This window comes from Rhinopithecus roxellana, chromosome 2 (genome assembly GCF_007565055.1).
Source record: "Rhinopithecus roxellana isolate Shanxi Qingling chromosome 2, ASM756505v1, whole genome shotgun sequence".
In the NCBI taxonomy this organism is placed as follows: domain Eukaryota; kingdom Metazoa; phylum Chordata; class Mammalia; order Primates; family Cercopithecidae; genus Rhinopithecus; species Rhinopithecus roxellana.
The window spans coordinates 84,022,053-84,310,410 of NC_044550.1; positions in this window are offsets into that span (position 1 = coordinate 84,022,053).

Sequence of the window (288,358 nt, forward strand, 5' to 3'; positions counted from 1 at the left end):
TCAAAAAGTGGGGAAAGGATATGAACAGACATTTCTCAAAAGAAGATATTCATACAGCCAACAGACACATGAAAAAATGCTCATCATCACTCGCCATCAGAGAAATGCAAATCAAAACCACAATGAGATACCATCTCACACCAGTTAGAATGGCAATCATTAAGAAGTCAGGAAACAACAGGTGTTGGAGAGGATGTGGAGAAATAGGAACACTTTTACACTGTTGGTGGGATTGTAAACTAGTTCAACCATTATGGAAAACAGTATGGCAATTCCTCAAGGATCTAGAACTAGATGTACCATATGACCCAGCCATCCCACTACTGGGTATATACCCAAAGGATTATAAATTATTCTACTACAAAGACACATGTACACGTATGTTTATTGCAGCACTATTCACAATAGCAAAGACTTGGAATCAACCCAAATGTCCATCTGTGACAGACTGGATTAAGAAAATGTGGCACATATACACCATGGAATACTATGCAGCCATAAAAAAGGATGAGTTTGCGTCCTTTGTAGGGACATGGATGCAGCTGGAAACCATCATTCTTAGCAAACTATCACAAGAACAGAAAACCAAACACCGCATGTTCTCACTCATAGGTGGGAACTGAACAATGAGATCACTTGGACTCGGGAAGGGGAACATCACGCACTGGGGCCTATCATGGGGAGGGGGAAGGGGGGAGGAGGGAGGGATTGCATTGGGGAGTTATACATGATATAAATGATGAATTGAAGGGTGCTGACGAGTTGATGGGTGCAGCCCACCAACATGGCATAAGTATACATATGTAACAAACCTGCACGTTATGCACATGTACCCTAGAACTTAAAGTATAATAAAAAAAAAAAAAAAGAAAGAGGATTCAGAGGAGTCTGACTCAAATTTGGTCAAGGAGTGAATTTTTGTCAGTCTAAATAAATAAACTTAGCAATCTCGGTGTTAGTCTCTCTTGGAGGACCATCCTTATACTGTGCCTGGTTTGCCACATAGTGAGTCTCCTGTATCAATATGACGCAGACTCAAACTTTTGCAAATTCCTCCCAAATCAAGTTAACTTTAATTCACTGAGAAGTTCGTGAGAATGTTTAGGTAAAGTTGCAACAGGGTGCTCTCGTTTCTATATAAACGGCTTTCTTCTATCACCTGAAATTTTATATATATTTTCCCCTTCTCTATAAATATCTGGAATATATCAGTGAATAAATAAATGATCTTTCTTCTTGCTTTTCTCCTCTCAGCCAGATAAAACCAGTGAAATGATTCTCTTGGTCCTTGTTCTCTTGGAGGATGAAGGTGCAGCTCTCTGGGTCTAGGAATTGTTCTAGAGAAGACTTGTGGCCTTCTTAGCAGAGACACTTTCTAGAATTACTGAGGTCTTAAGGTACTGCCTGAGGTGGAGATGATAGCAGAAAAGGTAAATGAAGTTGAGAGTTAGTTAATAATAATAAAATTTATTTATAACTTACCTATAATAATTATCATCATTATTATATTATTATTATTTATATTATATATTATTATCATTATTATTATATTATTATATTATTAATATTATCATCATTATTATATTGAGTTCACTTGTTGAGTAATATTAAATGTAATATTTGTGGGACATGTCCTAATTTTGAATTTTATTGAAAGATAGTATGTACATTTCATGTATTTGTACATGCATATGCAAAGTTTTTTCAATAAATATTCTTAAGTGCCTACTCAGCATCAGACACTATGTAAACTGTTATTCACCTATTAAGTTTATCTTACTGCCCTGGGAACTCTGGAAACACACCAAATTTAAAACATTAAAACTATGTTGATGTGCTCCACCCAAATAAGCTTCTGACATATTCCAGCTCTAATTCTATTCAGCACAAAATTTCTAGCAGTAACAGTGGCTATTATCATTTAGGTTTCAAATATATTGTAATTACATATTTAAAACTCAATCACCAAAATCTCACCATTAGAAAATTGTAAAAGGTATGAAAATGTCAGCCCCCAAAACACAATAATTTAGCAATTTAAAAGTGAAAGCATAAATTTGCTGGAGAAAGTAACATTTTACCTTGGTTCTTGTTTGCCTTCTGAAGAAAGGAGTATGGGTGGTTAATTTTTAGGCAAGGCTGTTTCCATTTTGTTTTACCAATTAAAAATATGCTAATTAACCCTGGAGTTCAAAGACTTTTACCAAAAGGGATATGATGGGGTCATTCCCATGCTTGCAGTTTATTTGGTTGGTAGCATGGCTTATAATTGTGAGAAACGGAAAATACTCAAATGAATGCGCGCCTCCCTAGGACATTTCACAGTGTCTTTCAGCATAGCAATAAAATTAAACAACTCCCTACATGTATGTTATGAATAGGGTCTTTTAGTAAGTAAAGATGATTTGTTTCTAACACCAAAGCCAGTATCTCACTTTCTGGAAAGATAACTGAACCCAACAGCTATTGGTTGGTTAGAATTTACTTTACATTATTTTCAAAATGTCAAAAAAGAAATTACTTTTTTCTTCTTGCCTGTTATTTTTCCAGTTCGTTTTTAAAACAAAGTGTTCATTTGGGGCCATGACAGCTAAAATAGAAATGTCTTTGGCATAAACTCAGCTCTCTAGCCTGCAGGCAAAATATAAAATTGTTGTTAAATTGGAGTGGACCAGAAAGCGGATGATAAAACTCGTCCATGGAACTTCTGTTAATAACAAACATTTGTCCCTTGACACGTACTCTAAGTAACAACACATGATAGGGGATGGATGTGTCACTGTCGTAAACAGCAGGTTTTCGTGCCTATAAGGCAACAGGTCAAGTTCACCTACCCCTTCAGTTGTGCCTTCCTATAATCTGTTGGGGTTTTCATTAAATGTCCTTTTTTTAAACTTGGAAAGACTTGGGAAGACAATTCTCAGGTGTACGGGTCTAGGTTGATCTGCCTTTAGAGTTTTAGAGGCAGCTTGGGTTGTTGTGTCTGGTTCTATTTCAACTGCAGCAGCATTTGCTGTTTCCTAAAAGTCATGCCATTTAAGCATTTTGCCTCCATTTCTTTTTCACTCAGTAGTCAGAAAGAGAGAGGAGGTAATTCTGAAAAAGGCAGATAGATGGTAGCAGAAGGGACCATGTTGATACCAGATAAAACCAGTGAAAAACCAGTAGAGGCAGTAAGGCCTTCCCGTTTTCTGGCATTGTTTCATCGTATTTACTGAATCTAAGACATCATGGATGGTGAAATACACCATTATTTTATGCACTGACCAAAACTCTCCTTGACCAAACTTCAGTCAGGTTCCTCTGAGCCCTCTTCCTAACTTAGGTCTCAGCCTGGCTTCCATCCTTGCTGGACCTGCAAAGCCCAGCTGCAGCAAGAATCCTATTAAGTTAGTTTATCAAAACTTCCCATACATACTCTTGATGTCTCTTCTTAGTCAGTTTTCATCCACTGAACCCCCCCGCCCCTGCTACCCTGTTCCTTAGCTGTACCTCCCCACTTGTCTTTGCTGTATTCAGAATTGAGCTCAGTCTTATACTGAGGTTTCTTTTCCCATATTGCAATCGCTCCTAAATAAAATGTGTTCCAACTGCTTTAAATACTGTCTGGCTCAGGTTCTCTTTACAGAAAATAGGATACATTTCCAATCAATCCCAGATGCAAAACCTTAATGATAGTCCTCTGTGAAGCCTGGGTGGGCCACACAACCTTTGTCCGGAAATTTCTTTTTATCTACTACAAACTATTTGGCATTTTCTCTTGCCTTTGGTTGCACTGCTTGGCCTGTAATAAGAATTCTTTTGTACTTATCTCAGTAACAAAATGTAACAAAGCCTCATAGACCTGTAAGATTTCCCCTTCTTAGATCTCCTAAAGCACTTGGATCCTCTTTCCAAGAAAAGAAGGAAATGCAGTCATTACTCCTACAAGGAACTTTTGCTTCACTAATATCAAAGTCATGGCAAGTTGCTGTTTCCTTGTCTTTCTGCATATTAAAGTCACTTTTTGTGTCAATACTGAGTAACGGCATAATCTTATTGAAGATGTTTTAAATAGTAACTTAAAACCAATGCCTTTGTTGGTGTTGCACCTTTCCAACACTAGATATAAAATCAATTGATAAAACAACATAAACAGTTATGACCAAGTTTGCAGGCAGTACCCACTTAACTCCCCATGGCTGCTGCCCAGTGACAGCAAATCTAAGATGCCTCCCAATTTTAGAGATGCCAAAATACGAGAGAAATGTTTATGACAGAATTCGTGCCACACAGTGTTACCCATTCACACATTGTACAGGAGTGGTAAACTCAAATGCTCACAGGGACAATTAAATCAGGTATGTCAGCCCAACTCTATGTAAGAAACATGTACCCTCTACACCAAATATTTATTTCACTTTTAACAGAAGCATGGCTTCAAAGGAATATTGAATACTATAAAAAAGCACCAAGCCCCTGTGGTGGCTTCACAATAGGGAACTAGAGAAAACTGAGGAATGCATGTCTCATCTAAAGGAAGCAGATACCACACAGCTCAGATCAAACATTATCATTTCAGTCATCCTTAAGACTTTGGAGGCAGTATTGCCCAGTCTTCTGACTTTGAAGATAAATAGGAAATCTGAATTTGTAGGTGAAATCCCTTAAAAATTCACTCAAAAATTTTAAAATGCCAGGCACCCCTCACAAAGCAAATCTACATAACACATTTGGTTCCTCGTTCACCAATTTGTGGCCTATGTAAGATACAGCTAACATGCATGGGTCACCCATGTTCTAAACATCACCATTTGTCCCATGGCTACGTTTAATCCAAAAACTATCAGCATGACTTGAAAGGTAATCATATCATGGTTAACAGTTAAGCATGAGGGCATAATAGGTGCCAGTAGAATTACTCCATCAGAAGAGTCATTTGTAGTTCATTTTTATGTTTTTTCTGTCTATATGTAATAAAACCAATTCACTAGAAGGATTTCAAGTTTGGAACTCAGAACCAGCAGTTTTTCAGAAAGTAAAACTTGATTGTTTTTAAGGCACAAAGTATTTGTTTAAGAATGAGAATTCCTGCTCTCATTCCCGTTCTGTTGCTGCTTGGTGCTCCTTGAAAGGCAACCTCACCACAGCGGACGTGTTGCTATGAACCTCCCAGCTCTCTTGGGGCTGTGTGAGGGGAAGCCCAGACCAAGGACCCAGAAGACCTGGAAGTGGAGGATACAGCTGAATACTGGCAAATGCCCTTTGTGTTGTCCTCTGCTTCCCAGGCCTCAGAAACATGACTTTTTTTCCCCTAGGAGAAGGGAGATGGGAGAATGAAGAAATAGAGACTTACTATGGCTCAACTCACTTCATTCATCTCTGATTTAAAAGCTTGGAGTCAGCCAAGATGCTGAATCCTGAACATACCTGCCCTCATAATGGACTTATGACATCGTCTAAGGGTACTTGATTTTCTAGGACTCAATTTTACTATCTGTAAAATGAGCAGGTAAGATTAAAAAGGTGGTTTTTCATCTGTGCTCTGTGAAACTTTAGGGACTCAGATAATTTGCTTAAGGAGAGGGACTTGGTTTTATGTCACTTGCATTTGGTCTTAAGAGTGAAGCTTCCATTTAATAGGAAAAATACACCTTAAAAAATGCAGTGTTTGAAAACCACTGGCTAGATGATCTAAGTGATCTGTAACGAGGCCTCTCCAGCTCTGACACTTTGTAATTACAAAATTTCTTCAACTGGCATGTACTTTTCAATACTGTTTTCACAAGGCAAAATGCAGAGACATTTTTTGACTAAAGAATAACTCCAGTTTTGCCCAAAATATGAGTCAACATGAAAATTCTGGCAAGGCTGAGTATGAAAAGGTATAACTGGCTTTGATTTCTTTTTTTCCAAAAGAAGCTTTCTTTTTTCAGATTTTTTAAGAGATGACAGGCAAAGAGTATGAGTCTGGGAAAGTAGCTTGCACTAGAAAAAAGGAGACCTTATGTCTATTCATTGTCAAACACGTACTCCTTGATTTTGCACATACAAGTGAAGAAGAGAACTGGGAAATTCTCAGCATTTAAAGGTTCTGGACCATTTTCTTCTGGAAATGCAGGAAATTGCAATTAAAATAAACTCCACTATGCAAACCAGGCATAAATCTGACTACTCCTTAAACATACCCAGGTATTTCCCACGCTTTCTGCTTTGCCTGAAATCTCCCTCAGCCCCCTCACTCTAAATCCAGGTCACATCCAGGTCGAATGGAATGGTGAGTCCATTTCCAATCTCTTCTTTCTTCAGCCCCTTTCTTCTCAACTCCTGTAGCACCTGTCATCTTTTTTATTTCTATTTTTGGTTTAAACAACAGGAATTCTTTTCTCACTGTTCTAGAGGTTAGAAATCCAAGAGCAAGGTGTCTGTAGGTTTGGTATCCCCTGAGACCTCTCTTCTTGCTTACAGATGGTGCCTTCTTGCTGTGTCCCCAAGTGGCCTTTCCTCTGTGTACATGCCCCTGGTGTTCCAATTGTCTTTTATACTTACTTTCTACAAATGGCTAGTTTTGTCAAGTCCATATGGACATACATATGGATAACATTTACCCTCATACTCCTGAAGTTAGGGCCCACTTCTGCTTTTGTGTGTGTGTGTATATCCTTCATGGTTTCTTGCACATATGTAAATAGGTAATCAATAAATCAGTTGAAGGATTAAATGAATAATTTTTGCATCTATGGGCAAAAACACTAGTAGTACCATATGAGGGATGACACTATGGGCTCAATAATATGGCACTTTGAGAAAAAATGAAAACAACCCAGTTGTTCATGTGGTGGTATGAGACTAGATAGTATCACGGCAACAGTGCTTACCATGTAACAGAGAGTGAAGAAAGTAAGATGTCGGTATAATGCTACAAGTTTAATCATATGTCTGAAGAAAACTCATACTTAAAAACCTAGAAGATAGTTCAAAAGAATGTTTAGGATGATTGGTTTTAGAGTAGTGTTTCCATTTTTTTGAAGAGTTAATAATGAGGTTTATATTATTTTTAAAGTGAAAAATATAAAAGTGAACATGTTTTAAGTTTTTTTGCTAAAAGTGGTATAAAATCAGTGGAATTTTGTTATAACAGAATTAGAGCCCCATATGACTGATGTTTTTAGAAGAAATCATTTTATAGCAAATGTCCTTTTTTGGTAGTTCATAGGCTAAAAGCTGCTAAGCCCCTTCCGGAGGTTTCATCATGGGACTTCCTCTCCATAAATTCCATTTCATAGAGAACAGTGTTGTACCAACATGTCTGTGTCTTGCTACCAAAGAAAATTTCATAAGCATACTGATCAATTTGTTTCCTAGTGTACGTTTATCCTCATTAAGAGCACAGAGAACTTTAAAACATACGGTAATTATCTTAGATGTCTCTAAAACACTTTCATGTTTGAAGCCGTGGCCTGGATTAGGTCCTGAAAGATCCAATCTAACAAAAGCAACAAAGTCTACTAGTAACCCAAGGAAAAGCCTCAAAACATTTTGTCCTCTGGCAAGTACTGACCTGGATCTGGTGGTTGACAAGCCACTAGACAGCATTTCCAGGGATGGGGGCATGTCTGCTCCTGACCCAGCTTTAAAGGAGTATGTGTGTGTGGTGTGTGTGTGTGTTTATTTTAAGAGAGTATACTTCCCCAAAGACAAAACATGGAGATAGGATATTTTACCACTTTTTAAAAGAAGAACCCAGTTACTTCACAAGACTTGCCCAAAGGAATGTGTCTAAAATAACACATTCCACCTCATATTTCTACAGCTTGAAATACACACAAATTATCCCAAACTCATCTTCTTACCTCAATTCTGTTACTGCCCCTAAGTCACCAAGAAAATGCCCCGTGGAACAAAATAAAATTCTAATGTAATCTCTTTCCAGCTCTTTGCTGTGTGACATAGTCCCATGGAATTATGTACCTTCACAAATCTGTTGTAGACTTCCTGAAAACTTTTTCATTTTCTTGATTACAAAAACAGCCTTTCCCACACCCTTTCCCTTTCTCCTACCTTTTTTCTACATCGGATGCAGATGTGTGGGTCAGAGTTACAGAAGCCATATTGCAATTAGGAAGGAACAGCTGAAAGGAATGCAGAAATCTTGGATCTAACATTGTAAAATTGCTGAATTTAACTGAATTACCCAGTTCCTCCATTTGTTTTTCTGTCTGTCTGATTCGTTCCCCACTGTTCTTGAGCTCCCATGTGAAAACACATCAATTTGCAGACATGCCTATGATGCACATTGCATTACACCAGTGTTTACCAGTGTATGTGTCCTCAGAATATGTGTTTGATGATATAATCCACCAAAATAGTGGGATGAAGACATGGTATAGAGATAATTTTGTGATCAATATATTTGGAAAAAAAAGGATACTCTGTTCCCCTTCTAGAGCTTCACAATGCACATAAAACTGTTACAGACTTTGAAAAGGAGAAATGCTATTGCAGAGAAATCTAAGCAACATTCAGAAGCTTCCCAATTTTATTGACCAAGGAACTAATATTAAAATTAATCCCTTTGTCATCTACAGTGTATCCCTCAGAATTAGGGTTCTGAGGACCATGTGTGGGAACCACTGTACTACATCCATCCATAATTATTTTAATAATTATCATTTTATACTTTCTTATTTACAAATGATCCACATGTTCTGACAAATTTTAGATAAACTCCTAGGAATTCAAACCAACGGAAACATTGACACATACCAGACAAAGGCAGGTATAATGAAATATGTGATTACTTCTGGCTAGTTACAAATTCCCCATTTTCTTTGGCTAGCAGATGCTGTCATTGACACTGTCAGCAATTATAACCTACATTTGCATTTCTGGATGAGACAACTCTTCTCAGGCAAAGTGCTTAAGACCTGTATTCCTCGATGAGTCTTTGCTGCTGTTCTCTGTGAGGACAATTGCTGAGGTTCTGGGAAACCAGCGATTCTCTTGAATCTATGATATATTTGGTTTGTCATGTGTTCTTAAGGTCCTTCTTCACCTTTCTTGCTGAACTTGCTTTCCCTTTGGGTAGAGTTTGTTCTCTTGGCAGAGAACAAAATTCCCTCCAGTTTGTTCTCTGACAGACCTCCAAGGAACTGTAGGTTGTAATCAACCACCCCCAACATCCTTTTCCAAATTACTTACTCTGTGCTATGAGCCCAACTGTAGCTATCGGGGTGTGTTTGTTTTTTTCCTTTGCTCTCTTCACATTGTCTCAATTTTTGAGCCAGAATAATTTAAGCACTAGGGTCTTGTCGGGTTTTGCAACCATGAAAAGCCTTACAAAGTCTAGGCGTTTTGCCAGAAATCTAAACTTTGCTGAACTATGTTAAAAGGTTAAGCGTTTCACAGAGTTTGGCCTCCTCCACCCCCACCACACTCCCTGCCTCTGCCTTGTTGGTAAATGTCTGCGTTATCAAGAAATAGAATAACTAATAATGTGCTGGATAGAACATTTTCAATCATCACACTGTGACCACAGTTGTGTTAAAACCCCCAAACAAATGTTATTCACACTTCTCTCCTTAATCAAAAAGCTGAGGACAGAGAGTCATTGTTGTCATTTCAAGATGAAATGCTACACACTTTCCATAAAATGTAAGTTTTAAAATAAAGCTCTTATCAATTATTTGTAAAAATTTCTATGTTAACCAAACAGCTTCACTAAAATGAATGTTAATGAGTAAAAATAAATCACAACCTTTCCAGACTGGAGAGAAGTACTGGTTCCTTGGTCCCTAGTTTTGAAAGCTCCCTGTGATTATTTCCTGGAACACCAAAAGCTGGTTTACTCTTAGGATGCTTCCGAGGTTTTCAAGTGCACAGTCAAGAAATCTAATGAAGAGAAAGGAAATTTAAAAATGTTTGGGAATTATCCTGGGTCCCCTTGTTTCCATAGCCCACATCACAGCTAAGAGTAACTGCTGTCAACTTCTCTGACAAAAGAGTTCCCACATTTGCCTAGTTCTCTCCGTCCCCACTGTGGCCATCCTGATCCCAGTCACTACCCTCTCTTACTTGGACTTCCATAATAATATCCTAACTGGCCTCCATTCATCCACTCTGCCTCCATTTTCCCAGAGCAGCCAGGCCATGAGGTCACCAGTGCCTTAAGATAAAAACACAAGCGTCTTACCTTGTTTTATTCAGCCTCATCTTAAAGCACCGAAGTCTCACCACTTGGGGGCCTTCTTTCTTTGCTGCAAATATACCAAGCTTATGTCTGACTGAACCACTGTGGGGCATGCCCTTCTGTCATCTTTGGCTGGCTGGCTCCCCTCCGTCCTCAGTTCTCAGCTAGTGTTGTCTCCCTAGGAGAGCCTTGCCCAGCCTCACAATCTAAAATCTCTCCTCCTCAGACCCTCTGTTATTCTCTACATAATCCACTTTTTAAATATTCCACCTGATACTTTCTCTATCTAATATTTTTTCTATTAATCACCTGTCTTCTTCTTTTTTTTTTTTTTTTTTTTTTTGAGATGGAGTCTCGCTCTGTCGCCTGGGCTGGAGTGCTGTGGCTGGATCTCAGCTCACTGCAAGCTCCGCCTCCCGGGTTTACGCCATTGTCCTGCCTCAGCCTCCTGAGTAGCTGGGACTACAGGCGCCCGCCACCTCGCCCGCCTAGTTTTTTGTATTTTTTAGTAGAGATGGGGTTTCACCGTTTTAGCCAGGATGGTCTCGATCTCCTGACCTCGTGATCCGCCCATCTCAGCCTCCCAATAATCACCTGTCTTCTAACTGCCTCCACTGGTCATGAGCAAGAATCATACCTAGTTTACTGACATATCTCCAGCATCTGTAATAGTGCTTGGGGCACCAGAAGAACAAGATAAATATGTATTGAATGAATACACGAGCAAGACCAGAATAAAAAATTGGGTGCTTGCTGCAGCTCCTGTGGCTTAGCTGTTGAAAGGTGTAACACAAACAGTTATTAAGTACTTTTGGGTAATGGTCTATCGGGGACTGGACATCTTGATAGATGTTTTAGGGGCGTGCCATGCACATTTGCCAACTGAACCAGAGAAAATACAGTATTTACAGGCACATAAGAAGCTATGTTTGTCTTCTTTTGTGGGAATATTTGTGTCTTTGTCATTTTCAGTATAATCTTTCCAAGACAATCTCCTAAGAAGAAATTTCCCTAAACAAAGAGTATGTATTTTTGCTTAATGTGCTAAGGTAAATAACTGGGGGATTTTTGCTAGATTGTCACAACTTTATAAGGAGTTTATGAATACTCGATTAAGTAAAGTAACATAGTGCCCTTACTTCTCATCAAATAGCCAACTTACATGACTCATAAGCATAGGTTGAAAATTACATCTGCAATCAAAGATCAGAGGCAAAATTGGTCACTGGAAACTACTTAATACATCCTTGGCTTCTAAGCTGGGCTTCATCTAAAGCCAGGATTAACAACGGAAAGCATGACCAGAATGGAATGTGAGGTTTGAACACTGGGGAGAAGATGTCCCCAGGGCTGTGAACTGCCTTTGGTCAGCAGCCCTGGGAGCCAGGCTTGTTTCAGTCTAATGCAATTTTGCTCTCATGATCAATGGGATGGGAGGAAAACTGGGTGAGAGAACACACTGAAATATGTTTTATAAGATAAGAGAAAAGAGAAAGATCATGTAAGGTCACTTCTGAGAGAATGAAGATAATGGCAAATGTATTGATAGAATAAAGAGCGAGGAAATAGGCTGCCTCTAGTTTCATATGTAATAGAGCTTACAGAAGGCACAAATATTTTGAGATTCATGCCTCCACAGAGGCAGCCAAAGTAGAACCTGATCTGATAAAATTAGTGTCCTGCCATTGATCGTACTGTATGTAAAGATACTAGATGATAAGGATAAGCAACCTCCTACTCCTAAACTCTCATAAGAGGAAGCATAAGATAGGAAAAGGACTGCAATCCTTTTTGAAGAATAACATGAAAAGAAAAATTATAGACCTGGATCAAAGAGGGCACCTCTATCTTCACTTACTTATTTAATATGTATTTATTGGGCAATACTTTGTGCCAGGCATTGCATCTGGTACCAGGTACATAAAGATAACTAAGTCATAGATCTTGAAAATAGATTCAGGAAAACACAGACTATAGCAAGCCCTACACAAGTTGAGGTTGGTTGCAGCAGAAGTGTCAGACCAAAGGGGGACTGTTAGGTGAGAAGGGAGAAATATGAGCCTGGGAAGGCCGAAAGTCATTTCTGAAAATATTGATTAAATACAGGCATACCTTGTTTTATTGCACTTTGCCTTATTGTACTTCACAATATTGCAATTTTTACATATTGAAGGTTTGTGGCAACCCTGCATCTGCCACCTCTATGAGACCCACGTTTCTAATGTCATGTGCTCACTCTGTGTCTTTGTCACATCTTAGTATTTCAAACATTTTCATTATCATTATATCTGGTATAGTGATCTGTGATCACTAATCTTTGGTGTTACTATTGTAATTATCTGGGAGCATCAGGAGCCATGCCCATGTAAGACAGTGAACTTAATCTATAAATGTTGTGTTTCTATTGCTTCACTGACTGGCAATTCCCCCATCACTTTCCCGCTCCTTAGGCCTTCCTGAGACACAATAACTGAAATAAGGCCATTTAGTAACCACGCAACAACTTCTAAGTGTTCAAGTAAAGGGAAGAGTTACACATCTCTTGTTTTAAACAAAAAGCTAGAAATGACTAAGCTTAGTGAAGAGGGCATGTCAATAGCTGAGACAGGCTGAAAGTTAAGCTTCTTGAGCCAGACAGTTAGCTGAGTTGTGAATACAAAGGAAAACTTCTTGAAGGAAATTAAAAGTGCTACTCCAGCAAACACATGAATGAGAAAAAAAAGAGAAAAAAACAAAACATGCTTATTGCTGATATGGAGAAAGTTCGAGTTGTTTGGATAAAAGATCAAACCAGTCACAATGTTTTCTTAAAGTGAAGCTAAATCCAGAGCAGGAACCTAAGTCTAGTTAATACTAAGAAGGCTGAGAGAGGTGAGGAAGCTGCAGAAGAAAAATCTGAAGCTAGCAGGGGTTGGTTCATGAAGTTAAGAAAAGAAACCATCTCTATAACATAAAAGTGCAAGGTGAAACAGCAAGTGCTGATGTAGAAGCTGCAGCAACTTATCCAGAAGATCTAACTAAAATAATAGATAAAGGTGGCTAGACTGAACAACAGATTTTCAATGCAGATAAAATAGCTTTATATTGGAATAAGACATCATTTAGGACTTTTATAGCTAGAGAAGAGAAGTCAAAGTCTCAAAAGACAGGCTGACTTTCGTGTTACAGGCGAATGCAACTGGTGACTTCAAGTTGAAGCCAATGCTCATTTACCATTCTGAATGTCCTAGGGTTCTGTCTTGGTTCATTTCTGTTTCTATAAAGAAATATACAAATCTGGGTAATGTGTAAAGAAATCAGGTTTAGTTGGTTCATGGTTCTGCAGGCTGTACAAGAAGCATAGCACCAACATCTACTTCAAGTAAAGAATTCAGACTGCTTCCACTCATGGTGGAAAGTGAATAGGAGCAGGCAGAGATCATATGGGGAGAAACAGAGAGAAAGAGAGAGAGAGAGACAGAGAGAGAGAGAGAGAGACAGAGAGAGAGAGAGAGAGAGAGAGAGAGTAAGCAGGGAGGGAGGTGCCAGACTCTTTTTAACAACCAGCTCTCATGGATGAATAGAGCAAGAAGACACTCATTAGTGTGAGGATAGCATCAAGCCATTCTGAGGGATCTGACTCCCACAATCCAAACACCTCCCACCAGGTCCTACCTCCAACACTGGCGATCAAATTTCAACATGAGGTTTGGAGGGTCACATACACAAACTATATAGTAAGGCTTTAAGAATTATGCTGGCTGGGTGCAGTGGCTCACACCTGTAATCCCAGTACTATCGCAGGCCAAGTTGGGTAGATCACTTGAGGCCAGGAGTTCGAGACCAGCCTGGCTAACATGGTGAAACTCTGCCTCTACTAAAAATACAAAAATTAGCCAGATGTGGTGGCATTCGTTTTAATCCGAGCTACTCTGGAGGCTGAGGCAGGAGAATCGCTTGAACCCCGGAGACAGAGGTTACAGTAAGCAAAGATTGCACCACTGCACTCCAGCCTAGGCAACAGAGCGAAATTCCATTTCAAAAATTAATAATAATAATAGACAATAATAGACAAATAATAGACAAACAGACAATAATAATAATAGACCAAACAGTGAAATCATGAGTGAACTCCCATTCACAATTGCTACAAAGAGAATAAAATACCTAGGAATACAACTTACAAGGGATGTGAAGGACCTCTTCCAGGAGAACTACAAACCACTGCTCAAGGAAATAGGAGAGGACACAAACAAACGGAAAAACATTCCATGCTCATGGATAGGAAGAATCAATATTGTGAAAATGGCCATATTGTCCAAAGTAATTTATAGATTCAATGCTATTTCCATCAAGCTACCACTGACTTTCTTCACAGAATTAGAAAAAACTACTTCAAATTTCATATGGAACCAAAAAAGAGCCTGTATAACCAAGACAATCCTAAGCAAAAAGAACAAAGCTGCAGGCATCATGCTATCTGACTTCAAACTATACTACAAGGCTAAAGTAACCCAAACAGCATGGTACTGGTACCAAAACAGATATATAGACCAATGGAACAGAACAGAGGCCTCAGAAATAATTCCACACATCTACAACCATCTGATCTTTGACAAACCTGACTACTGGGGGAACCCACTCCCAATATTTCAACGTAGGTTATTTCTATTTTCCATAAGTGTCAGCCAGCTGACAAATAAAGAGAGACAGTATGAAGAGAGGAATTTTACAGGTAGGCCACCAGGGGTGATATCACATATTGGTAGGACTGTCATGCCCCCTGAGTCTCAGACAAGCAAGTTTTTATTAAGGGTTTCAAAAGGGGAGGGGGTGTAAGAACAGAGAGTAGGTATAAAGATCACATGCTTCAAAGGGCAAAAAGCAGACCTACTAATAAGGGTCTAACAAAGATCACATGCTTCTGAAGGAACAGGACAAAGGGAAAAACCAGAACTACTGATAAGGGTCTATGTTCAGCGGTGCACATATTGTCTTGATAAACATCTTAAACAACAGAAATCAGGGTTTGAGAGCAGAGAACCGGTCTGACCACAAATTTACCAGGGTGGAGTTTTTCCCCCACCCTAGTAAGCCTGAGGGTACTGCGGGAGGCCAGAGCATATCTCAGTCCTTATCTCAACTGCATAAGACAGACATTCCCAGAGTGGTCGCTTATAGACCTCCCCCAAGGAATGCATTCCTTTCCCAGGGTATTAATATTAATATTCCTTGCTAGGAAAAGAATTTAGCGATATCGATCCTACTTGCACGCCTGTTTATAGGCTCTCTGTAGGAAGAAAAATATGGCTGTTTTTGCCCAACCCTGCAGGCAGTCAGACCTTATGGTTGTCTTCCCTTGTTCCCTAAAAATTGCTGTTATTCTGTTCTTTTTCAAGGTGCACTGATTTCGTATTGTTCAAACACACATGTTTTACAATGAATTTGTACAGTTAACACAATTATCACAGTGGTCCTAAGGTGATGTACATCCTCAGCTTATGAAGATAACAAGATTAAAAGATTAAAGTAAAGACAGGCATAAGAAATTATAAAAGTATTATTTGGGAACTGAAAATGTCCATATCAAAATTAAATCTTCATAATTTATGTTCCTCTGCCATGGCTCCAGCCAGTCCCTCTGTTTGGAGTCCCTGACTTCCTGCAACACCTGACAAAAACAAGAAATGGTGACAGGATTCCCTATTTAACAAATGCTATTGGGAAAACTGGCTAGCCATATGCAGAAAACTGAAACTGGACCCGTTCCTTACACCTTATACAAAAATCAACTCAAGATGGATTAAAGACTTAACTGTAAAACCTAAAATAATAAAAACCCTAGAAGAAAACCTAGGCAATACCATTCAGGACATAGGCATGGGTAAAGACTTCATAACTAAAACACCAAAAGCAATGATAACAAAAGTCAAAATTGACAAGTGGGATCTAATTAGGATATTAACCATGATAGCTCACAGTGATAGTACCACCTAATCCTCAAATGCCATCTAAGTTTTGTATATTTCCCCAATGACACACTTTAGAGCAAAAAGATCCAATCCAGAATCATGCATTTGGTTGTCATGTCCCTTAGTTGTCTAGTTCCTTCAGCCTAGAACAGATTTGCAGTCTTTCCTTGATTTTTCTGACTTTGCCACTGGAAACATTGCAGACAAGTTACTTTGTAGCATGTCCCTCCGTTTGGCTTTGTTCAGTATTTCTTTCTGATTAGATTCAGACTATGCCTTTTTGGCAAGAATATTTCAGAGGTGACAACATGTTCTCACTGAATTCTACCAGATTGCAAGTCATTTTTATTAGTCCCATTACTGATGATGTTTACTTTGATTTCTTGAGTGAAGTGGTATCTGCAAAGCTTCTCCATTGCAAAATTCTTCCTTTATCCTTAGAAATTAACAATTATTTTATGCAGAAATATTTTGAAACTATATAAATATCCTGCTTCTCTCCAAATTTTCTATTTATTCATAAATTTATTTATACCTAAATGAATTTCCTATTTCATTTAGTGGGTTATAACCCATTACTATCATTATTTTTATGTTCAAATTGTCCCAAGTTTGGCTACGAGAAGCCAATTTAAGCTCATTTCTATTTCCTTTTGACTTGTTCCCAACATCCTTTTAGCACATCCTTATTTTGTGGCACACGATGTCCTGTTTCATATTTTCCCTGCCCCATCCTTGAAATTAGCTATTTTCTCAAGGAGCCCTGGCTCTTTTGCATGGAAAATGGTATTTAAAAGCCAAGATGTGAGTGTTAGGTGTGTTCATTGCTATTGGAGTGTCACTGCTTCCACCCCTCTCAGTAGGGAAAGCTAGAAAATATATGTATGTAATACATACACAGATAACTTCCATATCCATACATTTATATTTTTAATTATCTTTCTTTCTGTGTATCTACCTATTTATCCATCTTCCTATCTATTATCTATCAGAGACCAGGAGTTCACATGGACATTACATAGCCAATCTAACAACTGGGCTTATTCTAGTTTCCTCCCTTTCTGTATTTTTAACTCCCTTCTCCAAAAGTGAGAAATCTGTCTCAATTATTTGTATCTATTTATTAATTTTTGAGATGGAGTCTCGCTTTGTCACCCAGGCTGGAGTGCAGTGGCACAATCTGCAACCTCCGCCTCCCAGGTTCAAGCAATATTCTTGCCTCAGCCTCCTGAGTAGTTGGGATTACAGGAACCCACTACCATGCCCAGCTAATTTGTTTTGTATTTTCAGTAGACATGGGGTTTCACCATGTTGGCCAGGCTGGTTCCCGAAGTCCTGACCTTGTGATCCACCTGCCTTGGCCTCCCAAAATGCTGGGATTACAGGCGTGAGCCACCGTGCTCGGCCCTTCAATTACTTTTTATGTATTTATGTAATTGATCCATCCCACCGTATGTAATCTGACATCAGTCCTCCCCTGCGAGGCTGCCTCCTCTTCTCTGCACAGCTATGATTCCACATTCTGAGCTGCCCTTCCTTCCATGTAGACAGTTCCTCTCCCTGCTCGGACTCTGACAGCTCACATCACATCTCTGTGAGGCACTGCACCTGACCCTGCTTGGGTCACCTCCCACCAGGCCACCTCCAACAAGGACACTCTCCTCTCCCTGCTTGAGTTCTGACATCCCACCCCAGGCCACCCTCCTTAGAGTTTCTCTTCCTGTCCTTCTCCAGCTTTACCTCCACATGGACTCACTCCTCACCCTGCTCAGGGTTGATACTCTATGCCAACTTACCTCTGTCCCCCTGCATGGACATCCTCCAAACTCTGATCAGGCTCAAACTCACCAGTCCACCCCTGCAGGGATGCCTTTTCCAGCCTGCATGGATTCTGACATTGGACACCCTGCTGTGGACCATCTTCAATCTGCTTAGGCTCTGTGCCACTGCAGTCCCTCTCTGACACACACATACCTCAGATGCTTGCCTTGCTCTGTTCCACTTCATGATTTAGGACTGAATTTTTCAGGAAGGAAAGAGAAGAGCTCTGAAAGACTTTTAATAGAAAATAAAGGGTTTCTGGGATGTCTACAGACTTATAGTTTGTCATTTTCTAATCTTAATGTTTGTTTATAACTAATATTTTAGTATGAATTATTAATTTATCTGAGATGAATAAAATTAACTGAGTTCATTGGTATCTCATAAGATGTAAAACTAGCCCTTCTGATATTCTGGAGAAATGTTTATTTTATCTGATATCTGTCTCCTATGAGCAGATGGAGTGAACCATTCATATTTTTTGTCATTTTGAAGAAGACCAAGGTCTAGAAAAGCTTAAAAAATTGCAGGTCTACAGCAAATGATTAATAATTAATAGTAAGCCATGTGACATTCTAGTATGTCATGTAGTAATCACCATAGTTTTAAGGAAAGCTTATTGCCTGATGAATGTCTTTTTTAGTAATTTATTTTTCCACTTCTCTAAAGTCTTTTAATGCACTTTATTGGGTTTTGGTGTAAATTAAGAATAAGAAAGACATTTTTATCAGTTTTTATGAGGTTAAAAAAATTGATTTATAAAATGTTAACTTTAAGTAAGAATTCATTCCTTTCATTTGGTTCACTGTGTCAAGTCTGTTTGGAAATGCGACTTGTGTGTGCCTGTGTATCATCACTTTGCATGCAAGTTTTCTCCGGCCTCATTTTAATACATATTGTGTTAAACCACTTACTAATGTTTTTACATTTGAGGTTTTACATTTGATCCTGTATTTATTTTTATTATCTAAAAATTTTCAAAAAATAAAAATAAAAACATTCAATATTTAGTCACACAGATACACTATCGATTTCTTTATTTTACCTTTTCTTTATGGTGTCATGAATGTATTTAAGTAATCAGTTGCAAAGTGAAGCTGTCTATTTGATTGTTTGTTTTCATAGAGCTCAAAAAACAACGGCTCAAGCTTTACTAAATTTATTTTTTCCATTGAAGGTATTTTTTCTTCTTTGGTAAAATCTATGTGTTATCATTTCTTAAAACTAGCAAATCTCTAGCCCTATTTCTGCATGGAGCTTCATTTAAAGCAAGCTATTTTGAAATCCAATAGTGACCAAAGTAGAATGTCATTTTCCTCTTGGAGTAGGGACAAGGTATTTTCTCTTCCCAAATACGAATAAAAAGAAATTCATTATTTTTCTCTGATACTAACCTTATACATTTTACAGGCTTTCTTGTTTTTCAAGGATGTGACAACTGCAGTAATTCTAGCAGCATATTTTCCTTCAATTTATTTCCTGGAAATTCGTTATTTAAAAAAAAAATGAGCCCATATCAAACTCAAAAATTTTGTAAAACAATTGCAGTACAGGTTTCAATAATAGCTACAATACCCTAGATATTTTATAATTTACTAGTTTGGTTACTAATGATTTCACCTTCTACTAGTCTAATTGATTCTGTTAAAGATAATGGCTATGTATATCCATCAGCTTTCAATCTTGTTAGAAATGTTTTGATCCTTTTTCCTATCTTATCTTTTTTGTCTTATCTACAAACAACATACTTTTCATCTATTAATAGATATATGGGATTCAGGAGTAAAATTATCTTTTCTGCTTGCATTATAAAATGAAAATAAATGTGCACTCCTGAGTATGGTTTATGATTTAATAATGCCACAGTTTCTGGTCTTGTCAGTCTTCTTACCTCTGCAAGCATATTTTGAGGCCACCCAATCTTATACACACCTCGTGTCATGTGGGTATCAGGAATAAATGGCAAATCTCGTAAGTGCTGTGCCTCTACGCACCACATCGAGTGCAAGGAGAAATGCAAAATACACCTTTTTGCCAGTTTTTCATTCCACTGAAGCATTTCCTTTGGCTAACTCATGACAATTTGCATTTTCACTTAGAACACTTTAATACTTTTACCAGTCTAATCACTGAATATATACTCATTTTTAATTAATTAACTGACCAGAAATTCTGTCTTTCATTCACAATGTAAAATATATAAACACATTCACACCCTCAACTACGATTATGTATACAATTTTTATAATAACAGGCTTATGTAGCCTGTGATAGTCTATGAAAAATATCATTTAAAACAAATGTTATCCTATTTTCAAGTATGGGAAATGTTTCATATTTGATATAAAGCAGATGAAATATATTGTTATCATCAAAATCATATCTATCATACATTCTTCCAGTTTTTCTGAAACTTAATTCACTGAACTCAAATGAATAAATTCCTCATAGGGAAAAAATATCTCTCAGCTAAAACTGAATTCTTGATTAGGTCTAGACTTGTAGTGTGGTGTCACGGATTAGACATCCCTCTGGTTTTAAGGAATGTTAAATGTTACTATAAGCTGCTTAAGGTTTTTAAAGGAGGCACACTCTCTAGGAGTTGGAAGTAATTTTTAACATTTGCATAATGCAAATGTCCAGTTGGTTGAACTGCTGACTTAAATCTATCTTTGAAAGATAGAGTAAGACTTTTCACAAATGCAGAAAGGTCGAGTTATGCTAATGAGAACCATTTAGTCAGCTGCCTGACACTTATTGGACATGATAATCAAATTGCAGTATAGGCAGTAAACTCCCATGTATGCTATGGCTTTTAAACCCATAAGTTATGCAAGAAACCACTGTACCTTCCAGCTGCATTCAGCTTGGCGATATGTTAAACCATAGATGTGTGTGTGTGTGTGTGTAAGCCCAGAGGAGGACGGAGGGGAAGAAATAGCTTATGTTGCTCAGCAGGGTCCCTGCTTATGGATTAGGAGCAGGGACAAAGAAACAGTGCATAGAAGACAGTAGCCCAACCTATGAAGATTTTGTCATAGGGTTGAGATGAAAGGAGCAAAACAGGAAGAGGAAAAGAGTTGGGATTAAAAGATAGGAGGAGATAAAATCTTAACAGTGAACAGTGCTGATACAGGAGAAGAGAAAAAGGTATTTGCCAGTTGTCAAAAAGCTACATATACGGGGATAAGGTAGAAGAGTGGAAGGGGCTAGGGAGGATCTTTTTTATTTATACTAAGAATAAGCCAGTACCATGTCATTAAATTTGGAAATTGGCTTTACTGGACTTTCATATTAATTTATAGTCTATATTGAATTTGAAAAACAATAGCAAAATGGTAAACTAATTTAAATTCTGGTTAAGTCCTCATATTCATTTTATAATTGCCAGGAATCCTATAGGCATGGACCCACAGCTAGAGAATCCTCAAACTTGAAGCCTTATCAGCTGTTCTTGGGACCCTCTTAATAAACCACGCCTAGAATGAATGAACCTTCTCCTCAGGTCTCACTTTGGAATTTCACCAATATATAGTTATTAGTTAAGAATCTCTCTTGTGCAATTATATTCCAATATTGTTTTCACGTTTCAGTACAGCTAGTAATTAGAAATAATTATTGACATCTAAATGATAAATGCTGCTGTATGGTATCTCCTAGTGTGGCCAAATAGTAGCACAAAGGATAAATTGGACATTATAATAACAGTGGATTTGTGAGATATAAGAGAAGGTTGTCCTTTAAAACTAAAAGAAATATTTTTACAGGTTAGCAAGGAATACTCAATAAGGAGATAAACTTTTACAGTGTGCTATTAGACCAAAAGATTTTCTTATTTATTTAGCAAATATTTGCTGTTTCTAGATTGGTTTTGCCAGCCTTTCACAAAGAATATTTCAAAGAATAATGGTTCCAACAATGAGCTAGTTTAAAATAAAAAGTTTCATATTTAAATGATTGTGAGAATGTGGGATATTAAATCCACCTCTTGGAGATTCCCAATATATGCAACCAAAATAAAGGTTATGTAATGTTTACACAGCCATGAAAACCTCTTTAAAATAGTTTCATTTATTTGACCCTAAAAACTTCCTGTATTTAACCTTAATCATTTCCTGTAACACTATTGTACTACAACAATTTTAAAAGCTGATGTATTTTTTCATTCATCTGCTTATTCATTTTTTCCTGATACCATATTATTTAATTACCAGGAATTCAAATCGTTTAAATATCTCATAGAGTAAAATCTTCTAAGCCATTATTTTTCTTCTTAAAACATTTTAGCTCTTCCTTGCATATTAATTTTTCTAAATTAATGTCAGGATATTTTCCAAGTTAAGAAAGAAATGTTGAGGTTTTTAAATTAGAATTCATTAATACTTTAAATTAAAAGGAAGAATAGATATATTTATTCAAATAAATCTATTCTTCAAGAACAGATTATATCTTTATTTGTCCCACTCATCATTTATGGAAGAGAAAATCACTCAGTACACTTTTAAAGTTTTCTTAATATAGGATTCTGGCTTGTTGTTGTTAATATTGTTAGTGATGTCTTCAGTTTCAGATAATAGAGTGTTTTTAGGTATTTAGAGAAAAATCTATTAATGTTTTTCCCACATTTATTCCATACTAGCTAATTATCTGAACTACTGGAAATTTTGGTGTGATGATTTTTTGTTTGTTTTCCTAGATTAACATATTATCTGAAAATAATAATAATCTTGTGTTTTATTATATATTATTATTGGTGGGTTTCTTGTTTCTGCTTTGTATCTTACTGTATTCGTCTGAAATGGAAATACTTACGGTAACGACAGACATTCTTATTCCCCATGGTTTTTCACCATTAAAGATGATATTGGCAATTGATTTGAGGTGGGCACTAGTTATCTTGTTAAAGAACTATTCTTCAAGTCCTAGCTCACAGCTAGAGTTATACACAAATAGAGGCTTAATTTTTATCATGGGCTTTCAAAATCTTTCTCAATGGTTTATCATTATTAACCTTTTGAAATAATTACATTAATTAATACTCTAATAAATAAATAACCCTTACATTCTTTGCTAACCCTAGTTAGTGATGGTGGATTGCTCTTAGATATACCAAGGAATATGGCTTACTATTGTTTAAAAATTAATATACTTTCATAACAAGAATTGCTCTGAGCTTTTCTTTGGCTGGAGAGGGTGGTAGAGAAGGAAAAGATCTTTTTCAGGTATTTTTGGTAGGAATATTGTCCATCATTTTATATGCTTCACAATGATTTATTAATTTAACATATAGTATAAGAAATATGAGCTCCTTTAAAGATTCCTACTAATTAACCACAAAAATATACAACCTAGAAATCTATAAGAAATTTTTATAAGTTAAAATTTTAGTTCCATGAGTATTGATCTGTTAAGATTTCTTTAAAATTTTTGTTTAAAATTGTGTATGTGTGTCAATGTTGATAAAAGTTAGCTCAGTGTTAAAACAGATTAATCTGTTGGGTTTTTTTTTGCATTTATAAGAAAAAGAGAATGCAAAATAGGTATCATTGGAAAGAAGGATTTGGAGTCAAGTACACTTGGAGAACATTGAACTGAATAAATTTTAATAGACTTGTTTACTGCAGAACTTCTCAGAACTCTCTGTGTAAGAGAATCCTTTGACTTTCTCAATAGGAGAGACATATGGTAAGCAGGTGGTAAATCCCAAAATTATTTACTATGGAACAACATTGCCCTGAGCATCATGCAGATGGAATATACTTTCAGGAATGTCAATTTCTATTATACTTATCATATAGAAACAAATATGTAGGTAGATATATGAGATATATGGACAATTACAGAGAAATTTTTCAAATATTGCTACAATTTGCCTATGAGTTTCATCAATATTTTTAAATTAATCATAATTTGTCTGCATTTAAGATTTTCTGCAATAAGTGTTTTCTTGATTGAATTTCCTTGTTCTTCATGGTTGTGAGTTGTGTAATGGTCACCTCAGGTCAGTCAACAGATCTTGAGAGTTCAACATAGCAGAGTATTCTTTCTTTGACCTTTTACCCTGGTCAATATTTTCCCTTAGGCGTTACTTGAATATTTTCCCTTTAGCAAGGGTTAGAAGTGCTGCTAATTGCCATTTAGGAAAGAGATTCTAAATGAAGACTAACTAAAATAAACCATTACATATCAGAGTTGGGAATTATTAAAAAGCCATGACCTAAGTGAGGAAAAACACAGACACCTTTCTTATATAGCATTGCAATGGTCGTAGCATTGCAGAACCATCCTTAGCTAAAGATTTGTAGATGCTTTATCAATAATACACCAAAGACAGAGGTTGAATGCTATCATTTTGGATGACTGGGATTTAACTCACCGGTAGACACACACAGAGAGACTCATACATACATTCACACAAATATGTACACACATCCCTAAACTTTACTTTGGCAAAGCAAGTGAAAGACACACAAAAGGGAAAATGATAAAGGTAAACTTTACGTCTTTCCTAGTGTTGCCTAGACCCAGCCTACACAAATCTAGTTTTTTCTTTTTCATCACACTCCCCTAACCCTGTGGTTCAGTAACATCCATCTTAATATTGAGCCACGGAACAAGGCTTTTTCAATCTGCTCACATGCCAGGGTGTGTCAACAGCCAGGAAAAATTATTTGCTCCATGTACATGAGTGGCTTCGCGGCAGCACAGGCCCTTTAGATCATCAGGTCTCATGAGTTGGGCCTTTCAGAGCCCAGAATGAGGAGCCTCCTACTATTCAGAGGGAGGATAACAACCAAAATGTAAATAGCCTCATGTAGTTTTGTTAATTGTCAAGAAAAGTAGGCCCAAACTTTGTAGCATTCTTAGTGCACTCATATAGCCAACATTCCTGGAAAAAAATATATATATACAGATTAAAGCACTAAGACTAAAACATACAATTTCACTCACTAGCCCAAGAGTTTTTGCTGTGACCCATGTATACAAAGCAGGAACTACTTTTGGCATCTGATAAAGGATTCATGCATGCCACAAAAACAAGTCTTTGATGTGATCTTTGTGTCTCACATGCTGAAGCCATCTTAGAGCTCACCATTCAGGCAGGGGGTTAAAAAAAAAAAAAAAAAAAAAAAAAAAAAAAAAGGCTGTGGCAGCACATCAGGTTCTGAAAGGGGAAGGCCCATCATACAAAGATATTGGCTCTTCTGCTTCCACAGACATGGTTCTCATTATCCCTGATCCTAATTGTCAAACTATCAGGAATAGACTTGGTCTGGAGAAATACAGTCCTTATATTCTCATTGTCAAACAGCAAACAACAAAAACCCAAACCACAATTCTCATTTTCATGGTTGTAGCCAAGCAAATTTCCCGTAACCTCTCCCTACCATGAAACTCAATTGTCTAAGTGATCCTAACTTGTACAAGTACACTTGTGGGAGTAGCAATTCCAGCCTGCCCAAGTGGTTTGCAAGGGCAAGACGGATGGGAAGAAGTTTCCAGCCCCTCACATCACAGAAAGGGTCAGGAGTTGTGAGTGGCCACAGGCATCCTTGACCATTGGGGTACAACTGTTCGTCTTTGAAACTGGCTCTGCTACAGGAACATTTTTAAGTGTGATACATTTTAAGGGACACAGTGGTTTACATTTTAACAGGCAAAGTACAAAATGAGTAGTTTGTATGGAAACAGACCTACCCAGCTAAAGTCATTTGCAGTCCTCTGCCAACAGATTTTGGAATCCTATTTCTGAGCCCATTCCCTGGGATGGAAGGCAGCGCAGCCACCTGACTGCCGTGCAGAAGTCTGTCCTCATCCATCAGTGTTTCCTGCCACTTTCTGCAATTCCTGCACTCTTGTCTATTTACTCCATTCTCTCTTTTCTGGGCATTCAAAATACAAGTCTTTCTCCACTTCACCTGATTTCCTCTCTGGGTTTTCAGAGGCCACTACCAGCTGTTGGAACATATTCCTCCATCAAGGTCTGAGCAACTGAAAGGGGACAGGCTCACCTAAACTGCCTGATTGAGGAGAAGAAATCAGGAGAAGGTTGAAGCAGCAGCCAAGTTGGAGAATAAAACCCATCTTAGCACTGCTGGCAAACCTGGAAACACAGTGACCCACCAGGTCCATCGCTGGATCATTGGGCAATCCGCTCTGCCCTAGCACCTTTCACCACTCTCATTCAATCAACGAACATGACCAAGTGTCTATTACATGCATCAGGTCTCATGCTAACTGGGCAGTGGGAAGAGGACAAGATTTAAAAGACCCAGTTCTATAAACTGTCAGCTTTTTGAGAGCTCTATATTCCCAGTATCCAGAACAGTAGATGGCACACCTTAGCCTCAAGTCAGTATTTGCTGCTTCAATTAAATAATCCTAGTTACTGCTTGGGTGGAATGGCTTGATGACCTGCTTGAGACCAGGAGTTACAGATTTTAGTTAGAAACAAGGCTCTTCTCTGCTGTATTGCCAATCATGGGCGAGTTTGTATCCTCAGAGGGCAGTAGCTGCATTTCTAGTATCATCTTTGCCTCATCCACCACCCTGGCACTGCACAAACTGAGCCCCCTGAAGCCTGGCGTTCCCTCCCTCCCTGAAGCGGCGGCCCCTTCCTTCTTGGAGGGTCCCCTGAGCTGCACCCCTCTGCCCCAGAGCTGTGCCTGGTGTCTGGCTGTCAGGAGGCACCGCGGCCCCTCCCGGCAGCTCCCGGCCGTCCTGAGGCAGGCGCGGAGTGGGGTCAGCGGGGAGTCAGGGCTCCCTGGGCCTGTCACTCAGCAAGACTGAGCCAGGGCTCCCTGACAGCCCTGAGGACCCTAGGGGATAACCGTGTCCCTGTCTGTCTGTGCATCAGATCAGAGGGAACCAGGCGCGCTCCCCCGCCTAATTCCCCCTTTCCTGGAATGTCCACGAGTTCCTGCTAATGCTATTGTTTGCTTTTGCTTATGCACACGTAAGTCTTTGGTACACACACTGTTTTGTTTTGTTTTTTCTTTTCCTTTCCTTTCTAAAGCTAACGGTTTGTGGTGGTGTGAAGATACGGCTTTGGGTGTAGATTCAACTGGGAAAAAGAAATGCAAGCAGAATTTAGAAAATAAGAAAACCACTTAATACATTTCCAGATATGCCATTAATGCTAGCGAGAAAAAAATATGGATAGCAATTATTTTTAAGTTCAGTGAATTGAAAAGATTGGAACTAGAATAGGATTTAAGTAAAGAAGAAATTACTTCTCTAAACCAATTTCTGGTTGCTGAAAATTCCCAGGATAAATTAAAGTATGAAAGAAATGATGACTTCATATTATCAAAATATACATAGATTTCTGATTTGTTTTAAATACATTTTATACTAGTAAAACTCATTGATGGTAGAGAATGTTTTCCAGTTATTATAACTGATTTTAATTAAGCAGTTTCATATGTCCGGATTGTGTGTTTTGAGGTATGGCTCATGGACAGAGTATCGATCCACATGTAGATTTTACCATTTTAAATTTGCATTGTTTATAAGATAGGCTTTGTAGTCAGGTAACCTGGGTTCACCTCCTCATGTAGCCACTTACTGTATCATGTTGGACAAACTTTCTGTAGATTTTCTCACCTGCAAAATTAGGGATAATAGTATTTATTTCATGAGATTGTTGGAACATTACATTAGGTACTACATATAAAGACTAAAAACTGTCTCACACAGAGTTATCACACAATAAATATTAGTTATTTATTTCTGCTAACTAATTCTGCTCAAATGATAAGAAAACTATGGGCCATTTAAAATTAATTATAATGTCAACATATTTTAAAAATAAAATACTATCGTCCTATTTATATATTTTGGCATTTCTGAACTTTTTTGCAACATATATATAAATTCAAAAATAATTCATAGCTATAATATATAATTAGAATATATTGAAATGATAGAGCTCATTAGTAAGCTTTTAAACTTTAATCAGTCTAAGATTTGGTTTGGAAGAGATTGAGAAACACATTCAAATCTCAACCTTATTTTACCGAAAAGTATTAATCTTGTTTATTTGAAGTCAAGGTCAATAGTATAAATTCTGGGGATGGTTGATGAACCAATTTGCAAAGGATATGTCACTAATAGTCCCCATCCTGACTACAGACAATAACATAGACACCAGCCCCTACTTACGGTGGGACCAAAGGAGAATGTGTCATCTATCTAGAAATAATAGAACTTATTTTCAATGCCAACTGTCTCACAGTCTATAATTTCATGTGAACCAAACACACAGCTATGATTAACTAAATCCTTCCACTTTTCAAGTAGCTTTTGTGCACAAACACATGTAAACACACAATACCAAATTAACTTTTAGTTATGTGCTACTAATTCAATCACTTTGAAAACAGGTTTTTACAAAGGCAAAAAAATACAAATTTAATATAAATATTCTAAAAATTAAGAAAAGGGACACCCTTCTCACATCATTTTAAACAACCATTAAAAACAAAAATATTGCATATGTTTCTCATAAACTCCCTGTAGCCTCTTAGACCTAATTTTATTTCTTTCATTCATATTATCCCCTTTCAATTACATGATCAATAAATAAATACTGATATCTGATGAGATCTGAAAATTATTTTTGAGACTTTTAAGTTTACTTTTTAAGAAAACCTAAATCCTGGGAGGTAAAAATTTTGAAAATATTTGATTAGGAGATAAGGTATATCTCCATTTAAAGATGTTCTGAAGACCAAAAAAATAAAAATAGAATTTTAATCCTTCTGATGATCCCTTTTGCTCATGTTTAGAATCCATTTTTTCCCTCTGAAATTTCTAGATAAAATTCATCAGGTGGTGGTTGTAGTGGTGGTTGTGGTGATGATGGTAGTGGTTAGTAGTTTTAAGAAAATATTTTTTGGAGACTGTGATGTTTGGTACACTTATTTAAAGCCCTTCATTCTGAGGAACTGAATTATAAGATAATTCCTCAGTAAGGAAGAGAGAAGAGTGTCTTAACTGACATAAGGAATGATCATCACAACCAATACAAAAGAACTTTAACAATCAATCAGCCCTATACCAGTTTAGCCACTTCCGGAGGATACATTTTTCTGTGCTCCCATTTCAGACTTGGTTAAGTCTGACCTGCAGCTACAGCTCAGAGCCACCAGAGGTCAGATTTTTACATCCCACCCGAAGAGATGCTAAACTTGAGTCTGAGACAATGGTGTTTCTTTTCCCAGCACTTTCTCCTCTTCAATTTACCTTTATCACCACCAAATACAACATAAGAATATTACATATAAATATAAGAGACACATAGTTTACTTTCCTATATGGAAATGGCATCATGAGGAAAAAGTAAGGAAAAGGAGGAAATAAGAAGACAATTATTTTAAGATGAAAGCTGGTATTAAGGAGAAAGGGCAAAAACCGAACAGCCTTCAAATCATTTTAAAAAGACAAAGAGAAAGCAAAAAACAAAAAAAACAAAAAAAAACAAAAACAAAAACAAAACCTATATGAGCATTCTGATTATCAAAATTGTATTATATTGATGTCTGTTTTTATTCATAAAAATAAAGCTGATCTTCCCCAAAATGATAGTACAAATAATATTATGGTAGTAATATGGTGGTAGTGGTGGCAGCTGTGGCCACCAATATGTATTGAATGCATTGTTCTAATCACTTTACATACCATTATAACCTCATCATAGGGATGAGAAAATCAAGTGCAGAGGATTTTCTAATAGCTATCAGGAGCCTGAAAAATGTTTCTATCTTTTGCAACTATAATCTCACATTTGAGTGTCTGGCCAAAGATAAAAACTCAAATTGTTGGAGGAGCTGTTGGCATGAAGATATCATATTAATCCTAGGTTTATTCATAACAGAAAAATTTGGAAACAACCTATCTAATAATTGTAGAATAATCAAATAAAAATACCAAATAATATGTCGTTGTTACGATTAAAACTGTGAAGATTAGGAAAAACAAGAAAAATGTTTGGTGAAAACAAACTGAGAAAATTGTATACATACCATAAATAAAACTGTATAAAATATGTGCATATATGCATAAGAATAAGGAAAGAAATCTGCTAGAAAAACAACATATTTGTTAGGGTGTAGGATCATAGGCAAAAAATTTTAAAGTAATAATCCTGGAACATGTATTTTTAAACTGCCAAAGGAACAATGGGAAATGCGTACCCTCCTGGGACTTCAGAGTATAAGCCAACTCAACTGATATCACATCGCGCTTACCAGAGGTGAGTCCACCAGCCACACTTGGGCCTTCCTACTTACCATGTCCAGCTTGATGCCTCAAAGCACCCAGACAGAATTCTCTCTGAATTCTTTTCCCTACCCTACTCCCTCTCCATAACAATAACCTCTCTCTCATCATGATAACCTGAGAATAAACATCCAGATTCCTGGGCTATACCTCCGAACAAATGAATGGGTGCAGTACCTGAAAAATTGTATTTTCTAAAAAGCTCCTCAGCTTTAAAAAATCAAAGTGATATCTTTTTTAGAGAGCAAAATCAATGAGGTAGAAAAGTGTACCCAACCTTTAAGGTTTTACCTTTCAGTTCACACCTAAATAAGTTCTTCCTCAGCCATGAGTGCTCCTTTTAAGGAGTTGTCTACCAATGGAAAATAAGAAGCTTACTTAACCTTCACAACCTCCAACCGTTGGTCAAAACCTAAAGCTGCCATTCTTCCCATGTCCCTGCTAGATGTCCACATTGAAAACATGCAAGTTGAAGAGAGTTTCAAATGCCTTTTTCAACCACATTATGGCAGGCAATAAATGCAAAAATGTAGTCACAGCTCTGCAATCAGAAAGAGGCAAAAAATGCAGCAATAGACATTCCTCTGTGGTCAAGTCAAGCAGGAGGTAGGCTTTGTTCAGAGCAGACTTGAGGGAGCAGACAACTCTAGCAAAACAGTGATAAAGACTGAAAAAAGTAACGTTACCCACTTACCCAAAAGGGCTCTGACCTATGAGAACAACAGTCCATTAGACAGCATGGGGCAACAACAGTCTAGCACACAGTAAAGATGATGAGTGCTCATTCATTTACTCAATGAATATTTGTTGAGTATCTACTATGTGCCAGGCACTGTTATAGATACTTGGAATACATCAGTGGACAAAACAAACACAATGCTTGTCCTTTTGGAGCTTACATTCCAGCAGGAACTTGGACCCATGCAAGAACAGGAATTCAAACCAGATCAGGATCATATATACTCTCTTGGTCACACTCCAGACTAATTCTACAGGGAGAAGGAATTGGAAATCATAGCAAGACTGTACAGTACATGCACACATTCCTTGTCACTTGTTTTATTGTGTGTGTACATATATATCATTACCAGTGCACACTGTTATCAATCATTCATTTATTTATCCATTTCATAAACAAGTATTGAGTGCCTACTCTTTACCCAGTCTTGGCTAAATCATGAGCTTTTGCTATGTTCATAAAATGCTTAGTTTAAGCATCCCTTCAGGGATTGTGACATATTGATACCTCAATGGGGTAGAACCTTCTTGACTATTAAAATCAGTATTCTGGTCCTCAGAAAGAATAAACTTGGAAAATATAATCCTAAAGAACACTTCTTTGTGGAGGTCTGTTTTTTATCAAAGTTATATATATACACATATATAAAGAGCTTCAAATATATATACATATATATTTATATGTATATTTGTATATATACACAAATATATGTATATATGTATATATATACAAATATATATGTGTATATATTCAAATATATATATATGTGTGTGTATATATGTATTTGAAGCTCTTTTCTTTCCGAGGAGATGCACAAGCCACTCACAGTGCCTTGGGCATTAATACATACTTGGGCTCACATATTTGCTGAATACATAAATGATGCTCTGTGATTCCCAGGTCAAAGAATAACCCCACATGAAGGCTGTGTCACTGCCATTTCTCCTCACCTCATTGGTTAAACACTACACTCAGACTTGCAGTCATTCACTGAAGAAGATGACAGTTTCATTCCAAAGTAATGTAATATTGGCACATGGGGTCAACATCCTTTTGATTCCCAGATTGTCAGTTCTGCTAAGAAAAGCTCTTACTACATATGGAAATTGAGAACAACATAAAAATGAAGGACCCATTATAAAGAGAAAGAAAACAAGCCCAAAGATGTGTTAAAAGACAAACAGTCCACTTCTCAGAGGAGTCAAATGGTGTTTAGAATCCACTGCATTATCCCTGGTGAATACTGCAAGCCCTCAACTAATATCGTTTCGTTTGTTGTTATTTTGTTACAACACTGATGAGGAAAAGCATCAATTCCCAGCCAAGGGCAGTGTCTGTGTGGAATTTGCACATTCTTCCATGTCTGCATGGGTTTTCTCCAGGTACTCTGGTTTCCTCCCATATTGAAGATGTGCATGTGGGGTGAATTGGTGCGTCTTCATGGTCCCTGCCTGAGCAAGTGTGGGTGTGGTGAGTGCACCCTGTGGTGGGATGGCATCCTGTCCAGGGTGGGATTCCTGCCTCATGCCCTGAGCTGCAGGGATGGAATCAGGCCACCTGCAACCCTGAGCGGGAATAACTGGGTAAATTATTACCTTATTTGTTTTTATTACTCTTTCTTAAATGTATGTATATCTCACATTTATTTCAGTGTTTAATATTAGAAGTGCTTTCATCTTTATTTAGAAGTTTAGTCAATTTTTGTGACTAGAAATATGTCATAGGAACTTAATTCATTTATATCAATTAGCCTATGGTAAAATTGGTTTTGTTATACATCATTTCACTTAAAGTCTCAGTTTCCAAGAACCTATGGATGACATTAAGTGAGAACTTACTGTATACAGATGATTCTTGTTATTTGTGCTGGCCATGTTCTATAAAGTCACCATAATCACTGAATTAGTAAATGTCAAACGATCACTCCTAGGGGAAATAGAGTGTTAGCTTCCTATGAGCCTCCAATCACAGTATTTTTCTCAACCAAAACACCATTTGTATCATATAAGTTATACAACAAGCCAGTCTCATCAGCTTTGGAAACCTGCTCTTTTACACAACATTGGTCCTGTGTGACATTTAGTGGGTTTTAAAAAAATTCTTCTGTACCCTTGAACAACTGACTTCCCTCCTTTAAGCCACCTTAGTTAAATTAAACAGGGGCAGTAAATACAGTTTACTATATTTACTACTCATTTCTTACAGAGTTGGTAAGAAGATGAAATGGGATAATGTGCGTAAAACCCCTAAAAACCCAATAGGCATTTGAAAATAGTAGCTGTTGTCATTGTGTTGTATAACAACCAAAAAAAAAAAAAAAGTCATCCTAAAGAAGAAAATAAATGTCTTTAAGTACTGTCTTCCAAATTCAATTTTTTTTTTCCAAAAGACTGAGAAAATGTCCAGAGAAAACTGTATCTAGATGGAGGACAAACACCAAAGATCTAGCTCTACAATTTCTGTGAGAAAATAGAAATAAGTGAGACATTAGCAAGATTTTTCCACCAATGCCATTACTTCTCACCATTCTGAGAATAAATTTTAAAATTCTTTCCATTTCAATCCTCCTCAAACACTTCAAATTCAAAAGGGCAACTGCCCTTACCTTACACATGAAGAGACTGCCACTTCTAGGTAAACAAAAAGTGAAATCAAAGGCATGTGAGTTTTGTTGTTGTTGCTTTGTTTTTTTGTTTGTTTGTTTTTTGTTTTTTTTTGAGACAGCGTTTCACTCTTGTTGCCCAGGGTGGAGTTCAATGGCACGATCTCAGCTCACCACAACCTCTGCCTTCCGAGGAGCTCAAGCAATTCTCCTGCCTCAGCCTTCCCGAGTAGCTGGGATTGCAGGCACCTGCCATCACGCCTGGCTAATTTTGTATTTTTAGTAGAGATGAAGTTTCTCCACGTTGGTCAGGCTGGTCTCGAACTCCTGACCTCAGGTGATCTACCTGCCTCAGCCTCCCAAATTGCTGGAATTACATGGCTATACTGTGGAGCAAAAAAAAAAAATTAAAAAAATAAAAAATAAAAAAAAAAAATCCTTTACAACTCAGCTTCCCTTACACCTTCAAATCTCCTTATCTATAGTGACTCCTGCATGCCTCAGATTTCCATGGAGAGCCAAAAGGTCCCCCAGCCCTCTTCCAACCTAGTTGGAAAACTTGATAAATTGGGATTGCAGTAGCCAGTTGACCTAAGTCTCTTCGGTGTGCAGGTACCTAAAATTTAAAAAGAAAAAATCTTCCATCTTAGCCAGGTTGGGTCACCATAATTGTCCCCTTCCATCTCTGGCTCTTGCTTTTATATAAATGTATAGTGTCTCTTTAAGCATACCACATGGGCACAAAAAACTTAAAAATTAAACTGGTTAGTGTTTATGAGACTTCATTTTTTAAAAATGGAATCTTTAAGTTCCTTTTGACTGTTTCTGAACTTATTTATTCTTTTTCTCTTTCTATGCCTCTTTAAATACATAAAAAAGAAACTAAATGTCGTCACTCAGAACTGCATTCAGAAGGTCATCCGCACTCCCTGTTGAAAGTGTTCATGGAGGCCTGGTGCGGTGGTTCATGCCTGTAATCCCAGCATTTTGGGAGGCTGAGGTGGGTGGATCACGAGGTCAGGAGATCAAGACCATCCTGGCCAACATGGTGAAACCCCGTCTCTACTAAAATGCAAAAAATTAGCCGGGTGTGGTAGCATGCACCTGTCATCCTGACTACTCAGGAGGCTGAGGCAGGGGAATTGGTTGAACCTGGGAGGCAGAGGTTGCAGTGAACAGAGATCGTACCACTGCACTCCAGCCTGGGCAACAGAGCAAGACTCTGTCTCAAAAAAAAAAAAAAAGAAAGAAAGAAAGAAAAAAGAAAAAGAAACTGCTCATGGAGCATTGAGAGGAAACTGTTGTATTCTGTATTTAAAAGTATGCTGCTCTGTTCTATATGCTTAAAATATGATAAATAGTTTTTGGAATAAAAGGCTTTGTCTCTTTTTAGCTCTTTCTAGTGCTCTTAATGTTAAGGTATATAGTATAAGAAGTATACAAGGTTCCATGAGAAGGGCCTCCTAAGCACCACAGCCAAGAGTTTGGTCCTCAGCCCTGCAGGCTTAGAAACCTGAGAATAACTGTTTTCCTGGTTGTAGACTCACATTAGCCAAGTACATAGAGACTGGTAAATCAGAATGCCAATTTATTCTCTTAGAGTGGAGAAAATCCTTATCAGTCCAATGTAAATGCTTGAATTATCAATTAGTACAATTAATAAGTGAATTAAAGATTAGTCAACAGTAGATACTGACCAACTGCAGAGGCCTGAGTGAACTTCTTTTAGATGTGTCAGAAACAGGCCTGACACATCTAAAAGTCAAGGAAGCTCCCCTTCAGCCCCTGCATAATGACTGTCAACCTCTGACTCAGTAGGTTAACCGTCTATGTTCTAAGCTAGTATCACCCTTCTGTGTATCCAGTGTGTCTCAAAACAATAAAAGAGTTGGGTTTCCTGCTTCTAAAATTACAATGATGTTCTTCTGGTCTCTCTATGATTATTCCCAGAACAACACAGAGTTCAGAAACCATAGTTAAAACAGTAAAAATAATTTTGTATTAGTTGAAGGCCTGTTCATTTATTCATTTTAGAAATGGTCATCAACGAGTAATTAATGAGCACTTACTTGTTACTTGGCACCATACTGGCATTGAGCTAGATGTTGTGGAAATTGCTAAAGAAATGGAAGATAAATGACTACTCAAAAATAAAGATCAAGGAAATTCTCAATCATGTATTAAGAAAGTTCCTAGAAGAGAGAGAACACTGTGAGCGATTCATGGCTAGAAAGCTTTCCCGGAAGAGGTGGGATTTGAGGAAGACCTGGAATGATGCATCGTATTCCAAAAGAAAGAAAAGTAAATAGCATGAGAAAATCTGTGTATAAGAAAATGAACATGCTTGAAATAAACTAGTCGAACACAGTCAAGAAATGATGTGATCCCATTTGGAGATAGAAAATTCTACACTCACAGCAAAAGACTTAACCAAATTTAAGGTTTAAGCAAATTTAAGATTTTGTCCATAGGTGGAGCTTCATTATCTATTACATTTTATGAGCCTGTTTATTACTTAAGAAAAAATATATGTTTTTAACTTCCACATTATTAATGAAAGGGAATTAATACTCCTGAGTACAGAAGGGCATGTAGCACATGTCACCCAGTGAATGGATAACCGTGACTTTGGGTACAGAGGCAAACTATTGGGGCATTTAATTTTGCAGTCTAGGAATCTATTATTGCAATTCTAGATCTAGTTGGTTCCTCTAAAAAATGTAGGCTACTTTACAAGTTACATTATACCAATAAGAAAGCCTTTGATTATTTGATGATATGTTACTGTGCTTTGCAAATTTAACTCTCCCAAAAAAGTTGTTGAGTCTTTGCAAAATATTGGCCTTATATTTTATAACGGCTGGAATCTTCTGAAATCTAAGAGAACACAAACATCTCAGCAGAGAAAAGATAATAATTATCTTTCTATGGTCACAAGAAAATTTTGGGTGACCCATGAGGTTGAGGACACACAGGACTGTGGTCAATAAGTTTCTCTCTCATGGATGTAGGTCTTGACAGACTTTCCAGGTCTCAGAACAACCAGTCACCCCAGGTGAGAAGCAAGATCATTGTGCTTTACTATAGTTAAAATACTCAAGTACAGTCTATTATGTAAACTTTGCCATACTTCCTTTCTTTCTCCCTCATTCAATCTCACAAAGGAAATAATCCTTTGGGGAAAATTAACAGTTATTAGTAGTTCAGTTATATAAAAGTAAGAAAAAGTCATTCTAAAATTATCCAGGCTCTTTAAAGTAAAAAAAAAAAAAAAATCATTCTTAGCAAACTAACACAGGAACAGAAAACAAACACTGCATGTTCTCACTCATAAGTGGGAGTTGAACAATGAGAACACATGAACACAGGGAGGGGAACATCACACACTGGGGCCTGTTGGATGGGGTCTAGGGGAGGGAGAGCATTAATGCACATGGGGCTTAAAAGCTAGATGACAGGTTGATGGGTGCAACAAACCACCATGGCACATGTTTACCTATGTAACAAACCTGAATATTCTGCACATGTATCCTAGAACTTAAAGTAAAACAAAACAAACAAAAAAACAACAACAAAAAACAAATTATCACATGTACCTTGAAAATATGTACAGCTATTATGTATCAATAAAATAATAAATTGAATGGAAGAAAATGATCTGGGCTCATTCACTAGAATGCCAAGTGAAGCTGTTCCAAGATGGTTGTCAAAGTCATTTAAATACAAACTGTGTCTCCCCCAGAGAGCACTTGAAAAGCCTTTTTAGTTGATTCCCAGGAAAACCCCAGTGGAGACTGATGGTTGACATGTGCTCCCTCCATTTTGCTGCTGGGAAAAGCAAAATGCAGAAAATTCTATTATACTGTCCCCCTTCCTTTAGCCAGTGGGTGATGAGAACAAAACGCACATTTTCTGGTTTCCCATCAGGGACTATTTTTTTTTCAGCCATTAGATCCCATTCTTTTATAGGGACACTCACCACTTACAACTTGACTGATTTCATCTCAACGCTGAACTAACCACATGAAATAATAAGAAGCTAGTGTAAAACCACACCTCTAGAACAAAGCACATTGACAATAATGAATTGCAATCCTGTCGTGTCAGCAAGCCTTTAAAAATAATTCTCAAACATCATTATATATATTAAAATAAAGCTTGAAATAACCCCACTCATTTGAACAAGTGGTTACATTCCTCTCCCACCTAAACCACTCTTCATAAGTTGTGAATGTGTTTATTTGCTTTGCACTGGAAGCCATAAAACAACCAACCAATTTGCAAAAACAGATAAGCAAAGTAGCAATCTGATCAGAAAGGGTGAACATGGCTTATAGGCACCCCTGCTTCTCCCCTCACTATTGCCATTGCCAGATTCTGTAGCTTTCCTGGGCCTCTGCAATTTGACAGTTTTAGAACTAATTTTACAACAAACGTTTGAGTTTACACATGAAAAAACTAAAGCCCACAGAGCAACCAACAGACACAAATCAATCACAAAGCAGAGGGAAACACCAAATAATCTGATTCCCAGTTCATTGTTTTATAGCATCGTATCTTCTTGCCTTCACTAGTTTAGGAGATTACTGTTATTCAACAATAAGATATTATTCTTACCTTCCACTGTCCCCTTTCTCTGTAGCATAAAGAAAATAAGAGCTGAATTTCAAAGAGCTTACCTCCTAAATTTTTGTATATCCTGGAAATAACACTAAATGATATTTTCATGGTTATCATAGAGCATAGAATAACTTCACATAACATGCTCACAGCTCAAAATTGCTTACTGGTGAGTTCAGCTTTCTCTCTATTTGTTAGTTTTAGCCAAAGGGCAAACAAACAATGACTTTTGTCACTGGCAATAATGGTTCTGCAATAGATTGACTGAAACAAACACTCATTTATTCATTAAGAAAAATATCTATTGAATACTTCAAAGGTGATATGGATGTGGAATAACCAAATTTCCACAAGCCATTTATTCCAGATAAAATGTGAGTGATTTATAAACAGCAGAAACTTATTGCTCACCGTTCTGGGAGCTGGGAAGTCCAAGATCAAGGCACCAGCAGATTCTGTGTCTGGTGAGGCCCTGTTTCACATAGGTAGTGCCTTCTACATGTCCACACATGATGGAAGGGTAAACAGGTCCCTTGAGCCCCTTTTATCACCCTTATGACCTAATCACCTCCCAAATGCCCACCTCTTAATATGTTCTCATTAAGGAGTAGGTTTCACATATGAATTTTAGTGGCCACCAACATTGGGACCACAGCATTACACTAGCTTAATTTTTTCTTTTCCCACTGAAAAAAATTTAAAGCTTATCTTTGTACATATTTAACATACTGGAAATAATTATTACTTTCATATTTATCTTTAAAATTGCCCCCTGAAAAAACATGAGAATCAAATTCCACTAAAAATATATTCAACCAACATTTTACCTGTCGAATATAACCCAAATCTCAAGATTAAATATTTTCCATATAGCTCTCAATCTTATTCAACAAAATTTAGAACTGATAGATCCAGGCCTAGAATATTGGCTTTAAGCATTTTTCTTAAATTTCTGTGTTAAAAATACATTTTCCCCGTGATAATAAGAGCATGTGGTCATTGTGGAATATCCAAGAAATAGAAAAAAAAAAAAAACATAAAAAAAAATTTTAAATTTACTATAATGCTATAATGCTATAATATACTATATAACATCCAGAAACAAATACTGAAAACATTTTGGTACATTTTAATAATTTTTGCATCCTGTTGCCTACCCCCTTTTGTAATAGTGAGTATTTTGTTGTGTAGTTAAATATTCTTAAAGAATGTGATTTTAATGACTTCTTCATAATCTGTTTAATTACAAACCATACTTTATTTAGTTTGTATATAATTATACTTAATTTCTAACATAGGCTATTTAGGAGAACCTCTCTTTCAAAGAGAGCTATAACAACCACTAGTAGGAATCAGGCCACTGCCACACCTGACACCACCAACTCATCTTGTGCCAAGCAGGGAAAGATTCATGGCTCCATATCCTCCCTCACCCCAGCAGATTTAAAAATACAGTGAGGTCTGATCACACCAAGTCAGTCTTAGACGGAGGTGGACCCTCTGGTTCAACGGTCTGATTTTCTATATAGAATGCATTAATATTAATCTGCATAATCCAAATAAAAATAAACTTTATTTGGTATATTAATGCCGAGACTTGCAGAGCCTATTTTCAATTCTTTACTTCTAGCCTTCTCTTCAACAACTGGTCCCTCTGAAACACCAAACCTAAGGATTTGTGAAGGTTTTTCTCATTCACGCTTGTCCTGGCCGCTATTCATTCCTCATTTTTCTTGAGCAATATATCTCAATGAGAGTAATTAGTACATGACCAATTCAACAACCACTAGATATAATGACTGTCCTACTTTGGTGCAGCAGACATCTTTTTGTTTTCGTTGTTCCCACACCATATAAGTACTGATTAGAAGCAGGAATGCCTGTCCAGACCCTGTGAAGGAGGTGATGAATGGTATGTCTGAACAGCTCAGCCCTGGCTTAGTATCACTGAAATGCCACACTCCTCACTGAAGTCTGTTGATAAGCCTGACAGTGCTCAGCAACTTTTACCAGCAGACTTTATATTGGGGGACCCAAGCTGAGAGTTAGCACATGGGGTGTTCTGTCAGCACAGAAGGTTTACACCATTAGTAGTAGATCTAAATAGTGTTTAGATTGTGGAGTTCAACAAAAATCTAGGTCATTAAGTGCATAAAAGAAAAGGTTACAATGACTCCATTCCAAATAAAATGCTGTTTGGAGGGAAACAAATAAATTAATCTTGCAGTTAATTGGTAATAAAGAAACAAGAGACTCATATGTTGTTTTATGTGTAGATATTATCTTAGTGCCATTTGGGACAGCTTATTCTTCAGGCTTTTTGAAATATGAAGTATACAGCTGGGATTTAGGTATTACTAGCCAATTAGGAATTATTTTTAATGTAAAAACAACCAACCAACCAACCAAACAAACAAAAAAATCCAATTTGTTTGGAGACTACATCCCTGGAGAATAAGTAAATATTACAATGTTGTATAATCTTGAAAATTTTTAAATGTTAAGGAAAATAATATGCCCATGGGAATCCTAATTTATGAGACAAAATTCAAAGAAGTTGTTCATAGAAATTTAAACCCTTGACATTTTTAGGACACAATTTAAAGTAGAATAAAAAATAGTTTTCACAACATAAAATGAATGTAAAATGAATTGGAAAAATTTCAGCAGTTTCCTCAAGGGACCATTAAAAGCTAGGGTATCTTACAAATATTCACCAGGGTTTAAAGCTAATGGAAAACATATGCGGAAAGTGTTTAATAGAGCTTAATGTTCAATATAAGAGAAATACAACAAATTTGTATTGGGTACACTGATTACGAGATGAGAAGTTTTTGACCCATTCCCCAGTCCATTTTTTATATGAGAACCAAAACTGGCTAAATTTAGTTCCATCACTTATTCTTATCCACCCTGTGCTGAAAATGCCCATGACAAAGGGAGTTCCTGGGTAACAAAACTTCCAAAGAAATTTCTAAAAGAGCAACAGAAAGCCACAAATCCAGGAAAATAAAGATAATATAACCTGAATAACTACAAATTTCATAATCAATATGTAAATGTAATCATGGGGAAACTCCCTGAAAAAGTCACATAATTCCTTTTATAATAAAAATAGTTTCTGCACTTTCCTGAAAATTTGGTGGCCTGAGTATACCCAAGTAACTCTTCCATTGAACATAAGTACACGAAAAGTGGCATCAGTCGTGGAAAGTAGGTAAGAGTATCAAGATTATGCCAGAAATGTTAAGGAAGTGTTACTAGATATCGTGGAGGTATAATACAGCTGAAAAAGATACAGAGGCCTTGGTAGGCAGAATAATGGTCCCCCCAAAGATGTCCAGGTCCTAATCCTTAAAATTTACTGTGAATACACTAAACTATATAATAAAGAGTAATTAAGATGGAATTAAGGTTGCTAATCATGTAACCTTAAAAGAGAGAGATTATCCTCGATTACCTAGGTGGGCCCAGTGGAATCACAGAGTCTTTAAAAGTAGAAGAGAGGCGAGAGGCAGAAGAGGAGGTCAGGGTGATGCAATATGAGAAGGACTTGATTCATCTTTGTTGGCTTTGAAGATGGTGGGAAGAACCACACTCCAAGGCTTGCAGGAGGCCCAGGGAAGCTGGAAAAGGCAAAAATTAAAATTAAAATAAAAATTAAAAAAAAAGTATCCTACCTAGAGCCTACAGAAAGGAATACAGCCCTGCCAAGGTGCTGATTTTAGCCCAGTGAGGTATGTGTGTCAGACTTCTGACCTTCAGAACTGTAAGATAATCTATTTGTTTTCTTTAAGCCACTAACTTTGTAGTAACTTGTTTTGGCAACAATAGAAAAATCATAAAGAGCTTCTTGAGAACATAGCATATGAATAGATAAGGGAGACCCTGGAAACAATAAAAGAGATTCTTTCAAAAGCTTCTGATTTAGAGGTCAAGGAAAGGGTCTAAGGAAAGAAGCAGCACACCCCTTGGAAAGGTCCTTTGCCATGGGAATCTGCAGCATTCAAAACAATTGTGCTGTAAGGCCCAATTGGCTCATAAAATGGGGGCATCAAAAAGAGCCAGGAGGGGGGCAAGGATTCTCTAAGATTTGAGAGGTGGACATTTATATCTGAATGTAGATGACTGCATCATGAAGAAGGAGACACAGCACAAACACACAATATAGCTGATGTGGAATGGCCTAACAGACAGATAGGTACAGGAAGCTGTTCCTACAAAGCCAGAAAAAAAAAAAAAAAAAAAACGATCCCCAGCTTGGACTGCCCAAGGGTTTTAACTCCCTTCCCATGCCCTTTTGTGGCAGCCCAACTACTGAGCAAGTAATTTAAAGTTATATCAACAGACATTGAATACATGATGGAAGATAGTTAGAAACTGCAAGTCACAGCTTCCCATGCTGCTAATGGGCTTGGATAGCCTGTTCTTCATTCATGGATAATTAGAAAGAAAAAGATTCCTCTATATAAAAAAGAGAGAATATATCATGCAAGATACAGAGGAAGAGAATAATATTGATAAAGACATTACAAACAAAGAAATCTTGGTCAGAAAGACACTCTCTGCCTTCAAAAATACAGAATGTGAAATAAAATATAAGATGAAGTAAAATGACACTGTGAAATAGAAGATCAACTGTTAAGGGCAGTACAGAAAATTTTCCTCCAAGAAAACAAAATATGTTAGAGGCATTAAAATGTGTATTAGAAGAGAAGAAATAAAACAGAAAATTATAACAGATGAATGATACAGAGAATAGAAAACAAAGATCCCAAACAAGAATGATTATTTACTTTTAAAGAAGAGTCTAGAGCAGACAGAAAAGAAGTAATAAAGATGTAACCATTGGATCTATTCCTGGACTAAAAAAGATATGAAGGTGCAGAACAAATGGATTTACCATATACAAAGTAATGTTACTAAAGAAAGATCAACATCCAGACATATTCCAGGGGAATCAAATTAAATTCCAAAGAAAAAAGAGCAAATGCAAAACCCAGACAGAGAGAAAAATAATTAATCTCAGATTTCTTTTTCTCAATCTTAAAAACCAAAGGACAATAGGGTAACATCTACTCTACAAAGTTCTTTTAAAAAGTTTGGATCTCATGATTTTATATCAGCCAATTTGTATAATCAGTCATTGACATATAAAGGTGATGAAAAATATATACAACCAGATTAATCTCATGCACAGAGGTGGTCTGACATCTTGTGCTCCTTCTCTGGCCCACTCCAGCCACTTTGTCTTCCATAAGCTTCTCCAAAATAGCATGCTTACTACCCCATCCTCCCCACCATTATTTAACATTACAGCTTTAGCTGGTGCAAGAGAACAAGTAATAATACCGTGATATGCTGCATAATAGTGTTTTAGTCAACAATGGACCACATACACAATGGTGGTCCCATAAGATTGTAATGGAGCTAAAAACTTCCTACCACCTACTGACACTGTAGCTGTCCTAATATTGTAGTGCAATGCATTGCCTTTTCCGCATTTAGAGACACAAATACCATTGTGTTACAATTGCCTACTGTATTCAGAAGAGTAACGTGCTGTACATGTTTGTAGCCTAGGAGCAATAGACCATACCATGCAGGCTAGGTGTATAAGCTATACCACGTTGGTTTGTGTAAGTATACTCTATGATATTCGCGTAGCAACCAGGTTGTCTGACAATGCATTTCTCAGAATGTATTCCTGTCATTCAGTGACACGCGACAGTATTAATAATAAGCAATCTCAATATGGAAAAGAGAAGAACAAACTGGTTACATTTTCAAGTCAGTAATTTATTTGGAAAACCCAAAAGAATCAATGAAATATGAAAACTAGGAAGAGAGTTCAACAAGGCAGTCAATTACAAAGGAAAAGTACAAGATCAATTGCTTATCTTCTGTTTTAAAGGGTATTAAAATTTCATGCTTTGAAAGTTCCTCTGTTCTAAATACGTAGCAATGACACTTAGGTTATAAAGGGATAATTCAAATCGTCTGGTCATTATCAAAAATTAGATAACTGGCTCTGTGCGTCTGAAACACAAAGGGGTGAAATAAGTAAGTGGAGTTGAAGCCGTGGGCCTCCTGGGTTCCAGATGCAGAGGCAGGCAAAAGAGGCTGGGAATTCAGCTTCTGGGGGTGGTCACCAAAACTAACTCAATTTGCTGGAGGGAAGTCAGAAACTGGAGCCTGGTTTACTGCATGAAAGCTGGGGTTGCTGAGGGAATTTCTCTGCCTTATGTGACAGAAGGCTAATCTTTGGGGCAGCCCAAACATTTAATGAAATTACATGTGAAAATCCCAATAGCATCAGTGGCGGCGTGGCATTAGACAATGCAGAGGATTTTTCAAAATAATTATAAAATGTATTTGAAGAAAGAAATGGCAAAAAAAGAAACACAAGGAAAAAGTTTAAAAAAAAAAAAAAAAAGATGCAAGGCTTGCCCTGCAATTTTCTTAAAATGTATTATAAAATTACGTTATTAAACAACATAGAGATTCCATATATAAAAATAAATGAATTCATTCACATTTATGTAATAGTTTAATATATAAAAGGTAGCCTTTAATACTAAGAAGGTGTATTTCTCAAGAATCCATTAGAAAAACTGGTTAATGTTCTCCAAAAAAGAACATTTAAATTTTAAAAACATTTATATATCAAAACGTGAAGATTATTAAAGCCGACTGGTACAATTGAAATTTTTCAATATATTTGACAGGCAACATTAATAATATAGAAAGAGCTCTTATAAATCAACAAGATGCATATATATATATATATATATATATATATATATCTTTTTAAAGATAAAAATATGTAGAGAATAAGAAGAAACTAGAAATATCCAAAACTGGACAAAGAATATGAAGAGGGGACATACAAATGGTTAGTAAATATATAAAATGTTTAACCTCACTAACAATTAAATAAATAAAAATGAAAAAGACAATTAGATAGCATTACTTGCCTCTTCTCCAACGAAGATGCATGTTATGGCCTAAATTGTGTCCTACCCTGCAAATTCGTAGGTTGAAGCCCTAACCCCCAGTTTCTCAGTATGTGACTGTATTTGAAGATAGGAACTTTAAAGAAGTGGTCAAGTTAAAATGAGGCCATTGAGGTAGGGCCCTAATTCAATTTGGCTGGTGTTTGTACAAGAAGAGGAAATTTGGAGACACAGAGAGACACCTGGCACGTTCATGCACTGAGGGACCATGTGAGCAGCAAGAAGACAGCCATCTGCAAGACAAGGAGAGAGAGCTGGGAAGAAGCCAAACCTGCTGACACCTTGATGTTAGACTTTTATTGTCTAGAACTGTGAGAAGATAAATTTCTGTGCCTGCCAGTGGTATCTTCTTATGGAAAACCTAGCAAACTAACATGAAAGATAACAATAAATGGTCATATCCATTGGGCCTAAGTGCAATACTGGTGAGAGTGTAGGCTGATACCATCATTCTAAAGGGCAACCTGCAACATAGAGCAAAGCTTCCTAGCACTGAGATGCTTCTCCCCACAAATTCTTAAACGCCTTGGGAAGTTTATCGTAGGAAAACCACAAGGATCTATAGAAAATATATGCATGAGGAAGTTCATAATAGCAAAAGTATATATATATTTTAAAGGTAATATATACAGGCTCATCAAAAGAGTATATATAAATAATGCTACTACAGAATGGCATCCATTTAAAAAGCATGTCATACAAGAATACTTAGTAATGTGGGGAAATACACACATATATTATTGAGTGAAATACTCAAGTTACACACAATATTTACTAAATGATTATAATTTTTTTTACTTATAATGTTATTGCTCTATATAAGCAAGCATATTCATGACATGTAAAAATGCTGATAATTGTCTCTGGGTGATAAAGTTATAGATCTAAATTCACTTGTATTTTAAAATTTTGATAAATTAATCATGTATTAATTTTGTCATTATTCTTTCAGGCACCCAGCTATAAGGAAGACTACAAGGTAGACACTCTTAACATTTCACTTAACCTTATGAAGACAGAAAAATGAAAATTTACAGTAACACTGAAACCCAAGTAACAGAAATAAAATATCAGAAATAAGGTATAAAAGTATATATCAGGGCTGGACACAGTGGCTCACACCTGTAATCCCAGCACTTTGGGAGGTCAAGGTGGGAGGATCATTTGAGCTCAGGAGTTTGAGACAACCCTGGGCAGCACAGCAAGATCTCATCTCTAAAAAGAAAAATGAAAAAGTATATATAGGGAGGCTGAGATGGGAGGATCCCTTGAGTCCAGAAGTTTGAGGCTGCAGTGAGCTATGATTGTGCCACTGCACTCCAGCCTGGGCAACAGAAAAAGACCCTATCTTTAAAAAAATAAAATAAAACCAAAAAAGTATATATAAAGTCAAGGAAATATCAGAAATAAAGTATCAGAAATAAAATACAATTGGATAATTTCCTACAACCTAGAAGGCCAATAAAGCTCCATTTAATTGTGGCCTACCCATGCTTTGCTCACCTAAAAGTAAGAATATCCTTTCTTTTTCTTTCTCCCTCTCTCTCCCTCTGCCTACTTCCTATTTCAGAAATCAAGGTTCACACGAAACAGAAAACGATTTTTCTATCAGTTTGGAATCACTTTATACAGCAGGCCTTCAGTTTATTACCTGTTATATTATTCCATGAATAATTCAATATATTCTCTGAATACCGTAAAGTTAGACTCTAACCTATTAATAAAAGTAAAAACATCAGTGTATGTTAAAACTAAAGTATATGAAAAATGGCCGGGCGCGGTGGCTCAAGCCTGTAATCCCAGCACTTTGGGAGGCCGAGACGGGCGGATCACAAGGTCAGGAGATCGAGACCAGCCTGGCTAACACGGTGAAACCCCGTCTCTACTGAAAAAATACAAAAAAAAAACCTAGCCGGTCGAGGTAGCGGGTGCCTGTAGTCCCAGCTACTGGGGAGGCTGAGGCAGGAGAATGGCGTGAACCCGGGAGGCGGAGCTTGCAGGGAGCTGAGATCCGGCCACTGCACTCCAGCCCGGGGCCACAGAGCGAGACTCCGTCTCAAAAAAAAAAAAAAGAAAAATCACTCTTCTGGGTCAAGTAGGAATGACACACTACTTAGATAACTGAAGTGGGATGTGGTCAAAACTATATTCAGGGGAAAAGTTGTATTTTTACAAGCTTTTACTATTAAATAAGAAAGAATGGAAACAACGAAAGTAAATATTTAATTCTAGAATCTAAAGGGAAAAATCAATGAAAATTTTAAGGAAAGCAAGAAATGAAAGAGCAAAAGGTGAGAACAGAGGCTGGTGAAACACCTAACATTTTCAAAAAGCTAAGAGATAAAGCGCCAGTGTAAAATATCAGGAATGCAAATTTATTTACAAAAGAGTTAAAATGTAAACAGAATGCTACGTACAACTTGACGGTAAAACGATGAGAAATGTAAAAGAAATTGATTATAGGAAAACACAAAACTAGCTTAAGAAGTCAAATAAATTGAGTAATAATATATGATTATCAATCTAATTATTGTAGAAACTGAGATGTGTATTTAGAACAGTCTCAAAATAAAGTTAAACTCCTCAGTCTCACCAATTTTCCATTTCTAGGCAATCACCAAATTGTGCTGATTCTACTTTCTGGATCTCTAACATGCCCCCTTCCCTCTACTCTGCTGTCAACACCACTGCTTTATTTCAGGGTCTCATTACTTGCTTAAGTACAGAGTTCCTATTTCTCCAAACCCAGCACCTAACAAACGGCCTGGAATTGTAGAGGGAGTGGAAAAAGTTTGTTGAAAGTTTGAAGAAACACAATGAAGCTGTTATACCAATCATAAAATATAGGTAAAATTATGGTAGTCCTCTGGTATGGTGAATTTAATTGACAAATGCATACCACTTGTGAAATTCTCTGCCCAGAGATAACAAAGAAGGATAATAATGTGTCCATCTCACTGTGAGTCAAAGAATCTTTACAATGCATAAACAAAAAGGATGGGCTGGGACACGCTCTAAGCAGGTAGCAGGGTACATAATGTTCTCATTTCCCTAGCTAAACTATATGTACTTTGAGGTAACAGACTGCCTTTTGTTTCTTCCATAACCACCAGTGCCTTAACTACAAATGGTATACATAAAGAAGTACATGCTCTTCTAAATGTGTTTTAGGTTATGTCTCCTCTATCCTACTTAAAGTGATTAGCCATTTCACCTCTCTATAACATCATCAAAATTTTGATGATGGGATTATTTTCATCAACATACTATTATGTAATTTTTCTAAACACACACATATATACACACACACACATCACTTTCTCTTGCTCCTTATTCCACTTTCCCACTAACAACTACCTTAAATCTTTGCCTTAAAACTCCTTGAAAGAGTCCTGTTTACTTTCTGTTTCCAATTCTTCCCCTTCCATTTCCCCCAAGGCACATCTAGCAGGCATTCTCTCCTGCCACTCCAACAGAGCGCTTTCCCTGAGGTGACCTATGACCTCCATGGTGCTAGATCTAATGGTAAATTCTTTGTCTGAACTTTAGAGTGACTAATCGGCAGGCTTTGACACAGTTGAGCCCCTCCTCTCTTAGCTTCCAAGACAACAACCCTTTGCTTTTCCCCCTGCCTTACTAGATCTTCCTTCTCAGTCTCCTTTCTGTTCCTTCTCTTCTCCTTGTTTCATAATAGTGGGTTGGTCCGGGGCACACGCACCTCTCCTTTACTTATGCTAACTCTGGTGATCTCATCCAATCTCACGGTTTTAAACACATGTTAGAATCCTAAATTTGCTTCTTCAGCACAGGTTTCTCTCTTCAACTCCAGATTTATACACAAAACTACCTACTTCACATTTCCCCTTGGATTTCTAATAGACACATCAAATTCACCATAAACAAAAATGAACTCCTGGCCTTTCCCATCAAACACGCTTTATTATAGCCTTCCTCCCCTCAATTGAGGGCAGTCTCATCCTGACAGTTACTCAGGCCAAAATCTTGGATTATTTCTTAATTATCTTAATCACACTCTCTACAATTATTCTATTTTCAAATTCTGTGGACTCTCCTTCCAACACCTATCCCAAATCAGACAATTTGTGCCATCTCTACAGCTCACCAACCTAGTTTAAGCCACCAGTCTTTCACATAGATTACCACAACATTCTCTGACCAGATCTCCCTTCCTCACCCTTCCAGTCTACTCTCAACACAGCATCTGGAGTGATGATCTCTCAGGATGCTTTATGGTTTCCATTTCACTCAGTAAAATCCAAAGCCCTAAAACAGCCTCAAGGCCCCACAGGATCTGCCTAGCCCCATTATCCCTGTGACCTCAAGACTACTACTTTCCCCTTTGCTCACTCCTTATTCATCAGAAATGTGTCACTTCACCACCATTTGCTTCCAGGGAGTCTTAGAAATCAAGCTTGTTAGCTGGGCACATTGCCACCCAACAAAACAGGGAGAAGCAGAGGAGTAAGTATTATCAAGGCAACTGGCAGTGACTGTCACACACCCATGATTATCTTAGTTTGCAAGAAGGGAAGCAAAGTCTCAGGTAAGTTAGGTTACTTTCCAGGAAAGTTTCCTAGACAATAACTTAGTTAGAAAACGGTGAACTGAAATTCAAATCCAAGTTTGTCTGACTGCACATCCCTTTATTTTTCTATTACATCAAGCACCCTCCCTCCTTTAATAGAAAATTACCAGCCTTTGAATGATTTTGAGCAGAGGATTTGTTCTTTCAAACTGCCTAGCCCAAAATAGTTATCTCATAAATGTTCTTGAGAATGATTAAAAATTATATTTCCAGATTGACATTTCAATCTGGAATTGTGCCACGAGCGCTAGAATGGATTAAAAAAAAAAAGAAAAAAGAAACTTGAAGATGGTCAAATAGGAATAGGTTCAGTCTGCAGCTCCCAGCAAGATCAAGGCAGAAGGCAGGTGATTTCTCCATTTCCAACTAAGGTACCCAGTTCATCTCATTGGGACTGGTTAGACAGTGGGTGCAGCCCACACAGGGCTAGCCAAAGCAGGGTGGGGCACTGCCTCACCCAGGAAGCGCAAGGGTCGAGGAACTCCCTCCCTAATCCAAGGGAAGCCATGAGGGACTGTGCAGTCTGGCCCAGATACTACCCTTTCCCACGGTCTTCACAACCAGGAGATCCCTTCGGGTGCCTATGCTACCAGATCCCTGGGTTTCAAGCACAAAACTGGGAGTCCATTTGAGCAGAGACTGAGCTAGCTGCAGGAGTTTTTTTTTTATACCCCAGTGGCGCCTGAAATGCCAGCAAGACAGGACCGCTCACTCCCCTGGAAAGGGGGCTGAAGCCAGGGAGTCAAATGGTCTAGCTCAGCAGATCCCGCCCCCACAGAATCCAGCAAGCTAAGATCCACTGCCCTGAAATTCTTGCTGCCAGCACAACAGTCTGAAGTTAACCTGGGATGCTCTAGCTTGGTGGGGGAAGGGGCATCCGCCATTACTGAGGCTTGAGTAGGTGGTTTTCCCTTCACCCTGTAAACAAAGGCGCCAGGAAGTTCGAACTGAATGGAGCCCATTGCAGCTAGGAAACGGTGCTGCAGCCAGACTGCCTCTCTAAATTTCTCCACTCTGGGCAGGGCATCTGTGAAAGAAAGGCAGCAGCTGCAGTAAGGAGCCGACAGACAAAACACCCATCTCCCTGGGACATAGCACCTGGGGGAAGGGGTAGCTGTGGACTCAGCTTCAGCAGACTTAAAATGTTCCTGCCTGCTGGCTCTGAAGAGAGTAGCAGATCTCCCAGCACAGTGCTTGAGCTCTACTAACAGACAGATTGCCTCCTCAAGAGGGTCCCCAATTCCCGTGCCTCCTGACTGGGAGATACCTCCCAGCAAGGGTCCACAGACACCTCATACAGGAGAGCTCTGGCTGGCATCTGGTGCATGCCCCTCTGGGATGAAGCTTCCAGAGGAAGGAACAGGCAGCAATCTTTGCTGTTCTACAGCTTCTGCAGGTGATACACAGGCAAACAGGGTCTGGAGTGGACCTCCAGCAACTCCAGCAGATGGGTCTGACGTCACAAGGAAAACTAAAAAACAGAGAGGAATAGCATCAACATCAACAAAAGGACATCCACACAGAATTCCCATCCAAAGATCACCAAAATCAAAGACTAAATGTAGATACATCCACGAAGATAAGGAAAAACCAGCACAAAAAGGCTGAAAATTCCAAAAACCAGAACACCTGTTCTCCCCCAAAGGCTCACAACTCCTCTCCAGCAAGAGAATAAAACTGGATGGAGAATGAGTTTGACAAATTGACAGAAGTAAGCTTCAGAAGGTGGGTAATAGTAAACTCCTCCAAGGTAAAGAAGCATGTTCTAACCCAACAAAAGGAAGCCAAGAATGTTGAAAAAAGGTTAGAAGAATTGCTAACTAGAATAACCAGTTTAGAGAAGAACATAAATGACCTGATGGAGCTGAAAAACACAGCGTAAGAACTTTGTGAAGCATACACAAGTATCAATAGCCGAATTGATCAAGCAGAAGAAAGGATATCAGAGACTGAAGATCAACTTAATGAAATAAAGCATGAAGACAAGATTAGAGAAAAAAGAACGAAAAGGAATGAACAAACCCTAAAAGAAATAAGAGAGTATGTGAAAAGACCAAATCTATATTTGACTGGTGTACCTGAAAGTGATGGGGATAATGGAACCAAGTTGGAAAACACTCTTCAGGATATTATCCAGGAGAACATCCCCAACATAGCAAGACAGGCCAACATTCAAATTCAGGAAATGCAGTGAACACTTCAAAGGTATTCCCCAAGAAGAGCAACTGGAAAACACATAATCATCAGATTCACCAAGGTGAAATGAAAAAAAAATAAAAAATGTTAAGGGCAGCCAGAGAGAAAGGTTGGGTTACCCACAAAGGGAAGCCCATCAGACTAACAGTGGATTTCTCTGCAGAAACCCTACAAGCCAGAAGAGAGTGGGGGCCAATATTCAACATTCTTAAAAAAAACAATTTTCAACCCAGAATTGTATATCCAGCCAAACTAAGCTTCATACGTGAAAGAGAAATAAAATCCTTTACAGACAAGCAAATGCTGAGAGATTTTGTCACCACCTGGCCTGCCTTACAAGAGCTGTTGAAAGAAGCACTAAACATGGAAAGAAACAATTGGTACCAGCCACTGCAAAAACATACCAAATTGTAAAGACCATGGACCCTGAAGAAACTGCATCAACTAATAGGCAAAATAACCAACTAGCATCATAAGATAGGATCAAATTCACACATAATAATATGAACCTTAAATGTAAATGGGCTAAATGCCCCAAATAAAAGACACAGACTGGCAAATTGGATAAAGGGTAAAGACCCATCAGTATGCTATATTCAGGAGACCCATCTAATGTGCAAAAACATGCATAGGTTCATAATAAAGGGAGGGAGGAATATCTACCAAGCAAATGGAAAGCACAAAAGACCAGGGGTTGCGATCCTATTCTCTGATAAAACAGACTTTAAACCAACAAAGATCAAAAGAGACAAAGAAGGGCATTACATAATGATAAAGGGATCAATGCAACAAGAAGAGCTAAGTATCCTGAATATATATGCACCCAATACAGGAGCACCCAGATTCATAAAGCAAGTCCTTAGAGACCTACAAAGAGGCTTACACTCCCACAAAACAATGGATACTTTAACAGCCCACTGTCAATGAAATAAAGCAATTTATTAGATCAATGAGACAGAAAATTAACAAGGATCTTCAGGACTTAAACTCAGCTCTGGACCAAGTGGACCTAATAGATATCTACAGAGCTCTCCACCCCAAATCAACAGAATATACATTCTTGTCAGCACCACATTGCACTTAATTCTAAAACTGACCACATAATTGGAAGTAAAAAACTTCCCAGCAAATGCAAAAGAAAGGAAATCATAACAAACAGTCTCTCAGACCACAGTGCAATCAAGGTAGAACTCAAGATTAAGAAACTCACTCAAAACCACGCAACTACATGAAAACTGAACAACCTGCTCCTGAATTACTACTGAGTAAATAATGAAATTAATGCAGAAATAAATAAGTTCTTTGAAACCAATGAGGACAAGGACACAATGTGCCAGAATCTCTGGGTCACAGCGAAAACAGTGTTTACAGGGAAATTTATAGCACTACATGCCCACAGCATAAAGTGGGAAAGATCTAAAATCAACACTGTAACATCACAATTAAAAGAAGTAGAGAAGCAAGAGCAAACCAATTCAAAAGCTAGCAGAAGACAAGAAATAACTAAGATCAGAGCAGAAATTAAGGAGATGGAGACATGAAAAACCCTTCAAAAAATGAATGCATCCAGAAGCTGGTATTTTGAAAAGATCAACAAAATAGATAGACCACTATCCAAACCAATAAAAAAGAAAAGAAAGAATCAAATAGACAGAATAAAAACTGATAAAGGGGATATTGCCACCAATCCCACAGAAATACAAACTATCATCAGAGAATACTATAAACACCACTACGCAAATAATCTAGAAAATCTAAAAGAAATGGATAAATTCCTGGACACATACACCCTACCAAGACTAAACCAGGAAGAAGTCGACTCTCCGAATAGACCAATAACAAGTTCTGAAACTAAGGCAGTAATTAATAGCCTACTAACCAAAAAAAGCCCAACACCAGACGGATTTACAGCCAAATTCTACCAGATTTACAAAGAGTAGCTGATACCGTTCCTTCTGAAATTATTCCAAACAACAGAAAAAGAAGGACTCCTCCTTAACTCATTTCATGAGGCCAGCATCATCCTGATACCAACGCCTGGCAGAGACACAACAAAAAAAGAAAATTTAAGACCAATATCCCCCACAAGCATTGATGTGAAATTCCTCAATACAATACTGGCAAACCGAATCCAGCAGCACATCAAAAAGCTTATCCACCACGATCAAGTGGGCTTCATCCCTGGGATGCAAGGCTGGTTCAACATATGCAAATCAATAAATGTAATCCAACACATAAACAGAACTAATGACAAAAAACACATGATTATCTCAATAGATGCAGAAAAGGCCTTCAACAAAATTCAACACCCCTTCATGCTAAAAAAAAATTCTCAATAAACTAGGTATCAATGGAACATAATAAGAGCTCAAAATAATAAAAGCTATTTATGAAAAACCCACAGTCAATATAATACTGAATGAACAAAAGCTGGAAGCCTTCCCTTTGAAAACTGGCACATGACAACAAGGATGCTCTCTCTGACCACTCCTGTTCAACATAGTATTGGAAGTTCTGGCCAGGGCAATCAGGCAAGAGAAAGAAATAAAGGATATTCAAATAGGAAGAGAAGAAGTCAAATTGACTCTGTTTGCAGATGACATGACTGTATAGTTAGAAAACTCCATCATCTCAGCCCAAAATCTCCTTAAGCTGAAAAGCAACTTCAGCAAAGTCTCAGGATAGAAAATCAATGTGCAAGAATAACAAGCATTCCTATACACCAATAATAGACAGAGAGCCAAATCATGAGTGAACTCCCATTCACAATTGCTACAAAGCGAATAAAATACCTAGAAATCCAATTTATAAGGGAATGTGAAGGACCTCTTTAAAGAGAACTGCAAACTACTGCTCAAGGAAATAAGAGAGGACACAAACAAATGGAAAAACATTCCATGCTCATGGACAGGAAAAATCAATATTGTGAAAATGACCACACTGCCCAAAGTAATTTAAAGATTCAATGCTATCCCCATCAAGCTACCACTGACTTTCTTCACAGAATTAGAAGAAACTACCTTAAATTTCATATGGAACAAAAAAAGAGCCCGTATAGCCAAGACAATTGTAAGCAAAAAGAACAAAGCTGGAGGCATCATGCTACCTGACTTCAAACTATACTACAAGGCTACAGTAACCAAAACAGCATGGTGCTGGCACCAAAACAGATATATAGACCAGTGAAACAGAACAGAAGCCTCAGAAATAACACAACACATCTACAACTATCTGATCTTTGACAAATCTGACAAAAACAAGCTATGGGGGAAGACTTCCTTAAGGGGAACATCACACACTGGGGCCTATTGTGAGGAGGGGGGAGGGGGGAAGGGGGACAGATAGCATTAGGAGATATACCTAATGTAAATGACCAGTTAATGGGTGCAGCACACCAACATGGCACATGTGTACATATGTAACAAACCTGCACGTTGTGCACATGTACCCTAGAACTTAAAGTATAATAGTAATAAAAAATAAATAAATAAATATTAGATTTCAAGAATGTGAAGAGAGTAAGACCAGAGCTCCCAGTCAGGTTTCTAAATGTAATGGTGTGTTTTGCTGCTCTGTAGCAAAATAAGAATAGGACAATGTAATATATTTTTCATGAAGCTAAATTGATACAATATAAATAATTATTCTTTATTCTGAGATTGTTCATAGAGTTTGTGATGTTAAAATATCTTTTGCTTTGAAATGATGCTAATACTAGGTCTGGTCTACTAGTATAAAAAGTTGATATTGGTCCCTGAAACAAAAAGTCTGAGATCCATATCCTTTAGAAAATCAATTCCTGACAACTCAGAGATTTGCTCCTCTTCCTAAGCAGAGCCAAAATATCATTGTTCAATGGCGTTTTCTTATATCTTTCTCTACCTATATTTAAGAGTCTGGATGGGTATCCTATCTATACCTCTGGCACCCTTAGGCAAAGGAAATAAAAGCAGAAGAATCAAGTAAAACAAAAGCAAAAAAAAAAAAAAAAAAAAAATGCTGTTGGGAAAACTGGCTAGCCATATGCAGAAAACTGAAACTGGACCCCTTCCTTACACCCTCTACAAAAATTAACCCAAGATGGATTAAAGACTTAAACGTAAGATCTAAAACCATAAAAACCCTAGAAGAAAACCTAGGCAATACCATTCGGGACATAGACATGGGCAAAGACTTCATGACTAAAACACCAAAAGCAATGGCAACAAAAGCCAAAATTGACAAATGAAATCTAATTAAAGAGTTTCTTCACAGCAAAAGAAATTATCAACAAAGTGAACAGGCAACCTAGAGAATGGGAAAAAATTTTCGCAATCTATCCGTCTGACAAACAGCTAACATCCAGAATCTACATGGAACTTAAAAAAATTTACAAGAAAAAAACAAACAGCCCCATCAAAAAGTGGGCAAAGGATAAGAATAGACACTTCTCAAAAGAAGACATTTATGCATCCAACAAACATATGAAAAAAAGCTCATCATCACTGGTCATTAGAGAAATGCACATCAAAACCACAATGAGATACCATCTCATGCCAGTTAGAATGGCAATCATTAAAAAGTCAGGAAACAACAGATGCTGGAGAGGATGTGGAGAAATAGAAACACTTTTACACTGTTGGTGGGAGTGTAAATTAGTTCAACCATTGTGGAAGGCAGTGTGGCAATTCCTCAAGGATCTAGAACCAGAAATACCATTTGACCCAGCAATCCCATTACTGGGTATATACCCAAAGGATTATAAATCATTCTACTATAGAGACACATGCACACATATGTTTATTGCAGCACTATTTACAATAGCAAAGACTTGGAACCAGCCCAAATGCCCATCAATGATAGACTGGATAAAGAAAATGTGGCACATATATACCATGGAATACTATGCAGCCATAAAAAAGGATGAGTTCATTTCCTTCTCCGGGACATGGATGAAGCTGGAAACCATTATTCTCAGCAAACAAACACATGAACAGAAAACCAAACACCACATGTTCTCACTCACAAGTGGGAGTTGAACAGTGAGAACATATGGACCCAGGGAGAGGAATGTCACACACTGGGGCCTGTCAGCAGTGGGCGGCTAGGGGAGGGATATAATTAGGAGAAATACCTAATGTAGATGATGACTTGATGGGTGAAGCAAACCGCCCTGGCATGTGTATACCTATATAATAAACCTGCACGATCTACACATATATCCCAGAACTTAAAGTATAATAATCATTTTTTTAAAAAAAAGAATCAAGCCTCAGAATCTTCCTTTTTGTAAATACTCCAGGTGATTCCTATGCACAGTAAAGATTGGCACCTACTACTCTGTTGCCAATCCTGATGTTAGGCTAAAATTCAGATTTAGGGGACAAAGCCCAAGACTCCAGTACCTAGCATCAAGCCATCCTGTCAATATTCTGGCCCTGACTTAGCGCCCCGAGTCTGACAATGGGCTTCTGCCTTTTCATTAAATATGGTTTCCATCTGTGTCCCAGTTCAAATAATTGGGATTTTGCCTTATTTTTTAGTGATTCCCTGACTGGAACCTGCCTAAAATTCTGGCCCCTTTCAGAAGGTCAGTTCTACGGTTTCCTGCCTGGGCCTCTGTCCCTGAACTGTTCTTTGGCTGGAGTCTGTCTGCTTAATGACCGGTTTCCCTGATGTTGTCTACCTGCCTTTCCTGTCTGAAACTGAAAATCCCTGTCCCTGGATTTTCCTTTGCTGTGTGCCCTCACCTATTGGACTCATCGGTATCTTTTTCTCCTTCCCAAAAATCAAGACTACTCTTTGCCGCCTGTCACTAGAGCCCTTACATGGAACAAACTGCATGAACTTTTCTTTACATTCACCTGGTTTTGTGTCCCCCAAACCCTCCATGACCTTAATGCATGGGTTGAGTTTTTTTCTGCCTCCTCATCCTATTACAGTCACTTGGGCCACTTCCAGCTATGTCTCAAAATATGACAAGATACAACCAATCTAAGGTAACTTTCAGCCAGAGTTCTTTAACACTGTGACTTCAGAGTCACAATTTGCCAAGCAAATTTAATGTTATCCAAGTTTCCATGATGGAATTTGTATCATGTTTCTTTAGAATATTTTTCAAGTAAAATGTAGAACAAGCATGCATATATATATATTTTTGGCTGTGTGAGCTGGTAGGAAAGCACATAGAGAAGTGTAGCAAAAAGAGATTTATTAATGGCGTGAGCTGGTAGGAAAGCACATTATCATATTATGGCGTGAGCTGGTAGGAAAGCACATAGAGAAGTGTAGCAAAACGAGATTTATTAATGAGTTCTCCCACATCCCTCCAGGATGGAAGAGACAAAGGTACTGGAAAGGTAAAAAAAGAATGAAGAAAAGACAAGCCACACAAACTGGTGCCTCAGGGAGTTTTGGTGGAGAATTAAAAAGTAGGGTAACCAACTATCCAAGTTTATCTGGCACAGAAGTCTCCTGGGACATGGGACTTTCAGGGCTCAAGCTGGAAAAGTCCCTGGCAAGCCCCAGTGAATTGGTTACTAGAACCTGAAATTGTTTGGAGTTTCGCTGAATCAAAGATTAAGGATGTGAAAGAGTTGTACAGAAAAGAAAAGAAAGTAAGACTTTCTTTAATGTATCTTGTGAAAATATGAAAATATCAGAAATATTTTTATTATTCTTGATTGGGGGGCTGTACTTTGTTGAATGCAACTTTGTCCAGGGACTTTTGTGCTAGTTGCATACATATTAATGAAAGACAATAATATTGTCAAATACTTATTGGGAACTTAATATACCATCCACAGATCGAAGTGCTTTGCACAGAATATCTCAATTGTCCTCAAGGCAACCTTAATAGATAAGTACTGTTATTAGTTACATTTTACAGATAAGGAAATAAAGGCAGGCATTTTAGGCAGTTTTTCCTAGAAGAAATCTTGACACAAAATTGATATGTGACAGACTTTCAACTACATTTCAACAATGTAGAAGTAATCAGGGTACTTGGATTAGCTGGTCATGCGGTATCACTGAAATATTTGCATACTTCCACATGCCTGGGTCACATATTCTGAAAAGCTTTAGGTTCCAGCCATGAAGACCACTGCAGAAGAAATGTTTATTAAAGTAAATGCTTATTAAAGTTAAAAGATTGAGGCATATGAGTCATTTTTTTTTTTCAGTTGAATATTCAGGTCAGTGAAAATGTAAAAGCATTTTAGGTCACAGGAAACCACCTGGGATGCATCAGCAGCTCATGTGTAGATTAACCCTGGGACAAGAGGGAGAGGAGAGGGCCTTGTCAGGTTCGGGATGACACTATAGAACATATATGTTTTCAATTTGATCTTCCCTTCATAAAGCTAACATTCATAACATATCAGGCACTGTACATAACCTATCATCTCTTTCAATCCTCACCACCATCTTATAAAATGTAGTTACTGCAAGTTTAAGCTTAAAGATAAGGAAATAGAGGTACAGAGAGATTAAGTAACTTGGCAAGGTCACAAGGCTAGCAAATGGTAAAGCCAAGATCTGAACCCAGGCTTTATCCATTTAGTTACCTCAATTTCCTACTGTAATGTATGTGGACTGCGAGAATGTTAAACTTGCAGGAAAACATAGCAACTATTTAGTTAGCCTAACGTCCTCATTGTATTAGTAGGAACTAAAGTTCCAAGGATTGTAAGAGATTTGGGAAGACAGTATTCAACACAAATAACCTGGATTGGATCAGCAGTTTTACAACCTATTAACTCTCTGATTTGTACAGATTATTTAACCTTTCTATACCTCAATTCTGTCATTTGTAAAATGAAGGTAATAATATCTACTTATAAGGGGGATTTCAAGATTAAATTAGACAATGTATGCAAAGCATTTAGTAAGGGATCAATAGATGAAATTGGTATTAGATTTATTAATAACATTTAATATTAATAACAATATTATTATTGCGTAACTACCTAGTAATTATTATTACTACTACTACAACTACTATTACATCATCATCATGATCACCATCATATCAGCTCACAGAGCAGTCAATTGCAAAAGCAGACTTAAAATCTGGTTGCCTAACTCACCATGATGACATATTTTCTTCTCTATTATAAAAACAACGTGAAAACTTCAAACCAAGAAAGCATTTAATAAAGACCCTTGGCATTCAGAAGTTTATTTGTAACATGGCCACAAAATTGCAGATAAGAATGCAAAACAATTTAAATGGCATAGAGTACAAAGAAGCAAATTCAATGCCATGCAATCTTGGGCGCTAATGGTGTTTCTCTAGAATATTTTCCAAGTAAAATATAGAACAATTATATGTATATGTATTGGGTTTTGGCTTTATTCTTTATTTCTTTTGGCTTCTGGATGTGCACTATGAACACATGGAAGATGGTCAGTCCTTCTGATTTTGTAGCATGGATTTGAGAATATAAAAACAGAGGCTCCACAAGCTAACCCAACAATGGTCTAACTTTATGGAGATATCCTTCTGTACAAGCCAACAAAATGACAGAACTAAAGCAATTTGGCTTTCTGAGTACTGAGGCAGCACTTCAACAAACTATCTTGCCTCTTTCTTCTCCCCCACTGGACCAAGAGAAATGTTATGAACATTTGCTCCCATGTGTAAACTTCTCTAATAAGAATTCAGGGAAGAACAGCTTACAACATACTCTTTGTCATATACAAACTGTTCCTCATAGTCATTTTTATTACTTAAGTAACACATACTATTAGTATGAAAAATTAGAAAAAATAAGCTAAAATAAGAAAATTAAAATCATTAATAATCCCACAATATGAAATAACTATTGTTAATATTTTGTTGTGTATATTTGCTTTTTCTAAGCATATAAAAATTCATACATAGGTAAATATATCAAATTCTAAAGATGCATTATATATAATCCTTTTTCCCATAGCTAAATAAAATTTTAAATTTCTGTATTATACATAATAATTATATCCCATATCATGGTTTTAAACAGTTGTCTGACATTCCATTATATAGATATACCATAACTTATTAGTCAAGCCTCTATTAATGGACAGTAGAGTGGCTTCCAATCTTCTTGCTGTTATAAACAACTCATTCTTATAAATACACTTGTTTAGAAACCTTAGTACACTTGTTTAGTATTTCCTTAGAAATAAAGAATTCCCAGAAATGGAATTACCAAGTCAGGGACTGCAAACTTTTAAAACTTAACATGTACTTTGTATTAAGTAATAGGTATGTATTTGTAATATGTATGCATACATCTTGCCATATTTATCTTCAAAACCAGGTACTGATTTTCACTCCCAGCAGTGGGTAAAACGAGCCTGCCCCACTGCCCTTTATGGTTGAGTGAGCAAGCAACTTGCCTGGGCAGTCATGGCTTCCCACAGAAAAAGTTTATGAAGGTCCTCTACTAGTGCCACCTTTGTGACACAAGGCAAGGACAAGAGACAACACCCAGCTGTCCCATGGATTGGCTAACAGCCGCTGACAACACCCACATGTACTGTGATATCAGAGGCTAGCAAAGGAAAATATCCAAAAATAACAAAGCAACTGAGAATCGCTGGACAATGTCAGAGAGAAAATTATGATTTTTAAATGCATTTGTTTTTCCTTTAACAAATAGGGCAGGGGAAAAAAGGAGCCATCCACATTCAGCAAATAAGAAGACTTGCTCTGAAAAACATTGAAAAAGAGAGAGGAAAGGGAATCATTAGAGATTTGGAAAACTTGTGGCAAATTTCCGGGCCAGTAAGAGTAGAATATTAGAATGTCCAAAGGGTGAAACAAAACAAAACAAAAAAGCCTACTTTCTCCTGTGCCTGGGTAGCATTTTCAATCATTTCCGACTAGCCAATTTACAAACTGAAACTTAAATGTCTCTGTGAACGTAAGCAAGGGCAAAGCAAACAGAATGAGCTAGAACACCCTTTCTGCCTCTGCTGCCTTTGCACTGAAGGCAGCTAGTGCCTGCCTCTCACTGGGTCTCTCTATCCTTTCTGGAGCCCACAGAGCTGAAAGAGAAGACTCAGTGAAGGCAGAGCTGAGGAGACACCAGATGTGTATAACACAGGTGAGGATGTAGGTGGAGAGGAGGCAATGAAGTGCAACATACGTTTGGGGCAACAAATAAAGTACTGTCTTCTACATTGCAGGTCATGAGAGAGGAATTTCTTATTTATCTTGCAGATAGTTGCATAGTGCCTACTGCAGGATTCCCCAGGAGTAACTCATTTAAAGCTATGACAAATTATCCCTGTTTTCCAATGGGGAAACTGAGGCATGCCAAGATTAAATCTTTTGCCCAGGATGATATAGCTGATAAGTGAAAGAGCTGAGATTCAAACCCAAAGAGCCTGGTTCTAAAATCCACACTCTTCACTGCATTGGTACACTCTCTCTCAGGCCACAGTTACAGAGACAATGTAGGACTGAAGGCCTGAAGACTAAGGTTCAAGTCCCTGGTCCACCTCCAATTATCAGCTCTAAGTTACCTAGGGTAAGTCACATAATTTCTCTAAGCCTCAGATTCCACCTTGGAGAAACAGGCACAATCCAGAGATCAGCTTTGCCCTGATCCTCCCGCTCCAGCCCATGACCCACACCCACCTGGATGCAGAACTCAACACATCTTTGAGTTCCCTGTCCCATTTTGTTTCTATTGAATTTCAGTCTGCAGTTTCACTCTCTACTTAAGTACACACTTATTCACACTAAAGCATGCTCATTATTCCTCCTTAAAGAATTCTTTGATGTTGGCCGGGCGCGGTGGCTCAAGCCTGTAATCCCAGCACTTTGGGAGGCCGAGACGGGCGGATCACGAGGTCAGGAGATCGAGACCATCCTGGCTAACACTGCGAAACCCCGTCTCTACTAAAAAATACAAAAAACTAGCCGGGCGAGGTGGCGGGCGCCTGTAGTCCCAGCTACTCGGGAGGCTGAGGCAGGAGAATGGTGTGAACGCGGGAGGCGGAGCTTGCAGTGAGCTGAGATCTGGCCACTGCACTCCAGCCCCGGCGACAGAGTGAGACTCCGTCTCAAAAAAAAAAAAAAAAAAAAAAAAAAAAAGAATTCTTTGATGTAAAAACATTGGAACAGTGAAGCTTGTTTTTCCAAGCATTTTTTAGGTGACACAAAAGAGGGAGGGGAAGTTCATCACACACTGCAGAAAAAAACTACTTTAAAATTCCCCATACGTATCCCCATCAGTCCCTTCTCTCCATATTGTCAAGAAGAGGAAGGTACTCCCAATGCCATTTCTTTCAGTTCCCAAAACTGTTAACTGTATATTCTTTTGAATGTTTCCCTAGGCATATTAAAGTCTCACTTGTTTCTTGTAAACTGGACATCACTTATTTATTTACAAATAATTTAACAGCTATGATGCTCTAATTAGATCATGCATGTGAAAGTACCTCATACAAATGAAGTGATACATTAATAGAATATATCATTAATATTCACCTGCAAGATGTTACAAGTCAAATAACTTAAAATATTGACTTATCTAAACCTTTTTTTTTTTTTTAATAAAGTCTTGCTCTGTCACCCAGGCTGGAGTGCCGTGGCACCATCTAGGCTCACTGCAGCCTCCACCTCCCAGGTTCAAGTGATTCTCCTGCCTCAGCCTCCTGAATAGCTGGGACTATAGGTGCCCGCCACCAGGCCCAGCTAATTTTTGTATTTTTAGTAGAGATGGGGTTTCACCATTTTGACCAGGCTGGTCTCAAACTCCTGGCCTCAAGTAATCCACACACCTCAGCCTCTCAAAGTGCTGGGATTACAGGCATGAGCCACTGCACCCGGCCAGTTTATCTAAACTTATGATTGACAAGTGCATGACAGAGTTATTAGAAGGAACATTTCTATGCATTGGTGATTGATGCCAGTTAACACTCTCCCACAAACAATGCCTTCCTGGGAAGCTGCATCACAGCCAACACAGAGCTGATAAGACAAATTTATGAATCTGTATTCAAGCTCCTCTTTCTTAAAAATGCAAATAGACCCTTCTCTCACAATTTTTTATTTAATCCTACAGGTCTTTCTCTTACTACTTTTTCTTACTTTACAAAATTTTCAAATATATAGTCTATATTCACTGCCTCCTTTTTTTGTTTCCTCAACACCTGCTTCCTCCTGCTCACCTAGGAGTATGGACTTTCTCTCTCTCTCTCCAATGTCATAATGAAAGGCTGTAGACAACAATGTTTGTAAATCCACAAAATCTCCCTGTTGTGAAATACAATGGCCATGTCATCTTCCTCATTCTCTGGCGTTCTTGACTAAATTTGACATTTTCAAGGAAACCTAGAGAAAAGTTTGAAGTAAGAGGAGTCCTCCTTAACAACAGACAAAACTAATCAATTTGTTCAATGATCTTTTATTAAAACAATCATAAAGGGAATGTATTTTAATTACTTGCTCTGTCAACTTAGGCAGCATCATGACATGAAGGTGCAGCTAGTCTGTGAAAATTCTTCTAAATTATAAGGCTCACATGTGAAAGAAACTTGATAGAAGTCTTCCCAAATTTGACAGCAACCCTAAAAATGTATGGCATTACCAGTAACAAGCTATAAATCTGAAACAAACTTTTCTACGTTATTAATAATACATACATTTAAATCAGCCATGTTAGAGAAAAGACTGAATTCTTTTTGTATTCCCTTTATGAAAAAAAAAATTACAAAAATTGTTGTCTTATGCAGAGGTGATAAAAAAAGAACGTAGCCAAAAAGTAGGGTAAAAAGATAATATGGAATTTTGTAAGGCACTGTATTAATAAAAACCATTATGTTATTTTTCTGGAAGTTAAGGTATATATGGCATTTCTCCGATTTTATTAGTTGGCAACTTCTTGTGATTTCTTAGTTGTAATATTTACCTTTTACACAATTTTATATTCTTAATTTTATATTTTTAAGGAATGTATTCCAAAATTGTATAAGCTTCAGATCCTTCCAAACCTGCATCCTATTATATACTAGTTCTTCTATCATAGAAATATAGGCTATTAAGTCAAGTGCTCTCCTGGATAATAGAAGTGAGGTGTTATTATCAAACTTGTGCGAATAACAGGATTCCTTTCTCACTTCTGCCATCATCCTGGACTCCCTACAATTTCTCTGTATATAAATATACTTACAACCATGTAACATGCAGAGAATATAAAGATAAATAGATAATATCCCCACTTCAAGTAGATTAGAGCCCCATGAAGGGAAGAAGACATGTAAGTTAATAATTAAGCAACAATCTGATAACTGTTCTAAAGGAGTTAAGAGCACAGAAGGGGAGAAATTGACTGTACCTTAGGAATTTGGGAAACGTGTCACAATAAAGTTAAGAGCTAACCTGGGCATAAAGAAATAAGAGGGAGTATGCCTGGCAGGGGAGGGAGACTGCATTCCTATGGGGAACATCACAGGTTAATTTATGTGAGCAGAACATCAAATCCAGTGCTATGATGCGCCAATTAGATCATGGGTGTGAAAGTACCTCATACAAATGAAAGTGATACATTAAAAGAAATGATGCATTATTCTAAAGAACATAGTCCAATATGCTGTGCTGGCATACAAAGAACAAACAAAAACAAGCCACTCCCCAAAAGGGAAGAATCGCTAGCTTCTCAGAAGAATTCACAAGTAAGCTTATATGTTGCATCCTTTAATGTACCAAACATGTATAAATCTTGAAAATTGTGGGCTCAAGCCTTGGTTTCAAAGAAGCCTGAACATTGAATCCTCCAACACATTTTAGCTGTGTCATCTGGAACAACTGGGTAATTTTTACAGCCTCACTTTTTTCATCTGTAAAATGATCATATTAGTAGTTATATCAAAAATTTGCCTGATGATTAGACCAGCCATGCATGGCATAAAATAAAGCTGGCCAAATGTTATTTGTTAATAAGTGAAGCTAACATATCCAAGTTTTTCTAATTTTGAAGATAGATGAGAACTGCACACCTCTTTGTTATCCTGATAATTAAGGGGAGAGTCAGCACCTGTCAGCCAAAAACAATCAAGCTGAAGGCAGGCATGTTCTTTCAAAAAGCCAGAGCATTCCAAAGAATGCCAGAAATGCTCTCACATTCTCTATCACATTCCTTTAAGCAAAAATTAATTTAAACAAACAGCCTAACCATGCCATATCAGAAATGTACACACAGGAAAAAGGCCAAAAACTCAGTCCCAATGAAAAATAGCCATCTTGTAGGAAATAAGCACACAATTCTGTATGCCAGAAGACATGTTTTCAAATATATTTCTACAGAAGCCAGTCTCTTCATGTTGAGGCTCAGTAGGAGCATCACCAGGCTGTGCTACTTCACAATCCTTAGTGGGGAACACTGTCTTAGACAATTGTCCCTGACGCATAGCTTGATCCTCTCCAGCCTTAATAGAGTGGACTCCTTGTTTAATGGTAAAATGTGCGCATTCTGAAGAAGGGACATCAACCTCCTCTATTTAATTAGAGACCATTATGAAGAAGTGAACCATGTTATGCTTTAGCCCAGTAGGCTCTTAACCCTTACAAAACTGGGAAGGAGCAGATGATACATCCATATCTTCTCACAGTAAGCCTGCCTCTTGGTTTTTGTGACTGAGGATTCTGAGACGGTCAATATTTGCAGGATGATCTGACAAATGAGGCTGTAATAGCAGTAATCTGTGCGCATGGGCGGGATTGGGTTTGTAGTTTGTTGGTACTACAATGGTCCGTAATCTAGAACCTGAAATATGTATCAATTTCTTAGGCATGTAACAATTTTTCTCCAGAGCACAAAAATACAAGGATTTATGCTACCAAAAGTGTTCGTAGTCAGACCTGACTCCCTGCTGGCCACGATCATATAAGAATGTACAAATGTGGAACACCTCTGAATTTCTACATTTCTTAGCTTTCTTTTAATTACTAATTTTACTTAATGTACTGTGCCAGAAGATCATAACTACCCTGACCAACAGTTTTTAATAAGACAAACAATAAGCCATGAACAGAGAAGGGCCACATTACTTACTGAAGAAGGATTTACATGAAATGAGGGCTGAATTGTTTAACTGGAAGGGCCACCTCTACAGGTCTCCTTACATGAGATTATAATGAAAACCAACAGACGTGAGAGCACAGGATACAGTCCTGAGCAGCCCTTCAGCCACACCTGCATATTTAACTACAACTTCTGAAGACAAGAAGCACTGACAGACTTAACGGCTTCTTATTACCAAAGCGAACAATTAAATCTGGCCCTCTGAGAACAAGGGATCATAGAACATCTTTAGGGAAAATGTACTTTTTGTGGCCCATCAGAGGATCATTACATAGTGGTACTGAATTAAGCCTTGACTTAAAGTAACACGAGTATGGGAGAGAAAAAATTGCATTTAAGAATGTTGCTTTTAACGGGGGACTCGGAGAAAATGTACTTGATAATGGATGTCATTTTCTTGCATCCAACCACACACCTTTATCCTTTGTTGCCCCCCATCTCAATGTTGAAAAAGAAGTCCCCCAAAATGTCTTATTGAGGGAACTGTTAAGGGTTTCTACAATTTCCACAGCCAACTTATTCAGGGCTCCACTGCACCAGTCATGTGTGAATTTGCAGATTTGTGTTAATTTGCAGATCGCTGGGATACTTGACAGTCTGCCTTTATCCTCTCAGTTCTGGTGTCTCTCTCAGATTGGGGATATACCAACAGTCCATACGATTTCATATTTATCTGATGAGAAGAAGTTACAAATGATCATATTAACACTTAAATGTTAATATGATCAAAAAGGTATCACAAAATTATATTAATACCTGTATGACAATATCTCTCCAATATCTCTATGTTAGGAATCTATGATTCATTTACATTTTCTTACGGTACTAATATTTTAAGTGTTAATATTAAAGCAGTGTTTCCCAAGTAATAACTCTCAGAGAAAATGATAGTATGTATTTATACCCAGCAGTAATCAGACATGGTAGTGTGTCTAGAAGTAACTAGCTGGGGAAGGAGAGGAAAGTGAGGGAGGTGAGGGAGAGGAGGGGGTTCCAGGCACCCTAAGTCATGCCCTGCCAACCTGGGCTTCATGGATCAATATCGACCTACACCCAAGAACCCAGAACAGCATCTGCCAGGGAAACACTCCTTTAATGGATATGGATGGTTCAAGCATTTCCTTGGGAACACAAGTAAGATTCTAACATCCTCCATGGTATCACGAGGCTTTATGCGATGAAATAGGGGATTATGAGTCAATATTATTTAGTCTCATAAAGAGAAAGGGACCCACAGGATTGGTGGTCCGGTAATCTTTGCTATTGCATTCATGTTTTAAATACCAACCAATACAAGAACCTAAGAATGCAAAATTGAGCTATACTATGCATTCGCAAATCAGATACAAACTTATTTACCCTCAACCTGAACTAACAGTTAAAAGAAATGTATTAAATCTCTACAACTCTTTTCTTCTTTTTCTTGTTTCATTTTTTTTTTTATCGTCATCCGTGATGTAGGTAAAAACAGAAGGTATTTAAAGTGGGCAAATATTCTGTGAATTTTCTTAGTCTAATCATCTTTAAAAATGTAAAAAGTAGTTAACTATGACAGTGTGGTGGAGACAGCAAGAATTAGCCCAAGACTGGATGATTTCCACAGAGAACTTGCAAGCTGGGATACATATATAACCACTTTCTGAGATGCTTACTCTAGTGGTTCAGATACTCTGACCTCAGTTAGGCAGAACAGGCTGCATACCATCGTAGCAAGTTTGTAAACAAAAATATCTAAATGGCTTGGAAAGGAAATAACACTAACCATCTGAAACTGCTACTGATAGAAAGCAAGTGTAGAAGTTGAAGATCATATGAGTCACTTTAATAACCATCTTAATAATAACTTTGTCCAAAGCTGCTACTTGCAACTCTTAAAATGATTAATAATTATTGTTATTCTCTGTGATGCAATCACCCACAGGATTATACACATGGTGAACCATGAAGAGAAAAGGTTTTAGAGTAAGGTCCTCAACCATATTGGCAAGCTTTCAATAAATTACCTATGGTGTGTGAGGCACTCTCTAAGGATATAGTGGCGAACAAGACCCAGAAGTCGAGTAGAATACTACTACTAAAGACTCCAATTGTATTTTGTTGCTGAGAAAAATGGGGTCCAGTGGACTTGTAGCCATTAAAAGTAGCCATTTGTATACACTTCACAAAATTATATTAATACCTGTATGACAATATCTCTCCAATATCTCTATGTTAGGAATCTATGATTCATTTACATTTTCTTACGGTACTAATATTTTATATGATTCTGTAGAATATTGCTTTAATAGAACTACAGGTTGGGTTGAGAGCAAGATGACTTAGTTGCATGATTACAGGGCCATCATTCACATAGCATTAATACGAATACTATCTGCTAGAGTTGGGTAGCAAGTGGACCCTGTAGGAAAAGAAAAGAGAGCAGAGAAAGTACAAAAGGAGTTACTAAAGAAACATCCTTCTAAGCAAATTTTCACTTATAAGATGTTTTATCAATGAGGGGTGTTAGGAGACAAAAAAGTATATTTTTAAAATGAGAATGATTGAGCTATTGATTTGAAAAGCAAAAGTCCACAATGAGAGAGAGAAAGTTTATAAGCACAGGAAAGACACTAGAGCTGCCTAGTTGTGACTCTAGGTTCCTTAATCAATTAGAATAAGAAAAGCTCCTCTTATTCCTAATGTTCTCCACCAAAGACCCAGCAGAAGACAAAGCCTTAACCAAAGGACATTCACCAGAATTACCACCAAAATGGGCAGGAACTGAAGAGAGAAAAGATAGGAGAGGAGTATCAGAGGGAGAAGGAAGGCATCCAAACTAAAATATATTGACTTGTTTTAGGTTCTGAAAAATATAAACAGTAAGAGACTTAATACAATGATGGAGGAAAGCCAAAGTGAACAAGTCCTCTGAGGGAAGCAATAGAAAGAAGTCCATCCCACACACAGCACATTCTATCATGTCTCTCTGCAGCAAAAGAAGTGTCTGCTTGACCTGCCTAATGTGCTACTTAACAACAATGCTGCCATCAACAGCCACCTTTGCTATCAGCAGCTGCAGAGGGATGCTTAATGACTATGTGCTACTGTACTCTACTAAACACGGCATATAGATGACTTTCCTTCATCCTTCAAGCACCCTTATGAACAACATCCTATTATTATCTCTGTTTTCACAAAAGAAGAAACCAAGTCTTAGAAAGTTGGAGTAACATTTACAACTTTTTGTTGGCTGTTTAGAGTTGTAAGATTCTTCACCAACTTATAGATTAAAATTATAGATTAAATTATAGATTACAATTAACCTCCATCCTGCCTCATTGAAGTTGATGGAATTCTGCACTCCTCCACCTGCATAGTGATACTAGCATACAAGCTTTTACAAAACAATGCATTTTCTTATCTGTTTCATTGATCATGATCTTATAATCAACATATTGCAACATAGCCCCCATGTTGATGATCCAGACAATTGCACCACCAACGATCAAGTTTCATTTTTAATAAAACTTCACTAATATCCCCAGTAACAATAAAACTTCTAGGTTAACAATAAGACAATATTTCAGTTGACTTTAGGGGGCCATCATTTGAATATACCCACCTAATTATGTAGTCAAATTATTTGCCCTTGAGTGACTCTAAGAAATTCCTTACTTTGTGTAGAACACTTACAATTAGAAATAGATTTCTATGCAGATTACATTCCCTATTTGGTGCCTCATTCAATTACTGGATAATAAATATGATTTTCTAGGCATACTATGCATCATAACAGTTGAAGCATACATAAAGCAATGTAATGTGTTACCATACATATATAAAAACAACTTACATAATAGCCAAAAACACTATGAACAAGATTTATTGAAGTTGTAGGAACAGACTAAATGCTCAGAAAGTTGTTTCTTGCCAGATTTGTAAGGCATTTGAAGTATCAGAGAAAATCAGCTATATTAAAGTTTTAAACACTTCTTTAAGTGGTTAATGAATTTAATTTATAAATGAGGTTGTTTGGAAACATGGAATCAAATTTACAAACATCATATGAAGTCATTGTTAGTGGGCAGGATGCTTCCTAAAGCTCTTGTATAGGACATTTCAGTTGGATTAATGTTTTTTATTGACTTATAGGATTAACAAATTTATTCATTTCTTTATTCCAGGATTACATATTAGTCCCCTAACCAAGAAGAACAGAATGATCATATTAGTCTATAACCACCAATGCTAACATTTCAGCTTATCAATAGAGATTCTTCATTCTATTTCCAAGGGTGATTCTTCTTAGGCTACAGTTAATTGAGGTAAACCTACTTTTATAGTAATGGGATTGTAATCAGTCCAATATTAATTTTTCACAATATTTAATTCACACTTGAATTACATGTGAGTCTGGTAATAGACCAAATTATGTGCAATGATACATGAGTTCTTTATTTTTTTCACAATGTTTAATTCACACTTGAATTACATGTGAGTTTGGTAATAGACCAAATTATGTGCAATGATACATGAGTTCTTAATTTTTTTCACAATGTTTAATTCACATCTGAATTACATGTGAGTTTAGTAATAGACCAAATTATGTGCAATGGTACATGAGTTCTTAGACTATAACGTTTTGAATGCATCAATTTAAATCTAACTTCACTTTATCTCATTTTATCCCAATATAAAAGTTTTTCATGTTTTCCTTTATTCTATCCTACCAGTTTCTCTCCTATGTAATGTATAATATTTTCTTATTAACATTAATATACTATCATATATTGTCATACCAAATTGTTATTTAAATTCATATTTAAAGCTTTAGTAACTTCGATTTTAAAAATAAACTTCAATCTTATCCAAGTATATTATAAAATAATACCTACTGGTGGGGAATTTTACTAACATCACCACTTTCTAATTCAGAAAAAATTAGAGACCAAGTTTGAAAGGTCTTTACATAAATACAATTATTTCCCTCAAAGTAGAAATATAAAATAATGCAACCCAATTAATATCAAGTTAAATATACTATATAAAATTTAAATTTTAAATTATTAGAGAAATATATTAAATTTAATTATTTTATGTATTTCTTGATAGAAATAGAAATGATCTATATTTTGATCAAATTTTTTATCTAATGTCATAAATACATCAAAGAATTTAAGAGTAACAATGCCTATAGATTTATTTTGTCAAGATTCTGAAATTGGCTATTTAGAAAAACAACAGCATATTTGTATTACAAGAGACTTCTTCAAGCATCATATGTATGTATTATAAGTACAAATCTTTTATTATCAGTTCAGATAGCGGTATAACAAGGCATTTTTAAAATAAAGACAAAAATTAAACATCAGAAAATTATAGACATCGAAAATATTAGCTTTTTTTGCTCTAGGGCAAAGCCAGAATTTTTTCTTAGATTAAAATATAACATTCTTGATCCTTATGCATTCTTTTGAAAATACTTGTCCATCACTAAGCAAACACATTTTTTAAAAATTTACTAGTCACGTGTACATATACACACTTAATGTGTCCAGAGATATTTTTCTTTATTGCACACAAGGAAATCTCCAAACTAAAATTTTTAAACTTTCCATGTTTATAAAATGCATTTTAAAATCTTAACTTTGAACTAACATATTTGATATATAAGTCCCAAAAGTTGAGTTTATAAACTTCATAGAAAAAATACCACCATCAAAATTGAAGTTTTTAAAAAATTGATATTTAAACACAGGGGCAATTAAGCATGTTATTTACTTCTTAGTGAGCCGGTTAGAATTATTTTTATTATAAAATTATTTCAATAACTTTGAAATGACACTGTTATTGATTTGTAGTTTAGTTTGCTGGTTGGAACTGCCCTTGGGATAGAGAAAAATGATCACTTGTTAGTAATTAGTAGGCATACTCATACACATTCATATATGTCAATTCTTTCTTGAGGGAACAAACATTTATGTTTTCTAACAAATTCATATATACATTTAAATGCTTTTATTTTCTTGTTTAGAAGGTACCTACCACACACAGATGATATTTAAGACTCTGATCTCTTTCATCACAAGGTTTTCCTTTGGTGATCTCATCTGCTTGGTCAAATCACAGAGTTGAATTCTAGAGCTTTAAAGTTTATGTCGTACTCTTGTCACAAGGTACTAGTTTAAAAGAAACAAAAATGCTATTTACAGTTAAAGCGATGTATATTCGGATCCATATTATAGCAAGATTGGGTAGATATTTACTAATCTTATGATCCTTTTCTCCAAAAAGAAAGGAAAAATAAAACTCCCAGTGTTTTCTGCAGTTGGGTTAATTACAGGTACCTGGGTTCTGGCCAGTGGTATGTAGAAGGAAGCGATATACTATTTTCATGCCTATTTCATAAAATTAAATGCATGGTTATCCATAAAGGCAACAATGGAGACTATGCAATGAAAATGGCAGCACAGCAAGATGAAGGAGAGCAACTTCAACTACATTGGACAGGGAAGTAAACCTTAATTTACTAAGCCACTGAGAGTCCCAAGCTTGTTTATCACTGCACCACAACTTAACCCAACCTGACTAATATACTGGCAGTGGATACTGTATCATGAAACTTTTAAGATGTGTCAGAGCATCAGGCAGCAAAGAAGCTAATATCACAGGCTGGAAATATGGTGATCTAAGTTGCAGTGAGAAACAGGTTGTAAAACTATTATCAATGATAACTTAATAGACAAGACTACAGCCTACTGCATCAGAGGCTCTAGAGGAAGAAAATGGAAAGATGTCATATCCATAGTGTATCTTGGCTAATATAGGCTGCATTTGGCAAGGCATTACATAAAAAAGATATGCTCAGGAAAGATTTGGTTAGTTTGGAACACTAAATTATCTCAGGAGTCACGTTTCATTGAAATAGCAGTATTTCTGAATTTTCACAGGGCTATCATATCTTTAACATTAAGCAGAATGACAGTCTAACTAAAGTCCAATAGTCAAACATATTTCAGGCCCTCTGTCTTTGAGCCAAGCCTATACATTTTAAGTGGTGGAGGGACAGAGAGGGGCGTGGGGAATGAGAAAGGAATTAACGTGGCTGTTACACCAGGATTTCTGAAAATCTTTTTTGAATGAGTGGGTTAGAGACTATTTATACTCCAGCTAACAATGCAGTTTGGTTTTTTAAATAGTGTTATCACCTCTCCTAAATTTTAAAGAAATACTTTTGAAAAATTAATGAATTTTCCTATCTATAAGGTCATTATCTAACAACTTTCTTCTTAAGACAGAAAGTACATAAATCTAAACACAGTATTCAAATTCAGTTGACAGACCAACTATAGATCTTGGGTGGAGGGATTGGAGAGTGTGATCTGGTACTAATTTCAGTGAACTGAATTTAATTTTCTAGTTTGGGAGGGAATGCATGAGAGTCATTGTTTAACATATTCCAGTTAGGACTAAAAAATCTCCATAAAAGAAGCCTTATGGGGAATTTATGAGCTTTTTTGTATGCCAAGTTCTAAAAAGAGTGAGCTTGGACTTGGTGACCATAGAGTAGAGTTTACTTCTTGTCCAAGGAACAGTTTTGGTCACCATCTGGACCACATGAAAAGTATCGAGAACCTGGTTGGGGCAGAGCCAAACAAATCATGTAGGTACCATCTGGCAATGCTAGAATCCAGGAAAAGGGTGGAATGCCATGGACCAGTCCTCAAGAGACTACCAAGCTAGAGAAACACTTAGTGAGTTAATAGGGGAGGAGAACTACTGAAATAAGAATCAGGAGTTTTGGGCTGTGAAATGAACTCTTCCACCTACCAGATATGTGACTTTGGAAGCAAGTCACTCCCCCATTTTGGACCTCAGTCTCCTAGTCTATAGAATGACAGAGTTGGACTTAATTAGGGACTACCAACTCAAATACCTAAAGGATCCAGCAGGTAGTTTACTGGGGAGACCCAGCAGCATAAGGATTGCCGTTAAGTGAAGAATGCATGCCCTTCCAAAGGGTCATGTCCTATTCATCTCCAGCTAATTAAATGGTATGTGCCTAGTATGGGCCCAGAAGTGCCAAATTTCCAACTTTTTCAGGAGAAGCTAGAGTTAAAGATTTATATGTAACATCTTCCCATTTCTAAATGTTCACAACTAATTCAATTTTTTAAGCACTCTATTGGCCAAGCAAAAAATATCCGCTGGTGTAATGCAGCCTGAAGATCACATTTGTCCCCCAGGCAGTCAGATAATTGTCTCTGAATTAAATAATTTCTAAGGCTTCTTCCATCTTTGAAGATAAATTTAAGCTAATTGCCTGATAAATGACATTTTGTTTCCTCTATCTGTAATCTATTTCATTCTTTTCTCCTGTTTACAAAATGTTTGGGAATGAACTCCCGTACACACTCCTTGGTCCCTGAAGATTTGGTCTCATCTCCCACTCCACTGAAACTGTGTTCCTGATGTTATCCATCATCTCCTGACCACAAACACAAAAGGCAATTGCCTTGCCTTCATTCTTTACCAATTTGTCACAACTCAAAACTGTTAACAATATCTCTTCTTGAAATCCAGTCTCTGCTGGTTTTCCACATGTTTCTAATCACCTTGTCTCAGATTCCTTTTCTGCCTCTTCTTTTTTCCTAAATGTAAATGTGGGTGTTCCCCAAGGGTTAAAAGTCCAGGCTTCTCTTTAAGCATTTATCCTGAAACCTCATGTATTCAGCTTTAAACATCACTACATTCATTTATGTACACAAATATCTCCTCTCCTGATCAATCTCCTAAGCTCAAACTACCCATCTCCAATGGCCATTTGAACATTTCTTCCTGGACTATCTTGCTTATTCTTTAAGTGTGACATGCTCCAAATGTATTTATTATTTTCTCCACAACGTCTTCTCCCTTATGTTCCTCTTGCTACTAAACATCTCCCACCAATCCTCCAGTTACTCTGAGTTAAAATCTTAGTTATCTTTGCATCACCTCATCCACCTCCACATTAAATGATCTATTCACAGTATTGGTAATATTCATCTTTGAAGGTCTTGTATCCACCTTTTCAGGGTTGGATACAACAGTTGCATCCTTCTTACTTCCTCACCTCAATCCATACTTGATGCTGCCACCATGTTATTACTTGCATTATGTTATATTCTCATTTTCATTGTCCCATGAGATAAATACCAACTTCATCTGGCATTCAAAGCCCACTAACTCTTGGCCCTTGGCCATCTCCCCCATCAGCTCCCTCAATACAGATCTTCTGCTCCAGCCAAATCAGCACAATCATTGTTTTCCAAAGTCTACATTTTGATTGTGCTTAGAATATCCTTCCCTATAATTTCTACCTGTTCAAATCCTACCAATTCTTCGAGGCTCAGCTCAACTTGATCTTCTTCAAAAAAACTTTCTAAATCATTACCTAGGCCAAAGTAATCTCTTTTTTATTGGAACTCAAGCAAATATTTTTTAGTACTGCTTCTTTAACTAGAAATCACAAAGAAATCCCAGATGCTAACTTCTAAAACTTTTGTTATTTTCCCTCAAATATGTAGGTCTAAAATTAGTTTTATGTATAGTATGAAGTAGGATCCCAATTTACTCCTTTTTGAGGCGAATATGTAACTTTTCCTAGTAGCTTTTATATTTCCCATTTTCCCATTATCCTGCAGTACCAGCTTTGTCATAAATCAAGGATTCATATACATGAGAGCTGAATTTTTGGCTCTCAATTTTATTTCATTGGCCCATTTGGCGATTCTTGCACCAATTCCATGTTGGCTCCATCAATATAGCTTTTATACTTGATAACCAATAGAGATCATATTCTCATTTTGTTTTTCTCTTTAAGAGTGTCTGCCTATTCGCAGCCATTTGCATTTCCATATAAATTTTAATGTCAGCTTATCAAGTATCATGCCTCCCTCCCAAAAAAAAAAAAAATTCAGCTAGGATTTTGATTGTTATTAAATCTTTAAATTTTAGATCAGTTTATCAATTTGTCTCTTACTCATCTGTTTTCTTTCTTTATTTTGGGGGGGGGTCATATAAAAACTTCATTCTGCATGCTTTGACCTCAATTTGCTCTTTTTTTCTAGTTTCTGAAGAAGAAATTTTTAAATATTGATGTAAAAGTGCTTTTAAAAAATATAAGAATTTCATGCTACAATTTTTATTTTATTCATCAGTTAGGTGCACTTCTAATTTTTAATAGTTTCTATTTGCTTATTCACTCCATTGTCAATAGTTTCTCCTTTCCATTGTAAATTCCTTTTTGAATGGGTGATTTAGAAGCATTAGGTTTAATCACATATTTTCTAATTTTCCAGATATCTTTCTGTTATTGATTTCCAGTTTAATTCCCCATAATTAAATTAGAGAACATACTTTGTAAAATTTCAATTCTTTATAAAACTTCAAAGAGAACACAATTTGTAAAATTTTAGTTCTTTAAAACTTGTTGGGATTGTTTTCTGGCTCAGAATATGGTCTACTTTGATGAATGTAAAATGTCAATTAGGTCAAATTAGTTGACAGTTATTATACTTTCTGTATTTTCAGTTATTTTCTCTCAACTTGTTGCATTAATTACTAAGAGTATTGAGATCTTCAGGTACAATTATGGATTTTTGTATTTCTATAAGTTGCTGGTTCATGTATCCTACTGTGATCCAAAAACATTTAAAATAGCAATGTATTCTTCATGAACTGACACCTTTATCAATATGTAATGTCCCTCCTGATCCTTGATAATATATCTTGAGTGAAGTCTATCTTGTCTGATTTTAATAGGGTCACTTCCTTTCGATTCATGATTGTATGGCATATCTTTTTCCATCCTTTTACTTTTGACAGATCTACATCTTTATATTAAAACAGTTTCTTATAGACAGAAAATAATTCAGTCTTACATTATTCTCTAATTTGACAATCTCTGCCTTTCAATCAGTGTGTTAGATCACTTTTAAGGTAATTGTTGATATAATGACATTTACATCTACCACCTTTCTAGTTTTTTCCATTTCCCAGATGTTCTCCCTTTTTTGCAATCACTTGGATTATGTATATTTTATCATTTAATTTTTTCCTCTATGGTTGGATTATTAGTTACATCTTCTTCCGAAAAATTTTGTGGTTACCCTAAAGTTGACACTATGCATCTTTAATAATCATATACTGTTTTCAAACAATATTTTTACTTCACATACAATGAAAAAACTTATGGCAGTATATTTCCAGTTCCTCTCTCCTATAACTTATATTTTGTTGTCATACATTTTATTTTTACATGTGTCATAAACCCTACAGTACATTTTTACTATTTTCACTTTAAATTGTCAATTATCTTTTAAAGTGATTAAAATAAGTTAACATGCATTTTACATTTACCTTTATTTTTACTATTGTTGGCACTTTGCCTTTCTTTTTTAATAAATCCTAATGTCTACTGATATCGTACTCCTGCATGAACTTCATTTTATATTTCTTACATGGCAGTTCAACTGGCAATGAATTCTCTCATTTTTTTGTTTGAAATCTTGTATAAAAATTTTATATAAACATTTGTATGAAAAAGTATTTAAGCTTCATTTTTTGAAAGAGTTTTTTTCATTTTTAAAACTTTTAACTTAGGTTTGGGGGTATATGTGAAGTTTTATTATGTAAGTAAACTCATGTCAAGGGAGTTTATTGTATAGATTATTTCATAGCCCAGGAATTAAGCCCAGTACCCAATAGTTATTATTTCTGCTCCTCTTCCTCCTCCCACTCTCCACCCTCAAATAGACCCCAGTGTCTGTTGTTTCTTTCTTTGTGTTCATGAGTTCTCATCATTTAGCTCCCACTTATAAATGAGAACATGCAGTGTTTTGGTTTTCTGTTCCCACGTTAGCTTGCTGAGGATAATATCTTCTAGTTCCATCCATGTTCTCAAAAAAGACATGATCTTGTTCATTTATACAGCTGCATAGCATTCCACAGTCTAGATGTACCATGTTTTCTTTCTCCAGTCTGCATTGATGGGCATTTAGGTTGATTCTACTTTTAGATTTTTGAGGAATCGCCATACTGCTTCCCACAATGGTTTCACTAATTTACACTCTCACCAATAGTGTATAAGTGTGCCTTTATCTCTGCAACCTTGCCAGCATCTGTTCTTTTTTTTACTTTTTCTTTTCTTTTCTTTTTTAGGATAGGGTCTCGCTCTGTCACCCAGGCTGGAGTGCTGTGGCGTGATCTCGGTTCACTGCAACCTCTGCCTTTCCTGTTCAAGTGATTCTTTTGCCTCAGCCTCCTAGTGGTTGGGACTACAGGCACGTACCACCATGCCCAGCTAATTTTTATATTTTTAGTAGAGATAGTTTTCACTATGTTGCCAGGCTGTTCTCGAACTCCTGACCTCAAGTGATCCACCAATCTAGGCCTCCCAAAGTGCTGGGATTACTGGCATGAGCCACCATGCCCAGCCTATTTTTTGACTTTTTAATAATAGTCATTCTGACTGATGTGAGATGGTATCTCACTGTGGTTCTAATTTCCATTTCTTTAATGATCAATGATATTAAGCTTTTTTCATATGCTTTTTGGCCACATGTATGTCTTCTTTTGAAAGAAGTCTGTTTGTGTCCTTTGCCCACTTTTGAATGGGTTTGGTTTTTGCTTGAAATTTGTTTAAGTTCCTTACAGATGCTAGATATGAGACCTTTGTCAGATTCACAGTTTGCAAAAATTTTCTCCCATTCTGCAGGTTGTCAGCTTCCTCTGTTGATAGTGGCTTTTGCTGTGCAGAAGCTCTTTAGTTTAGTTAGTTCCCATTTGTCAATTTTTGCTTTTGTTGTAATTGCTTTTGGTGTTTTTGTCATGAAACCTCTGCCCCTTCCTATGTCCAGGATGGTACTGCCTAGGTTGTCTTCCAGGGTTTTTATATTTTGCAGTTCTATATTTAAGTCTTTAACCCATCTTGAGTTGATTTTTGTATATGGTGTGAGGAAGGGTTCCAGCTTTAGTCTTCTACACATGGCTAGCCAGTTAGCACCATTTATTGAATAGGGAGTCTTTTCCCCATTGCTTGTTTTTGTCAGCTTTGTTGAAGGTCAGTTGCTTGTAGGTGTGCAGCCTTATTTCTTAACTCTATATTCCATTCCATTGGTCTATGTGCCTGTTTTTGTACTAGTACCATGTTGTTTTGGTTAGTATGGTCCTGTAGCATATTTTGAAGTCAGGTAATGTAATGCCTCCAGCTTTGTTCTTTTTGCTTAGGATTGCCTTGGCTATTTGGACTCTTATGTGGTTCCATATGCATTTTAAAATAGTTTTTTCCAGTTCTGTGAAGAATGGCATTGGTTGTTTGATAGGAATAGCACTGAATGTGTAAATTGCCTTAAGCAGTATGGCCATTTTAATGACATTGGTTCTTCTTATCCATGAGCGTAGAATGTTTTTCCATTTCTTTGTGTCATCTCTGATTTCTTTGAGTCGTGATTTGATCTTTGAGTCTGATTTCTTTGAGTCTCTACAATTCCCATTGTAGAGAACTTTTACCTCCCTGGTTAGCTGTATTTTTAGGTATCTTATTCTTTCTGTGGCAATTGTGAATGGGATGCTTTTCTGATTTGGCTATCAGTTTGGCTGTTGGTTTACAGGAATGCTAGGGATTTTGGTACATTGATTTTGGACTGTGAAATTTTGCTGAAGTTGGTTATCAGCTGAAGGAGCTTTTGGGCCAAGGCTATGAGGTTTTTCTAGATATAGGATCATGTCATCTGCAAACAGAGATAGTTTGACTTCCTCTCTTTCTGTTGGATGCCCTTTCTTTGTTGTCCCATTGCTCTGGCTAGTACTTCCAATATTACGCTGAATAGAAGCAGTGAGAGAGGGCATCCTTGTCTCCTTGTGCTGATTTTCAAGGAGAATGCTTCCAACTTTTGCCCACTCAGTATAATGTTGGCTGTGCATCTGTCATAGACGGCTCTTATTATTTTGAGGTATGTTTCTTCAATACCTAGTTTATTGAGAGTTTTTAACATAAAGGGATGCTGAATTTTATCAAAAGCCTTTTCTGTGTCTTTGGAGATAATCGTGTGTTTTTTGTCTTTGTTCTGTTTATGTGATGAATCACATTTATTGATTACGTTTGTTGAACCAATCTTGCATCTTTGGGAGGATTAGCTTTGATTGGGGTGGATTAGCTTTTTGATGTGCTGCTGGATTCGGTTTGCAAGGATTTTGTTGAGAGTTTTTGCTCCAATGTTCATCAAGGATAATGACTTAAAGTTTTCTTTTTTGTTGTTGTGCCTTTGCCAGTTTTTGTTATCAGGATGATGCTGGTCTCACAGATTGAGTTGATAAGGAGTCCCTCCAATTTTTTGGAATAGTTTCTGTAGAAATGGTACCAGCTCTTCTTTGTACATCTTTTAGAATTCAGCTGTGAATCCATCCAGTCCTGGGCTTTTATTGGTTGGTAGGCTATTTTTAACTTATTCAATTTGGGAGCTCATTATTGGCCTACTCAGAAAATCACTTCTTCCTGGTTCAGTCTTGGGAGGGTGTGTGTGTCCAGGAATTTATTCATCTCTTCTAGGTTTTCTAGTTTGTATGTGTAGAGGTGCTTGTGGTAGTTTCTGATGTTTGTTTTTATTTCTGTGGGGTCAATGGTAACATTCCCTTCATCATATCTAATTACATTTATTTAGATCTTCTCTCTTTTCTTCTTTATTAGTCTGGCTAGTGGCCCATCTATTAATTTTTTCAAAAAAAAAAAAAACTCTTGGATTCACTAGTGTTTTGAATTGTTTTTCGTGTCTCAATTTCCTTCAGTTCAGCCCTGATTTTGGTTATTTCTTATCTTCTGCTAGCTTTGGGTTTGATTTTTTCTGGTTTCTCTAATTCTTTCAGTTGTGATGTTAGGTTGTTAATTTGGGATCTTTCTAACTTTTTAATACAGGCATTTTAGTGCTATGAATTTCCCTCTTACCACACCTTAGCTGTGTCCCAGAGATTCTGGTACTTTGTATCTTTGTTCTCATAACTTTCAAGGAACTTCATTTCTGTCTTAATTTCATTATTTATCCAAAAGTCATTCTGGAGCATGTTGTTTAATTTCCATGTAATTGTATGGTTTTGAGCGATTTTCATTGTGTTGATTTCTATTTTTATTCCACTGTGGTCCAAGAGTGTGTTTGGTATAACTTCAGTTCTTTCGCAGTTGTGGAGAACTGTTTTATATCCAATTATGTGATCAACTTTAGAGTATGTGCTAAGTGGAGATGAGAAGAATGTATATTCTCTTGTTTTGGGGTACAGAGTTCTATAGAGGTCTATTAGATCCATTTGTTTCAATGTTGAATTCAGGTTCTGAATATCTTTGTTAATTTTCTGCCTCGATGGTCTATCTGATATTGTCAGTGGAGTGTTGAAGTCTCCCAATATTATTATATGGGAGTCTATGTCTCTTTATAGGTCTCTAAGAACTTGCATCTGTGGTTTATCTTGGGCAGGCATTTTATGCTCTCTCCCAGTGGTAGCAGACCAATGCTGGCTATCACTATGGAATCCAGCCTGCTTTCCTGTTCTCCCACAAACATTGAGTTTTTCTTCTGTTCTTCTCCCAGCCACAATCATTCTTTGTGCCCCATGAGTGTAAGTGTTTGCTCCCTTGCCTCAGTGGCTTAAGGGGTTTTGTTCACAGGAGAGAAGAGACCCAAAAAGGGGTGAGAGAGGCTTTGAGGTTTTCCCTAGGAGCCACAGGTCACCTCCTGTATGCCTATGCCCTCAAGGAAATGTGATCTCTGCGGTCTCCTGTCCTGCCTTCAGGAGCACCCAGTGAAACCTAATAGAAAAAGTCTTGCTAGTGAGTGTGCTATAGTCTGAATGTTTGTGTCCCTCTTCAAAATTTATATGCTGAAATCCTAACCTCCGAAGTGATGGTATTAGGAGGTGGGGCCTTTGGAAGGTGATTAGGTCACGAGGCAGAGCCCTCAGAAATGGGATTAGGGTCCTAAGAGAGGCCCAAGGTAGCTCATTCTCCCTTTCCTCCATGTGAGGATGCACTAAGAGGATGACATCTATAAGGAAAAGGTTCTTAACAGGCACCAAATCTACTGGCAACTTGATCTAGGACCTTCTAGCCTCCAGAGCCATGAGAAATACATTTCTGTTGTGTATAAGCTACCCAATTTATAGTATTTTGTTACAGATGCCCAAAGAGACTAAGAGAGCGAGTACTCATTTATTTCATATTGGCATGCTAGTCCACACTTGGCCTTGAACAATTGGTTAAAATTTTTACTGATTTCTTCTTACCAGCTTGAGTGGCCCTTGTTTCTTCCCCCAGTAGTTAAGATAGTTCATATTCCATGGAGTTGTCACCTTTTGGAATTTAGGTTACCTTGTGACCTCAACTCTCTTATAAGGTCAAGAAAAGTTACAACTTTGGAGTTTATCTGAGTTTTTCTCCTTGTTAGGTTGGGTGGAAGTGGCATACTTTCTAGCTGTTTACATCCTAGGTGAAAGTGGAAACTGCAAACTTACCTTTATTTTTAATAAACATCTGGCCCTTGTTCAGTTCTTTAAGCCCTGAAGAACTACAGGTGACTATAAATGCAATTAAGAAGTCTTTTAGGCACCCTACATGAATATACAGAGAAAGCAATTTTTATCACAGTATCTACCTCCAGGGCTCACTTTTCTAATGAATCTTTAAAAATATGTTTCTTCTTAACAATCAGAATAGTTATCAAAGAAGAATATAGAATATATTTCCACTGAAGTATTTAAAAGTAACCTACAACTCTACAATACTGGCTAATACGTGAGATGTGATACAATATTCAGTAAAATGTGGTTTAGCCTTGAACCTAAACAAAAAAGTGTATTTAATATAATTCTATAAGAACTTCAGTCTAAATTAATCTCATCAGTAAAATAATCCCAGAAAATGGAAACTGAGAGTTAATAATAGGATAATTTTTAATCAAATTTATGTTTGGCCTTCTTGAAAGCAGCACAGGACGAGCTGTTTTTCAATGATCCACCAGAGCTGTGAGTTTTATACTTGTATGTGTCTTATATTTAAAAATGTAATAATATTCATTTGTAATATCTATTCTTTTCCATACTTCTCTGTAGAGTCCATAACTTAAGTAACAAATACTACCTGGCCACAGTTCTATTTTTTCAACAAAAATATAACTGAATACCTAGTATAAGCCACATATTACATATATAAAGTTGAAAGGGAATGGTCTATATCTTCAAAATATTTATAATCTCGTTTGTGAGACATAGATCGAAATAATACAATGTGATCATTCCTAATAGTCAATAGGAACAATGGAGCAATGGAAACATGGATTAATAAGAATTAGGATTGATAGAATAACAAAAATATAAAAGAAGAATACTTAACTCTAGGTAAACTCAGCAAGGCCAATACATCATACCTTGAAACATATGTTTAAATATAAGTTACTCAAGAGATGAGGCCAGATTTCACTTCACTGTCATAGGGACATGGGAAGATTTAAATTTTCAGAATAAAAATTAAAATGACAAATCCAGCCATCCTAATGACTTTGGTCAAAGTTAGTGAAGCCAGGCATGGTGGCTCACAGCTGCAATTCCAACTACTTAGAAGGCTGAGGCAGGAGGATCACTTGAAGTCAGGAGTTTTAGACTAGTCTGGGCAATACAGTGAGACCCTATCTCTTAAAAAACTTTTTAAAAAAATTAGGTGTTGTGGCATGTACTTGCAGTCCCAGTTACTCAGGAGACTGAGATGACAGGATCACTTGACCCCAGGAGTTAAAGACTGCAGTGAACTATGATAGCGCCATTGCACTCCAGCCTGGGTGACACAGTGAAACCCCATCTCTAAAAAATAATAATAACATAAAGTTAGTGATTAACACAAATAAAAACTAGTTAAGGGATGGTGAATGGAAGCAAATGTACAAAACACAATATAATTGTAATAATGCTAATCCATTGAGTCATAAATGAAAACTTTACTTAAAAGCAGGTACAGTAATTGGTAAATGTATAACAGTAGAAAAAACCACAGGGGATTATACGAAGTCATGAAATAAATCCAGCATTTATTTTTAACACTGAACAAATCTAAAAATCCTTAGACTTTAGAGGCAATATAAATCTCAAGAGTGACTAGAATTTGGAAACCTTTGAGAAAACTAGAATTAAAAAAATAATCTAACTGAAACATGGTCTGCTTAGAAGCACCACAAAGAAAACAGGAGATTTCTATTTTTATGTGGCAAGCAAGCCAAATTAACTGTGCTAGCCTCTCAACATTCAACAAGTCAATTCCTGAAGGGCTGCAAGAAGGCATATGCTCTATGAGTCAGAAAAGTGTTTTCACCTTAAACTGAAAAACAAATCTGTCCTGAAATGACTTTTCTCTTCATTTGCCACAATTAGAAGGTAATTGCTCCCAGTTTTGCTTTGTAACAGACTTCAGATGTATAAAAACCTTTAATATTTTGTCATTATCTCTAAGTTTCAACTACTTGGTATTAAAATGATAAATTTTAAAAAGGAACTTAAATATATATATATAATATGAACTTAAATATGTATATTTAATTTCATTTTTAAAATTTATCATCTTAATACCAGGTGGGATTAAAATAAATATATATAAGCTTCATTTTTTGAATTTGATATATTATTTAATAATTAATAAATACATTAATTATGAACTTAATAATTATATATTTAAGTTATATATTATATATTATATCACTTTGTTTATTATGTATTATATATATTTATTTTATATAGATCCCTTTATCAATTATAACAGACATATAATATATAATCTCTTTGTTTATAATTTCCCCTCCAAGACAATATCTGTAAAGTAAAGTACCCAGAAACAAAGAGCTTTAATAAAATGTAGCCAATAGAAACCAAAATGGAAGACGTCATTAAAATTCCTATCAGGAGTAGAGCTTTCATGCTCTCTCTGCACTCAAGTCCAGGAGTTCCCTTGACCGTGACTTTCAGTCAGATAAGTGAGATCTTTGCCATCACAGCACCTAATAACACAGGAGAGTGTCTGGATTGTGTTTGATCACTCATTATAGCTGCAAACCTATTGGGGTCAAGTTGAAGTCAAAGGCTGGGATGGCAGGCAGGCAGCCTGATTGAGACCAATCTATTATTCATTTAAAAAAATCACAGAGTACCTACTCTGGTAGGCATCTACTAGGTATTTTGGATAAGTCAGTGAACAAAACCACACATTTGATAGTGTCTACATTCTATGATGAGAAACATGCCCACAAGGGCCATAATCAATCACAAAGTGAAGGGGGTTCAGTAATAATAATAGGAAACATGTATTAGATACTAACTATGCACTGAACACTTTTCTTCCCAGAGGTTTATATGTATCAATGACAAGGTAAGTCTAATTACTATTTATGATATACTTTGTAAAATATTTAAGCATAAAATTTAGCCTTGTAACAACATGGGGCTGGGCCTACAACTCAGTTACTGTAATCAACAAACAACCAAGAACTAACTAAGAGATGAGAGCCTTCAGTTATAAAAAATAAAGTACCCCAGTTTGCCTTTGGCTCACCCAGTATGTGGATTTTCCTTGGAATCTACTGTAACAATGAAAAACAATCCAATTATGGCAACTAGAAATGCAAATCAAGACATTCTTAGGGTTGAAACATCTTGTACCAATAAGAGAAAAGAATATTGTATGTGCATAAGGAAACCAGCTCAAAACTGAAGGCATGTTGTTCTGTAATAATAAAATCATATGATATTTTAACTATGAGAAAACTACACAAGAGAAATCTCCTGAATAAAAAATTTCCCTGTCTGACAAAATTCAATATAAAATAATTTCAATTCAATTCAGAAGGCTGCTGTGGGCTCTTGAGTCTCTGCCAAGGATTCCTGGCTATCACTTAAAAACCACCAGGAGTATCCAGCACAGTACCTGGCACATATGGCACAAAGGAAACAGGCTCTTGATACATTTAGTTGAATTGACCTGAACTTTCAAATTAAAAATGGCACTGCAAGTCTAAAAAGTCCATGGACAGCAACAGAGTGAATGGGGAGGCGGGGAACATTCAATTCATCCTTGATTCCAAGAAGTTTAGACAACTTCAGTTTCTATTATGTATGAATTTCATAATTTGTGCATAAATAGGTAAGTTCATCTCTTAGGTGGTGTTACATTACACTGTACCCTGCATGAAGAGTTTGCTCTAAGCCAGAGACCTTAGACATTTAACTTGCTTAGTGTCAAATAAATTTTTACACACTGCAAGTATGATAAACTATTTTGGATTAATGGGTTCTTTCCTAAAACCCAAAATAGACTAAAGACTTCCTTACTCTGGAACGGGATCAAACCAGAAGGTTTTAAATGCAGAGGAGTTTGGAAAGAGGGCCCTGATCTTTTTCATCCAACAGAATAAACATGCTTAAATCTATGACTGTGTAGACTGTATTTATTAGATAATTTAGGACAGTAGTCAATCCACTGAAACTCTGTTCTCAGTAGCAACCATTCCATTTCCTCAACCCTACTTAAGTTTCAATCCAGAGTTAACCAATTATTTTTCTTTCTTTCAAACAAACTTCATATGCTTTGAAGGCAGACCAAAGAATAGTTCAAGGATAGGTGTGGTAGTTTGCTTCCATTGAAATAAAATCTATTCATTTTTTCCTACTAGTTTAGCTTGTAAGTAGTTTTCAAAAATTATATACATAAATGTAATCTAATTGATCAAAAGACTAATATTGACTCAGTTCACATTAGTATTGCCACTGCCTCTTTCTATTGGTTCTCTACTAGTAGACAGAGAAAATGCAAGTTTTAGCTGGCAGTAAACATAATCCAATCAATCACTCTTAAAACAGATTCCAATAAAGAAAATAAATACTGATAATAAAAAGTAAAACAGGGTATATTACATTATTTCATAAAACCCATTGTATGATTGGTTTTTGGACACTGTTTAATTTCATGGAAGAAACTAGCATTGAAATACACCAACATATTTTCCATTTTCAAAAAAATGTTTTGACCTGAGTTTTGTCAGATGGCTGCCTTGAAGTATTTGAATTATTGAAAATAGGCTTGACATAGTATTCCATGAAGTATGCATGCTTTTACAAGTTTGAATGCATTTATTTATAGGTTAACATTTTTTAAAGTTTGTGTGCAAATAACGCATCTATCTCTAAATATTTATGAATGTACTTCCCCATTAAGTCAGAAGACAGGAATGGAAAAACTAAGAAACATTCTCAATAGAATGGATATATTCAAATGTCAATTTTTAAAAAGGAAGGAATCCAATGTCCTGATTTTAAATGCATTTCAAGGGTCTTTTGGTCTAAAATCATCACTTCCAATTAAAGGAAACTTCCACATTAATTACCTTATGAGACATACCAGAGGTTATAATCTGTTAGGAAATAGGCTAATATAAAGAAAGAAGAACTAGAAGGAAGGGCAAGATTTTATGATTCTTGGCAAGCCTAATTTAGGCAAATTCTCAGGTCTGGTGTCTAATTATTTATTTAGTTTTCTTATACTTTTAACTGGATTAGGGACAGGGTCCTTAGTTTCTTCACAAAAAGGATAAAACTGTTCTGTTAGTTGTTTGGAAAACTATCAAAGACATCAAAGAAAAAGTAGTTTGAACAGAGAAGGACTTTTCATGATATTATATGTGAAAAGTGAGAACAAAAAATTCTGGTCCGAATGATAAAATATTCCCTTCCATAACCACAGGTATCAGCCTTCAGATTTTCTCTCTGTTTGAATATTTGTGACCTTTTGACTTAGAAAATATACTTCCCTTAAGAGCTAGTGGATATTCCCAAAGAAACATGATCTTTTGACACCTTTTTCTACCATTTTCTGTTTTAATAATTAAGGAGTGGAAGACCAACACAGTAAACAATGCCAAAATAATCTTTACATTCCCAGAAACACAAAAGGGGGCAGAGGTGAAAAATTCCCAAAGAAATATTAGATGAGGAATATTTTGCATCTCCAATATCTGTAATTTCTGTTTATACTGTGACACAAATAAATACATCTAGTTGATGTGATGGTATCGTGATTAACTTTCATATACCTTGAAGTTCATTTTTAAAATTTCTACTTTTAATTTTAAAGTTATGGGACTATATTTAGTTTTTTATTTAATTATAATTCACTTTAAAATAAATCCCACCCTTGAGAACTTCATCTAAAGAGTTTATCATATATACAATAAAATACTAATTTCTTCTTTTTGTCTTTCCAGCTCTCAAAAGATGCACACATAATAGAGTTATACACAATAAAATACCAATTTCTTCTTTTTTCTTTCCAATTCTCAAAAGATGCACACATAATAGAGTTTCTCTTAAAAGAAAAAGCTCTACATAAATCAGTTCTTATTTTATTTTAAAATTAACATAAAAATAATATCCCATAAGCATGTCACCTAATATAAGTATTATCCTATTTTTGTATATTCCCTTCACTGTTTTTGTATATTCTGTTTAAATAAACATTACTTTATTTTTCATATTGTAATTATATACATCAAATATTGTACCCTCTTTTTCCTATATAACATTAAATAATACTGCCTTTTCGCATGTATAATTTTTATTAGAAGCACAATATTCTATTAATTAAACATTTAAGTGTTCTATTTATTATTTATTAAGTAAATCTTTACTTAAACAAATGCTTATCTTTTTAACTTCTTTATGTATTTCTGGATCCTTTCCAGAATTGAGTAGTGTGATCCAGGACTACTGCAGCAAAAAAAAAAAAAAAAAACATGTGGACATCTTCTAGATCAGTTACTTCAGCACCTTGATCTCTGTATGTTTCTCTGTATTCTCCCAGATAGTTTCATGTAATGTAGGTAGATGGTATACACCTTGTCCTAGCTTTTTTCAATATTTTAGTTAATTAAACTCAACTGCACCATTATTTTTCCTTACTACAAATTTAAATCTTACTTTCTTTTCAAAAGCAGCCAGCAAATCAGTTACCCTTGATACTACTCCAGGACTATGATGTACTATTTATTTATTCATTTTTGTCCCACTTAAGGAATGGTTAATCCATTTGCCTAGTTCATTTATAAAATCCATGTCTTACAAGTTTTAAACCAAACTCCAACCTTTTAGGTCTCACTAATACGTTTACAATAAAGGACAAACTCTCACATCAAAAAGTGTGGACAAGAAGTGTAGGTAACAGAAAGGCTAGATGGTATACAGTTCATACAGGTGTGTGGAAGGCACCCAGGTGTGGAAAATTCAGGAGGGCATAGCCTAGGAAACCTAATCATACCTGCTCAGGTGACTCCTTGAGGTCAGTGCTGTCTACTGGTCCTTACCTCACAGTGGAACTTCTCAAATGTGCTGACTCTGGATGGGTTTTAATCAGGGTGTATTTTCACCCCTTCCCCGTGGAATGCTGGACACTGGACCAAGATTCAGTTTGAAAAATCTTTACCATGGAATTAGTTGCTCCCAGTTTCCACCTGCCAGCAGCCCAACTGCCTGCACCGCCATCCGCTTTGTCTGCCACCTTCTGCATGTAGTTAGGTCATGCTGTCAAAACAGGCTAAGAGTGAGAGCAAAGGTTTAATTCCATGAAGACTGGCATTTCTCTCTCTCTCTCTCTCTCTCTCTCTCTCTCTCTCTCTCTCTCTCTCTCTCTCTCTCTTTCTCTCTCTCTCTCTCTCTCTCTCTGTCTCTCTCTCTGTCTTCTCTCATTTTTTGCCAGTGTTTACCAAAGAGATGTTTCCTGATTCCTCTGGGCTCCCTTTGTCCCACTGGACTATCAGAAGCACTTTTCTGATCACCTTGTTCTCTTACAATACTTTAAAATAGAGCATTCTTGCACTGCAGCAATTTTACAATAGATCTATTACAATAGATACAAAATTGCTAAATCATTTTCAAAAAGAGATATTCCAGTTCACACCATCACCAGAAATGAGGAAGATTTTGTAGACTTCTTGGTAGCATTGTCTTTCCCGAACTTTTTCTTGTTTTAGTTTAGTATCAACAAATGTTCTGGGAATCCAAGATGATCTCAAAACTCCTTTCGAAAATAATACATAGCAGCAATAACAAAACTTGTAAATTATAGAGTGTCAGTTATATGCCTGGCATTTTACATGCTCCGTTTCATTTATCCTTAAACAACCCCAGGCAATAGTTATTATTTCCCCCAGTCTGCATGTAAGAAAAGTGAGAATCCAAAAGAACAACTTGTCCATATATGTAGCCTCAGTGGCGACTGTGGGCATGACTCCAACCTATGCCCCTCTGAACTTAGCTACCTCACAGCTGTCTATGCCAAGGTATCTCAAAGCTATCGGGCACTATCCAGTGCACTTTTCACTCACTATTCCTTTTCAGAGTTGTCATTATCCGCTCATTATCACATTGTTCAAATGAAATTCCAATGGCATAATGAATTAAAGTCTAGTTAATTAAACTTAACAACATCATTTTTTTTCCCTTACTACAAATTTGAACCTTATTTGTTCTTTCAAAAGCAGCCAGCAAATTAGTCACCCTTGATATATTCCAGGACTATGATGTATTTATTTATTTGTTTGCCCTAGTTAAGAAAATGATTAATCCATTTGCTTAGTTCATTTGACATTTTTGTAAAACCCATGGCTTGTAACTTTTAAACCAAACTCCAACCTTTTAGGACTCACAAAATTTTATTAGGACAAAATGTGATTTTTCTTGGGGGTCAAAATAAAGGAGAGGAATTCTCTGTAGTTTATGGTACTTATGATATATGATCCCGATCAGAATATTAAATCACTTACAAAATAGTATCTCAAAGATATCAGCTTAACTAAATCAGTGGTTCATGTGCCATGTGGTTAAAAATATCCTCATGTCAAAATAGGAACGCTTTTACACAGTTGGTGGGAGTGTAAATTAGTTCAACCATTGTGGAAGACAGCGTGGCAATTCCTCAAGGATCTAGAACCAGAAATACCATTTGATCCACCAATTCCATTAGTGAATATATACCCAAAGGATTATAAATCATTCTACTATAAAGAGACATGCACACGTATGTTTATTGCAGAACTATTTACAATAGCAAAGATTTGGAACCAACCCAAATGTCCATCAATGATAGACTGCATAAAGAAATTGTGGCACATATACACCATTGAATACTATGCAGCCATGAAAAATAATGAGTTAATGTCCTTTGCAGGGACATGGATGAAACTGGAAACCATCATTCTCAGCAAACTAACACAGGAACAGAAAACCAAACACCACATGTTCTCAGTAATAAGTGGGAGTTGAACAATGAGAGCACATGGACACAGTGGGGAAGTGTCACACACCAGGGTCTGTAGCAGATAGGAGCAAGGGGAGGGAGAGCATTAGGACAAATACCTAATGCATGCAGGGCTTAAAACCTAGATGACAGGTTGATAGGTGCAGCAAACCACCAAGGGACATGTATACCTATGTAACAAACCTGCACATTCTACACATGTATCCCAGAACTTAAAGTAAAATTAGAAAAAAAAAAATATCCTCATGTATACACCTTCCAAGGTGAATGTAGTTTCCTAATATTGGCTTGCTTCACCTCAAAGAGTAGGAGACCAGGGTGGCTGAAGTGTTAATCAGCAAAAAGTTGGAACAAGCAGAGGTTAAAATTCCTCATCAATATAAAACTGAAATGAACTCTGACAGACCCAAATACTGGCTTCTGAAACCCATATCCACCCACAAAAATACACATACATAGAAAGTTACAGCTTTACTCAGCTTTATATAATTAACATATATAGCTGCTATGAAGATGTTTGGGAATAATTTTAATTAATTTAACTAGATTCATATTAGTTGTATTATACTACATTTTTTTTTCTTACATCCCAACATCTCTGAAATCTTAAATAGCTTTTGAAATTTTAACGTATTCTTTAAGTCCTTGTTGATTGTCAAAGTTTCACTCAAAGGTCATCAGTTTCTTTAATGTCTTTATCTTTTCATTTTTAATCGTTTGCTGTCCCCTTTCCCACATTCCAACAGAAATAATCTCTCCTCACTATGAACACCCAAAGCATGTCAACATAACAATTTTTATTATAACAAGCTATCACATTCTACCTAACATTAGATGTGTTATTTACGTATGCATCCCCTTCTGTGCTAGAATGCAACAGTCTTTGGGCTCATATCCATTCCCACTTGGAGTCCACATAATCAAAATACTATGGTTAAAATAATGTAGACTACCAAGTGGAGAATCCAAGACTTACTCAAAATCATAGTTTTTACTCAGTTGCAGAGGTTGGGGCCAAACATATCCTGGTGCTTTCCAGACTTTCATTTCCACTAGGTTTTCCCTTTTCTATACAGAAATTTAAAACTGTTCTGACTAAATCAACTCTTTTTCTCTTCCCGGTTAAAAACTTTACATTGAAAGAAAAAATGAGGGTCAGACAAATGGACACCAATTCTGATCTCTTTTCTTTTTGCAATTGATTTGCTACATTTACACTAAAATTAGATTTCACAGAAGAGAAATTGAGAGACAATGAGAAGAAGAGTGAGGAAGAGAGATTGATTCACAGTGCTCAAAGTTATTTCCCTGAGGAGCACAGGCTTCTTTCCATTAGGTGATCAAATGCAACAAGAAGAGGACAAGGGATTCTTTATACTAGAGATTTAAATGAAACTGTGAGGCATGACCTAGAGCAAAGTAGCAATTAAAACTCCAAGTTACAGTTCCTACCTATTGCCCACAGTGTGCTATTGATTGTTGGCCTTCAATTTGCCTTACTGGAAGCCTGACTTGTGATGTCACTGTCTAGAAAGCTATTGAAACTCCCTTGAATTTGCCTTCGCTCTGTATAATTAATTAAATTCAATAACTCTTTGTAATCTAAAAAGGTACTGTGACATCATTTAAAATTCCATGATTTAAAATGTCTTTGGGGGGGAAAACCCTATTACTTTCATTTTTTCACATCAAAAAAGGTTCAGAACAAAATCACTACCTCATTTAATTTAAAAAATCAGCAAAGAATTTTTTTAAAATGCAAGACATATAGTATGGACTGAATATATTCCTGGTATTTGCTGTACACTAGGGTTAATTCTGTGCGTAGAACACTCACTATGTGAGGATTATTTCTACTTCCAACTCCCATCTACACATTTTCACTCTATTCTCTCATTCCTTATAGCTTTTTCAAGTGTCAAATTGTATGGTGAGAAATAAAAGAAAGCAAGATTAAAATTTATTTAAGATTTCCAGCATTTTCCTAGACTCTTTTCACACCTCCTTCTAACTAGATTAGAATGTGAACATATAAACAGTTAATCATTAGTTTATAAATGTTTAGCAATAAAATAATTTTGCTTGACTACTGTCTTGCCCAGGGAAAATAGGCAGAAGTCACTTAAGAGTGCACAGTTTAAACCAAACCATTCCTAGCATATCAAATTATATTCTTTATTACGTAAAATGGGAATGGAGAAGAAATACTAGCAACAACATATTAGTGTTAGCAACCAAGAAAATTGAGGTACCCATCTTGAACACCTTGGAGCTTCACCACTATAAATTATTAAAAGAATGAAATAAATGCATGAATAAAGCAAAGTTTCTGAATCCTTGGGCAGATCAATTTTAAATTAGTTCGGGAAGGGCCTTGACATTTGCCTGATTGAATGGTCTAAAGAAAAAGTTGAAGCCTTTCAACAGCAGGTTGTTGCTTTTTTTCTCCCTAGGTGTTGACAAATTGTCTCTTTGGCTCTAATTTTTCAACTGCAAAAAAAGTCCAAACCTAAGGCCCTGTGTTAGATTTGCTATTTAATTGTGTCTTTTCAGCATGTCCACCTCACTTTTTTTTTTTTTTTTTTTTGAGATGGAGTTTCGCTCTTGTTGCCCAGGTTAGAGTGCAATGGTGCAGCCTAGGCTCACTGCAACCTCTGCTGCCCAGGCTCAAGCAATTCTCCTGCCTCAGCCTCCCAAGTAGCTGGGATTACAGGTGTCTGCCTCCATTCCCAGCTAATTTTTTTATATTTTTAATAGAGATGGGGTTTCACCATGTTGGCCAGGCTGGTCTCGAACTTCGGACTTCAGGCGATCCACCACCTCAGCCTCCCAAAGTGCTGCGATTACAGGTGTGAGCCACCACACCCGGACTCCCCACTTCACTTCTAATAGTAGAACTCATTTTTCTTTTGGAGAGTCTATTCCCTATGGTTTAGGTAGGATGAATCCATCTGCCATGGTGATCATGTGACTCGCAACTGGCCAAAGAGAATGTTCTATCCCCACCTCAATCACGACAATTAGATGAGAGCATTACCTCAAAAAGGCCAGAGTATTTGATCAGATTTGAGGTAAGCTAGCTGTGAGAGAAAGAGTCTTTCTTTGATCAAAATTAAGAAGGATATATCCTTGGGGATTCCTCTCCTACCATATTGAGAAGTGGCCTGCCTGAAAATTAAGCCAATAGGAAAATGGGGCTGAGAGAGAAACAAAGCCCTCTGGGCATCATTTGAAACCCTGAACCTACCTATACCTGAAGCTACATCTATTTTTGGATAGTAGTCAATATTCCAGTAATTTCTCCATGTTTTGCATAAGGTCATTTGAGTTGGAGTTTAGGCACTTTGCAACGAATAACCAATAGATTGCTAACTAATAAAATTGTGATGTTATTTTATAAGTTACTGCAAGCTACTATGTAGTAGGCAACTATCAGGTCATATGAACTCAGACCAGATGAAATGGTCAGAATCACAGAAAGGATATCTCAACTTTTTTCTCAACAACATGTCTGAATCTCTGAAAAGAAAATTAATGTTCAATTTAATTTTATTACCCTATCCAAGTAATTCTGATTTTCTACATAGACATTCAGTTAAGTTCATGCACTTTCTTTCTATATCATGAAATTTCAGAATTAGAAAAAGACCTTGGAATTCCTCTTCCCCATTCTCAATTTAGATAAGGAATCTGAAGTCTGACAATATTTAGTGAATTGTCCAACATTATACAGCTAGTTAGTGGTGACATTGAAATGCAACCAAATTCTGTATCCATAATGTACCAGAAATTATAAAATTATGCCTATTAACAGTATTCATATTATTCTGAAATGAAGCGACTTGAAACCTTATTAGAATATTATCATTTTAAAAATAAGAAATTAGCTTAGTCAAGCACAAATGATTTGCATTTTTATCCACTGGGGTATCCATTAATTCTTCCAAAATGAGAATATACTAAATGAGCCAAAATTCCATTAAACACACACAATGATAAATGACCTGAAATGGTCTTTCTGTAATACTTTTGTTTTCTTTATGAATAACTACCAGATAGAAAAGGGTAAAAATCATTATATTCTAATGGGAACTAGCAAATTCCATTAGATATGAATGCCTAATTATAATCTAAGTGAAAAAAATGCTGATTTAAAAATGTTTTTTAAGGATGGCTCATCATACTCCCTCCAAGTTGATAGCTGGTTCTAATGATAGCCATTTCTAATAATACCTAAACTTCAGGAATCAGAAAATACACATATAAAATTCTAACAGCCAAACAGCCTTTTTGTACAAAGTATTAGATGTTCACTGGTTGGATCAGCAGATTATTTTCCTCCATATTCTTATTCCATACTTTTTTAAGTGGAGGACTTCTATTACTGCTCCAAGAGGCATAATTACTGAAAAATGTTTAGTATGCATTTGTGGGTTTTTAAACCAACTCACTAATCTTCAACCAATAAATTTGATTAAACCAAAAGATAACGAAATATTTTCTTTTGGAATTGTTGCATAATTACATGTAGTAAATTTGTAGCCCTAGAGAGTGAACAAACAAAGAAATTAAGTACCCCCAACTTATCCACAAGCAAATGAAAGAAGGTTTGTGGAATAAGAAGAATGTTAAAAGCTAATTAAATGTTCACTTAAAAGCATCTTCTTCAGCAGTTTTTTATATTGTTTACATTAAATTTCTTTATTAAAAAGTAGTGCATATTACTAATACTTTGTCACAAACTATTTCTAGTTATGCAAACTAGCTCAAAACAAGGTGTTTTTTATATTTGCAAAAAGTAAATACAATTTCTTAATGAAATTGTGTTCTAAATTCTTAACATGTCTCTAATGCCCAAACTATGACAAAGGAGTAAAATAGTGAACATTTTGTCCATAGAATTCTAATGACTAAAGATCTAAGTAATAATTTTTTCAACTATTATCACCATTTTTCTACATCAGTGAGATATTTACAGCCATAATGATTAATCAGTATTTGTAAAATGGACAGATTATACTCTTTCCAAGAGTTTCTCTTAAGGTCTGCCTGGAACGCTCTTTAACAGGCAGTCAGACACCAATGCTATTCCCAGAAATCTGCCTGGTTTCCAGTCCCCCTGATTTGTTCCTCCCTCTTTACTGGTGCAGTCATGAATCATCTTGTTACCCTAGTTCATATCCAACCTTCTTTGCTTCTAACTCCCAGGAGGTTTACAAATTCTATTCATACCTTCAGGATACGCCCACAGACTGTCCACACTTTTCAACCATCAACTAACTCCCTCCTTACAAAACGATAAAATAATTTAATCCAATGACTTCTACTCACCCGGCTAGTTGAGGAAAGCTGGTAAGGGGCTATGACAATGGGCTCCATATACAGATTCTTCTTACTGACTTTTACCTTTATCTTCATGTACAATATAACATGCAGAATATAACCCTGTTTTTCACATGCTTCCTCCCAGGTCCCTACCTCTAGGAAAACTGTCGGACCCCATTCCCACTGAGAGTCATTTTACTCTAGCCTTGCAAGGTCCTGCAGACACTGGGGGGACTTAGGGTCAGCCAGACACTAGGACAACTACTAGGACAACTACTTTCACAGGGTCCAACACTGCATGAAACAAAGATATTCCAAAGGAGGGAGATTTTTATGAAAAGTTGTTTAAAGAGACAACACACTTTTCTCTAATTGATAAAATGTCACTGTAAATCAGAGAACTAAAATGTGGGGCTCGCTGGGCCCAGTGACTGCCTTCCGATGTCAACAAACTTACGGTGCTGTGCTGCTGCTGTCCCTCTCCCTTTCTTTTTTTTTTTTTTTTTTTTTCTTTTTTTCTTTTTTTTTTTTTTTTTGAGTAAGTTTTCCTGCACATTGTAGTTTTAAAGTGCAAATAAATACAAGACCCAGTCACTGTTTGGATTCAGTGTTTTCCGTTGGAACCAGTGCCTTACAGATTATGACATGCAGCACACAGAAAATGGGATTAGAAAAGGTGCTGTGGCCATAGGGTTGTCCTCAGGCTGTAGAAGGCAGGGAAACCCTTCATTATTCTTCCCCTCAGTCTTAGGAAGCTCATGATAGCTAGGTGTCACCTCTAATGTCATCGTCTCCCTCTCAGGCTTTGTCTCCCTGTCTCCCTCTTCCCTTCACTCTTCCCCCTGCCCCCAACCCCTCCTCCTCTCTCTCCAGGGCTCTCAGGACCAAAGAAAGGCAGAAGAGCCTAAGAGTGCATCCACCATCCCCTGATGAATTAATAACCATGCCCAGCCCCAACACAAGCCAGAAAGGACTCTTCAATTCCAAATGGAGTGTTAAGGGTTGGTAAAAAGAAGGCATACACTAAAAGTTCAAGAATTTGGTTTTTGTTATTGCTGTGAAATCTGATGAAATACTTAGTTTTGTAAAAAGGGGGTTCAATTAAATCAGTGTTACTATCAGCAAATTTTAAAAAAATACACTAAGAGAATTTATAATGGAAATAGAAAAAGAAATCACTGTTTCTATCCAATAAAGTTAGGGCAGAGGGTTATCAATACAGCTGTGATAAAGCAGAATGCCTGAGAGCTAACTTTTTTCCTCTATTACATAGAAGAAACAACAAATGTTGTTTGGAATTACAACCAAATCTTCTAAATTAAGAACTGGTCATTGAGATTTTATCTAAATAGCCATATAACAGCTTTCTCATGACTAAGCTAAACAACACATTTTCCTTTATAAAAGTTATTATTATAGTTCTTCCTGATTTTCATTGCAGATATACTAGGAAAGAGAGGAAAATAAAATATGAAAGGAAATAGCACTTAAAGTAATTTTAGAAGTTTATATGATTCCCCATAAGAAATCAATCAGAGATTCTCAGTTAAGCAGTCTAATAACTGCTTTTCCCACATAAACGGAGCCCTCTACCTCGGTGTACAAGGTTTATGTTTCCAGTAAACAAAAGATGCTGTGCAACATAGTCTGGGACTCACTGAAATGGGGACTCTTCAGGCAATGGGGCCTGACAAAAGTATTCGGCAAATAATATTATTCACCAAACATCATTTTAATTTACTTTCTGAAGCATTTGTTTCAAATTACTTATTGATTTGGGAGATAAAAAGAATATGGAAGAAATTCTGACAAGAACAAGCAAACCAGAAAATGAAGAGCTCAGGCAGATGCTCACACACACACAAAAGGCACAATTGTTCCCTCTGGACACTTTTATTTTTTGCCTACTATTTACTCTTTTGCCCATAGTGGGCAATATAGTAAAAAAATGTATTCAAATGGCCAATCATATCGCTGAAGTTATTTTACTAGTCATCTAGGTAAATGCAGAATCCTCAAAAATAGGCGCTCTTCTTGTAAAAACAGACCTACTGATTACAATACTAGATAAATACTTTACACAGTTGAATATAAAGCCTCCTCAATTTTATTCCTGGGTTTTAAAAAGTAAAATATATTTATACAGTCACCTAATTAGATTATGTAAAGGGGGACAATAGGACCATTTTTTTTTTCTTTCCAAGAGATCTGTTAACCTGATTTTGAACCCCAAGCAAGGAACAAGATTCTAGGTCATCCCAAAACGTAAATCAGCATGTGTTCATTCATCAGTCAAAAGTCAGATGGAAAAGGCTTTATTAAGGAAGCTTTTTCTAAATCTTTCCTAAAAAGGAAAAGGATACAAGCTCCACAACCCAGCAGTTTTTCTGCTGAATATTTAGTCTCACCGATCCACAGATCCTATTGTACAGGAATGTTTATAGAAGCATTCTTTATGGTTGAAAAAAAAAAAAAAAAAAAAACAGAGTATCTACCTCTAGGGAATGGGAAAATATCACAGGTGCACAAAATGTGTACAAAGTCAGAACTCATGAGCAGATTTACATTTAGCAATACATATATAGAAATAGCTCATAAACCTAATTCTTACTTTTTTAAAAGAAATGAAATGATATTTATAGCACACAATCATTTATATAAATTTTGAAACAATACTATATTGTCCCAGGGATATACAGTAGTCCCTCTCTTATCCACAGTTTGTTTCTGCAGTCCAAAAACATTAAATAGGAAATCCCAGACATGAACAATTCCTAAGTTTTACATGGTGCACTGTTCTGTTTAGTGGGTGAAATCTCACCCTGTCCTACTCCAGCCCCTGTGGGACATGAATCCTCCTTTGTCCAGCATGTCCACACTGCAGATGCTCCCCGCCTGTGAGTCTCTTGGTAGCTGTCCTGGTTATCAGATCTATCGTTATGGTATCCCAGTGCTTGTATTCAGGCAACCCTTTTTTTACTTAATAATGACCCCAAAGCACAAGAGTAGTGGTGCTGGCTTATAGTTATAATTGTGTTATTTTAGTTATTTTAATAGTATATTAGCTATTTTTAATCTCTTAATGTGCCTAATTTATAAATTAAACTTTAGCATAGGTATATATGTATATGAACAAATATAGTATATACACACAGTTCACTATTATCCACAGTTTCAGGCATCCACTGGGGGTCATGGAAAACTGTTATCCCCCTAGGATAAGCATGGGCTACTGTACTTAACTTTAAGTCTGTGTAGATATCCAGTCAGCTCTTCTTACTTGCAGGAGATTGGTTTCAGGACTTCCTGCAGATACTCAAGTCCATTCTATAAAATGGTATACTACAGTTGGCCCTTCCACAGATGCAGAAACCACAGATACAGAGGGCCAACTGTATAGATATAGATTTAAACCTACATGTACAATTGACCCTTGAATAACATGAGGTTATGAGCACCGCCCCTTCTACACAGTGGAAAATCAGGTTATAACTTTTGACTCCCCCAAATTTAACTACTAATAGCCTACTGTTGACCAGAGGCCCTACTGATAACATAAACAGTTGATTAACACACATTCTGTGTATTGTATGTATTATATACTGTATTTTTAAAGTAAGCTAGAGAGAAGAAAATGTTATTAAGAAAATAATAACAAAGATAAGACATATTTACTATCCTTTAAGTGGAAGTGGATCATCATAAAGGTCTTCATCTTCATCATCTTCACACTGAGTAGGCTGAGAAGGAGGAGGAAGAAGAAGGGTTGGTCTTGCTGTCTCCAGGATGTCAGAGGCAGAAGAGGTGGAGGAGGTGGAAGGGGTGGCAGGAGAGACAGGCACACTTGGTGTAACATTTCTTGAAAAAAATCCATGGATAAGTAGACCCACACAATTCAAACCTGTGTTGTTCAAGGGTCAACTGTATAAATTATTACATGTATATGTAATTGTATATATTATATTGATGAGAAGAATTGTAAGAATACACATTAAGTATGTTACAGCAGATGTCTATGGGGCAAGAGAATGAGAGAGGAGCTTAGGGACCAAATGAGAAAATTAGATGAAACAGAAGAGAGGCTTGAGCCAAGCCAACCTGTGACCTAGTGGGCCATGAACAAGGACCACAGTTGACTCAACTCTGTGTATTTGACCAAAATCAAAAACGAAGAAACACATAAAGACTTTGTAGCTATAGTTACTGACATTAGGAACAATGAATACGCAGCCATATCTAAAGAGAAAATTCATTTGAAGAGAAAGGAAATGATATTTTTAAAAGCATAGCAAAAAAATATAGACTGGTGATATCCCTAAACCATAATTTTAACCACAGTTAAGTAGAATTTAGAAATCTTTAAAATCTTATGCAGAAATTTTTCATTTCTAAAACTAATTTATGGGTCTGATGGTATTTAAACATATGAAGAAAGCAAATCAAACCAAGGGAAGACTATCTGAACAGTCCCGCAGACTATCTGAACAGTTCACTGCAGCAACAGTGCTCACATGGCACATTTGTATCTAACTTACAAAATCAGGATTGGCACCAAGATGCCCAGCACCACCTGGAAGAGGCAACTACATCAGGCAACAGTGTCATTACTTTGCTACATGTGTGCAAGAATTAAGCAGCTGAAAGGAAAAAGAAACATACGTGTGTATGTGTGTGTACACATATATATAGAGAGATTAAAATATACATATATTTGTGTGATTTGTGTGTGTATATATATATACACACATTTATGTGTGTGTGTGTGTGTGTGTATGTGTGTGCTTCTCTCTCTCTCTCTGTGTGTGTGTGAATAAATGAGAAATTCTATTCCAACAACCTGGCTCTTTCAGGCAAAATGATGGGGTATGATCTGAATGAAGACTATGTCATGTCCCCAGTTCACTATAAATGGATCAGACATAGTTACATTGCACATCCTCTGATAAGTTTGCAGAATTCTATGAAAGGTAAACTGCTTTGTTAAAGACGAGTCAAGGCACTTCTGAGTGATCCATATAGTCACTCAACAAGATGTTAAAATGGAAAGTAGACAATTTCAATGACTTTTCTCATTGTAGTTTCTTTGAAAATACTTCACAACTATTTCAATTTCCAGTGAAAATAGGTACACATTGATTATATAATTATAGTTATAAAACTAATAATACATCGTTTAGATAATAGAATATTTAAAATGGTTGTATCTTCATTGCTAAGAAAGTTGGATTAAATACTGTGCAAAAACTACCAGGATCAATTTGTTTTTATCAGCAAATATGTCAACATTATCCCTTTAAAAATCCATTATCTTTACCCATCTTACCATTACTTATAACAATGATTGCATGAAATTGTGTTGGTAAATTACTGAAGCCATGTAAATGTCAATAATTATAAATAAAGCTAATTTTCATAGCTAAGAACAATAATAACTTATTTGAGGATAACCCAAGTCCATCAACCATATGATCATCCCAACATTGCAAAAAGTTACTGAATGGAGAATTTTACCCAAAAGATTATACATAAAAAATGACTGAAATCAACTACTGTAAAAGTTGGCCAACAAATTAATGCCCCCAAAACTCTCCCTCTAAGCTAGTCATGGAAGCTACACAATAAGAAACAATATACAATAATATACACCAGCTTAAAAGTCCCAAAGATACATAAACTGTAAAATGTGCATTTTAGGAAATGAAAATGGCAATGGTCCAAAGTATCCATCTCATCATCTCAAACAAATTGCTTGATAAAAACTGTAGATCAAATCACTATATTCATGAGTGACTGTAAAGCCATATTTTAAACCTTGGCATATGTAGATGAAACCATAGTTAGAGGAATTAAGAAATTTGCTTCCTATTGTTTAACATTTCCCTGTTAGGAGATCATCACAAATGGTGAGAAAGAAAAATCTAAAGATGTATAACATGTTATCTATTTTTATGACTATAAAATTGTGCACAGACCAAGCAAATCCCCAGAGATTTAAATGGTCACACCAGACAGTTTATCTGAAATTTCTACAACAAATGACCACCTTAAAAGTTCTCAAAAATACTGAAAAGTACTGAATAATTTTTGTTGGTTTTTTTTCCTCTCCCTTTTGCAACAGAATGAGGAAATGAAGCATTTTTCTTGGACACTGAGTATAATTATAACTAATCATCTCCTTCTCCTTGGAGCAACATTCGTTGACGTTCCTTCATTTTAGGGTGGCTGGCTGACACAATTCAAATATAATTACTCTTCTTGCATGATAAACTCCAGCACCGTGAGCAAATACAGTATGTCTCATTGTCAAGTATGGCTAGACAGCCGCGGTGTAATATAGACCTTTCAAGCCCTGGTGTAGCCCCCTGCCTTTGAAATCTGTGTGAGATGACAAAACTGACTTTCATTTCCCTTGGACTTTCTCAAGGTATCCTTATTAAGAAAAAAAAAAAAAAGCCTAAAACCCATAAATTTAATCTACTGCCTGCCAATCACAATGGTTTCTGCTGTCAGACATTCATGATACATAACCACAAAATTTAAATGTTATTGTTTCATACAAGAAGAAAATGTTGCTCATGACTACCCTCAAATAGTCATGTGACAACTCAGTGTGTTTCCTTTGTTTCCCTCCTCCACCTCTGAACAATAGCAAGCGCAGGAAACATGTAACTGATGGACCACATATGGAAGGAGCTACGCAATAATAAACTCTAAAGAAGGTCATTGTTCCTACCTATCATATAAGAGACAATTGCAGATGAGCAAAAGTTTGTTTCCCAGCATGTATTTCATTTCAGATTAATAGTGATGCTTACTTTATTCTCAAATAACTTCCACTTAAAAAAAAAAAATCAAACCATAAGTGGATGATCATTGGAATACAACTTTCACCAACTTTAAAAAAAGAAATAGTAATAATAACAACATCGCATAGTCATGAAAGTTGAATTTCAGAAAGAAAGGCTTGAAACTTAAAATGAAAATTTTCAATACAGCCAACGGCCCCAAGGAGCAAGGTTTTCATTAACATAGAAAACCACATAGCTTTCTCTTACATTTACTGATTAGCGTTTTTTTTTCTTTAAAGAAAAAAGTTATGGATGGCTACAGATATAAACTTGACATCATTTTGCCCCTTATTGGATTAAAATGAATTTAATAATGTAGTTTTTACTTACTATTTTCTAGGATAGTGTTTTCACGATGGGCCAGGCAATTTGTAGGGCTTTTTGTTTTCATTTTGTTTCCGAATATAAGAGAACTCTCTTTTTCTGAATGTGTCGCACTGTAAATGGAACTGTATCACATCACTATCTGCATGCTTATCTTAGTCTGCTACTGGGGACAATTACAGGCTGCTGGATCTTTATTCCTTGACATTCTAAAAACTATATAAAGTAAGCATCAACTGTTTCCATTAGCAATGACCAGACTTAGCAGATGAAGAATCAGATTCTGACAATGGGACTCTTGTTTCTTGGATGAGGAAACACACTGGCTCAGCACATCAGCAGGACTCATTTCTTCATGATACGAAACAATGAAATGGAAATACAGTTATATCAAATAGAAAACAAAACCTTTATTTGCTCTACACATATGAGCAAATGCTCAGCAATTTTTGCTTCCAAAATAGGCAGAATTCTACTACACAATTCAGTGGGAGAAAGGTTCGCTCTAGCCACTCAGAAGTGATGAATATATGTGGCTGGCAGCAATCGAAGGCAATCTATATATGAAATAAAATGAAACCTTTGACCATTGTAATTTGCCACAGCTAACCAGCTTGTTGTAAGAAAATGGAGCTATAAAAAATGCACATATATATACACACACATATATATTAAAAGCAAACAGAAAAGCATACTATAGGGAGTTGGACTGAACATATTTACAACAACCTAGGAGACTCACATTAAACACTGGCAGATTGGGTCCTCTGAAGTACACAAAGAGGGACACCTATCTCCTTATTTAACAAGGACATTCTATTAGGGAAAGTCTGATCATGGGCAAAGTTCTTTGTTATCCATGGAACACTGTGTAACCATTTTAGCAATCGGCAATGCAGTCTCACTAAAATACCTCTACAGCTTTCTTCTATTCTTGCGCAAGTCTTGCACTGAAGCCTTTTCAACGGCACCCCATATTCAACTTACCTTTTCCTTTCCCTGGGAAACAGGACTCTACCACTCTGAAAACCATCTGCCTCACTGGCCTAATTCAGAGTATTCACCTGATCCACAATTTTTGTCTCTGAGATGCATTTATATCTAGAATTCTTTAGGTACACTGCCCAAATGCATAAGTCATTTAGAAATCAAAACAAAATAAACAAACAAACCCACCGTGGGGATCACAAAACATATTTGCCTTAACATTCTTCTTAAAAGTTTAGTGAAAGGAAAGAAAGAGACATGAATCTGTGATCCAACTCCTTTACCAGTTACTCATTATGAGAGCACACCCAGTCATCCCTCTGCTCTCCTCTATCACTCACATAGCTTAGTGCCAAACCCTAATAAGCCCTGACTTCACTCCACTGACCTACTACCCACAAAATGTCTAAAATTCAGCAATTTGAACTAAAGTGAACTGGTTATATAAGTGCAGCTCAAGTCCAAAAATGAAATAAAAACAAACAAAACAAGAAAAGGTGACTGAGAGATTTGCATTTGGCTTGCCATGTTGCTTCTTCTACTCAAAGGCTGAGCATTCTTCGCCTTGCGTATTTAAATATGCATCAGCTCAGAAGAAGTTACACAATGTTTCCATCAGCAGAAGATATGGCACTTAGAGAAAGCATCAGGAAAATAAAAACTACAGACAAAATAGGGTGTATTTGCATATTTCACTTGAAATTAGGCTACGCTGCAGCATATTGGAAACTCATATGCATTGGATGTCAGCTGAGTTACTTTTCTTTCCCCCCAAGGTGACATTGGTGCTTGTCTTACCAAATATGATGCAACTGACAAGTGTTTTCATGTAAGGAAGATATATGCCTCCCATCACCTTGTCAAGCTGAGTGAAGGCAAACTCCAGCACATCCTTTCACAAGTGATTAGGTGGTCGGAGTCATTAAAAGTCATAAAGTTAGACTGCAGCAGTGTGCCATGCATATATATGAACTCATCCAAAGCTGTCCTCCTTGAAGCAGGTGATAGCTCTCAACTTTGCCTCTGACCGACTCATAAATTCTTGGCTGAGCTTTCTTTCTCTTAGCATACCTTTGAAATTATACTGAACAGTAAATGCTGCTTTGGCCAGTCTCATTGTCTCCTGCATTCCCGGCCAAGCCTCTAACCACTGGAGGTCCACACATCTGATTTTTTAGTTCACTAACACAAAATAAACAACTGACTGGCATTACTTATTCTTCCACAGCACTTTTAAAATTAATTTTCAAAATACTTTAAAAACTCCCATCAATCACTCTACTTTAAAATTTTCTAAAACGGCAACAACAACAACAACAACAACAACAAAATAGTAGTAGTATTTATTCCACAAAATTAGAAAATCAGGCACAAAGAGTTGAAGTGGTATTATCAAGAGTCTGAACCATTATGGCTAATTGGAGATCACAACAGAGTTTAAATTATTATGTTAGAAAGATCTACAGTCTTCCCATTTTATCACTTCCCAGCCTTATTTCCCAGAAAAAAAATCTGATTTTCTAGAAATATGATTTTAGTCATACCTGAGAGAATAAAAACTTTTAAACACACCATTTTACTCACAAATTCCACTTTTAAGACTCTGTTCTAAAGAATTAGTTGTACACAGGCAAAAATATATGCACAAGATGTTCAATGCATCATTATTTATAATTAACAACTGCAAACAATCTAAATGTCCAAAAATAGGGGGGCTTTGAGATTCTTTGATTAAATATTATAAATTCTAAATATATATCTGAGGAATTTTTAATGCTAAGAGAAATAATCATGATGTTCATGAAAAAAAAAACAAAGCAAAACACTTAAGGATCTCAACCATGCTACATATGTAAATACCCAGAGGAAAAAGGACTAGAAAAAATTACAACAGAATGCTGAGAGTATTTACCTGGCTGTCTGAGAGTAAAAGGTAATTCTAATTTTTTTTTAAATATGTATGGATTTTCCAGATTTTCTACAATGAGCAACATTTACTTTTATAATTGAAAAAGAGAAAATAAAACATTGAACTTCCTCAGTGGGCATATCAGTCCCCACATTTTATAGGTCTCTTGCAAATTACCTCAACAGAGTACCCAATATTAAGCAATCTAAATGCTTTCTAAAATGTATTACAGCAATGTAGTCACTCAGTGCCTGCCCTGACCATATGAACTGTGTCTCATTACGGATCTGATGTAGTGGCCGATTAATTTTTAAGACCCAATACCTGATGAATCTTAATGGGCCGGAGTGCCTTTCCTAGAATAATTTCATTTCCCAACAAAGCACCAAGAAGTTTATTCATTCAGCATAGACTGGGTGCAGTCATGACCGAACAGAGTGGCAAAGAGGGAGACAGCAGTTGCAAGACTACCTTCAAACTCTATAACCTGAACAAAATAATGTTGGGCTTCACCACAGCAATTAAGGAAAACTTCTCAGGCTAATGGATGAGACACAAATCAACTCATTTCAGCCTTCGCAAAGGTCATGAAAAGAAAACTTTTTAACCATCAGACATTTAAAAAGATGTAAGCCAAGACTGGGATGCCTGTGCCCCGTGTCATCCTTTATAACACATTTTCTATTGTTCTAAGCCAGTAATAAAACTGAAAAGGGCCATGCTGTTGACTATATTAATATGATCAAAACACAAAGTGCCTACACAGAGAACATACACGTATAAGGAGCATGATTCTTTTCACAAATAATATGACTTTAATTTTCTGGCCTCCATCATTATCGTTATATGGAACAGGCATTTTAAAAGTCATTTCTTGCTCAGTACTCTATAGTTGAAGTCTGTTAAATACTCAAACATATCAACTACGTGGCTGAGAAACTTTTAGAGAGATTAGAATAGAGGAAAAGAAAGTTAATGAGAGAGAAAAAAAAAAAAAATCTGAGTCCTCTGTGTCAGGTCAACAGTACTTCTCCCCAGGATCAGATAGGGAAGAAATCCTCAGGTAAGCTACTCTTACCCAGAAGGAAGCCATGTTGATTTTATACCCATACAGATCCTGCTCCTGAATTCTCCTTAAAAGAGACAAAGAATCAGAAGTCACTCTGAAGATTTGCTACTGATTCCCATGTAATCTCATCACTTGAACGATCTCTGTGAAAACAAGTTTGTTTTTAAAATATTATTTTATTGAACTAAAAGACGTTCCCCCAACTTTTATTAATACAAGTTATATTCAAATCCAGCCCATAATAAAGTCCTGTGAGTCTGTCTGCTTCCTAGCATCCCCGTTCATTCACTTTGAAGCACAGGACTAATAAATAGTTAAATCAACAGAAGCTGAGAATAAACAAAGAAAATAATAAGATTCTTAGATCATCACAAAGATGAACAATTCCTGAAAAATATTCAAGTGAATAATATAGTTGATTATTCTGGTTAAGAATAATCAGAAGAATGAGTTCTCTTTATTTTGGTTTTTATGCTATCTTCTCATTTTAAAAAGTAATACAAGGCAGAATAAGTTTCAAAACAAAGAAAGAAATGAAAATAAAATTTTCCCACATGCTACAAAGAAATCACCATTATTAAGAGTCAGTTATTTCTTTTAACTTTTTGTATATAAAACAACTTCAAAAGCATATATGTATTTCATCATATGTATATTCTATAATCCATTTAATCACTCTTAATTGCTGGACACATAGAGGGGATCTTATTTTTCACGATTATTACTTCTACAATAAAAAATCCTGGAATATAATTCTTTCTGCATGTTTGTGATTGTTTTTCTCTTTAAAGTAAATTCAAAACAGTAAAATTATTGAGTTCAAAGAGTATGAGCCTTTCAAGCCTTTTAAAATGTATTGCTGAATTGTCCTCCATAAATTCTGTTGCAATTTACACTCCCAAGAGCAATGATTGTGAAAATGTCTTTCAAAATAGTCCTGCTAATCTTCTCTTTGTTTTAAAACAATAGGATAGCTATGGAGAAAGGTACAGTAAAAGCTGAAACAGCATTCTATCTATTTAGAAATTATTTATGTCTTCACATACACTCGAAGAGAGTGTGTATATTTATAGTGAGAGCAATATTCACTTCAAATGACTGCATCATATAAGGCTTTTGAAAAGCATCACTGGCCACACACATTCACTTATTTCTATTCGAAGGACAAGGAAATGCACCTTTGGATTTATTCCATCTCCGGCCTGTGAATTTTAAAACCCAATTATTTGCACTATTCTAAATGACTTTGGATATCTAACCAGATAGAGGCATTAACAAAATCTGTGTTTATTGCATCATATACATAGAGGGAATTTAACCAGCTTAAAAAAGGTAAGATTTAAAGGGGGTGAAGAACAGGCTCACAAGTGAGAGTGATATTAGACAATAATGTTCCTCATAGCAAACTTTCTGCGTGTCAAAAGCATCAAAGAATTAGTGGGAACCAAGATGGCAGGGTTTTACTTCATAGAACAGGGAATATAGACAGAATAACAAAGGAGAAAGCAATAAAAAGAAAGGAAGGGCAGATAAGCTAGGTTACATCAGTGCAACTTCCCAACTCTGCCAAGCCAGAAAGAATAGGTGAGCTTTTCATAGGTGAGTTTCCAAATCTGAAATATGCCCAAAGTTACTCTTGTTCCAGTGCCTCTCGGGAAGATGTTAGGTAGAGCTGAGCCATGGCTACTGAGGGAGCATGGTGACTCTCTGTTGTAACCTACTCAGTCTCCACAAAAGGTTTAGCAACAGCCTCAAGATGCACAACATGTACATGATCACTCCCACCATCTAAGTCATCAATGTTGCCCTCAGGTGACATCTCAGAGCCATTCCCTAAATAACAAAGCTAACCGGATGAATCACAGATTTGTAACTGCAGTGAACAAGGACTCTTCAGTACCTCTGAAGATCAAATACCTTTGAGGGGATTTATGTACATTATTTTCTTATCCTGCGCACATATACGAATTGTCTTACTGAATCAAAGGCACTGACATGATAAACAAAACACTCAGATTTGTTTGGGGTCCCTGGCCATCAACAAAAATGCTCCAAATTGAGATCAACATATTATGAAACCTTCACAAAAACTTTTCTAAAACTTCTGAAGGTTGATTAAAACCTTTTAGTTGGATATTTCTGACAGACTATTAAGAATGACTACATATGTATTAAATTTATAAAGACCATTGCAGTCTAAAAGAGAAAACAATAGAAAAGCCTAATCCTGGGATTCAGGGGATGAAATGAAAAACAAGAACCCCTTGCACTAGCATCTGTCTGTCTCAATCTCTCTCTTTCCTCTCTCCTCTTGGTCTGCCTGATCCTCTAACTCAAAGCTAATGTTTCGTCTTTAGATGGAAATCCATCCATGTTCTGTAGATGCTAAACTGCCAATAAAATCATACATGTGAGGAAGCTGTTACCGAAACTCAACCCCAAACCCAAATCTTACAAGAGACTCAAGTTGGCCTTAAAATTAAGCAAATGTGTGAAGCCACAAAATTGGCTCTTAATTGCAGTCTTTCCAGAGAGGGTTATTTTCTAACAAAGTTTCCCAAATCAAAATTCAGCTATACTCCCAGTATATTCTTTTAGGGAACCAGTCTTTGATTAAATTCTGAGAGTGATCATAGCAAAAGAGTTTGTTCAAAACAGTAGTGACTCTTGTTTGAAATTACATATTTAAACCTCAAAGAATACACCATAACTCATACCACTGCCACAGTGGTTGTCACTCCTTTATTGGCCAAGTAACAGAGTCAATTAAAAAAGTGACATTATTGGCTCTATTATTCAAATGTTTCTGCTGCCCTGAGAACATCATTCCATCTTAAGAGTCTACTGTATTGACTACAATATTTGCACTCAATCATTGTCATTTTGGTAAATTCCCTCCATCTTCCTGGCAGGATACATTTAGAAGGACCCTGATATTTTCATTCTTAAAGCCACCTTTTACAATATTGAGATAAAATATACTCATTTTCCTGAAGCTTTCATTCTAAGGACTGCAAATTTTCTAGTGAAAGATACTCTTTAAAGAAACCAAGTAGCTTATATTTTCCTCAAACATGACAAGTCATTGAGTTGCAGTAAATAAATAATATGGAATCTAGTTTCATAAGCAAAATTGATTTTAACTCAGTTGTTAAACTATGCCTGAAAATAAAGTGTACTATTTAAAGAGAGCTTGTGAAATTCCAGGAATGTTATACATTAGTGAACAATTCAGAACTACATGTGTAAAGATGCAATTAACTTGCTGAATAAATGAAAAACAGATTTTCCTTCAATTACTTTTCTCTACAAAGTAACTCTGGGGTGATCATTCCCAAATTCAGAAAAACACTAGCAGTTCTGTCTTAAGCGTACTGTTCTAAGTGGGGTCCCACTCTAATCCTTGCCTCCTACTTACTCCCTCCAACTGGCCAAGGAATCTGGACTGCACAGGCACCGTGATGAAGAAAAGCAGGTAGGGCCTAACCGAATGACGGGGCTGTCGGGGCTGTTGCAGAGCAACGTGAACAGGGCGCCAGCTTCCCTTCTTTGCTCATTTTCCCTTTCCAACTGAGGTGATCCTTGTTAGGCCTGAGGTCTTAAGAGGAAACAATTAGGACAAGAAACTTCCCTTCACTTCAAGGAACTCTGATAGAATGGGCCCAAAGGAGCCCTCAAAGCACGAGCCTTTCCTGTACTAGTAATTCTGGAAATTCCTTCTAAGAGAAAAGGAGGCATTGTCTCCACAAAGCCAGTCAAAATGGCCAACACATTCTTCCTTTTATGAATCTCTGCTATCTTCTCTGCTAATCTCACTGCAGCACTTCATAGGCTTTGTTATTCTGACGGGAAAAACTAACAATACTTAGGGTAATGAAAGGCCACTGTTCAAAGAATTACAAGGAAGCAGAGCCTTGATCTCATATAGTAAATCAGCTCAGCTAAATTCTACAGTTAATTAACAGATTTTTAATTCTCAATCCTCTGGTCATCTCAAATCCCTTCACCTAGGCCCCTTCATACATCCATCATAGAATGTTAGGGACTTGGGCTTGAGTCAAGAAATCAGTATCCAATCCCAGTTCCATCACTTACTTAAAACCTGTTATATTAACCGTGTTTTTTTTTTAATTTCCTATATTCTGATTCTTTGACATGTAGGGTCCCACTGATCCTGGACAGTCTGTCCCTCGCAGAGCTAGCTATTCAGAGACGGTAAACGTGAGAGTTTGCTTTTCAAATGCAAACCAACCAATCTAGAGCCCATATACCCAACCACCTCCTTGACTGGGCTGTCACACTCCAACTGCCCTAATCACCCCAGGGCCAGGTACCAGACAACCAGGGACAGTCCCTGTACCCAAAAGCCCACTGAAATCACTCAAACCAGCCAATCCTAAGCCTGTTTACCCTGCCTTCCTTCCCACCCCTTCCTTCCCATGGAAACTACAATACTGGCCCTTGCTCATAATTTCTTCTGTCCCTCTGCCTCCTAACAGGATGTAGTGCTTCCCCATGTAACCCCCAACGGTGTGGCATGCCACTTCTCTTGGAATCTATGAGTATAGCAAACTATCTTTTCAACAGCAGTCACCTCCTGGTCTGTTGCTTTATTAGGCCTAAATAACAATAAAACCTATGTTGAAACAGCTCTGTGACCTTGGAAATGGGGCAGAACTTCTGCCTTCATGTCTTCCTCAGGAAAAAGAGGACAATATTCCTTGTCTAATAGGGCTCCTGTGAAGACAAGCTAAAATAATATATGGCATATACTTAGTATGTAGTAAGTGCTCAATAAATGCTGATGCACCAAGTTAACAGACAAGGAAAGCAGGATTTTGAGATAATTCATTCAAAGCTACATATCTAGGAAACTGTAAAATCTAATGATATCCAGATAAGTCTGGCTCTAAATCCCTTTGTTTTTATATCATACTACCTCTCCCCTGTTAAACCTAGGCCCTCTCCTATTGCATTTTGAACCTCCAGTATAGTAGTAAACACTTATTGCATCATTTTACAGTCACGTACAAGTACACCAGGAAGATAGCATGTGCTTTATAAACTGAAAGGATGGGCGTGGTGGCTCACGCCTGTAATCCTAGCACTTTGGGAGGCGAAGGCAGGCAGATTACCTGACATCAGGAGTTTGAGACCAGCCTAGCCAACATGGTGAAACCTTGTCTGTACTAAAAATACAAAAATTAGTCAGACATGGTGGCAGGTGCCTGTAGTTCCAACAACTCAGGAGGCTGAGGCAGGAGAATAGCTTGAACCCAGGAGGTGGAGGTTACAGTAAGCCAAGATTGTGCCACTGTACTCTAGCCTGGGTGACAGAGTGAGACTCTGACTCAAAATAAATAAATACACTGAAAGAGAGAAAGAGAGAGACAGAGGGTTACAAGGAAAGAGGGAGGGAGACAGAAAGAAAGAGACGAAGGAAGCAAAAAGGAAGAAAGAAGGGAAGGAGGGAATACAGGAAGAAAGGAAGAAAAGAAGAAAGGAAAAAGAGACAGACAGACTTCTCTCTCTCAGGAACACCAATTATTTGTTTCCTGGTTACTTTCTTGCTGGGTCCCAAATCTATCCTCAGAGAAAGGAAAAATCGCTTTATCTTTAGTTATAAAAATTTCCAATCCAGAAACATTTGCCCAGTTACAGGAATTTTTCTCTATTTGTCTATCTTTTTTATGGACCCCAAATTTCTAATTAACAACTTCTGCCAAGCTTCCTCCTCCCCTAATCTCTAACTGGCAAATATGTTTTTTAAAAGCTGCCCTCTGCAAACACTTGAGGTCAATTCTGAATTCTCCATGCCTCCAAATCCTTGCATGTGTTCTTTGATTATCACTTCTCTTTCTTCTTTCCTTCACTTCTCTTTCTCCTGAGTCACATATCTGGGCTTCTCAGCTTCAAGTGGCCCAGAGATGTCAAGTTAATGTTTTATAGCTTCCCTGTCTTCACAGAACAAACATTAGCTATATAAAGCTTTCATCACTCTTGACCCAAACTGGAAAAGAAGTATTCTCAAAACCACCTATAACCTCAACTGGCGATTTTTTTTTTTTAACCTTGCAGCAGAAATTGCCAACTTAAATGCCTCCAGGAGTAGCAGGAAGGTCCTGTGAATGTGTGGGAACTGTCAGAGTCTGGAGAGCACATGGTCCCTGAGCAGCTACTCTGCTCCAACTGGTAGCTTCATGCCAAGAGAGCCCATGTGGCCAGATCACCCACATTTTCAAGGAAAGCCTTAAAAATCTGTATTTTTATGTGAAGAAACTCCCTACATTTAAAAGTTGCCAATTAATTCAATTTAGTCCAAATGAAAATGATTCTGTTAGTTTAGTATGAAGGTCTCCACCTTAAGGCTTTTCTCCTAAGACATTTTAGAAGAATTCTTTAAATGTGTGGCTAGAGAACATAGCATTTTTTCTGGGAAAGAATGACATGGAAGATAGTTCATTTTATTGGAAGGTAATGGAATGTTTAATGCCATAAAATCTTACAATCTGGGTGAAGTGAATTATATTAAGTGGGGAAAAGGAAGTTACAAATGTTGGTTTTTTCGCCTTCTTAAACGTCTCTCCTCCATCCACTTCTACTTACTCTCACTGTCACCAGCCTCACATGGGCTACCAATACTTCTTACCTGAAGAGTGCCCTACCCCTACCACATAGGTGCACGGGGCAACACGTAGAGTACTGTTTTATGTTTTACATAAAATTAGCAGATAATTTGCATCATATATATCATGAGTACAATATAATTTCACTAAGTGCATGTATATTTTTGTCCTTTATGCTGATATTAATTTCAGAACTGAAATTGAAGATTCTGATTGTTTTGAATTAAAAATAATACTTGAAGCTTTCTCCATTTTTTTCTTTCAAAATGCATACTACATACATACATACATACATAGAAAACACAGGAATTCAATCGGCCGAAATTAAACTTTAAAAACAAAGTTTATTTTCAATCACTTAGATCAATATAGATCTTCTAAGGTCAGACTTAGCACATCACAGTTCCCTGTGATTCATAGGGGAAGCCAAATCTTGGCAGGGATTTTATGAACATTACTAAAGTATTAGGCCTAGGATTTGACATCTCCTTTCAATTAGCAAGAAAATACTTTCTAGATTTTTAATCAAACTTTATCCTGCTAATGGCAGAAAATGTTCTTAAGTATTTAATTATACTCTTAGTAATATCATGATTCCTCTGAATGGAACAATATATCGAAGTATAATCTCCAAATCTGATACAGCATTAGAGACAAGGGCCAAATCCTGCTAAACCTAAATTTTACAATATTTACATTCAGGTAAGAATGATTTTCTAAATTTTAATTCATTTCTATCGCCCTGTCCGATTTCTTGAAGGAATGAGAGCAAAGGCATATTTTTGATATGATAATTCAATATATTGCTATAGTTTGAATGTCTGTCACCACCAAAGCTCATGTTGAAATTTGTCATTGTGATGGTATTGGGAGGTGGGATCTCTTAGAGGTAGCACTCTCATGAATTGACTAATGCCATTATTGCGGGAGTGGGTTTGTTATTGCAGGAATGGTTTTGCCCAATCTTGCTTTCTCTCACTTGGTTTCTTTCACCACATGATGCCTTCCACCATGTTATGATAAAGCAAGAAGGTCCTCCCAAGATGCCAGCACCTTGATATTGGATCTCTCAGCCTCCAAAACTATGAGACAATAAACTTCTGTTCATTATAAATTACCCAGTCTCAGATATTCTGTTATAGCAGCACAAACAGACTAAGACATATATCTATCTATGTTTTAGCCTCTATTAGCCCTTGAAAAACAATCTTCATAAATTCATTAATCACAGATAAATTTCCTTGAGTTTTTATCTTTTAAAACTAGAAAGCCCTAATGTTATATCATATGCATATTCTCTATTGCCATTATGATTTCTTAACAGATAGGAACCAGAACTGCATAAAATAGTACAGAGGTTGGTTAACTTCATTTTTGAAAATTGAATAAAAATGTTCAGTTTGTTGTCAGTAGTCTTCTACATATTATTAATCATTATGGCCAGAACACACACTTCCCAGGAACTAAATTTCTCTCACTATTTAACTTAAAGAATCAGCTGGGGAAAAAAAAAAAAACTGATCTTAGGGACTATAACATATGAATATGTGTTCAAGTGAATATCTATTGGAGCTTGTTATGTAACCTACATGATAAAATCTTGGAGAGATGGTATCAGCAAAAATGGCAGAGTTAGGACTTAAAAAAATTCTCTCTTCCATAAAAGCAATGAGAAAACTGGCAAAAATGATCAGAATCAGCTTGCTCAGAACTCTAGAAATTAGTCAAAGGTTTGCAGAAACCTGGGGGGCATTTATTTGGGAAAAAAATGAAAAAGTTTGAATCTCAGTAAAGAGCAAGCTTTGTAGCATTTTAACTTGTCCTGTCCAATCCTCTCCTCCACAGCTCTGAAGTAGCTTTGAAAACCAACAGCCTGCAATCACAGTGAAAACCAGTAAGCTGACAGCTGCCAGAGAGGGAAAAATAGTGTTGAAGCTTCTTTAAAGGCTCATTTTCAAAGCACTATCATTATTTTGCCTATCTTATGGTCCCTGGAAGACCCTATACCCACAGCTGTCTGTTTTTGACTTGACCCAGAGCTTATTCAGTTTCCCCAGGAGCATTTTCCAAAAACAATTAGTGACAATTAAATAACGTTCTGGCTGTATGAGGCAATGGGTAACAGTTGGGGCAAACAATAAGCTAACCAAAATGCTGAAAAGGAAAGCCTGGGGAAGTAGATACCCACAAAGGTATTGAAAAGCTTCAACATATTTCTTGAAATCTAGAAGGTAACATGATGCACAGAGTTGTGCACATGCCCATGTCTGTGCACACAGTCAGAAGAGACCTGAGAAAGCCCTGAGCTGTCACTGTGGGCTGACTTGGAAGCTCTGCAGAAGTAAGAAGGCCTTGCTAAGTGTTGAAGGTATGTCCCAACATATACACAAGGCCCTTTCCCAAGATAGGAAAACATTGATTTCAAGCGCTTAAGAAAATATCTATCCAATCTTTAACTGACCACTAAGCTAACAAACTAATTAAGCAGAGACTTCAGTTGCCACATATAATAAAGAATATGGATTTTGTAGAATTCTTTCAGAAAAAACACTAAGTAAAACAACATCTCCTCCTCCTTGGACATGGGGTCATCTGATTTTCATATTTGCTACATCATATTATTTTAAATATTCAGTTTTCAAAAAAAAATTACTAGACATGAATAAAAGAAAGTATGCTCCATACGCAGGGTAAAAAGCAATCAATAGAAAAGTATCTGAGGAAAATCAAACATTGTACTTATTTGACAAAAGACTGTAAATAATCTATGATAAGTGTGTTCAAAGAATGAAAGACAACAATACCTAAAAAAAGATATCTCGTCAAAATGTAAAATATCAATAATAGATGAAAAATTACTTCATACCCAGAAATTCTAGAGTTTAGAATATAACAACTGAAATGAAACATTTACTAGCATAGCTCAGCAGCAAATGTGACCATGGGGATAAAAGAATCAACAAACCTGAAGGTATGTCAATGGAGATTATTCATTATTAAGAACAGAAAGAAAAAAGGAAAAATGAACGGACTCCTAGTTTGTGTTTATCTGGTGATATCTTAATATTCCTAGATAAAGTGTACCAACTTCGGTGTAATGGGAGTACAAGAAGAAGGGGAGAAAGCAAAAGGTTCAAAAATATTATCTGGAAAAAAAGGCCAAAGCTCAAAATGGATTTAAAAAATAATCTGCATATCCAAGAAGTTTAATGAAACCCAAGTAGGATAAATTCAAGGAGACCCACATGAAGACATACTATAATCAAATTGTTGACAAAGATGAAGAACCTTGAAAACAGCAACAGCAAAGTGACTCATTACATACAAGTAATCCTTAACAAGATTAACAGCCAATTTCTCATTACACACCATGGAAGTTAAAATGGATGACATGTCTAAAGTGCTGAAAAAAATATTGTCATCAAAAATTCTATATCCAGAAAATCTATCCTTCAAAACTTAAGGTGGAGAGATTAAGATATCCCCAGATAAACACAAACTAAGAGCATCTATCACTTAGAAGCCTGTCCTATAAGAAATACTAGAGTCCTTGGAGTAACTCAAATCTAATGAAGAAAGAAAAAGCACTAGTAAAAGTTATTACATAAATAAATGTATGCATTTATCTCATAAATATACGTATATTTTGTTTATAACTATTTTCTAGTATCTGATTTAAAAGAAAATTGCATTTTAAAAAATTAAAAAGAAAAATTTTATAAAGCAATAAATCTGTATAGAGGGGCACACACTGTATAAAAATATAATTTATATGAAAATAACAGCACAAAGATGGTGAAAAATCAAAGCCATATAGGAGCAAAATTGTTATATACTATTGTAATTAGGTTGGTATTAATCCAAACTCGGTTGCTATAAGTGAAGATGTTAATTATAACACCAGGGAATAACTAAGAAACTAACAACCAAAAATCAGTAAAATAAATGACAAGGGAATTAAAATTGCACACTAGAAACTTTTTCTTTCAGAAAAAAGGCAGTAATGGAGAAATAGAGGAACATAAAAAGGCATACACATGTAGAAAACAAACAGCAAAATAGTAGATTTAAGTCCTACTTTATAAGTCCATATAAAGGAATATTATTTAGCCATAAGTAATGAAGTTCTGATTCATGCTACAATAGGGATGAACCTTAAAAACATGATGTTAAGTGAAGGACATCAGATTCAAAAGGTCACATATTTTTATTTGTATGAAATGTCCAGAATAGTCAAATCCATAGAGATAGGAAAAAGTGGAAAGTGATTGTTTATAGATACAGAGTTTCTTCTCGGGGTAATTAAATGTTTTGGAATTAGATAGTGTTGATGGTTGTACAACTTTGTGAACATACTAAAAGCCACTGGATTGTACATTTCAAAAGAGGGAACTATGGTATGTGGGTTGTATCTCAATGAAAAAAAATCATGGAATCAGGGACCATTTTATTATCCTCCAGAGAGCCTATCTCAGGATGTGATCTATGAGTGTTTGTTGAATAAAAAGACTGTTTAGTGACAATACTAATATTAGAACATGACCTGTACTAAATCTACAAAAATGAGAGCTGGAAACTCAGACCTGATCAATATTTCTCCAGTGCTTTCTTTGGAAATGGTTCAATAATTTCGATAACATCTCTCACTTACATAGACAGAAAAGCCTCTGCAGTGGACCTATCAACCAAAACTTTGATATTTATGAGTACCTATCACTGTTTTTTTATTCTATTTTCTGTCATCATACTGAGTAAAAGCCATCTTCATGCAGTTAGCCCATCCCACTCTCTAGCCTCTTATTTTATGAATTGCTTCAACTCCAATATGTTTCCAATAGCATTCATCATGAGCCACCACCTACACAGAGGCAATGCTGATGAAACTTTTCACCCAAAACTGCCTCATGACAGAAAATGTAATTGCAAGCATCATTTCTCCTGACCACAATGTCTTAATTCTCATAGTCTTCTGATCTGCAGTCTCACTTGTTCTTCTACTTCACTGAGGTCATCAGGCTTTTACTTCCATGTTTTTTTTCCCCAATCTATTCAGCACTTATTTCATCCAAAAAGGAAGCCATTGTGCCTAGAGAATAGTGAGAGTAGAATATAGGGGAAAGGTAGGAGATCCAATTACATACAGACTTTTTAGACCTGGAAATGAATTGGGATTTTATACTACAGAAAAAAAATTATTGTATTGAAATTGTATTAATAGGCATTTTAAACAAAAGGGTAACAATTTGATTTATAATTTTAAAAGGCCACTCTATCTTTTGTAGGAGGAAAAGAGAGAAAACAGAGAGGCCAATAAAAGAGGACATATAGAAATCTAGGGGGGGATGACAGCAGTTTGAACTTGAGTAATAATAGTGAAGATGAAGAGAAATTAAGAAATTTAATGTGTATCTTGGAGCTATATGAAACAGGATTTGTTGATGGTCTTGTTGACATAACTATCACATGTGAAGGATGAAGGCAAAGGATACATTATTGCTGACACACAGATTTTTGGCTTGTGGAACTGATTTACTGATACCATTTACTGATATGAAGAAAATTTAGTAAAGACTAGTTTCAAATAATCAGTTTAGAATAAACAGTTATTATAATCAATAATTTATTCTAAATAAGTTTTGATTTAGAATGAATTCTTGTTTATTCATTCTAAATCAAGACATTTAGAATGAATAATCAATAATTCCTTTTTGGGAGGATTCTGACAGGGTGGCCGAAAAAGTGGAATCATAGTTTTTATTCTCACCAAAACCCTCCTATAAAAAGAGATGTTCCTACACAGCAAAACTAAATGTGAAGGACCTAAAACAAAACTAAGTGACAAAGTATTTCACAAACCCCAAAATACTAGTGGATGGAAACATACCCCCCCATGTCTATAAGACTCACATGGTACATGCACATGTGTACTAAAGGAAGCAGGGGAGGCAATGGACATCTATCAGACATGAGAACAGGAAAGCCAAATGACAACAGTCACCTACTACAAGGTATGATGGGACAATATTAGCAAAACAATTAAACTGGAAGAGGTTTTCATACCTTCAGGTGATTGTGCATGGGAACTGAAAGGAAAGAGACCAAGTCTTATGAAAGCTAGAATTTAACATATTCCAGAATACGTTTCTACAGTGAGTAGAAACAGCTGAGAATAGATTCCAAGTTAAACAGGACAGAGGCAGTAGAAGCAAAAGAAAAGAGAAAGCCAAGTAAAAGCAACAGATTAAAACAGACTCGAAAGATCCCAGAAAGAACAAGATTACATTTTGGAACACTTCACAAAGATAAAAGATCCACAGCTATCCAGATACATTCTACCTTTTTTTCCAGGAAAACTAATCCACAGACAAATGAGCAACAGAAAAGATTATAACCATATGTAGTTACTGTCAAAAAAGAGAGAATAGGCACTGGCACAAAATTCCCACATATTATGAAAACACACCACCAAAAATATATCCCCCAAAAACAGATGAAAATTAGAATGCAATACTTTAAGCCAAATTATAAAAACAAGAAAGCCATGCAGAATGTAAAAAGGCAATATAAATAAAAGATTCCAGAAATGAGGTGATAAAATCAGTAAAGAAGTCTCCTTTTCTAGAAGGTATAGTTTTAAAAAAAAAAAAAAAAAAAGGAGAAATTTTTGGGAGGAGGTTCCAAGATGGCCAAATAGGAACAGCTCCAGTCTACAGCTCCCAGCATGAGTGACACAGAAGACAGGTGATTTCTACATTTCCAACTGAGGTACCAGCTTCATCACACGGGAGCTTGTCAGACAGTAGGTGCAGCCCACGGAGCATGAGCTGAAGCAGGTGGGGAATCGCCTTATCTGGAAGGCACAAGGGGTCAGGGAATTCCCTTTCCTAGCCAAGGGAAGCCTTGACAGATGGTACCTGGAAAATTGGGACACTCCCACCCTAATACTGTGCTATTCCAATGGTCTTAGCAGACAGCACACCAGATCATAGCCTGCACCTGGCTCGGAGGGTCCCACGCCCACAGAGCCTTGCTCACTGCTAGCACAACAGGCTGAGATCAAACTGCAAGGCAGCAGTGAGGCTGGGGATAAGTGTCCACCATTGCTGAGGCTTGAGTAGGTAAACAAAGCGGCTGGAAAGCTCGAACTTGGTGGAGCCCACCACAGTTCAAGGAGGCCTGCTTGCCTCTGTACACTCCACCTCTGGGGGCAGGGCACAGCTGAACAAAAGGCAGCAGAAACTTCTGCAGACTTAAACGTCCCTGTCTGACAGCTTTGAAGATAGTAGTGGTCCTCCCAGCATGGAGTTTGAGATCTGAGAACAGACAATCTACCTCCTCAAGTGGGTCCCTGACCCCTGAGTAGCCTACCTCTCAGCAGGGGCTGACTGACACCTCATACGGCCGGGTGCCCCTCTGAGATGAACCTTCCAGATGAAGGATAAGACAGCGACATTTGCCCTTCTGCAGTATTTGCTGTTCTGCAGCCTCTGCTGGTGATACCCAGACAAACAGGGTCTGGAGTGGACCTCCAGCAAACTCCAACAGACCTGCAGCTAGGGTCCTGACTGGTAGAAGGAAAACTAAGAAATAGAAAGCACATCCACACCAAAACCCCATCTGAATGTCACCATCATCAAAGACCAAAGGTAGATAAATAGATAAAACCACAAAGATGGGAGAAATTAGAGCAGAAAAGCTGAAAATTCTAAAAATCAGAGTGCCTCTTCCCCTCCAAAGGAACACAGCACCTTGCCAGCAACTAACAAAGCTGGAAGGAGAATGACTTTGATGAGTTGTGAGAAGAAGGCTTCAGACAATTGGTAATAACAAAACACCAAGCAAAAGGAGGATGTTCGAACCCATTGCGAAGAAGCTAAAAACTTTGAAAAAAGATTAGACGAATGGCTAACTAGAATAAACAGTGTAGAGAAGACTTTAAATGACCTGATGGAGCTGAAAACCATGGCACGAGAACGATGTGATGCATGCACAACCTTCAGTGGCCGATTTGATCAAGTGGAAGAATGGGTATCAGTGACTGGTGATCAAATAAATGAAATGAAGCAAGAAGACAACTTTAGAGAAAAAAGAGTAAAAAGAAATGAACAAAGCCTCTAAGAAATACGGGACTATGTGAAAAGATCACATCTATATCTGATTGGTGTACCTGAAAGTGATAGGAAGAATGGAACCAAGTTGGAAAACACTCGTCAGGATATTGTCCAGGAGAACTTCCCCAACCTAGTAAGGCAGGCCAACATTCAAATTCAGGAAATACAGAGAACACCACAAAGATACTCACCAAGAAGAGCAACTCCAAGACACATAATTGTCAGATTCACTAAAGTTGAAATGAAGGACAAAATGTTAAGGGCAGCCAGAGAAAAAGGTCGGGTTAGCCACAAAGGGAAGCCCATCAAACTAACAGTGAATCTCTTAGCAGAAACTCTACAAGCCAGAAGAGAGTGGGGGCCAATATTCAACATTCTTAAAGAAAAGAATTTTCAACCCAGAATTTCATATCCGGCCAAACTAAGCTTCATAAGTGAAGGAGAAATAAAATCCTTTACAGACAAGCAAATGATGAGAGATTTTATCACCACCAGACCTGCCTTACAAGAGCTCCTGAAGGAAGAACTAAATATGGAAAGGAACAACTGGTACCAGTCACTGGAAAAACATGCCAAATTGTAAAGACCATTGATGCTAGGAAGAAACTGCATCAACTAATGAGCAAAATAACCAGCTAACATCACAATGACAGGATCAAATTCACACATAATAATACTAACCTTAAATGTTAATGGGCTAAATGCTCCAATTAAAGGACACAGACTGGCAAATTGGATAAAGAGTCAAGACCCATCAGTGTGCTGTATTCAGGAGACCCATCTCACATGCAGAGACACACATGGGCTCAAAATAAATGAAGGAAGATCTACCAAGCAAATGGAAAGCAAAAAAAAAAAAAGCAGGGATTGCAATCCTAGTCTCTGATAAAACAGATTTTAAACCATCAAAGATCAAAAGAGACAAAGAAGGCCAATACATAATGGTAAAGGGATCAATTCAACAAGAAGAGCTAACTATCCTAAATATATATGCACCCAATACAGGAGCACCCAGATTCATAAAGCAACTCCTTAAAGACCTACAAAGAGACTTAGACTCCCACACGATAATAATGGGAGACTTTAATATCCCACTGTCAACATTAGACAGATCAATGAGACAGAAAGTTAACAAGGATATCCAGGAACTGAACTCAGCTCTGCACCAAGCGGACCTAATAGGCAACTACAGAACTCTCCACCCCAAATCAACAGAATACACATTCTTCTCAGCACATCACACTTACTCCACAACTGGCCACATAGTTGGAAGTAAAGCACTCCTCAGCAAATGTAAAAGAACAGAAATTATAACAAACTCTTTCTCAGACCACAGTGCAGTCAAACTAGAACTCAGGATGAAGAAACTCGCTCAAAACCATTCAACTACATGAAAACTGAACAACCTGCTCCTGAATGACTATTGGGTACATAACGGAAAGAAGGCAGAAATAAAGATGTTCTTTGAAACCAATGAGAACAAAGACACAACATACCAGAATCTCAGACACATTTAAAGCAGTGTGTAGAGGGAAATTTATAGCACTGAATGCCCACAAGAGAAAACAGGAAAGATCTAAAATTGACACCCTAACATCACAATTAAAAGAACTAGAGAAGCAAGTGCAAGCATATTCAAAAACTAGCTGAAGGCAAGAAATAAGTAAGATCAGAACAGAATTGAAGGAGATAGAGACACAAAAAATCCTTCAAAAAATCAATGAATCCAGGGGCTGGTTTTTTGAAAAGATCAACAAAATTGATAGACTGCTAGCAAGACTAATAAAGAAGAAAAGAGAGAAGAATCAAATAGACGCAATAAAAAATGATAAAGGGATATCACCACTGATCCCACAGAAATACAAACTACAATCAGAGAATACTATAAACACCTGTACACAAAAAAACTAGAAAATCTAGAAGAAATGTATAAATTCCTGGACACATGCACCCTCCCAAGACTAAACCAGGAAGAGGCTGAATCCCTGAATAGATCAATAACAGGCTCTGAAATTGAGGCAATTATTAATAGTCGACCAACCAAAAAAGTCCAGGACCAGACGGATTTACAGCCGAATTCCACCAGAGGTACAAAGAGGAGCTGGTACCATGCCTTCTGAAGTTATTCCAATCAACAGAAAAAGAGGGAATCCTCCCTAATTCATTTTATGAGGCCAGCATCATCCTGATACCAAAACCTGGCAGAGACACAACAAAAAAAGAGAATTATAGACCAATATCCCTAATGAACATCGATGCAAAAGTCCTCAATAAAATACTGGCAAACCAAATCCAGCAGCACATCAAAAAGCTTATCCACCACGATCAAGTTGGCTTCATCCCTGCGATGCAAGGCTGGTTCAACATATGCAAATCAATAAAGGTAATCCATCATACAAACAGAACCAAAGACAAAAACCACATGATTATGTCAATAGATGCAGAAAAGGCCTTTGACAAAAATCTACAGCCCTTCATGCTAAAAACTCTCAATAAACTAGGTATTGATAGGACATATCTCAAAATAATAAGAGCTATTTATGACAAACCCACAGCCAATATCATACTGAATGGGCAAAAACTGGAAGCATTCCCTTTGAAAACTGGCACAAAACAGGGATGCCCTCTCTCACCACTCTATTCAACATAGTGTGGGAAGTTCTGGCCAGGGCAATCAGGCAGGAGAAAGAAATAAAGGGTATTCAGTTAGGAAAGGAGGAAGTCAAATTGTCCCTGTTTGCAGATGGCATGATGGTATATTTAGAAAACCCCATTGTCTCAGCCCAAAATCTTCTTAAACTGATAAGCAACTTCAGAAAGCCTCAGGATATAAAATCAATGTGCAAAAATCACAAGCATTCCTATATACCAATAACAGACAAACAGAGAGCACAATCATGCATGAACTCCCATTCACAATTGCTTCAAAGAGAACAAAATACCTAGGAATCCAACTTACAAGGGATGTGAAGGACTTCTTCAAGGAGAACTACAAACCACTGCTCAACAAAATAAAAGAGGACACAAACAAATGAAAGTACATTCCATGCTCATGGAGAGGAAGAATCAATATTGAGAAAATGGCCATACTGCCCAGGGCAATTTATAGATTCAATGCCATCCCCATCAAGCTACCAATGACTTTCTTCACAGAATTGGAAAAAGACTACTTTAAAGTTCATATGGAACCAAAAAAGAGTCTGCATTGCCAAGACAATTCTAAGCCAAAAGAACAAAGCTGGAGGCATCATGCTACCTGTCTTCAAACTATACTACAAGTCTACAGTAACCAAATCAGCATGGTACTGGTACCAAAGCAGAGATATAGACCAATGGAACAGAACAGAGCCCTCAGAAATAATATCACACATCTACAACCATTTGATCTTTGACAAACCTGACAAAAACAAGAAATGGGGAAAGGATTCCCTATTTAATAAATGGTGCTGAGAAAACTGACTAGCCGTATGTAGAAAGCTGAAACTGGATCCCTTCCTTACAACTTACATAAAAAGTAAATCAAGATGGATTAAAGACTTAAATGTTAGACCTAAAACCATAAAAACCCTAGAAGAAAACCTAGGCAATACCATTCAGGACATAGGCATGGGCAAGGACTTCATGTCTAAAACACCAAAAGCAATGACAACAAAAGCCAAAATTGACAAATGGGATCTAATTAAACTAAAGAACTTCTGCATAGCAAAACAAACTACCAACAGAGTGAATAGGCAACCTACAGAATGGGAGAAAATTTTTACAATCGACCCATCTGACAAAGGTCTAATATCCAGAATCTACAAATAACTTAAACAAATTTACAAGAAAAAAATCAAACAACTCCATCAAAAAGTGGGCAAAGGATATGAACAGACACTTTTAAAAAGATGACATTTATGCAGCCAACAGACACATGAAAAAAAGCTCATCATCACTGGCCATCAGAGAAATGCAAATCAAAACCACAATGAGATACCATCTCACACCAGTTAGAATGGTGATCATTAAAAAGTCAGGAAACAACAGGTGCTGGAGAGGATGTGGAGAAATAGGAATGCTTTTACACTGTTGGTGGGATTGTAAACTAGTTCAAACATTGTGGAACACAGTGTGGCAATTTCTCAAGGATCTGCAACTAGAAATACCATTTGAGCCAGCCATACCATTACTGGGTGTATACCCAAAGATTATAAATCATGCTGCTATAGACACATGGACATGTATGTTTATTGCAGCACTATTCACAATAGCAAAGACTTGGAATCAACCCAAATGTCCATCAATGACAGACTGGATTAAGAAAATGTGGCACATATACATCATGGAATACTATACAGCCATAAAAAATGATGAGTTCGTGTCCTTTGTAGGGACACAGATGAAACTGGAAACCATCATTCTCAGCAAACTATCGCAAGAACAGAAAACCAAACACCACATGTTCTTACTCATAGGTGGGAATTGAACAATGAGAACACTTGGACAGGGGTGGGGAACATCACACACCAGGGCCCGTCATGGGGTGGGGGGAGGGGGGAGGGATAGCATTAGGAGATATACCCAATGTAAATGAATGTAAATGACGAGTTAATGGGTGCAGCACACCAACATGTCACATGTATACTTACGTAACAAACCTCCAGGCTGTGCACATGTACCCTAGAACTTAAAATATAATTTAAGGAAAAGTAATTTTGTTTAATTTTTTTCACAAAAGAATAAACGGCAAGGAAACTAAAAAAAAAAAAAAAATAGAATAATGCCCATCAACTCGTCAGCACCCATCAATTCATGCAGCACACCAACATGGCACAAGTATGCATATGTAACAAACCTGCACGTTATGCACATGTACCCTAGAACTTAAAGCATAATAAATAAATAAATAAATAAATAAATAAATAAATAAATAAATAAATAAATAAATAAATAAAAAGAAATAATGCCATAGAAGAAATCAAAAATGAAAAGGTAGAAATTTTTTTAATCAGAAAGATTAAAAAAAAGAAAGAAAGACAGAAACCTAGTCCCCATGTGGCAGCTTACACCTGTAATCCCAGCACTTTGTGAGGCTGAGGCAGGTGGATCATGAGGTCAGGAGTTCGAGACCAGCCTGGCCAATATGCTGAAACCTCATCTCTAATAAAAATACAAAAAAGACCAAGTCACTTAAAAGGGAAAGAAAATCAGATTATCTTTTCAACAGCAACAGTTTATGTCACGAGACTATATTGAAGACACTGCTTTCTTTAGGTTGTTCCTTTTCTAGGTTTTTTGGTTGAGTGCAATTCATCTTTTCCATATTTATTGACAGAAGTATTTAACACTATACTTTTTTTTCTGATAACTTCTTTAGCTTATCTCATGCATTCTGATATAATATTCTTACATTATTGTTATATTTAAAAAATTATATAACTTCAGTATATAGTTTTCCTTTTAACCAAGATATATTAATATATTATTTCAAATGTCAACATGAAAGGGCTTTTTTTTTTTGAGTCAGAGTCTCGCTCTGTCACCCATGGCTGCAGTGCAGTGCATGATCTCGGCTCACTAAAACTTCTTCCCCCCAGGTTCAAGCAGTTCTCCTGCCTCAGGCTCCCGAATACCTGGGACTACAGGCGCCCACCACCACACCCAGCTAAATTTTGTACTTTTAGTAGAGATGGGGTTTCGCTATGTTGGCCATGCTAGTCTACAACTCCCAGCCTCAAGTGATCTGCCCACCTCAGTCTCCTAAAGTGCTGGGATTACAGCCATAAGCCACCTTATGGCATTTTTGTTGTTATTTTGTTTATAATTTATATTAATAATTTTAATGCATTGTGATCAAAAATTTTTTTACTTTTCTGTTTTTTGGAATTTATTAAGGTTTTTTTGGAACAAGATATGGCAAATTTTATAATTTTCCATGTGTAATTGAAGACATACGTTCTTGATTATTCAGAAGCTGTAATAAAGTCATATTGTAAGTATGGTACTAGAGTCAGAGTCACATAAAGCATGTGATTTTTTTTCTTCTGCTTAAATCGGAATTATACATATACTATAGAAATTACATAAATTAAGGGGCGGAGCAAGATGGCCGAATAGGAACAGCTCCAGTCTCCAACTCCCAGCGTGAGCGACACAGAAGACCGGTGATTTCTGCATTTTCAACTGAGGTACTGGGGTCATCTCACTAGGGAGTGCCGGACAATCGGTGCTGGTCAGCTGCTGCAGCCTGACCAGCGAGAGCTGAAGCAGGGCGAGGCATCGCCTCACCTGGAAGCGCAAGGGGGAAGGGGATCCGTTTTCCTAGCCAGGGGAACTGAGACACACAACACCTGGAAAATCGGGTAACTCCCACCCCAATACTGCGCTGTAAGCATACAGGCACACCAGGAGAACATATCCCACACCTGGCCGGGAGGGTCCCACGCCCACGAAGCCTCCCTCACTGCTAACACAGCAGTCTGCCACAATCTATCCGCAAGGCAGCAGCGAGGCTGGGGGAGGGGCGCCCGCCATTGCTGAGGCTTAAGTAGGTAAACAAAGCCACTGGGAAGCTCGAACTGGGTGGAGCTCACAGCAGCTCAAGGAAGCCTGCCTGTCTCTGTAGTCTCCACCTCTGGGGACAGCGCACAGCTGAAGACCAACAGGGGAAGTAGCGGGAGCCGCTGCAGACGCGAACGACTCTGTCTGACAGCTTTGGGGAGAGCCGTGGATCTCCCAACGCAGAGGTTGAGATCTGAGAACGCACAGACTGCCTGCTCAGGTGTGTCCCTGACCCCTGAGTAGCCTAGCTGGGAGAAATCCCCGACTAGGGGCAGTCTGACACCCCACACCTCACAGGGTGGAGTACACCCCTGAGAGGAAACTTCCAAAGGAAGAATCAGACAGGTACACTCGCTGTTCAGCAATATTCTATCTTCGGCAACCTCTGCTGCTGATACCCAGGCAAACAGGGTCTGGAGTGGACCTCAAGCAATCTTTTTTTTTTTTTTTTTTTTTTTTTTTTTTGAGACGGAGTCTCGCTGTGTCGCCCAGGCTGGAGTGCAGTGGCGCGATCTCGGCTCACTGCAAGCTCCGCTTCCCAGGTTCACGCTATTCTCCCGCCTCAGCCTCCGAGTAGCTGGGACTACAGGCGCCCGCCACTACGCCCGGCTAGTTTTTTGTATTTTTAGTAGAGACGGGGTTTCACCATGTTAGCCAGGATGGTCTCGATCTCCTGACCTCGTGATCCACCCGCCTCGGCCTCCCAAAGTGCTGGGATTACAGGCTTGAGCCACCGCGCCCGGCCGCAATCTTCAACAGACCAACAGACAGTCCTTCTGACTGTCAGAAGGAAAACTATCAAACAGGAAGGACACCTATACCAAAACCCCATCAGTACGTCACCACCATCAAAGACCAGAGACAGATAAAACCACAAAGATGGAGAAGAAGCAGGGCAGAAAAGCTGGAAATTCAAAAAATAAGAGCGCATCTCCCCCTGCAAAGGAGCGCAGCCCATCGCCAGCAACGGATCAAAGCTGGTCAGAGAATGACTTGGACGAGAGGAGAGAAGAAGGCTTCAGTCCATCAAACTTATCAGAGCTAAAGGAGGAATTACGTACCCAGCGCAAAGAAACTAAAAATCTTGAAAAAAGAGTGGAAGAATTGACAGCTAGACTAATTAATGCAGAGAAGATCATAAACGAAATGACAGAGATGAAAACCGTGACACGAGAAATACGTGACAAATGCACAAGCTTCAGTAACCGACTCGATCAACTGGAAGAAAGAGTATCAGCGATTGAAGATCAAATGAATGAAATGAAGCGAGAAGAGAAACCAAAAGAAAAAAGAAGAAAAAGAAATGAGCAAAGCCTGCAAGAAGTATGGGATTACGTAAAAAGACCAAATCTACGTCTGATTGGGGTGCCTGAAAGTGAGGGGGAAAATGGAACCAAGTTGGAAAACACTCTTCAGGATATCATCCAGGAGAACTTCCCCAACCTAGTAGGGCAGGCCAACATTCAAATTCAGGAAATACAGAGAACGCCACAAAGATACTCCTTGAGAAGAGCAACTCCAAGACACATAATTGCCAGATTCACCAAAGTTGAAATGAAGGAAAGAATCTTAAGGGCAGCCAGAGAGAAAGGTCGGGTTACCCACAAAGGGAAGCCCATCAGACTAACAGCAGATCTCTCAGCAGAAACTCTACAAGCCAGAAGAGAGTGGGGGCCAATATTCAACGTTCTTAAAGAAAAGAATTTTCAACCCAGAATTTCATATCCAGCCAAACTAAGTTTCATAAGTGAAGGAGAAATAAAATCCTTTACAGATAAGCAAATGCTTAGACATTTTGTCACCACCAGGCCTGCCTTACAAGAGACCCTGAAGGAAGCCCTAAACATGGAAAGGAACAACCGGTACCAGCCATTGCAAAAACATGCCAAAATGTAAAGACCATCGAGGCTAGGAAGAAACTGCATCAACTAACGAGCAAAATAACCAGTTAATATCATAATGGCAGGATCAAGTTCACACATAACAATATTAACCTTAAATGTTAATGGACTAAATGCTCCAATTAAAAGACACAGACTGGCAAACTGGATAAAGAGTCAAGACCCATCAGTCTGCTGTATTCAGGAGACCCATCTCACATGCAGAGACATACATAGGCTCAAAATAAAGGGATGGAGGAAGATCTACCAAGCAAATGGAGAACAAAAAAAAGCAGGGGTTGCAATCCTTGTCTCTGATAAAACAGACTTTAAACCATCAAAGATCAAAAGAGACAAAGAAGGCCATTACAGAATGGTAAAGGGATCAATTCAACAGGAAGAGCTAACTCTCCTAAATATATATGCACCCAATACAGGAGCACCCAGATTCATAAAGCAAGTCCTTAGAGACTTACAAAGAGACTTAGACTCCCATACAATAATAATGGGAGACTTCAACACTCCGCTGTCAACATTAGACAGATCAACGAGACAGAAAGTTAACAAGGATATCCAGGAATTGAACTCATCTCTGCACCAAGTGGACCTAATAGACATCTATAGAACTCTCCACCCCAAATCAACAGAATATACATTCTTCTCAGCACCACATCGCACTTATTCCAAAATTGACCACATAATTGGAAGTAAAGCACTCCTCAGCAAATGTAAAAGAACAGAAATTATAACAAACTGTCTCTCAGACCACAGTGCAATCAAACTAGAACTCAGGACAAAGAAACTCACTCAAAACCGCTCAACTACATGGAAACTGAACAACCTGCTCCTGACTGACTACTGGGTACATAACGAAATGAAAGCGGAAATAAAGATGTTCTTTGAAACCAATGAGAACAAAGATACAACATACCAGAATCTCTGGGACACATTGAAAGCAGTGTGTAGAGGGAAATTTATAGCACTAAATGCCCACAAGAGAAAGCAGGAAAGATCTAAAATTGACACTCTAACATCACAATTAAAAGAACTAGAGAGGCAAGAGCAAACACATTCAAAAGCTAGCAGAAGGCAAGAAATAACTAAGATCAGAGCAGAACTGAAGGAGATAGAGACACAAAAAACCCTCCAAAAAATCAATGAATCCAGGAGTTGGTTTTCTGAAAAGATCAACAAAATTGACAGACCGCTAGCAAGGCTAATAAAGAAGAAAAGAGAGAGGAATCAAATAGATGCAATAAAAAATGATAAAGGGGATATCACCACTGACCCCACAGAAATACAAACTACCATCAGAGAATACTACAAACGCCTCTACGCAAATCAACTAGAAAATCTAGAAGAAATGGATAATTTCCTGGACACTTACACTCTCCCAAGGCTAAACCAGGAAGAAGTTGAATCCCTGAATAGACCAATAGCAGGCTCTGAAATTGAGGCAACAATTAATAGCCTACCCACCAAAAAAAGTCCAGGACCAGATGGATTCACAGCTGAATTCTACCAGAGGTACAAGGAGGAGCTGGTACCATTCCTTCTGAAACTATTCCAATCAATAGAAAAAGAGGGAATCCTCCCTAACTCATTTTATGAGGCCAACATCATCCTGATACCAAAGCCTGGCAGAAACACAACAAAAAAAGAGAATTTTAGACCAATATCCCTGATGAACATCGATGCAAAAATTCTCAATAAAATACTGGCAAACCGGATTCAGCAGCACATCAAAAAGCTTATCCACCATGATCAAGTGGGCTTCATCCCTGGGATGCAAGGCTGGTTCAACATTCGCAAATCAATAAACGTAATCCAGCATATAAACAGAACCAAAGACAAGAACCACATGATTGTCTCAATAGATGCAGAAAAGGCTTTTGACAAAATTCAACAGCCCTTCATGCTAAAAACGCTCAATAAATTCGGTATTGATGGAACGTACCTCAAAATAATAAGAGCTATTTATGACAAACCCACAGCTAATATCATACTGAATGGGCAAAAACTGGAAAAATTCCCTTTGAAAACTGGCACAAGACAGGGATGCCCTCTCTCACCACTCCTATTCAACATAGTGTTGGAAGTTCTGGCTAGGGCAATCAGGCAAGAGAAAGAAATCAAGGGTATTCAGTTAGGAAAAGAAGAAGTCAAATTGTCCCTGTTTGCAGATGACATGATTGTATATTTAGAAAACCCCATCGTCTCAGCCCAAAATCTCCTTAAGCTGATAAGCAACTTCAGCAAAGTCTCAGGATATAAAATTAATGTGCAAAAATCACAAGCATTCTTATACACCAGTAACAGACAAGCAGAGAGCCAAATCAGGAATGAACTTCCATTCACAATTGCTTCAAAGAGAATAAAATACCTAGGAATCCAGCTTACAAGGGATGTAAAGGACCTCTTCAAGGAGAACTACAAACCACTGCTCAGTGAAATAAAAGAGGACACAAACAAATGGAAGAACATACCATGCTCATGGATAGGAAGAATCAATATCGTGAAAATGGCCATACTCCCCAAGGTTATTTATAGATTCAATGCCATCCCCATCAAGCTACCAATGAGTTTCTTCACAGAATTGGAAAAAACTGCTTTAAAGTTCATATGGAACCAAAAAAGAGCCCGCATTGCCAAGACAATCCTAAGTCAAAAGGACAAAGCTGGAGGCGTCACGCTACCTGACTTCAAACTATACTACAAGGCTACAGGAACCAAAACAGCATGGTACTGGTACCAAAACAGAGATATAGACCAATGGAACAGAACAGAGTCCTCAGAAATAATACCGCACATCTACAGCCATCTGATCTTTGACAAACCTGAGAGAAACAAGAAATGGGGAAAGGATTCCCTATTTAATAAATGGTGCTGGGAAAATTGGCTAGCCATAAGTAGAAAGCTGAAACTGGATCCTTTCCTTACCCCTTATACGAAGATTAATTCAAGATGGATTAGAGACTTAAATGTTAGACCTAATACCATAAAAACCCTAGAAGAAAATCTAGGTAGTACCATTCAGGACATAGGCATGGGCAAGGACTTCATGTCTAAAACACCAAAAGCAACGGCAGCAAAAGCCAAAATTGACAAATGGGATCTAATTAAACTAATGAGCTTTTGCACAGCAAAAGAAACTACCATCAGAGTGAACAGGCAACCTACAGAATGGGAGAAAATTTTTGCAACCTACTCATCTGACAAAGGGCTAATATCCAGAATCTACAAAGAACTCAAACAAATATACGAGAAAAAAACAAACAACCCCATCAAAAAGTGGGGAAAGGATATGAACAGACATTTCTCAAAAGAAGATATTCATACAGCCAACAGACACATGAAAAAATGCTCATCATCACTCGCCATCAGAGAAATGCAAATCAAAACCACAATGAGATACCATCTCACACCAGTTAGAATGGCAATCATTAAGAAGTCAGGAAACAACAGGTGTTGGAGAGGATGTGGAGAAATAGGAACACTTTCACACTGTTGGTGGGATTGTAAACTAGTTCAACCATTATGGAAAACAGTATGGCAATTCCTCAAGGATCTAGAACTAGATGTACCATATGACCCAGCCATCCCACTACTGGGTATATACCCAAAGGATTATAAATTATTCTACTACAAAGACACATGTACACGTATGTTTATTGCGGCACTATTCACAATAGCAAAGACTTGGAATCAACCCAAATGTCCATCTGTGACAGACTGGATTAAGAAAATGTGGCACATATACACCATGGAATACTATGCAGCCATAAAAAAGGATGAGTTTGCATCCTTTGTAGGGACATGGATGCAGCTGGAAACCATCATTCTTAGCAAACTATCACAAGAACAGAAAACCAAACACCGCATGTTCTCACTCATAGGTGGGAACTGAACAATGAGATCACATGGACTCGGGAAGGGGAACATCACGCACTGGGGCCTATCATGGGGAGGGGGGAGGCGGGAGGAGGGAGGGATTGCATTGGGGAGTTATACATGATATAAATGATGAATTGATGGGTGCTGACGAGTTGATGGGTGCAGCACACCAACATGGCATAAGTATACATATGTAACAAACCTGCACGTTATGCACATGTACCCTAGAACTTAAAGTATAATAAGAAAAAAAAAAAAAAAAAGAGTGAATAGAAGATAAGAAGTTTTGAAAAGAGAGGGGATAGATTAGGAAGCAGTTGGAAATGAAAGAAAAATTATTTCGTAAATGAAGGTTAAACTTGGAGGAACATAAGACAATAAACTTGATGGATAAGGCTATAACAGAAAAAGGTACAAAAAGAGAAACTGGAGTAAAAGAAAATAATAATACTAGGGAATATAGCTCTGTAAATATATTGTTATAAAGTCTGAAGGCATGAAAATACTGATGCATGATATTAGAAGCCATGAATGTTGTTTCTGTTGGAGAAAAGGTAGTGGCTAATGAAGTGTTTGGAATATTGTATTTTTTGACCTATACATATTCACTTTGTGATAATTAATTGATGTGTTCATTATAATTTGTGCACTTCAAAAAAAAAAAGAAATTACATAAATTATATTGTGACATTAAGGTCACCACAGTAGTTATTAATTAACTGTAACATAAGTCTAACTTTCATTGAATGAATTTTGATACAGACAAGATACAGAACATTTTCATCACCATGGGGATTCCATATGTTGCCCTGCCATAGCAACATCCTCATCCCATCCTTACCACCATCTCTAAATCCTAGCAACGACTAATTTCTACAGTTTTGTCATCTCAAGAGTGATGTATAGGCCGGGTGTGGTGGCTCACGCCTGTAATCCCAGCATTTTGGGAGGCTGAGTCGGGTGACAACCTGAGGTCAGGAGTTTGAGACCAGCCTGGCCAACATGGTGAAACCTCATCTCTTCTAAAAATACAAAAATTAACCAGACATGGTGACGGGTGCCTGTAATCCTAGCTACTCAGGAGGCTGAGGCAGGAGAATCACTTGAACCCAGGAGACAGAGGTTGCAGTGAGCCGAGATCGTGCCATTGCATTCCAGCCTAGGTGACAAGAGCGAGACTTTGTCTCAAAAAAAAAAAAAACAAAGAGTGCTATATAAATGTAGTCATACATTATGTAATGCATTGGAATTGGCTTTTACTTGCCATAATTCTCTGGACATTGAGTCAATTTTTATGTAAGCTATGAGACTTGTGTAGGGATTTTTTTGTTTGTTTATGGATTTCCAATTGTCCAGGACGATTTTTTGAATTGCATCTCTATTCAGTTGCTTTTGCAACTTTGTAAAAAATTAGTTAGGCATATTTTCATGGATCTATTACTGGATTCTCTCTTCTGTTTCATTGATCTGTGTCTATTGTTCCACGTAGTTTGATTACTGTAGCTATATAATCTATAAGTCTTAAAATCAGGAAGAGTGTTACTCCAATTTATTATTCTTTTCCAAAATTGTTTTATAATTTTAATTCCTTTGCTTTTCCTTAAAATTTTTAGTATAATCTTGGATATGGTTACAAAATATATTGCTGAAATTTTGATAGAAATTGTGATTAAACCTGTTTATCAATTTGTGGATAATTGATAACTTTACTATGTTAAGTATTCCAGTCCATGAACATGTCTGATTTTTTTCACCAGCATTATATAGTTTTCAGAGTAGAAGTACTTTACATGTTTTATTAGATTTACTCATATATATAATATGTGTATAAGATTTATACTTATATATGTGTGTGTACATATGTGTATGTATACATTATGCATATATATACGTTCAGTTTTATTGAGATAAAATTCACATAGAATACAATTCACCCACTTAAAGAATAACATTCAGTGGTTTTTAATATATTCAGAAAGTAGTTCAACCGTCACTTCAGTCAATTTTAGAATACTTTTAGTACTGCCAAAAGAAATCCTGTATTGATCAGTAGTTGCTGCTCATTTCCTACCCACCCACTACCACGCCTAGGTAACCGCTAATGTATTTTCTACCGTTATATAGTTACTTATTCTGGAAATTTCATATACATGGAATTACAGAATAAAATGACTGGCTCTTTTCACTTAGCATAATACTTTCAAGGTTTATCTATTTTGTAACATGTATCAGTCTTTCATTTTATTGTATTGCCAAATGATATTTCATTGTACGGATATACCACATTTTATTTATTCATTCATTAGTTGACGGACATTTGAGTTACTTGCTGCTTTTAAGCTATTATGAATAATGCTATTGTGAACAATGATGTACAGGTTTTTGTGTAAATATATATATATATATATATATATATATATATATATATATATATATATATATATATATATATATTTTATTTCCCTTGGGAGTAGAATTGCTGAATTATGTGGAAACTCTGTTTAACCTTTCGAAGAACTGACAGACTGTTTTCCAAAATGGATGCATCATTTTATATATTCCCACCAGTGATGAATGAGTTTCTAATTTCTCCATATTCTCACCAACACTTACTATCTATTAGATTTTAGCCAACATAGTGAGGATAAAGTAGTTCATTTTTGGGGGAGTAATTCAAAGTTATATTGTATTTTAAATTTCATTGTTTTGTATTCATTGTTAAACTATCAAAATAGAGTTGATTTTTATATGTTTTTCTTATATCTTGTGCTCTCACTGAAACCATTTATTAGTTCCAGGAGGGTTTTTTGTTTGTTTATTGTTTTTGTAGGTTCCTTATGATTTTCTGAATAGAAAATTATATCATCTGTAAATAGGAACAGTTTTACTTATTTATTTCCAACCTGCATGACTTTTACAGCCTAGAAATTATGGTACTGTGTTGAATAAGATTGGTGAGAATGCACATTTTTGCCTTGTTCTGGATCTTAGAAAGCTTTCAGACTTTCACCATCGTGTATAATGATAGCTACAGGTGTTTGCAGGTGTTCTTTTGCTTATAGAGAAAGTGTTCTATCAATTTATATACCTCTGAGGGTTTTTATAATGAATAGATGTTGAACTTTGTCAGATGGTTTTCTTCACTGATTGATATATGATTTTTCCTCTTTAGCCTCTTAGTATGGTGGATTACATTTATTTATTTTCTAAAACAGATAGCCTTGCATTCCTGGAATAAATTCCCTATGGTAATGGGATATAATTTTTTAAATTGCTGAACTCTATTTTCTAATGCTTTTTAAAGAATTATTGTGTCCATAACTATGAGGGATATTAATCTATTAATATTTTGTTTTATTTTCTTTTTTTTTTTTACTATCTTTGTTTTGGTATCAGGATGACGGCAACTTCATAAAGCAAATTGGAAAATACTCATTTCTCTTCTGTTTTTCGAAAGAAGTTGTATAGAATTTATGTTACTTCTTCCTTAAACCTTTGGAGAGATTTTGAATTATATATTCAATTTCCTTCATAAAGTCTATCTAAATTATTGATTTCATATTAGGTGAGTTGTGACATTTATATTTTTCAAGGAATTAAACCATTTCATCTGAGTTATCAAATGTATGGGTGTGGAGTTAGTTGTGGTGTTCACTTACTACACTTTTAATATCTACAGGGTCTGTACTGATCGCCTCTGTTGCATTCCTTCTTTGGTGATATTGCTATAAGTTTTTTAATTTTAATTTTATTGATCTTCGCAAAAATTCAGTTCTTTGCTACATGTATTTTCTCTTTTTTATTTTCAATGTCTATTTCTGTTTTATCTTTATTTTTTCCTTCCCTCTCCTTGCTTTGAGTTTATATTGCAACCAACAATTCTTTTCAAGTTACTGACATAAGAGATTAGATTATTAATTTGACATGTGTTCTCTGTTCTTATATATGTATTTACTGCTACATATTTCTTTCCCAGTTTTTTTTCTTTTTCTCACTATTTTTGATAAGTTTTGTTTTAATTTTTATTCTGTTAAACTTTTTTTATTTCCCTTGAAACTTCCTTCTTTATTCATGAATAAATTAGAAGTGTGTTGTTTAATTTACAGGAGTTTGGTGAGTTTCTTGTTATCTTTCTGTTATTATCTTCTGGTTTGATTCCATTGTGGTTGGAGAATGCCCTCTATATGATTTCAATGCTTTTAAATTCACTGAGGGTTTGTCTTATGGCCCAGAAAGTGCATTCTGCTGTGGTTGAGTGGAGTGCTCTATTAATAACAATTAGATCTTGCTGGTTGATGAGTTCATCTATATTAATAATTTTGTCGATTTTTCTATCAATTGTTAAGAGAGGATTTGTCTATTTCTCCTTTCAGTTTTATCAGCTTTTGTTTTACATATTTTGAAGATCTGTTGCTCAGTTGCATATGCATTTAGGATTTCTATGTTGTCTTGATGGATTGATTTTTTATCATTATATAATAACTCTTTCCCTCTCTAGTAATCTTCTTTGTTCTAAAATCAATTTTACCTGATATTCATATGGCCACTTGTGCTTTCTGTTGATCAATGTTTGCATGATGTGTTTTCTTCATCTTTTTACTTTCAACCTGCCTATGTGCTTATAACTGAATGAATTTTTTATGAACAGAATATAGTCAAGTGGTGTTTTTAATCCAATCTGTCAATCTCTGTCTTTTAATAGACATATTTAGACCATTTATAGTTAATGTAATTATTATTAGGGCCTAGCCTAAATCTGCCATTTTAGTTTTTGTTTTCTGTTTATTCTTTTTGTTTTTTGTTTTTTTCTCTTTATTTTCTTTTTTCTCCCTTCCTGGCGGCTATTTAAACATTTTATTGGAATCTATTTTGATTTACCTATACTGTTTTTTATAGTTTTTTTTTGTGGTCACTCTAGATGTTACATTTTAAATAGCAATATATATAGATAGATAAATAGATGCTAGACAGACAGACATATAGATAGAATCATAGAATCATACTCTACTCCCTATTGGTATCACCATCTTACCAGTTTGACTGAAATATACATAACTTAGTTCCTTTACCCCCCTCCATTTATAATTACCTTAAGTAATTTCTCTATGTACATTTAGAGCCACATCAATGTTATAATTTTTGCTTCAACTACATACATAATTTAGAAAATTCAAGAGGACAAGGAAAGCCTATTGTATTTACCCATGTTTTTTCTTACTGTGTTTTTCTTTCCTAATGTTCCAAGTTTTCTTCTTTTATCATATAATTTCTATTTAGAGAACTTCAATTATTTTAGAATACATGCACTAGTGACAAATTCCCATACTTTTCCTTCATCTGAGAATGTATTAATTTATTCGCTATTCCTGAAAGATATTTGTGTGGGGTATAGGATTCCGGCTGGCAGTTCTTTCATTTCAGCACCTAAAAAGTAGGCTACTTCCTTCTGGGTCTCATAGTTCCTGGTAAGAAATCAATTATTATTTGAATTGTTTTTCACCTATAGGTAAAGTGAAACTATGGTGCCCTAAAAAGTTTTTAGTTTATAAAAGTTTAATTATAATGTATCTTCGTGTGAATTTGTTTGGATTTATCCCGTTTGGGATTCATTCAGCTTCTTAAATTTGTAGATTTGTCTCTTACCACATTTGGGATATTTTCAGTCATTATTCTTCTGGCACTTTGTCAGCCCCATCCTTTTCCTCCTTTTCTTCCAGTACTCTAAACCCACAAATATTAAATATTTTCTTGCAGTTACATGGGTCCCTAAGGCTCTGTTTCTTTCTGAAAGTCTACTTTCTTTCTGCTTTTCAGATTGGGTAATTTCTACTCTCTTACACTTCACTGAATATTTCCTCTGTCTCATCCATTCTGTTGTTGAGCCCATTAATTTTACTTTTTATTTTCGGTTCTTGTATTTTTTCATTTTGAAATTTCCATTTGATTCTCTTTTATATCTTATATTTATTTCTTAAGACTATTTTCTTGCAAAGTTTAATTTTTCATGTGGCTCAAATATGTTTGTAATTACTTGTTGCATTTTTATCACAGTTGCTTTGTCATCTCAATGTTGGCATCTACTGATTGTCTTCTTTATTCAGTTTGAGAAATTTATTGTCTGTAGGATGATGAACGACTTTGAACTAAAAAAAACAGGCATTTTCCTATTATGTTCCAAGACTGTATATTACTAAGCCTTCTGTTTTAGCTGGCTTTCTCTAAAACTGCTCAGGAAGGGGAAGAAAAGGTAGTGCTGCCTCATTTCTTCAAAGCAAAGGTAGAAGTCTCTTAGATACCCACTCATCCTCAGCTGACACCTGACATGGGATAATCCTCATTACTGTTTAGAAGCAATGGTCTTCTCTGACACCACAGGGCCTTGTTACAAGAATGGCAGAATTAAACTCTTACTTGGCCTTTTCTGATATCACAATAGAGGCGTTGATGGGTGCTTTTTCATGGTCTTGCAATGGTGAAACTCTAGCTTTCCACTCAACCTTTGATTTTGTGATTGGAAGTGGGTCAACTGTTTACATATGTTTAACTGGAGTCAACAAATCAATGTCGAAACATTTTTTGTCTTGCTGGGTTGTCCATTTCCTGGACTTCTGGCTAAAGAGATATGGCTTTTAGAGGGGTTTTTATTGTTTTTGTTGGTCTGCACTCATTGGCATTTTGGGGCTTCTGATTTTTCAGATCCAAGTCTGAGATACATGAGACCCAAAAAAAGCTAATCAAACACTCACATCACCCCTCACATCCCAAAGTTCTTAGCCAGCCTGCCTTCTTCTTTTTCAATGGCTTCTATTGTCTATTTTACATATAAGGTCCAGGATTTTTAGTTAGTTAGTGCTTAGCTGGAAGAATAGGGAAAGGTACATCCAGAAGTGAAAGCTCCTTACATTTATTTTAAATATATTTATTTTAACTGACACATAAAAATTGTGTATAATTATCATATACAACATGATGTTTTGAAATATGTACACATTGTGGAATGGCTAAGTTGAGTTAATGAACAAATGAATTACCACATATACTTTACACTTTTTGTAGTGAGAACACTGAAAACCTACTCTCAGTGACTTTCAAGAGTATAGTACATTATTACTAACTATGGTCAAAGTGTTGTACAAAGTGTTGTAGTTCTCTTATATTTATTGCACCTAGCCAATTGAATATATTTATCCTATGACCAATGTCTCTCCAGTCACTCTCCCAACTCTCAGTTCCTGGTAACCAAACTCACTGCTTCTATGCATTCAACTTTTTAAGATTCAACATATAAGTAAAATCATGTGGTATTTATCTTTCTGAACCTGGATTATTTCACTCAACATAATGTACTCCAGGTTCACCCATTTTGTTACAAATAACAAAATTTGCTTTTTATGGCAAAATAGTATTCCACTGTATATATACAGCACATTTTCCCTACCCATTTATTTGCTGATGAACACTTCGGTTGATTCTGTGTCATGTCTATTGTGAATAATACTACAATAAACACGGAAGTATGAACATAATAATTTTTTTTCCTTCAGAGGTACACCCAGTAGTGGGATTGCTGGATCATATGGTAAATCTATTTTTAATTTTTTGAGGAACTTGCATACTCTTTTTCCAGTCTGGCTATACTAACTTACATTCCTACCAACAGTGTGCTAGGGTTCCCTTTTCTCCACATCCTCTTCAACACTTGTTAATCTGTTATCTTTTTAATAACAGCCATTCCAACAGGTGAAAGGTGATATCTCATTGTGGATTTAACTTGCATTTTTCTGATAATTTGTGAGGTTGAACATCTTTTCATCTATCTGTTGAGAAGAAATGCCTATTTAGGTCCATTTCCAATTTTTAATAAGGTTATTTTTCTTACTATAGAGTTTTTTGAGTTTTTTATGTATTTTGAATATTCGCCCCTTTTAAGATCTCTGGTTTGCAAATATTTTAACTCATTTCATAAATTGCCTCTTCATTCTGTTGTTTGTTTCCTTGACTTGTAGAGGATTTTCAGTTTAATGTAATCCCAGTTGTCTATTGTTGCTTTTGCTGCCTGCTTTTGGGTTTATATCCAAAAAATTATTGCCCAGACCATTTCATAAACATTTTTCCCCATTTTTTCTTATCATTTTACAGTTTTAGGTCTTAGAACTAAGCCTATAATACACTTTGAGTTGAAGTTTCTTTATAGTGTGAGATAAGGGTCTAATTTCATGCTTCTGCATGTGGATATTCATTTGTACCAACATGATTTATTTAAGAGACTGTCTTTTCCCTATTGTGTGTTCTTAACATCTATGTCAAAAATCAATTGACTATACTCAATGTGTGGGTTTGTTGCTGGGCTATTTGTTTCCATAGGTCTATGTGTCTGTTTTTATGTCAGTACCATACTGTTTTGATTACTGTAGCTTTGTATATGAGGTCAGGTAGACTGATGCTTCCTGCTTTATTCTTTTTGTTCAAAATTGATTAGGCTATTTGGAGTCTCTTACTTCCACATGAATTTTAGGATTTTTTTTCCATTTCTGTAAAAAATGTCATTGAAATTTTGATGAAGATTGCATGAATCTGTAGATCACTTTGGGTAGTATAGAGATTTTCACAATATTAATTCCTCAGTCTTCTTAAAGGGGTATCTTTCCATTTCTTCATGTATTATTCCACTTCTTTTATCAATGTTTTATAGTAGTATACAGTATAGGTTTTTTATATTGGTTAAATTTATTCTTAAGTATTTCACTTTTTGGGTAGCTAATGAAAATGGGATATTTTTAACCATATAGCTTGTTATTAGTATATAGAAACCCTACTGATTTTTGCATGTTGATTCTATATCCTGCAACTTTACTGAATTCTGTTATTAGTTCTAATGGTGTTTTAGTGAAGTATTTAGGATTTTCTATAAAACGATGTCATCTGTAAACAGGGACAATTTCACTTCTTCCTTCTTGATTTGGATGCCTTTCCTTTCTTGTATTTCATGCCTAATTGCTCTGGCTAGGACTTCCAGTACCATGTTGAATAGAAGTGGTGAGAGTAGGCTTCTTGGTCATATTCCTGATTTTTTAAATAAAAAGTTTCCAACTTTTCACCATTGCATATGATGTTAGCTGTAGGCTTGTCACATATGGCCTTTTTTGTGTTGAGGTACATTCCTACTATACCTAGTTTGTTGGGTGTTTTTTATCATAGAAGGATATTGAATTCTGTCAAATGTTTTTTATGTATCCATTGAGATGATCATATGGTTTTTGCCCTTCATCCCATGAATGTGATGTATCAACTTTTTTGATTTGCATATGTTGAACCATCCTTGCATCCCAAGGATAAATCCCACTTGATCATGGTGAATGATCCTGTTAATATGTTGTTGAATTCAGTTTGCTAGTATTTGTTTTAGGGTTTTTGGATGTATGTGTATCAGGAATATTGGTCTGCAGTGTTCTTTTCTTTTAGTGTCCTTCTCTGGCTGGGTAATGCTACCCTTGTAAAATGAGTTTGTAGGTATTCCCTCTACTTCAATTTTGGGGAAGAGTTTGAGAAGGATCAGAGTTACTTCTTGCTTAAATACTTGGTATAATTCAGCAATAAAGTCATTAGATACTGAACATTTCTTTGACAGGAGACTTTTTAAATAGTTTTTGGGGAACAGGTGGTTTTTGGTTATATGAATAAATTATTTAGTGATAATTTCTGAGATTTTGATGTATCTGTCACCCAGCAGTGTACACTGTACCCAATGTGTAGTCCTTTATCCCTCACCACTCTCCCCTCTTCCCTCTTGGTCCCCAGATTCCATTATATCATTCTTACGCCTTTGCATCCTCATAGCTTAGGTTACACTTATAAGTGAGAACATAAATTATTTGGGTTTTTTAAAATTAATTATTCAGTCTTGTTACTCATTCTTGTTCTATTCAGATTTTCTGTTTCTTTATGGTCCAGTCTTGGTAGATTGTATGTGTTTAGAAATTTATCCATTCTTTCTAGGCTATCCAATTTTTGGTATATAATTGTTCATAGTCTCTTATGATCCTTTTGGATTTATTTGTATTTCTGTGGAATCAGTTGTAATGCTTCCTCTTTCATTTCTGATTTTATTTATGTCTAGCTACAGGTTTGTTGAATTTGCTTATTTTGTTGAAAATACCAACTCTCCACTTTTTGATCTTTTCTATTTTTTTCTATTTGTGTTTCCTTTATTTCTTCTCTGATCTTTATTATTTTCTTTCTTCTGCTAACTTTAGGCTTAATTTATTCTTCTTTTTCTAGTTCCTTACAATGAAATAATAGATTGCACTTGAGAACTTTCTTCTTTTTTGATGCAGATGTTTGTTGCTATAAACTTCCCTCTTACAACCACTTTTGCAGCATCCCATAGACTTGGGTATGTGTGTTCCTTTTTGTTTGTGTGAAGACATTTTCTAATTTCCCTTATAATTTCTTCTTTGATCCATTTGGGTTGTTCAGGAGTAAATAATGGAATTTTCTAAATTTCATTCTGTTCATTTCCTTCAGTGTTTTGAATATATCATCCCACTTTCATCTGGTCTGTAAGGTTTCTGCTGAGAGTGTCATACCATTGTGATTGGAAAAGATACTGGATAAAATTTCAGTCTCTTAAAATTTATTAAGACTTGTTTTGTGGCTCAAAATGTAATATATCTGAAGAATCCTCCATGTGGCTTGAGAAAAATGTGCATTCTGCTGCTGTTGGATGCGATGTTCTGTATATGTCTGTTAGGTTCATTTGATCTAAAGTGCAGTTCAAGTCCAATGTATCCTTGTTGATTTTCTGTCTAGATGACTGGTCCACTGCTGAAGGTGGGACATTAAAATGTCTTACTACTATGGTATTACAGTATATCTCACCCTTCAGATCTATAAATATTTGCTTCATACAATTAAGGAGCTTGGATATTGGGTGCATATATATTTACAGTTGTTATATCCAATTGATAAGTTGACCCCTTTATCATTCTATAGTGACCTTCTTTGTCTCTCTTTATAATTTTGTATTAACATCTATTTTTATCTGATATAAGTATAGCTAACTTTGCTCTCTTTTGGTTTCCATTTGTCTGGAATATCCTTTTTCATACCTTCACTTTTGGGCTATGTGTGTCTTTAAAGTTGAAGTGAATCTGTTATAAGCAATATATAGCTGGGATTTTTAAAAATTTATTCAGCAATTCTATTTGATTGGAGAATTTAATCCATTTACTTTCAACATAATTATTGACAAGCAAGGACTTACAGTCATTTTAATTGTTTTCCAGTTGTTTTGCAGATCCTTTGTTCCTTTCTTCCTTTCTTGCTGTCTTCCTTTGTGATTTGGTGATTTTTCTCTAGTGGTATGCTTCGAATTCTTATCATTTATCTTTTGTGTATTACTGTAGGTTTTTGTTTTATTTTTACCACAAGGCCAGTGTACATCTTACAATTATAATAGGTTCATTAAAGCTGTTAACAACTTGACTGATCACTTAAAAATCCTCAACATTTCTTTCTTAACCTCTCCACCAATTTTATGTGTTTGATGACACAATTTATATCATTTTATACTGTGTATCTCTTAACAGTTTTTGTAGCTGTTATTTTAAAATAATTTTGTCTTTTAACTTTTGTACTAAAGATATGTCATTTACACACTACCATTACAGTATTAGTGTATTCTGAATTTGACAATATACTTTTCATTCTGCTTGAAGAATTATCTTTAGCATTTCTTGTAAGACAGGTCTGGTAGTAATGAATTCTCTTTGCTTTGTTTGTCTGAGAAACCCTGTCTCTCCTTCATATCTGAAAAACAGCTTTGCTGGGTTAATTATACCTGAGGAACAGTTGTGCTGGATACATTATTATTGGTTGGTAGGTTTGTTTTGACTTTATTTTTCCTTCAGTGTTTTGAAAATATCATCCCACTCTCATCTGGTCTGTAAGTTTTCTGCTGAGAGGTCTACTGCTAGCCTTATTTGAACTCCCTGATAAGTGATAGGCTTTTTCTTCCCCCCACCCTTACTGCTTTAAGAATGACCTCTTTATCTTTTATTTTTGACAGTTTAATCATAACTTTTCTTAGTGTAGTCTTGTTAGGGTCGTATCTAATTGGAGAACTTTGACTTTGCTGTGCCTGGATATTTATATATTTCCCCAGATTTGGATAAATTTCTGCAATTGTTTCTTTAAGTTTTCTGGTCCAATATTTCTCTTTTCCTAGAAGTCCTATAGTTCGAATATTTGTTTGTTAGATGCTGTCCCAAATGTCTCATTAGTTTCATTTATTCCTTTTTTTTCTCTTCTGGTCCTATATTTTCAAATAACCTGTCTCTAAATTCATGGATTCTTTCTTCTGCTTGATCAAGTCAGCTATTGACATTCTCTGATGCATTATTCTTTTCATTTATTATAATTGTCAGCTCTAGAATTCATTATATATGCATATATTATGTTATATATGTTTTAACATTTGTGTGTGTGTGTATATATAATTTCAATATCTCCATTAAATTTTTCATTTTGGTTGTCCGTTTTCCTGATTTCATTGATTTACTTCTCTGTATTTTCTTGAAGTTCACTCGGCTTCCTTAAAACAATTATTTTCGAATTGTCAGGCAATTCATAAGTCTCCATTTCTTCAGAGCCAGTTACTCTGAAGAAGTAAGGGCTTTATTTTGTTCCTTTGATGGTGTCATGTTTCCCTGATTATATTTCATCCTTGTGGCTGCGTGGATGCCTGCACATTTGAAGCAGTGACTTATTTTAGTTTTTACAGATTGGCTTTGTGTGGGAATGCCCTTTACCAGTCAGCCCCTGAAGAGATTTTTCAGCAGGACATCTGGCCTGGTCTGTAGGCTGACTTACTGCTAGAGTCCTCAGGCAGGCTGGCCTGGCATCTGGATCAGCTGGTACCTGAGTCCACAGGGTTGGGTTTGGAGCCTCTGTTCACTGATGTAGACCTGTTGTTTAGGTTTGTGGCTGGGTGAGAGGGGGTGTGTGTCTGCAGCCTGGTTCTGCCACAGTGGGCCTGGAGCCTGTATATGTGATTGCTGACTTGAAGCCTTGACATTGCTGACCTGGCACTGGGGTAAGCTTTGAGTTTGAGTCTGCAGAAGCTGACCAGATCTTGGGATAGGCCTGGCGCCTAGGTCCACTGGGGTCAACCTGGAGCCTGAGTCCATGGAGATGTGCCTAGGTCCTGAGTCCATGAGGATGACCTCGAGACAGGATCTTCAGGGATCGTCCTGGAACCACAGGGACCAGCCTGGCACTAAAGTCTACTGAAGTTGCCCTAGACCTTGGGTCTCCTGAAGCAGGCCTGAACCAGGGTCCACTGAAGCCTGAGGCCACTAGGACTTCCTTGGATCCTCAGGCCAGCTTGGTGCTGAGGCAGGCATAAAATCTGAGTGTGCAGGGGCTGGTCTAAAGCCTAGGACTGTGTGTACTGGCCTGGTACCTGAAGCCATGGAGACCAGAATTTTGGGTCCTAGGAGGTCCTAGTTAGCCTGGAGCTTGGGTGCATGAGGGCTAATCTCAAGTCTAGGTTTGTTGATGCTGGCCTGAAGGTTAGGTCTGCAAGGGCCTACCTGAGTCCCGGGGCTTTGGGGCCTGGAACCTGGGTCTGTAGGGGAAGTCATGGAGATTGAGTCCATGGAGGCTGTCCAGCACTGGGGTCTATTGGAATGGGCCTGGACCCTGAGTCTGTTGGAACGTGTGGTCAGTCTGGAGGGTGGGGATGCAGTCATTGGCCTGACACTAGGCAGACCTAGTGCCTATGGCTATAAGTGCCAGCCTGTCACCTGAGGCCAGATATGCCAACCTAGTGCTGGTGCAGGCCTGAAGTCTGAGGCTACATGGGCTGATCTTGTTCTAGGCTGGACTGGAAACTGGGGAACCATAAAGCCTGGAGTCACAGAGATTGGCCTTGGCATTGGGTGAGCCTAGAACCTATATCCACAGGGGCTGGCCTGAAGGCTGGGTCCATAGGTGCTGGCTTGATGGCTAGGGCTGCAGGACCAGCCTGATGGCTTGGGCAGGCCTGAAGCCAAGGGCCACTGCACCTGGCTTGGAGACTGAGACTGCGGGATGATTCTGAAGCCTTGTCTCTGCTGGCTGGCCTGGCATTCAAAGCCTGCAGCTACTGGGGCTGGCCCAGTGCTGGGGCCAGTGTAGAGCCTGGGGCTACTCGGTGGGGCTGCCTGGTGGTAGAGTAGGCCGGAAGACTGAGTGTACCTGGCAGGCCTGGACACTGGGACTGCAAGATCAGGCTTGGTGCTGGGGTAAACCTAAATGCACAGTCTATGGGTACCAGCCTAGTGTCTGGAGACAAGGCGACCTTCCCAGTGCTGAATTGCATTTGCATGTGCCTGGTGTTCGGATCTAAAGTCTGGTGCTCACTTTCCTCTCCTTTCAGCAAGTGAAGGATGTCTCCCCTGTCCCCACCACCCACTCTCCCCGCTGACATGAGAAATGTAAAACTGTCCTTCCTAACCTCTTCGACGTATCTTTTCTTATTTCTGCACTACCTCAAGATACTGTAATCTCCCAACTGTTTTCCTTGGCTCTTGTGAAGGTATTTCTGTACATGGATAGTTGTTCAAATTGATGTTTCTGCAGGGGGATGAGTGGTAAAATGGTATTCTGCCATCTTGCTGATATCTCAACCTATTAAAAATTTATTTCAAATATTATGGTTACAGTTTTTAGCTTCAATGTACTTGGGGATGTTACTTTGCTCATTTTTTCCTTTATTATAACTTTGTATAGAACTTAATCATAATCTTTTTATGTCACTCATGTTTAAGCACAACACATTTTTCTGTGCTTCTAAGAGGAGCCTGCTTTGTAGGAGAGCAGGATGAACCAGAAGATATTTCTTAGTTTCATGATTATAGGACTCATAGTTCTATACCAACAATTGAATAATTTAAAACATGGAAACAATTATTTCTGAAATCTGCTTTCTTTTCTCTTCTCCTTTTCATATCTGAATCTTTTTTTTTTCCTCTTAGTGGCTCTGTCCTGCTGTCAATGTGGATTTTAACCCCTGAAGTCATTCCTCAATATGAGGCTTCGTCTTAGAAGAAAATTTCAACTCATTAGTTATAAGAATTCAGGTGCCGTCTGTCACCTCTTCCCTTGGTTAGGAAAGGGAATTCCCTGACCTCTTGTGCTTCCCGGGTGAGGCGATGCCTCGCCCTGCAAAGGATTATAAATCATGCTGCTATAAAGACACATGCACACGTATGTTTATTGTGGAACTATTCACAATAGCGAAGACTGGGAACCAACCCAAATGTCCATCAATGACACACTGGATTAAGAAAATGTGGCACATATACACCATGGAATACTATGCAGCCATAAAAAAGGATGAGTTCATGTCCTTTGTAGGGACATGGTTGAAGCTGGAAACCATCATTCTCAGCAAACTATCTCAAGGCCAAAAAACCAAACACTGCATGTTCTCACTTATAGATGGGAATTGAACAATGAGAACACTTGGACACACGAAGGGAACATCACACACCGGGGCCTGTCATGGGGTGGGGGAAGAGGGGAGGGATAGCATTAGGAGATAAACCTAATGTAAATGACGAGTTAATGGGTGTAGCACACCAACATGGCACATGTATACATATGTAACAAACCTGCACATTGTGCACATGTACTCTAGAACTTAAAGTATAATAATAATAAAAAAAGAATTCACAGGGCTCAAATTTATAGCATAAAGATTGGTAACCAGGTACCCTATAGGGCTCAAATTTATAGCATTTTCAAGCTTCTCAAAGTCTCCCTGCACTCATACAGACACACGGGCTTCAAAAGCCCTCTCCTAGTTTGGCTGTTTGGCTGAGACTGAGCGACAGAGTTTCTACCTCTGTGTGCAGTCCCTTTCCTTTGGGGTAAATATTTGTTAGCAGTTTCTGAATTCTCTGGATCTCAACTTTTCTTTGCAGTTTCAACCATGGGGATGTGTCTTTGTTTGGGTTGCTACAACAAATTACCATAGACTGGTGGCTTAAACAGTAAACATTTATCTATCATACCACTGGAGGCTAAGAAGTCCAAGATCAAGGTGTTAACAGACCTAGTGTCTGGTAAGGACCCACTTCCTGATTTGTAGATGGCGGTCTTCTCATTACATCTTCTCACATGATAGAGAGCAGAGATAGATAGCAAGCTGTTGTGTCTCTTCTTATAAGAATACAAATCCCATTCATAAGGTCTCCACCCTCATGACCTAATTATCTCTCAAAGGCCCCATCTACTAATACTATCACATTGAGGGTTAAGATTTCAATATATGAATTTTGGGGAGACACAAATAATTTAGTATTTGTGAAGTGTTTAAAAATAGTACCTGGCACATAACAAGTGCTGTAAAGGAAACTGTTCAAGAGATTTTTAAAAATCATGATTCCCTGCGTGCTTCCCATCAAAACATCCTGAAAAATAACATTATATGGAAATGCTCCCAGCCAGAATAGAAAAGAAAATGAAAGAAAAATACTTCCGCTTCTGGAAGAAAGAAAGAAGAATTCATGAAAGGGATATAGTGAGTAGATTAAACTCCAGACTTTCATGGGATGTGGGGAATGCACTGTAGAGACATTCACATTAATATCAAAGGATAATACAGCATCCAAGGTAGTGTTCCACTCATCCTGGTGTTGTCTGGTGGAGACTGCAAACTCCCCCAGAAGCCTTGCACTTAGCTTGAAACCACATCCAAGATGGTGCAACAATGGCAGTGCAAGAGTATCAGAGGGAAGTGCACCAAAAGTACCTCCCAGGTTGTTTGTGGTATAAAGGAAATTCAGATTTTCAAAATATTCCCACCCAAGGGGAAAGGCTGATGCAAAAAAAGAGGCATGGAAACATAATATAAATACCTCTGAGGGCCAGGACATTAAGGCAGAAGCAAGAATGGAGTTCACAAGTAGTAGATGGCATCACAGGCCCAAAGACCAGGTAGGAACAAGCACCTCAGTAATGATGAGGAAGAGGCTAATGCCCAAGACAAGTGGAATGATATCTCTCCACAACAGGTTTAAAGTAATTTACAGGACCACCAAGGGACACTGGCAAACATACCTAAAGCTTCCCTCTCTAGCCAGCTGGAAGTCTTACCTGCTTCAGCATGGCTGGCAGCCATATGGGGGAGCAAAAGAGGTTGAGCAAGAACTGTGAAAGGTTGAAGATTTGCCCAAATAAGACCGTTTAAAAACAAAAGAGCCTCTTTTTAACTAGAAGAGAGTAAATTGTATTTAATTGGCCAATTTAAGTAAGACACATGTACACCCACCCAAAGGGGCTCCAGAACAATATGAGAGTAGCCATAGAAAATGAAGAAGCTCTATTTTCTTTACACATTTCAGAAATGACACTTTAAATGATCAACACTTTTACATCATTCATTTTTTAAAATTTGGGACCATATTTTACATATAACATGTTCCCTTAAGATTATGTGAAAAAAATATTTTCTAATAACATTCCTCCAAAGTGTGTTTTTCATGACCAACATAATTTCATAGAATGAGCATAATTTACTTCATCAATTTTTTATAATTGCATATTTAAGCTGTGTCCAACTTTTACTGTTATGATTAATGATACAAAGACTATTTTTGTTGCATCTCTACTTCTTTATAGTACATTTTTCATTGTGGAATTTCTGAATTGAGTCAATACATGGTTTGAAGTGTTTGATATATGTTATCAAGTTATCCTCTAGATAAAGTTAAAACTCATTAGAAAAATAAATCCATTATGATCTGGTTAGTGTTTCCCTGAACAGCTTAAATACTCTCTATCCTCCATCTGCCTGAAACCATATACTTTATTTAGACACTACGTTCTACACCTTGAGATCCTTGCACTTGGTTTCCCCTCTTTCTGAAACGTTTTCCTGTGTTATTTCAACTTCCCTTTGGCCCAGGTGAACTCTCCTCTTTAAGTATTAGTTTAAGGTTTGACCCCTCCTCACTCTTCCCAACGCCTGTTTGCACCTCACATACAACTATGTTGAGTCCTGTCCATGAGATAATTTGATATCCTTAGTAAATTAATAAAACTTTCCAACTGAATAGTCTTATTATTAGAGTTGTAACATATCAATAAAAACAAAATTAGGTGAGTAGCTACTAATGCCAGATTCTGTGTTATTCACTAAGATACAAGCATAAAAAGATACAGCTCAGTGAACACAAATGTCACTGTATTCATTAAGCCTCATAAGAGGTCACATAAATACCAATTATAAAAGAATATCATTTTTCTCCTACAAATGTTACCAATTTTTTTAGTCAATATCTTGCGATGATGAAAATTTGAAAAAAATAGGCACCCTGATATCTAACTTGACAGGAATCCAAATTGTTATATCTTTACAGAGAGTAAGTATAAAATACCTACTAAGTAATTTTAGCATATATATTGAACCAGTAAATTCACTTAAATGTACAAAGGTGTTTATGCAAGATTATTAAAATGTTACTGTATTTACAGATAGTGAGACCAAAAGAACAAGAAAATATTAACAATGGTGAGATTGGAATGGAAGGAATTTTTTTATTTGAGCATTTTTATATGTTCTAAGTTTCCTATAATAAATATCTATAGATTTTATAATCAGGAAAAAAGTCTTTGTAAGAACCATACCTTGGTTTCTCCCAGTGGAGTTATAGGAGCAAGATGACTATTTAGAAGGCCCTGATGCTTGTCCTTCCCCAATAAAAACAATGAATAAAAATTACATGCTGACAAGAATAGCCATGGGAGAACTCCAAAACATAATAAAGAATCCACAGGAATCCTGTGGTGCACAGAGGCTGAAAGTGGCTACATGAAAAAGCATAGAAAGCAGTATGCCTGTGTTACTCTATCCCTCTGTCAGACATGGCTTGGTGTCAAAAGGGATCCCCTTGGCCTCACTCCCCACACCACACTGTGGGAAAGGAGAGCAGTAAGACCACAAGAGCCCTCACTGCCACCACTGACACCCTATGTCTTTCACCACCAAGGTCCCCCACAGCCTTCATCAACATAGCACCCAGTTTGACAGAGTCCATGTTACTGCACTTCCCCCACCAAGGAGCAACTATAGCACCTCCCCCACTGGAAGAGCCACCACAGCCCACCACCCCAAAGGAGCCACCACTGCATCCCCATGACAAAAGAAGCTACTGTTGTACCCCCACCAGAGAGGGAGCACTGCTGCACTTCCTTCCCTGCCAAAGCTGCTGTTGTTGCTCCCCACCCCATCTGGGGCCAAATCCTACTCCTAAGCCCCATCCTGAGGACTACAGCCACCACTGCTGTGCCCTACCCAACCCCCTTCTCCTCAGAGTTGCTACACCTTCCCACAACTGCACATATGACCTAGACCTCAGATCCAGGGCCACTCGGATCACCTGCACCTTGAACACTGGTGCCACCACTGTAGTAAGTACATTTCTACTTCTGCCCCAAATGCCACATTCATTCAACATACCCCCAAGCCCCAGACCCCATTTGGTGTGCTCCCACGAACACTTGGTGTGTTCTTGTACCTTAGACAACACATCCACCACTATGTCAAATGTGTCTGTGCCTCAAACCTAACCCAGGTGCTGCCACCAGTGCATGTGATCACATGTGCTAGTCCAAGTGCCAAGAGTAATCCCTTCAGCTATAATTATTCCTAGAAGGAATAAATGAGAATAGGTGGATATTAACAGACTTCACCACCAATGACTCCATAGCCCATTGCCAATGTAGACACCTACAGCCTTAGCTGCAGAGGACTCCTGCAGTCTTTGTCAACACTAACCTCAGCTGATGAAATTCCATGGAGACTTCACTACTGAGCCTTCTCCAAGACTAGAAGCACCATTGCATCCTCCCCTGCAGGGCCAGAATCACCACAATCCTCCTAGCCAGTGCTCTCACACCCACACACAGGTAAAGGTCTTTTCCCAGTCTACAAAGTGTGGATGAGGTGACTGATCCCTCAAATGTACAGACATCAGTGCAAGTCCACAAGAAACAAGCCAAAAACAATTTCAAAGAATGATGCCACAAAAACAAACACAATAATTTTCCAGTAACTGATTCCAGCAAAATAGAGATATACAAATTGCCTAACAAAAATTCAAAATAATTGTTGCAAGGAAACTCAGCAAGCTAAAAGAGAAGACAGATAGACAGCTCATCAATCTCAGGAAAACAATATATGAACAAAATAAGAAGTTTAACAGAGATAGAAATTACTAAAAATTAACCAAATAGAAATTCTAGAGCTGAAGCATACAATGGATGGCATAAAACATGCAATAAAGAGCTTCAACAGCAGATTCAATCAAGAAGAAAACTCTATGGTCTCATAGGCCCATTTGAAATTATCCTGCCACAGAATAAAAAGAAAAAAATGAAAAAGAAAGCAAGCCTACGAGGTTTATGAAATGTCATCAAGCAAACCAATATATACATTATGGGATTACAAAAAAGAAAACTACAGGAAGGACAGAATGTTTATTTAAAAAAACAATGGCCAAAAACTTTCCAAATCTTGGGAAGAAAATGGACATCCAGATTTATGAAGCTCAAAAGTCCTCAAACATGATAACCCCAAAGAAGACTATACCAAGACATATTATAATCAAATTGTCAACAGGCAAAGAGAAATTTGAAAACAACAAGAACAAAAGGAATTTCTCATATACAAGAGAAACTTCATAAGGCTATCAGTAGATTTTGCACCAGAAACTTTGCAGGCCAGGAGAGGGTGGGATGACATATTCAAAGTACTGAAAGGAAAAAAAAAAACTGCCAACCAGGAATATTATATCCAGCAAAATTATCCCATAAATATAAAAGAGAGAGAATGTTTTTTTCAGGCAAATAGAAATTGAGTAAGTTTGTCATCAGCAATAAGTAATGCTTAAGAAAGTTGTTCAAATTGAGGTGAAAATGTGAAAGCATATAAAAGCATAGATATATAGACATTAATCATTAATATAATACTATAAAAGAGGTGCCTAAATTATTTTTATGTACCTAATATAAAAGCTAATAAAATTTATTAATAAATACATAATAGAAAAATAAGACAACTCTGACTACAAGAATTCAAAATGTGCATACAGGGAGGAGTAAAAGTTTAGAGTTTTTACGTGCAATTGAATTTCAGTTGTTATCAATTTATAATAGAAGGTTATAACTACAAGATATTTTACACAAGCCTCAAGCAAAACACACAAAAAATCTAAAATACGTATACAGAAGATAAAAAGAAAACAACCCAAATTACTGCAAAAAAATCATTAAATAACAAATGAAGACACCAACACCAGATACACAAATGAGAAAGAGAAAGGAATCAAATATTATCACTACAGAAAGGAAGGCAGCAATAGAAGGAGGGAGAGACAAAACAATTGCAAGATAAATGGAAAGTAATTGACAAAATGGCAATAATAACTCTTCTCTTATCAATAATTACCTTAAATGTAAATGGATTAAACTTATCAATCAAAAGGCATAGAGGTGCTAAGTGGATTAAAAAAAAAAAAAAAACTCAAGATCCATCAATATGCTGCCTACAAGATACTTATTTTAGAATTAATGACACACGTAGGCTGAAAGTGACGGGATAGAAGAACATATTTCTTGCAAATGGTAACCAAAAGAAAGCAGAGGTGACTATATTATATAAGACAAAACTAACTTTAAGTCTAAAACTGTATCTAGAGATGATGACATTATATAATGATAAAAGAGTAAATTAATCAGAAAGTTGTTAATCATTATAAGTATACACAAAATCAATATCAGAGTAACTAAATATACAAAGCAAATATTGAAAGATCTGAAGGTAGAATTTGATAGCAATATAATAATAGTAGGTGTCAGGCCTCTGAGCCCAAGCTAAGCCATCATATCCCCTGTGACCTGCACATATATATCCAGATGGCCTGAAGCAACTGAAGATCCATAAAAGTGAAATAGCCTTAACTGATGACATTCCACCATTGTGATTTGTTTCTGTCCCACCCTAACTGATCAGTGTACTTTGTAATCTTCCCCACCCACAAGAAGGTTCTTTATAATCTCCCCCACCCTTACGAAGGTTCTTTGTAATTCTCCCCATCCTTGAGAATGTACTTTGTGAGATCCACCCCCTGCCCGCAAAACATTGCTTCTAACTCCATCACCTATCCCAAAACCTATAAGAACTAATGATAATCCCACCACCCTTGCTGACTCTTTCTTCGGACTCAGCCCACCTGCAACCAGGTGAAATAAACAGATTTGTGGCTCACACAAAGCCTATTTGGTGTCTCTTCACATGGACGTGTGAGACAGCAGGAGACTTTAATACTCCACTTATAATAATATATAGACCATCCAGTCAGAAAATCAATAAAGAAATAACTGACTTGAACAATATTATCAACCAAATGGATGACTGGCGATTAAAAAATTTTCCACTCAATAGCTGAAAAATTTACATTTTTCTTAAGTACATGTATTAGTCATGGTTCTCTGGAGGGACAGAACTAATGGAATATATATATATATATATATATATATATATATATATATATATATATGTATATGTATATGTGTATATATATATAAAGGGGAGTTTATCATATATAAAGGGGAGTTTATCAAGTATTAATTCACATGATCACAAGGTCCCACAATAGGCTGTCTACAGGCTGAGGAGCAAGGAGACCTAGTCCAAGTTCCAAAACTGAAGAACCTGGAGTCCAGTGTTTAAGGGCAGGAAGCATCCAACACAGTAGAGTAGGGCTGGAAGGTTAGGCCAGTCTCTCTTTTTACCTTGTTCTGCCTGCTTATATTCCAGCTGTGATGGCAGCTGATTAGATCATGCCTAACCAGATTAAGGGTGGGTCTGCCTTTCCCAGTCCACTGATTCAAATGTTAATCTCCTTTGGCAACACCCTCACAGACACGCCCAGGATCAACACTTTGTATCCTTCAATCTAATCAAGTTGACATTCAGTATTAACCATCACAGTTCACATGAAACATTTTCCAGCATAGATCACACGTTACATGAAAAAACAATTCATAATACATTTAGGAAAATCTAAATCATTTCAAGTATCTTTTTCAACCACGATGGAATGAAACTAAGATATTAATAGCACCAAGAAAATAGGAAAACTTACAAACATGTGAAAACTAAACAACATACCCTTAAACAACCATTGGGCCAAAGCAAAAATCAAATGAAAGTGAAAACACAACATACCAAAACCTACAGGATGTAGTAAAAGCAGTAATAAGAGAAACGTTTATAGCAATAAATGCCTACATTAATAAAGAAGAAAGATCCCTAATAAACATCTAATTTTTCACATCAAGGAACTAGAAAAAGAAAAAAACTAAGCCCAAAGTTAGCAGAAGGAAGGAAATAATGAAGATCGGAGAAAAAATAAATCAAATGCAGAATAAATATAATAAAACAGAAAAAAAACTACAAGTTTTTTTCAAAGATTACTAAAATCTACAAATCCTTAGCTAAAATAAGAAAAAAAGAACACACAAATAAATAAAATCAGAAATAAGAGAAGAGACAATACAATGGATGCCTCAGAAATAAAACAGATTGTAAGGGAATATTAGGAAAAATTATATACCAACAAACTGGGTAATCTGGAAGAATGAATTCCCAGAATCATACAAGCTATCAAACCTGAATCAGTAAGGAATAGAAAGCCTGAATATAAATTAGAAGATTGACTCAGTAATCAAAAACCTTCCAACAAAGCCCAGGACCTGATGGCTTCATATGTCAATTCTATCAAATACTTGAAGAAGAATTAATACTAGTCCTTGTTAAATTTTCAAAAAATAGAAAAAAAGTAAACTCTTCCAAATTCATTTAATAGGTCAGCTTTACCCTGATACCAAAACCAAGAAAAGACACTACTAGGAAAAAAAAAACTACAGGCCAATTTTCCTTGCAAACCAAATTCAACAACACATTGAAAGGATCATATGCCATGAACAAGTGAGATTTAACAAAGGGATACCAGAATGATCCAATATATGCATATGAATCAACATGCTACAACATATTAACAAAATGAGAGAAAAAAACCACATGATCATCTCAATAGAGGCAAAAAAAATTTTTGACAAAGTTCAACATCCACTCATTCTTAAAACTCTCAACGAAATAGCTACAGATGAATCTTACCTAAACACAATAAAGGCCATGTTGGAAAAGCCCAAGGTAAATATCATAATCAATGGAGGGAAACTAAAAGCTTTCCCTCTAAGATCTGGTACAAGCTAAGGATACCCTCTCTTGCCTCTTCTTTACAACCTAGTATTGAAAATCTTATCCACGGCAGTTAGGCAAGAAAAATAAATAAAAAGGCATCCAAATTGGAAAAGAAGTAAAATTGTCTCTTTGCAAATGACATAATTACACACATAGAAAATCTTAAAGGCTCAATGACAAATAAAAAAAAAAAACTATTAGAAATAATAAATGAATTCAGTAAAGCTGCAAGGTAAAATATCAACATGCAAACATCAATTGCATTTCTATTCACAACAATGAACTATCTGAAAAGGAAATTTTAAAAATCCATTACCAATAACAGCCAAAAGTATAAAACACTTAGGAATAAATTTAATCAAAGAGGTGAAAGACATGTACACTAAAAACTATAAAACATTTATGAAAGTAAGAAAGACACAGATAGATGGGAAAACATCTTGTGTTCACGGATTGGAGTAATTAATGTCTGCAAATGTTCAAAATACCCAAAGCAATTCACAGTATTGCAATCCTTATCAAAGTCCTAATCGCATTCTTTATAGAAATAGAAAATAAAATTCTAAAATTCATATGGAACCACAAAATACCCCAAATAGACAAAGCAATCTTGAGCAAGAAGAACAAAGCTGGAGGCATCACACTTCCTAATTTCAAATAATTTTACAAAGCTACAGTATGGTATCTACATATAAACAGACAAATAGACCAATGGAACAGAGCAGAAAGCTCAGAAATATGTCCTCACATCTACAATCAACTGATCTTTGACAAGAGTGCTATGAACATAAACTGAGGAAAGGACAGTCTATTCAATAAATGATGCTGGGAAAACTAGATATTCACATACAGAAGAATGAAATTAGATCTTTATCTCACACCTATACAAAAATCAACTCAAAATGGATTGAAGACTTTAATGTAAGACCTGAAACTACAAAACTCCTAGAAGTATAAGGGGTTAATATCCAATATATATAAGGAACTCACACAACTCAATAATGAAAAACATCATGTTTCAATCCTGTTTCAAAAATGAGCAAAGGATCTAAATAGACATTTCTCAAAAGAAAACATACAAATGGCAAACAAGTTTATGAAAAGGTGCTCAACATCACTAATCATCAAGGAAATTCAAATCAAAACCATAATGAGTTATCACCTCACATCTGTTAGAATGGCCATTATCAGCAAGATCAAAGATAATAAGTGTTGGAGAGGATGTGGAAAAAAAGAAACTCTTATATACTGTTTCTGGGAATGTAAATTGGTACAACCATTATGGAAAACAGTAGGAGGTTCCTCAAAAAATAAAAAGATCCAGTAATCTGACTACTGCATATACATCCAAAGGAAATAAAATCAGGCTCTCCAAGAGATACCTGCATTCTCATGTTAATTTCTGCATTATTTACAATAGTCCCAAGTATGGAAATGATGAATGAATAAAGGAAAATGTGGGGGCTACACACACCCCACACAGTGGAATATTATTCAGCCTTAAAAAGAGGGAATCTAAAATAGTTGAAGTCATAGAAACAGAGAATAGAATAGTGTTTGCCAATGGTGAGGGGAGAGAAAAATGGGGAGATGTTGGTTAGGGGGTACAAAGTTTCAATTATGCTGGAAGAATATGTTGTGGAGATTGAATCTACAATAATATGAGTATAATTAACAATAGTTTATTGTATATTTGAAATTTGCCAAGAGGGGAGATATTAAGTATTTTTGTCACACGCACACATACAAATTTTTAAGTGGTAACTATCTAAAGTGATCGCTATGTTAACTAGTGTCTGCTGATTGTTTTACAATGTGTGTATATATTAAATCATCAAATTGTATAGCTTAAATCTTTGTGTCAAATATATGTCAATAACAAAATCTTTAAGTGTACACATTCTCTTACCTTTGGTCAGCCTTTTTCAAGTTAAGGAAGCCATATTCCTAGAAATTTTCTCTTAATAAAAAGGCAACCAAGGCTTCCAGCCTGCAAGCTGAGAGATCAGACACTGATATTCAGAATTCAACCAAGATGCAATTACACCTTAGCTCAAGTTTGAAACAGCCATTAGTTTCTCTCATGTTATTATCCTAGACATTATCTACCATTTAACCATGTATAATTATCCATTCAGATTATTTATAAAAATATTAACTTAGACACCTATCAGAAATAAATCTTCAGATGTCACAATATCAATGTTTCTTTCTCCAGAAAAATGCCTACATATCTCTGCTCTTCATTTCTTGATTGCAAACAAGGACTTTATGGAAAGGGGGAACTCCTCAGTTACTAATGATTTAATTCTCTTTCTTACTAAGCTTTATGAGAATTTTTGAAATACTAAATAAATTATGTTCCCTTGTTTGTCTTTATTCTCAGGCTTATTTGGCCTCTTTGAGGAATACAATAGAAATTAGTCTGTCAGTAAGTCTTAGTTCTTGTTTTAATTTTAGTTATGATGAGAGATTTCTTATATACATTAATGTTGACCTAATGGGAGATTTTTGTGTGGAGGAGGTCCTTTTAAATTTTTTTGAATGCATTAAGTGAAATGAAAGCATCTACAATCTTCAAAAGCAAAACTTCAAAGAAACACAGTCATCTGACAATAAAAGCAATGAAATTAAAAGGAAATATTAGCAAACATAATCTAAGAGACCCCTAGCTAGCAAGGTTCATAAACCCAGTTAGATAATCTTTCCCTACTCCCATTAAGTCATTGCCAAACCACTGCAATCAGATTTGAGTTATCACTAATAGCAAATTGCTGGAAATTGAACCAGATGCTCCAAAGCTTTCATGATTATTCACCAAATAGCCAGAGACTAAAAACACTAGCTAGGATCAATATGGGCCAAAAAGTTGTAATCAGTAACTTGAGCCATCTGGCCAGGCTCTGCCTTCTTTTAGGTCATAGCCTGGCAACTTCATTAGCATTAAGCTTTGAGTTATAATTTTTAAATAATGTGGAACATGTTATTTCTGTCATGAACAAAACAAGTGATAGCTGGAGATATAAATGCTACTTTTGCTACATGCCATTATATATTGAGATTAAGACACATGGGGCATTTATACACTTGACTTAAACGTGACTTGCTACATAAACTTTATAACCAATCCTGTCTTCAGACCTGCCAGTTGAAGATAAGAGTCCCCTCTACCCCCAAAATACACAATGTTCTGAAGATTTATGAAAACTAGTATCATCCAAGAGCAATAATAATAATTTATTTGTACAAGGCTTTATGGTTTTCATTGCTCTTTTGTCTATAGAATTTCTTTTTTTTTTTTTTTTTTTTTTTTTTTTTTTTTTTTTTTTTTTTTTTTGAGACGGAGTCTTGCTCTGTCGCCCGGGCTGGAGTGCAGTGGCCTGATCTCAGCTCACTGCAAGCTCCGCCTCCCGGGTTTACGCCATTCTCCTGCCTCAGCCTCCGGAGTAGCTGGGACTACAGGCGCCCGCCACCTCGCCGGGCTAGTTTTTTGTATTTTTAGTAGAGACGGGGTTTCACCATGTTAGCCAGGATGGTCTCGATCTCCTGACCTCGTGATCCGCCCGTCTCGGCCTCCCAAAGTGCTGGGATTACAGGCTTGAGCCACCGCGCCCGGCCCTTGAGCCACCGCGCCCGGCCTAGAATTTCAACAGTTTGAAATAGTGGTTTAAATTTTCTCCTTCAATATCTCTATTTTTGCTACTCAAAGTCTGTCCCTGCATCAACACCAATGGGATAACCTGGAAATTTGTTAGAAATGCAGAGTATCAGCCTTACCCTAGACCTACTAAAAAAGAATATGTACTGTAACAACATCCCTAGGTGATTCATACACATTAAATATTTGCATGTATCAGAATCATCTAGAGTATTTGTTAAAACATGCTTTTTGTGTCTCACCAGGAATTCACTAGATCTAGAGTGGAAAAAACAATTTGTATTTCCAACAAGTTCTCCATCATGTCCATGCTGATGGTCTGGAGACCACAGTTTAAGAACTACCATCCTTGCCTAGAGGATGCTATGTTTTTTCCCTAGTTTGGCAACAGATTATTCATATTTCAAGCAAGATAATGCAGAGCAATAAGTTTAGGCACATTCCATTGAATAGCCACTAACTTGATTAAAATTATGATTGGCCAATGCAGAACATACACATTGCAAGAGGCTGCCCAACTCACCAGGATTCTTCCAATCACAGCAGCTATGGTCCCTGTCCAATCTCCTGACAATATGGATGGTTAGAACCAAAGTAAACACAACACACCCTATCTGGTCCAATCAAATTCTCTCATCTAGAATTTGAAATCCTGAATAAAGACAAGGTCTCTAATTTCTGCCTTTCCCTAGGGTCAGTGGTTCGGTTCTTCCACCAATCCTGTACGCTACCAATATTCTTCCAATAATTTATTATTTTAGCAAGTTTACAGAATTAGTAGAAATGCTTTTCATCATTTTTTAAATAATTATTTCTTCCAAGAATCCTTTTTTGCTTCAGTCTACCGATGTTTAAATAAAGGAGTCATAAGAGAGTGCCAGAGAGTATAAATGATGAAAACAGGCACTTCTTTTGCAACTCCAACGGCCATTATGCTTGTTCCCTATTGTTCATTGTCTGTTGAATCAAGACTGCATACCCTTGATTCAACTGAGCCCAGTGCTCACATGTCTGCCCTTGTGTGGGTAGAGAAGTCATAACCATGCTGAAAACGTACTCTTGACGAGTGGGGAGAAGCCATATGAAAATCAGCAGGGAAGGGGAAAAGTGGGACATGCCAGGAGCAGGAAAAAGAATGCCTTGCTGCAGCAGCTGTCATGAGGCACTCTCCATTTTCTAGAACATGCCGAGACTCCATTTCTGACATAAATTTTCAGTGCTTGGGAAAGACATTTTACCCTGAGCAGGAACTCAGTACATGAAACTGCATCAGTAGTTGAACTTAGTCTCTGGGGAACCACCAGACTCTATGTAGGATTCTTGAAGGCAAGATTGGTCTGATTCACCAATCAGAACTACCGCCATCACCACCATCAAAGGTTTCCATGCTTGGACCACCACCATTGGTCTGATTCACCAATCAGACCTACCGCCATCACCACCATCAAAGGTTTCCATGCTTAATCTCTCCAACTTTTCAGAAGTTAATGTCCTCTTGGTGAACAAGATGTTAAGAAACAACAAGCTCCATGTCTCTAATTAGCACCACATTGAAGTATATCATTAGCTTTAAATTAAATCCTTTAACTAGTTGTTTCTTTTTCTAATGGTCAAAAACATTCTGAACCAGTCAAGGCGGGAAACAACAAATAAATTCATGAAGCAATGCATCTGCATGGAGACCAAAGGGGCAACCAAGGAAGAGGGGACAGGAAACAGGCCTGTTGGCCTTAAATCCCGAGGTAGACCCTTCTTCCTTCCCTCCCCTCACAGGCTCACAGACTTTTATAGAGAAACAGGATAACAAGATGAATTTGCAGCAGAGATGGTGACAGGACGTTGCAGGCCTGATGCTCATGGGGCCTCACAACATCTCTCATTCTCCAGTTAGCCCAGAACTGTCAAAGTACTGTCCTCCTGGTCTTCCTCAAACAGAGGGCAGCAGGGGCGGCCCCCACTTCCCAGAGTCTGAAGAATATCCAAGCTTCACCTCAGGGTCAGAATAAAAATGACCTGTAGCAAGGAACTGTTACCTCCATATAGTAACCAAATAATTCAGGAGGAGAAGACAGGAGCCTCTCAAGGCTGCATATTGAAGAAGTGTGTTGCCATCTGCTTACCAGATGTAAAGACTTAAGAATAAACACAAAGTAGATGAGAACTATAAGAAAAAGTAACCCAGATGTTAGCTGAGGCCTCTCTGGCCCTCAGAGAACAAGGTATGATTGATTCAAACCTCCGTTTTCATGTTCTGTGCAGGCCCAAATCCTCCAAGATAACTATAAATTCCACTGAAGGAAGGCGAGAGGTGTAGGGACTGATAGGTAACAGATCACCTCTGGCTACAGCCTACTCCTTCTTCAGTCTGCTGATCAGCTCGACATCTTACAGGAGCTGCCTCTGCTCTGAGTCACATCAGCCCCATGGCAAACTCAGCATCTGTCTTAATCTCCTCACACAGGCACGTGCACATTCTCTGTCTGTGTCTCTCTCTCTCACACACATACACATACACACTTTACAAGGAAATGGGTAAATCTGGTGTTATTTTAAGATTTGTTCAGATATGGAGAGGGGATTTTTTAAAGATTTATGGGGACCTCTCTCCCAGATGCATTTCAATAATTGCCTTGTTTTTTATCTGACCCCTCAGCCTCAGGTCATCTTGCTCACTCCACTTCTCTTCCTCCTTCTGTCTCTTCATTTCTTCTTTCTCAAGAGCAGAAATATATATTCCTGTTATTGCCTCATGCAAAGCAGTTTGACTGTCTCTTTTGCTCTCTTGGCTTCTGGCCTCACCATGTCCTCAGGATTTCAACTTCAGGGCAGCAGTTCATGGTGTTGTCTAGAGAACAGCAGCATCAGCATGACCTGGGAACTTGGCAGTGCAAATTCTCAGGTTTCACCACAGACCTACTAGATCAATAACTCTAGGGGTGGGCTCAGAAATCTGTCTTAACCAGACTTCCAAGTGACTCTGATGTATTAAAGTTTGAGAACTATTGCTTTAAAGAACAACAGCTAAGCAACTGATAGAAGAAGAGCTGCCAATAAAGAAATGGAGAATGTTTCCACCACAAAACACTGCTTTCAGTGGTGGTGGCAACAAATGGCTGGGAGGGCGGAGAACCTAGGCCACCACCACCACCCCTGTAATCTCTTACTACTTTTCTAATGTAGAATCTCAATACAAATGCCCTGTCTCCCAGTTCCCACTAGATTGCCATACTTTTCCAACAAGCACCTTTATAAAATAGTCTGAAGCTGCCAGTAATTGCTCTAGTGCTGCTTTAGCTGTTACATAAAAGTGTGATATAAGATTCGAAGAATATATTTATAATCAGAAAATCGTTATTAAAGATAGATACAAAATAAGGATAGGTAGTTGAGCACAACTGTGGGGACCAAGACAATGAGTGATTAATTCTGGTTTAGGTTTATATTATAAATCAGAATCTCTTCTTTATTTTGTATAAATGAATTGGAGCATTGAGCAAATAATATACGCAAAAGATATGCCAGCTGGTCTGAAATTCTAACAATAAATCATTACAGAAGCTGGGTATTGGCTAAGGTTTTGTTTGTTGGTTTGTTGGCTGGTTGGTTGTTTTTGCTTTTCATGGTACATAGTTTTAGGGGTGCTTCTATACGTGATCAAGGTCTGTCGTTGGAAACAAACTTCACAAAAGGTATCACACAGTCAACACCTCAGTATGGGGAAAAAAGGCAAAGGAATGTGTGGGAGGGAAAAATGGGGAAATAGAAGGGCATATGCCCTAGATTCTTCTAACTGCAGTTAGAAAATACAAGAACAAGCATCCTCACCAGTTTAGGCAATTCATGATCTGTCTCTTGATATTAATTGCTTTATGTCCAAAACTCTGTTGTAATTGTAAAAGCAAAAGTAGTCTGTAGGATTTTTTTCAATAAAGTTAAAAATATTCTCCTGATTTTCTAGTATATTTTACATGCCTTCCGACATAGTTGATATTTTGATTAGTTATATATTGTTGCATAACAAAGTACTGCAAAATACAGTGGCTTAAGACAACAAACACATATTATCTTATGTTGTTTCTGGGGTGAGAAATCCAAGAGCAGCTTACCTGGGTTTTTATGTCTCAGGTTCTCTCATAAGGTTACTGTAAAGATAAAGCTGTATCAAAAAAGCTTGACTAAGTACTTTGTAGGCCGAGGCAGGCAGATCACCTGAGGTCAGGAGTTCGAGAAAAGCCTCGCCAGCATGGCAAAAACCCATCTCTACTGAAAATACAAAAATTAGCCAGGCATAGTGGTGGGTGCTTGTAATCCCAGCTATGCAGGAGGCTGAGGCAAGCGTATCGCTTGAATCTGGGAGGCGGAGGCTGCAGTGTGCTGAGATCGCAACACTGCACTCCAGCCTGGGCGACAGAGTGGAACTCCATCTCAAAAAATGAAAAGGAAGGGAGGAAGGGAGGAAGGGAGGAAGGGAGGAAGGGAGGAAGGGAGGAAGGGAGGAAGGGAGGAAGGGAGGAAGGGAGGGAGGGAGGAAGGAAAGAAGGGAAAGACAGAGAGAGAGAGAGAGAGAGAAAGAAGGAAGGAAGGAAGGAAGGAAGGGAGGAAGGGAGGAAGGGAAGGAGGGAGTAAGGAAGTGAAAGAAGAAGAAAAAGAAAGAAAAAAAAGAAAGAAAGAAGAAAGAAAGAAGAAGAAAGAAAGAAAGAAGAAAGAAGAAAGAAAGAAAGAGAAAAAGAAAGAAAAAAGAAAGAAACAGAAATAAAACGAAGACCCTCCCTCAAGAAAGAAGAAACAAAGAAGATAAACATAAGAAGAAATCAGGAGGTCAGGGAAGGGCGCGGGACAGGAGGGAGGAGGAGGGAGGGAGGGAGGAAGGAAGCAAGCTTGACTGAGGCTGGGAGGATGATTCACTTCCAGGATGGCTTACTCGTGTGACTGTTTTTGCAGGAAGCTCAGTTTCTCACCACATGAGCCTCTCCACAAGGCTGCTCACAAAAAGGCAGCCAGTTTCCACTAGAGTGTGAATTCCAAGAGAGAAAGAGTGGTGTCCTCTAAGCCTAGTCTCTGAAGTTGCATACCATCACTCCCATTTTATTCTATTTGGCACTAAGTGCAGCCTAGACTCCCTAGGATGGGAATTAGGCTCCATCTCTTTGAGTAGTATTAGAGAATTTTATCTACACCATCTGATATGTAAAACAAGTTGGCAAGGTAAGGCTGGGCATGGTGGCTCAAGCCTGTAATACTAGCACTTTGGGAGGCTGAGGCAGGCAGATCACTTGAGGTCAGGAGTTCAAGACTAGCCTGGCCAAAACGGTGAAACTCCATCTCTACTAAAAATACAAAAATTAGCCGGGTATGGTGGCTTGTGCCTGTAGTCCCAGATACTTGGGAGACTGAGGCAGGAGCATCGCTTGAACCCAGGAGACGGAGGTTGCAGTGAGCTAAGATCAGCCACTGCACTCCAGCCTGGGGTGACAGAGCAAGACTCTGTCTCAAACAGAAAAAAAAATGGGGAGGTATAAATGGATCTAAAAGGAAATAAAGTTTCCATGCTTCACACAAAGTGGAAAATGTTGATACTAGTGATCACATAAGTCACATTAAAATACTAAATGTTGATACTAATGATTACATGATAAATCACATTAAAATTAAAATACAAAACCACAAAGAAAACTACTAAAAGAGAGACACTCAAGAACAATATAAATAACTCAAGACGGAATCTCAAAAAATGTTAAGCGACTCTTAGAAAAGCAAAAAAATAGAAAAGAATAAACAACAGAAAACAAATAATTAAATTACAGACTCCAGATCTAACAATGGAAATGGTCTAATTACACCATTTTTTAAAGGCAGAAATTAGCAAAGTATATTAAATACACACACACACACCCTACCTACATGCTACTTACAAGAAACTCACTTCAAATTCAATAATAGAACTAAACATGCAATTACCATATGACCCAGCAATTGCACTATTGAGCATTTATCCCAAAGAAATGAAAATGTATGCTCACAACAAAACCTATACAAAAATATTCTTAGCAGTTATATTTAAAAAGTGAAAAACTGGGGGAAAAAAACAGATACCTTTCCATAAGTGTATGGTAAAACAAACAGTGGTACATTCATACCATTGAACATTACTCTACATACAATACAAAAGGAGCAAACTATTGAAGCACACAACTTGGATGAATTTCAAGGAAATGCTGTTAAAACAAAAAAAAAAAAAAAAAAAACAATTCCAAAACGTTGCAGGCTGTGTGATTCCATGCTCATAACATGCTTGAAATGACAAAATTTTAGAAATAAAGAACAGACGTGGTTGCAAGGGGTTAGGGATGGGAGTGAGGCTAGCAGGGAGGTGGGCATGGTTAAGGAAAAGCATGCAGCAACATGAGGGATCCCTGTGGCAATCTAACTGATCTGTATCTTTTGTGTTGTGTTGGTCGTAGCATGTCGATAAACCTGCATGTGATAAAATATCACTATATGCACTGCATACTATATAGCATATATACTATATAGTGATAAAATATCACTGTATACACACACAAATGAGTGCAAGTAAAACTGAGGAAATCTGAATAAAATTGGTGCATTTTATCAATGTCAATATCTGTGTTTTAATCCACTTGTGATACTGTACTATTGTAAGATGTTACCATTGGGGAAAACTAGGTAAAATGTATTAAGTAAGTGAATCTCTGCATAGCATTTCTATAATTCCATGTGAATCTACAATTATTTCAAAAGTTTAAAAATTTAATTTAAAAAATATATCTTTACATGTCTTTATCGTCAAATGTAAAGTCTGCAATAACACTCTTCCTGAATGCTTAACTAATATTTCCACCCCAGCAGTTCACAATCATGTCAGCTAGAAGATCTTAACAAAAATGCAATATTGGAATATCAGACTCCCTTCCAGTAGAAAATGTGATTACAAATACCTGAAGGAACCATGTGATAAATAAAGATTTATTATTTCCAAACTAATGAAAAGTATTACCCTAGCCTGGATCTCTGCCAGGAAATACAAGATAAGCAAAAGTCTGTATACTACTAGAAAGTCAAATATGTTACCTTTTAAGGAACCAACCATCACAGGAAAATTAGAACAGCTTGTTTAAAACCAGAGTACGCATTCAAGTGTACATAAGACCTGCTAGTTTAACAGATTTTTCAAACAGTCACTTGAAGCTACTTCTGTCTTCAGTCTGTACAGGAATGCATATGTGTTTATGTATCTATCAGATAGTCTGTCTGTCCTGTGGTGTGGTGGTGTTCCTATTTCTAGTTCTTCTATATCAACAACAAGCTTGGCTACTTTATTAGTAATTCAGCCTTTAATTCATCTGGAGTCCAACAGTAACTCAAGTTTCCCTTGAGGAACTTAAAATAATGTATTCTCTTTCTGGTAAATGCCAGATAGTCTGATTTTTTATTTGCTATGGCCAATATTCAGGAGTTTGAGATGTAATTTTTTCAAATAGTAGCTTGATTGTAACTTGCCTTTACAACTTGATATTTATTAAAAGTAAATGTAAAGTTCATTTTGTTAACGTTTGCATAATTCAGACTGATGGAAGTTATCTTATAAACTTGTTATTTCTTTTCCAGATTATTGCCAGAACTTTTAAGAAATGCTTATTTTTGGGAGGTGGCTGGCAAGATGGCCTAAGAAGAACAGCTCCAGTCTGCAGCTCCCAGCGAGATCAACGCAGGAGACGGGTGATTTCTGCATTTCCAACTGAGATACCCAGCTCATCTCGTTGGAACTGGTTCGACAGTGGGTGCAGCCCACAGAGGGCGAGCTGAAGCAGGGTAGGGTGGTGCCTCACTGGGGAAGGGCAAGGGGCCAGGAACTCCCTCCCTTAGCAAAGGGAAGCCGCGATGGACTGTGCCATGAGGGACAGTGCATTCTGACCCAGATACTATACTTTTCCCACGGTCTTCAGAACCCACAGACCAGGAGATTCCCTTTGGGTGCCTATACCACAAGGGCCCTGGGTTTCAAGCACAAAACTGGGTGGCCATTTGGGCAGACACTGACCTAGCTGTAGGAGTTTCTTTTCATACACCAGTGGTGCCTGGAATGCCAGCGAGACAGAACCATTCATTACCCTGGAAAGGGGGCTGAAGCCAGGGAGCCAAGTGGTCTAGCTCAGTGGATCCCACCCCTACAGAGCCCAGCACTGGCTTGAAATTCTCACTGCCAACACAGCAGTCTGAAATAGACCTGGAATGCTCTAGCTTGGTGGGGGGAGGGGCATTCGCCATTACTGAGGCTTGAGTAGGCAGTTTTCCCCTCTCAGTGTAAACAAAGTCATCAGGAAGTTCAAACTGGGTGGAGCCCACCACAGCTCAGCCAAGCCACTATAGCCAGACTGCCTCTCTAGATTCCTCCTCTCTGGGCAGGGCATCTCTAAAAGAAAGGCAACAGCCACAGTCAGGGGCTTATAGATAAAACTTCCATCTCCCTGGGACAGAGTATCTGGGGGAAGGGACAGCTACGAGCACAGCTTCAGCAGACTTAAATGTTCCTGCCTGCCAGTTCTGAAGACAGCAGGGGATTTCCAAGCATAGCACTCAAGCTCTGCCAAGGGATGAGTTGCCTCCTCAAGTGGGTCCCTGACCCCCATGCCTCCTCACAAGAAGACACCTCCCAGGAGCGGTCGACAGACACCTCATACAAGAGAGCTATGGCTGGCATCTAGCGGGTGCCCCTCTAGGATGAAGCTTCCAAAGGAAGGAACAGGAAGCAATCTTTGCTGTTCTGCAGCCTCTGCTGGTGATACCCAGGCAAACAGGGTCTGGAGTGGACCTCCAGCAAACTCCAGCAGACCTGCAGCAGCAGGACCTGACTGGTAGAAGGAAAACTAACTAACAGAAAGGAATAGCATCAACATCAGCAAAAGGACATCCACACAAAAACCCCATTCAAAGGTCACCAACATCAAAGACCAAAGGTATATAAATCCATGAAGATGAGGAAAAACCAGTGCAAAAAGGATGAAAATTTCAAAAACCAGAATGTCTCTTCTCCTCCAAAGGATCACAACTCCTCACCAGCAAGGGAACAAAACTAGATGGAGAATGAGTTTGACGAACTGACAGAAGTAGGCTTCAGAAGGTGGGTAATAACAAACTCCTTTGAGCTAAAGGAACATGTTCTAACCCAATGCAAAGAAGCTAAGAACTTTGAAAAAAAGGTTAAAGGAATTGCTAATTAGAATAAGCAGTTTAGAGAAGAACGTAAATGGCCTGATGGAGCTGAAAAACACAACACAAGAACTTCGTAAAGCATACACAAGTATCAAAAGCCAAATAGAACAAGTGGAAGAAAGGATATCAGAAATTGAAGATCAACTTAATGAAATAAAATGTGAAGACAAGATTAGAGAAAAAAGAATGAAAAGCAATGAACAAAGCCTCCAAGAAATATGGGACTATGTGAAAAGACCAAATCTACATTTGATTGGTGTACCTGAGTGATGGGGAGAATGAAACCAAGTTGGAAAACACTCTTCAGGATATTATCCAGGAGAACTTCCTTAATCTATTAAGACAGGCCAACATTCAAATTCAGGAAATCCACATAGATACTCCTTGAGAAGAGCAACCCCAAGACATAATCATCAGATTCACCAAGGTTGAAATGAAGGAAAAAATGTTAAGGGCAGCCAGAGAGAAACGTTGGGTTACCCACAAAGGGAAGCTGTCAGACTAACAGCGGATCTCTCTCTACATAAGTCAGAAGAGAGCGTGGGCCAATATTCAACATTATTAAAGAAAAGAATTTTCAACCCAGAATTGCATATCCAGCCAAACTAAGCTTTATAAGTGAAGGACAAATAAAATTCTTTACAGACAAGAAAATGCTGAGAGAGTTTGTCACCACCAGGACTGTCTTACAAGAGCTCCTGAAAGAAGCACTAAATATGGAAAGGAAAAACCAGTAGTAGTCACTGCAAAAACATACCAGATTGGAAAGACCATCGACACTATGAAGAAACTACATTAAGTAATGAGCAAAATAACCAGCTAGCATCATAATGACAGCATCAAATTCACACATAATAATATTAATGTTAAATGTAAATGGGCTAAATGCCCCAATTAAAAGACAGAGACTGGCAAACTGGATAAAGATTCAAAACTCATCGGTGTGCTGTACTCAGGAGACCCTTCTCATGTGCAAAGACACACATAGGCTCAAAATAAAGAGATGAAGGAAGATTTACCAAGCAAATGGAAAGCAAAAAGAAGCACAGGATGCAATCCTAGTCTCTGATAAAACAGACTTTAAACCAACAAAGATCAAAAAAGACAAAGAAGGGCATTACATAATGGCAAAGGGATCAATGCAACAAGAAGAGCTAACTATCCTAAATATATATGCACCCCATACAGGAGCACCCAGATTCATAAAGCAAGTTCTTAGAGACCTACAAAGAGACTTAGACTCCCACATAATAATAGTGGGAGACTTTAACTCCACACTGTCAGGCAGATCAATGAGACAGAAAATTAACAAGGATATTCAGGACTTCAACTCAGCTCTGGACGAAGCAGACCTAACAGACATCTACAGAACTCTCCATGTCAAATCAACTCTCCACTTCAGGTATACATTCTTCTCAGCAGCATATCGCACTTATTCTAAAATTGACCACATAATTGGAAGTAAAACACTTCTTGGCAAATGCAAAAGAAGAGAAATCATAACAGCGGATCAGACCACAGTGCAATCAAATTAGAACTCAGGATTAAGAAACTCACTCAAAACCACACAAGTATATGGAAACTGAACAACTGCTCCTGAATGACTACTGGGTAAATAACGAAATTAAGGGAGAAATAAATAAGTTCTTTGAATGAGAGTTCAATGAGAACAAAGACACAACGTACCAGAATCTCTGGGCCACAGCTAAAGCAGTGTTTAGAGGGAAAGTTATAGCACTAAATGTCCACAGCAGAAAGCGGGAAAGATCTAAAATCGACACCCTAGCATCACAATTAAAAGAACTAGAGAATCAAGAGCAAACAAATTCAAAAGCCAGCAGGAGACAAGAAATAACTAAGATAAGAACAGAACTGAAGGAGATAGAGACACGAAAACTCTTCAAAAACTCAGTGAATCCAGGAGGTGGTTTTTGAAAAGATTAACAAAATAGATAGACTGCTAGCCAGACTGATAAAGAAGAAAAGAGAGAAGAATCAAATAGACACAATAAAAAAGCATAAAGGGGAGATCACTACTGATCCCACAGAAATAAAAATGTACAAACGACCATCAGAGAATACTATATACACCTCTATGCAAATAAACTAGAAAATATAGATGAAATTTATGAATTCCTGAACACATACACCCTCCCAAGACTAAACCAGAAAGAAGTCAAATCCCTGAATAGACCAATAACAAGTTCTGAAATTTAGGCAGTAATTAATAGTCTACCAACCAAAAAAAGCCCAGGACCAGATGGATTCACAGTCCAATTCTACCAGAAGTACAAGAGGAGCTGGTACCCTTCCTTCTAAAACTATTCCAGACTGAAGGGGTGGCCTGCCCCTCCACACCTGTGGGCGTTTCTTGTTAGGTGGAATGAGAGATTTGAGAAACGAAATGAGACACAGAGACAAAGTATAGAGAAAGAAAAAGTGGGCCCAGGGGACCGGCGCTCAGCATACAGAGGGCCCACACGGGCACCGGTCTCTGAGTTCCCTCTGTATTTATTGATCACTATCTTTACCATCTTAGAAAAGTGGAAATGGCAGGATAATAGGATCATAGTAGGGAGAAGGTCAGCAGTAAGACATGAATAAAGATCTCTGTGACATGAATAAGTTTAAGGAAAAGTGCTGTGCCTTGATATGCATATGTAATCCTTTTTAGTACATAAAGAGCAGCATTGCTGCTAGCATGTCCCACCTTCAGCCCTAAGGTGGTTTTCTCCTTTCTCAGTAAATAGAACATACAATCGAGTTTTACACCGAGATGTTCCATTGCCCAGGGATGAGAAGGAGACAGATGCTTTTCTCTATCTCAACTGCCAAGAGGCCTTCTTTCCTCTTATACTAATACTCCTCAGCACAGACCCTTCATGAGTGTCAGGCTGGGGGACAATCAGGTCTTTCCCTTCCCACGAGGCCATATTTCAGACTATCACATGGAGAGAAACCTTGGACAATACCTAGCTTTCCTAGGCAGAGGTCCCTGTGACCTTCCGCAGTGTATGTGTCCCTGGGTACTTGAGATTAAGAGGATGGTGATGACTTTTCACAAGCATACTACCTTCAGGCACTTGTTTAACAAAGCACACCCTGCACAGCCCCAAATCCGTTAAACCTTGAGTCACCACAGCACATGTCTCTTGCAAGGACAGGGTTGGGGGTAGGGTTACAGATTAACAGCATCTCAAATACAGAACAAAATGGAATCTCTTATGTCTACTTCTTTCTGTATAGACACAGTAACAGTCTGATCTCTCTTTCTTTTCCCCACAGCAAACAATAGAAAAAGAGGGAATCTTCCCTAACTCATCTTATGAGGCCAGCATCATCCTGATAGATACCAAAAACTGGCAGAGACACAATAACAAAAATTTCAGGCCAATATCCCTGAAAAACACTGATGCAAAAATCCACAATACAAGACTGGCAAACCGAATCCAGCAGCACATCAAAAAGCTTATCCACCACTATTGAGTCAGCTTCATCCCTGGGATTCAAGGCTAGTTCAACATATGCTAATCAATAAATGTAATCCAGCACATAAACAGAACCAATGACAAAATACACATGATTATTTCAATAGACACAGAAAAGGCCTTCGACAAAATCTACAGCGCTTCATGCTAAAAACTCTCAAAAAACTAGGTACTGATGAAGTTGGAAACCACCATTCTCAGTAAACTAACACAGGAACAGAAAACCAAACACCACATGTTCTCACTCATATGTGGGAGGTGAAAAATGAGAACACATGGACACAGGGAGGGAACATCACACACCAGGGCCTGTTGTGGGGTGAGGAACAAGGGGAGGGATAGCATTAGAAGAAATACCTAATGTAGATGACGGGTTGATGGGTGTAGCAAACCACCATGGTACGTGTATACCTATGTGACAAACCTGCACTTTCTGCACATATATCCCAGAACTTCAAGTATAATTATATAAAAAAGAAAACAAATGAACAAGTAAAAGAAAACTAATAAAAACTCTATGCCTTAAAAAAAAAAAAAAAAAAAAAGGGAAATGCTTATTTTAGAGGGGATGTTTTGCTTACATGCAGAATATCATAAGGGGAAAAATTGCATGTTTACAGTGATTATTTCAGGTGATATGGTTCACAATAACTTTTTTTATTATTAATGTCTTATTTCCCAAAGTTGCCGCACCAGGTATGTATTAGTTTTGAAACCAGAAAATATGTTCTTGAAAAACATGAATAGATTTCATTTTGTGTGATAATATTTACGTAAAAACTTGGGCCAGGCATGGTGGCCCCACACCTGTAATCCCAGCACTTTGGCACACCGAGGCAGGTGGATCACCTGAGGTCAGGAGTTCAAGACCAGCCTGGCCAACGTGGCGAAACCTCATGTTTACTAAAAATGCAAAAAAAATGAATGTGCTCTGCAAAGTGATTCAAACAAAATACATCCACATGCAGAGGGTGATTCTTTTCTGGATAATAGAACTATGGCTCATATTTCCTTCCATTTGTCTAATTTTTCTCATTTTGCATAATGAGCATTTATTAATTTCATAATGAGGAGATCATGTAAAGCATATTCATACCACCTCCCAATGCCTTATTCTTCTCAAATATCACAGTAGTGGCAGTTGCACTGTATGAAATCTTAGCTCTAGCTGTTCACAGAAGGGTTTGTCCGCAGACAGATTTTCACACTGATGTTAGTCACTGAGCAAAGAGAAAAAAGCAAATAACCAAATTCATAAAGAACCTTAGTAACAACAAAAGAAACCAAGTCAAGCATGCACTAGTGTTCCAGGTGACAATATATGGCTTCCGCAGAGGTTACTCATAACATAAAGATTATCTCTGGTCTTCTTTCAATACTGATATAAGCAGCTCAGAGCAAAGAGAGGGATACTGACATGGATGTGCTTAAAAAGAAAGGTGGCTTTTTAAAAAACAGATGTGATTACAGATGCAACATCAGACAGGGATTATTCACTGAACAGTGCAATTCATATAGAAAACTATAAGCCCTCTCTCCTCCCCAAAACCGTTTTTGAAAGCCTCAACACCTAGCTGCTCCCTGCCAGACACTCAAACTCACAATGCCAAACACTATACTGAAGAAGGAAATACAATCATTGGAGGGAAACAATTGTTGGGCCAATACTGAGTACAGAATAAAAACTTGTAACAATAATTCAGTTTCAAAAGAATAACACTAGTTAAATGAAAGCCAACTCATAACTTTGTATATCTTTATCTTCTCTCAATCATGGTAGATTTTGATGAATATAATATTTAAAATAAAATTGAAAAAATAATAATAAGCTCTGACCTATCATTTATTAATTGCTTTGTGCCTTAGTCTGAGCTTCCCAGAAAGCAGAACCTCATGCAAAGGCTTATGTGCTACTTTGTTAAGGTGTACAAGCCCAGGGAGACAGGAGTGCGGAAAGGGGGAAGTAAATCAAAGAAGGAGGGAAATAAAATGCAAGTCATTTACACAGCCCCTCGGATTGTTCTATCTTCTGTAACCATCTTCTAAGAGGCTGTATAAACTATCTCAGAACAATCCATCCAAGGTGAGAAAGAGAAAAAATTACCTACCACTCATTATCAAAATTTTTGCCCACTGACATTGATTTCCTTGAATCCCAAGTTTGCACATACATGGGGACTTAGGAGGTCATGCAGGGTCTCACATTCAGCACAGATGAAGGGGTAAAAGGTACACAGTAGAGGCAGAAGCAAGGCACTGTCGCATTCTTCCCTTGTGGGGCCAGTGGCTGCAGCAGCTCAGTACCAGCACCCAGAAACTCCAGATACAGGTGAAGCCAAAAGATGAGTTGTCACATAGAGTATCTTGATGCAGCCCACTCCTTGCATTGCTCAGTCCTCTTACATAATATACAGTTCCTACACAAGAATTAGACTTCCATTGTTAAAATAAAATGTACTGTTAAAACAAAAAGACCTGTCCTCTCAGGAAAGCAGTGTGGTTTAAAATCGCTTTATGCCTATTAAGTGGTATATTAACTTGAAATGTTTGGGAACCACTGACAATGTAAGTTTGCTTGTGCTTTTGAGATGGGGGAGAGATGGAGAGAGAAAGTCCATGCCATCCATGCTGTGAAAGACTTTGATCGTCCTTAATCTGCCATTTCCTTGATGGATTTGAACCAAGTTTCGAAAAGCCTTCTCTATACAAACATTAGCATTAATTATGGGTAAATAGCAGCATGAATTATGTCATCTTTGTACAGTTTTAGTATCTATGGTCTTATATCATACAACTAGAAAGCCACTGCACAGAAAGCTAGTAAACCTTTGTTATCATTCAGGCTTAATCATTGTCAGTCTTAGGTAAATTGTTCACTGAAATATATATGGTATAACTACTATATAGCAAGCACTTTTCTAGTCCTTGCAAATAATAACATGAAAGTATCATTCCTGCCCTCAAGGAGTTCAGGATCTAAACTGAGCAATTTAAATTTTAATGAAAAAACTTATAGTCTGATGCAAAAATTTACCCAGATCTCCAGATCTCAATTTCCTCAAGGGGAAAATGCCATCTAGAGGTTTTATAAGGCTCTTTCAGCTCCATAAAAACTTGCTACCCACAGCAAACAGCAAAAGTAAATAAAGCAGACGCCTCATCCCCATGCCTTTCCATGCATCACTGGTTCGGATTTGGCCCATGCTGGAACACAGACCACTTACCTTCTAATGCACCTTCACTGCACAGGTCTCAGGAGGCTAGGTTGTCAAGCCACCCTGCAAGGTTATGATCTAGATTTTGAACCAGACAGAATTCAAGATCACTACAGCCAGGGTCAGTCTTTTTTTTTTTTTTTTTTTTTTTTTTTTGAGACGGAGTCTTGCTCTCTCGCCCAGGCTGGAGTGCAGTGGCCGGATCTCAGGTCACTGCAAGCTCCGCCCCCCCGGGTTAACGCCATTCTCCTGCCTCAGCCTCCCGAGTAGCTTGGACTACAGGCGCTCGCCACCTCGCCCGGCTAGTTTTTTTGTATTTTTTTTTTAGTAGAGACGGGGTTTCACCGTGTTAGCCAGGATGGTCTCGATCTCCTGACCTCGTGATCTGCCCGTCTCGGCCTCCCAAAGTGCTGGGATTACAGGCTTGAGCCACCGCGCCCGGCCCAGGGTCAGTCTTATGAGTGATGAGCCCATCTAAACATGGCTTCCCCGCTTTATACACTTGCTATCCATGAAAACCCAGCATACCTTGCATCAGAAGGGTCAGGACGTGGACGACATTCAAGTTTCCTTTTCGCTCTAAGGATTCTAAGAAACCTGGGGAATATTTACTCAAATAACTAGCAAATAAAAGCATGAAACTTACAGCCTATGAGAGAAGCAGCAACTTTACTACTAGTGAAGTGCTTTAATCACTGACTGCCCAGCATGCTCTGAGCGCATAGAGCAAGATGAAGGACAGGATACGAAGGGAAGATAGGAAGAACTTCCAGAGGCAGGCAACGTAAGGAAAGAATAAGAATATTAAAAAATCAAGCCTCACATTGCTAAACCAGAAACACCTTCCTATGATTAGTTTAGCCTCTTAGATGAATTACAAAACTATTGTTCATAATAAAGTTCTTGGGTAAAACTAAGTACTATGAGAATTAGGCACTACTCCTGGAGCAAATACGAATCTCCTGTGAGAGGGAAGTAAATGAAGGAGTTTCAACTCTGAATGCTCCTCTTAGTGATGAAGAGAGAATAATACTTCCTGCAGCTGTGGCCCCCAGACGTTAGCCTGCATAAGAATCACCTGGAAGGCTGATTAAAACACAGAATACTGGACCCTGGATTCTTAATACCCTGCCCCAAATTCTTATTCAGTGGATCTAGGGTGAGAGTGAGGAATTTGTACTTCTAGAGAAATCTCACATAATGTTGATGATGCTGGTCCTTGGACCACATATGTATTGGCATTGCCCTAGAGCAGTGGTTCTCAAATATTAGCCTACTTCAGAATTACCTTGAGGGCTTGTTAAACTATAGATTGCACCTGGGCCCCACCCACAGCATTTCTAATTTAGTAGGCCTGTGCAGGGTTTAGGAATTTCCATTTCTAACAAGTACCCAGGTGATGTCCAGGCTGCTTGTCCTGCCACCACACTCTGAATAGCTTTACTCTAGGAACTTTCTACCTGACAGTGTTTTTTTCTGAATAAAATGCCAATTTCTAGAAATCTTCATAAAGAGATGCTGGAGCATGAAAGAGATGCTCTAGCCTTAGAGTCAAACGGAAGGCAGAGGATATCAGTGAGAAAGAATATATGGTAGGGAAAGACCAAATAGGAGGAAAAGAGGAAACATCTCAGGCATGCCCCAACGAAGTGATGCAGTGGAAAGAACACACTAGTTTTTCAGTCACATAGACATAGGTTCAAATCCCATGTGTGATGCATCTGATGCAAAATATATATCCCAAGCCATTTTCCCAACTGAAAATGTGTATAGCTTATTTCATAGGATTCTTCTGTGTGTTTCATGTGGCAAATATATTCACACACCTAACACATAATACACAATAAAGCAATAGAGAAGTTTCTTGTACTTAAGTTCATAAATTTTAGCATATAAAAGGAAAAGCTTGGATCATTTTTCCAGATTTTTTAAATTTTTTCCCATAAGTGTTACGATATTTCAGTCAAGTGTTCACACATTCCAAAAATGTTTGCTTTCTTATTAGAGATTGGGGCTAGATGGCTTTGGGTCCTCTTACTTCTTTAAAGCATTTGATTATTAAGGAAAAACAAGGGATCTTAATTATGAATTGAATAAGTACAAGTACCTCTAAAGTATATTATCATTTCCAAAGCAGAAGAAAATGGTGTCTGGTTGACTTAGTCCAATCCAGCTTTATAAAGAAATATCTAATAGAATTTGAGGCTGGCATGATATCCATTGCTGATTTAAAGCAAAGGATAGGCTGAAACTCCAGAACATCCCCACTCATCAACACTTCCTCCACTCTAGCCTATCTTCCTCACCCCAAGGAAAATTAGCTTTGCGTGTTGTGATTTGAGATACAGGCATTCCCAATGATGAATATGCTAACTATAGTACTTTTCAAGGACCTGTGGGTGGAAAAGAATACTAGTTTCCTTCTTATTCTACTCCTTCTGATCATCTCAGCATATGCCATGTTATAATCCAAGTTAAAATGATTTAGGTTTTGCCTATTAACTCCAAGCAAAGTTCAAATCCCACATAAATAAGGTTTTTCTACTGTCAACATAGTGATCATTTTCCTGCACCAGGATTTATTTTGATATTCCCAAAGTTCCTAATTCTGCATGTTTTCCAACTGTTGCCTGCCTTCCTGAAATAGTGCTAATTTGACCCAGGGTCTGTTCCTGTCAGTCACTGAATGAGAAGTTTTTTATGATGTATTTGTACAACTGTCACACTAGGACAAGAAAGGCAATGGAAATCGCAGCCCAGTATTGGCCATCCCACTTCCAGACAATTCCAAGCAACATTAGACATGCTTCTCAGTTTTTATTAATCTCTCCAAGCAAGGAGATCACAAACCGTTATGCTTTTTTTCTATTTTTAACCTTAATATTTTAATTTATAGCAAAGAAATACATATATCTTTAAAAATACAAGTTGAACCAAAATGTTTATAATTAAGGCAACAGTATGATTTATTATACAAACTGGGACACTTTTGACTCACATAAATATTAGAGCAAACAGGATATGAGATATGACACATAAACCAGAACTGTCATGGGCAAACAAATATATAGGGTTGCTCTTATAATGAAAAATAGCAGATCCTGACCCCCCCAACTCTCAACTTCACTCCCTACCATCAATCACAGTTAACTCTTTAAGCTATATTTTCTGGAAGTCATCTCCTTTTTTTCTGTAGAATTAATTATATGACTAGCTCTCAATCAATTTTGGACATTAACCATTGACTTGCTATTATGATAGAATAAAACTGAGTGCTCTTATACCACTGATCTCTAATACCCATCCTACTAATACCATTATATCACTATTTTTTGTTAAATTCATAATAGTTTGCAAAATTACCTATGTAGATATTATTCACTACAAAACCAAGTAATACCAAAGTATTTTAGGAAAGAACTATATTTTTTTTCTTGTACTCCTTATAGCTCTTTTCCTGAATTTAAGTTGCCTTATTTCTTGATCTTTGTAACTTCAATACTCACATCTTTATTTTATTCTCCAAGTTCTCCATCATAGTCTACCATTGAGTTGTTCTCCTAACCTGCTACATCATATGTTCTATCAAGTCCCCTTTATTTCCAGGCCATCTCCTCCTGGAGCCCCCAATCCTACTGGTCCAACCTGAACTAATGCCTGCTGTTGAGAGGTCATCTTGAATGTTCTTTCTTCTGAGTGAGAACCACTGTTTCTTGTAAATGATGTTTCATCTTGATTTATTTCTTCATTGTGATGAAGCACATTCAGAAGAGGCTCTCATGAATATGTGATTACCTGAATCCTCATATGTGTTCAAGTGTCTTCACTTTACCTAAGTTTTTACTGGTACTATGGCTGGACATGACATTGTAATTAGGAAATCATTTTCACTCAAAATTGTGAAATGCTTCATTCTTTCTAGTACCTAGTGTAGCCACAAAGCAGATGCTATTCTGATGCTTACACCTTTATTGGTGATTTGATTTTATTTTTCCTCTCCAGAAATTTTTAGAATCTTCCTCTGTATCCCTGGTCTAGCATTAAGTGTTTTGGGGTGGGTCTTTTTTAATTATGTTACTGGGAAGTCACTGAGGCCCATTTCCATCTGTTTAGGAAATATTATTTTATTACTTTGTGGTTATTTTTCTCCTATTGTTTTATTTGTTTTTTACTTATGGAATTCTTTTTATTCAAATTTTGGACATCATAAACTCTAGTCTTTCATATTTTCCTATTATAACCAATTTCCCTTTGTGTTTCACTCTTAGGAGATCTTATTGACTGTCTTTCAACTATCTACTCAATTCTCTCTTTCAGCAATCATACATCAAACTTGCAAACCTTCTCTTTTTCTAATTTCTCCTTTTCATAGCATCTATTTATTGTTTTATGACTACAATAATCCCTGTTCATCCCTGAATTTGTAATGTGGAATGTTTCTTCTTTTTCCTGAATTATCTGAGTTTCTTCTGGGTTCATTTCATTTGTTTATTTTTGGCTTGCTGTTTCTGGGAGAGAATATTTCATTATATGGACAGTGGGTCAGGACTTTCCATTCACATTTAATAATAAGACACAAGGAGATTATTGGAAACTCCCTGATTACAAATGAAGATCATTGATTAGAGGCTTCACTGTTGGGTGTCTGAGGTGGAACTTTCCTTTAGGCTCCTCTAAGAGCCCCTAGTGTCAATGTGTTGGTATTCTGATTATCTAATGCTGCATAATATGCCATTATAAAACGTAATTCAATGTGCATACCAAAAAGAAAAGCTAGTAGTTACCTGGTTTTAACTCATTTCCATTTTCTATGTATATGCGGATGTTTATGGATGCTTTCTTGAATTTATCTTGCCACACATATGAATACTAATCCAGAACAATGTCTTGGATCTTTATTAACAGTTGGTTAATATTTGCTATTTACTAAAGGGAAAACCATTGAGGAGAGTTTTAGGACAAATCAACTAAAAAGTTTATATCCGTGAGGACTACAAAATCAAAAGCAAGGGGCAACTAAACTAAAGCAGAAGACCTGATTTGCAAACTCACATTACCAGTAGAAAGATTTTTAGCTGCAGAAAAATCTATGTACTTTTTAAAATATTTGCCATTTGACCCCAATTCATTCATTGCTTTACCAGTGTGAATTTTTGTATTCTTACTTACTGGGTTTTGTTATTATTATTTGCTAAATAGATCTTTTTTCATCCAAGGAAGCTCAAATTCAGCTCTTGTAAATATTTTTTCTTATTTGGAATAAATTGCTTTAAGTTTGCATTAAAAGCTGAGGATATACATTTGGTGCCTTTTTTTTTTTTTTTTCTTTTGACAGAGTCTTGCTCTGTCACCCAGGCTGGTGTGCAGTCACTATCTCAGCTCACTGCAACCTCTGCACCCCTAGTTCAAGCAATTCTTGTGCCTGAGCCTCCTGAGAAGCTGGGATGACAGGTGTGCACCACCATGCCCATCTAATTTTTTAATTTTTAGTAGAGATAAGGTTTGCCATGTTAGCCAGACTGGTCTCAAACTCCTGGCCTCATGTGATCCACCCTCTTTGACCTCCCAAAGTGTTGTGATTACAGGCATGAGCAATCAAACCTGGCCTAGTGTACCATTTAGTAACATAAGTGATCTACCACACATACACACTGCTTTGTTGCTGTGATTACATTTTGGTAGAGTAGACAAGAAAAACACACAGAAAGGAATAAAAGAACAATCTTCTTCCAGAGCATAGAACAGTTCACCATCATGTTTGGTAATCCACCCAGAATGTTTGTAGAATATCTAAGACACACAAAATTAGATTTAGCTATTATAAACAAAACACCAAAGCAATGGCAACAAAACCAAAAATTGACAGATGGGATCTAATTAAAGAACTTCTGCACAGTATAACAAACTTTCATCAGAGTGAACAGGAAACCTACAGAATGGGAGAAAATTTTTGCAATCTATCCATCTGACAAAGGGCTAATATCCAGAATCTACAAAGAACTTAAACAAATTTACAAGAAAAAAATAACCTCATCAAAAAGTGGGTGAAGGATATGAACAGACACTTCTCAAAAGAAGACATTTATGTGGCCAACAAGCATATTTAAAAAAGCTCATCATCAGTGGTCATTAGAGAAATGCAAATCAAAACTACAATGAGATACCATCTCACTCCAGTTAGAATGGTGATCATTAAAAAGTCAGAAAACAACAAATGCTGGAGAGGATGTGGAGAAACAGGAACGCTTTTACACTGTTGGTGGGAGTGCAAATTAGTTAAACTATGGTGGAAGACAGTGTGGCAATTCCTCAAGGACCCAGGACCAGAAATAGCATTTGACCCAGCAATCCCATTACTGGACATAGACTCAAAGAATTATAAATCATTCTACTATAAATACACATGTGCACATATGTTTATTGCAGCACTGTTCACAATAGCAAAGACTTGGAACCAACCCAAATGCCCATCAATGATCAACTGGATAAAGAAAATGTGGCACACATACACCATGGAATACTATGCAGCCATAAAAAAGGATGAGTTCATGTCCTTTGCAGGGACATGGATGAAGCTAGAAACCATCATTCTCAGCAAACTAACACAGGAACAGAAAACCAAACACCGTATGTTCTCACTCATAAGTGGGAGTTGAGCAATGAGAACACATGGACACAGGGAGGAAAACATCACTCACGAGGGCCTGTTGGGGGTGTTGGGGGACTAGGGGAGGGATAGCATTAGGAGAAGTACCTAATGTAGATGATGGGTTGATGGGTGCTGCAAACCACTGTGGCACGTGTATACCTATGTAACAAACCTGCATGTTATGTACATGTATCCCAGAACTTAAAGTATAATTTTTTTAAAAATTTACATTGCATCTGTTACTTTACATAGTGATAATGCTACACACATTAAGGTTTCACACAGCTAAAATCAAGGAAGATCTATGTAGAACAAATACGTCACAATTCTGTCTTCTGAAATCATTTGTAACTGCTCGTGTACTTACTCTTCAGGTGACTCAAACACGTGGATTACCAAATAGGCCAAAAATGCAGAAGGCTCCAAAGTAAGTAAACCTATGGTGAGGATTTAAATAAGGTTTTTCCATCTTTTATTTCTTCCAGAAAGAAAAGTCAAAGGTTCATGTTCTCTTAAAAGAGAATACAAACTTTCAAGTATTTTCAAGTTGTAAATTTTAAGCTGCCCTAAATGACTTTAAAATGAAAGGAAATGTGCTTTCCTGCAGTATATTTCTCTATTGCCTGCATGAGCTGAGACAAAACCAGTGGTATTTAAAACGAATTGCAGGTCTGAGTGGTATGGAAACTCACCCTTCAACCATCCACAAATAAGAATCACTCAGACAGCTAAAATGACTTCTCAGTTTAACATCATCTTCCAAGGCCATAATAGGACCGTCCATAGCCTTCTATCCATTGTACGCAAGAGGAAGCGGCTGTTATTTACAGCCCTCCTTTTTTGCAGCATTAGACAGTAACAGGCCCATCCTGAGCTTATTTGCAGAGGACAGCTATGAAAACACTTCCAAAGATACTCACTCCAGGTTAGAAAACACTTTTTCCCCATTAGCGTAAGGATTCATATTGTGCACTAGTAAATCTCTCTGCACGTGTTCATCATGACGATGTACTCAGAAAGGAGATCTAAGTTGTGATGAGCATCCCACAGCAGTTCCAGGGAATCATGGATGAAAAGCACGTCTCCTTTAAAAACCAGCTACTGCAAAACATCGAAGCAGATCAAATTCATTAATATGAAATATAAATGTTCATAGGAGTAAATAAAAAAGGACTAAGGTCTCATGCAATTTCTTAAAATTTCTGATTTTCACTTTATATAATCACTTCAATGCTTTCCATGAAACTGAACTGTTTAGCCATTAATATTCATAAACAACTTTCATTGTCAAATTTCGTTCCCAAATTTGAAAGATTATCTAACAAGTTCCCAGATGATGCCCACACTGCTGGCCCAAGGACCACATTCTCTACAACCCTAGAGAATTTTCCACACAACAATGTCTTTTGTCAACAATTGTTCTGTGCTGTAGACATCTTTATAAAGGAGGTGCAGAGGCAGTAGATGGCAAAAGTAAGCTATGGTAAAATGGAAGGTAAAGCACATTAGTGGGAAGAAAAAGATGGTAGGTAGAAATCAAGTAGGAAGAGAAGAGAAAATATCTCAGGCACGCATCAACAAAATAGTAAAGTGGAAATACCTATTTTTAGCCAAAGGGACAGAGGTTCAAACCCTATATCTGGTGCTATGCATGGTGCTATCTGGTGTAACATATATATTCTAATTCCTATTCTTATCTGCAAATGGGGATAATACTTTTCACTTGGGGTTGTATGTGTTCGATGTGGGAAATATATCGAAGCACTTAGCTCATAGTAAGAAGCAGTAAAATAATACAAAAGGTTTTTGTACACAGTGCATGAATTTGAGAGTACAGAGAGAAAAGCTTGGATCATTTTCCCAAGCTTCCTTTATTTATTTTTTTCCCCATAAGTACCATGATGTCCCAACCAAAGAGGGGGAAGTCAGCACCTCCTGGCTGGGTTTTCAGGAATGCCCAGTTCTCAACTACAGTAGTTGTACTTTCTTTTTGTGGATTCTATTTCCATTCCCATGTATATGTGATTATGGGATCATTTCATCTATTATAAAAGACAGCAGCATTTTATTTCATGTGGAAAATACTAAATTAGTTTTAAACAGTTTGGGTTTTGGGGAGTGGGGGGCAAGACACCAGAGGATAAGTTAAAAAGTTACATGGTATTTTGAGAGACCAGAATCAAAGGAAGTCTCAAGTTGCTTTTGAATCTAGTGTCATTCTTTCATCCGCACAAAACTTTGTTAGTGTGTTTTGATTCAGTCCAAGTTCTTTTCTCCTTGATCTGTAACTACTGAAATGAATTACTGTTTTTCATTTTGCTATTTCCAGCTGTGACAATCTTACCTTCATGTGATAATACTTGATTCTTAATTAATATTCTACCAGATTTAGAATAAAAATCAATACTACTTATGTTATCAAAATTATCATAATGGCCAATAGCCATCGATTGAATATCTTCTATGTGCCAGGCATTATTAATGTGTTTAAGAGATTTGGGGACATCTTTCCACAGTCATCAAAGTTCAAAGGAGCCTAACTGATAGTCCCCTGTTCACCGAAGTTGACTTGGACTAATTATTTCTCATGACAGATCACGTTCACAGGCCATAAACCACATCAGTTAACCCTACGGTTGTTATCAGCAACTGGGTCCTCACCCAGAAGATAATTATTGATAAACACAGGCCACCAGTATCTCTGTGGCCCCTGTCACTCCACCCCAAGTCTATTCATGACCATCTCACCAGCTGGGAAGCATAGAGGCTGCTTTATGAGGATGTGATGACAACAGGGTCCTATCTGCAGCCTTCCCTGCAGGGATGTGTGAAAGTGAAAGGGCACGGCCTTTCACCTTTAAATCTCCACTGGCTTCTTGCCTTCGTTCCACAAATATGCTCGTCTTTGTTTCCTTGGAAGCAATCTCTTTGCTCCATTTTCTTCTCTTTTCTGCTTTCCCTGGACTCCTTCCACTGTTTATGCCTAGTCACATATAAAGGTAATCCTACGATTTATTGGCCACCAATTATGAATGAGATATTTGAACATATTTAGCCCTCTGAAAACATGTAATGATGAAAATATGTTCAGAAAATTTCTTCACTAAAATCCAAACTCATGTTTGATGCCAAGGCCTGTGTTTTGCTTCCCACACCTCCTAGAGGTATCCACACCAGCTTAATCCCTTTTCTCACCAGGCCAGAATAGCCAGACCAGTTTTCTTTAGAAAATCAGCATTTGTAATTTTCAATATGAAGTTGGACTATGAAACGTAATTATCTTTCCTATGTGGTTCTTATGTGGCTAGAAGTATCTTCATATAAGGTTATAGGGTATCAGGGCCACCTTCTGGAGTGTTTCCTTAGAGGACATAGCCATGTAATTTGGAATCTCTACAGAATCCTTGATGGAAAGAAGAAAATTTTAAACAGAAGATGGCACCATGAATAAATCTTAGAGAGAGAGAGAAAGAGGAGGGAAACAGGAGAAGAGGGAGATGAGAAGTAGGAGGTTAGTAGGGTCCTTTATTTCTAAGCCTAGTGAGTAAGCATTTCAATTTAGTGGCTAAGTCCACTTGGTTAGCCCCAACCAGTAGATTTCACCTAGCCCTAAAGCTCCAGGCCCCTTGCTTCTGACTGACTTGGTACTCTCCCACCTCAGAACTTTTGCACATAGTCTTCCCTCTACATGGACTTCTCTTTCCAAATACCCACATAACTCTCTCCCTTCTCTGGGGACCTTAACTGAACTGTCATTTTCTCAGTGAGGGCTTCTTCATTTCTATTTTTGAAACTGCAACAGCACTTTCTTCTCCATCATCTTCTTTTTGACTGCTTTATTTTTCTCCATGGCACTTATATACTATATAATTCACTGTTTTAGTTTTTATTTTGCTTATTGTCATCCCTTCCCACTAGAACGGAATATCCATGAGGATAGGGGTTTTTGTTCACTGCTGTATCCTCATGCCCAAACTAAACTTAGCATTCCATAAGTGATGTTAAATGTTTGTTGAATGAATGGATACATTTGAAGGTAAGTGTCCCTCCACCTAAGTCCTCACACTATACAGCTATTTAGTAATGCAATATATGTGGGGCAAAGTTGGGTTTTCCTTTTAGTGACTAAGCCCCATCTTAATTCAGTGGAGCACCTCTTACTTGGTCCTAGGCCCATAGGTCACCAGGAATATTTTTATTTCAGAATTATACATTACCACTGGGGCTTGAAGCTGGCTCTTAGGGCACCTCTGTCCTAGGCACATGAGAGTACTGTTGAAGACAAGAGAAATGTTTACAGCACTCATAGTGTGAACAGTAGAAATGAGAGCAGCTGCGAAAGAAACCAGAAGTAAACTATTCTCAGAGTCAAGGATAAAGGGCTGGAATGGCTATTCTCAATTTGCCTTATCATTTTCAGATTACAAAATCTTAGTCCCATAGGCCATAACTTATAAGGTTGGCTGCATCCAAAGGGCTCATGATATCACCATATTGCCATGTTAATTAGTGAATACCCTAACTGTATAGAAAGCTGAAGTGCATCATTGTGTATTTGGTGCTGTTTCGTGAGCACTATAATCATTTTTCTCTAAAAATCTAAAGGTTCTACAAATTTGCGGGGATTGGTTTGGGGTGCTTTTTTTTTTTTCAATTTTCAAAACGTTTTAGTATATTTGGTTTGAAACTCAATGAAAGGAAGATTTTTAAAAGTCATACCCCACTGGCCTTTCCCAAGAACAATTTATACTGGAGTCTGTCTGCAGAGGTTAAACATGGTGTGTGCTTACAGCTCAGATTTCACAAGAGAGAAATGTGTGGAGTGTCTCCCAGGAATGTCAAGCCCAAGAAGCTGAAAGGGGACTTGAGAAAAATTAAACATGGGCACATTTTAGTTGTATTTTATTACAAAGCAAACAGGAAGTCCAACATTAAATGTAACAGCATCACATGAGATCCAATCAGAAAGACTTTCATTTAATAAAACCATGGTAAAGTTATAGAAATATCAATAGATGGTTGAAAACCTAAAAGATAATTATGGTGAAAGATTATTTTTAAAGTTTAATAAAATTAGTCAAACAATGGGTTGAACCCTGGGGGCAAATCCAGCTTTGCAAGCAGCCTCAGTCCCTGGAGATGTTCCCAGGCACCTCTCCAGAAGTTAAGCAGCAGCTTCTTGCCTCTTGTCTGGTGAATTAAGGTAGCTTCACAGTGGTTCACAAGAAGCCAGCTCCAAAACTGTGAGGTGCTAATTTAAAATTGACCACACATTTGAAAGCAACTGAAGTTTCTTATATGGGTACCTGGAAGAGACTGAGTAATATATATTGTGGGTGGGGCTTTTACTCTAATTTAGAACCTTACAAATTTAAAAAATTGGATAACTAAAGAGACTGCTGGTGGACACTAATGTTTCCTAATGGATGGTCCTAAGAACACGCAGCCAGATTCACAGGTTGGGGTGGGTGTTGGGACTGAGAATGTGCTTGTTAAAAATGTAAAACTCTAAAACTTAACATAGACCTGCTGAATATGGAATTTCTGAGAGTGGCTTCCTGGAATCACCAGACTTCCCATACTTCTGATGCTTACTAAAGTGCAGGGCTAACACTAGAGTGGGTTTCAACCTTTGCCACATGTGGAAACACTCAGGAAGCTTTAAGAGTGAAGCCTGGTCCAACCTCCAGAAATTTTGTTGAATTGTTTGAAGTACAGCCTGGGCATCAGGATTTTTGAGAATCATCTTTAGATGATTCTAATATTCACATAATATATAGAATTACTGCAGTAGAATCTCTTCTGAATAACAGCCTCCTCTTTCTTATTATGTAGAAATAAAACATGAATCATAAGACGGTTATGATCAAATAGGCAAAGTTCTTTGACTTATTTCCAACAAAATTGTTAACAAGTTGAAATTATTCTCTGATTATATGGGGCAACCCAAGGACTTGAGACTACAGTGGGTCAAATAGCTGTCTAAGGTGTGATTAAATCCTTTTAGACAAGAAGAAAATCTAAGCAGAAAACTGTGAACATTAAAATCCCTGGAGATAAACCAGAGAAACACGGATTTCATGGATCCACTAGAGACCTTCTTTCTTCAAAGTTGGCAAAGGAATTGGGTGAAACATTGAAATGTGTGGCCCCTTTCAAGCACCATTCAACATGCCTTTAAACCTTAATTATGTTCTTTATAAGTTGAGTGTACCAGGGGTTAAGGATAATATCCAATATTGATTGACCTCTTACTATGTGTCAGGCACTGTGTGAAGTGCTTTCAATGCATTCTGTTACTTATTGCTATGTGGTAAGTATGATTATTACCCCATTTCACAAAAGAGAAAACTGAGACCTAGTGAGGTTAAATGTCCAAGGTTACACAGGTTTTAAGATCTTCAAAGCCTATGTTCTTAATCTATATTGATAGTATCATAGATTTAAATAAAGACCCAGTATTACTCAGTAGTAGTAATGCACGTAAAAAAATAAAAAGAGGAATCGATTTATTTCTCTCCAAAAAGTGGTTTTTCAATCATACCTGACTACCCCAGCTATGATGAATGAGCCCTATTCTCTGAAGTTGCAAATGCCTTTGTAAGTACAGGAAACCTAAAATTGTCTCAGTGAATCCCACCTTCCCTGGGGGTCTGTGAGTGACCAATTTGTCATGGAAGGTACAGTCTTCTATTTTTAAACTACAGATCAGCTTTCAGAAAAAATCCCATAATTTGAAGGAATGAAGGCTTTGTTTGAAAACTGGAGAGGAAAACCCCAACATCTATTGAGAGAATAAGGCACAAAATGACATGGGTTAGAGGTCATTTGCCTACTCAGTGTGCACCCAGGTTCTTGAGTGTTCTCTTGTCTGTGTGACTGATGATCTCCATGATATCCCCATTGCTGAAATGGATCTTTGTCTTAATATTTAGAGGACAGATTCCTTTTTAAGGCTTGTTTCTCAAGTGGATTTGCTTCTAGAATGTATTGTCAGATTATTTTTTAATGTTTTAAAGTGTTATAGGAGGGTGGGCTTACAACACTTTTAAAAATAATAATGTTGATACCCAGTGACCCACTTCAATCATCTTGGGGAAAGGTGAAACCCCCCATGGCTCTTCCATCAAATGAAAGCCCTGTGGGTAATAAGGGAGTGAATAGGAGATGCAAAAGCATTGCTTATTTCTGCAGTCAGTTCCTGTCATCCTTTCACCAGCTAAGATATTTTTAGCCTAAGAAGGAAAGCCAGGAGTCCTGATTTCTTGTCCCTTTTCCATTTCTGGATCACCATGGTCTGAGAAAATTGCTGCCTCCCTAGATTAGTCCTTTTCTCTCAGAAATTGAGATAATGATATCATGCTTTTGCCACTTAATCCCAGTGATAATGCTAGGGTCAATGGGCATGTTTGGAAAGGAGAGAAAAAAGCCTTTGAGCTAGGATGAGAGGTGCTGGGTAAGTACAGTATTTTATTATAAACAATAATAATGGGCCTTATATTCCTGATGTCTGGGAAGCAAACCATTCCCCTTTGGGCCTTCATTAAGACTTGGACCCAAAGGTGCTAATTAGTACAAAATATATGTACTGAATGGCACCTAGAGCCTAAAGGAGTTAATTCATCTCCAAAAGGTGACTAATTTCCCCTCCACCTTTCCCACACTAGGCTGCTGTCCATTGTTACTAGTGCAAGATAACTGCACCCTTCTCACAGGGCTATTGGGCCCCATTTGCTTCCTCCAGTTTATTTAATAGAATATAAAGGATCCGGAAGTGCTATTGGAATAATTACCTTCTATTTTAACATCTCCTCTTGACTCATTGGTAGAGGCAGTCCCAAACTAATAATGATTACCTGAGACAGTTTATAATTGCTATTTATGAGTAAGTGCTATTTCCTATATCATTGTCAACATATATTTTTTTTTCACAATGCACAGAATAAGTCTATTCTCTTTAGGTTCCATTCTTTACAAAAAAAAAATCTTTCTTCTTAGACCCACTCCAATATCTTTTGCATTTTGATTGATGTAGCATGCTCCCTACTCCCTTCACTGAACCAAACCTTCTCACAGTTTAGCATAGAAGTCATCAAGATCCAGACTAAGTCATCTAGATCCTGGCCTCTCCCTACCAACCTGTTTTAACCAGGACAATGCCATAAGCAAATAGGCACTTAATGTGTGATGATGATTATCACAAAATTAATTACAATTTTAACCTAACAGTGTTACTGAACTTGTGACAATCATCCCCTTGGTATCCATCTTCTCCCTGTCTTTCATCATAAACACCAATATCAATGTTAAGTAGAAGTTAGAGTCCTGAGGCACAGTCAGTAAACTATCTGATGTTTACCAACAAATATATCTCAGAGGTCACACTTATTCATTTTAGCATATTGTGACTGATATATGGGCAGAAGGGCAAGACCAGCCTATGTTGTCATGTTGAAAAAACCCATAATAAATGTGAATGTGGTGTTTACAACACAGCTTATGGTTTATGAAGCCCAGGCAGCTAGAATCACCTCATCCATCATCTATCCAAATTTTTTATCATACAGATAGAGTAGCTGAGCCCAGAAAGGTAAAGTGGCTTTGTTAAGGATGTCTTTTACCCAGTCAAGGCTATCTCCAGGAATAAAGGTGAGGCATGGAAAAGGAAAATACCTGATTTAAAGATAATGCCAGTCAATTAAGAAGATTTCTAGAGATCTAATAGAAAAACCACCTTAGGGTAACACCAACTTTATCCAAATCAAATTGATATATTACTCCGACCACAGGATCAGCCCTTGTCTAATATTGAAATGAACTGTATTTTTCTTTAACAGAAACTAATCTTCTGGAGAGATAATTAACCATGTAGGTAAATAAGATAGAACCGAAAAAGAAAGGCTAGAAAGGATGGGTTGAAGATGTGTATCCATGTGTATGTTTCTTAGCTTGACTCACTCTACAGCAACCCTGCACTCCTGATAGCAGTAAGAAAAATTCTCACAGATCAATTTGATAACAAGGAATTCCCAAACTCTCCCTAAAGTATTAATCTTGAGTTCCTGAGAGGCAGAGCTTGTCACAGAGGCTTGCAGGGGATCTTAATGACCTGGCAAGAAAGGACCTGTTATGGGATGATAACTAGACAGAGAAATGCCTCCAGGTCATTGATAGCAGGAAGTGCAGTGGAGACTCGACTCCCACACCTTATATATATATAACAAGGTTAAGCTGAGACTCATCCAACACTTGATCTCTATTTCTCCTCATCCACCCCTCCCTACCTTAAACAAATGCAAAAGGAAAGAAATGTGAACAGTTCTTTAAAAAAAAAAAAAAAACTCTTCAGGAAAGTTTCCAATAATAAACCTTAGCAAAAAGCAAGGAATTACATATTCTTTTTGACTGAAGCATGAGGTTTCAGAGAATACTTACGAGAGTTGATCAAGAATCTATTTAATATGCATGACTGAACAATTAGATAAATATTTTAGCTGCGCTTTTTTTCTTTCTGTCCTTCATTTATTTTAACTATGTGTTAAGTTCTAAAGACTGTCCTTTTGTGCTTACAGTCTGTCAGTGGATTTTTTTTTTGAGGGAACTATCTTTCAGGAGTTCTGAAATAAGCATTGAGGTATTGCAGTCAACGGTGACTGGCTGCAACTTTAACAAAGAAATTTAACCAAGAAGTGAACATCTGAGCCTACTGACTTAACTTACATTTAAAAGGAATGAGACAAAAACTTTTTAAAAGTTTCTTTTTTTCTGTATTATATCCATATAATTTCTGTGGTGCTTCTCTACCATTGGATATTTAGTCTATATTACTTTTCTATGAAATCAGATATGTTACCAGCCTTATTCTTTAGTATATGCCAGGTAAATTAAGATAAGCAAAGCATATCTTGAGTTTAAAAAAAAACTCTATAAATTAAAGATGATGTACCAAATTGGACCATATATGTTAGGGCAATAGCTTAAAACATGGTCTGCATCCCAGATACTGAGACAGTATTTATAGTTTAACCCATGAAATGATATGATGTGGGCTGTAGCTGTTTCACTGATACATGCATCACAGATATTGTTGATTAATTGACAATACATTTCTATTTGAAGTTCCAATATATTCTAAATTATGCTTTTTATGGAAATTATCTCTAGAAGGAATAATTCTTCTGGTCAAACTTGTACTTTTTGAAATAAATTCATGTTATACAACCAAACTCATATGCTGATTTTGATCAAAATCAGAATATAATTATAGGACTAAAATCATACAGAACTTTAAAAACTGAGTTAGGAGGCTGTTAGATTTTTCCAAGCAGAAGATAATGGTGCCCAGAGAAGACAGAAGTCATCAAGCTATCCTTTAAATAAACAAAAACATTAGTTTGCGTTTTGATGTTAACACAATTGCACATTCTTCACATAAAATCATTGGTGACTAAATGTATATAAAGCATTTCATTTCCCTTAAAACTTGTTTATTGCATTAAGCATTTCCAATCATGCAGACAGCCCAGAGAAGTGTTTGACATTCTACTCCAGGCAGAAAGTGACTAGACTCAAAGGAAGGGCACTTTCCAAAGGAGAATTTTCTACCTAATCTTCATCTTGCACTTCACTTACTCTTTCCAGAATTTGATTTTACGAATGTGACTGATCTAAAACTTAATATTGATACCAATAGCCTTATTATTTAACAATTCTTGGACAACTACCTTTTTAACTTATACATTTTCTGGCAGAAACCTGAAACCAGATTATTTAATAATAAAATATAAGCTTTGAAACCCCTCCAAGTCTTTTACTTTTAGGTATAAGACCAACAATAAAAAATGTCTAGCTAAATATTGTATGAATGAAGGGATGATCTCTTTCACTGTACTGAGTTTCAATCCCCATTTGAATCTTCAGCCTTAGGCAAGTTCACCTTTGTAGATGAATGAATGTCTTGAAAAAAAGAAAACAATAGGGTTGTTCTTCATGAAAGATAAAGCCTGTTTCTACTCCATACTCTCTTTATAGATTCCCTTAGGAAGAAATCTAGTGAAAGCTAAACTGGAAAGAATGTAATCAGTTTGCCAAAAGAATGTGATTAGCTTGCCAACTAGATGTGGATGGAGATATTATGTTCCAGCTGTTGTTAATATGATTTTAGTTTCTGGAGTCCTTCTGAGTGTACCCAAGCTCTTCAAGAAGGTTGTGGAAGAGTTTACAAGTATAGAAGGATACGCCCACTAACTGGTGCTGGGGATGGCCAAATGACGAATAAGAGTCATTGTTTATCCAACTGTAACATGGTGGGATATACGAGAACTGAGGTGTTTTGCCACCATCTTATTTTCAAACACAAGCCTAATCTAGGAAAACCTATAAGCAGATGACTGTATTTAGCTAGTATATGAATAGTTATGGCTAATCATTTAAATTCAGAACCATATTCACATATTTACGGAAATGGAAGTTAAGGAAAACTGGGAAAAATTATTGCAAATGTCTGTCTAAGAGATTATACCCCATATAGGATTGTCATGACAATGAAATACTATATTCATACACTCAAAAATTCTCAGGTACCGACCAGAAGAGATTAGATCTTTGGCTAACAGACCCAGTGCTTGATCTCCTCATTTAGACTCTTGAAACTAAACTTCTATGCCTCTCACGAATTGCAAAGCATGTCAGCTCTGGTCAGTGTTGCTTAGGTTCAAACCCTGGCTCTGCCTGTACTATCAGTATATCCTTGAGCAAGTGCATCAGTTTCAGTAATAACAGTACCTACCTCAAAGGATTATGAGTTAATATGTGTAATGTACATTAAAAAGGCTCTGGCATATAGTAAGTTGGATACACATTAATTAATATTATCCTAACTTTCATCAGTCAACACAAAAAGTATTATTTCCATCCCCCTCCCCCAAATAAAACAATTGCGTCCTCTAATCCCTTGAGCAAGTTGTGGCCTGGGACCAACAGCACTGGCATTACCTAGGAGCTTGTTGGAAATGCAGGACTTCAGTCCTCAGTCCAGACTTACTGAATAACAATCTGCATCTTAACAGGCTCATTTGGACACAGATTGTAATTTGAGAAGAAACTGCTCCAACATACCCTCAGCGCATAATATCTGTACGTTCTTCTCCAGAGCTTCCTTCCCCCAAACTTTCCTGCTGTGTCCTCTAGAATTATTGTTTCAAAATCAACAAACTGTCTACAATCTTCTCTAAGTGTTTCCCCAAACTCCTTACCATACCTGCTCTCCCCTGAAGATATACATTTCTGTGTAAACTTCTGCAGTAATGACTGCTTGTTCTTACATACCCAAGGACATCAGAGTAAGGAAGTGAAGTTGCTGTCTTTCTTCTTCTCTGCTGCTGTCCCTCTTTCTAGTAAAACACCCTGTTCTATTGGGGCCATGGCATTTGAAGCTACAACTTTTTCCTGCTCCTTGTCCCTCTAGGCTTCAAATCTTTTATCCATCCCCTTCCATCCATCAGACTTTGGCACTTTTTCTCTCCAAACCATTGTCATCTCTTTGGGGAACCACAACAGCCACATGGTCAATCTAACAAGTTAGCGTCTCAGTTTCTTAACCATCTTGTTTACAATAACTTTCTCCAAAGCCTCACATTACCTCATATTTCCTGGGTTACACCTCGAACCTTATCATCATCTGGAAGGGTTCCTGTCCCCAAAGCACTAGTTTAAGTACCCCACTCTCTGGCTATAACCTCTCTTCTAGTTTGCTTGAGATGGCCATTTGAGCCATTCACAACTTCACTGACCTTTCTACTTTGTTCCAATATGTCAGCCCTTTTCATTTTTTAACTCCCTTCACATCTCTCCTTATCGAATTTAGATTCTGTGGTCTGTCATATTTCAGTAACATTTTTAGCAATTCCATAATTATGCATTACCAATACACAAATATCTCCACAACTATCCTCATTCTTCCTTCCTGTGACAGTGACAGAATTGACTTTGGGATTGTATAAAGCCAGTCCCTCCATTATGCTTTGAATGCTATGTCCATCCACCTTCTCAGCAATCTCAAGAACTACTGATTATATCTTTTCTCTCTTTAGTGCTCAATCCCTACCTCCCTGCCTCCATCAAATGGATCCTTGCCATTGACTTTTAAGCATGTTCAATTTTTCCCATCAAAATGTAAACAGAATTTTCCTCATCTGCATCTCCTTCTAGCCTCCTTGGTAGATAACCTCCTCTTTCTTTTATGAAAACATTTTGTTTGAAAGTCTTTTCTTCCTAAAACACTCTTTTTTCCTTGGCTCTACTGATGCTCACTCCTTTAGTTTTTGTTGTATCCCTCTCTCTAGCTGTTACTTCTCCATCTTCTTTATATAAAACTTGGTGACAAATACTTATTACTGTTAACTTTTTTTTATTTTTTGAGAACAAAGTCTCACTCTGTCAACCAGGCTGGAGTGCAGTAGTGTGATTATAGCTCACTGCAGCCTCAAACTCCTGGGCGCAAGTGATCCTCCCACCTCAGCCTCCTGAGTAGCTGGGACTACAGACATGTGATAAGCCATACCTGACTTATTAATAACATTTTTAGAGCTAAAAGAGATTGTAAACATACAATATCTTCTATGTTTATATTTGTTTTAATATTAGCTATATACTTAAATATAAATAATATCATGTGAGTTGTTTTATTATAATCATTTTCCAATCATATTATATGATAATCCTCTATATGCCTTATCAAATCTATAAATTCTCTTCTGGCCGGGCGCGGTGGCTCAAGCCTGTAATCCCAGCACTTTGGGAGGCCGAGACGGGCGGATCACGAGGTCAGGAGATCGAGACCATCCTGGCTAACACAGTGAAACCCCGTCTCTACTAAAAATACAAAAAACTAGCCAGGCAAGGTGGCGGGCACCTGTAGTCCCAGCTACTCTGGAGGCTGAGGCAGGAGAATGGTGTAAACCCGGGAGGCGGAGCTTGCAGTGAGCTGAGATCTGGCCACTGCACTCCAGCCTGGGCGACAGAGCCAGACTCTGTCTCAAAAAAACAAAAACAAAAACAAAAACAAACAAACAAAAATTCTCTTCTGAGAAACCCAAGTTTAGCATGCCTCTTTTATCACCTTGTAATATTAGTTTGCGTATGTGTGTTTTGCCCATAGACATATTGATTAGTCAAAGACTTAACAACTGAAACAAATTCCCTAAATACATATAAAACCACATTGATGCTATAGAGAGACCAACATACAATATTTGAATAAACTTTCATTTACATATGCTACTTAAATATGCTCTCATTTAAGTTAACATTGATCATTATGATAACTGCAGATGCCAGGGAACTGGGGTTTGTACATTTAGGATAAGATCACATGAAAAATAACAATGAGGAGATACTTTCTGAACTTTCAATAAGAGACAATAATTTTGAACTTTCAATAAGAGACAAACTTTCAATAAGAGACAATAATTTTCAAAAAGAGACAATAAGAGACAAAAATTAGAAAATTAGCTCTGAATAGACCCCCAAAATGCGGGTTCTGTAAGTCATAAAGCCCTTTTTCCACAATACTGTCTTTAACTAGTATTCTCCCAGGGACAAACTGAAAATACAGGTAGTTTTATGTCCCTTCAAATAACCAAAAGAAAAAAATATAAATAATAAGAACTGAGTTTCCTATTTCAGTATGTTCAGTTCACACACTTTGAAATTAATTTCCCATAAGTACCAAAATGTTAACTAAAATTGTATTTTCATCTTAGTAACATTACTTTAAAAAGCTGAAACATTATTGTCAAACCATCTCTTAAGTATTCATCAATTACAAGGATTTTCTGCATTCCAAGTTGCATTACCTCAGGGGTGAGATATGTTCTCATTTTCCGTAATAGAGGGGAAAGAAGACCTAGCTTTGGATTATTCCCTTACCACCTGGGGGTTGGCATTGGGCACAGCAGTCTTTATTAAAGCTTCTGTTTCATCACTTAGAAAATTAGGACAACAGTGTTTTTCTCACACAGTGATCATAAATGTTACATCGAATATTGTAGCAGAAATGAGGCATAGACTCAAATACCTACAATATAGGGCAGAATATTAAACGATCATTAAAAGATGAAATATGGGTGGCAGGAAGTGCCAGATCAGGAAAGACCAGAGGCCTAGAAAACTTGGTTATGAGGATAATCTAGTGTGAACTCTAAAAGCCTGTACACTATTCACAATAGCAAAGACATGGAATCAACCTAGGTGCCCATCAACAGTAGACTGGACAATGAAAATGTAGTACATGGACACCATGGAATACTATGCAGCCATAAAAAATTAAAATCACGTCTTCTGCAGCAACATGGATGCAGCTGGAGGCAATTATCCTAAGTGAACTAATGTAGGAACAGAAAACCAAATGCTGCATGTTCTCACTTACAAGTAGGAGCTAAACATTGGGGATTCATGGGCATAAAGATGGCAACAATAGAAACTGGGGACAACTACAGGAGGGAGGGAGGGAAAGAGGAAGAGAGACAAGGCTTGAGTAACTACTGGGTACTAAGCTCAGTACCCGGGTGATGGGATCATTTGTACCCTAAACCTCATTATCACATAATATAGTCAGGTAATAGACCTGAAAGTATACGCTTGAACCTAAAATAAAAGTTAAAGAAGTAAAAATAATAAAATAAATAAATAATATGCTGTGCATTCAAGCAGGTGGAGTGATTGGGAGAGGGAGTGGGAAGGGGCAGGGAGTTGAGAAATATAATGGAAGTCTTGGGCAGGATTCCATGAGGCTGGCATTAGAAATGCAATATGAGGACCCATAAGGCTATTCAGGAGGGGATCTGAGTATGGGGAACCAGGTTCTTGAAAAGTAATGCAAGATCCAGGGAGAGATGTAACATTTTTCTGAGACAAGAAAAAACAAAATATTCTCCACAAGATGATCAAGCTCAGCATAGAAGAGCACAGGATTTGAAGTCTGACAGCCTTCATAAGGAGAAAGAAGAGCATAATACAGCTAAATAAAAATTAAATATTAACACTAAAGTATGCAGTGATGACTGTAAGGACAAAAAGCATTCCGGAAAACAATAGTCTACCACTGGGTGCTAGAAAGGTGGAAGAATGCTTCCTAGAGGTTATGGGATCCAACTGGGAGCCTTCAAGTCTTAGAGGGAAGGCAGGCATTGTGGTGTTCAGTGTTAACAATCAGTATAGAGGCCAGAAACAAAACAACTGAGGGAACTGTCTCTTAAATAGATAGGAAATGCAAGCAGACAGCACTCCATTTCCACCAGACACTTAATACTATCTCCTTCTGAAATGAAACAGAAATTAAACTATAGGTGGAGGTGGGGAAGAAACATGGGAAATAATTCAAAACACATGACTTTGGTTGCACTTTTATTTTCTTAAGAAAAATATAAACTTGGGTATTTGCACATAAAATATGGCTTTTCTCTCCACAGTTTACTGCTGATTATCTGTTTTCTGGTTGTCCTACTGTATTTTATGTAGAAGAAACTGTCTCCAGGTTATAATGTAAATCAGCGAGAAATTAGATTTGAGTTACAGTTAATATTCTTGCCACATTGCATGTTAATTGACTAGGGAATTAATTTTCACAGATTCTCCATATCCTGGCTTTGACAGAAATTTATATATTATATAAATATAAAGATCTCACACATTTTTCTCAGCTTGCCCATGGTACTCTCATAAAGTCAGAATCCTTTACTACCTACTTAGAGGATGCTCCTCACCCACCCCCAACCCAATTTCCAGACCTCTTTTCCTCACATGAGCTTGCAGGTTGAGTTATGTCCAGAGCTCTGGAGCACATCAGTCCTTAAAAAATGATACTTTCGTTCACTTTTATTAGCAGTTCTGCTCCATCCTTGGACCCCAGTAAAAGTTCCTAGAACAAAGTCCTCATTTTGTACAATCTCTCTGATGCCTACTGGTCTGCAGTGCTCCTTTCCATGTGCAGCTCAGGAAATGATCCAGAATTCAGAGCCTCTCAAAACAGAATCCGATCTTGCCTTTGCCATCCCTGCCCCCAGGATGTGTGCCAGTTCGAGTTGGGTCAGTCCTGCTCCTTCAGAGTTGACCTTCCTAGAACCCACTATGTCATGGAAGCAACATCTCCAGGTTCCTCGCCCATGTTCATTAGGCAAGAATGAAACCACTGCCAAAGTACCTGCTGATCTTTTAGACAAAATGCAGTTTCCTGCAACCTCTTCTTTGTCACTGGACTCACCTTTGTCTCCTTTGTCCTACTGTCTGCATCTTTTTTCACTAATTACTTTGTTCAGTGCCATAGTTTAGTGGTTGAAATTATAGTGTAGATCATTTTGACTCTGTTAGCCTTTGTTGGAAGACCAAGAACCAAGAGAGAACTAACTCAGTCTCTTCACGTATCTGGACCTATGATGTATACATTTGTGAGCAATGGAGAACCCATAAACTGCGGGTCACATTCGCAGCAGAGCAGAGAAAATACAATCTACAAACTGAAAAAAGAAGCAGAGACAAGGCAGAGAGTCCCACACTGCCAACCAAACCTGGATGTCCATGATCTCGCTTTTCAGGTTACATTCCTTCCTCTTTCAGGTTAGAGATCTCTGTGATAAATTTCCTTGAATTACTGTCTGTTCCAAAGTGCCACAACAAATACAAGTTACTTGTGACATACCTAAGGAGAAATGGGCAGTGGCCAGGCCATGTGAGCCTGAAGTTCTGGAAAGACACAGAAAGTTGGCATCACAGGGCTTCACACCATTTAAAAAATAAATGACAGTTGAACATGATTGCCTCTCTATGGGATGCTCTTTTACACCCTCCAACATGACCCGAGTCACCAACTCAAAAGTTAGTCATTGTGTCAAATGTCAAATGCCGCCAGGTAGAGAGATTATGAGACACTAGCCTCTCCCTTCTCTAAATTCCATTGCCCTCCATTCAGGAAGGCAAATTATATTCTGTATGCAGATTTTTCTAAAACAACATGGGGTGGAATGAGGGGAACTAATTTAAGGATTTATCCAAGCAGTTTATTTGTTTATAAAGATTTATAGTTTTTGTTACATTTATTATAAATTAATTGAATTTTATAATATTTATTATAAATAAATAATTATTTATTTATTTATTTTTATTTTTATTTTTATTTTTTTTTTTGAGCCGGAGTCTCGCTCTGTCGCCCGGGCTGGAGTGCAGTGGCCGGATCTCAGCTCACTGCAAGCTCCGCCTCCCGGGTTTACACCATTCTCCTCCCTCAGCCTCCCTAGTAGCTGGGACTACAGGCGCCCGCCACCTCGCCCGGCTAGATTTTTGTATTTTTTAGTAGAGACGGGGTTTCACCATGTTAGCCAGGATGGTCTCGATCTCCTGATCTCGTGATCCGCCCGTCTTCGGCCTCCCAAAGTGCTGGGATTACAGGCTTGAGCCACTGTGCCCGGCCTATAAATAAATATTTATAATGTTTACTTATAGGGATTTATTTAAGCAGTTTTCTCACTCTAATAGGGTTTCTGGGAAGTCTTCTACAATCAGCTTAGTTCCTGATAGGCCTGCTATTCAGATAACTGCCGCTTAAACAACTTCCCCCTTTAGAAATCCCAGAAATTTTCTCTTTCCCTTGTAAGTCACAGACTAACATCTCCACCTAAAGTCCATGAGTCTTTTTGAGAGTCATTTGTTCAGAACACATGGCTTTAGCAAAACAGATGGTTTCACTATGCGAATGGCCTGCACCTAAAAAAACAACATTGTCACAAAAATCCTGAAACGGGGACATCCACATTTCTCATAACATAACATAAAATAGAATTATTCCATGTTTAAATCACTTTGTTTTCATCTGGTTTTAATAAATGGCAATAATTGAGAAATGGAGGAAGGGAAGTAAGATGGGAAATGAAGTGGACGTTCTAGTCACTTTCCCCTCTGGAGAAATATACCATCATCTCATTCTCTTCCCCATAACAAAGAAAACATGTTCTCAATCCCTATTGCACTGAGAAGCAATAAATTGCAAAACTCTCATATTAGAACTTGAAAGCTTTGCTATCTTTATATTAACTTAAAAATAGTGACTATCATGTGAAAATAATTTTTCTTTATTTATTTTATTATTATACAAAGTCAAACAATTGTCACTGGTGTGGCCTGGGTGAAAGATTCTGAACTTTTCCATTTTATAAATTTCTGTTTCATTTTCTTAATATAAAAACTCATATTTTTCTGCTTTTAGTCTGTGAAAACAATTTTTAAAATGTCTATCTTGGTTAAAAAAAAAAGAAAAAAGAAAAAAAGCCCTAAAACTACCCTTTATAGACTCAGTGGCAAGATACATAATAACATATTGTTAAGTTATTGCAGATTAATATCTTATTAATCATTTAATATGAATAACTATGCATCAGGAAATTACACAGCTTCTACCAAACTGGTGTCTGGAGAGACATGGTTAATTGTTAGAATTTGGTATTCTTTTCATTAATTGAGCAAAAATAAATGCAGTACTAGACATCTCCAATGTAAATAATATAATTCACTAAGAAGATAAAACCAAAAATGTAGATAATGAAGAATTATGAGGTCTTTAATGTTTAAATATCTTTTGAAAATACTTCAAAGTAAACCTAATGATTCTTAAGAACGGCCAAATAAATGTTTGCTGTTGTAAGCATCAGGCCTTAAAGCCCACACCATTAGCAAGAGAAATACTATAAACCTAAGTAAAGCTGATTCCCAGATCCAGTGGATATTAAGCTAACACTCTGCCAAGAAAAACATTTCTCCTCCACTGCCCTGAGTAAGAGTCCTTCCTATGTCCATGGGAGGAAGTCATTTGCCAGATGTTGCTGTTTATTTTACAAGTCTCTCTTTGACTTGTGCTTATTTTCTCTTGACCTTCCAGCTTCTCCCATATTGAGAAAAATCAAGAACTCTGCAACCCATGCTAAAGAAGTACCTAACTGTTCCAATCAATACATGTGTTCCTGTTTATGAACCCAGCCTAAATGCTGATGGAGATTGAATGATTAGGCTTTTGCCTTTCAATGCTGTCTGAACATTTATCAACAACTTAGCATAATGAATGATATCTATGATGGAAACTTTCCCTTTTGTGTTAACACAAGCCTGTTAATGATAAATCAAGATAAATTAAATAAAAGAAAGTCAAAAGAAAAGAAAAGATGGTGTTATTTTGTAAAGACATTCAAAATCCCAAAAGATCATACAGTGGAATGTCAGAGGTTAGACTTTACCAAATAGGATTCAAAAAATAATTTTGCTGCAATGTTTTCCTCCTCCAGAGAGAAAATTCAGCAATAAAGCCTTGAATGTTCAATATCTATGTTACACACACTTTGCTAACCTTATGCTAAAAGCACATTCTGTTCATCTAGGCCACTATGTCATCAAGGGTATCATGTCTACCGCACCTCCTTGCCTACTTGCCTAAAGCCAAGTAGGTTTTTGTGATGGGAGCTGCCTCTGCAGTTGTGTTCAGATTTAGCTTTCACACTCTGCTATTCCCAATGTCTTGTTCCACTTGTTATCTCTAGGTCCATTCCAAAAGTAGGAGCTAAAAAAATTGAGATGACAGCTAATGGGGCCAGGAAAACAGAGAAAGCAGAGTTGAAGTCAGGTCAGCTAAGAATATTCTGCAAATGAGCTCAGCGAGCCTGAGTTTTTCAAGGGTTACATCAAAGAACTCAAAGGGCTTGGATTTAAATCATCTCTAAGTAAATCTGAGAAAATTTAGAACTTAAGTAAAAACATACACACAACCCCTTATATTATCCCTGAAGTATAACCTAATACTTAGAGAATGGCCCTGGGCACATAGTTGCTGTTCAATAGTCAATGAATGAATAAATAGATAGATATACAGTAATTCCTGTATGAGAGACTGAGCAAAGATATCCCCACAATATCTTTGTTAAGATAATCAACTATTAGGCTACTAAACCCTTTTAATTTTTTGGCAAAACTTCTCACTTGGGATTAAGCAAAATTTGTCTCCATTAGACTGCAAATCTCCAGAATTCTTTGGATCCTATTCACCTGATTGACCAAGGGTGGAAAATATCTAATGCTGTAATTTACATATTTTTAATCCGGTACAGTCATGTGCCACATAACTACATTTCAGTCAATGACAGACAACATATTACAAAAATAGTGCCCTAAGATTGTAATGGAACTGAAAAATTTCCATCACCTAGCGACTTCGTAGCCATTATAACATTGCAGTGCAACACATGACCAAGTGTTCATGGTGATGATGGTGTAAATAAACCTATGGTGCTGCCAGTCATGTGAAAGTATTGCACAAACAATTACATTACAGTATCTAACACTTGATAATGACTATGCTACTGTTTTATGCATTTACTACACTATACTTTATTTATTTGTTTTGAGCATACTCCTACTTATAAAAAAGAGCTAACTGTAAAACAGCCTCAGGCAAGTCTTTCAGGAGGTATTCTAGAAGACATGGTTATCATGGGAGATGATGGTTCCATGTGGTTACTGCCCCTGGAGACCTTCCAGTGGGACAAGATGTGGAGGTGGAAGACAGTGATATTGATGACTCTGAACCTGCGTAAACCTAGGCTAGTGTGGGTTTGTGTCTTGGTTTTTAACAAAATCTTTTAAAAGTTTAAAAAAAATTTAAATAGAAAAAAGCTTAAAGAATAAGAATATAAAGAAAAAATATTTTTATGCAGTTATACGATGTGTGTCTGTGTCGTAAGGCAAGCGTTATTACAAAAGAGTCAAAAAGTTTTTAAAGTGTTTACAAAATGAAAAAGTTAGAGTAAGATTAGGTTAATTTATTATTGAAGAAAGAGAAATATTTTTTATAAGTTTAGTGTAGCCTAAGTGTACAGTGTTTATAAAGTCTACAGCAGTGTACATTAGTGTCCCAGGCTTTCACCTTCACTCAGTACTCACTCACTGACTCGCCCAGAACAACTTCCAGTCCTGTAAGCTCCATTCGTGGTAAATGCCCTACACAGGTGTACCACATTTTATCTTGTATACCATATTTTACTGTATCTTTTCTATGTTTACATATGCTTAGATAATATCAATACTTATCATTATGTTACAATTACCTACAGTATTCAGTACAGTCACACGCTGTCCAGGTTTGCAGCCTAGAAGCAATAGGCTATCCCACATAGCCTCGGTGTGTGGTAGACTATATCATCTCGGTTTGTGTGAGTACACCCTGTGATGTTTCCATAATGATGAAATCACCGGATGATACGTTTCTCAGAAGGCATTCCTGTTGTTAAGTGACACATGACTATTTTTATACTCAATTCAATAACAAACCTGACTTGGTTGTGGTTTAGCATCATGTTCTCAAACTATCTGTGGTGGAAGACCAGATTTTTTAAAGTTCTGATTCAAGATATACAGATATTTTTATGAAAGAAAATAGGCATGAATTATCAGAAAAAGAAAATTAAAATACATAAAAAATATAAACTCCCATTGCTTTCATCATTAGATTCAGCAGACATAAAATTACACTGTTAAGTTTTTTTTCAACTATTCTGAAAGTTTCTGAAGACTCTCAATTTTTCTATCTATCTGGTCACAAACTGCTATCAGGTCTGCTTAGCAGCACCAATCTGTGAATCACTCTAAAGCTCACATTAGTTTAGGTCTAATTTTCTTCTTTCTTTTGTTCTGAACTGACCAGACTTAGGGTGATAGTTCAGGTTATTGTTTCATATAACCTCCTTTCTATAACACTTAGCACTAAGATCGTTGCAGAGAGGAAAGATCACTCTGTGTTGTTGAAAACTCTTTCCAAAAAACTTAAGCATAAAAAGGTCATTTTTGGCTGGGCACGGTGGCTCACACCTGTAATCCCAGCACTTTGGGAAGCCGAGACACGTGGATCATGAGGTCAGGAATTCAAGACCAGCCTGGCCAAGATGCTGAAACTCCGCCTCTTCTAAAAATACAAAAATTAGCCAGGCGTGGTGACACGTGCCTGTAATCCCAGCTACTCGGGAGGCTGAGGCAGGAGAATCACTTGAACCCACCCAGAAGGCAGAGGTTGCAGTGAGCCGAGATTGCGCCATTGCACTCCAGCCTGGGCGACAGGGTGAGACTCCATCTCAAAAAAGAAAAAATAAAAGTCATTTTTAATCATTATATCCTTCAAGTTTTAAAAACTGAAGATTAAAATATTTGTCACAGGTCAGGAAATAAAGTTCACTAAGAAAATGTCTCCTTGTCAGAAAGCGTAATTATTCCCACTTATACACATCTCTGTTCTCCCATTGAAATGCTACTAAGTCATGTTTTCTTGACATTAGGGAATAATGAAGATATATGTCCAGGCAACACTTGAGTTCATACAGAAGAGAAGACTCCCAATGCATTGCCCTTTTTGGTGATTAGAGTATTTCTGGAAGAGAATGATTAGGAGAAGGAAGAACCATGCCTTACATGTCTCTTTCTCTCTCTCCCTCTGTCTCTCTCTCTCTCTCTCTGTGTTACACACACACACACACACATATCCTTGTGCACACATACATGGCACATATTATAATGGCTTAGTGGTTAAGTGAAGTGTGTAGCCTTGTAACCAGACACATTTTATTCAAGCCCTGACAGGCCCACTTATTAACCATAAAATCATGGCAAGTCACTCACTCTTCTATGTCCAGGTTTTCCAGAATATTTTTAAATGAGCAAAGTATAAAAGATGGTGTTGAAGAATGGTATAGTAGAAGGCAGATAAATAACATCATATTTTTTCATTTATGTCAGTTTCACAAGGTTGGAGTTTAAAAAAAATAAAAGCACTATCATGATGAAACAGCTAGCAACTCCTGACCCACATCACAGTCTAAAGCATATTATCAAGAAGAAAAACTATGGACCCTCCTATAAAAACTACTAATGAACAAGTACAATACTTTCTTTCAATATGAATATCTTTTTTTCTGATGACCAAAATGTCACCTAGGCCTGCACATTTAAAAATCTGATTTTAAAATGCCACTATTCTGTATTATTAAGTCTGTGCTCACATATGCATATTTTTAAAATTCATTGAATCATAATAGATATTTCTAAAACCAATTATTATTTAAATTTAACCACCATTTTATAATTATTCACAAGGTTTAAACACAGCAAAATAAACTTATTCTACAAAAATACCCCACAATCACAAGAGAAACTTCTAAATTTATTGTTAACATTGTTCCATTACTCCTTCTCTCACTGAGAAAGATACAGATTATTCAATCTCACACAAGCAATGAAGTACAATTTTAGAAGAGCTTTAGTTATGCAAAGTACAGAAATTTTAGTGAATTATTATCCCATAAGTGAGATGGGTCCCTATAGCAGAGGGGTCATGAAACTATAGTGGAAAGGACACCAAATTTGAGATCAGAAGCAGTGGGAAGACCATGGTATGCTGCCAAATTTTAGCTGCGTTTCCAAGTAGTATTGCCTCATCTTTAAAATACAAATAATGATATATACTCCAAAAGGGGTGTTGTTAAAAAATGCATGATACAACATATCTGAAAAGTATTTTATAAGTTTGTGGACGTTCAAATATTTGTAAAGATGATATGGGAAAAATACTTCACTTTATTTTAATTTATAAAGCTTCCAAAAAGGCATAAATGCAGAGAGCATTGTTTAAGATAATAACATAGAAATATGCACCTTTACAACCATGAATATAGTGCTGGCATCAATTGCACACATCTCAAGGTTGAGTATTCTACCAAGAAACAGTGAAACACAGGGCACTATGAAGCACCATTTCCCTCACAAAATACTCGTCTCATTCTACGTCTTCTAAAGACACAGAAAATTCAAACATCTTTCCAACTAGCCAAACTAATTATTCTGTGATAAGGAATCACTTTTCTGAAGCAGTAATAAACAGAGCATCACTAAAATAGTGCTATAAAACAAACAAAAAATGGAAGTATGAATACATGCCCATTCCCCTCCTTAGCTCTAAGGGAGGAAAAAAGCACGTAAAATTGGGGAGCTGTTGCCCACAGGGTCTCTTTTTTTTTAGCTGTGTGTGGATATTTGCAATTTGGAAATATCCTTGTACAAGTTCACTTCCCATTCCCCAGTGCAAACTGCACATGGTCATTGTCTACAACCATGCTGTTCCTGTGATTTATGTTGTAGAGAGGGCCTTGCTCCTGTGCTGAAACTTCCAAATTGCTTTGGTGGTTCAACTGCCAATGTATGTTAGTTTTGGCAGAGTGGACATGGAAAACTGTTCTCATATTCTTTGGCTCTTATGCTTTGCATGTCAGATGAAACAGCAATGCAGAACTAAAACTGTTCTAGACCAAAGAAGACTTTGGATTTAGTTTAGCTTTTGGGAGACTCAGAGTCATAGTGAAAAAGGAACCGTACTGCAATCCAGAGACGTGCCTTCTAGACCTGGCACTGCCGATCATGGTGGTAAATCATTCTGCTTGCAGAGTCTCAATTTCTACGCCTCTGATCCAAGGAATTTACACTAGGTAAACTGATGATCACTAGTAAAATCGAGTAACTCAAGTTAAAGTATCAACAACTCTTCTATATTTACATCAAGGAAAGGCTTTATTTAAAAACTATATCTTCTGTTGTCCTAGCCAGGATCGGAAAGATAAATCACTTAAAGGAGTTACAGCTATATTTCCACTAAATCATTTCAATTATTTAGATATTCATTAAATAGGTAGTACTCTGTATGCTTCTGATGAAATTAGATGAATGAAAATGTTACTTTTATTTACATACCGTTTTTCCTCTCTATTTCTTCCATCCACTAACATCACTTAGAGAAGGAGGATTATTATTTCAAGCTATGGAAAAGCAAAAGGGAATCTGATAAGGATTTGCTTCATTTAAAAGGGAAAGTATTGAATTTTTATTTACGCTATTAGGGTAATACCATATCTATTACAGATATTTGAAAACAAAGTAGAAAAGGGGGAATTGTCAATGGTTTTACTACTCCTTGTCAACCATAATTTAATAATTTTTCTTTCAGACTTTTTCTAGGCATACATTTTTCAGAAGGAACCAGGGTTCCTTTTTTACTTAGTTGTTAGCATAACGCAGATACAATTTTGCATCCTGCTTTTCTCATTTAACATAAGCATTTTTCCACGTTACTACAAACTCTGTATTTTTCATGATTGTATATTGTTCAATAAATGTATGTATATACTGGAATTTACAGAGCCATTTTCCATAGGTGAATATTTCATGTGGTAAATTGTTTTTTTTTTTTTTGAGACGGAGTCTCGCTCTCTGGCCCAGGCTGGAGTGCAGTGGCCGGATCTCAGCTCACTGCAAGCTCCGCCTCCCGGGTTTACGCCATTCTCCTGCCTCAGCCTCCCGAGTAGCTGGAACTACAGGCGCCCGCCACCTCGCCCGGCTAGTTTTTTTTTTTTTTTTTTTTTTTTTTTGGATTTTTTAGTAGAGACGGGGTTTCACTGTGTTAGCCAGGATGGTCTCGATCTCCTGACCTGGTGATCCGCCCGTCTCGGCCTCCCAAAGTGCTGGGATTACAGGCTTGAGCCACCGCGCCCGGCTCATGTGGTAAATTGTTAAGCAATTTAAATTTTTGTATGTAAAGCTTTCGTCAAGGAGTGAGGGTGGGGACTGCATTACTTGGAGATCAAATATTGTAGCAAAGAGCAGCAGCAGCCAGGAACCTCCCAGCCACCAGGCACCTCTTCAGAATAGGGGCAAACAAGCACTCCATGGAAAGGCCTCATCCCGTGCCTGGGTGGAGATATGACAGCCAAAGGAAGCATGCCTCCCAGCAAGCAACTTAGAACAAATGCTTATTCCCAGGAGAAGTCCCACCTACTTTCCACCAGGCAAAAATGCTCACCAAGGAAAATCTGATTTTCTACAACAGCAGAAAATGGCTTCCAAAGTAGCAGGCAGTACGGGGCCAATTTGGTGGAGGCCAAATGCTACTGTCCCAAAGCGTTGCAATGCAGTGAGGTGAGTGAGCCATCCCCTGCAGAGCGGGAGTCGTAAGGAAAAGGAACTGCAATCGGCTTCCAGTCCCAGTATATCCATAAGAAAATTTTCATAATTGCTCATATTATGAAATTGCAGGGTCTACAATATATTCATTTATATTAGTTATAGAAGTTGCATAAACAAAAATTTTTAACTATTTTCCTTTCTTTCAAGTAGCACTGGAGTTGGGGGAATATACAGAGGATTCATCCCTTACTAACAGGGCCATCTTAGCTGAATTATGTTTACATTTTTCATAACTACCCTAAAAGATATATGGAAGACATAAAATCATATTGCTAAGAAAAATTCCCGACAGTAGTTTAAAATGTATCAATGAAATAGAAAGGGGTATCTGTGTTGATAACTTAGAGAAATACCATAGCTAAATTAACATAGGCCTTGAACTGTTAAGACATAGAATAGTGATTTTGCAAAGGTTTAGAATTAAAAATGACTTTTGACCAAATTTTTTAAATAGGCAGAAAAACAAACTATATAAATTAAACTGTAATATATCCGAGTGTACACATCCCAAGAAAACACAAATTGCCATCGGAGAAGTTAAAACAAATCAAAGAACATTATTTTGATGATGAAGTCTATTAGATACTGGGCTGATTATTCAGTTCCTTAATTCCCTTTTCTTCAAAGTATTTAAAATATGGCAGAGAACTTCCTCTCTAAAAAAAATTCAGGAAGAGTTATGTGAAAGAGAAAGATGGCCTGTAGTCTAGACGGTCTCTTAGGAGCTCTTCTTGTATATTAATCCTGAATTTCACTCATTACTCATCTCCTTAGAGGTAATCTAAACAGATTAAGAGCTTCTTTTTTTTTCCTCTTCTTTTTGGCTTTGGGAACTAGCATAAGATTAATATTTCCTGTTCCCTCCCAAGAACCCTGGAACCTTTACAAACAGTTGTTAAACATTTATAATTCCTTCCCACATTCATTCAACATTTACCACCACTCCCAAGATAAGCAACCCCCACTTTAAGGTATTATAGTGTCAAACACTGCAATAAAGGAAAGAGTGACCTAGAGCAGCTGGTAAACACAGGCTTCTGATTCAAGAGAATACAGCAAAAAGAAGGGATGATTTTTGTTTTAGACAAGAATGCAGAGAGTTTCAAAATTCTATTACTACTTCAAAACCTCATTCCATTAGACGATATACAACTCAATTTATAACTTAGTTTCACTTTTCCTTCAGACCAAACTATAGGTAAAACAGTAATAAGGCCCACCAAATTTTATTTTTTGTATTGTACATTCATTTTGTTGTGCAACTCCAGTTCGTTGGAGTCAACTGCAGCAATGTTTCATAATTTGGTAAATTTCTGCTGGTTTTTGCAAAGAAACACTTGAAGAATTTTAGCAAAGATTGATGTGCTGCACAAAATACCTTCACAAATCAAATTCAGAATGCAGAGAGAAAACATCAGAGGAAAAATTGTTCTGCTATCTTTCAGAAAGAAATCTTTGCAACCATGGCTAACCAAGGGTTTACATAATCTAGCATTCTTAAAGGGATTTGGTTTTTGTCAGGAAATACATTAAATTGAGTAACACTCAAAGAAGAGAAAACAAAACCCACAAGACTGTCTTTGAATTTCAGTCTTCAAGTCATTCTTCACCAAATAGCAGTAACAACCCCATTAAGGCAGTTTACATCTCCACACTGTTAGCTGATTCACTTGATTTCATACACTGTTGGTATGCATTTTAAGTAAAAGCTCTTTTAAGTTTTAAAGATCTCTATCCCCATAGTCAATGATGCAAAATTTCAGGCCCCAGACTCTAAATTGTAGTGCCTGGAAAACAATAAAAAGACAAATTTTACAGTGTTTCCCAATTAATCAAAGGAATACTTGATTTAGGATTGAACCATAGCCCCTGTAGTCATAGATGACCTCCTTAGATAATATAATCTACTAACCAGCAAGAATTTACCATGTTGTAATTTTGTGATTATTTTTGCTTTTATTTGTTATATGAGCTTTTAGAAATTAGGAATCTACTACAGGCACCATTTAAAAAAAATGTTGTCTCATCCAATGACTCTAGAAATCCTTGAGAAAGTATGGTGGGGAGTTCATCACCAAATGGATTTTAACACCTGGGTGCATGTTTCTCAAACTGGTGTGCATTGGAATCACAGTGGTTGAGTTGAAGCACCTACAGTCTAGTGAGTTCAACAGGTGATATAGATGCCCATACAAGTTTTAGAACCACTAGATTGCACATCCAAAATCCCTTCCATTTTGTCCCAGAAATTAATTTTTACTGTACCTTGCCTTATCAAATCTGATTGAAATGTAGTTTTTCCTTAATTTCTAAAACTGCCAATAGCCTTTGTCAACTCTGTATATAATTATTCTGTGGTCTTTAGCAATAACAACTCACTATGCCTGGCTAAGTCTCCCATGATCGTACGCAGAGAAAAGAAGAGAGGGGTCAGCTCTACCAAACGGAACACCTGTGGCTGAGTGACAAGTGAGTTCAATTAGCCTAGTTCAGTGCATACCAGTTTCCTTAGAGAAAAAGAACATTTCCAGCCTTCAAGTAAACTGCTATAACAGCTGAATCTAGATGAAATACGTGACACTGCTTCCCCTTTTTGAAGCTCCTAACTGTTCAGAAAACACCATGGGCAATCTGTTCACAATTTCCTGTAGCCAGACCAACACTAATTCCCAATGATGTCAGTCATTTCCTCTTAAAGAGATTTTTGCACAGCCCTTTGCCATCGTACAATTTGTTCTTAAAGAGAACATGCTAAGATATATTTTGTTCTCACTGCATTTAATTGACCTGGAGAAGTGCCTGGAACATAGTAGGCACTCAATAATAAATATTTGTTGAATGAATGAATGTTTTCTTGCACATCATGTGATCTTTATAATCATTAAGACATAATAAACTTAGTTCACAGTTACTCTGTAAAATATCAAGGGAGTTATCTTTCTAATTATTGATAAGAGTTGACTTCTATTTGCAAACATATTCATCAGTGAAACTTGTTTAAGGACAGCATTAATTCACAGGTTTCTTGCCCATATGATAATAGAACTCTGATGCAATTTCAGATTTTTCAGTATTAGTTTATAAATTTAGACTATTTGATGCCAATTAATACAGGGTGGCCCTAAACTTCATCTTAATGTTTTTTTGATGCATGAGCCCAGTTATGAGAGACTTTCTATCCTTAAATATACAAGCAGAATCCATGATAGAGCCATTTGAATAATTTTGCTGTGTCTAAAATGTCTAGTAGAGTGTCGAGGAAGGGCACCCCTTGTTTTCTATTAACCCATCAATAGAGTTCTCTTCCTACTTATGTGGAAGCTAAAAGTGCTTTCTATTTAAGTAGAGCTTAGATTACAAGAATTGAAACTACAAATTTTACCTAATCATACAGAGGTAGACTCTATCCAATGGAGATGATTTCTAAAAGTTGTCAATCAAATTTTATAAACTGATTATAACTTAATACTAAATACTGGGAAGTTCATCAGTTGATGTGATTCTATAATACTGCCTTTTTACCTTTTTGCCTTTGCCTTTGCTTCTGTCTTTGTCTTTTTGTAGGCTGCTGAAAAATATAAATCCTTTCACTAACAACAAATTTATTATGTTATTAAAATGATGTCTTGTTTTAGAAGCTCAAGGAGACCTTTTTGAATATTGTTCATGTTTTAAAGGGATAGATTAAGGCATTTAAGAACACACAGAAAATTATCAGCCAGGTGAAACTTTGCTCAGCTAAATTCTTTCCTTCAATTAATATTTATTAAAATGTTCTTTAAGCCAAGCATTATGCAACAGAAAACAAGATAGTCACAGTGCCTGCCCTCATAAAGTTGATGCTCAGGACGGAAACATAAACATTAAGAAAATGCAAGTGCAATAGGTATCAAGAAAAGAGGCATTCAATTTGATAGAGGAATAAAGTGATATTTGCAAGGCCATCCTGGGGATGTGGTATTTGGATTGAGATCTGAACGAGTGACAATTTGCCAAGCACAGTGAGAAGAAACAGCATGCTCTTGATCCAAAGGCAAGAGGCTGTCATGTGAAAAGAACTGGACCAAGCCCAGGAAGACCAAGGTACAGAAGAGATGTGCAGCAAGTTGGAAGAGGAGGATGGAGATATGAGTAGGTCTTAGCTTGGGGAAGCCCCTACCCCCATGGAAATAAGATGTTTGAGATGTTATCTACAGAACGGTGGAAAACCATTGAAAGGGGTAAATCCAGTATCCTATTAACAGTTTCGTGAACTTACATTAAGCATTCAGCACTTGGTCAATTTTTACTAGAGCCATCTGTCTCAGCCTAAGTTAACACCCAAGAAGCAGAACCAGACACATGCAGGGCTGGCATGCAGGTAGTTTGTTTTAGTCTGTAAACCAAGGAGCAAGAGAAGGGGGTAGGGAAGAGTGAGGCAGAAAAGGAGGGAAAGTCGATTCGAAGGGGCACTATTGAGCAGATCTCCGCTGTGAGCAGCAGGTCTCCAGCCCATTAGGGACACTCCAAGGAGCCACATAGAAGGTGCCTTAGAATCATCCAGGCAAGGGATGGAAAAGGGGAGTATTTATCCACCACCTCCCATTCCCAGTGGGTCCTGGTGGCAACTCCACTGCAAGTCCAGGTTGGCACATGCATCCAAATGGTGAAAAGGATCCATGCTGACATACTCCAAGACAGCAATAGAGAAGCCCCAGGATTGAGCAAGAGGCTCCTGGTACAGCTGAAGCAAGTGTTATCAGACTAATCCTACCCTGAAGCTGGTTGCAAGAGCAAGGCTGAAATTAAAAGCAAGGCTGAAATTAAGATGTGAGGAAGGAGAAAGGACATACTAGACATGACACCCCATTTACCATTCACTCTGGAGTAAATCTGGAATTATTCAGCCACTAATGCAGAACCCAGATAAAGCATTTGGAGTGTGGGTGCTAGAGAGAAGAGCTGGTCCTCTGGTGTCAAGTGCCATCCACAATTAATGCTTTTGTCTTTCCAAATAACACTTATCATGTGCTGGATTCTATGCAAAGCCCTTACACTGCCACATTCAATCCTCCTAACAATCACAGGAGGGGGTAAAATCATTATAATTGTATTGGTTATCTATTGCTGCATAGTAAATTATCCCAAACTCAGCTCAAAACAACAAGAAACATTATTTCATCTCCTTCCTGTAGGTCGGGAATTTGGGAGGTACATAATTGGGAGGTTATAGCTCAAGGTATCTTACCCAGTTGCAATCAAGACATCAGCCAGAGTTGCAGACATCTGAACGCATTGCTGGGGCTGGAGGTTGTGCTTCCAAGATGGCTCATTTACATGGTGCTGGTTGTTGGCAGGAAACCTTAGTACCCACCGTATGGGCCATTCTTCATGCTGCTTGACTATCCTTACAACATGGCTGCCGGTTTCTCCCACATTGAGCAATCCAAGAGAAAGGCCAAAGCAAAAGCCACATGGTTTGGATTATCTAACCTCAGAAGTCACACACCCTCGTTTTTACAATAACCCATTGGTTACATAAGTCAGGCCTAATGAATATGAGAGGAGACTACACACAGGCCTGTAGACCAGGAGGTAGGAATCAAAGGCCATATTGGAAGCTGGCCACCACAGTAATCATTTAACAACTGAGATTAGTGGGGCCCAGGGAAGCAAAGCAAGTTTCCTAAAGTTATACAGTGAGGTGTAGACTTAAGATTTGAACCTGGGCCAGGTGCGTTGGCTCATGCCTGTAATCCCAGCACTTTGGGAGGCCAAGGCGGGCAGATCGCAAGGTCAAGAGATCGAGGCCATCCTGGCCAACATGGTGAAACCCCATCTCTACTAAAAATCCAAACATTAGCTGGGCGTGGTGGCGTGCACCTGTAGTCCCAGCTACTCAGGAGGCTGAGGCAGGAGAATCGCTTGAACTCAGGAGGTGGAGGTTGCAGTGAGCCAAGATCGCGTCACTGCACTCCAGCCTGGTGACAGAGGGAGACACCATCTCAAAAAAAAGAGATTTGAACCTGGCTCTCTCTAAGTTCTATGCTTTATTACAGTACTATACTGTCTCTTTAAATAACCTAATCCTGAAAACCAAAGATATTTATCCACACAGGGAAACATTTAATCCAAAATAATATCAAAAAAAAAAAAAAAAAAAAAACAGTGGAGCCTATGAGTAGACTTAATTTGGCACAAATTTCTGACTCTAGCTTTCTTTGTCCACAAACTAAATTGTCAGATTTATAAACACAGGTATACTTGTGCCAGAATTAATCAAATGTTACATGGTATAGTACTTTTTCTAAAGGCACAATCTGAGAAAGTTTAATTTAGTAAAATAAACTTACTTCAAAGCAGTCCAGATGGTTTCAATACTACCTTTTAAAAGGGGAGAAGGGAGATTTAGGGTATGATAATGAGACATGAAAAACCTTCTGTCCTCTCTATGGCATGGAAGCAGGGACTGCTTTCTTCTACTTCTTATTTCGAAGACATGAGAACCAAAGGCCTGATGACTCAGTGTTGCTGTAAATCATCCAGGATGCCGAACTCAACTGCTTTGTGAGGAGCCTGGGGTTACAGTTCTCAGTAGCACAGGCCTGTGCAATTAAAGCAAAATGTGGAAACCCAAAAACAAAGAAAGGTATGTTAAAGGATATTCTCCACCTGTACCCATGTGGTATTACCAGAGCGCCCTAATATAATCATTTAATGAACCCTAAGTATTGGAGTAGAAACATGAAAAAAGGAATGTTTATCATGCTTTAGTCAATATCAAACACTTTGGCATTTGAGTCACGTGCAGAAAGTCTAGAGACAATATTCTCAGTGTAGAGGGAGAAACTGTGTTCTCAGAACCTCCTATTAGTCACACCAAGTCCTAGCTTTGGTCATTCCACAGCATCTGCAGGCCCACCTGCTAATGGGGGAAGGAAGCCATTCAGTGGCTATAAACCATTTGAGATCTCACTAATGAGGATGTCAGCTGATTCTCCCAGGTTCTGTCCTCCTCTTGGACTGCTCCAGAACAATACCCCATTGTTTAATGTAAATAACAATTGTAGAGCTTCAAGTATTGGTTCCTTCCAACTACAGTCATTCTGAAAACTTTTGCTCTCTGCATTTCTTTCTCTTTTATGAAAGTTAACGACAAACAGGCAGATCATGGGCTGCAATCCACAGAATAAATTAAAGCCATTCCATAGTCAACAGTTTCCAGACATTTTTCGTATCTGCAGACCAGGCCTACAAACTCAATTATTTTCATTCATTTCAACTTCTGTTCCAAAGCCCTGGGAATGGAATAAATTAGGCAGCTCATCTTTAAAGCACTATTTCTTTAGAGAATGCAGTTCACAAGATAGACACCATTTCCTACGGAAAAACAGCTTCACAAGTAGAGTAAGAGATACGCAACTGTGTTCAATGAGATTTCAACAGAGATAGGAATGTTGAACAAAAAGAAGCAGAGGCTCCAACTCAATAAAGCACCTTGAACATTCCAGGCTCTTTGATCTTAAAAACTGAAGCTTTGGAATACCACTGTAACAGTCTCCTGGAATATTTCCAGTATTGTTGTTTCCTGAGACAAGGGAATCTCAACATCATGTGGACATGCAGAAATCTCATCATGTTTTTTGATTTCATCTCCCGGTCCCATACCTTTTCAGAAGAACTCATGCTAACCCTCCAAGGTACAATGCTACAAAGGATGTAGCATACACTTGTGTGGAAGGATGAAACAAAGAGAAAATCTCCAAATCAATTCTAAGACAAGTGCCAAAACAAAAACGGGTGTTTAACCTGGGCTCTCTGAGTCAGGGGGCATTGAATAGTGAGACACAGGAAAGATTTAAAAAAGAAAAAGAAAAAATGTCAGAGCTTCTGATGAATGGTGGAGAGAGTGCTTCAAGCAATTCTCAAAATTAAAAATCAACTTTGGTTCCCATCTAAAGCTAGAAATATCAGTATAACCCTTTCCACAATACCAGAAATGAGTGGATATATTGTGACACGATGAAGCTTAAGCTCTGCCCTCCCAGGACAACTCTGTTCCTCATTTTATATTTGTAGTTTTGAGTTATTTTTCTTACAGAACCCTCCCTCAATTGTTTAAGATTCAAGGCCCTTAAAATGTGTATTCATTTCTTCACCACACATTTGCAGAAGCATTCCTGCATTGTTTTTTTGTTTTGTTTTGTTTTTTAACAAATATAACTAAACACAAAGAGCAACAAAACACTTCAAGCTGGTTACCCAGTGACTTTGCTTGAAATCCTTCAAAGGCTTCCTATGATACTTTGAACAAAATCCAGACCCCTTACTGTGGTCTGCACAGCCCTCCATGATCCAGCAATTTCTTCCTCAATCCCAAATCATTCCGTTCTCCCTCTAACGCATATCCCGATCACACCAGCCTCCTTGCAGCACAGAAACTAGTAAGAACATCAACAATAATAATTTTGGTGGAAATCTTTCTATGTCTTTTAAAATTGACAACTTGAAAGTAATATAACACTTTCCTGGCAATTCTTTGCCTTCTTACAGGTTGGTGACTGTGCCCTGGGTGGTAGAGTTTGCCAGGTAAGCCATCCCTGAATCAGTGACATGTGATTGAACAATTAAATGACTAAAATGGTATAGCCTCCATACTCATTTGAATTCTTTGCACTTCTAGTTTAAAAGGGCAAGACAGATGCAATTGTGTTGTGGAGAAATATATTTGGATTCTTTTGCAGAGAAAAGGAAAATCAAAGAAAAATATTATGCATGGTATGAATTGGGAGTTTAATACAGAAACGTACTAAAAATAATGACAAGAATTAAAAATGAAAAAAGTAGCTTTATTTTTAGATACCTCTCACATGTGAGAGAATAGCCTGATATTGGCCAATAACCAAATTAATTATTTGTTTCTCCATGAAGACTCCTTCCTGAATTAGAAGAAAGGAGGAAAAGGTGAATTGAAGAGCAGATTGAAAATGGAGATATAAAATCAATGACTCTTTCTTAAAGATGAGTCATCATGGCTCTTCCAGATGACTGATTGTGAAGTGGGAGAAACAGAATGCATTAAACTATAAGCATTTGAGCCCAGTAGTTCTCTGGGGCACTCTTCTCCACTATTTGAACTATTTTCATTGCATAAGCTAAGACTAAAAATATTGCCAAAGTGAAATGATCTCAACATTTGGTTCTCCAGTGTTTCTAGAGTGCATTATTATCATTCTCTAAAATGAAAATACATCTGATACTTCAAAAGACACATTGTTATATTTTTTAATGTTTTGATTATATTTCATCTCATTTCCAAAATGATTGAAGTAGCTTATAATAAATACACAAACACAATAAGCAAGTCAATAATTGAAATAGGAGACTAATTATAAGTGAAAGACAATTATATCTAAGCTAATATCAAGAATGGACAATGACATTAGATTTAACTTTGAGCTTTCCAGATGCCAAAATAAGGGCCAGTGATTAATTATGCATTGCTTATCTGAACAAAAGAATTATTTATTTAAGAGTTACACATCTTCTAAGACATATTTATGCATTTATTGCATGGATCCGTTTACAAATGCATTTAGACAACATAATAGACAACCACAAACAACTCCTGTCCAAATGTTTATTAGGTTCACTAATGCATACCTACATATAACTCAGAAATATACATGTATGCACACATAGCATACTTGTGCATAAAATTTATATTTTATACATGTATATTTCTGAGTTACAGCATGTAATCTATATACACACATGTACATATCCATACATACAGATATACATATATGAAGTATTATGTTGGTACAAGAGTAATTACGGTTTTGCTATAGAAAGTAATGCAAAAACTGCAATTACTTTTGCACCAATCTAATAACTCAGAGAAAGTGTTTCTCTAAAGGGGTAAAGTAATGAAGTTGTGTAGATTGCTGGTAATGATGGCCCCAATTCTTTTCATCCCTGCATGCTAACACTTGGCAATGTGATTTTGTCACTCCCTTATCAAGTGGTAGAGTATATTTCTCTTCCCCTTGAATCTGGGCTGTCTCTATGGGCCAGCTTTGGCCAGTAGAAATAACTTTGTATGACTTCCTAGCCTGGGCTTCAAGAGGCCTTGCAGCTTCTGCTCTCACACTCTAGTCCAGGCTAGCCCTCTTGTGGATAAAAGCACATGCTAGCCCTCTTGAGGATAAAAACCACCCTCAGAGAGAAGCCCAGCTGACAGTCAGCACCACCTGCCAGACAACTGAAGAAAGCTTTTTTAGGCCATCTCACTCCAGTTGAGACACCAGATAACTACAGCTGCATGAGTGATCCCAGGAGAGGCCAGCGGAAGAACTGCCCAGCTGCAAACAACCCAAACTGGAAACCACCAGAATCGTAAGCTAAATAAATGATTGTTTAAAGCCATTGAGCTTTAAGGTGGTTTTTATATAGCAACCGTTGATGTAAGATTCAAGGTATAAAGTTTCCTTATTTAATAACAGAAAAAAATGGAGTAATCTAGGGAACTATGGTTGCTCACGCCACATTTCCCTAAGTTCTTGAAGGAGTTCTGAGAAAAGGGAGATGAAGATTTTACTTAGCTACATTTTTTTACCCCTTGGGTAGAATAAGTGTAAACTTACTTTTTTAATAATACGTGTTCTTCTGACTTAAAAAAGATAAAGATTTTAGTTAAAGGAAAGAATTCCTAGCAACAGCCCACATACTTTCTATTTCCTATTGCAGTCAAGTGTGTTCCTTTTTGGCCTGAATTTTCCAGGATAGTCCTGAGTTGTCATCATCAAACTATGCATTATTAGGCCGAATCTTCTGATTTGGAGTTAGAACAATATAGAAGCTGATATGGTTTGGCTGTGTCCCCACTCAGATCTCATCTTGAATTCCCACGTGTTGTGGACTTGAATTCCCACATGTTGTGGACCTGAATTCCCACGTGTTATGGAAGGGACTCCATAGGAGGTAATTGAATCATGGGGGCAGGTCTTTCCTGTGCTGTTCTCATGATAGTGAATAAGTCTCATGAGACCTGATGGTTTTATAAGGGGGAGTTTCTCTGTATAAGCTCTCTGTCTTTGCCTGCTGACATCCATACATGATGTGACTTGTTCTTCCTTGCCTTCCGCCATGACTGTGAGGCATCCCCAGCCATGTGGAACTGTAAGTCCATTAAACCCTTCTTCTTGTATAAATTGCCCAGTCTTGGGTATGCATCAGCAGCATAAAAACTAACTAATACAGATGCTATATGTATATATTTTGAATACCAAAAGTATAATTGGCAAGTTAGTCATTTTAAGACATTTTCAAAGCCTGATCTGTATTCTCACCAGAAGGACAACACCTCCCAACTTTTCACAAAAGCATGTTATTCTTTTAATGATGCAGATTGACAAAGCATGCACGTTGAAGGACATGCTATCACTGGTATTAATGATAAGACTCACATGGACTGTGGCAAAAATAGAAATGGGGAGACCAAAAAATACACCTAATCTATTAGTCCAACCCAGTGATGATGGTGACTTGAACTACAGTGTTGGCAATGGAACTGGGGAAAAGGGATGACTTCAAGGTTTTCTTTGAAATAAAAATGACAGGCCTCACAGAGAAAAGAAACAAGAGTAACCTCTAATTCTGCTCTGAACCATTAAGTGGGTGGTAAAGGCACAAGGGGTGGGTGTGTGTGTGTGTGTGTGTGTGTGTGTATGTGTGTGTGTGTGTGTGTGTGTGTGTGTGTGTGTGTGTAGGCAGGTTAAGTTTGAGATGCTTGTGAGACATCCAAGTATACATGTCAAGTATATAGTTAGATGGATGGGCCTGGAATGCAGATGGAAAAGTAAAATGGGAATATTAAGTACAGTGGGCAAAGGGACTAGCAAAGGATAGCAAAGTTAAAGAAATCAACTGTTAAATCAGTTAGAGCTTTATAGGATCCATAGTAAGGGCTTTGGATTAATTCCAGTGGCTTCGGAAACTATGGGAAGTTTTTTAATAGGGATGTAAAAAAATCTGAGTTACATTATAAAAATCACTTTGGCTGCAGTGAGAAGTAATGTGTGGAAAGCCAAGTTATTATAAACTAGACATGATGGTGGCCTGAGGTAGTGTGTTAACAGTGAAGACAGTGAGCAGTGGCTGGGATGGGGACATGACTTGAAGGAAGAACCAACAAGACTTGCTGACAGATGTCCTGCAGACAATATGCTTGAGCAAATGAGCTATGAGGATAAAAAATGAAATAGATTTGAGATTTCAGAGGTGATGCAATTTCTGGGTTTAACAAGATCCAAGGCATGTCCACAGAAGCATGGACAGCACCAAAAAAAATTAAAAAGAGAGTAAAAATTAGGAAACCACGCTGTTAAATGAAAAATGAAAAATTTGTGTAAGGTATATTGATAATCTTGTGACTCTTACATCAGCGGTGACCATGATGACACAAACGATCAGCTGCGTCCTGTTTTGTCCATTTGACACAATCCTGTAACCAAACAGCAATCTCTCCAGATCTTCCCAGTAACCACAACCAAAAAACAAATACAGTCATGTACCGCATAACAAATTTTCAGTCCACGATGGACCGCATATATAACAATGGACCCAAAAAATTGATAGGAAGAATTCCTATCACCTAGTGACATCATAGCCATCCTAATATAGTGCAATGCGTTACTTATGTGTTTGTGGTGATGCCGGTGTAAACAAACCTACCGTGCTGCCAGTCATATAAAAGTGTAGCACATGCAATTATATACCCCATATAGTACTGGGTAATGATCATAAATGACTATGTTGCTGGTTTGTGTATTTACTATACTATATATTTTATCATTATATCATTCTTTTAGGGTATACTCCTTCTACTTGTTAAAAAAAAATCAGTTAACTGTAAAACTGTCTCAGGTAGGTCTTTCAGGAAGTATTCCAGAAGAAGGCGTTGTTATCATAGGAGATGACAGCTCCGTGGGTGTTACTGCCCCTGGGGACCTTCCTGTGTGACAAGACATGGAGGTGGAAGACAGTGATATTAATGATCTTGACTCTGTGCAGGCCTAGGCTAATAGGGGTGTTTGTGTTGTCGTTTTTAACAACAAAATTTTTAATAGAAAAAGGCAAATAGGATAAGGATATTGTATTAGTCAGGGTTCTCTAGAGGGATAGAACTAATTGGATATATTCATATATAAAGCGGAGTTTAATAAGAAGTATTGACTCACACAATCACAAAGGAGGTCCCACCATAAGCTGTCTGCAAGCTGAGGAGCAAGAAGAGCCGGTCCGAGCCCCAAAGCTGAAGGACTTGGGAGTCTGATGTTCAAGGGCAGGATGCATCCAGCACGGGAGAAAGATGTAGGCTAGAAGACTAAACCAGTCTAGACTTTCCACATTTTCCTGCCAGCTTTTATTCCAGCCGTACTGGCAGCTGATTAGATGGTGCCCACCCAGATTGAGGGTGGGTCTGTCTTTCCCAGTCCACTGACTCAAATGTTAATCTTCGGCAACACCCTTTACAGACATAGCCAGGAACAATATTTGCATCCTTAAATCCTATCAAGTTGACACTCAATATTAACCATCACAGATATCAAGGAAAAAAAAGTAGTTTGTACAACTGTAAAATGAACTTGCATTTTTAAGCTAAGTGTTATAACAGGAGGCAAAAAGTTTTTAAATAGTTAAAAAGTTTACAAAGAAAAAATTTATAGTAAGCTGAGGTTAATATCAAAAAAAGAAAAATATTTTTTATAAATGTAGTATAGCCTAAGAGTACAGTGTCTGTGAAGGTTACAGTAGTGTACAGTCCTGGGCCTTCACGTTCATTTACCACTCACTCACTGACTCACCCAGAGCAACTTCCAGTCCTGCTGAAAGCTCTCTTCATGTCAAGTGCCCTATAGAGGTGGACCATTTTTTATCTTTTATACCATTTTTGCTGTAGCTTTTTATGTCTAGAGGTGTTTAGATACATAAATACCATTGTGTTATAATTGCCTACATGCTGTACAGGTTTGTAGCCTAGAAGCAATAGGCTACACCATATAGCCTAGTTGTGTAGTAGGCTATACCATCTTGGTTTGTGGAATTATACTCTATGATGTTCACACAATAACAAAATCGCCTAATGACGCATTTCTTAGAATGTATGCTCATCATTAAATGATACATTACTGTCAATCAAAACAACCACCATTACATAATATAAAACAGGCATATCTTGGTGCCCAGATCCTCACAGTTCCCACAAAGAAGTACACTCTTGCACTGTAGCCTTGACATGATGCCACATTCAGATGAGCATCCATCCAACATCAATCAAAAAGAAACACTGAAAAAGTATTGAAATCTTTTCAGTAAACATTCACAAAATGTCACTGGGAGATTTCGTCCTCAATCCACTTCGAAACCTCTTTTTGCTCTCAGAAATCCACAAAACCAGGTACTGCAACTGTCCCCAGCCTCCCTTCTGTCTCCACCCTTCCCAGAATTTTCTCTGAAACCTGGCCCACTCTAATTTTTTCTTTCATGTCCTTCATTCTCTTAATCTTTTTCATTATGAGGAACTATTTTTCCCAACTTAATCAATCAAGCTTGTCTTCGTCCTTTTCATGACCCAGTTCTGCATTACGAAGGCCCAGAAACTAAGCTGGTGAAGTCAGTGCTCTCCTGAGCAAACACAGAAGAGAAAATACTGTGATATTTCTTCGTCCTGTCACAGAAGTCATGATACTTAGAGCAATGCTTCTCATATTTCAGCATGAAGCAGAATCACCTAAAAAAACTCATGAAGGCTGGGCACAGTGGCTCAAGCCTGTAATCCCAGCATTTTGGGAGCCCAAGGTGGGTGGATCACCTGAGATCAAGAGTTCAAGACCAGCCTGACCAACATGGAGAAACCCCGTCTCTATTAAAAATACAAAATTAGCTGGGTGTGGTGGCATGCGCCTGTAGTCCCAGCTACTTGGAAGGCTGAGGCAGGAGAATCACTTGAACCTGGGAGGCTGAGGTTGCAGTGAGCCAAGATCACGCCACTGCACTCCAGCCTGGGCAGCAAGAGCGAAACTCTGCCTCAAAAAAAAAAAGCTTGTTAAAGTGCAGATTCTTAAGCCCATCCTGAGAGACTTTAGTTCAGTAGGTCTGAGTGAGGCCTGAACAGGCACATTTCAAACAAGCTCCTAGGAGGATATTGATACTGCCAGCCCACCAACCTCATCAGGAGTGGCACTGGTAGAGCCCTTGGGAAAAATTCCTAAAGGTCTTTGGGCAGAATACAAGTCACTACAGTGTTTGATAGTAACGCATATCTATGTTTTTCTTCTTTTGAGATATATACGTGTATATTCATACTCTTTCAGAACAGGTTAGATGATAGAAGACTGATCAACAGATAGAATTCATTCAGGACAAAGAGAGGGAGAAAAGTAAAGGAGAAGGAGAGAAGAAGGAAAAAGGGAGAGAAGGAGAAAAAGGTAGGGAGGGCGGGAGGAGGGCGGGAGCTGAGAGAGAGAGGAGAGAGAGAGAAGAGAGAGAGAGAGAGAGAGAGAGAGAAAGAAAGAAGAAAGAAAGAAGAAAGAAGAAAGAAAGAAAGAATCAGAAAGAAAGAGAAAGAAACGAAAGAGAGGAAGAAGAAGGAGAAGAAAGAAAAAGAAAGAAAGAGAGAGAAGAAGAAAAGAAAAAAAAGAGAAGACCGAAGAAAGAAGGAAGAAAGAAAAAAGAAAGAAAAAAGAAGAAAGAAAAAACCCACCTACCCCCCTCCTCTAAAGAGAGAGAGAGACACGGGAGCTTCATGGACGGCATGAAGCGTCCGGTCACCGGAACTTTTCTTCGAGGAAGGCGAAAGGGAGGGGATGGAAGGAAGGGGGAGGGGTAAAGAAGGGAAGGGAAGGAGGGATGAGAAGGAAGGGAAGGAGGGAAGGGAAGGAAGGAGACAGGGAAGGAAGAGACAAAGAAAGAATTTGGGATCCTCCCTATTCAGTTGTCCAGCCACAAGTGGTAAGTCCCATCTACCACAATGCCGCCTGCCAAGGATGGGCATCTTCAGGATACAGGCCTCTGGGACAGCAATATTTATTGCTCCCTTCCTGGCTATTATCTAATCTGATAACATCTCCAAGATTCCTGCAAATGACCACAAATTCTACTATTACATGATCAATGCACCTGCTCTACTGTGGGCACCAGAAATGTCTGTGGACTAAGGCAACTCAGACATGGTTTCTCACACCTTCAAATGAGATTCCTCCACACTGTCTCACCCTTCAGCACTGCTCACAGTTGCTGCACAACTGCAGGTTTTATCATGAAAAGTCATCAATCCTCTTCCCCATCTTTCTCTAGTACTATCTTCATTCCTATGAAGCAACCATCTTTTACTATTTTAGTTGTTTCTTAAAGTATTTGATTTTATATTTCTAAATCATGTTTCCTTTTTTCTATTTTATATAATATCTTTTTTTTCCTACTATAGGAAATGTAAATTAGCTCCCTAAACTATGCTTCATACAGGCATTTTCCTTCCTAATCTTGGAACACAGTTTTATTGCTTCTGAATAAATCAATGTATCATGTTTTTATTATGACTATAACTAGGATTCACCATTGAGTCAAATAGCATATTATGATTGCATTTCCTAGTCTTAGTTCATTTGCGCTGCTATAACAAAATATCATAAACTGGGTAATTTATAAACAACAGAAATTTGTTTCTCACAGTTCTGGAGGATTAGAAGTCCAAGATCAAGGTGCTGGCAGATTGGATGTCTGGTGAGGGCCCGCCTGCCTCCTGGTTCACAGACAGCTCTTTTCACTATAACCTCATATTGTGCAAGAGACAAGGGGGTCTCTCTTGAGCCTCTTTTATAAGGGCACTAATCTCATTCATGAGAGCTCTGCCCCCCTGCCATTTTCATTCCCAAAGGTCCCACCTTCTATACCATCACCTTGGGGGTGAGAATTTCAGCATATAAATTTGTGAGGGAAACACACATTCACACCTTAGCATTCCCTCTTTAAAATAATTTTGTGTTACTCTTAAAATAAATAGCTCCTTTTGTACCTACATTTCTTTCTTTGAGACCCTGCCTAAATCTTCCCATACTCTTCAATAACTTTCCATTTAATTTTCTACATGGGCAAAACTGTTGTAATTATGTATCAGTTCCATTTATCTTTCCTGGATACATTTTTCCCAAGCCTGTCATTATCCTGTACATGATGCTGTCAGCCTACAGGGTTTCCCTTCTCTTTCTCATTCTGAATCCCTGATGTCCTGGATTCCCTGTCTTCCTCTTTCTTGATTTAATCCCTTGTTTTGTAGGATACATCCTTCAATAGCTTACTGAGAAGAGTGTGTGGGAAATCTAAAAATAATAAAGAGACCATGTCTGCTTGAAATGTCTTTATCTTAATTTCACACTGGTTTGGTCATCTCACGAAGTATACATTTCTAAGTTGGAAATCATTCTTCTCTGAAATGTGAAGTATTGCACCAGTGCCTTCTAGCTTCCCGTCTTGCATTTGAGAGGCTGGACGACGTTCTTAGTTTGGATCCCTGTACGTGGCTTGATTCTGTTGTTTTCTCTATGGGAACTCCTCTTTGTAGCCATATTTCTGAAATACGAAATTCAACAAGACCTGGAACAAATTTATTTTCCAATCATCATTGTATTAGGTACTCAGCACCCTTCTGTATCCAAAAACTCATGTCTTTCAATTCTGAAAACTTTCTGGTATAAATCTTTGATAGTATTTCTCCTCTATTTTCTCTATTCTCTCTTTCTGAATTATCTATTATTTGGATGTTAAAATTATATTACCATCTAATTTCCTTATATTTCTCTCCCATTTTTCATTCCTGACTTTAGATCTACTTTCTAGAAGTCCTCAAACAGACCCAGGTTTGGTGACTCATGCCTGTAAGTCCCAGCTACTTGGGAGGTCAAAGTATGAGGATTACTTGAGCCCAGGAGTTCAAGGTCAGCCTGGGCAACATAGCAAGACCTTGTCTCTTAAAACCAAAAAAAAAAAAAACTAAACTAAACTAAAAAAATAGACATTCTCAAACTTATCTTCTAAACCTTCTATTGAACTGTTTATATCTGCTAATATGTTTATTTTTCATGAGCTTTCATTCCTTAATAAAGGCTTTTAGTCCTTTAACAAATGTTTTTATAAAACTCTTATTTTTGTTTTACGTATATAAATTGCCTTCTCTCTCTCAGGATATTATTATCTTTCTCTCCCCCATCCCCCTGTTTCTTTTACAGTTTTTGGGATCCCTGCACTAAACTTTTTCTTCTGACTTTTTTTTAAATTTTGGTTTCTGTCTTCACATTACAACCTTCCTCTTGGTGAACCCTTCATATTTAAAGGTCAGCCACCAAAACCCTTACTGGAAGCTCTGTGTGCATGATTTGTCAAGGGACAGGCTCCACTGTAGGATGCTTGGTAGGAATGTGGCCATTCAGTGCCCACAGATCTCTCCCCCACTCTCCTGCCAGTGTCCCAGGAACAGAACAGGAAATGAAGTCAGGGGAGTCTCACAGTTAAAATGTAGACTTTCATTAAATCCTGTCTCCACATGTCTTCAATCCCATCTTTAGCTGCCAACAGGCACATTTTTATTTGTCACAGTTTGCATCCTGATTCGTCCTTAAAAACACATGGTCATCATCAATGTGGAGACTATGGAGTTAGGGTAGGCTTGGGAGCTTTATCGTAGGGTGGAAGGGACACATACCAGAGGATACCCTCAGTGCACTAAAACCATGGTTAGAGGAAGCAGAAGGGGTGCCAGAATCTGAAGACAGCAAGAGGTGAGAGTCATGCAGGAGAGAAGGTGCCTTATGTGCACTTTGCTAACTTTTATGCTCGTCCTCATTTACTCACTTTCAATGGGCCAAGACAATTGACTTTTAATTCTCTCTACCCACTCCCATCTTGCTGTGTCTTATGGGGCAGAGAAGTGGCAGGGAAGGTAATTCTAACTCAGGGAGTTTACACCACATCAATATGCCCATCCAATGGTCAACTGTGAACAGAACTGCTTCGGGAGGCTCTATCATGAACATGCCTGGTTTAGCAGAAATTCTGCTTCTGATCTTATGGTTCATTTCCCCAAATAATGTCATCAAAAAGTATAATGGATAATCACTGTTGTGTAAATGAGTTGCAATTTTAAAAGGCATAATAACAGACCTTGTGTATTCCAACCATCAAAAGGAATGTTCCCAGCCCTCCTCCTATTTCTCTTGGAACGTCAGCAAACTGAATTGCAAGAGAAGTAAATAAAAAGATCTTAAGTTATCCTGCAGACATGAAGACATGGGAAGTTGGCTATAAAATTACATTTGGGTATTTTTTCTTATTCCCTGTTCAAACTCTGTCCAAAATTTCTCTATGAAATAGGAAACTTTCTTCCCCTTTCCCGCCTCTGCACTCTGCATGTTCAGAACTAACTAGCCTTTTATAAACTCTCCCCTTTATTCCCCACCCCAACTCTAAACTACTCAGCAGCATCAGAGGCTCATTCTTCATTGCTTTCACTGTTAAGTAAAAAAAAAAATTGAGCCCATAACAATGACCTTCCTACCACTGCCAAGATAAATTGTGATCAATCACAAAAAGCAATACATAATCCAAGAGAATGAGTATCAGCAGTTTCAAAGAAAATCAAGATGTGTAACCAAATAAACATGATATGCTCCTAAATACCTGGGAATCAAATTTGTAATATAAAAGGCACAGGGTGTCTTAGAAGTTATTGATTAAACCCCAAACTGAAGTTTGTATGGTATTTCAATAACAAGCACTGCGAGCTCTTTTCCCTTGCTTCTCCTTTTCTTTCACTTTTTCCTCCCCTCCTGTTCTTCTCTGGATTGAAAACTGAGGAATAATGTTAACTCATGATGATGTGAATTATGATCAAATTACATTCACTTCTGGGGTATAGCCTTCACCTAGAATATCCTCATTCTTTTTTACCTTAGACTTTAAGCAAGGAAGATATGGTACATATGTCCATTCCTTTGTTCTGCATCTTGAGCATAATTCATGGTCCTACAATCTAAAGAGTATGTTGCATGCTCAACACTGGGGCACTCAAAGCAAGTTCTGTTTAAAAGATGTGTGATGGGTCAAGCCTGAATAATCCAAAGGGACTCCAAAGCATAAACTAAGGTCATAAATGTTTCAGGAAACCTAGCCTTGAGTTTTCCCATAGGACAGGGGGAGGGGAAAGAGAAATCAAATAAATTCCAGCTAGATAAGCAGTCTGAGTGAAGGACAAGAGTACTGGGGGAATGGGGAAAAGGAGATCATAAAGCCAGGAAAGAGAAAGGTTCATTAAACTCATGTTTGAAAGGAAATTGTATAAGCAGTTAATAAAGAGATCAAAACACAAGGGGTATGTTCCCAGGACCCTGGGCAAGTGAGCATCTGGCAGCTGACTTGTATATGGTAATGTGAACAAAGTAGATACAGAAAACACAGTGGCTTAAGAATTCCAGAGAGTTCAGAGCAGACGTTTTCTGTTTCAGCAATACTGAAATTGTGAGAGATGCAACATAGCTAAATATTCCATTTAAAATATATATATATTTCCTTCTGGACAATGGCAGTCAAGATTTAAGCACTGTTTGTAAAAACACTAAAAGTCTTTTAGGAAATTTAGCTACCAAAATTAAAGAACAATGTATTCCATATTATATTGTCACTCTTGACCCATTCTGAACCTGTTATTTTTCCTGTGTCAAGCAGCTCACCCGAGGCAGTTGTCGGTAGGAGAGAATAATATGCAAAGGTTCGTGGTCAGAAGCCGTGGAATAACCAAAATGCCACATTAAATTTTTCTCATGAGAATTCTGCAAAATGCATGTGCAGGAAACATTTCAGCAAATGTATGTAGGAAAGAAGATTCACCACATAAGCCACTCTTCTCTCTGCAGGAAATGATAGTCCAATATCAACAATGTTTCCTGAAAGCTGACCCCTTAGTCAGAGTCCAGCTGCTCTTGTTAACAACAAAGCTATGATTTATCTCTCAAGGATGTAAAGGAATGAAAGGCAAAACTGAGAAAGTTATGACTTATACAGATGAGACTGATCCCATGGGACAATGACTTTCCCACCATTTCTAGCTTCTGTTTTATACATTCTGGTATCAAAACATAACTCAGGGTCATTCTGGTGTGAAATGCCCCATCACTATCCTGTTACTTCACTTTTTCAGGGTAGTGCTTCCTTAGATAGAAATTCATTAATTAAATTGCTTTAATTTATGAAGTAAACATTTTTTGCCAGAACAAGATTCATTGTGTTTGATTGTATACTTGTTTTCTTGAACATGTGCTAACTTGCATGGGATAAGCCATGTTTCCAAGCATGCTGAATAATTTGTCTGAAGCACAATTCTCAGTCTCACTTTCCCTTTCATGTTCATCTCAAAAAGAAAGAAGAGCGTTTCTGCTTCGGAAGACATATGAATGTAGGAAACAAGAAGTAGGATCCACCCAACTCCAAAAAATCCACGCCCAAAGATCCAGTTGATAGGCCAATATTTTTGTCTCTTCTTTCACAAGTCATTATCAGATTCCCTTTCCTAAGTTACTATAACACCCATCTTTCTGGAATGTAAACAGTAAAAAAGTTCAGATTCTACTAAATTTTTTTGTACATTTTGCCTCAGTAAATGTACAAAAAAAAAAAGGAGACAAAACAAATAAACAAATAGAGATCAGAGAATTGGGTTTTTTCACTCTAGTTGTGTTGTTTTTCTACTCTTTAGAGTAGGTAATAGGATCACACACCTTCGACCTGTTGTCTCTATTTTATTCACCCACAATACTCAACCACAGCATATATGTTTACTCATAATTACATTGTGGCTCTTCCTGGCATGAACCATCAAAAGAAGGTCAAATTAGTTTTAATGTTGCATGTACTATATTTTATTTAATTTTTTAACTGGAAATCTATGTAACTGTTAATTAACCACAACATTTTCTTAACCAGGACACTTCAATGTATGTACATATTTCATACTTGGGAAAAGTAGTCTAAATTCAGTCATAACACACTCACAGAATAGTTTTAACAGGGAGGTAGATTTTGTAAAGAAAATAGATTTTCAACAACCTTATCAGTAAAAGAAGCCAGCCACAAGAGACCATATGTTGTATATTTCTATTTATATGAAATGTCCAGACTAGGTAAATCTACAGAGGTAAAAAAGTAGATTACTAGTTTGCAAGGGCTGGGGGTGGAAATGGGAAGAATAGGGGACAATAGGAAGTGACTGCTAATGGGTATGAGGTATCTTTTTTAAGTGATGAAATATTCTAAACTTAAATTTTAGTAATAGTGCACAATTCTGTGAATATAATAAAAATCACTGACTTATAGAAATGGGTGACATGTATAGCATATAAATTATGTCTCCTGTATTAGTCTGTTCTAATACTGCTATGAAGAAGTACCTGAGCCTGGGTAATTTATAAAGAAAAGAGGTTTAATTGACTCACAGTTCCGGATGGCTGGGGAAGCCTCAGGAAACTTAACAATCATGATGGAAAGGGAGGCAAACACGTCCTTTTTCACATGGCAGCAGGAGAGAGAAGTGCCCAGAAAAGGGGGAAGCCCCTTATAGAACCATCAGACCTTGTGAGACTCACTCACTATCATGAGGACAGCATGGGGGTAACCACCCTCACAATTCAATTATCTCCCACCGGGTACCTCCCACAACACATGGGGATTATGGGAACTACAGTTCAAGATGAGATTTGGGTGAGAACACAAAGCCTAACCATATCATCCGCATAACACTTTTTAAAAAATATCCTCTCAGAGGTAGTTTCCTAGAGCTGCTCAATATATGGATGGGTCAATAAAATCTAAGTGAGAGGGATCCTTAAGATGAATCGCCTTAGCCTCACCCTCCTCTTTCTTTGGCAGTGATATTTGTTGAATTTCTGTTTCCCTCTCTGCTTTCAGCCCATGGACTTGGAGTTGTGCTTCCCCATCAGTTCACTAACTTTGCTTTGAATTTCTGGCTCTCCTTAAAGTAATATCCAGTCTCCCTGTTTGAATGTCCGCTGATCACTGACCCTGCCTCCTGGGTCTCATACAAAGTCTGACACCTGAACACAGTTTGGCATCCTTGATCAGCACACTCCTGGACTTTGTCAAGTGGAGTGTCAGTCTCCTCTGGAAATGCTAGGTTAGAACCAAGGTGGGGGCTCTGATGGACCTCAGGCCAGGCTCTCCAAGCAAAGAAGACTTGGCTTGATCTTGTGACAGCCATTTGTATTTAAATGAGATGGTGGGAAACATATGGAGACCTACAAAAGGTAATACCCAGAAGCTTCTTAGGCATTACACTGACCTACATATTATATGGTTTTCCATTTGGGCTGAGCCACCCTGCCCCTGATCAGGACAGATGGTATAGGGAGATGGAACAGAATGCAGGGAGTTCACAGCAGTACTCTCTGGTCCCCCAGCATCAGGCATGTCCCCATCTGCCCATGATATTCATGTAGTCCCTGGAAGCACTGCTTCATATAGCGATTGTTTATTTAATGTCCATGTTTGGAATGGCTTAGAAAAAGAAAAAGACCTAAGAGCTTCTATGATCTCATGGAAGATAAAAATCAGACATGTGGTTTCCTTGGGTTCTTCAGCTTTTCCCAATTTTCTCCACCCCACATTCAGAGCTCTATTTGCCTTCATCTGCAGAATCTCTGTAAGAAGCAGTTTTCAAAGGAACTGCTGAGTCACTGAGTTATACTGTGGTCTGACTCTCTGATACTTTAAAGTAGGATTTGAAGAAATTGCTTGAAAGCACTGATATCTTTTTCTCACCACTGGCAAATGGCAAGTTTTCACAGACTGAAAAGCAATGTTTTTTAAGTGAGAAATATAAGAATCAATTTGTCCATCATTCCATTATCCTGCCCAAACCCTTAATAAATAAGGGACAGGCCAGAACACTTCAGTTAATTACATAAAATGTTCTGTTTGTTTGTTTGTTTTTAAGTTTAAAGAGTCCATGAGCTGCTGACAGTCTAAGAAAAATTCTTTTAGGCATTTAGCTGGAAGTTGTCACAGTTTGAATGGATGGTTTCTTCAAAATGAAGATTAAATTTCCTTATAGCAATTCTATAAGGAATTTATAGAACTTTAAATCTTAAAATAATTTAATAAAACACCCTAATCTTATATAAAACAAAAGTAAGACCCAGTGAATAGAAGTGACTTGCCCAAGTTCCCATAGCTAAATATATGGCAAAACTAGGAATAGGAGGACCCGGGTCATGAGACTGCAGAAACAGGGCCCTATTTTACTTCAGGATTTGTCAATAATTTATGATGATGTGAATCTTCTGAAACTTACACATGATTCAAACACCCTGGGGTGGTAGGAAAAAACAGATTTGGAAGGGATGAGGAAGAATAAGAGGGTCAAATAGTATCTTTATTCAGGCTCCCTGCAATGGTTGAAACAGAGAATATTGTAAAGAATATTACATGCCTTCCCGAATCAAAAGTAGCACAGCTCTGCTGGCAGCCAAGGAATCAGGGAAACAGAAATCCCAACACCTCCACACTCAGTGCCTGGAAAACGAGAACCTAAAGCTTACTGTATTAGGATAAGGATAAGCCCAAAATGAATCATGACCCATGCCAGCCTTAAATAGTTACCATAATCTGTTACACTCGTGTAGTATTCTCTTATATTAAAATAAGAATCCTAGTTGTATGCATTTATATTTGATATATAAATATACATGTGTCCTTAAAGGGTCATCTACTATAAAGGAAATTTTTTTAAAGAATTGCAAGGAAGAAATAAAGTATGCTACATTTCATTAGACCATTCTCTTGCTTTTCCAGAGATCTGACCTAATTTCTCTTTAGGCCTATTAGAAAATCATCCTTCCATTGGCAGAAACCATCTAACTACTTTTTGTTATGAGCTATTTCCAACACCGCTGATCTGTAATTCTACAGAGCACTTTCATGAGGGCAGAGGGCAACTGTGAGTCATAGAGACTCTGGGAGGAAAGCAGAGCTCTTTGTCTGAATAAGGAAAAGTTCAGTTTTTCCTTAGGTTTTGGGCATATCAGCTATTGCTGTCATTGGGAGTGTTTCTCAGAACTGAAAGTGAGCCTTTTAGAAAGGTTTGACACCAGGCAAGTACTCTTTGGGGCAGAAGAGCTGCACTTTTCAGTGATAAGTACAAAACCTAGGTTCCCTGATGAATAACAGCTTGATGATACTGGGTAAGTTACTGAACTTCTCTATGAAATTACATCAGCCATACCATTAGGTTGTTGTGACCATTCAATGAAGTAAACACATAAATGTACCCAGTTCATCACCTGCATAGACTATATCCTCCATAAAGAATAGTTCTCTTCCTTCCTCTTGGCTAAGGGAATTGGAGGTCTGGCCATACTGTTGGAGAGAAGAGTTGTACCATAAACAGACTCCACTGAAACCATGTGGACTTTGGGAAGACTGGGCCCAAACTATAGCTCAGAAAGAACATTTGGCGAAGGAGCCCAGGTCTATCCAACATGACAGGCACTCGTCTTCATGGTCTAGCCTAGTGCTAGTCAAAGTGTGGTCCTTGGCCCGCCCAACCATATGAATATCATCTCGGACTCTCTAAATCTGGATCTCTGGAGTAGGGCCCAAGAATCTGTGGTTCTACCAGCTCTCCAGGTGATTCTTTTGCAGGCTCAAGTTTGAAAAACACTGCTTTAGAGAAAGTGTTACTAGCAAACTAAAAAGGACAGGAAGACATGGACCTGGGTAAAAATCAGATTTTCAGGGGCTCAAGTCAAGGAGGTTTTAAGAAAAGGTGTAGCAAATGACTGCTAGGAAGCCTGTGGGAAAAACCTTTAGGAATCATGTAACAATTATCAATTTTATAAACACTTTCGTTCACTTAGCAAACATGAATCCACATGCTGCTTATTAATCTTCTAACCAGAATTGAGCCACGGAGTTTTTTACAAATTGGCTGTACAGGCTGATTCCCAAGACAAGAAGAGATCATCCACAAAATCCTTAAATAAAAAGAGCCTGAGCGCTTACTTTTGGTGACAGCAAGCAAAGAGGGAAATGGGAAGACAGCATTTTACTCAGCAGTCAGTCGTAGGAGGAAAAGAACCAGGGAATGGAAGCAGTCCAAATCCCTAAGGCTTTCAGAAAGCAAGGGAAAAAAATAAGAGCTAGACATGGGACTGAAATCCAGAGGTTGAGACACGACCCATCAGGCACATAACTGGCAGCAAGCCCAGCAGCGAGGCTCCCTCTTAGGAACTAAGCATCTGCCTGTTTCTACATTTCTGCAACATACTAAATTATCTGTTAGCAAGTAGTTACAGCATCCGCAAAGATCAGGGACACAGGACACTTAGAAAATTCAATTGTGCATGTAAATATTTACCTAGCTACTTCCTTGGAGTCCACAGACCTGTGACATTTTATTGGCAGACAGACTTTATGATTTCAGTGTGCCACTATATTTTATTAGAAATAAGTGGAAAAAAAAAAACTCAAAACAACTTGGAAAATAGAGATGTTCCATAGTCAGGGTTTATCCACCAATGCCTCAAACTGGAGGGCCTTCAGTGCAGACCTTCAATCCACAGTACCTGATTCTGAAGTGGCATGTCCGTGTAAGAGAATTTAACATCCTAAGGATCCGCCAGCCTCTTCTATCTAAAGCCAAGGCCATTGATCCCCTTTTTAGGGGATCCCCTAACCCCACCAACCCTCAGGATCTGGATGCAATATAAACTTTAACTGGAAGAAATCAGTTGCGTATCTCAGGTAGACTTATCTTCTAGGTAATCTTATTTCTAGACCTGCTCTTGCTTTTGGTTCCAGTTATATTTACTTTGCCTTTGCCCTGCTCTTGTGGCCAGTGCCCTCTTTGTGTTTCATCATGAACCTGCTATGTGCCCATCTCAAAGCTGGACACTGTGGTTCAAACACTTCCTTCAGGAAGCCACTAGTCCACTTCCTGTTAGACAAGATTCTGAACTTCTTTCCCAGATGAGTAAAAGAACCTGTGTTCTGACCTGATTAGAAATTGAAAACTCAGTCAAAAGATTGGCAGAGAAAATTGTGGAAATCTCTGAAAGTAGAGTAAAATGAAAAATACAAGAGAAAAGAAAAGAAACTTGAAGGACCAGTACTGAGAATATAGTATCTGAACAAGTTTCATGAAAATGAGGACAAAAAACATTGAGGGAGGAAATCATCAGTTAAAAATTTAAGAGAATTTCCTAGAACTGAAGAACATTGTTCAGAAAGAATGTCAAGATAGATTGTTTTCATCTTTCACACCCAGGCACATCACTGAGAAATTTCAGAATACTAGGGGTAAAGGGAAGAGCAAACACAGTTGCAGAGAGAGAGGGGAAGATCATATTCAGAGGAACCAGAAAGTGAAATAGCTTCTAAAGATATAAAAAACAACAGAAAACTAGAAATTAATAGAGTAATGCCCTCAAAATTCTGAAGGCAAATTATTTTCAGTCTAAGTTTCTATAAACAGTCACACCATTATTCAAGTGTCAAAGCAAAACACAGCTATTTTCAGATATTCAAGGGCTCAAAAAATTTTTCTAAAGTGATGAAGGTCTTCAGGCTCAAACAATGAAAAGTACAATTATAAATAAGCAAATTTAAAATAAGACAACTCCAGTGAATACAGAAAGTTATACAGGGAAGGAAAAAAATATATACATGTGCATGGTTCATCTGTGAATAAAGTACAGAGGTAATAACAACATAAACCTGTCTACTGGTCTAACCAAAGTTACAAGAGGTCAGGGGAATAGGAAGAAGGATGGTGAGGTATTTGGGATGACTGTATGTGTGTATGTGTGTGTGTGTGTGTGTATGTTGTGCAGAAACAGGAGGAAAGAGAGCTGAAATCATCATCTTCCAGTGTGGGAAGTCAATAGATAATGTCTAAAACTAGAGGGAAAAAAAAAATCAAGGAATAGAAATTGTGAGATATGGGGCCCAGGCACAGTGGCTCATGCCTGTTATCCCAGCCCTTTGGGAGACTGAGGTAGGCTGATCACTTGAGGTCAGGAGTTCAACACCAGCCTGGTCAATGTGGTGAAACTCTGTCTCTACTAAAAATACAAAAATTAGCCAGGCATGGTGGCACACACCTGTAATCCCAGCTACTCAAGAGGCTGAGGTAGGGGAATCGCTTGAGCCCAGGAGGAGGAGGTTGCAGTGAGCTGAGATCACACTACTGCATCCCAGCCCAGGTGACAGAGTGACACTCCACCTCAGAAGCAAACAAACAAATAAACAAATAAATAGTGAGATATTATTCAGAAATATGGAAGAAAATGCAAAAATCAAAAATTACCTAGGAGTTATAAGTATTTGCTTCTGCAGAAAGGCAGGGAGGCAAAGCAACTTGAAAATATTGTTTTTCATTACTAAATTTTAGAGCTTTTTGACTTCTAAATGTATGGACAATTATAATATTGACTAAAATAAGCAGACGAGACTGAGGCCCAGCCCTCCTAAGAAATATAATATGAGGGTGGTTAAGACATTGTGTCTGAAGTTAGATCACCTTAATTCACATCCTGGTTTTGGCCCTAATTATATGACCTTGAGCATTTTAACCCCTATAAACTTCTGCTCCCTCAACTTCAAATGGGGGTTGTAAAAATATTTATATCAGAGTGTTGCTGTGATGTTTAAATGGTAAAAGAACTAGGAAGCGATTAGCAGTGCCTGGCATATTATAAGCATTCTTCCTTTCGTCCAACAGATATTGAGGATGTCTTCTATATATCAGGCACAGCTGTAAGCACTTCGGATTTATCAGCGAATATAAAGTATCTCCGCCCTCATGGAACTTAGTAGAAATTAATGGGGAGAGACAAACAAGAAACAATCAACATAATACTAAGTGAATGATATAATACATTGAAAACTGGCCAGTGATGCATGCTACAGAATGAAAAGATCAGGGAAAGGGATATCAGACTGCTGGCAAGGGGAGGCAGGTAGTGCCTGCAAATTTTAAATACATTGGTCAAGAAAAGACCTGAAGAGAAGGCAACATTTGAGCAAAGACTTGAAGGAGCTGAGGGACCAACAATTGAAATATTTGGGAAGAGCATTTGTAGGCAGAGGAATAGGTAACTCAAAGCCTCTAAGGTGGCCATGTGCATGGCCTGTTTGGGTGTGGATGGAGCCAAGTGAAGGAAAAGTGGCAGGAGATGAGGTCAAAGGGGAACAGGGCACCAGAGAGAGCAAGAAGAGCCTTGAAGGCATGAGCAGGACCTTGAATTTTACTTAGAGCAAAGCCAGGACTTGACAAAACAGGTTGCAGGGACTTGGGCAGGGTGATATGATCTGATTTGCCAGCTCCTGTGTTAGAGAGAGCACATAGGCAGGAATGGTGGGAGCCAGGAGAGCTGCACAGTGGGAGGTGCCCACAGTGTTCCAGTAAGAATAGGTGGGGCTCAGACCAGCACTGCAGAGATAAATCATTCTATTTTCTATACCACTGAATACATTTTAGCTCTTATTATCATTTACCCAAGATTACACAACAAGTTCATGACAGAAGTGTGAGGCATGCTGCAGCTTCCCAGTTTTCCCGTGAATGAAGAGAAACTATAAATAGAAAATTGAAATTGAAATACATATTATTTTGTCCTTACATACGTTAGTAAAATCAGTATGAGATGCATTTCTCCTCAATCATAAAATCTCTGTTATTCTATAGCTCCTACTACCTTGTACATTAAGTATAATTCAGCACTGATGTGGATGAAGATTTATTCATTCATTGAATCTTGATAATCAAGGTATGGCCCCTACCCTCAGACTGCTTAACTAAGTGCTAAGGGAGAATAGGTGAACATAAAGAAATAAAGCACACATAAGAAAGTGACAAGTGCCACAAGCTGATTCGACTGCTCTAGGTAGTCCAGAGGAGGGCAGCTACTGCTCTTGTCTTGGGGAAGGGTGAGGAGGTGGTGTGCTAAAGGCTCCATGGAGGAGGTGAGAGATGTAGGATCATTCATATTTGGATATTTCAGGATGAGGCAGAGGGGCTGGATATTCCTAGAAGTGGGGGAAAAAAGGCATGGAGACAACATTTCCATGTTAATAAGAAAAACAATACTTTTTTAAGTTTAGCTGGAGCACACAGCATGGAAAAAGGAATAATGAAACCATGAGAAATAAGGGTGAAGAGGTTACTCAAAACTAAATTAAGGAGAGTCTTGCCATGCAGAGAACTCCAGATAAAGAAGGTAACAAGAAAGGAAGACAAGAAAAATAAACACTGCACTTAGCCAACGCCTTGACCACTGGTCTGTCTATGTAGCTTCCAATTGTCAAATTCATTTTCCAAGATTAGGAGGTGGGCAGAAACAGAAATAAAGTTAAAACTGTCAGCCAAAAATTGATATTTTCACTTGAAGTGTTTATTTTTTTAATTTGAGACTTTTTTACCTTTGGACATATATCTTGATTTGTTTTGCTTACTCTGCCTTATAATATAGTAAGTATAATTAGACATTGCTTTAGGTAAAGTTTGAGGCAGGCAATGATGGAAGCCAGGAAACCAGTACAGTGAGAGATGCCCATGGCATTCCAGTAAGAGAGGATGGGGCTCAGACTAGCAGAGTAGAGAGAAGTGATTGACTTTCTATATTTCTGTACACATGACACCATGCCACTTATCTTACTTTCTAGACCACTGAATAAATATACTTTGTTTCTGAAGTCAAGAAAGAAAGGATTGCTCACCTCCTGCATAGAAGTAGCTTTCTGGGCATTAGGAAAACAACACAACACTTGATCTAATGACCAGCCTTGTGCTTTGTGTCCATTTTTATGGCAAGTCACTGGGGTGAGAACCATGATCAAAACACAATAAGGAAACATTTTCAAATGCTACACACAGTGATATAAGCCTGCAGCCTGACTTTGCACCTCGGTATCTGCACCCCCTGCAATTCAGTTAAACAGTTTTGTTGTTCACATATCTCTTGGATATCCTAATATGTAGAAACGTAGCGCTCACTCAACAGGCTCTGAGATTTTCTGTACCCCAGATTATCTGGAGAGATGTCAATTTTATGGTGGTATTTTCCAGTCTTCAGAGAAGTCTGGCAGCCCCCATTGCTGCCAATAATAACAATAGCTAACACTGATTGAGAACATACTCTGCCTGTGCATACTGGCATGTGCAGTCTCTTTTGATCCTTCAACAGCCCTGGGAGGTAGATGCAGTCATCTGGCCCACTTACAAATGGGAAAGCCAAGGCAGAGAGAAGTTAAGTAACTGGCCATGGATCACAGAGGTAGAAAGTAAATGAATGAATGAACGTTTCTCTCTTCCTCCTCAACATGGAGTCCAGTGTCTGCCAGCAGTTCTTGCCTAATTCTTCCCTTCTGCATCAGGTGTTCTCCTGGATATGCAAATGAAGTCCTCAGACTATATCTGTTTCTTTCTATGAAGGAATCTGGATTAGTCTCTCAACATGGACACTTGTCAAATCATCTTGTCCTCTTGCAGTTTTTAGCCTCCTTCAGTTTGAAAAAGCCCCTGACCTCACTTCACACTACACCATTATTATTCTGTTTTCTTCTCAGAACTTTCACTATTTTATCTTGAGGGGTTTCTTTCTTCCACTACATCTCATCATTTTCAAATGTCAGATTAACTTGTCACCTTGCATGCCCTTCTGGAGAATTTAAAATCATTGTTCATCAAGACCATGCTGGAATCAACAACCCCATCCAGACAAAAACTAAGAATTAAAATATCATTACTGGAATGGGAAAGGAAAATAAGACTGTTCCCCAGCTGCATATACATCTGTGTATTTCTTTGGATGTTGACTTTGAAATGCTAAAACACTCCCACGTGAAAAAAGATCCATCATTTTGCTGTTTATGCATCTGAGTACACAAACATATGTTTGCAAATGTCTGGAGAACCTGGTTTACAATAGCAAGCTAATTCAACCAACATGCTGAGAGGCCATTTATTAATTTTACAGAAATTTACAAAAGCAGGTATATTACACTTACACATGAATAAATTATGATAATTTTAATGGAATCATTCATCTAAGTAAGTTTGATCCAAATAATCCTTATTCTCCTGCATAGGTACAGAATATTTTTTAATGTGCACTTAAATATTTTTATAGAAAAAGGGAACTGAAGAACATTAAGCTCTATTTATATTTCTCTAAATTATCTTCCAAATTCTGTCACTGTACATGCATAAGTGCATTTTTATGTCATTGTATCATGCAAGGATTCTGTTTTGCATTCTGCTTTGTCTTCATTTTATTTAATATTCCTTTGTACCTAAATAGGCCCCATGCTTGACTGGTTTGCGTCATAGAATAGTTATGTGGTGCTCCTTCATGATGCTATTGCTGTTTGCATTTTGGTTTTGTATTCTGAGTTGTATTCTATCTTCTACTATTTTAATCTGAGTTATTTTTAGTATCTTCATACAATTTACATTTTTCTACTTAGGGGTACCTTCAGAGAGCACAGCTTCAACTAAATGTTAGATTCTTCTAAACTTTTGTTTAAGCAAATTTTAATTGAGAGCTTGACTAAAACACACACACGTGCACACACACACACACACACACACACACACAAGCTGTGGCAAATGAAAAAACCTAAATAAACCCTAACTTTAACCTCAATTTCCTCTAGCACTCCTTAGAGCCTGGTCAGAACATCACTGCCATGGGCAGAGTAACAGAACTGAGACCACATCAAAATGGAGGAACAGTAGTAAATATTGTGTGTGTGCATAAATTTTGCCAGTCTACTCTCCAAAGGACTATAGCAATTTACGGTGAAGGCCACTCTGTATAATTGTGCCTTCACCAAAGCCCACTGCCATTGTGTTTTACTAAAATTGCTTAGTGATGGTATTTAAATAGGTTGCCTAAATGCTGTTTCAAAATACAAGCCCTCATTTTGAGCAAAGCCATGCATTTTGTCACATGCTGATGTTTTCTCTCAATTTTCTCATGAGTACACATACTGTCTCATCTCAACATTGAAATGGCTCTTAGTATTGGAATGACACATTTATATAGACATTTATGTAACATGTCTATAATTTTATTATTTTGCATTGCATTCTTCTTGTACATAGCATGTATTTTTATTTTTAGAGACAGAGTCTCACTCTGTTGCCCAGGCTAAAGCGTGGTGGTGCCATCATAGCTCACTGCAGCCTCAAACTCCTGCACTCAAGCCATACTCCTACCTTAGCCTCCTGAGTGCCTGGGACTACAGATGGCATGCACCACCACACCCTGGCTAATTTTTTATTTTTTGTAAAGCCGGGGTCTCACTATGTTGTCCAGGCTGGCCTCAAACTCCTGGCCTCAAGTGATCTCCCCACCTCAGCCTCCCAAAGTACTGGGATTATAGGTATGAGCCACTGCACCCAGCCAGCATATGTATTTTTGGAACAAATTTTATCCATTATTTTGTCATTCTGTTGTTTTCTTTAAAACTTGTCCTATTATTATTTGTTATATAGAACTTTTTCAGTTTTATGTATTTAAAGCTGAGGCCCAGACCCAAGGATGCAGGCAGAGCCTAGGAGAGTGGATCACAGCCTTCAGGGGCAGTTCTCTGGCAGCAGGATCCCTGGGCCAGGCAGAAGAGGCCAGACAGAGAGCCCACACACAGCCCCTGACATGGAGTCTGAGAGATGCTTTGCTCCTAGTGAGATTGTTTGAGCCAGAGAAGCCAATTAGGGTGCAAAACCAGAAGGGCTAGAGGCCACCAGAGGCCAGAGAGCTCTTGAGAACTTGGAGGCGAATCAAACTGAGACTAGTCTGGACCAGTTTGAGATGAATTAGTCACTAGTTGTTACCTCTGTGTGGGCTATTGTGTGTCTTCTTAAGAAAAAAACAAAAAAGCTTAGAATAGGGTAGAAAAAAAGGCAGAAACCTCTGAGAACCTTCTACCTTATCTGTGATGATATCCTCAGTTTCTTCAGTGGTTGGGAATTTATTTTCCAATCACAAATGTTTTATCTTGTTCCAAAAAGTAGTAGAAAGAGCTTACAGAGGATTCACACAATATAATATACACACAATAATATCAAAATAGAATTAGGAAATTAGGTCAAGGGAAAATATAAACAGAAGTAGAATGTCAAGTTTAGGCAAAAGAAGAGGACAGATACACAGTCACATGTAGCTTAACAACACAGATATGTTTTGAGAAACGCATTGTTAGGAGATTTCATCCTAGTGCAAACATCACAGAGTGTACTTACACAAACCAAGGTGATATCGCCTGCTACATGCCTAGGCTGTATAGTGTAGCCTATTGCTCCTAGACTACACACCTGTACAGCATGTTACTGTACTGAATATTGTAGGTGATTGTAATACAATGGTAAGTATTTGTGTATATAAACACAATTAAACAGAGAAAAGGTACAGTAAAAATACAGTCTTAGAATCTTACAGGACCACCGTTGTATATGAAGTCCATCATTGACCAAAACATCCTTTTGGGGTGCATGACTGTTTATGCTGAAAGCGAGTTAGGGTAAGTGTCCTTCTTGGGTTTTGGTGCTTTTCTTTTTGATAAATCTGGAATTCCTTATTGTTATATGTGGTACATTTGTCACTAATTCTGTTCTTCTCTGTACCAATTGGCAGTTGTCCCTGCAATATTTACTTTGTCCGTGCAATGTCCCTGCCATGTCCCTGCCATTCTCTATTGTTATGGTGCTTCTGATCTGTCAACTTTCATTCTCTTAAAATGGTTTGTAAATACTTCTGAAAGCTCATTGTAATTGTATTTTCTTTTTAATCCCATAACATCATTTTTTATAATCCAGTTTGTTCTTAGAACAGTTTTAGATTTACAGAAAAATTGGGAACATATATAGAGACATACTCTGAAAATTGTTTCCTTTGTTATCAAAATATTATGTTATGGCACATTTGCCACATTAATGAATCATTTTTGATTCACTATGATTAGCCAAAGTCCATACTTTCTTCAGATCTCCTTTATTTTCCCCTAACTGCTTCTTCCTGTTCAGGATCCCATCCGGTACATCACACTACATTGAGTCATCATGTCCCTTTAGGCTCCTATTGACCATGACAGTTACAGCCTAAGGGTAGGGTCCTAATCCTGTAGTGTTGGTGTCCTAGTTCTCTCTCCACCACGTGCAGACACAGTGAGAAAACTACCTGCAAGCAAGGAAGAAAGCCCTCGCCAGAAGCCAACCATCACTCAATTCATCACTCAATTGGGATTTGTCTAATGTTTGTTTTCTTATGATTAGACTGGGATTTTAAGTTCTTATTCTGTCCTCAAAGAGGTAGAGCAGAACTCCCCTCTTTAAGTGTGGGCTCTGTGTGGTGACTTCCTTTGAAAAGGTACAATATGGAATGAGGGGAGCAGATAACCTTGTTGAGAGGAAACCTGAGAAACACTGCCTCATTCAGATGATTAAAGTCAACATCAATAGCAATAAGTCATCCCAATCAATATGTGATTAAAACGGTGTTTTACCTCTGTGGTATTCCTCTCCAAAACTTATTTGGAATTCTTCTGTACAGGGGACTTGCCTCTTCTCCTTCATTTATGTATTTATTCAATTATTTATTTGTGTCAGCATGAACTCATGGATATCTATTTTATCATTTGGTTTATAATTCAACACTACTTCATTTTGTTGCTCAAATCATTGCAGCTTTCTCCATTGAGAGCTCTTTCAGTTGACTCCTTTGGCATATCTCAATTAACATACTGCTATCGCTATGGGTTATGTTTCTCTGTTTCATTTGAGCACTTTTTTAATTTATGGCATTACTAGATACTTTAGGCTCATCTTATAGATTTCCTTCCCCAGCCCTAGAATAAACCACCTCTCTAAGGAGGTGTAGTTTCTTTTATTGGAGAATGGTATTAGAAACCAAGATCTGGGCACTAGGTGTGCTCATTATTTCTGGGATGTCATTGTTTCAGGGTTCTCTCATCAGACAGAACAAGAAAATATTTCTGTGTAAACTAATCCACATATATACACAGCTATAAATATTCTTAAATGTAACCATCTGTATCAATAGGAAGCTAAACAAGAACTTTCATACTGATGTTGCCAACTCTAATCCATTACCACATGGATCATTCTAGCTTCTTCTCTTTGCTTATCAATGTACTCCTACTCCAACAATGAGAACCTGGTTCCTCCAACCATACATTTAAATAAATGACCAATTCCAGTGTACTTGTATAGCAGTATCAGAATTTTTAACCAGTAACCCATACGAAATTACTTTACCAACTAGAGTATAGTACTTATGTACATTTTCTTCTGCTTTTAGTCTTACAGACTGCACTCATTTCCAAAGATACTTAGGTTGGAAACTCTTCCCCCTACCCTTTCAATGAGGTTTTATTCATATATTTGTAATACCATTAGATTGTTTTGTCACATTCTGTAATTCCATCCTGGGATTCCTCAACATCCTAAATACATTTTTAATTTTTTATATTAAAGTTTACTCTTTAAATTCAGTGGGTTTTGACAAATGTATAACGTCATGTATTCCCAATTACAGCATCATCCAGAATAGTTTCACTTCCATAAAAATCCCCTATGCTATTCAGCCATCTCTGTCTTCTCCTATACCCTTGGCAACCACTGATGTTTTAACCTTCACAAAAGTTTTGCATTTTCCGGTGAATATATAGTGAAAATCATATAGTATATAGGCTTTTCAACTGGCTTCTTTCACTTAGTAATACACATTTAAGATTCATTCAAGTTTTTTGTTGTTTGTTAATTTTTTTAATCACTGAATATTATTCCATTGTTTGTACATGCTACAGTTTATTTATTCATTCTCTTGTTGGAGGGCATTTTTGGCAACTATGAGTAAAGCTTCTCTAAAGGTTTGCATGCAGGTTTTTGTGTAGACATAAGATTTTGAAGCAGTCGGGTAAATATCTAGGAGCATAATTGCTGGATTGCATGGTTAAGACCAATTTTAGCTTTGTTTAAAAATACCAAAGTGTCTTTCAAAGTGGTTGTACCATTTTGCATTCCCACAAACAATGAATAAGAGTTCCTATTGCTCTGCATCTTCACCAACAATTTGTATTGTCAGTTTGGTGAGTTTGGCCATTCTAATAGGTGTGCAGTGGTATCTCAGTGTTGCTTTCCTTTGTGATTCCCTAATTACAAAGAATGGTCTTTTCTTATGCTTATTTGCCATCTACATATATTCTTTAGCGAATGGTCTGTTCAGATATTTTGCCTCTGTTTTAATTGGGTTATCTGTTTTTCATTGCTGAGTTTTAAGAGTTCTTTGTATATTTTGGACACAGATACTTTATCAGATATATGTTTTGTTAATAATTTCTTCCCATCCATGGTTTATCTTTTGATTCTCTAAACAGTGTCTTTCACAGAGCTGATGATCTGAATTCTAGTAAAATTCATCTAATATTTTTGTATCATGGATTATGCTTTTGGTGTTACATCTAAAACCAAGGTCACCTAGATTTTCTCCTATGTTTTCTTTTACTTTTATCCTTTTGTATTTTATATTTAGGTCTATGATCCATTTTGAGTTAATTTTTGAGAAAAGTCTAAACTCTACTGTAATCCCAGCACTTTGGGAGGCCGAGACGGGCGGATCACGAGGTCAGGAGATCGAGACCATCCTGGCTAACATGGTGAAACCCCGTCTCTACTAAAAAATACAAAAAACTAGCCCGGTGAGGTGGCGGGCACCTGTAGTCCCAGCTACTCGGGAGGCTGAGGCAGGAGAATGGCGTAAACCTGGGAGGTGGAGCTTGCAGTGAGCTGAGATCCGGCCACTGCACTCCAGCCTGGGTGACAGAGCGAGACTCCGTCTCAGAAAAAAAAGAAAAAAAGAAAAAAAAAAGAAAAGTCTAAAGTCTATATCTAGGTTATTTTATTATTATTTATTTAGCATATGAACAACCAGTTGTTCCAGCACCATTTGTTGAAAAGACTAGCCTTTCTCCATTGAATTGTCTTTGCTCCTTTACCAAAAATAAGTAGATTGTATTTTGTGGGACTATTTCTGGGCTCCCTATTCTATTCCACTGAAATTTGTGTGCATTCTTTAATCAATACTATCCTATGTCTTGATCACTATAACTTTAAAGTAAGTCCTGAAATTGGATAATGTGAGTCCTCAAACTTTATTATTCTTCTTCAGAATTGTGTTGGCTATTCTAGAAGTATTCCATTTCCATTTAAACTTTACAATCAGTGTTTCAATCTCAATAACATAGCTTGCTGGGATATGAATTGAGATTGCTTTAACATGTATGATTTTCCTTGTCCCTGAAAAACTTCTTTTACCATTTCTTGTAAAGTAGGTTTACTGGTAAGGAATTCCCCCAGTTTTTGTTGCTGTGAGAAACTCTTTATTTCTTCTTCACTTTTGAAAGACAATTTTGCTGGATTCAGAATTCTAGGTTGGTGAGATTTTTCCTCTCAACACATTCAATATTTAAATCAACTGTCTTTAAGTTTGCATGGTTTCTGATGAGAAGTCCAGCATAATTCTTATCCTTTTTCCTTGACAGCACTGTTCTTTTTCTCTGTCTTCTTTCAAGATTTAATCTTTGTCTTTGGTTTTCTGCAATTTGAACATGATAAGCCTATGTGTTGCTGTTGTTGTTGTTGTTGTTGTTGCTGTTTTCATATTTATCCTGACTGACATTCTCTGAGCTTCCTAGATCTGTTGTTTAATTAATTTTGGAAAATTCTCAGCTATTATTACTTCAAATATTTCTTCTGCTCCACTGTGTCTTTCTTCTCCTCAGTATTCCGACTACAGGTATGTTACACCCTTTGAAATTGACCCTTAGTTCTTGGATGCCCTGTTTGGTTTTATTTTTTGTTTGGGGGGGCTGGTCTTTTTGTTTGTTTTTTTTTCAGTCTTTTTTTAAATCTTTGCATTCAGTTTGGAAAGTTTCTATTAACCTATCTTCCAGCTCACTGATTCTTGTCTGGGCTGCGTCCAGCCTACTGATGAGCCAAAGAAAACCATTATGTATTTCTAGCATTTTTAAAATTATTTCTTAGTGTTTTTACCTCTTTGCTTACATTATTCATCTGTGCTTGCTATGTTGTCTACTTTTTCCAATAGAGCCCTTGATATACTAATCACAGTAATTTAAAAGTCTCCATCTATTAATTCCAAAATCTCTGCCATATCTGAGTCTAATTCTGGTGCTTGGATCGTTACTTTGTCTCTTCAGAGTTTATCTCCTTGCCTTTTTTATGACTTGTAATTTTTTTGTTGAAAGTCAGACATGTTGTATCAGGTAATGGAAGGAGAGATAAGTAGGTCTTTAGTATGATATTTTATGTTCATCTGGTTAGGAACTGGGCTGTGTGCAATGCTTTCTCTAGCTGTAGGTGCCAAATTCTTCTAGTGTCCCTTTTTTTGTTTTACCTGTTGTCTTTGAGCATCCCCTAAGAATACCTCCTCAGACAGAGTCTGTGTCTTTTAACTCATTGTGCAGTAATGCACTGTTATTATTCTGGAGTCCTGTTGGTATAGTTGCAAGGTATAAGGGAGAAGTAATTCATAATCTTAAAATTAAATCACAGTCTTTTAGTGGGTTTCTGTCCTTAAGCTATGACTTTCACAAATGTTTCTTATCTTTTTCCCTTCCCTCATGTGACAGTAGCTAGATGGGGCTGGGATAGGATAAATGCCACTTGTGTAAGAACCTGGATTTCTGATGTCCAAGGCCAGGAGGAGAAGAGTGTCTCAGTTTCAGAAGAGAGAGGTGGAGGAAATCACCTGTCTTTGCCTTTTTTGTTGGAAATCAACTGGATGTTCCCTGCCGACATTGAGGATGGATCTTCCTAAGTCCACCAACTTCCAGTCTCCTCTGGAAATACCACACAGACACACCCAGAAGTGATGCTTTACCAGTTCTCTAGGTATTCCTTAATCCAGGCAAGTTGACATCTAAAATTAACCATCACAAAAAACAAAATCTCTTTCTTTATGAACAAAATTACCATCTTTCAGTAGCCTATGCCCCAAAAAGGCTGTAGAAGTGATTTAGAGTCAAATCCTTACCGTTTTTCTTCAGAGAAAAGAGTAAAGGAAGGTAAGAACATTGCTGATAATTACCAAAAAGTTTTATTTAGCTAAAATTCAAAAGTTTCAACTTATAACAGAAACCCAGAGTCAAAAGCTGAAATCCCTGAAAAGTCCATTTAAAAGAAAAGGAAGGTCTGAAGTCACAGATGAATGGGTTTCAGGAGATAGGACTACAAGCCACTTGAGCCAGCTGGCCTTTAAACTATCCATTTAGACTCTATTTTCCTCATTTGGTGCTTACAGTTTTTCTTTGAATAACCCTTCAGGTCCCAAGATTAATACCCACATACTTAATATTTTTAACTTTATATATGAAAATAAGTAATAGATAAATAGTAATTTATGTGCAATAGTTTTAGGAATTTATCTTATATTCTAAAAATTTGCAAATTAATTTCTTAATTCTAATAGTGTTATTTATTTACATAATTTCCTTGACTTTTCTAATTTATTTATGTGTATTTTTTATTAAAATTATTTCTAAAATATTCTCATCCTTCTTTTTATTATCTGGTTTTGTTTTTACATCAAATAGCCATTGCCAGCATTTCAAGTGTTATATTAAATAGCAACAGTAATCAGGCATATCTTTATCCTACTTCTAGTTTAAGAAAATAATTCTCGAATTTCTGAAGTAAATGTAAATACTTCTCCATTCTACATGTAGACTATTAAGAACCATCTTGTCCACTTTAGTAATCAATGGCAAATTTTACTGAATATCTCCCCAGAATTTATTGAGCTTACTTTGTGAGCTTTTGTTTTCTTTCATGTTAATCTAATGAGTGGTATTTTTGTGACATAGAAGCACCACTTTGCTGAAGTATCCCTATTTGGTTAGAGCATATTGTTCATCTACTGTAAAACTTTTTAACTTGCCTATAAATGTCCTTTTTTAACTTTTATAATTTGGTAGTAGTTTCGTATTTGAATTTAGAACTACATTTTCCCTATTAAGTGAAGTACCCAACATAATTTAGTATATCTTCCAAGGAACATATTTTTAGAAATTTTAGAAATTTGGAATTTCACAGTTATATAAACATTCAAAAACTGTCAATTGTTAAATTGCATAGTAATTTTTGCTATTTCTTCCTCTCTTAACAGTAAATTTATGTTTCTTAAGTCTTGTGTTTACTTGTATCAATTTCATAAATACTTGATAACCAAATGTATTAATATAAACTGGGAATAAAGATACAGACATTATTGAAAATGTTTGTGTCATCAATGATCTTTTATGCATTCATGATTTTACTAATATTTACTTTCTTTTTATCAATTAAAACAAGTTTTTAAATAAATCAGGTCAGTAATTTACTTATTCATTATTTTGAAGAACAAACTTTAATCTTCAGTGTTATTTTATTCATTTTACATTTTATTTATTCCTGCTCTTAGTTTTATTTCAGCATCTTCATTTTCCACTACATAGAATTTTTATAGAAGATCCTATTTTAAGGATAGCTTATGCTATTTCTATAGAAAGGAAGCCAAATAACATCTAATATGCTTAGTAAAGCCTGGCCTTTACTCCTATAAATGTCAACAAGTTCATGATACTATATAAAAATGAAATTACCTAAGATGGAGCTAAGTTATCCCACAAGTCAATAAACAATTATCAGACTGGATATTCTATCACTGACCTATTTAAACTTCTGATTCTGGGACAGAAAAAAAAATGCTTTCAAATGTAAGGCATATGTGGAGGCCATGTGAAAGATTTTTAAAGGAATGGTTATATATTTCAAATATAAAGGCCCAAACACTAGGTTTGGGCCTTTATATGTGAAAGCATAAGTATGCTTCCAAAGGACTTTTAATAAGAATCAATAACTGGATTGACATGATGCAACCTACTGACTCCTATCAGTCTATACACCACCACCTGGGGAAAAAAAAAAACCAGATGATCCTTGCTTCCAGGTGTTACTCACCTCACTCAAGCTCAGCCAATCCTTCTAATTTTAAAGATGTTCTCTTCAAGGTGCTTTCAAATTTTTAATGACATCTCCAGATGGATATTGCAAAATACCTGTGCCCCTTCATACACTTTCATCATTGGCTCATAAACAACTCTTCTTTTATCTTCAATGTGTTTCAAAGTTTATTTCTAAAACATAAAAATAAAATGTGCTTGTATAATCCTAGAGGTTTCTGTATTTTTGTCTAAAAGCTAGTAAGCTTTGGTTTGGAGAAATTTATTTTTGTACCTGAAGTTTACATTTTTGTTGATTACAGGGCTGACAGGTCCTGTCAGATTATACAGCTGAGGATTACACAGCTGAAGTTTATGTTTTTGTTTATTATAGAGCTAACAGGTCCTATACAAAATAATAAGCAGTCAACCTGACTAATATTTGTCCTTAAGACATGAGGCTAATCCCAGCGTATTAGTCCATTTTCACACTGCTGATAAAGACATACCCGAGGGGGCGGAGCAAGATGGCCGAATAGGAACAGCTCCAGTCTCCAACTCCCAGCGCGAGCGACACAGAAGACCGGTGATTTCTGCATTTTCAACTGAGGTACTGGGGTCATCTCACTAGGGAGTGCCAGACAATCGGTGCTGGTCAGCTGCTGCAGCCCGACCAGCGAGAGCTGAAGCAGGGCAAGGCATCGCCTCACCTGGGAAGCGCAAGGGGGAAGGGAATCCCTTTTCCTAGCCAGGGGAACTGAGACACACAACACCTGGAAAATCGGGTAACTCCCACTCCAATACTGTGCTTTAAGCTAACGGGCACACCAGGAGATTATAACCCACACCTGGCCGGGAGGGTTCCATGCCTACGGAGCCTCCCTCATTGCTAGCACAGCAGTCTGCGATCTAACTGCAAGGCAGCAGCGAGGCTGGGGGAGGGGCGCCTGCCATTGCTGAGGCTTAAGTAGGTAAACAAAGCCGCTGGGAAACTCGAACTGGGTGGAGCTCACAGCAGCTCAAGTAAACCTGCCTATCTCTGCAGACTCCACCTCTGGGGACAGGGCACAGCTAAACAACAACAACAACAAAAGCAGCAGAAACCTCTGCAGACGCAGACGACTCTCCACCCCAAATCAGCAGAATATACATTCTTCTCAGCACCACATCACACTTATTCCAAAATTGACCACATAATTGGAAGTAAAGCACTCCTCAGCAAATGTAAAAGAACAGAAATTATAACAAACTGTCTCTCAGACCACAGTGCAATCAAACTAGAACTCAGGACTAAGAAACTCAATCAAAACTGCTCAACTACATGGAAACTGAACAACCTGCTCCTGAATGACTACTGGGTACATAATGAAATGAAAGCAGAAATAAAGATGTTCTTTGAAACCAATGAGAACAAAGATACAACATACCTGAATCTCTGGGACACATTTAAAGCAGTGTGTAGAGGGAAATTTATAGCACTAAACGCCCACAAGAGAAAGCAGGAAAGATCTAAAATTGACACTCTAACATCACAATTAAAAGAACTAGAGAGGCAAGAGCAAACACATTCAAAAGCTAGCAGAAGGCAAGAAATAACTAAGATCAGAGCAGAACTGAAGGAGATAGAGACACAAAAACCCTCCAAAACATCAATGAATTCAGGAGTTGGTTTCTTGAGAAGATCAACAAAATTGACAGACCGCTAGCAAGACTAATAAAGAAGAAAAGAGAGAAGAATCAAATAGATGCAATAAAAAATGATAAAGGGGATATCACCACCGACCCCACAGAAATACAAACTACCATCAGAGAATACTATAAACACCTCTACGCAAATCAACTAGAAAATCTAGAAGAAATGGATAATTTCCTGGACACTTACACTCTTCCAAGACTAAACCAGGAAGAAGTTGAATCCCTGAATAGACCAATAGCAGGCTCTGAAATTGAGGCAACAATTAATAGCCTACCCACCAAAAAAAGTCCAGGAACAGATGGATTCACAGCTGAATTCTACCAGAGGTACAAGGAGGAGCTGGTACCATTCCTTCTGAAACTATTCCAATCAATAGAAAAAGAGGGAATCCTCCCTAACTCATTTTATGAGGCCAACATCATCCTGATACCAAAGCCTGGCAGAGACACAACAAAAAAAGAGAATTTTAGACCAATATCCCTGATGAACATCGATGAAAAAATCCTCAATAAAATACTGGCAAACCGGATTCAGCACCACATCAAAAAGCTTATCCACCATGATCAAGTGGGCTTCATCCCTGGGATGCAAGGCTGGTTCAACATTCGCAAATCAATAAACATAATCCAGCATATAAACAGAACCAAAGTCAAGAACCACATGATTATCTCAATAGATGCAGAAAAGGCTTTTGACAAAATTCAACAGCCCTTCATGCTAAAAACGCTCAATAAATTCGGTATTGATGGAATGTACCTCAAAATAATAAGAGCTATTTACGACAAACCCACAGCTAATATCATACTGAATGGGCAAAAACTGGAAAAATTCCCTTTGAAAACTGGCACAAGACAGGGATGCCCTCTCTCACCACTCCTATTCAACATAGTGTTGGAAGTTCTGGCTAGGGCAATCAGGCAAGAGAAAGAAATCAAGGGTATTCAGTTAGGAAAAGAAGAATTCAAATTGTCCCTGTTTGCAGATGACATGATTGTATATTTAGAAAACCCCATTGTCTCAGCCCAAAATCTCCTTAAGCTGATAAGCAACTTCAGCAAAGTCTCAGGATACAAAATTAATGTGCAAAAATCACAAGCATTCTTATACACCAGTAACAGACAAGTAGAGAGCCAAATCAGGAATGAACTTCCATTCACAATTGCTTCAAAGAGAATAAAATACCTAGGAATCCAGCTTACAAGGGATGTAAAGGACCTCTTCAAGGAGAAATACAAACCACTGCTCAGTGAAATCAAAGAGGACACAAACAAATGGAAGAACATACCATGCTCATGGATAGGAAGAATCAATATCGTGAAAATGGCCATACTGCCCAAGGTTATTTATGGATTCAATGCCATCCCCATCAAGCTACCAATGAGTTTCTTCACAGAATCGGAAAAAACTGCTTTAAAGTTCATATGGAACCAAAAAAGAGCCCGCATTGCCAAGACAATCCTAAGTCAAAAGAACAAAGCTGGAGGCGTCACGCTACCTGACTTCAAACTATACTACAAGGCTACAGTAACCAAAACAGCACGGTACTGGTACCAAAACAGAGATATAGACCAATGGAACAGAACAGAGTCCTCAGAAATAATACCACACATCTACAGCCATCTGATCTTTGACAAACCTAAGAGAAACAAGAAATGGGGAAAGGATTCCCTATTTAATAAATGGTGCTGGGAAAATTGGCTAGCCATAAGTAGAAAGCTGAAACTGGATCCTTTCCTTACTCCTTATACGAAGATTAATTCAAGATGGATTAGAGACTTAAATGTTAGACCTAATACCATAAAAACCCTAAAAGAAAATCTAGGTAGTACCATTCAGGACATAGGCATGGGCAAGGACTTCATGTCTAAAACACCAAAAGCAACGGCAGCAAAAGCCAAAATTGACAAATGGGATCTCATTAAACTAAAGAGCTTCTGCACAGCAAAAGAAACTACCATCAGAGTGAACAGGCAACCTACACAATGGGAGAAAATTTTTGCAATCTACTCATCTGACAAAGGGCTAATATCCAGAATCTACAAAGGACTCAAACAAATTTACAAGAAAAAAACAAACAACCCCATCAAAAAGTGGGGAAAGGATATGAACAGACATTTCTCAAAAGAAGACATTCATACAGCCAACAGACACATGAAAAAATGCTCATCATCACTCGCCATCAGAGAAATGCAAATCAAAACCACAATGAGATACCATCTCACACCAGTTAGAATGGCAATCATTAAAAAATCAGGAAACAACAGGTGTTGGAGAGGATGTGGAGAAATAGGAACACTTTTACACTGTTGGTGGGATTGTAAACTAGTTCAACCATTATGGAAAACAGTATGGCAATTCCTCAAGGATCTAGAACTAGATGTACCATATGACCCAGCCATCCCACTACTGGGTATATACCCAAAGGATTGTAAAGTATTCTACTACAAAGACACATGCACACGTATGTTTATTGCAGCACTATTCACAATAGCAAAGACTTGGAATCAACCCAAATGTCCATCTGTGACAGACTGGATTAAGAAAATGTGGCACATATATACCATGGAATACTATGCAGCCATAAAAAAGGATGAGTTTGCATCCTTTGTAGGGACATGGATGCAGCTGGAAACCATCATTCTTAGCAAACTATCACAAGAACAGAAAACCAAACACCACATGTTCTCACTTATAGGTGGGAACTGAACAATGAGATCACTTGGACTCGGGAAGGGGAACATCACACACTGGGGCCTATCATGGGGAGGGGGGAGGGGGGAAGGATTGCATTGGGGAGTTATACATGATATAAATGATGAATTGATGGGTGCTGACGAGTTGATGGGTGCAGCACACCAACATGGCACAAATATACATATGTAACAAACCTGCACATTATGCACATGTACCCTAGAACTTAAAAGTATAATAAAAATAAAAAAAAATTTAAAAAAAAAAAGACATACCCAAGACTGGGTAATTTATTTTAAAAAAGATGTTCAGTGGACTCACAGTTCCACGTGGCTGGGAGGCCTCACAACACAGTAGAAGGCAAAAGGTATGTCCTACATGGCAACAGGCAAGAGAGATTGAAAGCCAAGTGAAAAGGGTTTCTCCTTATAAAACCATCAGATCTCGTGAGATGTACTCACTACCATGAAAACAGTATGTGGAAAACTGCTTCTATGATTCAATTACCTCCCACCAGGTCCCTCCCACAACACATGGGAATTATGGGAGCTACAATTCAAGACGAGATTTGGGTGAAGACACAGCCAAACCATTTCACCCAGCATGGTCTGTGAAGATTATTGGCTCTACCTGTGTGTTGTTAAAGATGTGAGGTAGAATAAACAATCAAAAACTTATACAATGTAAATTTTATACACAACAGCATACTGAGTGGTTTCCATTTTTCATCTTCTTTTGCTTAATTGCTGTAAGGTAGAATAGTGTTATGTTGCTGTTTTTCTTTTAAAGTAAAATTCTGGGGATTAAGTGACTGCCACACAACTTGAAAAGCACAGTAACAGGAAAGCACTGCCATACAATAAATGTTAGACTGCCAAACCCTACACGAGGCTAGAAGCTCCTTAATGGAAGGAGCCACATCTAGTTCATCTTTGAATTCCCTCTTCCTTAGGACTATCATATGTGGATCTCCACTCCTGTCAACAAGAACCAGCTTCTACTTGTCCATTCAGAGCCTCCAAACAAATTAGAAAAAGGCATCTCTTCCTCGTGTAAAATTTTTAAGTTAGTATTGTATTTATTTCTCAATTATAAAAACTACTGCAAATATAAAGTCATTTTTCATAAAATTCATAAATCAAATTATTGAACATGAAATAAAATTCAAAATCATAATCGTAATAATTAAGAATACCAGCTAACTACAATATAGTAATTTGTTATAAAATAATTACATATCATGCTTCCTTGGCAAATAAATTTATTACAACAATTTCAATATTTATTTGTAACTGTGTCTCATTCTATAGAAATGACCACTGGTTTAGACTACATATCTTACAATATTCTAGTCCTTAAGTCATGTTTAATGAATTTTCAATTTGAGAAAACAATTTCCACAGGTTACTGATATTGACAAAATTAAATTTAAACCGAGGGCCAGATAAGTATTTGATACCGTCTGCAGTAAATTAAAGTTGTATGATTATATCCCATCTAACATGTTATTCCTCACTATGTATACCAGTTCGTTTCTATTGCAAATCTTTGTGTAATTGCAGTAATTCATTCTACAATTTTTCAAAGGTGATATGTAATCTATAATAGTGGTCAGCAAATAATGGCTCACAAGCTGAATCTGATCCTCCTTCTGATTTTATGCGGCCAACAAATTGCTTTTATATTTTGAAAAGAATAATATTGTAGGACATGAAATTTACATAAAATTTAAATTTCAGTGTACATAAATAAAATTTTATTAGAACACAGCCATATTCATTTGCTTATGTATTGTCCGTGACTATTTGTGCACCATAATGGCAGAGTTGAAAAATTGCAAGAGAGACCATATGGCCCACAGAGTCTAAAATATTCAATGGCTGGCCCCTTACAGAAAGAGTTTGCCAACCACTGATCTAGAACTCTGAAAAGGCCATGATTGTCTTTTAATATTAAAAATGTTTTTAAATGATACTTGTATCATTATTAAGTATTAATAGTAACAGTGATATTATATTATGTCATTATATATTATAATATAGCTATTAGCATATTAATTAGTGCATATTATTATGCTTTATTGGTGTATATTGCTAATACTACACATATTTAGGTAGCTTTAACCACATCATCAGCAATTTCTAAAACACAATGGCACACACTTCTTAGTTCTTAGTAATGTAATGATATCAACTGACTTCTCCCTCACATATATGACAAGGATTTTAAATTTTTTTATACTTAGTAAACACATTTTAAACCCAATCCAATGTTTACTTAAACTCAAAAGTAGTTTGTTTGTTCTTAAAAGACAATCTCCACTCCACCCCTAGGCAGAAATTCAGATTTTCGGGGCACTCACTCACCTGGATCAGCAGCCTAACCCACCCCACCCATCCTGTGCAGAGATCATGGTGCAGCAAGGCCCTCTTCACTCCACACTCAGGCAGGTCTCCAGGCAGCTGAAGCATCCACTCTTCTGGATTAAGAATTAAGGCCACTCCCTGATCCACAAGCAGAGAACGTGGAGCTGAAGAAGTTTCTCAGCCCCCATGCTTCGGCACACCTCTGGGTGCTTGGTGGACACCCTCTTGATTCTCCCTCCACACTAGTGCTTATGCCTGCCATCAGGGGACCTGTAGGAGAACCTGCCTGGCCTGGTCCTGCCCCTCATGGCCCTCATCCCACAGGACTGAGCAGGCAGTTCAGACCACTGTGCATTCCATGAATCAACCCATTGCCTGAGGCAACAGAGAGCTTTTGCCAGTAAACAAAGATCAAGTATATACACAGCCATGTCAGTCACAGCCAGCTCTTACCTATAAATGCCACCTATGGACTGTAGGTTGAGCCACACAGTCCAATACAAAACCTACTGAAAGAAGTGCATAAGGCTACAGAAGCAAAGCCAAAAGACCCTACCCAGCATTTTCTATAGTCACACCCTCTACGGAGATGGAGAAAGGAAAAGAGAAAAACAAAACAACATTAATATTTTAGGGAAAGAAAGAAAAAGAAAAAATCCTACCTGCATGAAAATAATTATAAATATTATAAATCCCAGGGTCTCCAGGTGAGAAGAAAGCAGTGCGAAAATTCCGGTACCATGAAAAATCTGAATGTAGTAACACCACCAAGGAATGACTAGCTCTCCAGCAACGGTCCCTAACCAATACAAAAACTCAGAAATGATAGATAAGGAATTCAAAGCATGGATTGCAACGAAGCTCAGTGAGATCCAAGACAAGGTTAAAAATCAACACAAAGAAACTTCTAAAGCAATCCAGGAAATGAAGGAAGAGATAAATATCTTAAAAAGAAATCAATCAGAGTGTCTGGAATTGAAAAACTCACATAAGGAATTTCAAAAAATAATTGAAAGCTTTATTAATAGACTAGACCAAGCAGAAGAAAGATTTTCAGAGGTTGAAGATGGGTCTTTTGAACTAACCCAGTCAGGCAAAAATAAAGAAAAAAGAATTTTAAAAAATGAATAGGCCGGGCGTGGTGGCTCAAGCCTGTAATCCCAGCACTTTGGGAGGCCGAGACGGGCGGATCACGAGGTCAGGAGTTCGAGACCATCCTGGCTAACACGGTGAAACCCCGTCTCTACTAAAAAATACAAAAAAAGCTAGCCGGGCGAGGTGGCTGGCGCCTGTAGTCCCAGCTACTCGGGAGGCTGAGGCAGGAGAATGGCGTAAACCCGGGAGGCGGAGCTTGCTGTGAGCTGAGATCCGGCCACTGCACTCCATCCAGCCTGGGCGACAGAGCGAGACTCTGTCTCAAAAAAAAAAAAAAAAAAAAAGAATAAAGTCTTCAGGCAAAAATACAGAAAAAAGAATTTAAAAAAATGAATAAAGTCTTCAAAATATATGAGATTATGCAAAGCAACCAAATCTACAAATTATTGGCTTTCCTGAGAAAGAAGGAGAAAAAGCAAACATTCTGGAAAACATATTTGAGGGAATAAGTCAAGAAAATTTCCCTAGTCTTGCTGGAGAGGTAGACATCCAGATTTAAAAAAAGAGAGAAGATCCAATAAGCACAATCAGAATTGACAAAGAAGGTATTACAATTGATCCCATGGAAATACAAAATCTAGGAAACATCATTCTGGACATCAGCCTTGAGAAAGAATATATGACTAAGTCTTCCAAAGCAGTTGTAACAAAAATAAAAAGCAACAAGTGGGACCTAATTAAACTAAAGAGCTTCTGCACAGCAAAGTAACTATCAACAGAGTAAATAGAAAACTTACAGAATGGGAGAAAATATTCACAAACTACATATCCAACAAAGGTCTAAGATCTAGAATCTATAAGGAACTTAAACAATTTCAACAAGCACAAAATGACTTTATTAAAAAATGGGCAAAGGAGATGAACAGACACTTCTCAAAAGAAGACATACAAGCTGGCAAAATGAAAAAATGCTCAACATCACTGATCATCAGAGAAATGCAAATCAAAATCACAATGAGATACCATCTCACACCAGTCAGAATGGCTATTATTAAAATATCAAGAAAACAAGATGCTGGTAAAGCTGTGGAGAAAAGATAACACTTACACTGTTAGTAGGAATATAGTTAGTTCAGCCACTATGGAATTTAGATTTCTCAAAAAACTTAGAACTACCCTTCGACCCAGCAATCCCATTACTGAGTTTATATCCAAAAGAAAACATATTGCTTTATCAAAAAGACACATGTGCTCACATGTTCATCACAGCACTGTTCACTATGACAAAGACATAATCAACCTTGGTGCCCATCAATGGCAGACTGGAAAAAGGAAATAAGATACATATACACCATGGCATACTCTGCAGCCATAAAAAAAGAACGAGATTATGTCTTTTGCAGGGACATGGATGCAGCTGGAGGCCATTATCCCAAGCAAATTAACACAAAAACAGAAAACCAAATACCGCATGTTCTCACTAGTAAGTGAAAGCTAAACATTGGGTACTCATGGACCTAAAGATAGTAACAACAGAAATTGGGGACCACTGGGAAGAAGGCAGGGTACTAATTAAAACTAATAATTGAGTACTATGCTCAGTACATGGATGATGGGATCAATTATACCCTAAACCTCAGCATTATGTAATATATTCAGGCCACAAAACTGCACATGTACCTTGCGATTCTAAAACAAAAATTTTTTAAAAGACAAAATTTGTGGTGCCAAAAAATATTTTTATACTGCATTGTTAACGATTAATTTTTTTCAGGTTATCATTGGTGTATGTTGGCATGAAATTTTTAAATTTATTTTTAATTAACAAGTAAAAACTGTATGTATAATGTACATGATCTTTTGAAATACAAATACACACTGTGGAATATACACTGTGGAATATACACAGTGTATATTAGTTAATTGAACTAATTAACACACATATTACCTCAAATATTTATTATTCATGGTAAGAACTCTTAAAATCTGTTTTCTTGGTGATTTTCAAGAATACAATACATTACATAATTATTAACCATAGTTGTCATGTTGTACAATGGATCTGTTGAACTTATAACTACCAAGTTTAAAAAATGTACAGATCAATGAATAAAGGCTCTTTTGTGCAATCTTATATTTTCTATCTGTACTTGTCATATGCCTGGCCTGTCAAATTATTTTTGCCTTTATTATTGTTTTTCAAGTTGTTTTTCCACAAGACATATACATAATTCTTCTTTAGTTATTTAATTTACAGGGCAAAATTCCACCCCAATAATTTGATTGTGGAAATATATGCATTTCTATAATCCACAAATCTTATGATAATTGCTGTCTACCTGGCATACATCAGATATTGTATCTAAAATAATTAAATGATATTTTACACATAATTTTTCCTTAATGATTCTGTCATAATTTTACAATTTTGGTTTTGTATTCCACCCGTAAGAAATATCTTACGTTGACAGTGTTTCTATTCTGTGCAAATATCTTCCATGATATTGTAACATTCTACTATCATTTATGCAAAATATAGTAAATCATTATTATCTCTCTCAAATTTTTTTGAACAATCCTCTCCACACTAGATATATCCTTGCCAAAAGCTGAATTATATAGTAGGAGGTCAATGCCAACATTTTCCTCTTTGTCATATAATCTCTGCTAGCATTAATAGTTATAAAATTTTTCTATAAGATTTCAATGTGGGATACTTACATTACTATTGATATACATTTCACTTTTATCATATTTACCAAAAATAGGAATAAATGTTAACAGTAGTGCATATTTTCTTATTCATTAGTGAATCTTTCTATCCCTAAAGTGTTTATAATGATAAAATAATCTTTTGAGGTAGAATAACCATAATCTAACCAGTTTTCAACATGAGGGAGAATTTGTGTGAGATCATTTCCGAAATATTCTTACCTAGAATTTCTTTTGGAATGTTATACTTTCTCAACAGAATTGGATAATTTTCAACAAAAATGTCCTGTTATTTTGTCTTATAATCTAATTAGATGGCCATGAATCTGTATCCAAAAAAAAAGGGGGGGGGGGATGCTCAGTTGAATGAATTTGAAGGCAGGTGGCACTTCCCCTTCAAACTATTCTTCACATTTTTTTTATTTAGAGTTGACATACAGATCTAAGGAAAATTCACATCCTGCTTCATTAATGACATATCTATGCTACATTCTGTTGAAAAGTGTAGCTCTGAAATGTTTTCCACTTTTGTTCTGTCATTGCACCTATTTCTCCAGAAAACTTATTTAACCAAAGTTTTTCTTAATTTTTTTCTAGCAGTTTCCCAATTATTTCCTTTCTAATGCTGATAATCTTTTAAAATTTTCTTTGCAACATCTGAGAGGAAATAGCATCTTTTCCAGAAGTTTGTAACATTTTCAAATAGTATTATATACTTGTCTCCAAATTTTAAATAGTTAAAAAGCCAATGCTATAACATAATTAACAAAGTGTTACTTGGTAATCTCTGATTTATTTCTATCTAAAATATACTTTCTGGATCATTAATGGAAATTGGATCATTATATAGTAATTTGTATCATAATGTTAGAATTTATAGATTCATTGGTTACTTAGTTGTTCAATTTTAGTCCAGGAAACACATAGCAGATGGCATAAACTATAGGATAAAACACTCAGCTAAGACACTAGTAAAACCAGTGGGGAATTTTTTTAAATTATACTTTATGTTCTAGGGTACATGTGCAGAACGTGCAGGTTTGTTACATATGCATACATGTGCCATGTTGGTGTGCTGCACCCATTAACTTGTCATTTACATTAGGTATATCTCCTAATGCTATTCCTCCCCCAGCCCCCCACCCCACAATAGGCGCTGGTGTGTGATGTTCCCCTTCCTGTGTCCAAGTGATCTCATTGTTCAATTCCCACCTATGAGTGAGAACATGCGGTGTTTGGTTTTCTGTTCTTGCGATAGTTTGCTGAGAATGATGGTTTCCAGCTGCATCCATGTCCCTACAAAGGCCATGAACTCATCCTTTTTATGGCTGCATAGTATTCCATGGTGTATATGTGCCACATTTTCTTAATCCAGTCTGTCATTGATGGACATTTGGGTTGGTTCCAAGTCTTTGCTATTGTGAATAGTGCCACAATAAACATACATGTGCATGTGTCTTTATAGCAGCATGATTTATAATCCTTGGATATATACCCAGTAATGAGATTGCTGGGTCAAATGAAATTTCTAGTTCTAGATCCTTGAGGAATCACCACACTGTCTTCCACAATGGTTGAACTAGTTTACAGTCCCACCAACAGTGTGCAAGTGTTCATATTTCTCCACATCCTCTTCAGCACCTGTTATTTCCTGACCTTTTAATGATTGCCATTCTAACTGGTGTGAGATGGTATCTCATTGTGGTTTTGATTTCCATTTCTCTGATGGCCAGTGATGATGAGCATTTTTTCATGTGCCTGATGGCTGCATCAATGTCTTCTTTTGAGAAGTGTCTGTCCATATCCTTTGCCCACTTTTTGATGGGTTGGTCTGTTTGTTTTCTTGTAAATTTGTTTGAGTTCTCTGTAGGTTCTGGAAATTAGCCCTTTGTCAGATGAGTAGATTGCAAAAATTTTCTCCCATTCTGTAGGGTTCCCGTTCACTCTCATGGTAGTTTCTTTTGCTGTGCAGAAGCTCTTTAGTTTAATTAGATTCCATTTGTCAATTTTGGCTTTTGTTGCCATTGCTTTTGGTGTTTTAGACATGAAGTCCTTGCCCATGCCTATGTCCTGAATGGTATTGCCTAGGTTTTCTCCTAGGGTTTTTATAGTTTTAGGTCTAACATTTAAGTCTCTAATCCATAATCCATCTTGAATTAATTTTTGAATAAGGAGTAAGGAAGGGATCCAGTTTCAGCTTTCTACTTATGGCCAGCCAGTTTTCCCAGCACCATTAATTAAATAGGGAATCCTTTCCCCATTTCTTGTTTTGTCAGGTTTGTCAAAGATCAAATGGTTGTAGATGTGTGGTATTATTTCTGAGGGTTCTTTTCTGTCTCATTGATCTATATCTCTGTTTTGGTACCAGTACCATGCTGTTTTGGTTACTGTAGCCTTGTAGTATAGTTTGAAGTCAGGCAGCGTGATGCCTCCAGCTTCCTTCTTTTGGCTTATAATTGTCTTGGCAATGAGGGCTCTTTTTTGGTTCCATATGAACTTTACAATAGCTTTTTTTCCAATTCTGTGAAGAAAGTCATTGGTAGCTTAATGGGGATGGCACTTGGCCAGTATGGCCATTTTCACTATATTGATTCTTCCTATCCATGAGCATGGAAAGTTCTTCCATTTGTTTGTGTACTCTTTTATTTCATTGAGCAGTGGTTTGTAGTTCTCCTTGAAGAGGTCCTTCACATCCCTTGTAAGTTGGATTTCTAGGTATTTTATTCTCTTTGAAGCAATTGTGAATGGGAGTTCATTCATGATTTGGCTCTCTGTCTGTTATTGGTGTATAAGAATGCTTGTGATTTTTACACACTGATTTTGTATCCTGAGACTTTGCTGAAGTTGCTTATCAGCTTAAGGAGATTTGGGGCTGAGACAAGGGGGTTTTCTAAATATACACTCATGAAAACAGGGACAATTTTACTTCTTCTTTTCCTAATTGAATACCCTTTATTTATTTCTCTTGCCTGATTGCCCTGGCCAGAACTTCCAACACTATGTTGAATAGGAGTGGTGAGAGAGGGCATCCCTGTCTTGTGCCAGTTTTCAAAGGTAATGCTTCCAGTTTTTGCCCATTCAGTATGATATTGGCTGTGGGTCTGTCATAAATAGCTCTTATTATTTTGAGATCTGTTCCATCGATATCGAATTTATTGAGAGTTTGTAGCATGAAGGGCTGTTGAATATTGTCAAAGGCCTTTTCTGCATCTATTGAGATAATCATGTGGTTTTTGTCTTTGGTTCTGTTTATATGCTGGATTACATTTATCGACTTGTGCATATTGAACCAGCCTTGCATCCCAGGAATGAAGCCCACTTGATCATAGTGGATAAGCTTTTTGATGTGTTGCTGGATTCGGTTTGCCAGTATTTTATTGAGGCTTTTTGCATCGATGTTCACCAGGGATATTTGTCTAAAATTCTCTTTTCTTGTTGTGTCTCTGCCAGGTTTTGGTATCAGGATGATGTTCACCTCAAAAAATGAGTTAAAGAGGATTCCCTCTTTTTCTACTGAATGGAATAGTTTCAGAAGGAATGGTACCAGCTCCTACTTCTACCTCTGGTAGAATTCGGCTTTGAATCCGGCTGGTTATGGACTTTTTTTTGTTGGTAGGCTATTAATTATTGCCTCAATTTCAGAGCCTACTATTGGCCTATTCAGGGATTCAACTTCTTCCTGATTTAGTCTTGGGAAAGTGTATGTGTCCAGGAATTTATCCATTTCTTCTAGGTTTTCTAGTTTATTTGCACAGAGGTGTTTATAATATTCTCTGATGGTAGTTTGTATTTCTGTGGGGTAGGTGGTGATATTCCCTTTATCATTTTTTATTGTGTCTATTTGATTCTTCCCTATTTTCTTCTTTATTAATCTTGCTAGCGGTCTATCAATTTTGTTGATCTTTTCAGAAAACCAGTTCCTGGATTCATTGATTTTTTGGAGGGTTTTTGTGTCTCTATCTCCTTCAGTTCTGCTCTTATCTTACTTATTTCTTGCCTTCTGCTAGCTTTTGAATGTGTTTGCTCTTGCTTCTCTAGTTCTTTCAATTGTGATGTTAGGGTGTCAATTTTAGATCTTTCCAGCTTTCTCTTGTGGGCATTTAGTGCTATAAATTTCCCTCTACACATTGCTTTAAATGTGTCCCAGAGATTCTGGTATGTTGTATCATTGTTCTCATTGATTTCAAAGAACATCTTTATTTCTGCCTTCATTTCATTATGTACCCAGTAGTCACTCAGGAGCAGGTTGTTCAGTTTCCATGTAGTTGAATGGTTTTGATTGAGTTTCTTCATCCTGAGTTCTAGTTTGATTGCACTGTGGTCTGAGAGACAGTTTGTTATAATTTCTGTTCTTTTACATTTGCTGAGGAGTGCTTTACTTCCAACTATGTTGTCAATTTTGGAATAAGTGTGATGTGGTGCTGAGAAGAATGTATATTCTGTTGATTTGGGGTGGAGAGTTCTGTAGATGTCTATTAGGTCTGCTTCGTGCAGAGTTGAGTTCAATTCCTGGATATCCCTGTTAACTTTCTATCTCATTGATCTGTCTAATGTTGACAGTGGGGTGTTCAAGTTTCCCATTATTATTGTGTGGGATTCTAAGTCTCTTTGTAAGTCTCTAAGGACTTGCTTTATGAATCTGGGTGCTCCGGTATTGGGTGCATACATATTTAGGATAATTAGCTCTTCTTGTTGAATTGTTCCCTTTACCATTACGTAATGGCCTTCTTTGTCTCTTTTGATCTTTGTTGGTTTAAAGTCTGGTTTATCAGAGACTAGGATTGCAACCCCTGCCTTTTTTTGTTTTCCATTTGCTTGGTAGATCTTCCTCCATCCCTTTATTTTGAGCCTATGTGTGTCTCTGCACGTGAGATGGGTCTCCTGAATACAGCAAACTGATGGGTCTTGACTCTTTATCCAATTTGCTAGTCAGTGTCTTTTAATTGGACAATTTAGCCCATTTATGTTTAAAGTTAATATTGTTATGTGTGAACTTGATCCTGTCATTATGATGTTACCTGGTTATTTTGCACATTAGTTGATGCAGTTTCTTCCTAGCATCGATGTTCTTTACATTTTGGTATGTTTTTGCAATGGCTGGTACTGGTTGTTCCTTTCCGTGTTTAGTGCTTCCTTCAGGATCTCTTGTAGGGTAAGCCTGGTAGTGACAAAATCTCTCAGCATCTGCTTGTCTGTAAAGGATTTTATTTCTCCTTCATTTATGAAACTTAGTTTGGCTGGATATGAAATTCTGGGTTGAAAATTCTTTTCTTTAAGAATGTTGAATATTGGCCTCCACTCTCTTCTGGCTTGTAGAGTTTCTGCCGAGAGATCTGCTGTTATTCTGATGGGCTTCCCTTTGTGGGTAACCCGACCTTTCTCTCTGGCTGCCTTTAACATTTTTTCCTTCATTTCAACTTTGGCGAATCTGACAATTATGTGTCTTGGAGTTGCTCTTCTTGAGGAGTATCTTTGTGGCATTCTCTGTATTTCCTGAATTTGAATGTTGGCCTGCCTTGCTAGCCTGCTCAAGTGGGTCCCTGACCCCCAAGTAACCTAACTGGGAGACATCCCCCACTAGGTGCAGACTGACACCTCACATCTCACACAGCTGGGTACACCTCGAGATGAAGCTTTCAGAGCAACAATCAGACAGCAATGCTTACTGTTCAGCAATATTCTCTCTTCTGCAGCCTCCGCTGCTGATACCCAGACAAACAGGGTCTGTAGTGGACCTCAACCAAACTCCAACAGACCTGCAGCTGAGGGTTCTGACTGTTAGAAGGAAAACTACCAAACAGAAAGGACATCCACACCAAAACCCCATCTGTATGTCACCATCATCAAAGACCAAAGTAAATAAAACCACAAACATAGGGGAAAAGCAGTGCAGAAAAGCTGGAAATTCAAAAAATCTGAGCCCCTCTCCCCCTCCAAAGGAATGCAGCTCCTCGCCAGCAATGGAACAAAGCTGGACAGAGAATGACTTTGATGAGTTGAGAGAAGAAGGCTTCAGTCGATCAAACTTCTCAGAGCCAAAGGAGGAACTACGAACCCAGCGCAAAGAAACTAAAAACCTTGAAAAAAGATTAGATGAATGGATAACTAGAATAACCAATGCAGAGAAGTCCATAAACGACCTGATAGAGATGAAAACCATGACAGGAGAACTACATGACAAATGCACAAGCTTCAGTAACCGACTCGATCAACTGGAAGAAAGAGTATCAGTGATTGAAAGTCAAATGAATGAAATGAAGCGAGAAAATAAGTTTAGAGAAAAAAGAGAAAAAGAAATGAACAAAGCCTCCAAGAAATATGGGATTATGTGAAAAGACCAAATCTACATCTGATTGGTGTACCTGAAAGTGGGGGAATTTTTTGTTTTGTTTTGTTTTTTTCCAGACAAAGTCTCACTCTGTCGCCCAGGCTAGAGTGTCGTGGCACAATCTTGGCTCACTGCAACCTCTGCCTCCCGAGTTCATGCCATTCTCCTGCCTCAGCCTCCCGAGTAGCTGGGACTACAGGTGTCCACCACCATGCCTGGCTAATTTTTTGTATTTTTAGTAGAGATGCGGTTTCACCTTGTTAGCCGGGATGGTCTCCATCTCCTGACCTCATGATCTGCGCGCCTTGGCCTCCCAAAGTGCTGGGATTACTGGCATGAGCCACCGCACCCAGCCAGGGGATTTTTTAAAGATATTCATCAAGATAAATAAGAAGCTACCTGTTTAAAGACTGAGGTTATTATATCAACAAGGTTTTATTATTATTATTAAACTAATCCCTCTTTTTTGCGGTAAAGCAGAATGATACAGATCTTCTCTGTCATAATAAGACACAAAACATCTATCTGTTGGAAATTTGTCACATTATGCTGATTTTGGAAGAGTAAAATCCTTACTGTCACAAGCCAAAAAGTTGTCATAACAAATATTCAGATTATCCCTCTTAGGAGTCAACAATTAGGACAGAACTATTGTAAAATTTTAATATGATAAGTATGTCTATATGTATGAATGCAACCCTTATTGATACGGTACCCTTGTGCAGTACACAACCTAAACAATGTATACAGCAGCTACTTACAGGGGGTAACCTGGAAACATTCTTTAGTCTCTGCAGTGCCCATTGTTGGAGCAGGCCAACAATAATGTTTGAATCAGTGCTACTAGATCCTAATCTGAGTCTACCTTTTATTTTTTTTTTCTTTGCTCTCTCCAACCTCTTCCCTATTTCTGTTTCTTTTTCATGGTGCAATCACTTTTAAGTATTCTGGCATAAAACTTGGAGCCTCGAACTCTCTTAATTTAACCTAAATCATTATTGAAAGTTGAGATTGTTCTGGTAATGTCAAGAATTTCATGCTTCTTAGTAAGATGAACATTCAAGCCCAAAGAAAGAGTAACTTTTAAAAATATGGAAGATTGAATAAATGTAATAAACCTATATCTGAATGGGCTGTCCACACAGTTGAGAGTCCAACTACTAGGTGTCTAAGAAGTGATTGGAATGTGAGACAATAGTGGTTCACCAGAAGAAAGTAAAAGGATAATGAAATGTCTCCAAGAATATAAATCCAATTCATTAAAAATGTATTAAATATATACAAAACTCAGCTCTGGGTACCCACCTTGGTGGGAGAGATAAGCAATATACAGATTAATTCTATACTGTTAGAACATGACATATAGTATAAAATGGGTACAAACAATGTGCTATGGCAATATAAAATATAAAGATAGCACTTTTACTAGGAAATACAGTGAATGTTTCATTAACTGGTTGACCAAATATTGATTGAGGACCTACTAGTATGTGTGGGAATGATTCTTAGTGCTAAAGTGAATAAAAGAACAAAAATAATTACCCTCGGCGAACTTGCACTCTACCAAAGGAACCAGACCATAAACAAATAAAAATTAAAACATCTGTCAAACAGAAGCACCATGGAGAAATGTGTAATAAATATTACATATATCTATATGTAATCATGGTAGAGGATGGCAGCTGTGTTGGAGAAGTGCAACTTTAGACAGGATAGTCAAGAAGGCCTCCTGAGGAAGCAATGTTTCAGCAAAGCCCTGGGGAAGCCAAAGGAATAACTCATGTGACTCGTGTGAATATCATTCATGTGGAGGAAGCTGTCTGCAAAAGAGTATGACTGGTAAGCTGGAGGAATTATGTATTCAAAGAATAATATGAAGGTCAGAGTGGCTGAGGTAGAGAGAAGAAGTTGAGTTGTAGGAGACATAAAGAGAGAAAAAAAGGAGCCAGATCATGTAGGGCCTTGTAGCTTACTGTATTAGTCTGTTTTTACACTGACATAAAGAACTACCTGAGACTGGGTAATTTATAAAGAAAGGAAGGCCTAATTGACTCACAGCTCTACATGGCTGAGAAGTCCTCAGGAAACTTACAGTCATGGCAGGAGGGAAAGCAAGGCACATCTTACATGGCAGTGAGCGAGAGTGAAGAAAGCCACATACTTTTCATCAGATCTCGTGAGAATTCCCTCACTATCAGAAACTGCTCCCATGCTCCAATCACCTCCCACCAGGTCCCTCCCTCAACACATGGGGATTAAAATTTGAAATGAGATTTAGGTGGGGACACAGGGCCAAACCATATCAACCACTGTGGGAACTTTGGCTCCCACTGAGAAGAAATGTAAGTAAAGTTTTTGAGGAATAGAGTGACACGGTCTGGGAATAAGACTCAATAGAAGCAAAGAAAAAACAGAAAAGCCAGTCAGGCAACTATCTCAAAAATCTGGATACAAGATAATAGTGGCTCAGAACAAGGTGGCAGCTATGGAGTTGGTCTGAGGTGGTCATATGTGAATACATAAATCTCACAATAAATAATTTTTGAGGGTCCATTAGATGCTAGGTACTATACCCAGCCAAAGGGCTGAACCCTGACTTTGGAATTCCTTGCATGGACATCCTGGACTTACTTGATCAATAATTCCAAACTCCATGAAACTGAGAGCTGCCCCTTCCAAATCACCTCTCACTGCTACTACTGGATCTGATTCCAGCTCAGCCCAGACTACTTCTTGCTACAAACTTTGGAAGTAGTGACTTGACTTCCTTCCTCTGCCAGCAGCAACCTGCTTCATAATCTTAATCACTGTCCAAAAATGGCAGAAGTGGAAACTTTGACAAGGCTTTTGAAGAAAAGCACTTCACTGGACTAGATCCCCAAGCTCATATTATGTATGATGAGCATCACTGGGAGATGAGACAGGAAAGATAGGCTTGGGCCAGGAGTGCCATTCCATGATATATGTCCTTCATCCTCTAGGAAGGGCAATGGCTACACAGTTTTTATTGCATGTTTTTGAGCAGTGTAGTAGGTTGGATTATTATTCAGCAAATTTTCACTCTACCCTCTCCTTTCAGACATAAATATGTGATCCTACTCCACTGGCATGGTGCGTGGGCAGGTGCCTTGCTTTGACCAATAGAATGTGACAGTGCCAGTTCCAGCAGAGAATTTAGGAGCAGGCTCAGATACTGCCAGGCCTTTTGCAACCACTTGCCTCACCATAAGAGTCTTTTCTGATTAGCTCCTAGTCTCAGAATAAGAAGAGACATCAAGTAGACCTAAATCCAAGACAGACCCTGTTGCTGAGCTCAGACAACTGACAACCAGAGGCGATCCACAGCCAACCCCAGCCTATCCAGCAAGAAGTAAAGGTTTACTACTGTAACCCACTGATATTGTGGGAATTCTTGTTCCATAGCATTAGTGCAGCAAAAGCTATTTATTACAATAAGAAAAACTTTTGAGCGTGCATTTCCATATATGCATATTTAAAACTTGAAAAGTATGATCTGAAAGCTAATTAGAAATAGAACTCCTAATATTTTCTTTTCACATACAAATGGATGGTCTTAAACATCACCAGGATGGTGGATCTGAATTGGGAGACTACTGTGCTCTAGACCACCAGATTTTATTCTTAAACAAACTAAAAATAAGCATCATTGAGCAGTTACTTTATTCCAGGAACTAGAGATGGACACAAAAAAGAAGGCAACAATGCCATTGACCTTAAGGAAGGTTTATCCAAAGGAAAGAGCACAAACAGTCTGAGAAGAATTACTTTGGCAAGGCAAATTTTAGCCAATCTCCACATCTACCCATGAAATAATAGCTTATATTTATTAACTAATAGCTTATATTTGTAAATTATTTTATGGGTGGAAAGTATTTTCACATACTTTACTTCATTAAGTTTATTTATTTTAATTCTCAACATAACCCTATAATATGGATATTAATATTCCCTGGTAAATGAACAACAACAACAAGAAAAACCTGAGGCCTAGATACTCATTCTCTCACATCTAGACGTGATGCAAAAGAATCTAGAAACATTTATGTCTCTGGGCCTGGAGCTGATTTTCACAGACAGATGGGTGAGAACCTTCTTGATTTTGAAAGATAACAGCAGTTCCATATGTTAAACATCATATGAGCAACCAGCTAAAACTACAGTCTTAGGGAAAATGAGTTAGCATAAGAAAGGCCATATGGTTTGGTAAATTATACAGACAATATTTTGCCATGTGTATCACAAAGCCTTTACCTGCTCAAGGGAACACTCCACTGAGTGTGTCTAGTGGTAACAGTCATTTTCACTTAATAAGATAATGATGTAAACCTACAACTTCTTATTGAAATGTGGGATCTTTATCCCACATTTTGTAATGAATAAATTTTAAATGGATAACTAAAATACTTGTACTTAGGAATAATAGTAAAGTATCAGAATGAACTGAAATACAGGAAATCAGAATTTGATGCCTTTGATGGAGAACAAGGTAATAAATAAGGACTAGATTTAGGGAAGTATTGTGTTCAAAATCAAACTCCACCAAGTGATAAAGGTGGGAACTTGAGCAGTTAACTTATATCGTTATCTCAGAGAGCACTGGAAGGCTCAAATATGATAATAAAGGGGCAAGTGCTTTGGAAATTTTTTCATCCAAAAATATTTATTGCATCGGGACATTGAATATACAAATGTGAAAAATACAGACATTGCCTTTGCCCTCCCAGAGCTTATAGTCTTAAAACAAGTATTTATTGAGTGACTTTTACGTGTCAGGCACTGAGATAAATTCAGCTACTGCTCTTGCTGTCTAGGTGCTTAGAGTGGACAGGAGAAATACACAGGCCACAATTACGGGCAAAACTACAACAGGGGAAAGTACTGGGAAGAAGAGAGGTGCCTTGTACTATTACAGGGATTTCACTTCAATTGAAAAATCACTTGAATATAATTTTGAAGATGATTAGAATAAACGCAATTGAGGGCAGGAAGCAAATGGTAAACTTTCCAGGGGAAACAGCAAATACAAAGGGAAGAAGCAGGATCTGTTTTCCAAATGGGAAGTCTATAAACCGAATGTTTGTGTTCCGCCTACACACGTTCAATCCTAATCTCCAATGTGATGGCATTTGGAGACAGGGCCTTTGGGAATTAATTGGCTCAAGAGGGGGCCCCATGAATGAGATTAATGCCATTAAAGAAAAAGACAAGAGAGAGGTTGTTTCACTACTGATATGATTTGGCTCTGTGTCCACACCCAAATCTCATGTTAAATTGTAATCCCCAGTATTGGGAGAGAGGCCTGGTGGGGGGTGACTGGATTGTGGGAGCAGATTTCTCCCTTGCTGTTCTCGTGATAGTGAGTGAGTTCCCATGAAATCTGATGGTTTCAAAGTGTGTGGCACTTCCCCCTTCACTCTCTCTCTCATGCTCCACCATGAGATGTGCCTTGCTTCCCCTTGGCCTTCTGCCATGATTGTAAATTTCCTGAGGCCTCTCAGCCATGCTTCCTATACAGCCTGAGGAACTGTCAGTCAATTAAACCTCTTTTCTTCATAAATTATCTAGTCTCAGGTAGTTTTTTACAGCAGTGTGAAAACAGACTAATACAACTACCAACCATGTTTCTCAAACATGTCAGGAAACTAGAAAGAGGGCCCTCATCAGAACACTACATGCTGTCACCCTGATCTCAAACTTCACAGCCTCCAGAATGGTGAGAAATAAACATTTGTTGTTAAGCCACCCAGACTATGGTGATTTGTTATAACAGCCCAAACTGACTATGAAAGAACTTGGTAACAAGAAGTTTGGTGCTGCCTTAACAAACCAAAACACGTGGAGGTAGCTTTGGAGCTGGGTAAAGGGTAAAGACTGGACGGTTTTGGGGTGCATGCTAGATGGGATATTTTAAATGATCTGGTGAGATTTCGGAAAGAAAAGTGGAGAGCTGGAGAAAAGGCCTCTATTTTCTCAGAGAATGCATAAGTAATCATGTATGTAATGTTGATAGAAATATGAACATTTAAAGGTCATTCTGTTGAAGTCTCAGACAGAAAAGACAAGTTATCGAACAATGGAGAAAAGGCTCCCTTTGCTATAAAGTGTCAACAGATTCAGCCAGTTGCTCATCTGATAAATTTAACATGCAATAATCTCTCAAAATGAAAGAAGAGCTTCACACATTTGACTGAGAAAATTAACCCCAGGCCCAAAAAGAAAAATGTTTCCCAGTTCTTCTGCATCACTTCTAGCTGTAAGATAGGATTTTTAAATGTAAGTCTTCTGAAAACTATGTGTAAATAATTATCACTCCTATCTTTACATACCAAGGTTAGAAGTGATAAAACTGAATGCCAGTCAATTACATGGTCAATTTTTTAAGAAAAACTTTGACTGGTTTGTACTAGATTGAAAACTTCACCCTAATAAGAAGTTAGATATGCCTAAAGCTCACCATTTAAAATGTGAAATATTTTGTGTTGAATTTGTAGATTGCTTTTGGCAGTATGGTCATTTTCACAATATTGATTCTACCCATCCATGAGCATGGGATGTGTTTCCATTTGTTTGTGTTGTCTATGATTTCTTTCAGCAGTGTTGTGTAGTTTTCTTTGTAGAAGTCTTTCACCTCCTTGGTTAAGTTTATTCCTACATTGCTGAATTCATTTACCAGTTCTAGGAGCTTTTTGAATGATTCTTCAGGGTTTTCTAAGTATATGATCATACCATCAGCACACAGCAACAGTTTGACTTCCTCTGGATACCCTTTATTTCTTTTTTTTTTTTTTTTTTTTGAGACAGAGTCTGGCTCTGTCGCCCAGGCTGGAGTGCAGTGGCCGGCTCTCAGCTCACTGCAAGCTCCGCCTCCTGGGTTCACGCCATTCTCCTGTCTCAGCCTCCCGAGTAGCTGGGACTACAGGCGCCCGCCTCGTCGCCCGGCTAGTTTTTTGTATTTTTTAGTAGAGACGGGGTTTCACCGTATTAGCCAGGATGGTCTCGATCTCCTGACCTCATGATCCGCCCGTCTCGGCCTCCCAAAGTGCTGGGATTACAGGCTTGAGCCACCGCGCCCGGCCTACCCTTTATTTCTTTATCTTGTCTGATTGCTCTGGCTAGGACTTCCAGTACTAAGTTGAATAGAAGTGGTAAAAGTGAGCAACCTTGTCTTGTTGCAGTTATCAGGGGGAATGATTTCAACTTTTCCCTGTTCAGTGTAATGTTGGCTGTGAGTTTGTAATAGATGGCTTTCATTACCTTAAGATATATCCCTTCTATGCCTATTTTGTGGAGGGTTTTAATCATAAAGATATGCTGGATTTTGTCAAATGCTTTTTCTGCATCTATTGAGATGATCATGTGATTTTTGTTTTTAACTCTGTTTATGTGGTGTATCACATTTATTGACTTGTGGATGGTAAACTGTCTCTGCATCCCTGGTATGAAATCCACTTGATCATGTGGATTATCTTTTTGATATGCTGTTGGATTTGGTTAGCTAGTATTTTGCTGAGGATTCTCATATCTATGTTCATTAGGTATTGATCTGTAGTTTTCTTTTTTTGTTATGTCCTTTCCTGGTTTTGGTATTAGAGTGATACTGACGTCATACAAATTCAATGCAATTCTCATCAAAATACCACCACCATTCTTCACAGAACTACAAAAAGCAATTTTAAAATTCATATGGAACCAAAAAAGAGCCTGGATAGCAAAAGACTAAGGAAAAAAAAAAACTGGGGGAATTACATTACCTGACTTCTAGCTATACTATAAGGCCATAGTCACCAAAACAGCATGATACTGGTATAAAAACAAGCATATTTACCAATGGAACCCAGAAATAAAGTCAAATATCGTCAACTGATCTTTGACAAAGCAAACAAAAATATAAAGTGGGGAAAGGACCTCTTATTCAACAAATGGTGCTGGGATAATTAGCAAGCCACATGTAGAAGAATGAAACTGGATCCTCATCTCACACCTTATACAAAAAATCAACTCAAGATGGATCAAAAACTTAAATCTAAGACCTGAAACCATAAAAATTCTAGAAGATAACATTGAAAAGTCCCTTCTAGACATTGGCTTAGGCAAAGACTTCATGACCAATAACCCAAAAGCAAATGTAACAAAACCAAAGATAAATAGATGGGACCTAATTAAACAAAAAAGCTTCTCCACAGCAAAAGGAAAAATCAGTAAACAAACAACCCATAGAGTGGGAGAAAAACTTTGTAATCTATACATCCAACAAAAGACTAATATCCAGAATCTACAAGGAACTCAAACAAATCAGCAAGATAAAACAAACAATCCCATCAAAAAGAGGGCTAAGGATATGAATAGACAAGTCTCAAAAGAAGATGTACCAATTTTTTCATGTTTCAATAAACATGAAAAAAATGCTCAACATCACTAATTATCAGGGAAATGCAAATCAAAACCACAATGCAATACCACCTTACTCCTGCAAGAATGGCCATAAACAAAAAACTAAAACATAATGGATGTTGGTGGTGAAAAGGGAACAGTTTTACACTGTTAGAGGGAATATAAACTAGTACAACCACTATGGAAAACAGTGTGGAAATTCCTTAAAGAACTAAAAGTAGATCTACCATTTGATCCAGCAATTCCACTCCTGGGTATTTGCCCAGAGGAAAATAAGTCATCATATGGAAAAAATACTTGCACATACATGTTTATAGCAGCACAATTCACAATTGCAAAAATCTGGAACCAGCCCAAACGCCCACCAACCAACTAATAAAGAAAATGTGGTATATATATACCATGGAATACTACTCAGCTATGAAAAGGAATGAAACGATTGCATTTGCAGCAACCTGGATGGAATTAGAGACAATTATTCTAAGTGAAGTATTAAATAACTCAGAAATAGAAAACCAAACATCATATGTTCTCACTCATAATGTATGAGGACCCAAAGGCATAAGAATGATAAAATGGACTTTGAGGACTCAGGGGAAAGGGTGGGAGGTGGGTGAAGGATGAAAGACTACACATGGGTACAGCGTACACTGCTCAGGTAATGGATGCACCAAAATCTCAGAACTCACAACTAAAGAACTTATTCATGTATCCAAACACCACCTGTTCTCCAAAAACCTACTGAAATAAAAATAAATAATAAAAGTATATTTGTTGCAGTTATCATCACTATAATACATGTATTACATATAATAAATTATTTTTTATTGTCTGCTTAAAAATAAAAAAAAAAAGTCAAATATTTTGTAAAGGAGACAGAAGCAGACAGATGATACCTTAGAATGAGAAAAAGAGAACAGAAACAGAAAGCTATCTTTTCCTACCAAAAACCTTAAGATTTTAGTCAGTAATATTGTCAATTAATTAAATTAAGTTTCCCATAGAATGACACTAACAGCTGTCTTTTATAAGTGGTTCCTGTTTACCAGACACTATACATACATAATCTAGTTTAAACTCACAAAAACCCTCAGGTAGGTATTATTGTCATTTTACCAATTGTAATGGTTAATTTTATTTTATGTGTAAACTTCACTGGGCTAAGGGATGCCCAAATAGCTGGTAAAACATTATTTCTGTGTGCATCTATGAGGGTGTTTCCAGAAAAGACTAGTATTTGAATCAGTAGACTGAGTAAAGAAGATCTGCCCTTACCAAATGTGTATGAACACCATTGTCATTAAAGATCCTAACAGAACAAAAAGGTATAGGAAAATAAATTCTTTCTTATTGAGCTGAGACATGCATCTCTTCCCAACCTTGGATATTGGAGCTGCTAGTTCTCAGGCCTTAGGACTTTGGAACTGACACAGTGTACAACCTCCCAGCCCACCTGGTGTTGTCAGTCCTTCAGACTTGGAATTAGATCATTGGCTTCCTGGTTCTCAGGTCTTCAAACTCAGACTGAATTACACAATTGGCTTTCCCATTCTCCAGCCTGCAGATGGTAGGTCGTGGGACTTCTCAGCTCCCAAGATCACTTGAGCCAATTCCCATAATAAATTTCCTGTTATATGTATCCTATTGGTTCTGTTTCTCTGGAGAACCCTGATTATTATACACCAATGTCAAAATGGAGGCTCCTTAGCAAGTGAGTAGTTTGTCTGAGGTCACAGAGATAGTAAGGCCTGTGTACTTGACACCATCCCATGCTATCTTCCCATAAGGAAGATTCCACCAAAATGTCTCACATGGAACATGGCCATCATGCAATGTGCTGTGTTGGAGTGCAGCCCAGGGAGCTCTTAATTCAATACCTTATAAAGCAGTGTTTCACAAAGGAGGTAATGCTGGAGGAGGATTTTGCCATGGGGAAAGAGTGTTTTGGCTTTGTTTTGTTTCTTAGCTTTGCACTTTCTACAAGCTACATAGATAAAGTTCACTAGAAAATTTTCCACCACAGTTAACATAGAAAAACATGCCTTGTAAACTGGAGAGGAGAAGGGGTAGGAGAACAAAGTCCACAGTCTCATTTTTGAGGTGAGGAAATCTTTTGGTTCCACTCAAAACAAGAGTCTTTCAGTTGTCCAGCTTTCTAAATTTAGCTTAGGTAGGTTTAAAATACTCAGAGGGCACTCACTAAATGTTAAGTGGCTCCAGCCTTAACAAAGAAGGAAATCTTGTCATTTGGGACAACGTGGATGAACCTGAAACATTATGCTAAGTGAAATAAACTAGGCACAGAAGGACAAATGCTTCACGATCTCACTCATAGAAGTGGAGAGTACATGGTGGTTACCTGAGGCTGAGGGGAAGGGATGAGTTAAAGAGATGTTGGTCAAGGGGTACAAAGTTTCAGTTACATAAAAAGAATAAGTTCAAGAAATCTATTGTATAACATGATGACTATAGTTAATAACAAAGAAATGTATTCTTGGAAATCGCTAAGAAAGCAGATTTTAAGTGTTCTCACCACAAAAAATGACAAGTATGTGAGGTAATACATATGTTAATTTGCTTAATTTAGTAATTTCACGATGAATACATATCTCAAAACATTTGGTTGTATACAATAAACATATATAAATTTTAGTTGTATGCAATAAACATATATAATTTTTACCTGACAATTAGAAACAAGTAAATGGGAGATTTCTGAACCTACTCTGATTCAGGGGCTGCCTGATAAAAATAGTAACAATGAGTAAATAACAAAGAAAAATGGTTAAGTGATTCAAGCTTACAAAGAATTGACCTTAGAAATTTCAGTTAAACCCATCACCCAAAAGATTACTCAAAGGATGCTGCTGACAAATGATTGTAATCTGAATTAAATATATAAGATGGCAAAAGTATAACTAATACCTCAAATAGTATAAAATAATAATTTTCTATAAATAATATCTGAGAAATACATCAAATTCTTGAAACTTAAAATTTAGAAAATTGAGAAAAATTGCTTTAGGCAAACCAGTGTCACTTAAACATTTCTTGATCAAGTAGTGAAGAACTAAATAGAACAACTCTAAGAATATTAGGAAAAGACTGTTTTTGACTGTTTCAAAGTATGAAATATGTCATTTTACTAAACCCTAGAGACTCCCTGTATTTTTCACAAATAGTCATTGAGAAAGAAAAGAGTTGAGGCTAGGCATGGTGGCTTATGTCTGTAATCTCAGCACTTTGGGAGGCTGAGGCAGGTGGATTACTTGAGGTCAGGAGTTCAAGACCAGCCTGGCCAACATGACAAAACCCCTGTCTCAACAACAACAACAACAACAAAAAGGAACCAGACGTGGTAGTGTGCACCTGCAGTCCCAGCTACTTGGGAGACTGAGGCAGAGAACTGCTTGAACCCGGGAAGCAGAGGTTGCAGTGAACCGAGGTGGCAACACTGCACTACAGCCTCTGTCTCTAAAGAAAGAAAGGAAAAGAAAGAAAGGAAGAAAGAGAGAGAGAGGAACGAAAGAAGGAGGGAAATAAGGAAGGAAGGAAGGAAGGAAGGAAGGAAGGAAGGGAGGGAGGGAGGGAGGGAGGGAGGGAGGGAGGGAGGGAGGGAGGGAGGGAGGGAGGGAGGGAAGGGAGGGAGGGAGGGAAAAAGCAAAGAGGTGAGCACACAGTTACTTTGAGGAAAACAAAGATGAAACTTCACATCACATTCCAACAAGTCATGGCTTGCTCTCTAAGCTTTGCAGTCAAAAAGATTTTATATAAACATGAAGTGCTTTTACTGTCTCCCAAAGCCTGTCCCCTGATCAGTCCTCAGCTTAGAACACTGACCAATTACACAGCTCACAGTAGGCTGATCTCAGCTTCTCCTCTGAACTTCTCTTAGGGAGAACCTGCTTTCTGAGGACATGCTCACACTCAAACTCTTTGGGCTGTTGTCCATGTTTCATTAGCCTCAAAAGTTTAATGGCAACTTCATCACGATAATATGAGTCACACAATGAAGGTACAGATTTTCCAACATTCTTCAGCAAGATGTGCTAAGACTTATGTTACCTTTGGCCCATGTTCACATTCTTTGGTTCTATTTAATCTCAATTAATTTCTGTAAATTCCTCATTTGCATGCTCTCTTTCTCTCTCTCTCTCTGTCTCTGTGTGTGTGTGTGTGTGTGTGTGTGTGTGTGTGTGTGCGCGCGCGTGTCTGTCTGTCTGTCTGTCTATGACAAATAAATATGCCTGAAGTTAAGGGCAAAAAATAAAGACCTTTGGGCCATAGTATGGGCCTATCCTAAGCCATATCTGCAGTCAGAACAACAAAGAAAATTAGTACGTTATATAATGAATATGTCTGAAAACTGAATTAGAAAGATATCCCTGTTGCCTAAGGAAAAGCCACTCACAGTGGCTGTCTGACTTTTTTTAATTTACGGAGACAAAAATATTTCTACTTTACTGAATACTACATATAGAAATTTAATAATCCAAAACATGCCATCCTATTTAAAACTGATTATTTTTGTTGAAAACCATTATAATTCAAATTGTTGCATACATATATATATAATACATTTTACTCCTTTATGAAGAGGAAAATTTAAATATTTACCATTTATCTAAAATGCCTGTTCACATACATAAAATTATCATGTAAAAATTAAAATTTCTCTTTATTTGGAATGCAAAACATTCATGATTTAACAACTGGCATATAAAAATAGTAATGACCCTACCAAAGTAAATTTAAAAGATATCATTTCTATGTAAATGTATCACATTTAGGCAAATTTGACAGACTGCCTCCTCACAGAAAAACGTTTAGGCAGTATATGGATTTAAAACACATTATACTGTGGACAAGGAGTCAAACATGTTAATTACCTAGCATCGTTCCTCTACAGAATGGATTTCTCCAGCTTCAACATGCCTCATGCCCCCATTTAGAGACTAATGCTATTACCTGTCTGTAAGCTAATATTCAGATGAAATGAGGTAATTTGGTGACCTAAATTGATCTTGTAATACCCTTAACCTTTAGCTAGCAAAAGCTTAGCCTAACAACATGTCAAATGAGGCCTAGTTCTGGCCGTAATGAAATTTCCACCCCATGTAAGCCTGTAACTTGTCTATGTTTTTCCACTTTAGAGTGGTGTCTTTTACATATGCTAAAAAAGGAGTCAGTTGATAGAGGTTTCTCTGGAAATTTGCATAAAGGAGAACACTGGAAAGGAAAATTAGAGAGTCAAAAACCTTGAAACTGCTTTTGGCTCTAGGCTAGGAAGATTTTTATTTTTACTTTTTAATCTACCAATTTATTTAAAAGGAATGTATAATACACATATAGTAAAGAGCACGAATCTTAGCATATGGATTGATGAATTTTTATGTACACATATAGCCTAGTAACCACCCAGCTCGAGATACAGAACACTCTCATCAACCTACAAGCTTTACTCATGTACATTCCTAGCCAATACTCTCCCCCTACTCAGAGGTAACTGCCACTTTTTTTTTTATTGACTAATCATCGTATTTATGTATAGGGTACAATATGATGTTTTGATGTATGTATGCACCGTAGAAAGAGGTAGAAACCAACATTCTACTCTGCTTCATTTAAATGAGAAAACGCAATATGTTTCTTTCTGTAGGCTACAGAAAATTTTTAAGATGTTAACTTTATGGTTGAAGAGAAGAGAAAGAGAACAAAAAACTTCTCTTAAAATAGAATCAGTGCTTGTGGATAACTTAAATTTAACAATCATGTGTAAGTTCCTGGCTATCAGTTTAACGAAAATATATTGACAGAACATATTCAAAGTGACTGAGTTTTTCACAATAAAACTTTCTCTTTATTAATGTCAGGACTCAGAGTTTACTACAACCTTTTCTTGCTAAGAGGGAGAGAATATGTAATAAAAGAGCTGTAGAACTACTGTGTAACAAATAAGACAAAGCTTTAAAAGTACTGTGCATATATATGTATAAACATATGTATATATACATATTTTAAAGGGAAAACTCAGAGTCTAAATTAAACAGATATAACCTACAAAATTGATATCAAAAATATTTTCAATACTTTATGAAAGTTTGTTCTTTGGAAGTTAATTAAATTTCATTAATATACTGTTAAGAAAAGAGAAGAGTAACTGACAGCTGTTCTTCCTCACTAGCAGGCCCACTTAATGAGTAGTCATCACAAAAATGCTCATCAATTTAGATGACCACTCATAGTGTTACAGTTTTAGACAGCACACTGCATTGGGATGGGTATGTAATTATGTTTTGTGTGTGTGTATTACTAAGGATTTGGGAGGTCAAATAGTAACTCTCCTTCTGCTCTGTCTTGAATTGAAACCAACTGAGCAATAGGAGAGGAGCCTCTGTATACTTCGCTAAATTTTTCTATGGAGAGGACTTTCACTAAACCTAGAAGAACATGTTCCCTGCCACCTCTTTATATGTGTATTTGTGACTAAATACAAAACCTACCCTCCCTTTCAGGTGAGCACCCTGCTGAATCATATAGTTTTTATTAAACATCAGAACGATTAGAATGGGAGGGTACATATCAATGTGATAGTCTATATTCCCACTGAAGTTAAAAATCCGGTCATTCAGCTCTACTGAGCATCTGATATTTTAAGTTATTCATATAGTTGTGAACAAGCTATTAAAGGACCTTATGCTCACAGGGCTTCTACATAAATAATGCTAAAAGAAAAGCATTAAGCCTTTTCCCAAAAATGTCCTCATTGTAAGGGTGTTTCTTCCTCATATCTTCAAAGTCACTTTTGGTTAAAAACCCAGGGATAGAATGCTGCTCTATGCCAAAAAGAAGACGGAAATACCTAAAGCTATGGAGAGAAGAAATAGACAACCCCAAAGGCACTGCTCATAAGGTGCACAGCCATCTGGCATGGGTTGTCTATTAGTAATTAGTAGGATCAAATGACTCAAGATTCCATTCAACTCTTCTCAAATTTATAATGCCTTTTGTAAATACAGAGTAGAAAAAAATTGAAGTAGACAGCATGGAATTCCAATTGTCCCCATTGAAAGAAACAAAGTATTAGCAACTCATTACACATTCTGCTGTCTTTCTTGTGTCCATACTATATTCTTACACTAGTTACCTTTCCATTCATTAATTCATTTATCCAGAAAACAAAATTTTTAACATTGTGATAAATCCCTAAGAATTATTCAAATAAGCATTATGTCTGAATGAAGGTCCATATCCTGGGTTTCAAAATATATCTCTTTAAGATAAACTGGAAAGTCTACGCTATATTCATTGACCATGAGTTTACAAAGTAAGGAGTCTGCTCAATAGGGGTAAAAAGTTTCACTGTCTTC